We start from the raw sequence: 280,824 nt of genomic DNA, 5'->3' as shown, positions 1-280,824 counted from the left end.
AGTGCTTAAACTTTGTTTTTTCAACTGTAAGATTAAATTGCATAAAGTTTCTCTTGGTAAAAAAAAGCCAGAAATAAGATCAAATATTGTAAAATTTAACTCTAAAAAGTTTTGCTGAAGATTGTGTCTCTGGTTAGGATAGCACAAGCATTAACTTTTTTTTTTTTTTTTTAAGTGGTTGTGCATTTTTAAATCCATGGTTTTTATGTTTAGACTTCTTGTTTCCACACTGGATCATGAGATATTTTACATTTTTTTTTCACCTTACTATATTTCTTTTACACGTCTTTGGCTGTTCTCTCTTTTGTTTGTTATGCCACCATATTTTGTTAATTTGTTAAAATGTTTTCTTTGTGCAACATTTGTTCAAATTCTTATAAAACTAATGTTTTCCCATTTTATGGCTCAGTAACTTAAAAACCAAACGTTCATTTAAATAAAATCTTAGTACTTGTTTGACAAATTCCAAACACATTCGTATTGTTTCTTTAGCGTGGCTTTTCTGCACGCTGTAGGAGTTGCTTGTCGTTTTGACTGCCATTGCTTACCCATGTTATACTGAGGAGCATTAAACACACTTTTTTTTTTAATATTGAAAACTAATTAGGTTTCTCTGTCCCCTCATTGTCATCTTGAAAGTAGTCCCACCTAGAGGCACTGAAGGGCTGAAGAGCTCCTGGCATGATTGTATTTCTAAGACTTGTAATAGGAACAATCTATCCAGCCTTTTAAGCATGAAAAGGTTTGTATGTCCGTCAAGTAGTGTGTTATTTGAGAAGTTTTTGCTGATTCCTTGTCTTTGCTAACTAGCAAGACAATGGGGAGGCATCAGGATGGAAGAAAATACCTAAATTCACTTTTATCCTCTGCTTCCTGTCCCAGGACTGCCTGTTAGCTTAATGTCTGTCGAGTCTATTTCTAACTGGCTTTTGAGACTCACAGATCACTTACAATGTGGTTCTGAAAGTGTGGTCCCTGGTCCAGAAGACTCAGCAGCACTGGGAATTAGTTAGAAATGTAAATTCTTAGACCCCTCCCCAGACCTACTGATTCAGAAACTCTGGGATGGGAACCAGCAGCCTTTGTTAACAAGGCCTCCAGGTGATACACGTGCATGGTAAAGTGTGAGAACTTAGAGGAAAGCCTGGGACGCACGAGCTACGCTCCTGAATGATGTGTTATTCAGGTACGTACATGCATGTGCGTATACACACATGTGCAATCCAAATTGAGTGTGATGCTAAGGTATTAATATTAATTAATGGTTAAAATAGGATATATTCTAGATGCCTCAGTCTTACAGCCATACGGCATGATAAGTTGGGTACTATAATTGTTAGAAGTTTTTGTTTTAACTGGTATTTAAAACTTACCAGTACTAATATTTCAGTAGTGTTTCTTCTGTTCAAGGTAAACTGCAGTGCACGTTTTAGTTCATTAGCACTAACATTTTAGCGTAATCATCGTCTAGTGGTTGTGGAGTCATGTGAACACATTAGATTTCCAAGATAAGCAAAGAGAATAGATGTAGAATACTACTCAGTTAAATCCTATAAAAATATTTGTAGGAATCCTTTCAGTCCTATCAGTAAAGGGGTATTATTGATAGTATGGGATTTTTTTTTCTTTTTGGCCTTTGACCCTGACCTTTGTATCCCATCAGTGTTGTTGCTATTTTTAACTGTCCCTAATCATTGGATATTGGGATCTTAACCCAATAATGTTGAAGATAATGGAATTTTCAACAAAACTTCCGTATCCCTTAAAGATATGGTAGTTTATATTACTATTTTGATAAATTTTACCTATGGACATTGGACTGTAGCTTTAGGAGTTTGAAAGCAAAAAAAAAAAAAACTTCATGTTTTGTATCTCAGCCTAAAAAGACAGGTTTTTTAATTTTTTTAATTTCCAAAGAATAGTTATGCAAACATTAAAAACTATGTTTGCCTCATGTGTGGCACACCACATGGGAGCTGATGTGACTGGAAGCTCCTGAAGTGGGTATTTGGAGGTGCAGTGGAAAGAAGGCGCTTGGCCTGCATTCTCTCAAAAGGCTGGGCGAAAAGTCTTTGGATGGAAAGAATCTCTGTTTTGTGTTTGCCTGGTTATCTAAATGTTGCTCTAAATAGTCCTTAACAAGTTCATGAATCCTAGAAAAAAGGGAATATTAGTAATGCCTTAAAAAAGAAAAAAAAAGTTGCTTGTTCCATTATGTTTAAAATAATCTGATTAAAAAACAAAAGTCAAAAACCAATTTGAACACTAAAAGTAAAGGCCAACTAGTGAAGTGCTTTCCAAATAAAATAAGGGAAAAACAAAAAACCAAACCCAGTGCCGTCGAGTCGATTCCAACTCATAGCAACCCTATAGGACAGAGTAGAACTTCCCCATAGAGTTTCCAAGGAGCGCCTGCCGGATTCGAACTGCCTGCCCTCTGCTTAGCAGCTGTAGCACTTAACCACTACACCACCGGGGTAAGACAAAGGATTATTTCTTTTTGAAGTCACCTTTTATGCAATTACTTTGCCTTTTATTTAAAAGATCAAAAGATAAGACCTTCCTAATTTCCATTTTATGGATGAGAAAACTGAGGTACTCCAAGTGGAATGTATTGGGATATTTGAATGAGAAATGTGTTCTGAAATGGTTCACTTTTCCACTTTACAAACGCAGAAAGAGAAGTAGAAATCCTTAGCTGTAAGGAAATTATTCTGGAAAATATCATTGCCTATAATATTTGATTCCCAATTAGTGTTTTGGAAACAATTATTGGGAAATATCAAAGGAAACAAGTAGAGACTAACCAAGTATGATTTGTTGCTCTAAAAGTAATTTGCAAACACTATACCTTTTGCAGAATATTTGCAAGTATTTTAGTGCATCTGTAATTGATAACATTCTATCAACTCATTATATATTTGTTTGACATGTAGAGTCTTCATAAATTGCCCAAGTAGACTTTAAAAACATCTTGAGATGTGATAAGAGAGGTATAGAAATACATCTTCAGGTACCTTGTTACCTTGGAAAATTTCAAAACTGACATTTTGTATTCAGATTTTTTGATGTCTTGATGTATTTTGTGGAGAGTAATTTTACATTAATAAAGTATGAAGAAATGGGTTACAGGGAAGATTCACAAACGTGCATTACAGCAAAACCTCATTGATGACGTCTCCTTATAATTTTTTTATCTTTTTGCCATGCTGGACTGAAGCGTCTATTTGCTATGAAGGAAAGCATTTCTGAAGCAAACTAACAACATAAACAAGGGAAATATGTTTCTTTTTTCATTAACACAGTACAATTTTAAGCATCCTGAAATCATTTTATTAAACCATTTGCATACAAATATTAGGATTATAGGAAATGATTTTTCTATACACAGCTAATTCTAGTGGTGGTAATAGTTTATATATTTGAAAGTAATAAAACTGCATTTCTGTTGAACTCTGAAGACTAATCCATCAGGTCAAATTATCCTGTCCCAGCGAAAGCCAATTCATCGGGTTTAATTTGATCTTAAACTAATATAAAGTGTTAGGTTCTTTTTCTTTTTTCCCCTCAGACAAAATCCTTAGCAGTTTAATAGGCTGATATATGTGTTCATTCTTTGGCAGAGGAACTGACTAGAATTAGATGATTCTGTGCCCCTTTTGGTCCAAGGGTAACAATAATTGTTACACTGTTATTCACTGGTAGTTATAAAAAAAAAAATAGAGTCCAATAATATAAGACCAGTAGGTATATAATTTGTTATTGATCAAAAGACTGAAGTTGAAAGAGGGGGGTCTTGCCCTTGGCTGCCCTCCCAGAAACTTTTTTTTTTTTTAATCTTAACCATTGAAGTCTTTTTTATATTAATTGACATTATCGCTTCTTTGGAAACCCTGGTGCCGAAGTGGTTATGAGCTACGTCTGCTAACCATAAAAGGTTGGCAGTTCGAATACACCAGGTGCTCCTTGGAAACCCTATGGGGCAGTTCTGCCCTGTCCTCTAGGGTCGCTATAAGTTGGAATTGACTCGACAGCAGTGAGTTTGGTTTTTCTGGTTTATTGCTTATTTATCTCATGACTTCAGTTTTCTGACCAGGTGATCAAAAAGCCTAGATTAAGCACTTAGAGGTTTTTAAAAGCTTTTTCTCCTGCTAATCAATTTAAATTGTAGTTTGGGTCAGTAAATTTAGATTTAGCTGTATAACTTACTCGGCTTCTTTTAAAGTCACTTTCAGCTCACCAATTAAAAAACAAATTTGTAGTATTGAAAAATTGACGTATCTGCCATCAGTTTTAACCGCCTTACTTGATTAAAAGAAATTAAACTGTAGAAATGGAAACAATAATGTGTACTATATCTGTTCAAGAGTAAAATTACTCAAGGAATATTTAATTATGTCAACTGGATTTGTTTATACCAACTGATAGCTTTTAAAAATTGTTGTCTGTATTAAGAAGGGGTTTGAAATAAAGAACGGTATTGATTCCCGTATTCCAATAGCTTTGTGATAACAGCCCTGGTATATTAAAGAATTTATTTTTGAATAGTTGATAATCTGGTGAACATAAATGTTAAAGATTTTTATGCTGCATTAAAAATGTTAAAAGTTGTACTGTTTATTTGATCAGAGTGGTTACGCACCAGCCAGCACTGAAAACCTGAATTGCATTCTGAAAGGTAGTTGCAGTGACTGACTTTAGACATCATAGAATTTCTAATCTGCCTTCTTTTTCTCATGATTCACATTAATATTTGGCTTTGTCTTAAATGCAAAAGCATATGGTATTTCTTGAAAACAGTACCCTAAGTGAAAGAAGCAAGACACAAAAAGCCGCATACTGTATGAATCCGTTTATGTGAAATATCCAGAAGAGGCAAATTCATAGAGACAGAAAGAAGATTGATGGTTGCCAGGGTTAGAGGTGGGGGGTGGGCAAGTGCCTCAGGAGTCCAGGGTTTCCTACTGCGGTGAGGAAAATGTGCTGGAAGTAGGTGGTGGTGATGGTGGCACAACATTGTGAATGTAATAGACGCCCCTGACTTGTGCCCTTTAAAATGGTTAAAGTTGTAAGTTTTGTGTTACCTGTATTTTACCGTAGTTACATAGAAGAAGATAAGGTATTTCAGTCATTACCCAAAGCAAAAAGTGCAATATTTTTAAGGTTTGTGACATGCTGAAGGTAGGGTTTAGAATTTATAGCATTAGTAACGTGACAGATTTATTCAGTTTAAAGTCCTAATGAAATTCCTGAATGCTGCCACGGAAGTACTGCTGACAGAAGCAGAAAAAAAGCTGTAATTCATCATGATTTCCTTACATTCACTATGGCTCTGACCGAGTAATTGGCTTCCATGTCAATGTTCAGCTTCCACCTTTTGCATTTTATTATAATTCCTTGTCGCACATCTCAGTCACATTTTTTTAAAAGACTGTTTTTAATCATGCTTTGAAAAAAATGTATAATTTTCAGGGTTATTTTTTATAGTTTTATACTTTGTGTTCCTTTTAAAGAGCAAATGCAAACTATGTGTTTAGACAAGACTCAATAAATTGAACTGATGTGTACATTTTGTACTCTTTTGTCTTGTGGGAAAGAAGTATTTGAATATTGGGATTGTTAGGGACTTTAATGATGATTTAGTTTCTCATTGAAGCTGAGTTTGTCGGTGTGTTTGTTCATTCAACAAATATTTCATCAGCACACATGTCAGGCACTGTTCAGGCTCAATCCTGGAAGGTTGTGACATGCCTAAAGTTAACACAGGTAATTACTGCTAGTACTACTACTAGTAGTAGGGGTATGACTAGTAGTAGAAGTAAAACTAGAACACTGTTCTCTTTCATCTTTGATGTCCTTTTTTCCACTATACAACTATTCTTCCAACATTGGCAACATTTTGTGTATATGTTGAAAATAATGTCATATATGAAGAAAAACAGCTAACCATGCCAGATGGATGGACAAGTTAGAGAGGAGGCAGGAATTTATTTAGGCAGAGACATTCACTTTAAATGGTTCTTCGTGTAGTAACTTTTCTCCAGACACTTTAAAGAGATGTTCTTCCTTCAGTATAGCATAACACACATGATCATAAATAATTCACTACTTGAGAAATACATTTGTTAACAATTAAGTTTATTGTTATGCCTTTGGAAAGATGGTATTTTCAAATTACTGTAAACCAATTATTTTCCACTGTGTTTAAGGAGCCAACTTTAGCTATTTGTTGACTCAGATCAATGTAAAAAAGTTAAATTGTATTGCAAGGAATTGTCCCTCTCATATAATTGGAGGTATGTATGCCAAGTGTTTTACTTCAAGTTAAACACACAGAAAAACAGTTTCATTGAGTTGATGTCTATTCGTGGCGGCCCCATGTGTTTCCGAGTAGAACTGGGCTCCGTAGGGTTTTCAATGACTGTGATCTTTTGGAAGTAGATGGCCAGAACTTTCTTCCAAGGCATCTCTGGGCGGACTCAAACCACCAACTTTTCTGTTAGAAGCCGAGCGCATAACCATTTGTGCTACCCAGGGACCCCTGAACAACAATGAGTATAATTAAATGAGCTTAACAGAATGGGGGTGAGATGTGTGAACTAAACTATCAGGATAAACAAAGTAGACAAGAAAAGACTTGCACTACAGTAGCTATACTTACACAATACAACAGGGTCCAAAGTCGGAGAAAATGGGAACAAGGTAAATAATTGTGGTAATTCATGTTTTACAATTTTGTTGTCATTTTTCACTTTAGTGATTTCTCATTTACTTCTGAGATTTTCCACAATAGTTAGGACTTCTTACCAAACAAATCATTTGGGATCCAAATTTACTTCAGCATCACCTTCTCTGTTTATCCCCTTGCATGCTGCATTTCCACTGCACTGTAATCCTCACCATTCCCAAACACTTTATATCCTTTCATGTCCCTGAGCCTTTGCATATGCTATTTCCTTTTCCTAGAATGCTCTTCCCCAATTTCTTTGCCTGGTCAACTTCAGTTCATTGGTGAGGATCCAATTCTGATCTTGCCTGCTTTTTTTCTTAGACCATCCCAAGCCAATGAGTCAGCCCCTGTCTGTGTTGCTGTTATTTTCGTCATGACTTTTTTTCAGTGTAATCACACCACATTGCCACTATCTATTTGCTGGTACACTGCTATAGATTGTGGGTCCCTCTAGGTAGAAACCATGCCTTACTTGATTTTGAATCCCTGTGCCGAAGCAGACAGCCTACACCCAAGAGGCATCTAGTAGATGTTTGTTGAACTGATAATGAAAAAAATGATTGAATATTTTAAAATGCTCTTTCAGTTAGCTTTTGCTGCATAACAGCCACTCCAAAACTTCACGGCTTAAAACATCAGTTTATTTAGGTCATGTTTGCCTGGCTGGGCTGTTTGGCCTGGCCTGACTTAGCTGATCTATGCTGGTTTGGCTCACACATCCACAGTCACCTGATGGGTTAGCTGGAGGTTAGATGATCTAAGACAGCCTTACTCACATGTCTGGCAGTTGGCAGGCTGTTGGCTGGCATGGTGGGGATATTTAAGCCATATATCTCTCATCATCCATCAGGCTACCCCAGGCTTATTTACATGGCAATTGCAACAGTAGCAAGAGAGTAAGCCCCAGTGTACAAGCCCTTCCAAGCACTGCTTTGTCACATTTGTTAATATCCCATTTCCGAAGCAGTCATATGGCCAGCCCAGATTCAAGAGATAGAGGAATAGACTCTACCTCTTGACGGAAAGAGGTACAAAGTCATACTGCAAATGAATGTGTGTATAGGAGTGGGAGGAACCCTGGTGGCGCAGTGGTGAAGCACGTGGCTGCTAACCGAAAGGTCAGCAGTTTGAATCTTCCAGTGACTCCGAGGGAGAAAGATGTGACGGTCTGCTCCCGTAAAAGATTTATAGCCTTGGAAACCTTACGGGGCAGTTCCACTCTGTCGTTTGAGGTCACCAGAAGTTGGAATTGACTTGAGGACAACGGGTTATACAGGAATGGGAAGAATCATATCCACTTAAATCTGTTACAAATGCCTAGGCAGTTTCCAAATTTGACATTCCTTCCATCACTCTACATTTTCCAGATTTTTTTCTAACAAAAAACCCTGAATATTAAAAACTAGAGCCCATTCAGATTCAATATTGTCTTCTGCTGTTTTATTTTTTTTTAACTAGAGAGAGACTTTGTAATAAAGAATTTTGTTCTCCAGAAAATTTTCATAAGACTTTTTTGAGAGGAATGGAGTCAGAATAAATAAACTACATTCTTGAAAGGCCTGTATGTTCTCAAGGGAGGATCAGGAAGTTATCTCATCCTGTAGCTGCCCAGAGTGGACTGGAGTGATGCAGAAGTCCTGGACAAGGATATCTCTCAAGGATTCTTGATAGAGTAGTATGGGATAGAAAAAGGATACATGGAGAGAAGACACCAGATCTGGAGAGTGGGGGAAAGTTTGGAAAGTTTAGGTTCCAGTGTAGCTGAATGGTAGGAGAGGAGTAGAGAGGACAGTGTATCTGAATGGTAGAGAAGTAGAGAGGACAGGGCATCTGAATGGTAGGAGAGGAGTAGAGAGGAGAGATGAGGTTGTTTGGAGAAGTGTTGCTGTAACTTATGATGTGGAACCCTTTGAGGTTTTTTGAAATACCAATAAAGCTGGGGACCCTTGTTCAAAAATCCCTTTGGCTCACGAACCCTGCTTCTTTGAATGCTACTCTGTTCAGGGACTGAGCCACATAGAATACCAACTATATTCAGTTTACAAAATTGGAATAAAAGCCCTGAAGATATAACATTGACAAGAAACTTGGAGGCTTTGGACACATGTAAAGATGTGGAGAATTTTATGGTGAATGTTTATGAAGGAGGCTAATTCTCAGTACCAATGCAGTCTAAGTGAGAAAAGGACCTCATCCTGGGGGCTGCTTGTAGCAGCTGCAAATGGTGGGGAGCATCATGTGAGGTAAGTGCAGCAGGGAGGAGCCACTTAGGGCACAGAGCGGCAGCAGCAGCAGGGGAGCAGCATGGTAGAAAAGGGCTGCGCGGGGCAAGAGAGGAGCTTTCCTAGTTAGAAGTAGGAGGAGATTTGAGGAGAGTAGAAATAGAGAGGTATGGGTGGTCAGCGGTAGGATCCTCTCCTTTCACCTAGGAGATGCTGGTGCACCTCATGTGCAGCACAACTGTCTGTCACTGGAGGCTTGTGTGTTGCTATGATGCTGAGCAGATTTCAGTGAAGCTTCCAGACTAAGAGTAGGAAGAAAGGCCTGGTGATCTACTTCAGAAAATCAGCAGATGAAAACTACAGATTACAGTGGTCTAATCCACAACCAATCATGGGGATGACACAGGACTGGGCACAGTTTTGTTCCATTGTATACAAGGTTGCCATGAGTCAGGGACTAACTCGATGGCAGCTAACAACAACAATACCATTTGGCATTTTCTCAAGAAACTGAGTAAAGTTTTGGCTTTCTTTTTTTTTTTTTTTCTTGTCAAACTTTTATTTCTTTGACTATGACACCATAAATTTTACTGGGCACAAGGCTGTCCCCACCTTATGTCCATCATATGTATATATATAAATATATATATACAAAAAATTACTTTATAATGGTTTAAAATCCATGCCATATTTCATTAAAATGTATTTTTAAAATTTACCATAACTTGCAGGCTATAATACTTTTCTAGTTATAGAATCCTCCTTTAGAAATACTCTATTATAGAAAGCAAAGGTCTCCATTATATGATGCAAAAAGACCCAAAGATGAATACTGAGAGGTAAACATAAGGAAAATGTTTCTCTTGCCTGTTTCTCTTGCAATAGGGGCAGCTCCACTGTGACATCCAGGTAACCTCAAGGAGCCAATTCAAGGACAGAGAAGATAGGAAGGCTTCTTAGGAGGAGCTCCAGGTATGTGCTTCCCCAAACCCACCCTTCAACAGATCTGCCTTTACAAATTGAACTTCAGCATAAAATTTTGTTTGAAGAGCTGTTTGCTGCAATTAAAAAAATAGTTTGAAAACATTCCATGCAGGCATAAAAACTGGCATAGCTATCATTTTGTTTTCTGCTTCAGTAACTTTAAAGTGAAAGTTACAGGAAATTTGGGTAATCAGAGAACTAATATAGCCTGGAGGAAATGTTACGTTCAAGAGACCAACAGAAAGGTGACACATGAACCCGTCTCATGGCCATTGAGTTGATTCTGACTCACAGTGACCCTATAGAACAGAATAAAACTTCTCCATAGAGCTTCCAAGGCTGTAAATCTTCATGGAAGCAGACTGCTACATCATTCTGCTGCAGAGTGGCTGATGGGTTTGAACCTCTGACCTTTTGCTTAGCAGCTGAGCGCTTAACCACAGCTCTATGGCACTCCTTGACATATGGAAGACTGGCTAACTAATGCAATTAAATTGGCAAATAAAGCATGGAAATTTATAGGGACCATTGTAACCTGCAGAGAAGCAAGTTTCAAGGTGAAAGAACCCACTTAAGACTTCGTGAAAAGCAAGGTCAGGTCAAGTAGTTTTAAGACTAAAGGTTAATAACTATGAAAAGTCATTGGAAAAAAAACCCAAGTAATATCTAATTGAAGGGGTCCCTAGAAATCAAGATTATGTGGGAAAGTTGTTTTTTGTATCATTTAGTTTGGTAATTTTTAAAATGTGTGCAATGAGCAGGTACTACTTTTCTGAATAAAACAAGCATTAAGTACAATTTTATCAAAGATCAGTGAGTAAAGAGATAGAGGGGAACACATGTACACCACTGGTTGCTGTCCAGTTGACTCCAGCTCATGGTTTATTGCTAAATTTCAGATCAAATATGCAGTCATAACCCCCATAAAGGACACAATTGAAGCCTAGTTGAAATTATTTCATGGCCACTAAGAGACCAATGGAGTCCTGGTGGTATAGTGATTAAGAGCTTGGCAGCTAACCAAAATGTTGGCAGCTTGAGTCCACCAGCCACTTCTTGGAAATCTTGTGGGCCAGTTCTACTTGTCCTATAGGGTTGCTGTGATTTGGAATCAGCTTGACGGCAACGGGTTTGATTTTAAGAGACCAGTGTCCTACCCTTCTTATTTAGAAATATCATTAAATGCCATTACTTATGCATAATAAATTCATAATAAAGTACTGGAGACTGGGATAGTAAATGATGGTATGTCGTGTAGACAATTATCCCTCTTTAATATTTAGTATGAACCATTCCTTATTTGCTTTGAGAACACATAAATAGCATTGGATATGAATAAGGTGACAGCACATTCTGGTTTACCTGAGAAACACAGTTTACATCTGCTGTAAGTCAATTAACTCTGCCAATTATTTTACCACCTCTTTTCAGTTTCAAAAGTGACCTGCTTTGGATGATAAATTGCATGGTCATCCTAGATTTGAAAAATATGAAGGCAGTCCAGAAGAGGGCAATGGAAGTCAGGAGAGTCATAGGAAATAGTTCCTCTGAAGAAATAACTGAAGAAATTAGGTTTGTTTATTTGTTGAAGATAACAGAAAGTTTAAGGAGATTACAGTCTTCAATGAGCAAATATGGAAGAAGATGCTGTAAGTGCAATCAAAATCTTCTGCCTCCTTTCTCACCCAGGGCTACACAAAGTTAGCTTGCTGGAGGCACATTATGTAGAAATTAGAGATTAGACAGATGTTGTGCATACTAGACTGTGCTCTCAATAAATGATATTGTTTTCTGTTTTGATTGTTTTTTTTAAAGAACAGATAGAATATGGAAATACTGTATAGTTTATCAATTCCACTCCTAGGTATATACCCAGAGAAATGTGTTCAAATGTACATCAGGATGTACATAAGCCAAAAAAACAAAAAACCAAACCCTTTGCCTTCAAGTTGATTCCAACTCATAGCGACCCTATAGGACAGAGTAGAACTGCCCCATATGGTTTCCAAGGAGCACCTGGTGGATTCGAACTGCCGACCTTTTGGTTAGCAGCTGTAGCTCTTAACCACTGTGCCACCAGGAATATTAATAGCCTCACTGTTTGTAATAGGCCCATACTGGAAAAAAATCTCTTTAAAGTGTTGAAAAGCAAAGATATCACCTTGAAGACTAAGGTGAGCCTGACCCAAGCCATGGTATTTTCAATTGCCTCATACGCATGCAAAAGCTAGACAACGAATAAGGAAGACCTGAGAAGAATTGACACCTTTGAATTATGGCGTTGGCAAAGAATATTGAATATACCACAGACTGCCGAAAGAATGAACAAATGTGTCTTGGAAGCAGTGCAGCCAGAATGCTCCTTAGAAGCAAGGATGGTGAGACTTCATCTCACATACTTTAGATATGCTATAATAAGTTACCAGGTGGAAACCCCAGTTTCTTACTCTGCATGACTCGTATTTGTCAATAAATGAGAGACCGAGGTGGGAGAACAGGAAAGGAGTCTTTATTTCATTGTACAAGGAAATGGAGTCAGTCAGAGCTGCGGCTGCCAAGAATGCTCAGCAAGGGCAGGCAGGCAAGTTACTTTTAAAGTGGTTTACAAGTAGGGAGATCATACAAGTTACGTCAGCAACACTCTTAATCATACTATGCAGGCATAATGGGGTTTACATATAACCTCCAAGCAAAAGCAGGATTCAAATACAGAGCTTGGGGGCAGGGGCAGCAAAGGAAATGATTTTTCAATACAACACTGTAGGAGAGGAAGCCAGGTAAAGACTACAGTACTGTGGAGGCTCTATCTCATAAGGAGAGATCAATCCCTGGAGAAGGACATCATGCTTGGTACAGCAGGAGATCAACAAAAAAGAGGAAGACCCTCAAAGAGAAGGATTGACATGGTGGCCACAACAATGGGCTCAAGCATAACAATGATTGTGAGGATGGCGCAGGACTGGGCAGTGTTTCGTTCTGTTGTGCACAGGCTCACCATGAGTCGGAACCAACTAGACAGTACCCAACAACAACAACAACATTCTTAACAATAAAATGTATAAAGTATGTGGTTATTTATAAAATGTATAAAGTATGAGAAGAAACAGCTGTAAACATCCATTAATAATCAGAACATGGAATGTATGAAGTATGAATCATGGAAAATTGGAAGTTGTCAAAAATGAAATGGAAACTCTTAAGATCTATATACTAGGCATTAGTGAGCTGAAATGGACTAGTATTGGCCATTTTGGATCGGACAATCATATGGTCTACTATGGTGGGAATGACAACTTGAAGAGGAATGGTGTCCCATTCTTTGTCAAAAAGATCATTTCAAGATCTAAGTTGAAATACAATGCTGTCAGTGATAGGATAATATCCATACACCCACAAGGAAGATGACCGTTATTCAAATTTATGCACCAACCACTTACCAAAGATGAAGAAATTGAAGATTTTTACCAATGTCTGCAGTCTGAAATTGATCAAACATGCACTCAAAATGTATTGATAATTACTGGTGATTGGAATGCGAAAGCTGGAAGAAAAGAAGGATCAGTAGTTAGAAAATATGGCTTTGGTGATAAAATGAGGCAGGAGATTGCATGATAGAATTTTGCAAGATCAGCGACTTCTTCTTTGCAAATACATTTTTTTCAACAACGTAAATAGCAAGTATATATATATATGTGGGCCTTGCCAGACAGAATACACAGGAATCAAACTGACTACATCCGTGGAAAGAGAAGATGGAGATGCTCAATGTCGTCAGTCAGAACAAGGCTGACTGTGGAACAGACCATCAATTGCTCATGTCCAAGTTCAAGTTGAAGCTTAAGAAAATTAAAGCAAGCTCATGAGAGCCAAAGAATGACCTTGAGTCCACTTGAATTTAGAGACCATTTCTAGAATAGATTTGACTCACTGAACACTAACGACCGAAGACCAGATGAGTTGTAGAAAGACATCAAGGGCATCATACATGAAGAAAGCAAGAGGTCATTAAAAAAACAGCTAAGAAAAACAAAAGGCCAAAATGGGTGTCAGAAGAGACTCTGAAAGTTGCTCTTGAATGTAGAGTAGCTAAAGTGGAAGGAAAAAATGATGTAAAAGGGCTGAGCAGAAGATTTCAAAGGGCAGCTCGAGAAGACAAAGTATTATAATTAAATGTGCAAAGACCTGGAGTGAGAAAATCAAAGGGAAAAACATGCTTGGCATTTCTCAAGTTGAAAGAACAGAAGAAAAAATTCAAGCTACAAATTGCAATATTGAAGGATTCTATAAGCAAAAAATTCAACAACCGAGGATGTATCAAAAGAAGATGGAAAGAATATACAGAATCACTGTACCAAAAAAGAATTGATCAACATTCAGCCATTTCAGGAGGCAGCATATGATCAAGAACCAATGGTACTGAAGGAAGAAGTCCAAGATGCACTAACGGCATTGGTAAACAACAAGGCTTTAGGAATTGACAGAATACTAATTGAGATGTTTCAACAAATGGATGCAGTGCTGGAAGTGCCCGCTAGTCTATGCCAAGAAATTTGGAAGGTATCTACCTGGCCAACTGAAAGCGATACATATTCATGCCCATTATAAAGATAGGTGATCCAGTGGAATGTGAAAATTATCGAACAATATCATTAATATCACATGCAAGGAAAATTATGTGAAGATAATTCAAAATGGTTGCAGCAGCACATTGACAGAGAACTTCCAGAAATTCAAGCCTGATTCAGAAGAGGATGTGGAACAAGGGATATCATTGCTGATGTCAGATGAATCTTGGCTCAAAGCAGAGAATACCAGAAAGATGTTTACCTGTGTCTTATTGACAAAGGCATTCAACTCTGTGGGTCGTAACAAATTATGGATAACATTGCAAGGAATAGGAATTCCAGAACACTTAATTGTGCTCATGCAGAACCTGTATATAGACCAAAAGGAAGAAGGGGATACTGCATGGTTTAAAATCAGGAAAGGTGTGCATCAGGGTAGTATCCTTTTACCATATTTATTCAATGTGTATGCCAAGCAAATAATCTGAGAAGCTGGACTATATGAAATAGAATGCGGCATCAGGATTGGAGGAAAACTCATTAGCAACCTGTGATATTCAGATGACACAACCTTGTTTGATGAAAGTGAAGAGGACTTGATGCACTTTGATGAAGATCAAAAACTACAGCCTTTAGTATGGATTACACCTAAATAAGGAAAACAAAAATCCTCACAACTGGACCAATAAGCAACATCATGATAACTGGAGAAAAGATTGATGTCTTCAAGGATTTCATTTTACTTGGATTCACAATCAACGCCCAGGGAAGCTCAGTCAAGAAATCAAATGACGTATTGCATGGGGCAAATCTGCTGCAAAAGACTTCTTTACAGTGTTAAAAAGGCAAAGATGTCACCTTAAGGACTAAGGTGTGCCTGACCCAAGCTATGGTGTTTTAAATTGCCTCACATGCATGTGAAAGCTAGACAATAAATAAGAAGTCCAAAGAAGAATCATTGTCTTTGAATCATCATGTAGGTGAAGTATATTGAATATACCATGGACTTCCAGAACAATGAACAAATGTGTCTTGGAAGAAGTACATTCAGAATGTGCCTTAGAATTCAGGATGTTGAGACTTCATCTCATTTACTTCGCACATGTCATCAAAGGAGACCAGTCCCTGAAGAAAGACATCATGCTTGGTAAGGTAGAGGGTCAGTGAAAAAGAGCAAGACTCTTAACAAGATGGATTGACACAGTGGCTGCAACAATAGGCTCAAACTTAGCAACAATTGTGAGGATGGCGCAGGTCTGGGCAGTGTTTTGTTCTGTTGTACATAGGGTCGCTATGAGTTGGAACCAGCTCAAGGGCACTTAACAGCAACAACAACAATGTTGGTTCATGTAACCAAAGCACAGAAAGGATAGAAGAGCTGTTGACCTTAGGAAAAAATGGGCTCAATCTCTTGAACACTGAGATGAGTCTGTCTCTTGTCATTGCTGCTCTTATCATGACAGCTCTATTCTTTCAGGCCGATTGTCCCCTGAGGTTAGAACCTTGTCTGCAGGCAGCTCTTGGCTTTAGTCTTTAGAGTCTAATGTTCAAACTACTTCCCTTGTCCAGTAAGGGAAGAAATCTTATTTGCCAGTTTAGATCAAGTATCCATCCCTTAGACCAGGGGTCAATAAACCACAGCCTGCACTTATTTTTGTTAAGTAAAATTTTATTGGAACATAGCCATGCTCAATCTCTTACATATATTATCTGTGGCTGCATTTGTGCTATAACGGCTAAGTTGAGTAGTCATGGCAAAGAACATATGGCCCACAAAGCCTAAAATATTTACCATCTGGCTCTTTACAGAAAAAGTTTGCTGACCTCTGACTTAGAGCAATCACTGTGGAAACATGGTCATAGCTCTTAATATTGTTGCCATTTTATTTGAGCCATGTGAATGGTTGTTACTACATATGTTGATTTTGCCCTCCAAAGTGTCTTCAGAAAGAGTACAGTATGATTCAGCATCAACACAGATACGTACTTGTGTACACACCAAGGTAAGGAATCCGCAAAGTATAAATGTTATCCTATTGAAGAAAATATCATTGGTGGAATGACCACAATTCCACATTTTCTTGCAAACCAATATTCAAGTGCTTTATAAACCAAAACCAAACCGAACCCAGTGCCATCCAGTCGATTCCGACTCATAGCAACCCTATGCTTTGTAGGGCCTGAGAAAGATTGCCACAAGTAGATAAAACGGAATTGTTTTGTTACTACCATATGTGCAAAACTCTTGCTTATCACATGCCATGGAATGCAACTAAAGGCAGGACAAAGTGTCATATCCCTTGGAATAATTACATGATATTTGAAAACAGAGAGAGGCTGACCTGACCAGCTATCACTAGGGTGTCAAACTATCGCCTTTTTACAGAAGGTGCTTAACTTCTAGTGGCATGTGGTTCATTTGAGAGAAAACAATACAGCTGTAAATTTAGTCAAAAAGAAAAGTACCAGCATCTAAGCTTGTAGACTGGTATCAGTAGTTTATTTAAAAAAAAACCTAGAGGTAACAGTGGGAGACTTTTAAGAAATGCTGCATTACTGATGCATTTGATTGTCCAGGGCATGAAATTGTGTGAAAACAATATTTTGATGATTCTGAGTCATCAATCCAAAAATAAATTCAGGTAGGCTGAATTCTGAATTTTAAATTCTAAAAATTCCTTTACCAAGTTAATTCTCTTATTTTTCCTTTTTATTTTAAGAGTAAAACATAGTAATAAAAAAAAATACATGTCTAGATTAAGTCTTAAAAGAGGTGGCTCGATAAGTATAAAATAATTCTAACTGATTAGAAATTAGTGTCATAGTTTAACTGGCAGTGTTTTCTCTTCCTTAGTGATACATGAAACGATGGTATATTTTACAACCAATAGTATCATAAATTTGATGAAATGTGGTTATTTTTGCAATTTACTAAAATGAGTATTTATGAAATAGAAAAAAATGTTTTCAGTTTGTAAGAGGATTTCAATAAGAAAATTAAGATATAAATCTTAGGATATCTATGTATAGAATCATCTAGTATACATCAAATGTTTGTCATTTAAAGCTATATAAATATTAGATGAAAATACCTATGAAATTATGTTTTTAATAAAGTGTACTACTTGGTCTGAGTTGCTAATTTTTGTGAGAAATGAATAAGTGAGCTAAGAAAAATGAGTGAAAATGTATGGGTATGATGTAGAGGAAATAAGCCTATAAAAGAATCATATAAATATGAATATTAACTGTGTTTGGAATTATCATTAGTGTGGTACATTGAATAGTGTACTCCCCCCAAAATTTATGTCCACCGAGAACCCCAGAATGTGACCTAATTTACAAATAAGTTCTTTGCAGATATAATTAGTTAAGATGACATGAGGTCATACTGGATATGCATGGGCCCTAAATCCAATGGCTGGTGCCCTTCTAACAGGAGTGGACACATAGAGAGACACACAGAGAAGGTCATGTGAAGAGATGGAGGTAAAGATTGGAGTGAGGTAGCTATAAGCCAAGGAATGCCAAGAAATGCTGGCAACCACCAGAAGCTAAGAAGACACAAGGATGTTTTCTTCCCTAGAGCCTTCAAAAAGAGTATAGTTCTGTCAACACCTTGATTTTGGACTTGTATCTTCTAAAACCTTGAGAGAATAAATTTCTGTTATTTGAAGCCACTCAGTTTATGGTAATTTGTTACAACAGTCTTAAAATTTAATACAACTACTGTCATCAAAGCATGTCCACTTGTGGTATTCTGCTAGATAACTCCACATTGAGGATAGGCCATTTATACTGCACTCTTTGGCATAAACTTCTTTGTGTTTATTCTGCTCAGTGTTTGTTGAACACCTAGTATCTATAAATTCCTGTCTTCCATCAAATTTATAAAGTTTGGCCCTGATTTATTTATATGCTTTTCTTGTCCCATTTACTCTCTCCTCTCCCTTTGGGACTTCAATTACACATAATTTGGACATTTGATGTTACTTAATAAATAATACCCACAGCCTCCTTTTTTGAAGCTTCCTTATACATAGCTTACCATACATTATTTTTCTAAACTTTTTATTTTGAAATAATTTTGAATTTAGAGAAAAGTTGCAATAATAGCACAAATGACTTCAGTATACCCCTTACCCAGATCCACCATCAACACTTTGCACATTGGTTGCATTAATTCTCTTTTTTCTCTTAATCTCTCTCTCTCATTTTATGCATATATACATAAACACACCCATATTCACACATATATTCATATACTTGTGTGTATATATGTGAATATACACACATACATATGGTGGCATAGTGCTTAAGTGTTACGGCTGCTAACCAAAAGGTCTGCAGTTCAAATCCATCAGACTCTCCTTGGAAACCATATGGGGCAGTTCTATTCTGTCCTAAAGAGTCGCTGAATCAGAATCAACTCTACGGCAATGTTTTTTTTTTTTTTTTTTTGACTAAATATATGTTGTTGTTGCTGTTAGGTGCCGTCAAGTCGGTTCCGACTCATAGCGACACTATGCACAACAGAATGAAACACTGCCCGGTCCTGCGCCATCCTTACAATCGTTGTTATGCTTGAGCTCATTCTTGCAGCCACTGTGTCAATCCCTCTTCTCTGCTGACCCTGTACTCTGCCAAGCATGATGTCCTTCTCCAAGGACTGATCCCTTCTGACAACATGTCCAAAGTATGTAAGATGCAGTTTCCCCATCCTTGCCTCTAAGGAGCATTCTGGTTGTACTTCCTCTAAGACAGATTTGTTCATTCTTTTGGCAGTCCATGGTACAGTCAATATTCTTCACCAACACCACAATTCAAAGGCGTCGATTCTTCTTCAGTCTTCCATATTAATTGTCCAGCTTTCACATGCATATGATCCAATTGAAAATACCATCATGGCTTGAGTCAGGCGCACCTTAGTCTTCAAGGTGACATCTTTGCTCTTCAACACTTTAAAGAGGTCCTTTGCAGCAGACTTACCCAATGCAATGCATCTTTTGATTTCTTGACTGCTGCTTCCATGGCTGTTGATTCTGGATCCAAGTAAAATGAAATCCTTGACAACTTCAATCTTTTCTCCGTTTATCATGATGTTGTTCATTGGTCGAGTTGTGAGGATTTTTGTTTTCTTTATGTTGAGGTGCAATCCATACTGAAGGCTGTGGTCTTTGACCTTCATTAGCAAGTGCTTCAAGTCCTTTTCACTTTCAGCAAGCAAGGTTGTGTCATCTGCATAACACAGGTTGTTAATGAGTCTTCCTCCAATCCTGATCCCCCGTTCTTCTTCATATAGTCCAGCTTCTGGTATTATTTGCTCAGCATACAGATTGAATAGGTATGGTGAAAGAATACAATTCTGACACACACTTCTCCTGACTTTAAATCAATAAGTATCCCCTTGTTCTGTCTGAACAACTGCCTCTTGATCTATGTAAAGTTTCCTCATGAGCACAATTAAGTGTTCTGGAACTCCCAATCTTCGCAATGTTATCCATAATTTGTTATGATCCACACAGTCGAATGCCTTTGCATAGTCAATAACACGTAGGTAAACATCCTTCTGGTATTCTCTGCTTTCAGCCAGGACCCATCTGACATCAGCACTCATATCCCTGGATCCACCTCCTCTTCTGGAACTGGCCTGAATTTCTGGCAGCTCCCTGTCAATATACTGCTGCAGCCATATTTGAATGATCTTCAGCAAAATTTTGCTTGTGTGTGATATTAATATTGTTCTATAATTTTCACATTCGGTTGGATCACCTTTCTTGGGGATAGGCATAAATATGGATCTCTTCCAGTCAGCTGGCCAGGAAGCTGTCTTCCATATTTCTTGGCATAGATGAGTGAGCACTTCCAGTGCTGCATCTGCTTGTTGAAACATCTCAATTGATATGCCATCAATTCCTGGAGCCTTGTTTTTCAACAATGCCTTCAGAGCAGCTTAGACTTCTTCCTTCAGTACTATCTGTTCCTGATCATATGCTATCTCTTGAAATGGTTGAACATTGACTAATTCTTTTTGGTATAATTACTCTGTGTATTCCTTCCATCTTTTTTGGATGCTTCCTGCATCATTTAATACTCTCCTCAAAGAATTCTCCACTATTGCAACTCGAGGCTTGAATCTTTTCTTCAGTTTTTTCAGCTTGAGAAAGGCTGAGTGTGTTGTTCCCTTTTGGTTTTCCATCTCCAGCCCTTTGCACATGTCATTATAATACTTTACTTTGTCTTCTTGAGATGCCCTTTGAAATCTTCTGTTCAGTTCTTTTACTTCATTAATTCTTCCTTTTGCTTTAGCTGCTCGACGTTCATAAGCAAGTTTCAGAGTCTCCTCTGACATCCATCTTGGTCTTTTCTCTCTTTCTCGTCTTTTCAATGACCTCTTGCTTTTTTCGTGGATAATGTCCTTGATGTCATTCCACAACTCGTCTGGTCACTAGTGTTCAATGCATCAAATCTATTCTTCAGATGGTCTCTAAATTCAGGTGGGATATACTCAAGGTCATATTTTGGCTCTCGTGGACTTGCTCTGATTTTCTTCAGTTTCAGCTTAAACTTGCATAATGAGCAACTGATGGTCCGTTCCACAGTCGGCCCCTGGCCTTGTTCTGACTGATGACATTGAGCTTTTCCATCGTCTCTTTCCACAGATGTAGTCTATTTGATTTCTGTGTGTTCCATCTGGCGAGGTCCATGTGTATAGTTGCCATTTATGTTGGTGAAAGAAGGTATTTGCAAAGAAGAAGTCATTGGTCTTGCAAAATTCTATCATTCAATCTCTAGCACTGTTTCTATCACCAAGGCCATATTTTCCAACTACTGATCCTTCTTCTTTGTTTCCAACTTTCACATTCCAATCGCCAATAATTATCAATGCATCTTGATTGCATATTCAATCAATTTCAGACTACAGCACCTGATAAAAATATTCTATGTCTTCATCTTTGGCCCTAGTGGTTGGTGTGTAAATTTGAATAAAAGTCGTATTAACTGGCCTTCTTTGTAGGTGTACGGATACTATCCTATCACTTACAGTCTTGTACTTCAGGATAGATCTTGAAATGTTCTTTTTGAGTGTGAATGCAACACCATTCCTCTTCAAGTTGCCATTCCCAGCATAGTAGACTATATGATTGTCTGATTCAAAATGGCCAATACCAGTCCGTTTCAGCTCACTAATGTCTAGGATATTGATGTTTATACGTTCCATTTCATTTCTGATGATTTCCAATTTTCCTAGATTCATACTTCATACATTCCAGGTTCTGATTATTAATGGATGTTTACAGCTGTTTCTTCTCATTTTGAGTCTTGCCACATCAGCAAATGAAGGTCCTGAAAGCTTTACTACATCCACATCATTAAGGTCGACTCTACTTTGAGGAGGCAGCTCTTCCTCAGTCATCTTTTGAGTGCCTTCCAACCTGGTGGGCTGATCTTCTAGCACTATATCAGACAATGTTCCGCTGATATTCATAAGGTTTTCACTCACTAATGCTTTTCAGAAGTACACTGCCAGGTGCTTCTTCCTAGTCTGTCTTAGTCTGGAAGCTCAGCTGAAACCTGTCCTCCATGGGTGACCCTGCTGGTATCTGAATACCGGTGGCATAGCTTCCAGCATCACAGCAACACGCAAGCCTGTACAGTATGATAAATATATATGTATGTGTATATACATATATATATACAGATTAAATGCCTATTTAATCTGTATGCTGAACAAATAATCTGAGAAGCTGGACTATATGAAGAAGAACAGGGCATCAGGATTCGAGGAGGACTCATTAACAACCTGCGTTATGCAGATGACACAACCTTCCTTGCTGAAAGTGAAGAGAACTTGAAGCACTTACTAATGAAGATCAAAGACCACAGCCTTCAGTATGGATTACACATCAACATAAACAAAAATCCTCACAAATGGACCAATGAGCAACATCATGATAAACAGAGAAAAGATTGAAGTTGCCAAGGATTTCATTTTACTTGGATCCACAATCAATAGCCATGGAAGCAGCAGTCAAGAAATCAAAAGACTCATTGCATTGAGCAAATCTGCTGCAAAGGACCTCTTCAAAGTGTAAGAACAAAGATGTCGCCCTGACGACTAAGGTGCACCTGACCCAAGCCATGGTATTTTCAATCACATTACATGCATGTGAAAGCTGGACAATGAATAAGACGACCAAAGAAGAGTTGATGCCTTTGAATTGTGCTGTTGGCGAAGAATATTGAATGTACCGTGGACTGCCAAAAGAACGAACAAATCTGTCTTGGAAGAAATGCGGCCAGAATGCTCCTTAGAAGCAAGGATGGCAAGACTGTGTCTTACATACTTTGAACATGTTGTCAGAAGGGATCAGTCCCTGGAGAAGGACATCATGCTTGGCAGAGTACAGGGTCAGCGGAGAAGAGGGATTGACACAGTGGCTGCAAGAATGAGCTCAAGCATAACAATGATTGTAAGGATGGCACAGGACTGGGCAGTGTTTCGTTCTGTTGTGCATGGGGTTGCTGAGTTGGAACCGACTCGACAGCACCTAACAGCAACAACATACATACATATATATACCAATTTTTGCCAATTTGTCCCCTAATGTCCTTTGTGGATTTTTTTCCTGGCCTAGAATCCAATCCAGAACAATGAATTTCACTTGTCATGTCTTTTTATGTCTTCTTTAAGTTCCTCAGCCTTTCTTTGTCTTTCATGGTATTGACATTTTTGAAAAGCATACCCAGATCAAAATCAAACTAAAACCTTTGCCATCGAGTTGATTCTGACTCATAGCAACCCTATAGGACAGAGTAGAACTGCCCCATAGGGTTTCAAAGAGAGGCAAGTGAATTCGAACTGTCAACATTTTGGATAGCAGCCAAGCTCTTAACCAGTGTGCCACGAGGGCTCAATGTCTTAATCATCTAGTGCTGCTGTAACAGAAATACCACAAGTGGATGGCTTTAACAAAGAGAAATTTATTTTCTCACAGTTTAGTAGGCCAGAAGTCCAAATTCCCGTCATCAGCTCCAGGGGAAGCCTCTCTCTGTCAGCTCTGGAGGAAAGTCCTTGTCATCAATCTTTCCCTGGACTAGGAGCAACCAAAAGATGCTCTCTGCTCCGGATGCTACTTTCTTGGTGGTATGACGTCACCAACTCTCTGCTTGCCTCCCTTTTGTTTTCTCTCTTATAAGATAAAAGGTGGTGCAGGCCACACCCCAGGGTAACTCCCTTAACATTGGATCCCCAGCAAGGGTGTTACAGCCCATCCTAATCCTCTTTAACCGCAGGCAGAGATTACAATTTATTACACAAAGGAAAATCACAAAATGGAGGAAAACCACACACTACGGGAAATTATGGCCTAACCAAGTTGACACATATTTTGGGGGGACACAATTCAATCCATGACCCTCGGTTTATCTGATTCTTCCTCATGATGAAATTCAGACTATGTATGTTGGGCAGTTAAACTACATAAAGCATTCCTTACATCTTATCACATGGTCCTCTTGTCTCTCCAGATCATAGATGGTCATCTATAGGTTGGCCATGTTCTATTAGGAAGACTGTCTATCAAGGGTAATCTCACTGGATTATTACAGGCTAGCCAATCAGTTGCTTATTCTGCAGGAATATGAATGAGAAACCTTCGGGAGAAAGCTACATATATCAAGAGCAATAGAAGGAGAAAGAGAGAGAGCTGAGTCATCCTCGATGGCAGAACATCAGAGTGGAGATCAAAGGATGCCAGCTGAGCCTCAGGGGACAACTATTAGTGTTCTGGTTGAGACACCAGAACCAATTTCAAATCTAATAGAGCAACTGTTGTGTTTTAAACAATGTTCTAGCTCTTTGTGAGGCCTGGGTAGCTGCCTCTGTTTCTTCTGCATGGAGACCTCATTAACTGAGATAACCTAGCTGTGTCTCTTTTCCCTCTACATTGAAAATTGAAATGAGTTAAATAAATGTAGGCTATGATTTATAAGAACATATAATATAAAATAGCTATTGTAATGGTAGATGGAAATGATCAGAATACATATATAATTTACATAACATAAAAATTCACCATTTTAAAGAATACAATTCTGTGGTTTTTAATATACCATTTTTTAACATAAATAAAATGTGCCTTCTGTGTTTGTTTGCTGCCAGCTGGGCCCTCCACCTGCAAAGTATTTTTGTAAGCATGTTAATTTTTTTAAAAAAGCAACATGTGGAAGAGGATTGGTATGGTGATGCTTGTGAGAGTGCCTCACAGAGGGAGGGCACAGCTGGCAAACAAATGCAGAAGGCGTGTGTTATTTGCGTAAAGAATAAGGTACTCACTATGATGTATAACCATCACCACTATCTAATTCTAGACCACTTCCATCATCCCACAAAGAAACCCCATGCTTATCAGTGGTCAGTTCCAATTTCCTTCTTCTTCCATTTTCTTAGTTATCTAGTGCTGCTATAACATAGGAAACCCTGGTGGCATAGTGGTTAAGTGCTACCGCTGCTAACCAAGAGGTCGACAGATCGAATCCACCAGGTGCTTCTTGGAAACTCTATGGGGCAGTTCTACTCTGCCCTATAGGGTCGTTATGAGTCAGAATCAACTTGACGGCAGTGGTCAGCTATGACAGAAATAATACAAGTGGATGGCTTTAACAAAGAAAAATTTATTTCCTCACAGTAAAGTAGGCTGAAAGTCCAAATTCAGGCACCAGCTCCGGGGGAAGGTTTTCTCTCTGTCAGCCTTCTCATCAATCTTTCCCAGACTAGGAGCTTCTCAGTGCGGGGACCCCGGGTCCAAAGGACATGCTCTGCTCCAGGTACTGTTTTCTTGGTGGTATGAGGTCTCCTGTCTCTCTGCTGGCTTCTCTCATATCTCAAGAGATTGCCTCAAGACACATACCAATCTTGTAGACTGAGTCCTGACCCACTAACAAAACTGCCGCCCATCCTCCCTCATTAACATCACAGAGACAGGATTTACAACATATAGAAAAATCATACAATAATAGAAATCATGGCCTAGCCAAAGTGATACATTTTTTGGGAGACATAATTCAATCCATGACACCCATCTTCTGACAAACATTAATCAACTTTCTGTCTCTATGAATTAGTCTATTCTGGACATTTCATATAAAAGGTATGAGGTGGCCTTTTGTGCCTGGTTTCTTTCACTTAGCATTTTCGAAGTTTCATTTGTGTGATAACATGAAATAGCACTTCATTTCTTTTTATGGTTGAATTATATTCCACTGTATGATAATGTATATACCACATTTTGCTTATCCATTCATTGGCTGATAGACATTTCAGTTGTTTCTACTTTTTTGCTATTATGAATTATGATGCTACAGATATTCATGTACAGGCTGTTGTAAGAACACACATTTTCAATTCTTTTAGTTACATACCTAAGAGTGGAGTTGCTGGGTCATATGGTAATTCTATATTTTTGAGGAATGTCCAAACTGTTTTCCATAGCAGTGGCACCATTTCACATTCACGCCTGCAGTGTGTGAGGGTTCTAATTTCTTCGCATCCTTGCCAAGAGTTTTCTTTAGATATTTTGGATACTAGATCCTTATCAGATATATGATTTACAAATATTTTCTCCCATTCTATAGGTTGTCTTTTCACTTTCCTGGTGGTGTCCTTTGACTTATGAAGGTTTTTAATTTTGATGAAGTCCAATTTATCTGTTTTTAATTGTGCTGCTTATGCTTTTGATGGCATATCTAAGAAACCATTGTTTAATCGTTGGTCATGCATGTTTACACCTTGATTTCCATCATGGATTGAATTGTGTCCCCCCAAAATATCTGTAAACTTGGCTAGGTCATGATTCCCAGTATTCTATGATTGCCTACCATTTTGTCATCTGATGTGATTTCCCTGTGTGGTATCAATCCTATCACTGTGATGTAATGAGATGGATTAGTGGCAGTTGTATTGATGAGATCTACAAGATTAGTGTCTTAAGCCAATGTCTTTTAAGATATAAAAGAGAGAAGCGAGCAGAGAGACATGGGGACCTCATACCACCAAGAAAGCAGCACCAGGAGCAGAGCACATTCTTTGGACCTGAGGTTCCTGGGCTGAAATGCTACCAGACCAAGGGAAGATTGATAACAAGGACCTTCCTCCAGAATTGACACAGAGATAAAGCCTTCTCCTAGAGTTGGCACCCTGAATTTGGACCTGTATCCTATTGGACTGTAAGAGAATAAACATCTGTTAAAGCCATCCATGTGTGGTATTTCTGTTATAGCAGCACTAATACAGTTTCCTTCTAAGGGTTTTATTGTTTTAGCTATTACATTTTGGTCTCTGATCCATTTTGAGGTAATTTTTGTATATGATGTGATGAAGGGGCCTGAATTCCGTCTCCTGCATCCTAATATTTAGTTATCTCAGGACCACTTTTTTGAAAAAATAAAATAAAATTCTTTCTCCCATTGGATGACCTTGGCACTCTCATCTAAAATCAGTTGACCACAGATGTATGGGTTGAATTCTAGACTCTCAATTCTATTCTACTGGTCTACATGTCTATCCTTATGCCAATGCCACATTATCTTGATTGCTGTAGCTTTGTTGTAAATTTTTAATTTGGGAGATCTGTCCTCCACCTTTGTTCTTCTTTTTTTTATTGTTTTTACCCTTCTGGATCCATTGCATTTCCATATGAATTTTAGGGCCAGCTTGACCATTTCTGGAAAAAAAGAAAAAAAAAGGCAGTTGGAAATTTGAAAGGGATTACATTGATTTGTAGATTTACCTGGGGTAGTATTGCCATCTTAACAGTATTAAATCTATCAATCCTTGAACACAGGATGTCTTTCCATTTATTTCGATATTCTTCAATTTCTTTCAACAATATTTTGCAGTTTTCAATGTGCAAGTCTTATACTTCTTTGGTCAAATCTATTCTGAAGTATTTTGATTCTTTTTGATGCTATTGTAAATGAGACTGCTTACTCAATTTCATTTTAAATTCTTTATTCCTAGTATATAGGAATAAATTATTGTATATTGATTTAATATCCTGAAACTCTGCTGAACTCATTTATTAACTCTATTTTTTTTTTTTTGATGGAAAGATGTATTACCAAAAAACAAGGAAACAAACAAACAAACTAGGACTACATTGTCTGGCTTCCATGGTTGTGCCTTATCACAGTTAAACACATTGACATAGTTCTGTGCTTTTTCCAAATGAATGCAAGAATTAAAGTCCTCTCTTCTTCCTCCTATCTTGGAAGAAGAGCTAATAGTTTCCTATCACCTCATCTCTCTTTTTCTCCAGTGACTCAAAAGGCGCTCAAAGGCCTATAGAAAGGAAGCTCCCATTTTAAGATTCCTACCTTTATTTTTGTGCATAGTTCTCAAACATACTTATGCCAAAATTCTATGTTCTCTGAAAGGTGAGAATCCAGCCAGACTTTTCAAAAAGACCAAACTGAGCAAAAATTTCACAGCAAAGTTGTATTTCAGAATATCTAGCAGAATCTACACCCATGTTGTCATGGATTGAATGTGTCCCACAAAAATATGTGTCAACTTGGTTAGGCCATGATTCCCAGTATTGTGTGGTTGTTCTCCACTTTGTGATCTTCCTGGGTGTTAAATCATAATCTCTGCCTGTAGTTAAAGAGGATTAGGGTGGGATATAACACCCTTGCTTAGGTCACATTTTTCATGATAAGAGAAAAAAAGAAATGCATCAAAGTGGAAAGATGAACACCAGAAAAGAAAAAGCAGCATCATAAAAACTTTTTGTGATTTTGCAACTTAGCAAATCTAGAAAAATGCAAGAAGCTGCTCCAAGGTGATGGTAAATGGTCTATATTTGCATGTTCAATCCAAGAGGATGAAGAAAATATAACTTTTTAAAAAATAATTTTTATTGTGCTTTAAGCGAAAGTTTACAAATCAAGTCAGTATCTCACACAAAAACCCATATACACCTTGTTACACACTCCCAATTAATCTCCCCCTAATGAGACAGCCCACTCTCTCCCTCCACTCTCTCTTTTCGTGTCCTTTTTGCCAGCTTCTAACCCCCTCCACCCTCTCATCTCCACTCTAGGCAGGAGATGCCAACATAGTCTCAAGTGTCCACCTGATCCAAGAAGCTCACTCCTCACCAGCATCCCTCTCCAACCCATTGTCCAGTCCAATCCATGTCTGAAGAGTTGGCTTCGGGAATGGTTCCTGTCCTGGGCCAAAAGAAGGTCTGGGGGCCATGACCACCAGGGTACTTCCAGTCTCAGTCAGACCATTAAGTCTGGTCTTATGAGAATTTGGGGTCTGCATCCCACTGCTGTCCTGCTCCCTCAGGGGTTCTCTGTTGTGTTCCCTGTCAGGGCAGTCATCAGTTGTAGCCAGGCACCATCTAGTTCTTCTGGTCTCAGGATGATGTAGTTGCAGGTTCATGTGGCCCTTTCTGTCTCTTGGGCTTGTAATCACCTTGTGTCCTTGGTGTTCTTCATTCTCCTTTGATCCAGGTGGACTGAGACCAACTGATGCATCTTAGATGGCTGCTTGCTAGCGTTTAAGACCCCAGACACCACTCTTCAAAGTGGGATGCAGAATATTTTCTTAATAGATTTTATTATGACAATTGACTTAGATGTCCCCTGAAAACATGGTCCCCAGACCCCTGCCCCTGCTACGCTGGCCTTCGAAGCATTCAGTTTATTCAGGAAACTTCTTTGCCTTTGGTGTAGTCCAGTTGTGCTGACCTCCCCTGTATTGCATTCTGTCTTTCCCTTCACTTAAAGTAGTTCTTATCTACAATCTAATTAGTGAATACCCCCGTCCCACCCTCCCTCCCTCCCCGCTCTCGTAACCACAAAAGAATGTTTTCTTCTCAGTTTAAACTATTTCTCAAGTTCTTATAATAGTGGTCTTATACAATATTTGTCCTTTTGCAACTGACTAATTTCACTCAGCAAAATGCCTTCCAGGTTCCTCCATATTATGAAATGTTTCACAGATTCCTCACTGTTCTTTATCAATGTGTAGTATTCCATTATGTGAATATACCATAATTTATTTTTCCATTCATCTGTTGATGGGCACCTTGGCTGCTGCCATGTTTTTGCTATTGTAAACAGTGCTGCAATAAATGTGGGTGTGCATATATCTGTTACTGTAAAGTCTCTTATTTCTCTAGGATATATTCCAAGGAGTGGGATTCCTGGATCGTATGGTAGTTCTATTTCTAACTTTTTAAGGAAGCGCCAAATCGATTTCCAAAGTGGTTGTACCATGTGACATTCCCACCAGCAGTGTAGAACTGTTCCAATCTCTCCACAGCCTCTCCAACATTTACTATTTTGTGTTTTTTGGATTAATGCCAGCCTTGTTGGAGTGAGATGAAATCTCATTGTGGTCTTGATCTGCATTTCTCTAATGGCTAATGATCGTGAACATTTCCTCATGTATCTGTTAGCTACCTGAATGTCTTCTTTAGTGAAGTGTCTATTCATATCTTTTGCCCATTTTTTAATTAGGTTATTTGTCTTTTTGCAGTTGAGTTTTTGCAGTATCATGTGGATTTTGGAGATCAGGTGCTGATCAGAACTGTCATAGCTAAAAACTTTTTCCCAGTCTGTAGGTAGTCTTTTTACTTTTTTGGTGAAGTCTTTGGATGAGCATAAGTGTTTGATTTTTAGGAGCTCCCAGTTATCTAGTTTTTCTTCTACATTCTTTATAATGTTTTGTATACTGTTTATGCCATGTATTAGGGCTCCTAACGTTGTCCCTATTTTTTCTTCCATGATCTTTATCGTTTTAGATTTTATATTTAGGTCTTTGATCCATTTTGAGTTAGTTTTTGTGCATGGAGTGAGGTATGGGTCTTGTTTCATTTTTTTGCAGATGGATATCCAGTTAAGCCAGCACCATTTGTTAAAAAGACTGTCTTTTCCCCATTTAACTGTTTTGGGGCCTTTGTCAAATATCAACTGCTCATACGTGGATGGCTTTATGTCTGGATTCTCAATTCTATTCCATTGGTCCATGTATCTGTTGTTGTACCAGTACCAGGCTGTTTTGACTACTGTGGCAGTATAACAGGTTCTAAAATCAGGTAAAGTAAGGCCTCCCACTTTGTTCTTCTTTTTCAATAATGCCTTATTTGTCCGGGGCGTCTTTCCCTTCCATATGAAATTGGTGTTATGTTTCTCCATCTCATTAAAGAATGTCCTTGGATACGAACACACACTTCACTAAAGAAGATATTCAGGCAGCTAACAGATACATGAGAAAATGCTCTCGATCATTAGCCATTAGAGAAATGCAAATTAAAACTACGATGAGATTCCATCTCACTCCAACAAGGCTGGCATTAATCCAAAAAACACAAAACAATAAATGTTGGAGAGGCTGCGGAGAGATTGGAACTCTTATACACTGCTGGTGGGAATGTAAAATGGTACAACCACTTTGGAAATCTATCTGGCGGTATCTTAAACAGTTAGAAATAGAACTACCATACAACCCAGAAATCCCACTCCTGGGAATATACCCTAGAGATACAAGAGCCTTCACACAAACAGATATATGCACACCCATGTTTATTGCAGCTCTGTTTACAATAGCAAAAAGCTGGAAGCAACCAAGGTGTCCATCAACGGATGAATGGGTAAATAAATTGTGGTATATTCACACAATGGAATACTACGCATCGATAAAGAACAGTGACGAATCTCTGAAACATTTCATAACATGGAGGAACCTGGAAGGCATTATGCTGAGCGAAATTAGTCAGAGGCAAAAGGACAAATATTGTATAAGACCACTATTATAAGATCTTGAGAAATAGTAAAAACTGAGAAGAACACATACTTTTGTGGTTACGAGGGGGGGAGGGAGGGAGGGAGGGAGAGGGTTTTTTATTGATTAATTAGTAGATAAGAACTGATTTAGGTGAAGGGAAGGACAACACTCAAAACATGGAAGGTCAGCTCAGTTGGGCTGGACCAAAAGCAAAGAAGTTTCCGGGATAAAATGAATGCTTCAAAGGTCAGCGGAGCAAGGGCGGGGGTTTGGGGACCATGGTTTAAGGGGACTTCTAAGTCAATTGGCAAAATAATTCTATTATGAAAACATTCTGCATCCCACTTTGAATAGTGGCGTCTGGGGTCTTAAATGCTAACAAGCGGCCATCTAAGATGCATCAATTGGTCTCAACTCACCTGGAGCAAAGGAGAATGAAGAACACCAAGGTCACATGACAACTAAGAGCCCAAGAGACAGAAAGGGCCACATGAACCAGAGACTTACATCATCCTGAGACCAGAAGAACTAGTTGGTGCCTGGCCACAACCGATGACTGCCCTGACAGGCAGCACAACAGAGAACCCCTGAGAGAGCAGGAGATCAGTGGGATGCAGACCCCAAATTCTCATAAAAAGACTATACTTAATGGTCTGACTGAGACTAGAGGAATCCCGGCGGCCATGGTCCCCAGACCTTCTGTTGGCGCAGGACAGGAACCATCCCCGAAGGCAACTCATCAGACATGAAAGGGACTGGTCAGTGGGTGGGAGAGAGATGCTGATGAAGAGTGAACTAATTATATCAGGTGGACACTTGAGATTGTGTTGTCATCTCCTGTCTGGAGGGGGGATGGGAGGATAGAGAGAGTGGGAAGCTGGCAAAATTGTCACGAAAGGAGAGACTGGAAGGGCTGACTCATTAGGGGGAGAGCAAGTGGGAGTACGGAGTAAGATGTATGTAAACTTACATGTGACAGACTGACTTGATTTGTAAACGTTCACTTGAAGCTCAATAAAAGTTAATAAAAAAAAAAAAGTCCTTGGGATTTGGATGGGAATTGCATTAAATGTATAGATCGCTTTTGGTAGACTAGACATTTTTGAAATGTTAAGTCTTCCTATCCACGAGCAAGGTATGTTCTTCCACTTATGTAAGTCTCTTTTGGTTCCTTGCAGAAGTGTACTGTAGTTTTCTTTGTATAAGTCTTTTACATCTCTGAGAAGATTTATTCCTAAGTATTTTATCTTCTTGGGGGCTACTGTAAATGGCATTGATTTGGTGATTTCCTCTTTGATGTTCTTTTTGTTGGTGTAGAGGAATCCAACTGATTTTTGTATATTTATCTTGTATCCCGAAACTCTGCTGAACTATTCTATTAGTTTCAGTAGTTTTCTGGAGGATTCCTTAGGGTTTTCTATGTATAACATCATGTCATCTGCAAATAGAGATACTTTTACTTCTTCCTTGCCAATCTGGATGCCCTTTATTTCTTTATGTACCCAGTTGCTCTGGTTAGGACCTCCAGCACAATGTTGAATAAGAGTGGTGATAAAGGCCATCCTTGTGTGGTTCTCAATCTCACTGGGAATGTTTTCAGGCTCTATCCATTTACGCTGATGTTGGCTGTTGGCTTTGTATGTTGTTGTTGTTAGGTGCCGTCGAGTCGGTTCTGACTCATAGCGACCCTATGCACAACAGAACGAAACACTGCCCGGTCCTGCCCCATCCTTACAATCATTGTTGTGCTTGAGCTTATTCTTGCAGCCACTGTGTCAGTCCACCTCGTTGAAGATCTTCCTCTTTTCCGCTGACCCTGTACTCTGCCAAGCATCATGTCCTTCTCCAGGGACTGATCCCTTCTAACAACATGTCCAAAGTATGTAAGACGCATTCTCGCCATCCTTGCTTCTAAGGAGCATTCTGGTTGTACTTCTTCTAAGACAAATTTGTTCTTTTGGCAGTCCATGGTATATTCAATATTCTTTGCCAACACCACAATTCAAAGGCGTCAACTCTTCTTCTGTCTTCTTTATTCGTTATCCAGCTTTCACATGCATGTGATGTATTTGAAAATACCATGGCTTGGGTCAGGCACACCTTAGTCTTCAGGGTGACATCTTTGCTCTTCAACCCTTTGAAGAGGTCCTTTGCAGCAGATTTGCCAGATGCAATGCGTCTTTTGATTTCTTGACTGCTGCTTCCATGGCTGTTGATTGTGGATCCAAGTAAAATGAAATCCTTGACAACTTCAATCTTTTCTCCATTTATCATGATGTTGCTCATTGGTCCAGTTGTGAGGATTTTTGGTTTCTTTATGTTGATGTGTAATCCATACTGAAGGCTGTGGTCTTTGATCTTCATTAGTAAGTGGTTCAAGTCCTCTTCACTTTCAGCAAGCAATGTTGTGTCATCTGCAGAACACAGGTTGTTGTTAATGAGTCTTCCTTCAATCCTGATCCCCCATTCTTCTTCATATAGTCCATTTTCTCGTATTATTTGTTCAGCATACAGATTAAATAGGTATGGCGAAGGAATACAACCCTGACGCATACCTTTCCTGACTTTAAACCAATCAGTATCCCCTTGTTCTGTCCGAACAACTGCCTCTTGATCTATGTAAAGTTTCCTCATGAGCACAATTAAGTGTTCTGGAATTCCCATTCTTCGCAGTGTTATCCATAGTTTGTTATGACCCACACAGTCAAATGCCTTTGCATAGTCAATAACACATAGGTAAACATCCTTCTGGTATTCTCTGCTTTCAGCCAGGACCCATCCGACATCAGCAATGATATCCCTGATTCCACGTCCTCTTCTAAAACTGGCCTGAATTTCTGGCAGCTCCCTGTCAATATACTGCTGCAGCTGTTTTTGAATGATCTTCAGCAGAATTTTGCTTGTGCATGATATTAATGATATTGTTCTCTAATATCCACATTCATTTGGATCACCTTTCTTGGGAATAGGCATAAATATGGATCTCTTCCAGTCAGCTGGCCAGGAAGCTGTCTTCCATATTTCTTGGCATAGATGAGTGAGCACCTCCAGTGCTGCATCTGTTTGTTGAAACATCTCAATTGATATTCCATCAATTCCTGGAGCCTTGTTTTTCGCCAATACCGTCAGAGCAGCTTGGACTTCTTCCTTCAGTACCATCAGTTCCTGATCATATGCCACCTCTTGAAATGGTTGAATATCAACTGATTCTTTTTTGGTATAATGACTCTGTGTATGCCTTCCATCTTCTTTTGATGCTTCCTGCATCATTTAATATTTTCCCCATGGAGAACTTCACTATTGCAACTTGAGGCTTGAATTTTTTCTTCAGTTCTTTCAGCTCTGTATAAATGTTCTTTATTGTGTTGAGAAATTTTCCTTCTATTCCTATTTTGGTGAGAGTTTTTATCAGGAATGAGTGTTGAACTTTGACAAATGCCTTTTCTGCATCAATTGATAAAATCATGTGATTCTTGTCTTTGGTTTTATTTATGTGGTGGATTACATTAATTGTTTTTCTAACATTGAACCATCCCTGCATACCTGGTATGAATCCCACTTGGTCATGATGAATTTTTTTTTTTTTTGATATGTTGTTGAATTCTATTGGGTAGAATTTTATTGAGGATTTTTGCATCTACATTCATGAGGGATATAGGTCTATAATTTTCTTTTTAGTGGTGTCTTTACCTGGTTTTGGTATCAGGGATATGGTGGCTTCATAGAATGAGTTTGGTACTATTCCATCATTTTCTATGCTCTGAAATACCTTTAGTAGTAGTGGTGTTAACTCTTCTCTGAAAGTTTGGTAGAACTCTGCAGTGAAGCCGTCTGGACCAGGGCTTTTTTTTGTTGGGAGTTTTTTTGATTACCTTTTCAATCTCTTCTTTTGTCATGGGTCTATTTAGTTGTTCTACCTCTGTTTGTGTTAGTTTAGGTAGGTAGTGTGTTTCTAGGAATTCATCCATTTCTTCTAGGTTTTCAAATTTGTTTGAGTGTAGTTTTTCATAGTAATCTGATATGATTCTTTTAATTTCAGTTGGGTCTGTTGTAATATTGCCCATCTCATTTCTTATTTGGGTTATTTGCTTCCTCTCCTGTTTTTCTTTTGTCAGTTTGGCCAGTGGTTTATCAATTTTGTTAATTTTTTTCAGAGAACCAGCTTTTGGTCTTGTTAATTCTTTCAATTGTTTTTCTGTTTTCTATTTCATTTAGTTCAGCTCTAATTTTTATTATTTTATCCTTCTGCTGCCTGTGGGTTTCTTTTGTTGCTCTCTTTCTATTTGTTCAAGCTGTAGGGATAGTTCTTTGATTTTGGCCCTTTCTTCTTTTTGGATGTGTGCATTTATTGATATAAATTGGCCTCTGAGCACCACTTTTGCTGTGTCCCAAAAGTTCTGATAGGAAGTGTTTTCATTCTCATTGGATTCTCTGAATTTCTTTATTCCATCCTTAATGTCTTCTATAATCCAGTCTTTCTTGAGTGGGGCATTGTTCAGTTTCCAAGTGTTTGATTTCTTTCCCCTACTTCTCCTGTTATTGATTTCTACTTTTATGGCCTTATGATCAGAGAAAATGGTTTATAATATTTCAATGTTTTGGATTCTGCTAAGGCTTGCTTTATGACCTAATATGTGGTCTATTCTAGAGAATGTTCCATGTGCACTAGAAAAGAAAGTGTTCTGTATATGTCTACAAGGTCAAGTTGGTTGATTGCTGCATTTAGATCTTCCGTGTCTTTATTGTGCTTCTTTCTGGATGTCCTGTCCTTCACTGAAAGTGGTGTGTTGAAGTCTCCTACTATTATTGTGGAGCTGTCTATCTCACTTTTCAATGCTGATAGAGTTTATTTTATGTATCTTGCAGCCCTGTCATTGGGTGCATAAATATTTAATATGGTTATATCTTCTTGGTGTACTGTCCCTTTAATCATTATATAGTGTCCTTCCTTATCCTTTCTGATTGATTTAACTTCAAAGTCTATTTTGTCAGAAATTAATATTGCCACTCCTGCTCTTTTTTTATTGTTGTTTGCTTGATACACTTTTTTCCATCCTTTGAGTTTTAGTTTGTTTGTGTCTATAAGTCTAAGGTGTGTCTGTTGTAGGTAGCATATAGACGGATCTTGTTTTTTAATCCATCCTGACACTCTCTGTCTCTTTACTGGTGCATTTAGTCCATTGACATTCAGAGTAATTATGGATAGGTATGAATTTAGTGCTATCATTTTGATGTCTTTTTTTGTGTGTTGACAGTTTCTTTTTCCCACTTGATTTTATGTGCTGAGTAGATTTTCTTTACATATTGTCCTTTCCTCATATTTGTTATTGTTCATTTTGTTTCTGCTGAGTCTGTATTTTTCCCTTGTATTTTATTTTGATGAGTAGGATAGTTTGTCTTCTTTGTGGTTACCTTATTATTTACACCTATTTTTCTAAATTTAAAACTAACTTTCATTTCTTTGTATCACCGTATCTTCCTCTCCATATGGAAGGCGTATTATTACATTTTTTAGTCCCTCTTTATTATTTTAATGTTGTCTTCTTTTATATAATAACATCGCTGTTACCCTGTGTTGGGCTTTTTTTTTTTAAAAAAATCTTGCTTTGATTTTTTGGATTTCCCTGTCTGGGCTGACTTCTGGTTGCTCTGCCCAGTGTTCTAGTCTTGGGTCGATACCTGATATTATTGATTTTCTAACCAAAGAACTCCCTTTAGTATTTCTTGTAGTTTTGGTTTGTTTTTTATGACTTCCCTCAACTTGTGTTTTTCTGGAAATGTCTTAATTTCACCTTCATATTTAAGAGACAGTTTTGATGGATAAATGATTCTTGGCAGGCAATTTTTTTCCTTCAGTTTTTTAAATATGTCATCCCATTGCCTTCTTGTCTGCATGGTTTCTGCCGAGTAGTCCGAGCTTATTCTTATTGGCTCTCTCCTTTGTAGGTGACTTTTCTTTTATCCCTGGCTGCTCTTATAATTGTCTCTTTATCTTTGGTTTTGGCAAGCTTGATTATAATATGTCTTGGTGACTTTCTTTTAAGATCTACCTTATGTGGAGTTCGATGAGCATCTTGGATAGATATCTTCTCATCTTTCACAATATCAGGGAAGTTTTCTGTCAACAAATCCCCAACAATTCCCTCTGTATTTTGTGTCATCCCTTCCTGTTCTGGTACTCCAATCACTCGTAGGTTATTTCTCTTGATAGAGTCTGACATGATTCTTAAGGTTTCTTCATTTTTTTTTAATTCTTTTATCCGATTTTTCTTCAAATATATTAGTGCCAAGTGATTTATCTTCGAGTTCATAAATTCTAGCTTCTACTTGTTAAATTCTCTCCTCTGACTTTCTATTGAGTTATCTAATTCTGTAATTTTATTGTTAACCTTCTGAATTTCTGATTGCTGTCTATCTATGGATTTTCACAGCTTATTAAAGTTTTCATTATGTTCCTGAATAATCTTTCTAATTTCTTCAGTTGCTTTATTTGTGTGTTCCTTGGCTTGTTCTGCATATTGCCTCATTTCCTTCCTGATATCTTCAAGGGTTCTATATATTAAACTCTTGTATTCCGCATCTTGTATTTCCAGGAATGCACTTTCATCTAAAAGATCCCTGGATTCTTTGTTTTCAGAGCCTGTTGAGGTGATCATGGTCTGTTTCTTTATGTGAGTTGATATTGACTGTTGTCTCCGAGCCATCTATAAGTCATTGTATTAGTTTATACTTGCTTACTGTGTCATAGCTGCTTGCTTTGTTTTGTTTTGGTATACCCCTTGAGTTGCTTGAGTGAGTTAGCTTGATTATTTTCGCCTTTGGAGTTCTAGTGTCCTGTCCCCAGCTGGCTAGAGCTGTTACCAGGTGTATCAGTCTAGGAGTCCATTCAGTTTTCTTGTATGAATTCAGCTTAGGTTTCCAGGTTGCTGATATCAAGTGTGTGGTACAGGCTCTGTCCTACAGTCTTAGAGGGGCAGGGGTGATTGGTGTATATACCCGTATCTGATTGCAGCAGGGGGTCATGCTCTGAACAAGGCAGGGGGTTGGGTACTGACCCCAAGTGTCTCTGAGGAAAACATGTCTCTGTTCTCTAGAGCGTGCTGGGGGGTGTGTTCTGCAGATGGACCATGGTCACCCAAAGTTTTTTTTGTAAGGATTGGGAGGTACCAGTTATCTTTGGCCCCCTGTCTCGGGTGGCTGGGTGACCTGAGTGGAGCTAGCAGTCCTTAGGTCCCTGTTGTGGGTAGGTGAGAATCTTGTTTAATAGGCAAAGCAATGTCAAACATCAAACACCCACCTCTCCACCGCACAGCTGAAATGGTTGGAGTTTGTCAACAAGGGCCTATTCTCCCGAAATAGGCCCACACAGGTCCATGCAGAAGGGAAAGGTGCTCAAGGTCCACGGACAGTTTATGCCTGGACAGGAGCCACTTCTGTCCTGAGCTCCCCGGTTAATGAAGCTAGCAAATTATTTTTTCCCCCAGTTGCAAATTTTTTCCTTCCCCAAGGCCAGGAGCAGGGCTCCAGGTGCTCACCAGGGTCTATCTCAGGCCCAGGGATTCAGCCACCTAAGCCGGCTTGGGGGCAGGGCACGGTAAAATATACGCAAATACTTAGCTTTTGCTGAGAGCACGCCATTCTCCTCAGGTTCCGGAGGTGTGAGTGGGCTGTGTAGCTGGCTGCTTCTCCCTGAAGAAACTGCGGCTGAACATGAGTACCAGCCCGCCACTGCCGCTGCTGCCGCCACTCCAGGAATGGTGCCTGAGGGCTCCCCGTGACCCAGGTGCGGTAACTCCTGTCCACTTCTGAACGGCCTCTTCCTCCCCCTGCCCCTCAGTTCGTTGTCTAAGCTTGCCTTTGATGCTCAGGGCTCCCAGCTTGTCACAAATATACTCATTTCACTTGTTTTTTTTGGGTCTTTGTTGTAAAGAGGGCTCGATGGAAGCATCTGTCTATTCCGCCATCTTGGCTCTGCCTCTGAAAATGTAACTTTTATATCAAAACCTCTCTTTTCAAAATATACATTCTAAGGGCACATGGCTGTGAATTTTCAGTTAAAAAATATGAAAAAATTTGAATCTAGAATAACATGCAGAGCGAGTTTTGTACTTTGTTCCTAAATTACTATGTATGTTCTAGAATGTCTGTCTACCTACCTAGTCATCTATCTGCCTGTCTTTCCACTATTTATCTACATTAAGTCTGAATGTGGTAATTTTTTAGCCTAAAAAGAATACGCATCTCACAACTCTGCGTTTGGCCTTCCTCTGGCCACCTAAGGAAACCCTGGTGGTGTAGTGGTTAAGTGCTACCACTGCTAACCAAAAGGCCACCAGTTCAAATCCACCAGGTGCTCCTTGAAAACTCTATGGGGTGGTCCTATTCTGTCCTATAAGGTCACTATGAGTTGGAATTGACTCGATGGCAATGGGTTTGATTTGTTTTTGGCCACCTAAACATCTGTTTGGGTACTTTTCTCACTCCTTCTTTGTGATAGGATGGTCCCTTTCTTCATGCTTCTTAGAGAATCTGAAACTGCCTCTTACTGTTTTTGGATTCCTGTCGTGGATGACTGTATTATCATTCACAAATCTTTGATATCTTTTGAAAGAGCTTTATATTTTCCTTTATATGGCAACCTTGGGCATGTGGAGTGCTTTAGCCAATAAAATATAAACGGAATTATTTTGTATCATTTTAAGAGCCATTTATCTCTTTTCCCATGTCACAACAGCCCAAAAAACCCAGAGAGAGGCTTCTACTTATCTATGTCCTGCAATCAATATGAAGTGGAGCAGAGATACATGTACCCAAGATGGACTTGTGATATAAGGGGGAAAAAAAAGTCTTAACATTATAGGTACGGATATTTGGGGACATTTGTTGTCAAAACATATCCTAACCCTGACTGATACATCTAGTGTTTCAGTCTTTTTCAAAGGGCTACTTGAAGGGAATGTAGAGAAAGGCAAGACAGTAAAGAATGTTCCATAGGTTGGAAGCGGAGAAAAGGGATGACCCTTAAGGGACTATTCCCTTAAGTGTATGTGCTGGTTTGTTTCTGGCTAGGGAGGTAAGAGATCAATCTCCACCTACTAGTAGGCCCCCAGAGAGACTACCAGCCAAGAAGGTAAAGTTACCTATCATGACAATGATGTACCTCCAACTAACTGAGTGTATGGAACATGGTATGTAAAGTGCCATGCTTTTCCTTTTTTGGATCGGGGTAACTTGTAAAACAGACAAATCAGTCTCAGAAGAAATATTAGCAGAATGCTCCTTAGAATCGAGAATGGCAATACTTGGCTCACTTACTTTGGACATATCATCAGGAAAGACCAATTGCTAGGAAAAGACACCATGTTTGGTAAAGTAGATAATGAAAATGAGGGAAACCCTCAATGAGATGAGTTGACACAACAGCCTAACAATGGGCTCAAACATACCAATAATCATAAAGATAGCGCAGCACTGAACAATGTTTCATCCTGTCATACCTAAGTTTGCTATGAGTTGAAGCAACAACAGCAACTTGGAAAAATGGTCATGTAACAAATTCCCCTACTCAAAAGTTTAAGACTTTTTCTGAACCATATCCCAGGACAATACTACCTCTTGGAATATCCCAAGAGGGAGATTTGTATATAAAATGGTTATTATATATGGAACCATTATCTTCAAAGAGTGGTAAAAGATATCCTGAAAAAGCTCTGTTGTTTTTAGGTGCCGCAGAATCGGTTCCGACTCATAGCGACCTTCTGTGCAACAGAACAAAACATTGCCTGGTCCTGTGCCATCCTCACATTGTTATGCTTGAGCCCATGGTTGCAGTCACTGTGTCAATCCATCTCATTGGGGGTCTTCTTCTTTTTTGCTGATCCTCTACCACACATGATGTCCTTCTCTAGGAATTGATCCCTCTTGATAACATGTCCAAAGTGTGTGAGAAAAAGCTCTGTGATTATCTTATTCGCAAAGCCAAAATGTCACTGGTGTTTATTTTCTTGAAGCAAATCACTTTCCTTAGCCATGGATTGATTGTATATGTTCTGGTGGGTAGATCTCTACACTTGAGGTTACTACACAGCCAGCTCTTCAAGAAAAGAAGCGATGAAGGAAACTCAAACAAAGGGGAGGTGTGTCTTTCTGATAATCCTTCATGTTTCAGGAGTCTATATTTAGTGATATAAACAAATGGGAAACATTAAAAATGGTTTTATAAGAGCTTCGGTTTCCTCATATATCAAAGAGCCTGGAATACAGGATTCTTCTATCTCTTTAAAATCTATGGTTCCAAACACGATGCTTCTTTGAATTTTTTAACCCAGGGCAATGTGGTACAATGAACTATATTAAACTGAGTGAATATTAAAGGCATCAATCTGGTGAAATAAATTATGTTTCCATTTATTCTATGGAAGGATTTCTAAATTGAATCATAGAAACAATTGCTGCTCCACCTGGGACATGCAAACTCAATTAAGCTTCAGAATTTTTTTTTTTTTTTTCAGGAGAATTCAGTGGCCCTGCATAGACTGTGTCAGAGCTGGACATTCATCAAAAATTGAAGCATCTGGAAAAATCAAACCTTTCCTCAGTGACAATAAATTATACTTTCTAAAAAGAATGTTACTGTATCCCAAAGACATTTACTTGTGAAAAACAATCTCCTGTACCTATCCTAATACTTCAAAACATTTGATTCCAAATGCGATGCCATGGTTAATATTGTTTGCCCAGCAAGCTTGTGGGCGTGTGCTCACATACTCACTGCTGAAGGTTACGAGCAGACTCCTAACCATTTACAATGTACTGATTTCTGCTGTTGTGAAATAGCATAGATGAACTCATGTCTTATTTAACTGAGGTGTTATGAAATTTTTTACTTCTATATTTAAAAAATTTGACATTCTCCCTTTGAACATTAAGCAGCCAAAATATTTTATTTTCTCCTTTCTTTTCCATTTCTTCTTGGTAGAACTATCATTTCTTTTTACCTACAGTATTCATGCCTGGTGATGCAAATGGTTAACATACTCTGTTGCTAACCAAAAAGTTGGAGGTCTGAGTTCACCCAAAGGTTCCTCAGAAGAAAAGCCTGGCAATCTTTAAAAAAATCAGCCATTTAAAACCCTGTGGAGCACAGTTCTACTCTGATGCAGGTAGATCACCATGAATTCAAATTGACTCCACGACAACTGGTTATTTATTGTCTTTATTACAAGTTGTGATATATAAAACATGTAAGTCAGAATGCATAGTCTAAAATGTAACTGAATATGGCAAAATACACCATTATATGTATGTCCTAAGTTATCTAGTGCTTCTACAACAGAAATACCACAAATGAGTGACTTTGACAAACATTTATTTTCTCACAGTTAGGGGACTAGAAGTCCAAATTCGTGGTGCTGATTCTAATGGAAGGCTTTCTGTCATCTCTGGAGGAAGGTCCTCATCTGTTCTGAGCTTCTGCTCCTCGGAAATCTTCATGTGGCTTGTCATCTCTCCTTCCATATCTCTACTTCACTTGTTTAGTCTCTTTCTCAAAAGAGATTGACAAAAAACACCCTACACTAATCCTGTTTCATTAATGTGACAAAGACAACCCATTCTCAAATGGGATTATAAAGCCACAAAACCAAACTCAGTGCCACTGAGTTGATTCTGACTCATGGAGACACTACAGGACAGAGTAGAACTTCCCCACAGGGTTTCAAAGGCTATAATCTTTATGGAAGCAGAGGTTAGGATTTACAGCACTTATTTTGGAGGAACACAATTAAATCCAAAACATTCCACCCTTTGGCCCCCCAACATTCATGTCTTTGCCACATACAAAACACATTCACCGCATTACATCATGCCAGAAGTCTTAAATCAACTCCAAGTCCAAAATTTCATCTTCTGAATCATCGAAATTAAATATAGATTAAACATTAGGCATGTTCTATCCTGGGGCAAAATTCTTCATCTGGAAACCTGTGAAACCTAGAACACAGATTATCTGCTTCCAAAATATAATGGTGAAAGAGGTACAGGGTATACATTTCCATTATAAGTGGGAGAAATTGGAAGGAAAGAAGGGATAACAGGCACCAAACAAGTCCAAAGCCCAGTTGCACAATTCACATTTGCTCTCAAGGCTTGAAAATAATCCTCTGTTCCCTGAGACCATCTGGGCAATGGCCTCACCCTCCAGACTCTGGGTGGAGACCCCTGGGTCCTGAGCATCATCACCTTCCTGGCCCTCTGGGATGGCAGCTCTGCTCCCTCGGCTTTAGGCAGCCCCATTCTTCTAATCCATGAGTGGCAACCCTATCCCCTTAGCCCCAGCAAGCCCTGTTCTTCAACTCCTTGGGTATAGCAGCCCTGCCCTGTTGGCTTTGCCAGGCAGCCCCATCCCTCTGGCTCACCTTAACCACAGCCCCACACTCTGAAACCGAGTTGGTGAAGATCCAACTCTTTGAAACCTGGGAGGTTGTGGCCCCACCCTTTGAGATCCAGTGGACAGTGCCTCCTCCCTTTTAAATTAAGAAGTCCCTGGTTTTAGTGGAAGGTTCTCTCTCCTCTGTTGGTTCTGGTGGAAGGTCTTTGTCTCTTCTGAACTTCTGCTCCTGGGCAATCTTCATGTGGCCTGGCATCTCTCTTCCCACATCTCTACTTTTTTCACTTGCTTGTTTAATTTCTTTTGTGTCTCAAAGGAGATTGACTCAAGACACACCCTATACTAATCCTGCCTCATTAATACAACAAAAACGACCCATTCTCAAATGAGATTATAGCCACAGGCATAGAAGTTAGGATTTACAACACAAATTTTGGGGTGACACAATTCAGTTCATAAGGATCCTGTAGAGTCAATTCTGACTCAGAGCAACCCTATAGGACAGGGTAGAATTGCCCCACAGGGTTTTTAAGGAGCGGCTGGTGGATTCCAACTGCTGACTCTTTGGTTAGCAGCTCTGCAACCAGGGCTCCCTAATTATCTTAGAATAACAATTTTGTGATCCTTATCTTTTTTTACTCTAAAATTACTTACTTTACACATGCTCTGAGATTTTCTGCCTTTTTGCTTTTGTTAATGTAGTTCCTTGACTTAGAATACCTTTCTCCATCTCTTTCTTCTTTTCTGCCTCTCCTGAGTTCTGGTTGCAAGGCCTTCATGAAGTGATATCAGATCCAACCTGTCCAGGTCCTTAATGTTTCAGTCCTCTTCTGACCTTTATGGTGTCTGTCACTAGTTGTCAGTCATTGTGACAAGTAATTTATTATTATTAAAAAACAAAAAACACTTTTGTGTTTGTGTCTATCTCTAGCAAGTACACCATAAGTTCCTTAATGGTGAGGATCACATCTTGTATTTGTGTGTTCCAAATCATATAACCCAAAGCCTTATACTTCCAAAGTATTTGTATGTTGATTCTCAGATGTGAAATAGATGTCTTCTTTCCATTCACAACTGCAAGGTGCAAATTAGTAGCCTGTTAGATGCTAAGGGGAGCAAATTCCTACTATTCTTTTCTTTTAGATTCTTAGGTGAAATCAGGTTTTTGTGTATTTTCTGTTGAAAAGCAAGGGTTCAAAATCAGATGAGCTAAAGAGGGCCATATAGGCTGAGGTAATGGTTTACTTACTTTTTTGGTGGCAATTTTACTGAGACTATACTTTACACACTATACAATTTACCCAAGTAAAGTGTACAATTCAATGATTTTTAGTATATTCACAGAGTTGTGCAACCACCCCCCAAAACCCTGTACCCTTTAGCAGTTACCCTCAGTTTGTGTCCTATTGTTCCCTCTTACTCTAGGCATCCCCTAATTTATCTCTACAGATTTTCCTGTTGTGGACATTTGATATAAATGCAACCATATAATATGCAGTCCTTTGTGACTGGCTTCTTTCACTTAGCATAATATTTTCAAGGTTCATTCATGTTGTACCATTCATCAGTACATCATTCCTTTTTATGACTGAATAATATTCCATTGTGTAGATATACCACATTGTGTTTATCCATTCATCTGTTGCTAAACATTGGATTGTTTCCAATTTGGGATGTTGTTTTAGTTATCTAGTGCTGCTCCAACAGAAATACCACAAGTGGATGGCTTTAACAAAGAGTTTATTTCCTCACGGTAAAGTAAGCTAAAAGTCCAAATTCAGAGTGTCAGCTTCAGGGGAAGATTTTCTTTCTCTGTCGGCCTTATCATCAACCTTCCCCTAGACTAGGTGCTTCCCTACACAGGGACCCCGGGTCCAAAGGATGTGCTCTGCTCCTGGTGCTCCTTTCTTGGTGGTATGAGGTCCCCCCTCTCTGCTCACTTCCCTTTCCTTTTTATCGCTTGAGAGATAAAAGCTGGTGCAAGTCACACTCCAGGAAAACGCCCTTTACATTGGATTAGGGATGTGACCTGTGTAAAGGATAGCATTACAATCTCACCCTAATCCTCTTTAACATAAAATTACAATCACAAAATGGAGGACAACCACACAATACTGGGAATCATGGCCTAACCAAGTCGACACATATTTTTGGGGGACACAATTCAATCTACGATGGATGTCATGAATAATGTTGCTATGAATGTTTGTGTACAAGTTTTGGTGTGGACATGTTTTCATTTTACTTGGGTAGATACTTAGGTATGCAATTGCTGGGTCATATGGTAACTCTGTATTTAACCTTCTGAGGAACTGGCAAATTGTATCACAAAGTGGCTGCAGTATTTTATATTCTCACCACAATAAATTAGGGTTCCACCTTCTTTTTCATGGTAATATAAAAAACTAACAAACACATTTAAAAAACCCTCCCAAAGTGGAAATATAAACACCAACTTGGTCTCAACTTCTGGGAGGCAATTTGGGATGATGAAGACTACTGTGTCAAGAGTTGAATCCCCTTCCAAGAGGCAGAGGGCCTCTACCTAGCTCTAGCCTGCTGTGCCTAAAGATTGTGGTTCCTTGTTGCCAAATCTGGTTTTTCAAGAGAAGACAAGTATTTGATATTTATGGCACTTTTCAAAATTTTTATATTTTGGTAACAAATTAAAGTTCCCATATGCTAGCTACATGTGGTTTGCTATTTTGTGTTCTCTGCTATAGAGAATACCAGTGGTTTCTCAGGTCACAGATGATATTAAAGTCCCTGAGGGTACTTCCGTCAGAAGAACAATGGCTGTTTCACTGTCCCTACCCATGGAACTCCCTTTCCACCCTCCTTATCTGTGTCTCCTATGGGGTAACTTTGTATATTCTGTAAGCATTTTTTTTTTTTTTTGAAAGCAAAAGAAAAAGTTTTATTTGGTTGGCCAAGTGAAGGAGCACACCAGGACTTATGTCACCAGGATGGCTCCCTGAACAATGGCTGAAACCGTTTTTATTTGGGGTAAGAAAGGAGGAAGGGTCCTTGTGGTAAAGAGCAAGGTTGTTGATTGGTCTGGCCCCAAAAGGCTTTCCCGGGGAAAGTTCAGTCGTCTGCACTTGCTCAGTCCAAAAGGGGAAGGGTCTCTCAAACCAAATCTTAGGCGTGGACACTTCACTTTTGAAAGTCTTCCCCCAATCCTGGGCCGCTAAAGTTTAGTTTCGTCTGGCCAGAGAAAAGTTCTGGGGTCACCCAGAGGATGGGGTCGATGATTCTGCACGTCAGGCGGGCCAGATTTGGTCTTAACTGGTTCTGTCCCAGCCTCCTGTTTATCTTATCTTGGGCAGGAAGTTGGCTGATTGCCTAAAAAACATCTGGAAAACCAGTTAGAAGGGGAGGTGGCTCAAGCTACCCTACTTACAAGTTGGGGGTTGGTAATGGTGCCTGGAGGCTGTTGCCTTTGTAAGCCCTTTTTGTGGCAGTATAGAGACCATCTGTGATCAGGACCTCGTATCAATTGGTAACATTTCTGCCTGAAACTGAGATCAAATGTGCTAGGTCAGGTTAAGTAAACTGGTCCCTTTCGAGGAAGGAATCATTTGGATTTTCGTTTCCTGTTTCACTCATCTCTCAGAGTTCCCTGAGCAACACAAGGACTGTGGAGTTTCTGGTGAAGTTCCTGCATATCTAACCTTTAGCACAGGGTGCAGAATCCACATAGAGCAGACCCTGAGAGGCTGACTATCATCGATCATTGCAAATCTATATGAAGTCTGGGCTAATGTTCTAAATCTAGTTAGATGCATCTGTATTTGCCCAGGCTGATACATATGATGTTCTTACCACTGTACTTTTGCTTAAGATCTGCGCCAATGAGTAAAAATACTGCAGTTTGTCAAACTGCCTAAACAGTTCTCCTTGAAAAAAAAAAAAATTTTTTTTTTTTTTTTTAGCACAGTTGGATTCAGGGCTTTAAGACTGTGATGGTTAATTTTATGTGTCACTTGACTAGGCTATGGTTCTGAGGAAGAGCGTCAAAAGTCAGGCTCTTGACCAAAGTAAAAATTCTTAATTCGATTGCAAGTTTTAAACTCTATGGTATTTAATGCCTGATATCTGGTATCTAAGGAAATGTTTTCTTTGTATCCAAGCCATGAACTAATGTCAGTTTGTTTCCAAGGAGCCCTTATGTAATCTCTGTTTCCAGAAATGAATGGCAAGTGTCCTGTAAACCCTCTGTAGTCACTAAGCAGTAACTAGTCAACAAAGCACGTATCACCAAGTGGTAACTAGTCAACAAAGACTCTTTAAGGCACCCCTGTAAAACCATATATGCTGTATTTACCAATCACTGCAAAGTCTCTACCTTTGTTAACCCACCTTTGATTTTTACAAATCACTAGGTAAGCCAATCAGAATATTATGATCGTTACTTCCTGGTTTAACAATATAAATATTGACTGGATGCCTGTAACTCCTTAGAGTGTGCTGGAGTTCACTTTGCGAGATTCAGTGCCTCCCCAACTCAAGCTGCCCTCGCTTCAATAAATGTTTCTTATTTTAAAATTCAAAGAGACTCAGCATTTTGCTCTGAGACAGTTCCCATGGTTTGGCAAACACCAGTCTAGTTGCTATTATGGAGTAGTTACAGGTGATCAAATCAGTTGGCCTTGGATAGAGCAGACTACCTTCCATATTGTAATGTAACATAATGTAATGTAATGCAATACAACGCAATGCAATATAGTATAATCATCTTCCATAACGCAACCTAATGTAATGTGATCAATCAGTTGAGGTCATATCAGTGTAGGGTGAATCCTAAACCTAATCACTTCTAAATTATAAAACACCAGAATATACAGTGAGGCACACATGGGGGGAAGGGAGATGATGACATGTGAGCCTTATCTACAAGCAAAGGAACACCCAAGGATCACGAGCAGACACCATAAACTAAGAGAAAGACTCACAGATGAAATCGACGTGGTTGAGATCCAGATTTGAACTTTTAGCCTCCAGAACTGTGAGAAAATACATTTCTGTTCTCTAAAGCCACTCATTTATGGTATCTGTGTCACAGCTGCATGAGGTAAATAAGACAAAGCCTACATGATGCTTTGTGGAAACAAGAAAAGTCCTCCTCTGGGAGAAAGATAAGGTATCATCCTGGGCACTGGCAGCCCCTGTGACACAGTAGGGATGCCAAGGAGAAGCTGTTTTTTATAGGAAGAAAAAGGCACCCAGAGCAAAAGGCTGGGCAAGTGGAACATGGCTGAGTTTCAGCCCCCTGATACCCTCAGCCCAGTGCCTTCATGCACTGCATGAACTGCACAACCATATCTTGTGTCCCTGGCTAGAGATGCTATTTGTTCAGACATTGTTGTTGTTAGGTGCCCTCAAGTTGGTTATGACTCATAGCAACCCTATGTTCAAAAGAACAAAACACTGCCCAGACCTGCATCATCCTCACAATTGTTGCTATGCTTGAGCCCACTGTTGCAGCCACTGTGTCAATTCATTTCGTTGGGGGTCGTCTTCTTTTTCGCTGACCCTCTATCCTACCAAGCATGATGTCCTTCTCCAGGGACTGGTCCCTCTTTATAACATGTCCAAAGTACATAGGTCAGACATTACTGGGTTCAAATCCCAGCTCTGTCACTTATAAGCTGTATGCCCTTGGGAAAATCAGTTAATGTCTTAGGAACTTGGGTTTTTCTTTCATAAAATGGAGATAATAACTACATGTTAGTTGAGAAAGGACTGAAAGAGAGAATGTATGGAAGACACCCAGTGCAATGCCTAGCAAATGGTAGATAGGAGCTCAATAAATGGGAAGTCATTATTATTAGGATACATTGTTGAGAAAAATTATCCAGAACTCAGAACTAAGGTGTAAGTTTGACTGCATGTCCTTTCCATGGTAAGCTGGAGCACTGTCTAACAGGCCCACCAGAAAATTGTTTCATTCTCTACAACATTATTCAGACCTTTGTTTATTTTACTACTGATTAGGGCCCAAACTCTGAAGTTATATATTAAATCTTATTGATGTTTTTCTGTTAAAGATGGAAATAATTTCTGTCTGGTAGAAAAGATTAACCCAAAGGTTATAGAGTTATTACCCACTAGGATATTAACCAGTTTTGTATCTAACCTAGTAATCTAGTTTTCTTTCAGTGCCTATATACATTGTATATTGAATTCTCTTTGAACCAGCTTTACCATTCAATTGTTTCCTCATTAATTTATATGACAGCTATAGTTTTAACTTTTTTTTGAACATTATACTTTGACAACATCCTTAGCATGCACACACAGGTATATGCCTTTGAATAAGTGACTGGTTCCACCAATTAAAATATGGCTATTCCCCCCGCCCCTCCCCACACCCCTGTAAAAAAAAAATCTGTAATTCCAGTGAATCTCTGAGATTCTAATAAAATCTAGAGATTTCGGAGAATCCCAGGGTCATTACTCAGTTCCTCCTTTACCTTTCCTACTGAAGATCAGTAGGGTTTTACCTCAGGATTTTCATTTCCAGTAACCACCAACCAGCGTGTGTGTTGTAAGGGAGGGATTACCCCATAAGCAAGGTATGCACAGGTTTACTTGTGCTTACTTACTAATCTGCAGCACACAATTTCACCTCATCAAAGATGTGGTGAAATCCACGTGAAACCATGTACTGCAGATTAGTAAGTAAACACAAGTAGGCCCATGCATACCTTGCTTACTGGTTAATCCAATCCTGCCACCAACCCTTTCCTTCCTCTCTGGGCCTTCTTTGTTTAGCTGATTGTGAAGTAAATGAATGCTTTCAAACCAACCCGCCTGGCCTTCTCTTCCCATCTCAGAAATAAGTACCCAAAGCAATTCTGTTTTAAATATTTGTACTCTTAATATGACACACACACAACGGTTAAGAAAGAAACAAAGGGTGAATTACAGAGAGTTCACATTCTTAACAAGTACTTGTCATGTTTGTCTCCTCCTTCCCTCCCTTCTTTACCCAACCCTATCCCTTGCCCTTCCCCAATCTTCCTTTAATCTGTAAATGAGTCAGCTCTGCTTTCAGTGATGTAACCTCTTTTCTTTTTTTCAAGCTCCTTTAAAGTTCCCTTGGGAGTTTCAAATCATCCCTTCTAGCCACTGCTCTTTTATTCCTAGGGGCTTGACTTACCAAGCCCTCTATCCTCTTTGAGAGAGGCATGAACTCATCTGCCATTCAAGTTACCCAGATCCGGCAGGATCTTTTTACATTTGGAGGAAGCTCCAAACTGGTGTCTCTAACCTCCAGGTCCACTACCTGGCCTGGCCTCTCCTATACCTAGCAAAAGTCAATTTAGGTCATTGCCTTGAGTGACCTGTTGAGCAGGCATTCTCAATTGAGGAGGTGGGTGGCGGGGAGGAGTATTACAATGCTGAGAATGGAATGGGGAATGGGGAGTGGGAGGGAAAAGGCAGGCCAATGTCTTTTGAAAAGGCACTTACTTCACTGTAACTTTATAGTAAAAATTACAGAGAATTAAGCTTGACAAATTAAGCATGACAAAATTAGCTGATGGCGATGTACTGAAGATGCAGTACTTCTCTACAGTGGGACGGGGTGGGATGCAGAATTATTAGAATCTCCTGGAGATTGAAGATTTTTATATCTGTCAAAAATAGACATTTAAAAAAAACAGGTGAGGGGGTATTATGGGACTCTGGACAAAGCTTGGAAACTCTGGTGGCATAGTGGTGAAGGGCCATGGCTGCTAACCAAAAGGTTGGCAGTTCGAATCCATCAGGCACTCCCCGGAAACCCGATGGGGCAGTTCTACTCTGTCTTACAGGGTTGGTATAAGTCAAAATTGACTCGACAGCAACGGGATTTTTGGTTTGGACAAGTCTTTGGTGTAGCTCAATCCTTCTATTCTTCCAAATTCCCGAAAGGGTTTCACATAGCCTAAGCTATAATTTTACAACCCAGGAAAAAGTCAGCTGCAAGTGCAAAAGTTTCTAAGCTACATTCAAATTCTCTGTGGGGGGAAAAAAATTTAATAACCTACAAATTAGAAACAGTGTATGTGACACATTTAACTTTTAGCCATGTTCTGAAGAGAAATAAACTAATACAACACGCCTTGAATTTTTTGGATGAAATGTGGTTTTTATCAGTGAGTGTGCATATACATAACACAATATTATGAGGGAAGATTTATGATAACTCTGTGACTAGTGAAATGTTGCTTCAGGAAACATAAATCACTAGAGATCCAAGTAATAGCTTTCCCTGAGGGGTTTCTAAAGAATTTACATTTGAATTGGATCCTGGAACTCTAAATTCAAATTTATCACCAATTCTTCAAGACATATGGGAGTTACATAAAAGATAGCACTATAGACATGAAATTCCAGTGATAATAAATTGCTTAGGTCTTTTAACATTATTATCATGATTTTGTTACTCTACTAAACTGTTCCTTGTTCTAAATTCAGCTTGTCCCCATAGTATCAAGAATCTGACTTCAAATGGGTTTCCTAAATTGTCCCTTTTAATAAATACCACGGTTCTTTGAAATGTAAAAAGAAATCTCAGATGGAAAACCCAAGGATAAAAAAGAGCTGGAAATGTAAAATTCTTCATCTGGACTTCTTAAATCTGTGTTTCTTTGTGAACAAGACAGATGTATAGAGACAAAAATTATTTTCTAGGGCCTGAGCTCAAAGCTACTGTAAACACCAAGATATACAAGTCTTTACTGACTCAGTGATCAGTTTAGACTGCCGCTTGTGATTCATCTTTTCCATCATTATGAAACATGAAGTTAATTACAGGAAAAAATTGTTATTTGCCGTCAAGTTGGCTTCGACTCATGGTGACCTTATGTATAAGAGAATGAAACAATGCCCAATCTTGCGCTGTCTTCATGATCTTTGATGTGTTTGAACTCACTATTGTGGCTATTGGGTTAATCCATCTCACCAAACATGATGTCTTTTTTTCTATTAAGAACAGAGGATAACGCATTTAAGTATGGTGGATTTAAATGCATTCAATAAATGATTTTTCTTATCCGAAACCAAATACCTATTACCCACTGTTGTCGATTCTGACTCACAGTAACCCCACAGGACAGAACAGAACTATTCTATAGGGTTTCCAAGGCTATAATTTTATGGAAGCAGACTGCCACATGTTTCTCCCATGGAGAGGCTGGTGGGTTTAAACCACTGACCTTTGGGTTAGCAGCCCCTTCTTTGCTGTGGACTATTTGTTGAAACTTTCTGTGCCTCAGTTTCCTTAACAATAGTAGTTACCTCATAGAATTGTTAGAGGATTAAATGAGATCATACAAGTATGAAAACTATGTGCCTGGCACACAGTAAAGGGTCAATGCATGTCAGTTATTATAATTATTATCGTTAGCAGATGCAAATTATTGACAAAGAATGACTGAGGCTCTGAAATATAGCCTTTAATCTGTATTTTGGTATTGCTCTCCTTTCTAATTACATTTTACTTGGTGCAAAATGTGCCCATCAAATTCATACCATATTTTAAATTCATGCCCTAAAATAAGCTGTTACATATTTTATTTGGGGGCTTAAAGGGGTATCTCTTCTAACTGTCAAAATCACTCAGCTGTTTTATTACGAGAGAGGAGAGAGAAAATAGTATCTGTTGAACAAATATATTTTCTTTTTCTGTTATTGTTCATCTATAGAATGGGCAGGGCTCACCTTGGAAGATCTGGTGGGAGTAGTGCCATTTGAAATGAACAAAACGAGGCAGTGCAACACAAGAAAGTCCTGAGCTGACAGTTCCCAGGGTCCTGAAGAAATGAGAAGATTCATTAGAAGTCTTGAATTCCTTTGTAGAGTCTTCTTTGCATGACAAAACGACTCTTATTTTCCTGAAATTACAAATAATTTGTACTTACAATTTGAATAAACTAATTCTCATGTCACTGTGATTTAATGGCTGTTTTGCTACCACATCAGTCATGTTTGGCCAGCCTTGCTGTCTTCACATTTTTCTTGGTGTTTATCCTTAAACTTAGCAACCAAACAAACTTTGAGTGGAACATCAATATTTAAGAATGAAATGTATTACTGGTTTACTAACTGTTCCACAGATAGACTGCGCTTATGTGGTTTATATTTTTGTACTTTTGTTTGTGATACTCCGAATGCATGAAATACTTGTTTTTCTCTATTGACAACCTGTCAAATGTTGGTAAAAATGTGTCTTTAGTTCATTTACGAGATTTGTGTTATGCTAAGTGTTAGTGGATATACAAGCACAAGAACAGCAGAGTAATTTTATTAAAGAATCAAAAAGTAGCATATACATAAACGGGACATTTATCTTACGGCAGTGAGAAATTGAAGTCCCCCTTGCCCATAAACATGTTTTTCACTGAATTAAATAGCTATAAAAACTGTTTCTTGAAACAAAAATGTTTTAAGTTGAAAAAAAATGTTGACTGTTACTGAAAGCAAATTTTAAACAAACGGGTTTTTTTTTAATGCCACTTAAAAATTAAATAAAACTCTTGATTTATAATTACAAAATTATTATGTGTTTTTTTTACTTTAGAAACGACTTGAATGGATTCACTCCAAACCCATTTTATTTTAAAAATACTTTTTGAGAACTGAAAGTGATCAGCTGTCTTTTCAGGCATCAAATGGGACTAGACAAAAAGAAGCGTTTTTTTTCGTTAGCTTCTGGTCACGAACGGCGCCTTTTCCACCAATCAGACAACCTTCAGAACTGACAGGGTCTTTAAAGATTATTATTTTATATTTTCTCTCTACAGATAAGGCACCTGAGTCGCAGAGAGAGTAAGAGGCCTTTTTATAAGGTCACGGAGCTCTCCAGGTGCCCACTAAGGATCTGTCCCCAACTTCACCGTTAATGGAAGCAGCTAGCTAGACGCCACTGGGCCCTCATATGGACATTTCAAGTCTCCTGGGAAAATGACAGGAAAACCGTGGCTCTTAGGAGGTGTTCTAGCCCCTCTCCTGACTCCGCTTTCTCGTCTTCAGAGCGGCGGGCATGACGTACAGCTCCTTCTCGGGGAGGCGGGTATGGCGGGCTCCTACCGCTGGCCACGCACCCGGGCCTGGAGGCGGCCGGGCTCCTAGCTGTGTGAGGGACCCACACCAGGCGCCGCCTCGCACGTGTCTGCCCAGCGCCCCGGCCGCTGGCGTCGGGCCTCCGGCGCCGTCGCCCAATCGCTGCGGCCGCCTCGCGCTCAGACCGCGCCGCCGGCCGGGACAGAGCGGGCAGGAGCAGCGCCGCCAGCCGCCATGCGGTTCCGCTTCGGCGTGATAGTGTCGTCCGCGGGGCCCGGGGCCCACCCCGAGCTGCTGGTCGTGGGGTCGCGAGCCGAGCTGGGCCGCTGGGAGCCAAGCGGGGCCGTGCTCCTGAGGCCGGCGAGCGTGGGGCCACCGGCACCGCACGAGCCGGGCCTGTGGCTCGGGGAGGTGGAGCTGGCGGCCGAGGAGGCGGCGCAGGCCGGGGCGGAGCCCGGCCGCGTGGACACTTTCTGGTACAAGTTCCTGAAGCGAGAGCCGAGCGGAGAGCTCTCCTGGGAAGGTACGGGAGCTGCACGTTTTCCCGGCTTCGGCCCGGCCCCGCGCGCCGCAGCTGCGCGCTTTCCCGGAGCGTTCCCCAGCTTCCGGGCTTCGAACACCCGCCCCGCACCTCTCAGGGGCCCCGGGCTGATCTTGCTCTCCTAACGACACTGGGGCAGCGAGCCGCGCTTCCGGCTTCCTACGCGTTCCCATATTCACGCGCCGTTCCGCCTGTCGCTTAGCTCTTCTCTCTGAACTCTACCCCCACGTCCGGTACCCAGCTTATTTCCTAACGTGCCATCGTCGCGCCCGGATCTTCGTCCCACACACCCCGGGGCCCGTTCACCCTTTGTGTCGTCCCTGTACCCGGTCCGTGGGCTGCCTGGCCGGCCTTGGCGCTTGACTGTTTTCACTGCTCAACTCTGCTTTCATTGTTTTGTGTCCTGATTTTGTCTACAGTTCACTTAAAAAAAAAAAAAAAATCCAACCGGAGAGATTAATCCTCTTGCCAGTCCTAAAATGCAACGTGTGCAACTTACAGTACAGTATTTTGTTTTCTTAGATGTTGGGAGTGAGCAAATGGAAAGACGTTAACAGTCTCCTCTTTTGAGTTCATTTTTCAGCCTCGATGCTTGACAATTGAAATATGCCTTAATTTTTTAAAATACAAAAACAATACATGCTGGTTGCAAAAACAAGTCAAATACAGAAATATATATATATAAAACAAGTGTCTCCTCTACACAACACCAATATATGTGTGTGTTTTACGTAACAAAAATTGTATCATACATATATTACTCCTAATCTTGCCTTTTCTTGCTTAAAAATATGCTATGGATACCTTTCAGTGTCACTGCATATAAATGTATTTTTTTTTTAATGGCAGCATAATACTCTATTTTTGAATGCATCCTTCACCTACCAACGTGAATTTAGGTTTTTTTAGTTTTCTTTTGCTGTAAAGAGTAGTAGCATGATCCAAGTCTGTTTTCAGAGTTATCTTTGAGCTTTTGGTAGTGTTTCTGAATGGTAGATTCTTAGAAGTGAAGTTGTTAGGTCAGAGTGTAGCCACATTTTACAGTGGAGTAGGAACTGCCACATTGTACTCTGAAAAGGTTATACCAGTGTAGACTCCCACCAGCTATGTGTGAGTTTAGATGGCCCTTGCTTTAAATGAAATGTGTAAGATGGAGGATAGAGTGTATTGACTTAATAGTTGTCTAAATCCAGTGAAAGGAGTATGTCTTTAGAAGTTTATGGGGGAAAAATGGGCTACTGTGTTGTGGAAACAAACAGCAAAGAAGATGAGTATGCTGGAATATGTTTATGTATTGTCCTTCTTTTTTTGTACCTTACTGGGTTTTGTGGTTTGGTAGCACTTACTGCCTTTTTGTATTACCACACAAGGATATAAAGGCGCCCTCTTCAGTTTATACCCTTGCTTTACAGGGTATTACTCCAAAAAAAAAAGCTCTGAATAATTTGCTTGTATTTCTATTTTTTGATCTATCCACTTAAACCTTTTTTGTTTTTAGTTTTTCTGGTAGTTACTACATAAGTTTATATTATATATATGCATATATATTACATATTATCTTAGTTATTTAATGCAGCTATAACAAATACCACAACTGGATGGCTTTAATAAAAATTTATTCTCTCACGTTCTAGAAGGCTAGAAGTCTGAATTCAGGTTGCTAGCTCCAGCGGAAGGCTTTATCTTTCTGTCCGCTCTTGGGGGGAGGTCCTTGTCATCAGTCTTCCCCCGGTCTAGGAGCTTCTCAGTGCAGGGACCCTGGGTCCAAAGAACGAGCTCCCCTCCTGGTTCTTCATTTTTGGTGGCATGAGGTCCCTCTGTCTCTCTGCTCCTTCTCTCTTTTATATCTCAAAAGAGATTGACTCAAGATACATCCTAAACTTGTAGAATGAATCCTGCATAATTAACATAACTGCCTCTAATCCTGCCTCATTAACATCATACAGGTAGGATTTACAACACATAGGAAAATCACATCAGATGAGCAAATGGTGGACGGTCACACAGTACTGGGAATCATGGCCTAGCCAAGTTGACACAGATTTTTGGGGGACACAATTCAATCCATAACCCACATATATGTAATCTTTATATATTTATGTAAAGATTACATATGGACCCAAAACCAAAGAAAACCCATTACCATCGAGTCAATACCATATGTAGTCTTTATTAAAATCAGACACTAACTTTTGACATTTACTATGAAATGTGAGAAATTTAGCCTAGGTTCATGACCTCTCTCCTCCCCATGGGTTTTTGTATTATTATTTAAAATTATATGAGTCGGAATCGACTCGACAGCACTGGGTTCTGGGTACTGGGTATTTAAAATTATACATACGTGTATATTCAAAAATTATATACATAGTTACATATATATTAACTTTACAAAACTATCTTTTGAATTTCTGTTATATAGAAAGGTCTTTATCATATGATTCTAATATATAGAAAGTTAGTCTAATATAAGGGGATAAGAAAAATAGCTCACTTACACATCTCCCTTTCTGTCCTTGGTTCATCGTTACTTTTTGTCAAAACCAAAAAAATCCAAACCTGTTGCTGTCAAGTCAATTCTGCCTCATAGTGACCCTATAGGACAGAGCGGAACTGCCCCATAGGGTTTCCAAGGTGGATTCAAACAGCTGAGCTTTTGGTTAGCAGCCGAACACTTAAGCACAGTGCCACTGGGACTCTTTCCATTGTCAAGTTTTATATGATTTGTATTGTTTTCTAATTATTGATAGGTCCTTGGGTGATACGGATGGTTTGTGCCCCCTAGTAACTGAAAGGTTGGCAGTTTCAACTCAGTTGTGCCTTCGAAGAAGGGCCTGGCAACTTGCTTCCATAAAGATTATAGCCAAGAAAACCCAGTGGAGCAGTTCTACTCCGTATCACGTGGCGTCACATGAATTGGAATAGATTTGATGGAAGTGGGTTTTGGTTTTTTGTTTTTCTTGTTTTAGGCTGGTGTTTGAGTCTAACAATTGCAAGTTGACAGAGCATTATAAGAAGTGGTATAGCCAGATGATTAAGACCAGGGATTATGGAGTCAGATTGCTTGGGTTCAACTACTGGCTTTGTGACCTGTGTGAGTCACTTAACCTCACCATGCTGTTGTTGAAAGAATTCACCTGGTTAGTAAATGTAAAGAACTTAGAATAGGATGTTTTATTAAGTGCTAAGTAAGTTATTTTTACTATTATAATTGGGAAATCATTACTTGCTGTAGTGTAATTAGAGTCATAAAAAAGGAAATACAATTCTGTGACATGAAACCTGTCACAGAACCTGTGCTACTGGAAGGAAAAAAAAAAATTCTGTTTTCTTACATTATAAACCCTTCTCAAATAACAGAGTTTGCTGTGTTTCATATTTGGACCCTAATGTTCTTTTACAACTTGTTTTAAAATGTCTAGTTAATCTTTTAAAACTGATCCTCAAAATTACCTAATTGCCGGGGTGTCACCCAGTGCAGTAACTCATGGTGTCACTCCCTTCCACCCTCCCTTTCTCCCCACTCCTCCTTTCTCTCCCAGGCCTTCCACCCCTACTCCGGGTTCCCCCAACCGCCAGCCCCCACTGGGGATGGGCAGAGCTGCCTGGCCAGTTCCCACGGGTGTAGGGCTAGTGCCTTGCCACATGGCCCTGCCCCTCCTGTGCCCACCCCCCCCCCCGCCAGGGTCGGCCACCTGCATTTTAACTGGTGGGTGAAGGTGGGGTGAGGAGTTGCCACTGTCCTTACCCTGATGGTGAGGACCTGCCCACTGCCACTGCCACCTCAGACCCTATGGTCAATTTGGTGTTACCCCTTGTGATAGTGTCAGGGTGGGTCTGCACCCCCCACCCTACTAGTACCCACTGTTAATGGCATTATTTGGTGAGTGTAAGTTGCTTACCATATTTTTCCACAAATAATGGGCCCACACGTATAACATGTGGAAATAGAGAAATTAAGTAAAACAGTTCTGGTATGATAATGAACATGTTATTTGTGAAAAAGCACAGTACTTCTTGAAAATATTTTTTCCATGAATATTTGTGATTCCTGTTTTAATTTTCAATAATACATGGCTTTCTGGACACAGCTGTAAACCTGGGACTTTTTTTAATTGAACCCTTGGGTAATTGCATCCTTTTTTTGGATTTCATATTTTCCTCTTTCTCATGATACCTAATCATTTCTCTGGATTGTGTCCTCAAATAATTTTCCAAGAAACAGTAAATGGGAGATAAAATATCTGAGTACTTAATATGCCTGAAAATGTCTTTATTTTCTTCTTACAGTGATTGATCATTTGGTTGAGTATTTTAGTTTCAAAGTAATTGTCCCTTTGAACTTATTGCCTCAGTACCTTTTAGCATCCATTGTGGCTGATAATTTTGATGACAAACTGTTCTCATTCTTTTGTAGGCAGTTGTTTTTTTTTTTTTTTTTTTTTTGAAGTTTTTAAAAATTTCTATATGTTATTTTATCAGAATATGTGTGAGTCTTTTTTGTTCATATCATTTGGCACTTGATTGGCTCTTTCGATTCCAGGAATTGTTTCCTTCAGCTCAGGGAAATATTCTGTTGTTTCTTGGATAAGTTGCTCCTCTTTGTTTCCTCTGTTCCTTCATTTGAAATGTCTGTTATATACCTTCTGCTTATACCTTGAGCATGTCATAACTTTTCTGTCTTATTTTCCATCTTTTTTGTTTGGATAGATTTCCCTGTGTTTCCTAGATCACTATTTGGTTTTTAATATTTTCTATTCTGTTATTCAGTCTGTCCATTGAATTTTGCATTTTGGCGATTAGATTTTTAATTATCCAAATTTTTCTGTTATTCACTGATTTCTCCTTTTTTCAGAGTTACTTGTTCTTGATGTATGTGGTGGTTGTTGTAAGGTGCCATTGAGTTGGTTTCGACTCATAGCTACGCAGTGTACAACAGAACAAAACACTGCTCTGACCTGCACCATTCTCACAATCGTTGTTATGCTCGAGACCATTGTTGTAGCCAATGTGTCAAACCATCTCGTTGAGGGTCTTCCTCTTTTTTGCCGACCCTGTACTTTACCAAGCATGATGACCTTCTTCAGGGACTGATCCCTCCTAACAACGTGTCCAAAGTATGCGAGACATAGTCTCACCATCCTGGCTTCCAAGGAGTGTTCTGGTTGTACTTCTTCCAAGACGGATTTGTTCTTTTGGCAGTCCATGGTATATTCAGTATCATTTGTTAACACCACAAGTCAAAGCCGTCAATTCTTCAGTCTTCTTTATTCATCGTCCAGCTTTCACATGCATAGGAAGTGATTGAAAACACCATGGCTTGGGTAAGGCTCACCTTAGTCCTCAAGGTGACATCTTCCCTTTTTAACACTTTAAAGAAGTCTCTTGCAGCTGAGTTATCCAATGCAGTGTGTCTTTTGATTTCTTGACTGCTGTGTCCAAGAGTGTTGATTGTGGATCCAAGTAAAATGAAATCCTTGAAAACCTCAATCTTCCGTCCTTTTATTATGATGCTGCTTATTGGTCCAGTTGTGAGGATTTTTGTTTTCTTCATGTTGAGGTGTAATCCGTACTGACGGCTGTGGTCTTTGATATTCATCAGTAAGTGCTTCAAGTGCTCTTCACTTTGAGCAAGCAAGGTTGTGTCATCTGCATAATGCAGGTTGTTAATGAGTCTTCTTCCAATCCTGTTGCCCCATTCTTCTTCATATAGTCCAGCTTCTTAGATTATTCGCTCAGCATACAGAATGAATAGGTATGGTGAAAGGATACAACCCTGACGCATACCTTTCCTGACTTTAAATCAAGCAATGTCCCCTTGTTCTATTCGAATGACTGCCTCTTGATCTATGTACAGATTCCTCATGAGCACAATTAAGTGTTCCAGAATTCCCATTGTTTATAATATTATCCATAATTTGTTATGATCCACACAGTCAAATGCCTTAGCATAGTTTATAAAACACAGGTAGACATCTTTCTGATATTCTCTGCTTTCAGCCAGGATCCATCTGACATCAGCAATGAGATCCCTGGCTCCACGTCCTCTTCTGAATCCAACTTGAATGTCTGGCAGTTCCCTGTTGATATACTGCTGTAGCTGCTTTTGAATGATCTTCAGCAAAATTTTACATGCATGTGATATTAATGATATTGTTTGATAATTTCTGCATTCAGTGGGATCACCTCTCTTGGGGATAGGGATAAGTATGGATCTCTTCCAGCATGAGGGTTGGGACTATGTTTTCTTACTCTTTCATATCCTGTAATAGTAGTTGGCATCTAGTAGCTGCTCATTAAATATTGAATGAATGAATGAGCTCAGCATAGAAAGACATGGCAAGTATTTGTTAAGTGTCTGCCACGTGCCAGTTGCTTCTTAGATGCTTACAACTAAATTATCCTCTGTCCTCACAATAGCACTGCAGGGTGGTTGTTTGTTTCTCTGTTATACAGAGGTGAGGAGATTGAGGCTCAAGGAAGATAAACAACTTTTCCCAAGTCTCATAGGAATTATGAAGCAGAGCTGGGTCATATCCGAGTCTGCCTGATTCTCAGGCCTACACTCTTTTCATCACTTCATTCTGCTGCTCATTTCACTTCTGAAGTTTGTGCTTTAAGAGAGACTAAAGCATACACACTGATTCTGGGGCAGAGCTGGTCTTTTGTTTCTTTTCTTCATGTACTGTAAGACTCTGAAATTTGTGGACTTAATTGGACCTCTAAGACTGATTGAAGATTATAGGGTAGAAAAGTATTAAAGAGAAAGATCCTTTAATCTTTCTAAATAATTTATTGAAACAAATAACTCTGGGAATCCTGTATGTTTGTTTGTCTAAGATATATTTTTGGATGCCATTAGCAATGTTTTAATGTTATATTTTTGGAAAAATTAAGTTCCCTTCCCATCTCTTTCATTCTCACTTTAAAGGAAATGAACACTTTAACCTTATATTCATCTGAAATTACTAGCCCCAGGCAAATGGCTTTCAGAGATTATGGAAAACATTTCAGATGTATCTATACCTGGCAAGACAAACTGGATTTTTTACAAAAGGGCTCATTTTAACTCTCTGCTGTGCTGTCCAATTAGGTTTCTAATAAACACATGAGAATATTTAAATCAATAAAAAATAAAGAAAATTAAATAGTTCCTCTGTTACACTGGTTATGTTTCAAGTGCTCAATAGCTTGATGTGGCTCTTGGCTACCATTTTGGACAGTGTAGAATATTTTCATCATGCAAAACATTTTTATTACAGTGCTATTCTGTAGATTTTTACTCTTGCCCATCCAAGAGGAATTTGTTTGGCCTCCTTCCTTACCTTTAGTAAAATAACCTATTAGGTAATTATTTTTTCAGCTTGAGGGAGAGTCTACAGAAAATAGATTAAACAGATGTGGTTCTAGTCTTCTTATTCCTAGTAAAAAGACAGAAAGCATGTGTATTGCTGAAATGCAGAGCTAAAATGATAATGAGCTTCAGCAATCCTATATATGTGTCATTTGCTTTTTAAAGAGAATGTTGCTAAGATTTTTCTGTCCCATGAATTTTGAAAACAGAAGAATTGGGTTCAAATCCTGTTTCAATCACGGCTTGATACTGAGCTTGTTGAGATGCTGGACACTCTGCTAAGCATGTTACATATATTTACTAATTCTATCCTCATGCAAACAAGGAACTCTGGTGCACAGTGTTAAGCACTCGGCTGCTAACCACAAGGTCAACAGTTTGAACCCGACAGGGGCTCTGTGGGAGGAAGCTGTGGCAGCCCGCTCCCATAAATATTACAGCCTTGGAAACCACATGCAGCAGTTCTGCTCTGTCCTATAGGGTTGCTATGAATCAGATTTAACTTGGCTGAAACGGCTTTGGGTTTTTTTGGTATCCTCATGCAAAGTTAGTATTGCAGTGGAAACAATTAACTTATTTATATTTATCCAACTAATGACATACACTCATATTTTCTGTTCAATTTTAAAAACAGACTAATTTTCACAGCCCACTCACTGCTTGCACTGAGTGAAAAACATTGATGAAAAACAAGGCTCCAGGAATTGACGGAATACCAGTTGAAATGTTTCAACAAATGGATGCAGCACACTCATGTGTGCCAAGAAATTTGGAAGACAGCTACCCGGCCAACCGACAAGAAGAGATCTGTGTTTATGTCTATTACCAAGAAAGGCGATCCCACTGAATACAGAAATTATTGAACAATATCACTAATATCACACACAAGTAAAATTTTGCTGAGGATCATTCAGAAGTAGCTGCAGCAGTATACCGACAGGGAATAGCCAGACATTCAAACTGGATTCAGAAGAAGTGGAACCAGGGATGTCATTGCTGGTGTCAGATGGACCCTGGCTGAAAGCAGAGAATACCAGAAAGGTGTTTACCTATGTTTTATTGACTATGCTAAGGCATTCGAACTGTGTGGGTTGTAAAAAATTAGGGATAACATTGCGGAGAATGGGAATTCTGGAACACTTAATTGTGCTCCTGAGGAATCTGTACATAGATCAAGAGTCAGTCTTTTGAACAGAACAAGGGGACATTGCCTGGTTTAAAGTCAGGAAAGGTGTGCGTCAGAGTTGTATCCTTTCACCATACCTATTCAATCTGTGTGCTGAGCAAATAATCCAAGAAGCTGGACTGTATGAACGAGGCATGAGAATTGGAGGAAGACTTATTAACAACCTGCGTTATGCAGATGACACAACCTTGCTTGCTGAAAGTGGAGAGGACTTGAAGCACTTACTGATGATCAACACCCATGGAAGCAGCAGTCAAGAAATCAAAAGATGCATTGCATTGGGCAAATGGGCTACACAAGACCTCTTTAAAGTGTTGAAAAGAAAAGGTGTCACTTTGAAGACTTAGGTGCTTCTGACCCAAGCCGTGGTGTTTTCAGTCGCCTCCTCTGTAAGTGAAAGCTGGACAATGAATAAAGAAGACTGAATAAGAATTGACGCCTTTGAACTGTGGTGTCGGGGAAAAATACTGAATATAACGTGGACTGCCAAAAGGATGAACAAATCTGTCTTGGAAGAAGTACAACCAGAATACTTCTTAGAAGCAGGGATGGCGAGACTATGTCTCACGTACTTTGGACATGTTGTCAGGAGGGATCAGTCCCTGGAGAAGGACATCATGCTTGGTAAAGTAGAGGGTCAGCAAAAAAGAGGAAGACCCTCAATGAGATGGATTGACACAGTAGTTGCAACAGTAGGCTGAAGCATAACAATTGTGAGGATAGCGCAGGACTGGGCAGTGTTTAGCTCTCTTGTACATAGGGTCGCTGTGAGTTGGAGCTGACTCAGTGGCACCTAACAACAGTAACAGTGCTTGCAGCAAGTTGCCCAGTATTGTGTGTTTACCAAAAATTAATCCTGGGTTCCCAAACCTATTTATGCCAATTGTGTTTACCATTTTGATAGATGATTTAATTACATATTATGTACACAAATGAAATTTGACCAAAAGGAAAGCATTTATTTTCCCCCTGAAAACTTAAGTTTGCAACTTTTGACAGTTTTAAAGATGAGTTGCTTAAAATTTGCTTTTGAATTGCAAATGGATGAAGCATTTATAGAAGATGAGAAAATATTAAACTTTAGATTAATTGGCATTCAGATTGTATTACAAAAGGCATTAAGTTTTCACTCTTATCTAAAGAAACGCAAAATTTTAGGCAATGCATCATGGATGTAGTTTGTGCAAGATCATCTGCTTTAAGCTACATCTTAATATTGCCAACAAATTACCAGTCTCCCTATGGTTAGATTAGAGGGCTTCTACTATGTTTTCTGCAGGGTCTAAATGAGGACCTGAGGCTAAGATTGGTAAAGTAACTCGCTTTAATTCATGTAGTTAACAGGTGGAGGCACCAGGATGTGAAACTATGTCTGCCTGAACCCAAATCCTTTAATTTCCCACTCTGCACTTCTCTATACAAGCTGATACAAATCCCTTGTCATCCTCGTTTTCTGCTTTACCCCACAAGTCATTTAACAAAGTACCACGTTAGGAAGAGTAATAAAGCAGGAAAAGGTGGAAGCAGGGGTATGGATTAGTAAGCTGTGCCTCTTTGAGTTTGAGGCAGTAGTGTTTGAGTCAGGGTAGTGGCAGCAGAAATAGAAAGGAATGGAAAGTGCTTTATGAAAGTACAGGAAGGGGGAGAGAGAGGTAGTAGGTGGAACTTCCTTTTGCCATTGGCAGCAGGAGTCAATGTCTAGTATAAAGGAGGCAGAATGTTAGAGGCAAGGGAAAGAAGGAAGTTGCGTGGAGAGGATCATATCTTCTCTAGCTTCAAAATCTTTGGCAACGAAACAGTGTCTGGCCTCCTCCTACCCTTTCAGCTTTAGCTCTCACTATACACCTGCATTTTTTGATGTTGTCGTTACGTGCCATAGAAGTTGGTTCCGACTTATAGTGATCCTATGGGATGTATAACAAAATGAAAAGTCTTCTCTTGTGTCATCTGTATATCTCATGTGGTAATGAGTCTTCCTTCAATCCTGATGCCACATTCTTTTTCATATAGTTCAGTTTCTCGGATTATTTGCTCAGTGTACAGACTGAATAGGTATGGTGAAAGGATATAACCTTGATGTACACCTTTCTTGATTTTAAACCACGAAGTATATCCCCTTGTTCTGTTTGAACCACTGCCTCTTGGTCTACGTACAGGTTCCTCAGCAGCACAATTAAGTGTTCCGGAATTTCCATTCTTTACAATGTCACCTATATGTGTTACGATTCACACAGTCCAGTGCCTTTGCATAGTCAATAAAACAGAGATAAACATCTTTCTGGTATTCTCTGCTTTCAGCCAAGATCAACCTGACATGAGCAATGATATCCCTCATTCCATATCCTGTTCTGAATCCAGCTTGAATTTCTGGCAGTTCCCTGTCAGTGCACTGCTGCAACCCATTTTGAGTGACCTTCAGCAGAATTTTACTTGCATGTGGTATTAATGATATTATTCGATAATTCCCACATTTTGTTGGATCACCTTTCTTTTGAACGGGCACAGTTATGGATCTCTTCCAGTCAGTTGACCAGGTAGCTATCCTATCTTCCAAATTTCTTAGCATGAAGGAGTGAGTGCTTCCAGCTTTGCATCTGTTTGTTAAAACATCTCAATTGGTATTCTGTACATTCCCGGAGCCTTGTTTTTCACCAGTGCCTTCATTGCGGCTTGGACTACTTCCTTCTGTTTTGATAAATAGATTTATCCATGCTTCTACTTCCTCCTGTCAATATCTTACCCATCCTTTAGGGCTCAGCTCTGTTACCAGCTTCATAAAGCCTTGTACAAGTTATGTCTTCAATGTTGAGACCAATTTACTTCAGACCATTACTGCCTAAATTTTAGTTATTTATGACTATTTGGTATTTTCTTTATAAGGTTGTGAGCTCCTTGAGGATAGAGACTTAGTCTTTTATCTATCTTAACGTATTTACTATGTAGACAGCTAATAAGTCCATGGTGATTGAATCAATGGATTATCGTTGCCAACTCTGCATACTTGTGAACCACTCAGGACCCTGCTTGCTAGATGATCCTCATATTTGTTTGATAACATAATCCTCTGATAGGTTCAGAGAGCAGGTTTGATAAAAGACATAAACTACCATTTTAAATAAAATACATTGTATTAAAATTTTTCTTAGTTTTAAATAAATGCACCAATCAGGTAACATCAGATGTATTTACTAATCTATCAGACTGTGCTGGAGAATGTTGAATTGTGTTGGAAAGAGGGAAATTAGGTTTAACTGTCCAGTATATAAGTATGTGCCGTGAGGCCAGAGTGTTTTGTGATGTGGAGCTAGTTGGTTGAAAGCCACTGTACTCCTTCTTTGTGGATTAGTATTTTGATACAAATAGATGCTGAGTTGTTCCTTAGGTTTTTAAAAATTTTATTGTTGTAAAATGTATATAACAAAGTATTTGTCATCTCAACCACTTTTATGTGTACAAGTCAATGACATTAATTATATTCAGCATGTTGTGCTCTCATCACCAGTGTCTGTTTCCAATTTTTTCATCACCCTTTACAGAAACTCAGCTCCCCTTAAGGAATACCTGCCCATTTTCCCCTCCTTCTTACCCCTAATAACACTAATAAACTTTGATCTCTCTGCATTCGCCTATTCTATATAGTTCATATAAGTAGGATCATATAATATTTGCTGTTTGTGTCTGGCTTATTTCACTTAGCATAATGTTCTTGAGGTTCATCCATGTCATAGCATGTATCAGAACTTTGTTGCTATTTGTGGCTGAATAATATTCAATTTTGTTGTATATACCACATTTTACTTGTTCATTCGTCTGTTGAGGAACACTTGTGTTGTTTCCACTTTTGGCTATTGTGAATAAGGCTTTAATGAACATCGTATACAAGTACCTGAGTTCCTGCTTTCAATTTTTTTGGTATTTACTGTCATGGATTGAATTCTATCCCTGCAAAACAAGTGTCAACTTGGCTAGGCTAGGCCATGATTCATAGTATTTTGTGGCTGTCCTCCATTTTGTTGTATGATTGTCCTCCATTTTGTGATGTGTTGTAAATCCTAGCCTCTATTCCTGTGGTTATGGTCCCAATTGGGAGTGAGCTGTCCGTTATGTTAAAGAGGCAGAATTAGGTCATGTTAATGAAGACAAAGTTATGTTTGCTATGTTAATGAGATAGGATTATGGTAGGATATATCTCGAGTCACCACCCCTCATCACCCTACAAGAGATAAAAGCAGAGAGAGTGACCTACCACCAATAAAGAAGAGCCAGGAGTGGAGCATGTCCTTTGAACCTGGTGTTTCTGTGCCAAGGACCTCCTAGACCAAGGGAAACTTTGATTCCAAGACACATGGAGATCTCCAAGAAACACTGGACCCACAGACGTTGAAAGGAGAAAAGAACCTTTCCCCAGAGCTGAGAGAGAGAGAAAGCCTTCCCCTAGAGCTGGTGCCCTGATTTTGGACTTCTAGTCTCCTAAACTGTGAGAGCATAAATTTCTGTTTGTTGAAGCCATCCACTTGTGGTATTTGTGTTACAGCAGCACTAGATAACTAAGACATATACCTAGAAGTGAAATTCATGGGTCAGAAGGTAGTTCTATGTTTAACTTTTTGAGGAAACACCGTACTGTTTTCTACAGTGGTTATACCATTTTACAGTACCCCCAGCAATGGGTGAAGGATCCAGTTTCTCCTTATCTTTGCCAACACTTGTTTTCTATTTTTCTAATAATATCCATCCTTGTGGGAGTGAAGTGGTATCTCATTGTGGTTTTAATTTGTATTCCGTAATGACTAATAACCTTAAGCGTCTTTTCATATGCTTATTGGCCATTTGTATATCTTCTTTAGTGAAATGACTTCTCAAGTCCTTTGCCCATTTTTTGATTGGGTTGTCTGTCTTTTTGTTGTTGAGTTGTAGGAGTTCTATATGCATTCTGCTGTTAAGCCCTTATCAGATATATGGTTACCAAATATTTTCTTCCATTCTATAGGTTGTATCTTCACAATAAAGTCATTTGGCACACAAAAGATTTTAATTTTGATGAAGTTAAATTTATCTTTTTTGTCTTATGTTGCTCATGCTTTACTGACATATCTAAGAATCCAGTGTCAAAAACTAGGCCCTGAAACATTACTGCTATGTTTTATTCTGAGAATTTTATATTTCCACTCTTACATTTAGGTTGTTGATCCACTTTGAGTTAATTTTTTATATATGGTGTAAGGTATGGCTCTAATTCCATTCTTTTGCATTCAGTTGTCCCAGCACCATTTATTGAAGATGCTATTCTTTCTGCATTGAATGGACTTAGCATCCTTGTCAAAAATCAATCGGCCATAGTTGTATTGGTTTATTTCTAGACTCTCATTGTATTCCATTGGACTTGTGTCTATTGAAGGAAGCCTGGTGGTGCAACAGTTAAAAGTGCTCGGCTGCTAACCAAAAGGAAAAAGACCTGGTGATCTGTTTACGTAAAGATTACAGACAAGAAAATCCTATGGGGGCAGTTTGACTCTGTCACGTGGGGTCCTATAAGTCAAAAATCAACTTGACTTCACCTAACAACAACAACAACAATGTATCTGTCATTATACCAGTACCAGAATATTTTCATTACTGTAGCTTTGTAGTATGTTTCGTAATTGGGAAGTCTGAGTCTTCCTACTTTGTTCTTTTTCAAGATTACTTTGGCTAATCAGGACCCTTTGAAATACCATGTAAATTTGAGGATTGATTTTCCCATTTCTGCAAAGAAGGCTGTTGAATTTTCAGTAGGAATTGTGTTGAATCTATAAATTGTTTTGGGTAGTATTGATGTTTTAACAATATTAAGTCCTCTAATTCATGAACATGGAATGTTTCCATTTATTTAGGTCTTCTTTAATTTTTTTCAGCAGTGTTTTATAGTTTCCAGTGTACACATCTTTTACGTCCCTAATTAAATTTATTCCTAGGTATTTTATTATTTTAGATGCTATTTGTTTTAGTGATCTAGTGCTGCTATAGCAGAAATACCACAAATGGATGGCTTTATCAAACAGAAATCCATTTTCTCATAGTTTGGGAGGCTAGAAGTCCTAATTTAGGGTGCTAGCTCTAGGGGAAGGCTTTCTGTCTCTGTTGGCTTTGGAGGAAGGTTGTTGTATCTTCTGAGCTTCTGCTCCTGGGTGTTTTTCATGTGGCTTGGCATGTGTCTTCCCCCATCTCTGCATTTTCACTTGCTTGTTTAATCTCTTTTATATCTCAAAAGAGATTGACTCAAGACGCATCCTACACTAATCCTGCCTCATTAACATAACAAAGACAATCCATTCCCAGATGAGTTTATAACCATAGGCATAGAGGATAGGATTTACAACACATATTTGGGGGACACTGTTCGGTCCATAACACTATTGTAAGTGGAAGTGGCTTCTTAATTTCCTTTTCAGAATGCTTATTGCTGCTGTATAAAAACCCAACTGATTTTTGTATGTTGACCTTGTACCCTGTGACTTTGTTGAATTCATTTATTAGCTGTAGTAGCTTTGTTTTGAATTTTTTGAGATTTTATGTAGAGAATCCATGTGTGGATAAGGATAGTTTGATTTCTTACTTCTTGATTTGGATACCTCTTATATATTTTTTCTTGCCTAATTGCTCTGGGCAGAAACCCTGGTGGCGTAGTGGTTAAGTGCTATGGCTGCTAACCAGAAAGTTGGCAGTTCGAATCCACGAGGAGCTCCTTGGAAACTCCATGGGGCAGTTCTACTCTGTCCTACAGGGTCACTATGAGTTGGAATTGACTCGACGGCAATGGGTTTGGTTTTGGTTTGGAATTGCTCTGGGTAGGACTTCCAGTATAATATCTAATAGCAGTGGTGAGGATGGGCATTCTTGTCTTGTTCCTGATTTTATAGGGAAAGCTGTCTGTCTTTCTTCATTTAGTATGATGTTAGGTTTGTGGTTTTTGTAAATACTCTTTATCAGCTTGAGGAATTTCCCTTCTATTCCTAGTTTGTCAAGTGTTTTTTATCATGAAAGGGTGTAGTAGTTTGTCAACTGGCTTCTCTGCATCCATTGAGATGATCATGTAATTATTTTCCTTTGTTTTGTTAATGTGGCATATTACATTGATTGATTTTCTAATGTTGAATCACCCTGGCATTCCTGGAATAAATCCCTATTGGTCGTTGTGTGTAAACCTTTTAATATGGTGTTGGATTTGGTTTGATAGTATTTTGTTGAGGATTTTTGAAATCTGTTATTCACAAAGGATATTGGCCAGTAGTTAATTTTCTTTTCTTGTGGTACCTTTGTCTAGCTGTGGTATCGTGGTGATGCTGGATTCATAGAATGAGTTAGGAAGTATTCCTTCCTCTTCTAATTTTTGGAAAAGTTTAAGAAGGATTGGTGTCAATTCTTCTTTAAATATTTGGTAGAATTTCCCAGCAAAGCCATCTGATAGAGGACTTTTTTTATGTCGTTGGGAAATTTTTGGTTACTGATTCAGTCTCTTAACTTGTTATGGATCTGCTAAGATTTTGTTTCTTGTTGAGTCAATTTAAGTATAATTTTTGGTTACTGATTCAGTCTCTTGTTATGGATCTGCTAAGATTTTGTTTCTTGTTGAGTCAATTTAAGTATTTGTGTGTTTCTAGGAATTTTTCCATTTTATCTTAATTACTTAATTTGCTGGCATATAATTTTTAAATGTTATTCACCTACAGTCCTTTTTATTTTTGTAGGGTCAGTTGTAATATACTATTTTTATTTCTAGTTTTAGTCATTTGCATCATCTCTCTTTCTTCTTAGTCTAACTAAAAGTTTCTTGATTATATTGATCCTTAAAAAAAAATCTTAATATTTGTTGATTTTCTCTGTGGTGTTTATATCTCTATTTCATTTATTTTTGCTCTGATCTTTGTTATTTTCATTCTCCTGGTAGTTTTGGGCTTAGTTTGCACCTCTTTTTTTCCTTCGTCATGCTGTAAATTTAGGTTACTAATTTGAAATATTTCTTTTTGTTAAATGTAGGAGTTTACTGATAAAAATTTTCCTCTGAGCACTGCCTGCTGCATAAGTTTGGTGGTGTGCTTTTAAGTTCATTCTACTTGTAATATTTTTTGATTTCTCTCTTGATTTCTTTCAGAGCCATTTATTGTTTAATAGCATATTGCGTATTATTTAACTCCCATATATATGTGTATTTTCTAGTTTTCCTTTTGTCATTAATTTCTAGTTTCATTCTATTGTACTTGGAGAAGATACTTTGTATGGTTTTGGTCTCTTTAAATTTATTGAGACTTGTTTTGTGAACTAGCATATGGTCTATCCTATAGAGTAATCCATATGCACTATAGAAGATTGTCTATTGTTCTGATGATGAGTGGAGTGTTCTAATATGTTTGTTAGGTCTAGTTGGTTTATAGTGTTCTTCAAATCCTCCATTTCTGTATGGATCTTATGTAAGTTCCCAACTATTATTATCAAACTCTTTCTCCTTTCAAATCTGTCAGTGTTTGCTTTATATATTTTTGGGCTCTGAGGTTAGGTGCACGCATGTTTATAACTGTTATGTGTTGCTGATAAATTACTCCTTTTATCATTATATAATGCTGATTCTTTCTTCTGCTAGCTCAAATATGCTATTGAGTCCCTCCGGTAAGTTTTTCATTTCAGTTATTGTATTTTTCAGCTCTAATATTTCTGTTTGGCTCTTGTTTTAGAGTTTCTCTTTATTGAAATTCTTGTTTTGTTTCTGTATCATTTTTTTTGGATTTCCTTTAGCTCATTGTGTTTTCCATTACTTCATTGAATGTATTTGTTCTAAAGTCTTCTAATTTGTCCATTATCCAGGCTTTCATAGGTACAGTTTCTGTTTGTTTTTTTCTTTTATTTGGGCCATTCTTTCCTGTTTCTTTGTATGCCTTATTTTTTTTAATTTAAATTGGAACATTTGAATGTTATAATTTGGTAACTGGGGCTCAAAATCTACCCCTATCCCATGGATTGCAGGTTTTTGTTGTTGTTTGTTTGTTTTAATTGTTGAAGGCTGCAGTGTGCATCTGCTCAGTGACCTCTACTAATGATTTTTGAAAAATGTACATGGACACTGTGAACTTTTCCACAGCCTGTGCTGAACTAGTGTTTTGAAGGTTTTCTTGTACTCCAGGGAAAAAGCAAAAAGCAAAACACAGCTGATTCTCCCACTCTTCAGAGATTACTGTTGTTACTTAATAAAGGCTGCAGTGGACTGTTTATTTAATAACTTTTCCAAGTTATTTTTACAGAGTATGTATTCCAATCCTGTTATCTCTGTAGTTAGTCAGTGGCCTGACAAATTTCACCAAAAGAAAAAAAAAAAGAAAGAAATACAAGAAAAGAAAATGGTATGCTGCTTTAATTTTCTGCTGACTGGGAGAAGCGACTTCTGTGAGATGTCTGAATCTGCTACAGTGGTTGCATTCATCCCTCAGGGCACTGCCAGATCAACTCAACTGTGCAAACTGTGCAACTCAAATCCTTGGAGGACAAGGTTCCCACTGTCTGCCCTGGCACCAGCCAGCTACTCTGGGAACACAACCACAGTCCCCACTATTGTGGTGGAGCTGAAGAATAGGGGATGGTAGCTGAATGGCACATATGGTTCACATAGGAAAGATCAACAGCGTGTCTGTTCCTCAAGCACTCTTTTGGTTCCTTTAAGTCTCTGATCAGGTTCTAGAGTTCCAAATTAGTTGACTCAAATCGCTGTTTCCAGCACAATTGTTTTGATAGAGGGACCAACCTCTAGAACCTCCTACTCCACTATTTTGTGTGACATCACTCTGCAGCATATCTTTTAATTTTATATTTTAAAAAATGTTGTAAATTATTTTTATTTTATATAAAATAGGTAATTTATATATTTTATAAATTATTTTTTAATTTAATATTTTTTAATAGCCAGAGTAAAACAACCTAAGTGTTCTTAAGTAGGGGACTGATAGAATAGTATGGTACATCCAGAAATATTGTTAAGGAAAAAAGTATTTATTACATTTAAATGGAAGTCTCTTTTCCTTTGAATATCTTGAAATTCATTTATCATTTCTGAAATAATTTTATCTTTTTCTACCTCTTTTATCAAGAGACTTGCAATCAAGTCTGTTTTATCTTCCTTCCTCCTTTTATTTTATTTTTTGTTGATTTCTGTTCTTGGTTTTTGGATTTCTCATTCAACATTTTTTCTGTATCCCAGAATGTTTGTTTGAGTATAGTTATTTTAGTTTGCAATGTTGTCTAACACTTTTCTTCTGCTTCATTATTGTTTTTATGGCAAGGGGAGTTTTCAACAGTTGGGCTATGTTGGACTTCATTTTTCTTCTACTTTTCTCCAAAAAACTTCTTCTTTTTATTTTATGAATTCTGGGTGCTTTACAAGATTCTTAGTTCAGTGTTACCCCATTCTTTACAGTATTGCAAAGCCCAGATTCTTTAGTGAATTATTTATTTGATAGTAGTAAAGGGAAGGGTACTGTGACCTCCAATTTTTGATGTCTTTTGTCTTGTAGGACCCTCAATTATTGCTTTTTAAAATTTATACCTCGCTACTTTCCATTTTGCCTTTTCTCTCCTCTCTGTCAGAACCCACACATTTCAAAGATTGCCATTTGAAATCATGCATACTTTTAAGTCCCTTCCCTGTATAACCTGCTCTGATCTGTCAGGGCGCTTTTTAAAATCTTTTCAGTCTTTTTGTGGACTTATTCTTTTTGATATAGATCAAGCCCATGACTTTCTCCTCTTTCCTGTCCTCCCTGCAGTTCTCCTTGGCCTTCCCATGCTGTCCACATAGCCTGTGCCAGCAGCATGAGTGATCACTGCTGCCATTTGATCATTTTCTTATTTATTTATCTTTTTTACTTATAGTTATTTGAAAATGTGGGCATTCTCTGTCTTTAGGTTATGCTGATGGTGTGGATTTTGTGTAGTTTTCTTTTTTTTCCTATGTTGTTTTTGGTGGAAATATTGGGAGACAGGAACCCAGACAGCAACCATTCATTTCAATTTTTGTATATAGTCTTGATTTTTGTAAGCATGCAAATATTTTACATCATTAGAAAATTAAAAATTAAAAGTCCTTAGAAATTGGAAATAAATGTATACCAATGAAACTATATATCCAGTTTTTGGCATAACAACATAGAAAAAATAATTTTTCAAGTGACTTTGTAATGGAGTATTTTGACCATACAGCTTTAGTATAATATATCCTGTGTACATTAAAAAAAAAAAAAAAAAGTGAACTTTTAAACTGCATTAGTAATCTTATGTTTAGTTGAAATAGTAGCATTGTAATTATGAAACTATTAAACGTACTTTGCAGGAGAAGCTTTAGGAAATTGTTAATGTGTTTAGGAGCTGAGATTTTCAGTAAGAGAAAAGGGATTTGAGCATAAAATCAAAGAAGTTAAATAAAATCCCCAGTCAGTCTGAATTAAAATTTCATTATGGACTTAAAATTTTTGTCTCTTAAAATGTATTTGTTGTTGTTGTTAGGTGTTGTTGAGTCGATTCTGACTCATAGCGACGCTCTGTGTAACAGAACAAAATGCTGCCCAGTTCTGCGCCATCCTCACAGTCGTTGATATGTTTGAGCCCATTGTTGCAGCCTCTGTGTCAATCCATCTTGCTGAGGGTCTTCCTCTTTTTCGCTGACCCTCTACTTTATCAGGAAACCATGGTGGTATAGTGGTTAAGAGTTCAGCTAATAACCAAAAGGTCGGCAGTTCAAATCCACCAGGCACTCCTTGGAAACCCTATAGGGTGGTTCTACTCTGTCCTGTAGAGTTGCTATGAGTCGGAATCTACTCGACGGCAATGGGCATTCTTTTTTTTCTTTGTCAAGCATGATGTCATTTTCCAGGGACTGGTCCCTCCTGATAACATGTCAAAAGTATGTGAGACAAAGTCTCATCGTCCTTGCTTCTAATGGGCATCCTGGTTGTACTTCTTCGAAGTCAGATTTGTTTGTTCTTCTGGCAGTCCATGATATCTTCAGTATTCTTAGACAACTCCGTAATTCAAAGACATTAATTCTTCTTCAGTCTTCCTTACTCATTGTCCGGTTTTCACATGCATATGAGGTTGACTGAAAATACCATGGCTTGTGTCAGGTGCACTTTAATCCTTAAAGTGACATCTTTTTTTTTTTTTTTTTAACACTTGAAGAAGGTCTTTTACAGCCCATTTGCCCAATGCAATTTGCCGTTTGATTTCTTGACTGCTGCTTCCGTGGGTGTTAATTGTAGATCCAAGTAAAATGAAATCCTTGACAACTTCAACCTTTTCGCCATTTATCATGATGTCGTTTATTGGTCCAGTTGTGAGGATTTTTGTTTTCTTTATGTTGAGGTGTAATCCATACTGAAGGCTGTGGTCTTTGATGTTCATCAATAAATGCTTCAAGTCTTCTTTACTTTCAGCAAGCAGGGTTGTGTCATCCGCATAACGCAGGTTGTTAGTGAGTTTTCCTCCAATTCTGATCCCCTGTTCTTCTTCATATAGTCCAGCTTCTCGAGTTATTTGCTAAGCGTACAGATCGAATAAGTATGGTGAAAGGATACAACTCTGACACTTATCTTTCCTGACTTTAAATCATGCAGTATCCTCTTGTTCAAAATATATCATTGTCTTGAAATACACGTTTCCTAACTCTTTTCACTGAAAAGACATAAACAATGACAACGCAGAATCATTGAGTGCCTAGAATGTGTTTTCCAAATAATATTTCCCACCAAAAGGATGATGAGCTTAGTCCTTGTTTGCCTAGGACAGGACGAGTTTATTGCTGCATCTCTGCATGAATAATGTCCCTTATTTCTCAAAAGTGTCCTGGTTTGAATTAGGAATTTTCTGGTAACTCTAATTAAAGAGACCCAGAGCTTCTTGGAGAAAGGCTGATCGCCTGATCTAATGCAGTAAATGCACATGGTGAGCCTGGAACTGCTTGTTGTTCCAGAAAGAAGCACAGAGCTCTGAAAGGATCACAAAGAATAATAACAATAATTAAAAAAAAAAAAAAAGAGTGTAAGATTCATTGTTCGTAACGTTCCCCAAAATGCTTTAGAGAAATTTTAAAACACTATTTTAAAAATTATTTAAAGATGGGCAGTTTTCATCCTCCCAATATAATTTGCATACATTGGAGCAGTGTTTCTCAAACTTCATGTGAATTGACTGGGAATCTTGTTATAATACATACCCTGATTCAGTAGGTCTGGGTGGTCCCTGAGAGTCTGCATTTCTAACAAATATCCAGTGCTACTGTTTAACAGACCACACTTAAGTAGCAAGGTATTAGACTTCAACAGCTGTATGGTAGTGTCTCATTAATGTTTTAATTTGCATTTTCCAGTGACAAATGATATCGAGCAGCTTTTCATCTGCTTATTGACCATCTCTATATCTTCTTTAATTGTTTATTCATCTTTTTCCTCATTTTTTAATAGGGTGTTTGTTTACTTGAGTTTTAAGAGTTCTTTGTATATTTTGGAAACCCTGGTGGCATAGTGGTTAAGTGCTATGGCTGCTAACTAAAGGGTCGGCAGTTCGAATCCGCCAGGCGCTCCTTGGAAACTCTGTGGGGCAGTTCTACTCTGTCCTGCAGGGTCGCTATGAGTCGGAATCGACTCAGCGGCACTGGATTTGGTTTGGTTTTTGTTGTATATTTTGGATACAAGTTCCCAGTTGCATGTGGTATGTATACTTTCAGAAAATGGTAAGTTTTACTTTTAATGCTAGAAAAATGATTTTATATTTTAAATCTCTGGTGATACTAGGAATCCTTTCTTACAGATTAAAAAGAACCCCCTTTCTCTCTCTGTATGTATCTTTTCCTTCTTCCTTTTCTTCTACTCCCAGGCTGAAGATGGGAAAAATAAACCTTCTTTACTTTTTCATTACCTCAGTCCTGGGAGTAGAAGAAAATGAAGAAGGGGGGAAAACTATATATATAGCAAGAGAGGCTCTTTTTAATCTGTGAGAAAGGATCATAGCAACCCTATGCAACACGGTAGAAGTGCCCGTAGAGTTTCCAAGGAGCGCCTGGTGGATTTGAATTGCTGACCTTAGGTTAGCAGGAAAGCTCTTAACCATTACACCACCAGGGCAATCAGTAGAGATGGTTAAAGTTCCCAGGCAACCCACCTTCTGAAATCTAAGTTAAAGATTTGGTATTTTCATAAAAATGGTAGATGTATATTCTCTTCCTTTCTTTCCTACCCCCCATTTTTTCTCCAGAACATTTATTTAATTTGTTGCTTCAGCCAAAACATCCCACGTTTTTGAGAACATCAAGAAAAGTATTCAAATCGAAATGAAAAGCATTTTTTTATCCACTCTTGGATCAAACTACAGTCTTTTTAGTATCCAAAACAAGTTGTGCCGGACTAAAATAGTTTAGGAGTACCGATTATTGCAGTTTTTCTATCTATCTCCCCCCAAAACTGGCCCTCCATCATTTGCCAGAGTGTTAAATGGGAACTGAAATGAAACGCTTGCCGCTTTTCGGTGAGTTCCTCATGTCGCCTAGAACCAGAATGGAAGTCCTAATTTAAAAGGAAATTGAAATACTGTTATATGCTCACTGGGTGGGGAGGGAGAAAAAATATGGAACTTTTTCTTTTTTTTATAAAAGAGATGTAGAACAACCACATTCTTATGAAGTGCTCCTTTGTGCCCCTACCCAGTGCTGTCGAGTTGATTCCGATTCACAGTGACCCTACAGGACACAGTAGAACTGCCCCATAGAGTTTCCAAGGAGCGCCTGGTGGATTTGAACCGCCAACCCTTTGGTTAGCAGCCGTGGCACTTAACCACTACACCACCAGGGTTTCCTTTGTGCCCCTGTGAGAGACAAAATAATAAGCTGGATAAAGCATTAGTTTGAAACAGCATAACATTTTTTATGATGTTTAGAGCAATAAAATGTATATGACGGGGTTTTTACACATTAGGTAAGTTTATTCGTGTAGTGATAATCCACATGATTATTTAACGTGTGAGAGTGAACGAGGAAAAGATATATGAATTGTGTTTGTAGAAAGCTAGAGAACGGACAGCCCATGAGAGGAAAGAAGCCTGAGGAGATTTCAACTTTCTGTGAAAGAGAGTGGGCTTGGCTGGCAGGTCTGGTCTAACTAGCTGGGCCTCCGCTGGTGTAAAAATGGCTCTAAGTCTTGATACTAGCATTGGTGTCAGGGTTTCAGTTGACATAATCTTTTAAAAATGGTTTGTCATTCTAAGACCATCACCAGTTTGTAACTTGCTATCTGGAATGTTTTCTCAGTTTTCTGCCTTGTTGGTGGGGTCTTGGGTTGTGTCCAGCTAGGTTAGGTCTGTAGTGCAGACAGTGTACACTTGAGTCAGAAGGTTATTTAGTGTTTTGAATTCCACGAACTTCATGTTTTTAAGTATTATGTCACATTAACATAGAGTTTTATCTTGAATTTTAGCTCATTAAAGCCTTAGAGGATTGGAGAAATGATTACTATGAAATTATTTTCTTTTTCAGTTCAATAGTAGAAGGCGGTATATGGCTTCTGTGAACCGTGAAAATTTTTATCATGATTTTACCTGATATTATAAAATTTACTAGAAATTATAGATTTTAAGAACTATTTGTACCTTCAGAGAAAGTTAATAAAAATTTAAATTCATGTCTTTTGTCATAAATTACCAGTATACTACCATTTTCATTGATGAAATCACTAAAATTTTAACCTGATGAATGTGATAATTGTTATCCAGAACAATTCCACAGCTGGAGTTATTTGGACATACATACAAGAGTAAAAGGGATACTTGGAAGGCTACTTTGTTGTTTGCATTATTTTAGATTCAAAACTGTTCTAAATACCATCTCTTGAATTCTGAGATAAAAAAAAATCTGGATGCTGTACCAAAAACGTGTGGCTTCAACACTTACTACTTCACAGTAACTGTGAGGAGGAATTGGGTTAATGTATATGAATGTTCTTTGTAAGTGGAGTTAAAAAGTACTTTATATAAAAAATATTGACTGAAGATTTTGTCATTGACATATTTATGCTTATTTATTGATGATTTTTCACCTTTTTTCTCTAGGTGGAAGTCTGTGATGGTGCATTAGGGGCATTGTAGATAAGGACACTTTTTTTCTCCAGGGGCTGCCTGGGCCATAATCGTTGACTGGATTCAGTAGGAGGGCTTTCATTGGAGTTTCTGGTCAGGGACTTAACCTTGTAGCATTAGCAGAGGGAAGGAACAGCGTTAGTAGCGGAAAGGAGCATGTGTTACTGAGCTGTGAAAATAGCATGCATTTTAATGAACTCAAACACTTTGGTCATAGGTATAATTAGTGCACTTGCTGGCCCTGTTGCCCCACTCATATGCTTGTGGGTTTTACATATATGTAAATTAGGCAACCCTAATATGTTGATCCCCAGTATAATTTGTGTACATCTGTCTCTGATACTCCCACCCACCAGGCTATAGCTTTGTGTATGCACAAGATAAGCAATCCTGCTGTGTTGATTCTGATGAGATGTAGTATCCTTCACTGGCCACAGGCAGACCCAGTGGGTTGGTACTGATAAAGGGCTGTGTTCAAAACTGGGACTTAGATTTGCAATTCATACTCACATTCTCAATACCTTTTTTCTCTCTTTGTTTACTTGTCTAATCTGAATTTATTTGTAGCTCACATATCTGAAGCCTAAATATTCCAGGTCTTCTAGCCTTCTATGATCATCCTTTCTTTTACTATTCAAATTAAATTGCTTGAATTTCTGTCCCACATACTGAAGAGTCAGACCTTCTTCCTCCATGTTACCTGGAACCACATTTCCTCAGTATATCTGGGAAAAATGGGGTATGGCGGATTATTACTGTTTACTCTCAGTAGGAGGATTGTTCATTGTTCTTCTTTGCCCTGCTGAAGTATATCTTTGTCATATGCTTTGCTTTGACCAGTGAAATATTAAAGGAATCGATGTCTGTCATTTCCTGGTACTTTTCTCCATTCTCTTTTTTCCCGGGCCAGAGGTTACTGCGGATATTTCAGATAGTGATTGCTCCATCTGATGGTCCCAGCGTGAAGATGACGACAATGTGAAGAACATCCCTTAGCCAATCTGCAGCGAACCCTAGTGTGGGAGAGAAGTAAACCTTTGCTCTTTTATGCTACAGATAATTTGGGGTTGTTTGTTACCACAGCATGTGCTAGGACCTGAAACAGTGCCTGGCAGGTAATAGGTGTCCACTAAATACTTGATGAATAAATGAAATAAATGAGTGAACTAGAGCAAGGGATTGTCCAGGTCTCAAAGTGGAATACTCATGCCCACTGTCTCCTTGTCTTCAACATGGTCATATGCCAAGTACACTTGTGGGGGCATAGGATAGAGATTTAACATCATCTTGAAGCATTAATTTTTATCAAAGACACATGAAAAAATATTTTTAAATTAAAACATATATATGATATGGAGTAGACCACAAATCTCACAGATTTTTAAAGGAAAAATACCAGTTCCAAGGATTTCATGCAGGTAGTGAACTACCTCAGGCTATGCTTCTAAGACCCATCTTAATATGGGTTCTACTTCTATTGTCTGCCTTCATGGGGTCTTCATTGGAAATGATTGACAAGGCCTGATAATCTCTGGGTCTCAGTTTTCTTCTGTATGCAATAAAGGGTTTGGAAAAGAGCCAAGCATGTCAGAGGCTGTTTAGGAGGGCCTGCATGACGTGAACAGCGGTGGACTGGGAGCCAGAAGCCTTGGGCTCTAGTCCTTGCTTTGCTACTAAATAAGCATAGGACTCTATCAACTCATTTAATGTAGTAGAGCCTCAGATTCAGGAAAAGATGTATTAACACTTGGGCTGTCTGTGCCACTGGATTTTTTGAGGAATAATATATTTGAAAGTACTTTGAAAATTATTGAGCTCTAATAAAAAAAAAAAAAAATTACAGTCTTTGAAGGTTTTGTTTATAATTCCACTGGGTGGCAGTATTTCACTTATACTCTACTATAATTTTTACAGTTTGTCCATAATCTCATGGGAAAAAATTTAATCACCATTTTAATTGAACAACTTATTCTTTCTCAACCTTATATTTCTTCTTTCCCATCCCATTCACTCCTTTTCTCCCAAGCAGTCCTAAAAACCCTTTTCCCATTTGTTTGAAAAAGATTTAATGAAGTAAATATTAGGGCAGTCTCCTTAAGACTTGGAAATTTATCTAGAACCTCTGCTTCTTTGAGAGGAAGTGTTAAATAACTTTATTTTGCTCAGATGTAAACAAATAGCTTAGGTAATTATAATCAGTTAGAAAAATAAACTACAGCCTCTGGGAACATCTCGCTCAACTGGCAAAACAGTTTGTAAAGAAAATGTTCTACATTCTACATTGGTGAGTAGCACCTGGGGTATTAAAAGCTTGTGAGCGGCCATCTAAGATACTCCACTGGTGTTACCCTTTGTGGAGCAAGGGAGAATGAAGAAAACCAAAGACTCAAGGGAAAGATTAATCCAAAGGACTAGTGGACCACAAGTACTATAGCCTCCACCAGACTGAGTCCAGCTCAACTAGATGGTGCCCAGCTACCACCACCAACTGCTGTAACAGGGATCACAATAGAGGGTCCTGGACAGAGCTGGAGAAAAATGTAGAGCAAAATTCTAACTCACAAAAAAAGACCAAACTTACTGGCCTGACAGAGACTGGAGAAACCCCAAGGATATGGCACCCAGACCTCCTTTTAGCTCAGTAATGAAGTCACTCCTGAGGTTCACCTTTTAGCCAAAGATTAGACATGTCCATAAAACAAAACAAGACTAAAGGGACACACAGACCAGGGCAAGGACTAGAAGGCAGGAGGGGACAGGAAAGCCCGTAACAGGGAACTGATGATCAAGAAGGGGAGAGTGTTGATATGTCCGGGGGTTGACAACCAATGTCACAAAACAATATGTGTATTAATTGTTTAATGAGAAGCTAGTTTGCCCTGTAAACCTTCATCTAAAGTACAATAAAAAATGAATAAATAAACTACAAAAATCACTGGCTAATTGTAAATGCCCTAAGAATTATCAGTAAACTCAAGTAGATATTTTGAGTGATAATACCATGACGCTTGTTTTGTCCTACGTATCATAAGATCATTACATAGTTGTTATGCAGAATCCTTTGATGTTTGAGGAACACTTTATCATGGTTTCTTATCAGTTTATTTTGGTCAGAATTTGTTACAGAATTTATTTCACAAGATGAAACAAGAAAAGTACACTTGTAAAGCCTGATACATGATTTCTTGCTGGCTTCTGTTGTTATTAAAGTGTCAATATAAAAAAATTTTTTTTTTTTTTTAATAAGCGATGGCATAGATGCATTAGAGCAGTCCTGCCCTTTAGTATGGACAGAATCAGAATTATTCAGCTGCTTAATGCATTGCTAATTTCCTCTTTTAAGGAAACTATCAACGCAGTTTTTAAACTGCTATAATCACTGTACTCTGTGCAAGAGAACGTAGCTGCTTTGCGAAAGTAGGCTTGAAAAATTGTCAATAAAACTTGATGTAGATAGAGGGAATCTTTGTTTTTAAATGGCTGACATTTGGTAGAAATTTTTAAATCTTTTGTGCCAAATCATTGTTTCCTGTTTTCATTGTCGGGGGAGGGGGAGGGGAATTTAAAGAAATGGGTGTCAAAACTTGATATGTATCCACACTTTCATATCTTTCTTTTATGGTCACAATTATGAATTACATTTCTTTTCTTCTAATACATAGACTAGTGCTCCGTGTGCATGAACATTTAAGAAAGTATTTTGAGGAAGATGATCCAGAGTTTTCAGCAGACTCTCAAAGGGACATAAGACACAAAGTCAAAACAAAGCAAGACAAACAAAAAGCCTTTGATGTTTCACCATCATTTCCTGTTTTTGAAGTAGGTTTGAAACTGCTTTACAAATTGTACTGATCAAATATTAATCCCCAATTGTACAGGGGAAAACAGAGTAGTGTATCTTAGTTTCAGCAGAAGATTTTACAAAAATCTCACAATTTTTTTGTGCACAAGTTGGACAGGGGCTGGCTAGCTAGCTAATAAAATTAGTTAAAATGGAATCATTGCCAGCTGAACAGCTATACCTAGAGTGCTCTCATTCATCAAGCAGTGAGAACATGAAAGAGGGCAGTAGCGGTTCAGTGGGAGAATTCTCGCCTTTCCGTGTGGGAGACCCAGCTGTGATTCCTGGCCAGTGCATCTCAGACACAACCACCACCGTCTGTTAGTGGAGCCTTGCGTGTTGCTCTGATGCTGAACGAATTTCAGTAGCGCTCCTACACTAAGGTGGACTAGGAAGAAAGGCTTGGAGATTAGCTCCTGAAAAATCTGCCATCGAAAACCCTGTGGATCACAACGGTCTGATCTCATTGTGCATGGGCTTGCCATGAGTCGGGGGCTTCACTGCAGCTAGCAACAACACCACCAGCATGAAGAGTGAGTGCAAGTAGAATGTCAAGGCACTCTGTTCTAGGCCGTTTGCTGATAAATGTTTTTATCAGTGACTTAGAAAGCATTCTTATCAAATTTGCTGGTAAGAGAAAACTGGGAAAGAGTTGCTATTTTGTTTGAGAGAAGCAGGGTTCAAAATATTAAGTCCCAGGGTAGGACTAAACCAACAAGAAGAAATTAATAAAAGTTGTCTCATATTTATACTAATAACTTATTTTATAAAAACAGATCAAGAGAAACTTGCCTGGACGACAGTCAAAGGGGAAAGATTTTGGAGTTTCAGTTGGTTTCAGTTTTAGAGTGAAATTAGTGGGAGCTCGGCAGGGATTGGTCAGAATGTGTAAAGTAGATGAGGGGCTGAACAGTGAGTAGTCTTACCTTTGGAGCCACTAGTCCATATGGAATTACTATTGCCATGGTTTTGTCTTGAAACATGGGTGTGAACAAGCATTGTGAAAACTATTTGAGCATGATTCAGGAGTCAGAATTAACTCCTAGCAGTGGGTTTGGTTGTTTTTAGTAGTATACCTGCTTTGCAAGTCAATGTACAGTTTTGCAAATAGACTAGAAGGACTAGAAGAGATGTAAGAGAAGAGTAACAGTTACGAGTTGTTGTTGGACACCAACTGTGCAAGGTCCTGTGTTACATCTTCTAAATGGATTACCTAATTGAATTTGCTTCACAATAACCCTATGAAGTGGATAGTATTGTTGTCCATATTTTACAAATGTGAAAACAGAAGCACAGATTACTTAAATAAGTTTCTCATTACTATTTACAAATAGTAAATAATATAACTTGGAATGGAATCCAGGTCTGAATCTTGAGCCGATGTATTTAACTGCTGTAACATATTGGCTTCCAGGAGAAGAGTATTATGGAGGCTGATACAGGAGAGTTTCAACAGAGGGTGGCACTGTCATTAAATGCTGCATGAAAGTCAAGAATGATAAAAAATGGATCTGGCAGTTAGAGTGACTTCACTTAAAGCTTTTTCAGTGGAGTGTTTGGGGCAGATGCCGTATTGTAATGTGTGAATGAATGAATAGGAAGTGAGGTATTCAGTTGGGACAGGGCTAATTAGAAGAAAGATATGGTAAGAAGAGAGATGATGGCAGGGCAGAGACTAATAGAAAGCTGGAAGAGGCAGGATTTTGGAAGGTTTAAGGCTAAGAAGCCCTGATGGTGCAGTGCTAACCAAAATGTTGATGGTTCAAAACCACCAGTGGCTCCATGGAAGAAAAATATGACAGTCTGCTTTCATAGAGATTTACAGCCTTGGAAACCGTATGGAGTCTCTCTGAGTCAGAATCGACTTGAGGGCAGTAGATTTGGAATTGATTCTATGGCAGTAGATTTGGAAAGCTAAGTAGCCCTGGTGGTGCAGTGGCTAAGCATTCAGCTGCTAACTGGAGAGTTGACAGTTCCAACCTACCAGCTGCTCTGCAGGAGAAAGATGTGGCAGTCTGCTTCTGTAAAGATTGACGGCCTTGGAAACCCTATAGGGCAGTTCTCCTCTGACCTGTAGGGTTGCTATGAGTTGGAATAGACTCCATGGCAATGGGTTTAGAAGGAGGAAATTCTGTGTTACACCAAAGAGATTGTGCAATACAACAAAAGACAATCAAGAACTGAGACAAATTGCCTATACTTTCTTTCCTTGGCATCTACCCAGTTTTAAAAGTGCACTAAAATGCTTTTAGATTCAATGTTTATTTAAATAAAAATCATTTACAATTAGAAATTTAATACATTGGGGTACTTTTGAAATAAGTCAGGTAGAGACGTATGACACCTAAGGAAATGTGGTTTCTCTTCCAAAATTATTTGCTGGAGAAAGATGATGTGTGCAAACCCATCACGATCTCCATCAGTTGCCCTAATTAGCATTTGTTTCTACCCACTCTCCCTGCTAACAGATTTCTGATTTGTTTAGGTAATGGTGGGATGAATCATTATTGCTTTAACCATTTATGGAGATCTTCTTCCCTTTGGCTAGCCATTAGTCTCAGGGTGTCTGTTTTAGTTATCTAGTTCTGCTGTAACACAAATACCATGAGTGGGTGGCTTTAAAGAACAGAAATTTATTTTCATACAGTTTTAGAGGCTAAAAGTCCACATTAGAGCCTCTGCTGTGTCAGTTCATACCTTGTCAGTGGTCCCGGGCATTCCTTGGTTCCTTGGCTTGTAGATGATCTTGCATGGTGTCTGTCTCTCCACTGTGTATGTCTGTGTCTTTTCTGGTCTTTTTATACTTCAGAAATGATTAGGTTTAGGATCGACCCTACAATGGTATGACCTCATTAACATAATACAAGAAAAACCTTATTTCCAAACAGGATCAGAATCCACAGGTACAAGGGCCGGGAATTCACATATTTTGGGGGGATACAATCCAGTCCATAACAGTGTCCATGTCACCTATTTCTGGCTAATGAGATATAAGAAATCTTTTGGGTGAGGCTCCCAGGAAAGCTTTTACTTTCCTTATGAAAAGAAGAGAGGTGTAACTGACATGATCCTTCATGTCTTCAACCTTATTCATGGCTAGCACTCCAGACATGGTGCCTAGAGGTCTGATAGTCACCCTGTGAACATGAGGTGACAAGCATGACAACAAAGACAGTGTGCAAAGCAATGCAAAGCAGACAGGAAGAGCCTGGTATTGCACTAGTCTTCGGCTGCTTGGCTTCAACAAGTCTTGTTATGTGAGACAGAGACCTGTATTTGTTTATGCCACTCTTAGCTTGCAACCAGACATAGTCCTAAGAAAAACAACCTGTCTTTAGCTGTTTCTTATACACATGTAGTTTATGGTTATGGTAAATTTAAAATAATCTCTCTAATTGCCAGTAGTAATCCCTCTTATTTTCACAGCCTGTAATGGCTCATTAAGAGGGTTTAAAACAATCTGGTTTATTAATTTCAGAAACAATTTAGTCTTTAAAAAGTATATTTAGCTGCTCTATCCTCTATTTTAATTAGCTGTGCATTTCTAGTTTCTTTCATGAACCTAGAGCAGCACCTACATGATTATTCACTTCAGCTGTCTCTCCATAATATCAACAAAATATTTTGGCATGGAAGAAACCATGTATGTAGTAATCAGAGATGATTTTCACAGCAGAACTAGATCATCTTAAGGGAATGTTCCATCAAACCATTTAGTCTACATTCTAGCAAAATTTAATTGAAGAGAGATTTCATGCCCAATATTTACTTACTATAAAGCTGCCAAAATGCATGTCTGCTGGGCTAGCTAGGTAGTATGGTGTTAGATATAAAATAATTCTAAATTTTCTTAAGAGCTTCTGGGATGAAGATGGTTATTCTGTTCTCTGCATGTAAATGCTGGACACTCTTGAGATATGGCTACTAGGGAAGGTGTTTCCTTCTGCCTCATCGTTATTTATTTGACCTGAAGTACACAGAGATCAGTCACATAGGAACATTTGTTGGGGGCTTCAGGATATGCCAAATTAACTAGTAAAATCTGCTTAGAAACATTTGCTAGTTAAAATACTAATACTAATTAGTATTAACTAGTTTAATACTACTATAGATGTTTAATCTACTTTTGTAGTGTGAATTGAATTTGTGTTCAGGGGATGAAACACAATGAAACTTCTAGCCAACTCAGGGAGTACTGTGGAGAAAAAAAAATGACCTGCCAATTTAACAATTACAACAACAGTCTAGACATTGCTATAAAAATTGCTTTAATGAGAGCAGGAAAATCAACATTAACAATTATTAGTGCAATTAAATAAAAATTTATTAAACACATGAATAAACAGCTCTACATGTAACATAGAAAGTAAATGCAATATCCAGCAAATATCTCCAACTATGCACAGATGGAGCATTTTAATATGCCGATCTTCCTGTTTAATCCCCTGACCCTTGACTTAATTAGCCACCAAAAGATTTGATCAATTCAGGCGGTTCAATCCTTTGGCATTGCTATAGATTATAGATTATCAAAGGAGCCCTGATGGCACAGTGGATGAGTGCTTGGCTGCTAACCAAAAGGTTGGTGGTTCCAACCCACCAACCGCTCCATGGGAGAAAGATACAGCAGTCTGGTTTCATAAAGATTTACAGCCTTGGAAACCCTATGGGACAGTTCTACTTTGACCTATAGTATCGCTATGAGTTGGAATAGACTTGACAGCAGTGGATTTAAAAAAAAAAAAAAAAGATTACCATCACGTAATAATTCAGTCTTGGTGCTTTGAGTTAAGCCTATTAAGAACAATTAAAATTCAGATTTTTCTTAAAAATTATATGAGAAGGAGAGGTCTGTTATATTGTGTTTAATTTTAAAGTGGGAGCATAGTTGCCTGGTTAGATGTTTCAGATGTTTAGGAAAATCTTCAGTCATTGAGCTACTTCCCATTTTGAGATGTGTGTAGTGTGTATCATCATGAATCACTAATTAATGTAAATCTCTGCCTTTAAAATTTTTGCCATCTTGAAAAATAATGGTTAGAGAAGTGAGTGCAGTATTTTATGCAAATAACACGCATGTTATAGGGTTTTTTTTGCCAACCACACAACTCCCCTGCTATGCCCAAACTGTTTTACTTAATTTCATCATTTCTGCACATTATATGTGTGTACACATTATTTGCAAAAAAAATATGGTGATTCTCCTCTCTGCTTTTTCAAGTCGTAAAACCCAGTTGTTTTTCAGTGACTGTTTTAGAATTTGGCAAGTAATACGTGCCAGGAGTCCCTTGGTGGTGCAAAAGGTTAATGTACTCAGCTCCTAACCAAAATATTGGAGGTTCAAATCCATCCAGAAGTGCCTTGGAAGAAAGGTCTGACAGTCTACTTCTGAAAAATCAACCATTGAAAACCCTATGGTGCACAGTTCTACTCTGACACAGTAGTGTCATTGTAAGTTGGAATTGACTTGATGGCAGCTGGTATGTATGGGCCATTATGTAGTTACTCTACCCACTGAAATAAATGAATTTGTTCTTATTTATCAGTTTACTGCTTTGAGTCATATTCATTGTTGTACTCTTTGTCATGTGTCTAAAGCATCCCTTGATGTCAAGTCACAGCTTAAGACCAATTCCTCTATCACAAGCCTCTTTAGTAATTCTAGACCTATAGGGTTGCTATGAGTCGGAATTGACTCAGCGGCACTGGGTCTGGTTTTTTGGGTGGGTAGCTCAGACTGATACAACCTTCTCTAGGCTGCACCCTTTTTAGTCTTCAACATCCATGTAGACACCACAGATCTATCATAGCTTCTTTTTACTACTGAACCCATTGGTTCTTAGAAACCATTTCGATGTAGCATTCCAGTCATCATACACTGAAGATGGTGTTTGAGATGAAGCCTGCTTGCCATTCTTGGATATTCTATCCATGAATCATATAGCTATGAAAGTGTTGTTGTAATTTAGTTTTGTGTAACCTTATGCCTAATCAACAATGGTTTTATTCATTGTGGGAACTATGTTTTAAGCTTCATTGTCTACCTCAGGCTAGCACAGGACTGGATACGTAACAAACTTTCAATATATACTTAATTATTAACTAGATTAAACTCTGTGATATATGATACATAATAAATTATTAGTAAATTTATTACATAACATAAATGATTATAAATTTACATATTATTAGTAAATCTTTAAAGAAAAGAACTATTGATGTTTGCTTTGCCCACAAGGAATATTTCTATGGTGGTTTTTCAACTTAGCTTGATACAAGCCTCCATTTCCTCCATATCCTTTTCTGATCATAGACATTTTCCCTTCTGATATTTTCTGCTCTGTGTGGTTTGGCAGGTGTTAATTAAGTCTTTCCTTAAACTTTTTATTTGGAACTGATCAAAGTTCTGGCCATTTTACCTACATGATCTGCTCTGGAGGCTTGGCAGAGAGTGAATCCAAGGCTAAACTTTATTAATCACTCCCACTGTTCCTGTTTCTGCACACCTCAAGCTTACCTTTGAGAGGGCCAACACATCACACAGGGCTGCTAAATAACTGTCTCAAGGACTTCCGTTGATTTCACATAGATTTTAAAACATGTGGAAGGTCTGAAGTCTGATTATTAGTGAGAGCAAATGAGGTCAGATGTGTTATGTACTAAAGTACTAGCCTACTGAAGAGATACAGGCAGACTGTTAATTCTCTCAAGTGGCTGAGTGGCTCAGTTTTGACTAAATGCAGTAGATAAGCTTACACTAGAAAAGGCTGATGCTTTTGTATCCCGTGTTTCAACTTACAGTTTATGTTAACAATGGTAATCACCAACGGTAAACTGTTTTCTACCTTGAAAGACAATCACACGCATGCACGTGCGCACACGCACATTCACACACATACCTGGATCAAATGTTTAATTCGTTACTATTATCACCCTATTCAATATTCTCTTACCTGTTCCTCTAAACTCTAGCCTCCTTAACAAATAATATTTTTGTATCTATTGTAGAAAAACCTTATTATCTCTAAATACAACACCTGTTTTCATCATTGTTAAGCAGGCCATGTATTTATCTTTGTAGTTCCTTTTTATTTTATTTTCAGCCAAAATCCTCCAAGCCCTTTCCTGAATTTCTCTTGTTCCTGCACTGGCCTTTTCCTGGGAGTTATTTCAGCTTTAACTCTAGGCACAGCACTCTTAACTATATAAACTCCTGTCATTTTAGCACAATATTGTTATCTGTGAACTGGGCTTTGGTCTACCTAAAAAAAAAAAAAATTTTTTTTTTTTTTAACCTACCTGCGTGAATTAGGATAGAACTATGCAGCCTTTGATTTCCTCATTTTCATTAGCCAAATTTCATTGTTTTTGCAGGTGTTAATTAAGTCTTTAGCATAGAGTGCTGGCTACTTAACATTTTGCATTTAAGAGTTGTGTATTCTTTTAATCAAATGAGATAAGGCTTAAAACAAAATTTGTCATTGTTGAGAGTATACACAGCAAAACATACACCAATTCAACTGTTTCTACATGGAAAATTCAGTGACATTAATTACATTCTTCAACTTGTGCAACCATTCTCACCCTCCTTTTCTGAGTTGTTTGTCCTCCATTAACATAAACTCATTGCCCGCTAAGGTTCCTAGCTAATCTTTCCAGTTGTTGTTGTCACTTTGATCCTGTATAGGTAGTTCTTAAAAGAGCATAATGCTCAAGGCAGACATTTTTTACTAGAAATCAGAATTTTGTAAATAAAAATATGCTATGTAAGTGTTGAGTAACAGCCCAGCAACACCTGAACCCAAGGTCAGCCGCATCTCCAAGAGACTAAAGAAAGACTCTGGAACCAGCAATCATGACATATGGGTTATTTAGGAAGTTTGCTTGTATGACCGTGGCCCAGGGCGGCGGCTGGACCAGTTTAGTGCTCCGCCACTGCCTAGCAAGGGACACAAGCTTATATACCATTCCAGCTGGGACCAAAGGTCATTGTTTTTCTCCCACATCCTTGGGCAGTCGGTGTTCCCAGGTACTTCATGTCCAGGCCCAGATGTTTTCCTTCCTGTTGCTAAGGCATTCCTCGGCCTTGGCTGCTGGCCCAGTGATGCCACTCCCAGCCTTGTACCTTAGCCTGAGTCCATCCCGAATTCATCCCCTGTATGCTTCAGGGAAGCTGATTCCATTAGGAGGAGATGTATATATCTGAATAGCATTACCCTACAGTAAGTCTTATCTTACTTATGGTTTTCTAATTCAGTCTCATTGTTTTCTTTCTTAACACTTTACTGTGTTCTGTGTGTGCATATTCTGAAAGCTTGAAAGGACTCTATGATTGCACAGGTTAGAAGAAAATTGTCATTTTCCTGCTCTGTAGGATATATAAGGTGGACTCAATTCTTGATCCCGCAATTTGGGAAGGATGGTACCCTCTCTAAGAGGACTGGTAGCAGGGAAGGTTTCCACCCCTATGGTCATTCTTGACTTTGTGTTCTTACTACTGCCCAGCTCAGCATAGGTGTCTTCTCGTGGCCCTGCTTATGTTGCCCTATGTTACATCAAGTCAAAATAGGCAAGTCATTCAGTTACTTTTAAAAATTTAATTACTGGGCCATCCTGTTTCCCTCCATGCAAGAAATTTGTGTGTGAATGTAGAAAGTTATACTGAAGGTTGGGGAAGAGAGGGGATGGATACTACAGGAGTACATACATCTTCAAAGAAAATATTAAAATGCTTGCTTTAACTGTTTTTTTGGTGTCAGTTGTCTACGTACTGCTGTAACCAGTTTTGAACTTCAGCAAAATTTTACTTGTGTGTAGTATTAATGATACTGTTTGATAATTTTTGCATTCTGTTGGATCTCCTTTCTTTGGAATGGGTACAAATATGGATCTCTTCTAGTCAGTTGGCCAGGTAGCTGTCTTCCAAATTTCTTGGCATAGATGAGTGAGCATCTCCAGCACTGCATCCATTCATTGAAACATCTCAATTGGTATTCCGTCAATTCCTGGAGCCTTGCTTTTCACCAAATGCCTTTAGTGCAGCTTGGACCTCTTCCTTCAGTATCATCGGTTCATGATCATATGCTACCTCCTGAAATGGTTGAATGTTGACCAATTCTTTTTGGTACAGTGACGCTGTATTTTTTCCATCTTCTTTTGCTGCTTCCTGCATCGTTCAATATTTTGCCTACAGAATACTATTACAACTTGAGGCTTGAATTTTTTCTTCAGTTCTTTCAGCTTTAGAAATGCTGAGCATGTTCTGTCCTTTTTCTTTTCTATCTCCACATCATTGCACATTTCATTATAATACGTTGCCTTCTCTAGTGGCCCTTTGAGATCTTCTGTTCAGCTCTTCTGTTTCATCGTTTCTTCCTTTCACTTAGCTATTCTACATTCAAGAGCAGCTTTCAGAGTCTCTTCTGACATTCATTTTGGTCTTTATTGTCTTGTAATGACCTCTTGCATTCTTCATATATGACCTTAAGTAGACTATACTTAGATAATAAAAAACAAAAACAAAAACCGCTCGTCAAGTTGATTCTGACTCATGGCAACTCCGTGTGTGTTAGAGGAGAACTGTGCTCCATGGAGTTTTCAATGACGGATTTTTTGGAATAAATTGCTAGGACTTTCTTTTGCGGCATCTCTGGGTGGACCTGTACCTACCTTCAAGCTTTAGGTTAGTAGCCAAGTGCATTAATTGTTATCATGACCCCAGGGACTGCTTATTCATAGTATTCCTTCATTATCCTTTGTCATCAAGTTCTGTAATGATATCCTCATTTTACTCCTTATGGTAATTTGTGCCTTCTCTCTTTTTCTTTTTCAGTCTTGCTATTACCCATTGCCGTTGAGTCAATTCCGACACATAGTGACCCCGTAGGACAGAGCACAACTGCCTCATAGGGCTTGCAAGGAGTGGCTGGTGGATTTGAAATGCTGACCTTTTGATTAGCAGCCACAGCGCTTAACCACTGCACCACTGGGGCTGCAGTCTTGCTGTAGGTTTGCCAATTTTATTGATCTTTTCAATAAAACCAGTTCTTTGTTTCATTGATTTTCTCTGTAGTTTTTTTTTTCAGTTTCTTTGATTTCTGTTTTTTCATCTTCGTTATTTCCTTCCTTCTGCTTGCTTTGGGTTTATTTTGCTCTTCTTTTTCTAGTTTCTTGAGGTAGAAGCTTAGCTTTTTGATTTGAAACTTCCCTTCTCTGCTGCTGTATGCATTTTATCCTTTAAGTATCCCTCTTAATACAGCGTTAGCTATGTTCCATGTATTTGATATGTTGTGTTTTAGTTATCACTCAGTTTGATGTATTTTTTATTTTCTCCTGAGACTTTCTCTTTGACCTATGGCTTATTGGAAAGGATGTTGTTTAGTTTTCAAGTGTCTAAATATTTTTCTATTATCTCTTGGTTATGAATTTCTAATTTGAATTTGTTGAGGTAAGAGAACACACTTGGTATAATTTCAGTTCTTTTAAACTTTTGAGGTTTGTTTTATGGTCCAGGATATGGTTTATCTTGGTATATGTTCCACATGCAATTTAAAATATTGTGTATTCTGCTGTTGTTGGGTGGAGTTGTCTGTAAATGTTGATTTCATCCTGTTGGCTGATGGTGTTGTTGAGTTCTTTTGTCTTTGCTGATTTTTTGTTTAGTTGTTCTGTTAATTGAAGGAAGGATACTGAAGTCCTAACCCCTTAATATTGTGGATTTTTCTATTTCTCCTTTCTGTTCTATCAGTTTTTCCTTCACATATTTGAAGCTCTGTTGTTTGGTATGTATACATTTAGAATTTCTATATCTTTGTGGTGAATTGATACTTTTTATTACCATAGAATGTCCTTCTCTGTCTCTAGTGATTTTCTTTGCTCTGAACTTTATATGATGTTAACATGATGACTCATGCTGTCTTTTGATTTATATCTGCATGATCTATCTTTTCCCATCATTTTACTTTCAACTTGCCTGTATCGTGATATCTGAAGTGAACTCCTTCTAGATACTGTATATTTATTTATTTTTTAAATTCAGTCTGCCAATTTCTGTCCCTTAATTGATGTATTTAGACCATGTACATGTAATGTAATTATCCATGTCTTAGGACTTAAGTCTGCCATTTTATTTTTTTGTTTTTTAGTTGTTTCCTCTTTTTTTCCCCCAGCTGTTCTATTGGTAACTTGAACATGTTTTTAGAATTCCATTTTAATTTGTCTGTGAAACAAAAAAAATCCCATTACTGTTGAGTTCATTCTGACTCATAGCAACCCAATAAAACAGTAGAACTGCTCTATATAGAGTTTCCAAGGAGTGGCTAGTGGATTTGAACTGCTGACTTTGATTAGCAACCTAAGCTCTTAACCATCGCACCGCCAGGGCTCCAATTTATCTATAGTAGGGTTTTTTTTTTTTTTTTTTTGGGGTTTCTGGGTTGTACGGAAACCCTGGTGGCGTAGTGGTTAAGTGCTATGGCTGCTAAGCAAAAGGTCAGCAGTTTGAATCCGCCAGGTGCTTCTTGGAGACTCTATGGTGCAGTTGTACTCTGTCCTGTAGGGTCGCTACGAGTTAGAATCGACTTGATTGCAGTGAGTGGGTTTGGTTTCTGGGTGGTACAAATGGTTAATGTGCGCTTGGCTGCTAACTGAAAGGTTGGAATAGGTCCAGGATATGGTTTATCTTGATATATGTTCGAGTCTACTCAGAGACACCTCCAAAGAAAGACCTGTTGATCTGTTTCTGAAAAAATCAGCCATTGAAAACCCTATGGAGCACAATTCTATTCTGACACAAATGGGGTCACCGTGAGTTGAAATCAACTCAATGGTAATGGGTTTTATAGTGGTTTTGAGTGTAACCTTTTGTATAGCTTTGTTAGTGGTTGCTCTAAATGTATATACAACTTATTACAGTTGACTGATGCCATCATTTGGTAGTTTGAGTGAAGTGAAAAACCTTACCTGTCTTTTCATCCTGTTGTACCTTCCTCATTTATAATTATCTTAAATATTTCCTCTACATATGTGAGAACCACGTCAGAAAGTGTTATAATTTTTGCTTAGTAACTTAAGAGGAGAAGGAAAGTCTAATTTATTTACTCATATTTTGCTTACTGTATTCTTACTTCCTGATGTTTGAAGATTTCTTCTTCAATCATATTCTTTCTGTGTAGAGGACTACCATTCCTTTATGGTAGTTCAGCCAGAAAAAAGTTCTTGTAGCTTTTTTTTATCTGAGTATATCTTTATTTTCTCTTTATTCCTGAAGGATATTTTCTCTAGATGTGAGATTTCTTTCAGCACTTGAAAAATGTTATGCCACTTCCGTCTAGCTTTTATGGCTTCTGATGAGAAATTTACTGACATTAGAACTGTTTTTCCTCTAAGTAGTCATTTTTTTCTGGGTACTTGTAAGACTTTTTCTTTGGCTTTGGTTTTCAGAGGTTTAACTAAAATATGACTTTGTGTTTATCCTTGACTAAGGTGCCTGACCCAAGCTGTGGTCTTTTCAATTGCCTCACAGGTATCTAAATGCTGAAAAAGGAAAAAAAAAGACAGAAGAAGAGCTGATGTAGTCGAATTGTGGTGTTGGTGAAGACTATCGAGAGCTCAGCTGCTACCTAAAAGGTCAGCAGTTCGAATCCACCAGCTGCTCTCTGGAAACCCTAAGGGGCAGTTCTACTCTGTCCTATAAGGTTGCTATGAGTCGACAGCAAGGGTTTTTTTTTTTTTTTTTATGGGCCAGAATAATGGGCAAATCAGCCTTAGAAGAGATACAATCAGAATACCGCTAGAAATGAGGATGGTGAGACTTCAGCTCACTTACTTTGGACATGTCATCAGGAAAGACCACACACTAGAGGAATACATCATGTTTGGTAGAACAGAGGGTCAGTGAAAAGGAAGGAAACCTCAATGACATGAATTGACAAGATTAGCCACAACAGTAGATTCAAACATACCAATAATCATGAAGATGGCACAGGACCAGGCAATGCTTTCTCCTGTTATACATAAGATCATCCTGAGTCAGAGCTGGCCTGATGGAAACCATCTATAGCAATAGCAACATCTTGTTTGGAGTTTGCTCAGCTTCTTAAATTTGCAGGTTTCTGCCTCTTACCAAATTTGGGAAGTTTTTAGGTATAATTTTCCCACATACTTTTTCAACTCCACCCTTTTCCTCTTCTGGGACTCCAATGACATGAATGTTAGATCTTTTGTTATAGTCTCACAGGTCTTTAACACTTTGCTTTTTGTTTCTGTTTTTTAAGTTTATTTTCTCTCTTTTAGGATTGGATAAATTCTATTGTTTCATTTCCAGTTTGATGATTCTTTCCTCTGTTCCCACCATTCTGCTGTTGTGCCAGTCCACCAAGTTTTTTTTTTTTTTTTTTAGTTATTATATTTTTTCAGTTCTAAAACTTCTGTTTGGTTCTTCTTTATGTCTTCTGTTTATTTTCTGAGAATTTCTGATATTTCATTTGTTTTACATGTGTTTCTAGTGGGCTGTTGAAAGCATTTTTTATGATGGCTGTTTTAAAATTTTGGTCAAATAATTCTAACATCTCTGTCATCTTGGTTTAGCATCTCTTAATTATATTTTTTTCGTTCGATTTGAGATCTTCCTGGTTCATGGTATAATGAGTGACTTTCTACTGGGTATTAGAGACTCTGCTGTTATTTAAACCTATTTAGCTGAATTCCTGTGACACAGCTGCAACAGGAGAATGGGGGGATGCCTCATTAGTGATGTGGAGGTAGAAGTCCAGGCTCCCTACTTAGCCTCCACTGATACCTGAAAAGGGGGTAAAATTTTTGTTATTGCTAGGCATGTTGGGAGTTCTGGCTCCTCACTAGGCCTGCCACTGATACTTCCTTGGTCTAGAGGGATGGGGTTTCTCATTACTGCTCCACATGGCTTACACTGACAGGGTGTTACTTCTTAACTGCTAACTGGTAGTAAAAGTCCTGACTCTCCACTAGGCCTTCTCTGATACCACCTCAGTGGGTAGGGGGAGGGATACCCTGTCATACTGCTAAGTGGGGGTAGAAGCCCACCCTGTCCACATGGTCTCCATTGACAATACAGAAGAAGGGTTCTGAAAGTCTCAGCTCTCTGCTTGGCCTTCTCTGACACCGCCTTGGTGGGTGCATTGAGATAACTTCATTATAGCCTAGTAAGAGTGGGGGTCTAGGCTCTGTTTTAACTTGGCATAATAGTAATATTAGAGATACGGTAAGGTTAAATGCAAATCAAGAGTTGTTGTTGTTGTTAGGTGCCTTTGAGTCGATTCTGGCTCCCTGCGTATAACATCATGAAACATTGCTCAGTCCTTTGTCATCCTCAGAGTGGTAGGTGTGTTTGAGCTCATTGCTGCAGCCACATCAGTCCATGTTGTTGAGGGTTTTCCTCTTTTTTGCTGATCCTCTACTTTACCAAGCATGATGTCCTTTTCCAGGGATTCGTCGCTGCTGATAACATGTCCAAATTGAGCAAGATGAAATCTCACCATCCTTGCTTCTAAGGATCATTCTGGCTGTACTTTTTCAGAGACATATTTGTTTGTTTTTCTGGCAGTCCAATGTTCTTCAACACCGTAATTCAAATGCATCTATTCTTCTTTGGTCTCCTTTTTTCTATGTCTAGCTTTTGCATACGCATGAGGTGATTGAAAATATCATGGCTTAGATCAGGTGTACCTTAGTCCTCAAGGTGACATCTTTGCTTTTCAGTACTCGAAAGATATCTTTTGCAGCAGATTTGCCCAATGCAATATGTCCTTTGATTTCTTGATTGCTGCTTCCATGGGTGTTGATTGTGGATCCAAGTAAAATGAAGTCCTCGACAACTTCAATATTTTGCCCATTTAGCATGTTGTTCATTGGTGTTGCAAATCAGGAAAGGGAAGACAAATATTGTATGATTACACTTATACGAAATATCTAGGATAGGCAAGAGATAAAGCTTATTAGTGGTTACCAGGAGTGGGTGGGAGGGAGGAGAAAAGGGGATCTCATTGCTTAGGGTACATTGAACTTCTGTTAACGGTGATGGGAAAATTTGGAAATGGATAATGGCAATGGTTGAGCAGCATCATAAGCATAACTAATGCCATTGAATTGTACGTGTGAATAATGTTGATATGGCAAATGATTTGTTACATATATATTTACTACAATAAAAAAATGAAAAAGAGAGAGAGAGAGGGACAACAGAGACATTTAAAGATTTCAACTTATTTGAGATTTCACATCTCCGTAAATGCAACACTGTATATTGAATTACATTAGCCAGAAGCTTAGGTGTTGCTATTGATTCCTTTCCCCTTTCATATTCAGTTAATCACCAAGTCCTGTTGCTTTTACTTCCTGAATCTGCCCATTCCTTTCTATTTTCAAACTTTCATCACCTTGTTCCTGGGCTACTGTGGGAGTTTCCTGAATAGACTCTCTGTTTTTAATCTCATTGTGCCTGACTTCATTTATTACTCTGTAAACAGAGACGTGTTTCCAGAATAAAAATCTACTCTTGCCAACTGCCTACTTAAAATATTTCTTTCTTTCTTTATTTTTTTTAATTACTCTTATGGTCAAGACGTGAATCTGTAACATGACCTACTACAGTCGTTAACTCATTGCCGTTGAGTCAATTCTGACTCATAGTGACCCTACAGGACAGGGTAGAACTGTTCTGTAGAGTTGCCAAGGAGCACCTGGTGGATTTGAACTGCCGACCTTTTGGTTAGCAGCCATAGCGCTTAACCACTACGCCACCAGGGTTTCCAACCTACTGTAGTGCCTGCCATATAGTTGTTACTAAGTAAATGTATTTGAATAACAAATAGATGACCGTATATAGTTTACAGCATTTGCTATTAAAATAGTACTGCTACACATATGTATCTGTGTATGTATTCTTCTTTATTCTAGTTGATATGAATGTTGGGTATATGTTAGAAGTAGAACTGCTAGTATAGTTTGGCTTTCAAGTATTAAATATCAGGATTAATAGAGTAGTTGGTGTAGTGCTTTCTAGCCCTCAAGAGAAAAAGGAGTTTGTCTGCCCTAGAAAGAGCAGTGATGATTTATTAAGGGAGCCATCCTGGACTTTCTAGCTGATGAAAGGGAGTTACATTCAGAAGAATGACCTAATAGCTTAACTTTTTTGGAGATTTTTCTGCCAAATAACTTTAGGTTAAAGATTTTTTAAGACAGAGTATCTTAGTTATCTAGTGCAGCTATAACAGAAGTCCCGTAAGTGAATGGCTTTAACGAACAAATTTATTTTCTCATAGTTTAGGGGGCTAAAAAACTCGTTGCTGTTGAGTTGATTCTGACTCATAGCAACCTTGTGGGACAGAGTAGAACTGCCCCATAGAGTTCCCAAGGAGCACCTAGTGGATTCAAACCGCTGACCTTTTGGTTAGCAACTGTAGTTCTTAACCACTACACCATCAGGGTTTCCAGTTTAGTGGACTAGAGGTCCGAATTCAGAGCGCCGGCTCTAAGGGAAGGCTTTCTCTCTCTCCCTTGGCTCTAGAGGAAGGTCCTTGTTTCTTCAGCATCTGCTTCTTGGTTCCTTGGAGATCTCCACATGTCTTGGCATCTATTGTACCCCATCTCTCCTTCTAGCGTACATTTAATCTCTTTTATATCTCAAAGGAGATTGACTCAAGATGCACCTTACACTAATCCTGCCTCATTACCGTCACAAAGACAACCCATTCTCAAATAGGATAACCACAGGCATAGAGATTAGGAATTACAGTACGTATTTTTTGGGTGCACAATTCAATCCATAACACAGCAAGGAGCAAATTAAATTTTTATATTCGTAACAAGTATGATTTCTTTCCGTACATCACTCATACATTTATTTTGCTTATATGATTGTATTATTAATGACAATATATGGAAACTAGGTAGTATAAGCAAAGGAATGATTTCAAATGGAGTGGTCACATAGTAAGTGTTAAATAAAAATAACATAGTTATCTAAATCTATGAGTCGGAATGCAATGCCATTCCTCTTCAATTTGCCATTCCCAGCATAGTAGGCAATATGATCGTCCAATTGAAAATGGCTAATACCAATCCATTTCAGCTCACTAATGCCTAGGATAGCAATCTTTGCATGTTCTGTTTCATCTTTGACAACTTCCAATTTTCCTAGATTCATACTTCATACATTCCATGTTCCAATTATTAATGGATGTTTGTAGCTGTTTCTTCTCATTTTGAGTCATGCCATATCAGCGAATGAAGATCCTGAAAGCTTTACTCCATCCACATCATTAAAGTCGCCTCTACTTTGAGGAAGCAGCTCTTCGGCAGTCATCTTTTGAATGCCTTCCAACCCAAGGTGCTCATCTTCCGGCACTATATCAGACAGTGTTCTGCTGCTATTAATAAGGTTTTCATTGGCCAGTTTTTTTTAGAAGTAGATCTCCAGGTCCTTCTTCCTAGTCTGTCTTAGTCTGGAAGCTCTGCTGAAACCTGTCCACTATGGATGATGCTGCTAGTTTTGAAATAACAGTGGCGTAGTTTTCAGCATCACAGCAACATGCAAGCCACCACAGTAGGAAAACAGACAAATGAGTGATGCGTGAAGTATAACACTGTCAATGATAAGATAAGACCAGTTAATACTACTGTTATTCAAATTTATGTACCAACCACTAATGTCAAAGATGGAGAAATTGAAGATTTTTACCGACTTCTGCAGTCTGAAATTGATTACAAGTGCAGTCAAGATGCATTGATAATTACTGGCAATTGGAGTGTGAAAGTTGGAAACAAAGAAGGATCCGTAGTTGAAAAATATGGCCTTGGTGATAAAAATGACACTGGAGATTGCATGATAGCACTTCACAAGACCAATGACTTCTTCATTGTAAATACCTCTTTTCAACAACATAAACGACAACTATACACGTGAGCCTCGCTGGATGGAATACACAGGAGTCAAGTTGATCACATTTTTGGAAAGAGACAATGAAGAAGTTCAATATCATCAGTCAGAAGAAGGACATGGGCCAACTGTGGAACAGACCATCAATTGCTCCTATAAAAGTTCAAGTTGAAGTTGAAGAAAATTAAAACAAGTCTATGAGAGCCAAGTACAACCTTAAGTATATCCCACCTGCATTTAGACACCACCTCAAGAGTAGATTTGACGCATTGAACACTAACAACTGAAGACTAGATGAGTCATGGAATGACATCAAGGACATCATCATATGAAGAAAGCAAAAGGTCATTAAAAGGCAGGAAAGAAAGAAAAGACCAAAATGGATACCAAAGAGACTCTGTAACTTGCTATTGAATATAGAGTAGCTAAAGTGAACGAAAGAAATCATCATGTGAAAGATCTGAACATAAGATTTCAAAGGACAGCTCCAGAAAACAAAGTAAAGTATTATAATGAAATGTGCAAAGGCCAGGAGTTAGAAAACCAAAAGGGAAGAACATGCTCAGCATATCTCAAGCTGGGAGAACCAAAGAAAAATTCAAGTCTTGAGTTGCAATATTGAAGGATTCTATGGGCAAAATACTGAATGATGCAGGAAGCATCAAAAGGGGATGAAAGGAAAACACAGAGTCATTGTACCTAAAAGAATTAATCCATATTCAGTCATTTTAGGAGGTAGTATATGATCAAGAACCAATGGTATTGAAGGAAAAAATCCAAGCTGCATGAAGGCAGTGGTGAAAAGCAAGGCTCTAGGAATTTTGACGGAATATCAATTGAGATGTTTCAACAAATGGATGCAGTGCTGGAGATTTCCACTTGTCTATGCCAAGAAATTTAGAAGATGGCTACCTGGCCAACTAACTGGAAGAGTTCCGTATCTGTGCCCATTCCAAAGACAGGTGATCCAACAGAATGCCGAAATTGTAGGAAAATATCATTAATATCACATACAAGTAAAATTTTGCTGAAGGTAATTCAGAAATTGATGCAGAAGTACAGTGACAGGGAACTGCCAGAAATTCAAGCCAGATTTAGAAGAGGATGTGGAACAAGAGATATCATTGCTGATGCCATATGGATCTTGGCTGAAAGCAGAGAACACCAGAAAAACATTTACCTGTGTTTTATTGACACATTTTTACCTGTGTAAAAAACGCATATTTACCTGTGTTTTATTTATGTGGATCATAACAAATTATGGGACGTTATTTGAGAAGATTGGGAATTCCAGAACACTTAATTGTGTTCATGAAGAACCTGTACATAGACCAAGAGGTAATTGTTTGAACAGAACGAGTAGATATTGTGTGGTTTAAAATGAGGAAGGGTGTGTTTCAGGGTTGTATCCTTTCACCATACCTATTCAAACTATGCTGAGCAGATTATCTGAGAAGCTGGACTATGTGAAGAAGAATGAGGCATCAGAATTAGAGGAAGTCTCATTAACAACCTGTAACATGTAGATGATACAACCTTGCTTGCTAAAGCAGAGAGGACCTGAAGCACTTACTGATGAAGATCAAAGAATACAGCCTTCCGTATGGACTACACCTCAAAAAAGAAAGCAAAAATCCTCACAACTGGACCAATAAGCAACATCATGAAAAATGGAGAAAATATTGAAGTTGTCAAGGATTTAATTTTACTTCTATCCACAATCAACACCCATGGAAGCAGCAGTCAGGAAATCAAACAATGTATTGCATTGGGCAAATCTGATGTAAAAGACCTCTTTAAAGTTTTAAAAAGCAAAGCTGTCACTTTGATGACTAAGGGGTGCCTGACCAAACCCACTCTTCTCCTTTGCGTGTAAAAGCTGTACAAAGAATAAGGAAGACCAAAGAAGAATTGATGGTTTCGAATTATGGTATTGGCAAAAAATACTGAATATACCATAGACCGACAGAAGAACAAACAAATCTGTTTTGGAAGACATACAGCCCGAATGCTCCTTAGAAGTGAAAGACTTCGTCTCACATACTTTGGACATGTTATCAGGAGGGTCCAGTCCCTAGAGAAGGCCATCGTGCTTGGTAAAGTAGACGTTCAGCGGAAAAGAGGAAGACCCTCAACAAGATGGGTTGATACAGTGGCTGCAACAATAGGCTCAAATTTAGCAATGATTGTGAGCATGGCACAGAACTGGGCTATGTTTCTTTTGTACATAGGCTTGTTATGAGTCAGAGCTGACTCACTGGCACGTAACAACAGAGTGAGTTGGAATTGACTCACAGCAATGGGTTTGGTTTGTATATGTGTACTGACAATAATATAACATGTTATAAATATATGTAGAAAGCAAAGATGTCTCTTTAATGACTCAGGTGTACCTGACAACCCAAGCTATGTTGTTTTAAATCGCCTCATATGTATGCAAAAGCTGGACAATGAGTAAGGAAGACAGAAGAAGAATTGATGCCTTTCAGTCATAGTATTGGTGAAGAATATTGAGTATACCATGGGCTGCCAGAAGAACGAACAAGCCTGTTTTGGAAGAAATACAGCCAGTGTGCTCCTTGGAAGCTAGGATGGCGAGACTTCATCTCACATACTTTGGGCATGTTATCAGGAGGGACCAGTCCCTGGAGAAAGATATCATACTTGGTAAAGTAGAGGGTCAGTGAAAAAGAGGAAGACCCATGAGACGGATTGACACAGTAGCTGCAGCAATGGGCTCAAACATACCAACAACAGTGTGGATAGTGCAGGACCAGGCAGTGTTTCATTCTGTTGTACGTGGGGTCGCTATAATCAGAACTGACTCAACAGCGTGTAACGACAACCACCACAGCATATCTATATTAAATTGATTAAAAGGAACTATATATTTTTTTTTTTTTTTTTTATATATTAGTTTAGGCAATACTGGGGAGAATTGTGAAGTAGGCAAATAGTTTTTTTGTGTGTGTGTGGGAAATGTATATGTAACAAAATATTTACCATTTCAGTATTCTTCATATGTACAATTCAATGACAGTAATTGTGCTCATCATGTTGTGTAATCATCACCATTATCCCTTTCCAGATTGTTTCATCGCCTTTGGCAGAAGCTCATTGTCTCCTAAGCAGTAAGTCTCCCTTTATTCCTCTCTCTTGCCTGCCTCTGGCAACCACTAATAAACTTAGTTTTTTAAATTTTATTTTAACTTTAGTTTTTTTTTTTTTAATTGTACTTTAGATGAAGGTTTACAGAACAAACTAGTTTCTCATTAAACAGTTAGTACACATGTTGTTTTATGACATTGGTTAACAACCCCATGACATGTCAACGCTCCCCCTTCTCAACCTTGGGTTCCCTATTACCAACTTTCCTGTTCCTTCCTGCCTTCTAGTCCTTGAGTCTGGGTTGATATCATGGATTGACTTATGTCCCCCCAAAAATGTGTCTATCAACTTGGTTAGGCCATGATTCCCAGTATTGTGTGTTTGTCCTCCATTTTGTGATTGTAATTTTATGTAGAGAGGATTAGGGTGGGATTGTAACACCACCCTTACTCAGGTCATCTCCCTAATCCAATGTAAAGGGAGTTTCTCTGGGGTGTGGCTTGCACCACCTTTTATCTCTCAAGAGATGAAAGGGAAGCAAGCAGAGAGTTGCAGACCTCATAACCCCAAGAAAGCAGCATCAGGAGCAGGGCGTGTCCTTTGGACACAAGATCCCTGAGCCTGAGAAGCTCCTTGACCAGGGGAAGATTGAGACAAGGATCTTCCTCCAGAGCCCATGGAGGGAGAAGGACTACCCCTGCAGCCAATGCCCTAAATTTGGACTTGTAGCCTACTAGACTGTGAGAAAATGGATTTCTCTTTGTTGAAGCCATCCACTCGTGATATTCCTGTTATGGCAGCACTAGATGACTAAGACAGCTGGTGTGCCCCTTTAGTCTCGTTTTGTTTTATGGGCCTGTCCAATCTTTGGCTGAAGGGTGAACCTCAGGCATGACTTCATTACTAAGCTGAAAGGGTGTTTGGGAGCCATACTCTCAGGGCTTCTCCAGTCTGTGTGAGGACAGCAAGCCTGGTCTTTCTTTTTGAGTCAGAATTTTGTTTTACATTTTTCTCTATCTCTGTCTGGGTTTGGAATCTCTGTCAGAGCAGTCAGTGAGATAGCCGGGTACCATCTAGTTGTACTGGACTCAGTCTGGTGGAGGCCGTGGTAGATGTGGTCCATTAGTCCTTTTGGACTAATTTTTCCCTTGTATCTTTAGTTTTCTTCATTCTTCCTTGCTCCTGAAGGGGTGAGACCAATGGAGTATCCTAGATGGCCACTCAGAGGCTTTTAAGACCCCAGACACTACTCACCAAAGTAGAATGTAGAACATTTTTTTTTATAAACTATGTTATGCCAGTTGAGCTAGATGTTCCCCGAGACCATGATCCCCACCGTCCTCAGCCCAACAATTCCATCCCTCAGGGAGTTTGGATGTGTCTGTGGAGCTTCCATGACATTGCCTTGTATAAGCTGTGTTGGCTTCCCCATATTGTGTACTCTCTTACCCTTTACCAAAGTTACTACTCATCTATTGTCTATTTAGTGTTTTCCCATCTCCACCCTTCCTCTCCCTTTTAACCATCAAAGATTCTTTCTTTTTGTGTGTAAACCTTTTCATGAGTTTTTAGAGTAGCGGTCTCATACAATATTTATCCTTTTGTGATTGACTTATTTCACTTAGCATAATACCCTCCAGATTTATCCATGTTATGAGATGCTTCACAGATTCATCGTTGTTCTTTATCATTGCATAATACTCCATCATGTGTATGTATTACAGTTTTTTTTTTTATCCATTTATCTGTTGATGGGTGTCTATGTTGTTTCCATCTTTTTGCTATTGTGAGCAGTGCTGCAGTGAGCATGGGTGTGCATATGTCTACTCGAGTGACGACTCCTACTTCTCTAGGATATATTCCTAGGAATGGGATTGCTAGATCATATGGTATTTCTATTTCTAGCTTTCTAAGGAAGCACCATATTTTTTTCTAAAATGGTTGTATCATTTTGCATTCCCTCCAGCAGTGCATAAGAGTTCCGATCTCCCCGCAGCCTCTCCAACATTTGTTATTTCCTGTTTTTTTTTGATTCATTCCAGTAATGCTGGGGTGAGACGGTATCTCATTGTGGTTTTGATTTGCATTTTTCTAATGCTAGAGATGGTGAGCATTTCCTCATGTGTCTGTTGACCACTTCAATGTCTTCTTTGGTGAAGTATCTATTCATTTCCTTTGCCCATTTTTTAATTGTTATTTGTCTTTTTGTTGTAGAGGTATTATATTTTCTAGTAGCCTTTGTCTGATTTGTAATAGCCAATTTTTTTTTCCCCAGTCTGTAGGTTCTCTTTTTACTCTTTCAGAGAAGTCTTTTGATGAGCATAAGTGTTTAATTTTTAGAAGATCCCAGTCACCTAGCTTATCTTCTGGAGTTTGTATGTTGTTGGTTGTGGTTTGTATCCTGTTAATACTGTGTTTTAGGGCCTAATAAACTTAGTTTTGTATACACTGGGCAAATAGTGCTTTCTGAGACCAGTCCTTCCCTTCTGCTTCTTTTGATCCACTTCCCTGGAAGGAGAATGCTGTGTCTTGGTGTGTATGAAGTAGGCAGAGAACAGCAAGAAGGTATCAGTTGCCTGGAAGCTGGGGGACAAGGGGTGTTTTGTTACTGCTGGCTTTGCACTTACTAGCTCTATGACCTTGAGAAAGGTAGTAAATCCCTGTGAGACTGAGTTTCCCCATTTGAAAATAATACTAAACACTGTTTTACATAAATACTAGGTTGGATGTGGCATTTGTTTTATTATTTATTAATGTGTTTATTTTTATTTATTTGTTCACTATTTGAGGGGATACTAAAACACTTTATTTCTGATTTAATCATAAACTTGCATACCAGAAAAATAAAAGCATATGATATACAGGGACATTAATTAAGGGCTTTAAAAACCCTTTTCAGCAACATGGCAACCTACAATGGGTCTTAGGGCCTGAAGAGGTAACATGGAGTTTAAAAAGGGTTAATACACTTTTGGAAATATCCATGCACTCAAAGGGAGAACAGAACCCTGTCTCTTTCATCAGTAACTCCTTATACATTTCTGTTGCTTTCACTCTCACTCAAGTCTATTTTTATTCAGACTGAAATATGTAGAGTAAGCAGCTATGTATTTATTTTCACCTTACTATTAAATTTGCATCAGCTACTTTGAGGCTGTTTAAGCAAAACATCGATTTAATTGCTCTGTTTGTCATTTCTAGGCAATGGGCCGCACCATGACCGTTGCTGCATTTACAATGAAAAGAACTTGGTGGATGGTGTTTATTGTCTCCCAATTGGACACTGGATTGAGGCTACTGGGCACACCAATGAGATGAAGCACACAACAGACTTCTATTTTAATATTGCAGGCCACCAAGCCATGCATTATTCAAGGTAAAAATAGTTCTGTGTTTATAATCATAGAAGTAGGACAAGATGTAACATTAGGGCATGAAAATATTTACAAACCTTAAGTGTCTCCTTTTGGAGGGTTATATAGGCCTGCAATGCTTTGAGGAGATAAAGTATAGAGAATCAGTGTGTGAACTTTTCTGGCTCTAGGTGTGAAGGATCCTTTTAATAGAATTAAAAAAAAAAAAAGCCCTGGAATCGACGTATTTTGACCAGAAAGTAGTTTACCAATCTTTTTATTTATATGGTAGATTAAAAGAAAACAAAACAGTGCTAAAAATGAGACCGCTATTATAAGAACTCAATAAAAGGTTTAAAGACAGAAGAAAACATTCTTTGATGGTTATGAAGGTGGGGAGGGAGGAAGGGAGTATTCACTAACTAGGTAGTAGACAAGAATTATTTTACGCGAAGGGAAGGACAACACACAATACAGGGGAAGTCAGCACAACTGGGCTAAACCAAAGCTAAGAAGTTACCTGAATGCAACCAAACACTTTGAGGGACAGAGTAGCAGGGGCAGGGGTCTGGGGACCATGGTTTCAGGGGACATCTAGGTCAATTCACATAACAAAGTTTATTAAGAAAATGTTCACAACCCACTTTGATGAGTGTTGTCTGGGGTCTTAAAAGCTAGCAAGTGGCCATCTAAGATGGATCAATTGGTCCCAACCTACCTGGAGCAAAGGAGAATGAAGAACACCAAAGACACAAGGAAAATATGAGCCCAAGAGACAGAAAAGGCCACATAAATCAGAGACTCCATCAGTCTGAGACCAGAAGAACTAGACAGTACCCTGCTACCACCAATGACTGCCCTGATAGGGAACACAGCAGAGAGTCCCTGATGGGGCAGGGAAGAAGTAGGGCGCAGAACTCAAATTCTGGTAAGAAAACCAGACTTATTTAATGGTCTGACTGAGACTGGAGGGACCCCAGAGGACATGGCCCCTGAACTCTCTGTTAGCCCAAAACTAAAACGATTCCCGAAGCCAGTTCTTCAGACAAAGATTAGATTGGACTATAAAACAGAAAATGATACTGCTGAGGAGTGTGCTTCTTAGCTCAAGTAGACACATGAGACTAAGTTGGCAGCTCCTGTCTGGAGGTGAGATGAGAAGGCGGGGGGACAGGAGCTGTTTGAATGAAAACAGGAAATACAGGGTGGAGAGGAGGAGTGTGCTCTCACATTATAGGGAGAGCAACTGGCATCACATAACAATGTGTGTATAAGTTTTTGTATGAGAAACTGAGTTGAATTGTAAACTTTCACTTAAAGCACAATAAAAAACAAAACAAACAAACAAACAAACAGCACTGAGATATCCTAGATCTGTATTTGTATACTTTCTGCTAATAACCAACAGTGAAGCCAACATGAGTGTCTCCTTGGAAAATCTTATTCATATAAACATGTGAAAATCTAGATAAACTAGATTGAGTGTCATCATTCACTTTATTATTTATTAACATATTTGTTTTTATTTATTTGCTTATTTGATAATTATGCCAGCTATTTTTGCCATTATAGAAATTCAAACACTGTTGTTGTAAGGTGCCGTCGAGTGAGTTCCAGTTCTTAGGAACCCTATGTGCAACGGAATGAAACGCTGCCAGGTCATGTGCCATCCTCACAATGCTTGTTATGCTTGAGCCCACTGCTGAAGTCACTGTGTCAATCCATCTCATTGAGGTCTTCCTCTTTTTTGTTGATCCTCTGCTTTACCAAGCATGATGTCCTTTTCCAGGGACTGGTCCCTCCTGATAACATGTCCAGAGTATGTGAGATGAAGTCTCACCATCCTTGCTTCCAAGGAGCACTTGTTTTTCTTCAAAGATAGACTTGTTCATTCTTCTTGCAGTCCGTAGTACATTTGGTATTCTTTGCCAACACTATAATTCAAAGGCATCAATTCTTCTTCAATCTTCCTTATTCTTTGTCCAGCTTTCCCATGCATATGAGGCAACTGAAAATATCATGGCTTGGGTCAGGTGCACCTTAGTCCTCAAGGTGACATCTTTGCTTTTCAGCGCTTGGAAGAGGTCTTTTGCAGCAGATTGGCCCAGTGCAATACCTTGTTTGATTTCTTGAGTGCTGTTTTCATGGGTGTTGATTGTGGATCCAAGTAAAATGAAATCCTTGACAACTTCAATATTTTGTCCATTTATCATGATGTTGCTTATTAGGTCCAGTTATGAGAATTCTTGTTTTCTTTTTGTTGAGATGTAACCCATACTATAAAACCAAAAAACAAACCCATTGTCACTGAGTTGATTCCGACAAATAGCGACCTTACAGGACAGAATAGAACTGCCCAATAGAGTTTCCAAGGAGTGAATGCCTGTTAGATTCAAACTGCCAACCTTTTGGATAGCAGCTGTAGCTCTTAACCAGGACACCACCAGGGTTTAGGATGCTAAATAAAAATTAAGGCTCTGTACTTTCCCTCATTTCCATTTATCAGGGTAGTTATTTTTCAGTGTTTTATGATTAGCTTTTCCGGAATTTAACTCCAAATTTTAAATGATATCTGTATATTTTATTTGTTAATGTATCAATTTAAAAATATCTATTGATTTCCTACTATCACATGTGAGAAATTTACCTCACTTATACTTTCCCTTTCTCTGCACTCTCAATATTTATATACTGTTGATTTTTGTTATTTACGGTAGTTATGTCCTGTGAATTCCCTGTGTACATTTAATTAGTGAATCCTCAGTCAGCCTGTTCGACCTCAGCTGGGACTCTGCATGTGTGTGAATGATGGAGAAAGAGCCGTATTGATTTTGGAGTTACAAATAAATTTTAGCAAGTAAGAGAATTGGCAAATAGAGTTTGTGAATAATGACGGTTGACTGTGTGTGTGTGTGTGTGTGTGTGTCTGTGTGTACGTGCGTGTGCAAATGTGGCAGACTAACTTGTTAGTTTGCAAGGTAGTATAAAATTTCACTTTTCATAGTTTTGGACTTAACAATAGATTTTTTTCCCCTCTATCTCTAATATGGAGACAATTAGTAACTTGACAATGAATAATAATTGTTTATAGCAGACCTATTGCTATATCTCTGCTTTAGGGAGTTCCGTTATTTGCCATTGTTTCTGACACTTCAGTCTCAAGGCCACCTACTTGAAAATCAGTTGGGTGGTGTGGTTTTTAAAAATACCGATTCTTGGGTCCCTACAAGTCCTGGGAATTTTTATCTTTTCAACCTCTCCATGTGATTCTTACGCACAAAAAATTTGAGAACTACCATGATTAGTCCAAGGCCAGCATTTTAGAATAATAATAGAAAAGAAGATTTTTATGTATCTTCAGTCCTTTCAGTCTAACACCACTTAAAAACTGTAGCCATTATTCCCTCTCACTTGAAAACTGGCCAAGATAAAAACGTTTAGGTTTAGTTTAAAAGAAAAAATTTGAAAAGACATTCATATATTTCATTATATAATTGAAAATGTTGAATTGCTATAAAACCAAAACCAAACCCACTGCTGTTGAGTCAATTCTGACTCATAGCGACCCTATACGACAGAGTAGAACTGCCCCATAGGGTTTCCAAGGAGTGACTGGTGTTACAGGCTTCTCATATTCAACTGAATATGTATAATGCTAAAATAATTTTAGGCTTTATCTTATCTGCTGAAATAGATACACACATGATAGGTTATATGTTTGAGCATATGTAATTATAACCCAGTGCCATCATGTAATAATAGAGGTATTCAAACTCTCCTAAGAATTTATAACCACAAAAAATTACCCTTTAGTTGGATTAAGGGAAGGGAATTATGCCCAGAGTTCTTTTATTTTGGGGATAAATCATATTAGAATTGAGTTGTCAGCATCTTTCATAATGATTATCTCCCCCTTTTTTTTTCTGGGACTGCTATTATTCAAATGTATTCAGATATTAGACCACCACCAGCCAGAGTCTCTAAATTTTTTATCTTTTATCATTTGTGTATCTTTGTCTTTAAAAGAATTTTTTTGCTATTTTTTAAAAGGTATTTCCTCAAGTCCATCATCCAACACTGTTATTTTTTATTTTTGCTGTCATTCTTTTATAAATAGGAACTTGTCACTTAATTCTCTGAGTGTTTATTTTACAGCATTCTGTTTTTATTTTATTGTTACAAAATCTTTATATCTAGGAAGATATTAAGTCATAGTTTTCTTTTTTTAAAATTTCTTTTCTTACCATTGATTTTGTTTCCTCCAAAATGTTTTAATTTTTTTCTCTCCTGTTTGTCTCTAAAAAGCTATTTCTCATATTAGGATGTTTCCTCAGATGCCTAGAAATTCTTAGCTATGGGCATGTGTTCAGGTATTACAATTGTAAAAGCTGATTACAAGCAAGCTCTGAAGTGGGCTTGCTGACTGTGAGCTTCACTGTAGTATGATCTTGCCATTTAGATGAGAATCTCTGGTGTCAGCATCTTTAGATCTGTTCTGGTTCCCTAGACAAAGACTAGACTAGACTTTTGCTTGGAGGATAAAACTGTGGCTGCCAGTGCTCTGTTTGGGACCAGAGTGTCGGTGTTTGCTAGGGGGGAATGTCAGCCTCCAACATACATAACACACTTAATTCCTCTGCTTTCAATGTGGTGTGCCTCCCTGTGCCTGGTGTGCCCCAGCCCAGAGATTTGTTCAACCTTCCCTAGAGAATAACCTCCAGTATTAAGTCAGCACTGGGGAGGGAAAGTTGCTCAGCTGAGGAGAGTGGGGTCTAGGAGGAGAGCCTGATCTGGGGATCTTTCTGGGGATCTGAGTATCGAAGAATCTGTCTGGGGACCTGGAAATTTGAGGATTTTCTGCTGTTTAAACAATCTTTCAACGAGTTCTTTTTTATCGTAGTATTATTTCACCTACATCCAGAAGTACGTGCTGCTACCAGTTTCTGAGCTTGTTGGGAATTCCGTAGGGTAATTCCAGTTGGTCATCAGCTTTCCATACTGCTGGTTTTAGGACTTAGCTTTTTCAACTCTGCTAAATTATCCAGCACTCAAACAATTGCTTTCTTGTTCCTATTGTTGTTAGGTGCTGTCAAGTCGGTTCTGACTCATAGCGACCCTAAGTCCAACAGAAGGAAACTCTGCCTGGTCCTGTGCCATCCTCACAATTGCTGTTATGTTTGAGCCCATTTTTACAGCCACTGTGTTATCCATCTCATTGAAGGTCTTCCTCTTTTTTGCTGACCCTCTACTTTACCAAGCATGATGTCCTTCTCCAGGGACTGGTCCTGCCCTTTAACGTGTCCAAAGTACATGAAATGAAGTCTTGCCAGCCTCACTTCTAAGGAGAATTCTGGCTGTACTTCTTCCAAAACAGATTTGTTTTTTTCTTCTGGCAGTCCATGGTATATTCAGTATTCATCACCAACACCATAATTCAAAGGCATCAATTCTTCTTCAGTCTTTCTTATTCATTGTCCAGCTTTAGCATGCATATGAGAAAATTGAAAATAGCATGGCTTGGGTCAGGCGCACCTTAGTCCTCAAAGTGATATTTTTGCTTTTTAACACCTGAAACAGGTCTTTTGCAGTAGATTTGCCCAATGCAACGTGTTGTTTGATTTCTTCACTGCTGCTTCCACGGGCGTTAATTGTGGGTGCAAGTAAAATGAAATCCTTGAGAACTTCAGTATTTTCCCAGTTTATCATGTGGCTTACTGGTTTAGTTGTGAGGATTTATGTTTTCTTTATGTTTAAATGTAATCCATACTGAAGACTGTGGCCTTCGATCTTCATCAGCAAGTGCTTCAAGTCATCTTCAGTTTCAGCACGCAAGGTTGTGTCATCTGCATAACGCAGGTTGTTAATAAATCTTTCTCCAACCTTGAAGCCATGTTCTTCTTCATGTAGTCTAACTTCTCAGATTATTTGCTCAGCATACAGATTGAATAAATATGGTGAAAGAATACAACCCAGGTACACAACTTTCCTAATTTTAAGCCATGTTCTTTTTAGTATCTACTTGTTCTGTTTGAACATCTGCTTCTTGGTCTATGTACAGGTTCCTCATGAGCACAATTAAGTGTTCTGAAATTCCCATTCTTCGCAATATTATCCATAATTTGTTATGATCCACACAGTCAAATGCCTTTGCATAGTCAATAAAACAAAGATAAACTTCTTTCTGGTGTTTTCTGCTTTCAGCCAGGATCCATCTGACATCAGCAATAATATCCTTTCCACATCCTCTTCTGAATCCGGCTTGAATTTCTGGCAGTTCCCTGTGGTACTGCTGCAACTACCTTCGAATTATCTTTAGCAAGATTTTACTTGCATGCAACTTTAATGATACTGTTTATCTGCATTCTGTTGGATCATACTCCTTTAAAATGGGCACAAATATGGATCTCTTCCAGTTGGCTAGCAAGGTAACTGTCTTCCAAATTTCTTGTCATAGATGAGTGAGTGCTTCCAGTGTTGTATCCATTTGTTTAAATGTCTCAATTGGTATTCCATTAATTCCTGGAGCCTTGTTTTTGGCCAGTGCCTTCTGTGCAGATTGGACTTCTTCCTTCAATACCATTGATTCTTGGTCATATGCTGCCTTCTGAAATGGTTGAATGTTGACCAATTCTTTTTGGTACAGTGACTCTGTGTATTACTTCCATTTTCATTTCATAATTCTGCATTCCTTCAGTTTTTAGCTCATTTCTAACAAGAGGCTTTAATTTTTGCTTCAATTCTTTCAGCCTGAGAAATGCCAAATGTACTATTCCCTTTTAGTTTTCTAACACCAGGTCTTTGGACATTTCCTTGTAATACTTTATTTTGTCTTCTCCAGCTGCTCTTTGAAATCTTCTCTTGGGTTCTTTTACTTCATCATTCCTTCTTTTCGCTTTAGCTATGCTACTATATTCCGGATCAAGTTTCAGAGTCTCTTCTGACATCCATTTTGGTCTTTTTTTTTCTTTCCTGTGTTTTTAATGACCTTCTGCTTTTATCACATATGATGTCCTTGATGTCATCTCACAACTTGTCTGGTCTTCAATCATTACTGTTTAGTATGTCAAATCTATTCTTGAGATGGTCTCTAAATTAAGGTGGAACATACTTGTCTTAGTCATCTAGTACTGGTATAACAGAAATACCACAAATGGATGGCTTTTAACAAAGAGATATTTATTTTCTTACAGTCTAGTAGGCTAGAAGTCCAAATTCAGGGTGTTAGCTCCAGAGGAAGGCTTTCTGTATCAGCTTTGGAGGATGGTCCTTGTGACGCATCAGTCTTCCCCTGGTCTGGGAGCATCTCAGCACAGGAACCTCAGGTCCAAAGGACACGTTCTGCTCCTGGCGCCGCTTTCTTGGTGGTAGGAGCTCCCCCATGTCTTTGCTTGCTTCTTTCTTCTGTATCTCAAGCGATTGCCACAAAACACAATCCAGTCTCCTAGAATGAGTCCTGCCTCACTAACACAACTGCCGCCCACCCTCCCTAATTAACATCATAGAGGCAGGATTTGCAACATATAGGAAAACCACACAATACCAGGAATCATGGCCCAGCTAAATTGATATACATTTTTGGGGGGATATAATTCAATCCATGATAATACTCAAGGTCATACTTTGGCTCTTGAGGACTTCTTTTCATTTTCTTCAGCTTCAACTTGAACTTGCATATGAGCAATTGATGGTTTGTTCCTCATTCAGACCCTGATCTTGTTCTGACTGATGATATTGAGCTTCTTCATAGTCTCCTTCCACAGATGTAGTCGATTTGATTCCTGTGTATTCCATCCGGTGAAGTCCATGTGTATAGTTGTTGTTAATGTTGTTGATAAAAAGTATTTGCAGTGAAGAAGTCATTGGTCTTGCAGAATTCTGTCATGTGATCTCCAGTGTTGATCCTATCACCAAGGCCATATTTTCCAACTTTCACATTCCACTCGCCGGTAGTTATCAATGCATCTTGATTGTACGTTTGATCAATTTCAGACTGAAGAAGTTCTTAAAAATCTTCAGTTTCTTCATCTTTGGCATTAGTGGTTGTTGGATAAATTTGAATAATATTCATATTAACTGGTCTTCCTTGTAGCCATATGTATATTATCCTATCACTGACAGCATTGTATTTCAGGATAGATGAAACATTCTTTTTGATGATGAACACGATGCCATTACTCTTCAATTTGTCATTCATGACATGGTAGACCATACTACTGTTCAATTGAAAATGGCCAATACCGGTCCATTTCAGCTCAACTAATGCCTGGGATACAGATTTTCAATCGTTCCGTTTCATTTTTGTCAACTTCCAGTTTTCCTTGATTCATACTTTGTCCATTTATGTTTTGATTATTAATGGATGTTTGCAGCTGTTTCTTCTCATTTTGAGCCATGTGATATCAGCAAATGAAGGTCCCGAAAACTTGACTCCTTCTATGTCATTAAGGTCAACTCTACTTTGAGAAGGCAGCTGCTCTCCTGTCTTTTGTGTGCCTTTCAATCTGAGGGGCTCATCTTCCGGCACTATATCAGACAATGTTCTGCTGCTATCCATAAGTTTTCCCTGGCCAATTTCTTCAGAAGTAGATCGCCAGGTCCTTCTTCTCAGTCTGTTTTAGTCTAGAAGCTCTGCTGAAACCTGTTCACCATGGATGACCCTGCTGGTATTTGAAAAGCCACCACATTACGATAAACTGACAGAGGAGTGGTGGAATTGCTTTCTAGCTTCCATAATTTCATTGTTGTTGCCTTTTCTCCTCATTCTTGTAGTTTTATGTATTTAATATTATTATTTAAAATCTCTTTATTCTTATGTTAAAAGACTTTGGGAAAAGAGTCGAGGTAGATTTGTCAGTAATAAAATTTAAGTGAAATAAAGTATTCAAAGTGTCAAACAAACTTGGTGAACAATGGCTCAATAAATGTTGGGCCTATTCTTTATTTTTCACAGTTATCTTGTATTATGGAGCTCTGGTGGCACAGTGGTTAAGAGCTTGGCTGCTAAACAGAAGGTCAGCAGTTCAAATCCACCAGTCACTCCTTGGAAATCCTGTGGGGCAATTCTACTCTGTCCAGTAGGGTTGCTGTGAGTTAGAATTAATTTGATGGCATTGAGTTTTTTGGTTTAGCTTGTGTTATAATCCTGTGACCCAGGTTAATTCTATTATGCTGGCATGAAACTTTAAAAATCAATATGTACTTCCATATTCAGACTATTAAAAAAAAAAACAAACCTGTTGCTGTCAAATTGAGGCTAATCATAGGTACCCTATAGGACAGATAGGGTTTCTAAGGAACTGCTGACCTTTTGGTTAGCAGCCGATCTCTATGAGCTGAAACTGACTCGATGGGAAGGGTTTTTTTTTTTTTTTTTTTGATTAGGCCTATACCAGCCAAAAAGCCAAACCCTCGTTGCCGTCGAGTCAATTCTGACTCCTGGGACCCTATAGGACAGACTAGAACTGCCCCATAGAGTTTCCAAGGAGCGCCTGGTGGACTTAAACTGCCAACCTTTTGATTAGCAGCCGTAGCTCTTAACCACTACACCACCAGTGTTTCCAGACTATAGTTTGTACTAAACCAAACCTCCCTCTTCAGTAGAATTTTTTTTTTTTTAAAGAATGAATGTTTGCATTAAAGACAGAGATAATGAAGTTAATGAAACATTAGTGGCAAGGAACTGTAATTTCGTATCTTGGAAAGGCTTATTTGCCAATTGAACACATTTCAGGAGAAATAAGTTAGACTTTACGAATATCACTCTTTATACTCTGTAAATTATTACAGTTTAAAAAATGTATTATGAAAGTATGCTTATACTTTTGGCCCCTTTGGCTTATAATGGAAATACTATATAGTCATTTTCAAAACTCAAAATTATGTTAAAACACTATAGAACAATATTTTTGTACATTTTATGATACTCTTATTTGGCACGATTTCCAAAATGTATGAAATTAATTACTTTGGAGAGAGTGAGAAACCTTGGCTTATAGGCCCCAGCCTCTTATTTACCCCAATGTGAAATCTAGTGCTGCCTCTAGACGGCGCTTTCCCTTATTTTTGTAGCCTAGGAGGAATATTCAGCCTAAATTTACAAAGCTCTTTTTGGAAATATATGTATTTTATAGCCAGTGAACAAATAATCTTTAATAAGGATGTGTTTTCTTCTTGCATAGTGATAAGATAGTTTTATATTGCTCATATTTATAATCAAATTTTGACAAGAAATCCTTTTTGGAGTAAATATGGAAGAACTACAAAATCCTATGGGCAATTTGTTGTTGTTAGTGTCATCAAGTCAGTTCTGATTCATGGCGACCCTGTGCACAACAGCATGAAACACTGCCCAGCTCTGCATCATCCTCACAATCGCAGCTGTGCTTGAGACCACTGTTGCAGCAACTGCATCTATCCATCTCACTGAGGGTTTTCTTTTTGCTGACCCTCTATCCTTTGGAGCATGATGTCCTTCTGCAGGGACTGGTCCCCTCTGATAACATGTCCAAAGTACATGAAACAAAGTCTTGCTATTCTCTCTTCCAAGGAGCACTGTGGCTATACGTCTTACAAGATAGACTTGTTCGTTCTTCTGGCTGTCCATGGTATGTTCAGTATTCTTCTCCAAAACCGTAATTCAAAGGCGTTGATTCTTCTTCATTGTCCAGCTTTCACATACATATGAGGTGATTGAAAATACTATGGCTTGGAGTCAGACGCACCTTAGTTTTCAAAGTGACATAAGACCTAATTACATTGCCCTGGTTCTACAGTAAGGAGTCCTGGTCATGCAGTGATTAAGCACTCGGCTGCTAATCGAAAGCTCGGTGGTTCAAACCCACCAGCCGTTCCACAGGAAAAAGATGTGGCAGTCTCCTTCTGTAAAGATTTACAGCCTTGGAAACCCTGTGGGTTAATCTTACTATGTCCTATAGGATCATGATGAGTCAGAATCAACTCGAATATACAGGTTTTTGTTTTGATTTGTTTAGTTTTAATTCTATAGTTTCATAGTCAAGACATTGTTGGACAAGTGAAGACACTAATTTCAGTTGATATTTATATCTGATTGAATAATTTGAAAATTTTTAAAACCGTAACACCAAGTTTATAGTTGTTCACGCTAGTAGGAAAGGAAAATTGCATATTGCTTCTTCTTATTGAGTTTTGATTGGTCAGTACTTTTTATTGAGTTTTAACTGGGTGTGTGAGATTCCTTTAGGAGTTCCTTTTCCTGGTCTAAATAACACTGTTCATATTTTATGGGATCATATTAATTGGTGGATGTCCTTCTTTTCTTATTAAAATACAGAGAGACCAAAAAATGTTATCTTGGTATTAAAAAAAATTAGTGATCGGTATTAGAATACTAGTAGTAATTTGGACTAAAGCAAACATACCCCCTTCATTCTTGTTTTTTCAGAGTCATTTAAAGCATATTGATAAAGTGCATGGAACAATCAGTTTTTATTTATAGTGCTGTTGAGGAATCAGTACCGTTATAAAGGAAGCAGCTGGATTCCGTACTGTCTCGTGTATTAGCTATAGCATTGTTATTTAAATTATGACTGAAATGTCTAAATTACTGGTGAAAGGAAGGGAGAGTGGAAAGGAGACAGCTTGATTTTCAGACCTCAGGTTGTGTCTATAGGAATGGCAGTAAGAAAGGGAACATTTTACCATACAAATTAAGCAAATTGGATTCATAAATCACTATGTGGGTAAAATGTGGAAATTTCACCGTAAAAAAATACAATTTTACTACAAAGAGAGCAGGGAAATGGGGGTATAGAATAAAGAAAGGTCATTTATAAGCTGGGAGATATTTGAGGATGTTTTCATGTTAATGCAAACGGCCCTGTAGAGTGGGGAAGAATCAGTGATTGAAAGGAGAAAGGGGAGACTTGTAGGAGCAAAATCCTTACATAAGCGAGAGGGAGCTGAATCTCAGAAGGGACAGTTACCCATGGTCAGGGAGGGAGGCAGGTACTGGGGCAGGGGTGCAGTAGGTATACGTAGCAGTAGAACATGTGGAAGTTCAGTTTTGTTTGCTTCTATTTTATCAGTGAAATAGGGAGCGAGGTCATCAGCTGAGAGTGAGAAGAGTTTTGGGTTTGAATGAGATATACACATGGTGTGACTAATGGAATGTGAATGTACTGATTCATGAATTTTCATTTATATAAGATTCTCCCAATTCCAATATTGCAGTGATCTTGACAGTCAAAGGAAGGTTTATTCTTTCACATTAAATGAATATAGGAGGCAGAATATTTTTTGACAAACTGAAATAGCCTTTTCTAGTGTTTTCTGTGTGACTCTAGCCACATCATTTTATGTTACAGAAAGAAATCTAAGTAAAATGCTAAAATGGAGTGTGGGTAAATTGGGAATTTTATATTATGTTTTTCAGAGGTAGGGTTAAATTTATTATGGTAACCATTATAAAAAGTCCACCTCAAGGAGAACAGTGAACACGTTGGGGAATGCTTCCATCCTGTTTTCAGAGGGTTGATATGTTTAGATCACTTTGCCAATCGATGATTATGACCATTTAAATTGGCTTAAAATGACTAGTATCTTAGAACATAGTCTCGTCTTTGGCTGAACAGAATGGAAGGATTGTCAAAACCATGGAGGAAGGATCAATTAAGAAACGGTGGCCAAAAATCATATGCTACTCTGTGTGAGAATAGATTTTTGCCATTGGCTATTTCTATATCATAAAGGCCATGTTATGACTTTTCTGTCCACAGAATTTTTTTTTAAACAGTGAGATCTTTATTTTCATATTTTAATAAGTTGTAAAGTGTCTCTCCTGCCCTTCTTTTCCTAAGTCCCTTTAATTTTTCTGTTTTAATCATCATGTAGACTTATTGTTCCTGATAAAAGAATCAATAGTGATGAAATATGAACTTAACTGATTAGCTTGTATAAACATTACTCTGAAAAAAATGCTGGAGGTATCAACACACACACACACACACACACACACACACACACACACACAGAGTATCTACTTGCCCAAGCTCTCCATTTTATAACGAAAGAATTGTTTTCAACCCACAGGCCACATGATATGTTTCACACTGGCCTGGGGCAGGACTCTAGGAGCCAGACTAATGAAGGTAAAGGCTGCAAGTAGATTTCCGGTATTGTACATGCATTATATGGGCAAATAAAGCCATAATAATGCTTTATTAGCCTTAGCTACTTCTCAGATTATGAGAGAAAAGGAATTTCACAAGGATCCCATCATGTTGTAGATGGACAAAGTATAAACCAAAGCTATCAAGGTACTGTTCTGAAGTTATAATAGCTGGTAAGTAGCGGAGCTGCTGCTCCCAGACTCTCCTCCACACACCTCTTTACTATTTTCTCCTCATAAGACAGGAGCTCCATTTTCTTGTGCCAGAGCAATTCAAAACGCAAATCAGTATACAAATAAATCTCAATGAAAATCTTGCTTATTTTATCTTGTCAAACAGAATTTTAAAGTCTGTGTGGTTCATATAAGTCTAGATAAGTTGAAATAATTATAAGGACTTAGAAAACTTTTATTCCCCTCTCTGCCACCTTCATGCCATTTTGAAAAAGTTTTATTTATTCCAGTATTTGCATTGTAGTTTAACTTGCGTCTTTATCCTTAAATCTGTTGCCATCGTGCCGATTCCAACTCATAATGACCCTATAGGACAGAGTAGAACTGCCCCATGGGGTTTCCAAGGAGTGGCTGGTGGATTCAAACTGCCAATTTTTTTTTTGGCTAGCACCTGAGCTCTTAACCGCTGTGCCACCAAAGCCTGTCTTTATCCTTAGCTACCTTATAATCTTGGATTATGAATTGCTGTCTGATTTCTGTCTTTCCTAGATTGTGGATCCTATCTTAACACTTCTTTCTTCCCAAGATTTTTTTGTCTGGCCTTGTTACCAGATTGGGGTCCATGCCCCGGAGCAGTTGAGCCAGTGAAATGCACACCAAGTCAGAAAGAGGGAGAAAGTTTCTTAGGAGGTGACACCGATGAGAAGTTCAGCAGCAACGCAGGCTGTCTTTATGGAGCCTTGAAAAGCAATTTCTACATCAGAGCTTATGTATCATTTTGGCAAGGATTACCTAGTGTTTTCAATCATGTAGCCCACAGATGGTTGGATGAGTATTTATCACAACTACAAGAAACTCTTTATTAAACTAAAATATATCTGGACTCTAATCTGTATTTTGTAGCAGGCCAAAAAAAAAAAAAAAAATTAGTATCTCTTGGCTAGTGGGACTGGCCTGCCAAGTTTACTTGGACCGAGGTAAGGAGCAAAAGCACCAGGCGGCCTTCCTAGCTGCTGTCTTGCAGGCTGAAGCCTATCTCCTCTCCCAAGAGAACAAAGAAAAGAAGGAAGACCAAGGCCACAAGAGCTGAGAAGTCTCTGCACCCCTTTGAAAAGAGAGCAGTGCAGCTGTTGTAATAAAAAACCTATGAGTTACTTAGAGTATCATTATGGCATCAGTTATGTCAAGCTCTCAATTGCCCATTTTTAAAAGGAGAAAACATGTTTCGAGGTATTATGTTCACAGCCTGTTTTGCTTTTCTGAGCCAATTATGATCAGTCTTGCTCTTAATTTATTTTCTGCCAATCCCATTGCTGCTATCTGCTCAGAGAGGCTTATAGCGCTTCCCATTAGGAATAGTTATATTGATGTTAGAAGAAGGCATTTTATGAGAGGATCTTATGGTATAAACTACATCACATTGTTTTTCTACTGAACTCCAATTTCATTATATTAGGGATTAACTTCTCATGCTAAGCTTTATGGAAACGTAATATGTAAAATCCCATACTTCAAAGGGACATATTTGCATTAAATAGGAAGTCACCAGAAAGTTTACATAAACGGTGACATCTGTAAGGATTTAAGGATTTATTTCCATGCTTTTTTGTTCTGTTTCTTTTTTTGGTCTAGTTTTAAAAGGGAAGAGAAACCTAAAGCTAAGATTGATGATCAGTCAGGAGTGAAATTTAAGCATCTCAAAAATGCTAAGTTAATGAGGAACATGATCAATTTGTTAGAAAAACAAGTTGACACAAATTATCAGGAACCATTTTGTTGTGCAAGAGAATTATATCTATATCTATATCTATATCATCTATCTCTCTATCTCTATCTCTATCTCTATCTCTATCTCTATCTCTATCTCTATCTCTATCTATATATCTATAAAGCTGCTTGTATATTTACAATTGGTTCTTAGTCCTTTTCTAGAAAAATTAGAAAGGAAGAAAAAAGGAAGAAGGACAGAGAAAAGAGAAAGTGGGAAGTAGGGAGGAACACAGACCCCCTTTTTCTAGACTTTGCCACTTTTTGTTCAGTGTGACAGTATGTGGTAAAATGGATGTTTATTTTACACTCATTTCCTTTTTAAGAATGCACTGCCCTTAAGAGCTCATGCACAATTTGTTATTTCTGATATTACCAGAGATTTGGAAATAGGGCCTCTTACATATATCTCATTACTTATAGCCATGTCAATGAGTTTTTGTTACTTCGTATCTCTCCAAAGAAAACAAAGCACAGGTATGCAGTCAAAGTGAAAGCAGGCACCAGTAGTGCCCCGTTCTGAGAGAGATCAGCTGGTCCACCTGCATTTATCAAGGTCCTCAGCCAGAATAATGTCTGTTTACATTTGATAGGGTTGAGAGACCTGACCTTTAATTCAGGATAATCAAATCAGATATTGTTAATTAAGTCCATCTCAGAGTAAAAAGGACAATTACAAATGATAGCATGGAAGTTGGAAAACCATGCACTTAATCAATTACAGAAATAGATTTAACATCAGGATACCAAATTGCAAAATGTCATTTTCATGAGATAGTTCATCATTATTCCCTACTTAAAAACATTTAAATAGCTGAATTTAGAGGTATCATTTTAACAACATACCATGTGTCCAGTATTGTTTTTAATGCTGTCAAGCCAACCCCTAACTCATGTCGAATCCATGCACAACCAGATGAGATCATTGTGATCCACAGGGTTTCAACTGGCTGATTTAGTATTGTGTTACCCTCTGCCATCCAGTCGATTCCAACTTGTAGAGACCCTATAGGACAGAGTAGAACTGCCCCAGAGGGTTTTCAAAGCTGTTGTTATGGATTGAATTATGTCACCCAGAAATTTGTGTCAACTTGGCTAGGTCGTGATTTCCAGTACTGTATGGTGGTCCACCATTTTGTGATCTAATGTGATTGTTCTATGGGTTGTAAATCCTAACCTCTATAATGTTAATGAGGCAGAATTAGAGGTAATTATGTCAATAAGGCAGGACTCAAGCTACAGGATTAGGCTTTATCTTGAGTCAATCTCTTTTGAGAGATAGAAGAGAGAATTGAGCAGAGAGGAGTGGGACCTCCTACCACCAAGAATAAAGAGCTGGGAGCAGAGTACATCTTTTGGACCTGGGGTCCCTGTTCTGAGAAGCTCCTAGACCCAAGGGAAGATTGATGATCTTCCCCTAGAGCTGACAGAGAGAGAAACCTTCCCCTGGAGATGATGCCCTGAATTTGTACTTCTAGCCTCCTAGACTGTGAGAGAATATATTTCTGTTTGCTAAAGCCACCCACTTGTGGTATTCCTGTTATAGCAGCACTAGGTAACACAGCTGTAAATATTGATAGAACCAGACTGCCACATCTTTCTCCCATGGAGCAGCTGGTGAATTTGAACTGCTGACCTTTTGGTTAGAAGCCAGGTGCTTTAACCACTTCCCCACCAGGGCTCCTTAGTATTGTGTTAGGTACTGTGAAAAAGATTTAAATAATAATAAAACTATATATATTATCCATATAATATATAAATTATATATAAATACATTATATATATAATATACTATAATATATTACTTATATCACAAAGGTTCTCTTCACTTTGTGAAAGGATGCCTTTGCACTTAGAGGGAACATTCTCAGGACAGAGTTGAGGACTGAATCTCTCTCCAGCCCAAATTAATAGCACCTGAGGGGTGTTTTGTTCTGGTCACTGCCTCTATGACTGGGAGCAATTTTTCCCTGATAGACTACTTCAGATGTAAGTCTTTGCAAGCTTAAAAGAATAATAAAAACAACTGTGAGCAGTAATTAACCAGCTAATTAATGTTTCAGAAATTAATCATGAGAAGTTTAAATGCTGAAATTCATGGCCCAAGTGAACAGCAAATTGTCAAATGGCATTTATAACACTGTGTTCAAACGTACCCTTATCTATTGGGTTTTACCCTTACTTTTTTATTTCTCTACCATTTTCTGCACTTCCCATCTGCTTCTCTCTCTGCCCTTTATCCTTCTTTCTTTTCTGCTGTCTCTTCAGCTCTGCCCTGTTTGTCTGTTGCCCTTCCTGTCTTTCCTGTCCCTTCTTTCTATCTTAATGTCCTTCCCTCTTTACTTCCTTCTCTTCTTGTCATTTGCTTTATTAACTTGCTACAGTGTAGAAATGAAGTCCATATCTAAACACACATTTAAAAGGTTTTGTGCTTTTCATTCTTAACATGATAATCAAATGCCTTGATTTGTTTTTATTCTATTCATCCATTCATCAGCTATTTTTTGAGCATTTACTTTTTGCCAAGTGCTAAATACTGGGGGTTCAAGTTAAAGGAGACCCAGTTTCTCTCCTTCAGAAGCTAATAATCCCATAGCAGAGACAAATAAAATATGTATTACTATGAAAATCTTAATCCAAATTAAGTTACCTTTTACTTCTCTGTGAATTTTCAACTGATTTTTTTTTAAGTAGCCTCAAGTGAATCCAGGTCTTGAATTCTTGTTTAAAACTTGTGCTACATTTAAATGTGACTTTGCTTATAAAATTTTAGTTAATATTTAAGTTCAAGAATATATTTAATAAAATGAGAGACCATGATACTTAAAAGGAGCCCTGGTGGCACAGTAGTTAAGTGCTTGGTAGCTAACTGAAAGGTTGGTAGTTCAAACCTACCAGTCGCTCCAAGGGAGAAAGATGTGCCAATCTGCTTTTGTGAAAATTATAGCCTTGGAAACCCTATGGGACAGTTTTATCCTGTCCTATAGAGTCACTGTCGGTTGGAATTGATTTGACAGTAGTGTCTTTTTTTCTTTTGTTTATAGTACTTAGAATTTTATGAAATTAAAAAGTAATAAAAGTTCTATTTATCTAACATTCCAATTACCCATCCTAATAAAACTTTTCAGTATTATGCTGCTGATGTGCAGAAAAAAAAACCTTCTGGATAGAGCATAATACTGTCCTTAAAATTGTGTGTTAGAATTTTTATCATTATTAAAAATTCAAATTTTGTAGAGGATTGGGTACAGGACTGTTGCCTGGCACACTGCACAGCATACTGTTCCTGTAGCAGTTATGGGAATCTTCCCTCCCACACCCCACCTGCTGTGTACAGTGAAATGCCTGTGTGCAGTTGGTCTGGTTGGTAGTAGTTTTAGACACCATACAGAAATCTAGTTAGTAGGCATTATAATCTTTTGAATTGACAAATGCTTAAACATATTATCGTGGACTTTTGACCCAAGACATAGTAATACCTTCTAAGAAATTGCCCATATTAATCTTTTCTAGTTTGTAAGTGAAGTGGCTAATATTTCATATCATGGCCTTTATAATTCTTCCAGTGACTCAAGCCTCTCATGTTAGTTAGTTTTCACACACATCTAACTTCACAGCCTGAAAAATTCTTCTGGAATTTGTATGGGGAAAATATCAAAGCCTAGAAAACATTTCTAAGCATAGTAGGAAAATAGAAATTAAATTATAAAAAGGTATCTAACCGATTGACAGGTTTAACAGCTGACAGCAATTTAATTAAAAAATCTAAACCACTTTTGAATTTTGAATGTAGAAAACTTTTATGCATTAACTGTTACGGCTTTTCAGTACTTTAATTTATAAAAGGAAAAACAGATTTGTATTACGTATTTAGGTTTTTGAAATCGCCTTGTAAAGCATGTGTCATCCCAAAGTGGATTTTTCTTGCTTAATTATGAATTGAGTTTTAATAAAAACAGCATAACTTTCATCAGGGATTCAGTGAATCACGCCATTATAGAATAAGACTAAAATAAGACTTTTAGATTATATTTTAAATGAGAAGACTGGAAAAAGCACCTGTTGGGATTTCTGGTTTTAGAAATAAGAGTTAGAAATTATCTTTCTGAATAAAAATGTCTCAGAGTTTTAGAGCTAGTAATGAGAAGGAAAAATAATGAGTTTTAGAGCAAAAGTCATCTATTGTGTTGTAAATGATGAATCTAAACTACAGATCCTCATTAAAAATTAGAACTAAGCCTGTAAATTTAAAAAATGATACAGTGGACTAATGGACCACATCTACCATGGCCTCCAGCATACTGAGTCCAGTACGACGAGATGGTGCCTGGTTACCACCACTGACTGCTCTGATAGGGATCATAATAGAGGGTCCTGGACAGAGCTGGAGAAAAATGTAGAACAAAATTCAAACTCAAAAAGAGAAAGACCAGACTTGCTGGCCTGACGGAGACTGGAGAAACCCTGAGAGTATGGCCCCTGACACCCTTTCAGCTCAGTAATGAAGTCGCTCCTGAGGTTCACCCTTCAGCCAAAGATTGGACAGGCGCATGGAACAAAACGAGACTAAAACAGCGCACCAGCCTTGGGGCAGGGACTGGAAGGCAGGAGGGAACAGGAAAGCTGGTAATAGGGAGCCCAGGGTTGAGAAGGGAGAGTATTGACATGTCGTGGGGTTGTTAACCATTGTCATAGAACAATGTGTGTACTGTTTGATGAGAAACTGGTTTGTTCTGTAAACCTTCATCTAAAGTACAATAAAAAATAAATAAAAAGTGCTGTAGAGTGCAGAAGAGCTCAATCATTTAAAGGCACATATCTATAAATAAGATGCAAAATAGAGGGAGGGTAAAGCATGGCTACATGTTTGGATAGATGTGGACAGTATTTACTATCCAACTTTGACTTGACATATTTTGTCTCCTTGACTAATCTCTTCAACTTATTTAAAGCTTTCTTGCTAATGCCAATAGCTTTCTGGGAAAAATCAAAATAGTAGAGTGCATATAAAGGTAGCTATTGTACTGAGAAAATTTTGAAAAATGGAGTTTTATTGCAGACATTAGAGGAAATAAACGCAGCCATATCATGTATTAAGCTGGTAGGAGTTGAGTATGATCAGCTTAGAACGAAGTTGAAGGGCAGCCCAGAAAGATGCATCACCTGATGCTCTTGTGTCTGAGGTCAGCCAGACTCTGGGGACAGAGACTCTAAATCTTCTGCTGCTTTAAATGTGAAATGACAGTCTTTTGATAGAGAATGCAATTGATCCATAAAATGAACTTGAAAATCTTAACCAATGACTGCTCTATGTTCGGAAAGTTCTAGTAAGAACCTGCCCCTTCCTTAGCAGCCTCAGACCCCAACTGAGCAAACAAGTTGTTACAAAAATGAAACTTACATTGAAAGTTCAAATCCATTACCATGGATCAAGTAGTTAAGAGAAGACAGCTGAGAAGGAGATGGAGCAAATGAAAGAAAGGGAATAGAGAAGAATTTTAACTGGAAAATGTCAAGGTCAGAAAGGGAAACTAAATACATCCTAATGGTGAGTGTAAATCCTGTTAGTTAGACAGGAAGTTAGCTGTCATCTGTGAAAATGTTACAACACATGCCTGGAAAAAGAAAGAACCACAGGGACTAAATTTCCTCAAATGAATAAAATTAAATTAAAATAAAATAAAATGATGGGACTTTTTTTTTAATCGTAATTTCTCATGCTTTAAATTTTACTGTTGATTCTAACACTTTTGTTGAAATTCTCTAGAGTAAATTATTTGTGGACACTGAAATTTTTTTTTTAGCGTTTCCTAAAAAATAAGTTAATGATTACAATAACCAATAGAATAATTATATTTTACCCTTAGCAGTACAGTATTTAATTGTGGCCATCTTTAGCTACAAGGTGGGCAGTTTCCATGCTGCCAGGCCACCAAAGGAACTTAAAAAACGTTGTAGAGCAGGGATTTTCTGATACTTCAAATATTATCTTTGGTGTTCTGGGAATAAGAATATAAATCTTCATACTGGATCAAGCAGCTATCCCATTCAGCTTTATGGCTTCTTTGGCAAGAGCTTTGTAACTGTGTCATCTGTTTTCCCAGATGTTGACATCATGTCATTATGCTATTGACATATCATGATATTGATTAGGGTCCCTCTCTAATGCTACCTCCACCTTGAATCCTTATCTGTTAGTGAGGGTGGGAACTTTGTTTTATTCATTATTGTACTCCCAGACCCCATTCCTATATTTTACTTATATAGTTGACTACTTCTTATTTTATATGAAAGTTATTTAATGATATATCTTACCTTCCCTATAAGAACACTATATCCTCCTTCACTGCTTTTAACACAATGCCTTGCATATAACTAATGGCCAATAAGTATAGACTGAATGATGAACTTCAAGAATGGCTTGCAATTATTTCCTCTTCAGGAATTAATCTAAAACTTTTTGAACTCATGGTAGGTCTTGTGTGGTGTTATGGAGTGGGGTGGGAGAGATGAATTGAACTGCAAGACTCATAGCAGGGCCACCATCAGGCCTGATGCCTTCACCCCACTTCGGTTCTCTAGACCGTAGAATGTCGACCATGTAGTGTTGACAATTCAGAGGGGATGTTTTTCAGAAGAATAAATTATGATGAGTATAAATTTTAGCAGATACAGTGGGCAGGTAGGAGTAGAGTGAAGAAATCTAAATGATAAGAAAATTAGAAATGTAGAATTGTAGAATCTTAAAGGGCCAATTAACCTCATATTACGGAGGGAAACTCAGATCAAGGTCACTGAGTGCTTCGTGTTCACTGTACAGAAAAAAGTTAGCCTAGCACTCTTGAGATTGTTATCCTTAGAAACACCTGATTGTAATGTTGGCCCTTTTCTGGTGTCTGGGAACCTGACTGTCAAACAGTTCCCTACACTGATATAAAACTTTCCCTAAATGATACAAGTGACTCACTGTGTCTACACTGTTTGTGCAAAGAATGTGTTTATGCTGAACGCCCACTTTCCTTCTGGGAGTCTGGAATTTTGGCACAAAGGTGCCTACGTGTCAGCCCCCGATAAAAACCTTTGGCCTTGAGTCTCTAATGAGCTTCCCTGGTAGACAACACTTCCCATGTGTTGTCATGACTTGTTGCTGGAGAAACTGAGTATGTCCTGTGCAACTCCACTGGGAGAGGACTCTGGGAAGCTTGCACCTGGTTTCCACCAGACTTTTCCCCATGTGTCTTTTCCGTTTGCTCATTTTGCTTTCTATTCTTTCATTGTAATAAACCTCAGCCGTGAGTATGACTACATGCTGAATGCTGTGAGTCCTCACTGAACCTGGAGGTGGCCTTTGGGGAGCACTGACACATTCACTTTCTAGGACCCAGCCCAGCTAATACCCTGAGCCAGTCCTGGTCAGGGATGTAAGTAGCCTATTTGCCCTTAGCCCAATATCTGATTGCCTTGATATAAGTCCAGGTAACATGTGTGCCTATTCTGTGTGAGTAGAATTTTTTTATTTTCACTGTTTTCTTTTTGTTGTTGTTGTTTTTGGACATTTTATTGTGTTTTAGGTGAAAGTTTACACAGCAAATTAGTTTCTCATTCAACAATTCATACTCAGATTGTTCTGTGACATTGGATGCTATCTCCGCAATGTGTCAGGATCCTCCCCATTTCCACCCTGCCGTCCCTGTTTCCATCCCTCCAGTTCCCCTGCCCCTCCTTGGCGTTCTCATCTTCGATTTTGGGCAAATGTTGCCTGTTTGGTCTCGTATAGTTGATTATTCTAAGAAGCACATTCGTCATGGGTGTTATTGTTTATTTTATAGCCAGTCTATTATTTGGCTGAAAGCTGGCCTCCTGGAGTGACTTCAGTTCCAGGTTTAAAGCGTGTCTTAGGGCGATAGTCTAGAGGGTTTCTCCAGTCTATATCAGTCTAGTAGGTCTGGCCTTGTTTATGGATTTGAGTTTTATCCTACATTTTCTCATTCTAACTGGACCCTTTGGTTGTGTCCCTGGTCAGAGTGGTCAGTAGTGGTAGCTGGGCACCATGTAGTTCTTCTGGCCTCAGATTAGAGGAGGCTGTGGTTCCTGGTGGACCATTAGTGCTGTGAACTAATTGCTTCCTTAAGTCTTTGGTTTCTTTCACTCTCTTTTGTTCCAGATGGAAAGAGACCCCTAGTTGTATCTTAGATGGCTGCTCACAAGTGTTTAAGACCCCAGACGCTACTCACCAAACTAGAATGTGGAACGTTATCTTCATGAGCTATGACCAGTTGACCTAGATGTCCCCTGAGATTATGGTCCTTAGCCTTCAAGCCCAGTAACTCAGTGCCACAAGGTATTTGAATATGTCTAAGAAGTTTTCATAACTGTACCCCCATGTGCTCTATTATATATATGAATATATATGCAACACATACAAATATGTATATACAAATGCCTACAACTATACCTGTACATTGCATGTGCATGTATTCCCATATGCCCTCCCACACCTATACAGCATACATATCTACCTAGGTAACCCTTCAGAAATTTTTGACTGCTATTTTTATTGCTGTTGGTACAGAATTATAACATTTACTGTAATTGTTCTTTATTCTTGCGTACCTCTCTATGCCTTCATTTACCTTCATTACAGCCACATTGTCTAGACTTCCCCCATATTGTGTATTGCCTTCCCCTTTATCAGAATTAACACATGTCTACTATCCAGTAAATGAGTCTCCCTCACTCCCCTCTCCTATCCCTGGTAACCATCAAACAATGTTGTTTTCTGTGTGTAAGCTTTGTCTTGACTTTTTATAAAAGTGGTATTGTATTTGTCCTTTTGTGATTGACTTATTTCACTCAGCATAATGTCCTCCAGATTCATCCGTGTTATATTTTGTGGACTCAGCATTATTCTTTATCATTGTGTAGTATCCCATTGTAGTATTCCATTCCACATTTTGTTTATCCATTCATTCGTTGATGGACATCTAGGTTATTTCCATCTTTTTGCCATTTCGAGTAATGCTGCAAGGAATATGGGTGTGCATATGTATATTTGTGTCACTGCTCTTATTTCTCTAGGGTATATACCTAGGAGTGGAATTGCTAGATCATATCGTTTTTCACTATATTTTCTAATTAATCTCTAATTAAAAGTCAATAAAATCATGTGCTCTGAGTTGTGCTGCTAGAGTTTGAATCCCAGGTTCACTGTTTCCTAGCAGTAGGGTGAGTTATTTAACTCCATGTGTGACGTGTTTCTCATCTATAAGAGAATGATAATAATAAAACTTTATGAAGTTGTTGCCAGGATTAAATAAGATAAAATATTAACATGCTTAGTAAGTGCCTGAACCAAAAAAAAAAAAAAAAAAAAAGCTTGCCATCAAGTCGATTCTGACTCATAGTGACCCTATAGGACAGAGTAGAACTGCCTCATAGGGTTTCCAAGGAGTGGCTGGTAGATTTGGTCTGCCAGCCTTTTGGTTTTCAGCTGAGCTGCTAACCACTGTACCACCAGGGCTCCAGTAAGTGCCTAAGTAATGCTTAATTGCTAGGAGATTTATTCCTGTGTAATAGACAAAGCTTTTAATTTAATTTAAAATGAAATCTTTTTGCATTCTTGCTGCTATGGAAAACACTTGAAAACAGTAGAAAAGATCAACATTATGCATAAGAAAGGAAATAAAATTTTATGGAGCTTAAAATTTTTTTTTTTTTATGCTAGACAATTACTTAAACTAATTCATTTAATTCTTTCCACACTCTCCAATCTGTTAGTACCCCCATTTTAATGAGGAGACTAAACCACAAAGAAGCTAAATCCATTAACCACATTCCTGTAGCCAGTAAGTTATGAAACTGGGATTTAAACCCAGGATTGTTTGATTTTAAGGACAACTGTCCAAGTATCATCCTGTCTCATTATTAAAAAAGTAATGAAAATAAACACTATTTTCTGAAATGAAAATGAGGCAATGGAAAGAAGACTCCTATATTTACCAAATACAATTTTTTGCTACATACACATGGCCAAGTTAGTCGTACTTTCTGAGATTTCTCCAGCAGAATTTGTTGAATTTTCTGTGACTTCATTTATATCATCATTATACACTTTTGAAAACTAAAGCTTTAACTAGACTGAGATAACTTTCCTTTGAATATTGGTAGACTTCTGGATTTTTTCTGAACATTCCCTTTCAAATATTGCAGGAAAAATATGTCCTATTTGAACCCATAGACTAAGAGCTAAGCTTGCTTCCTGCTTTATGATCTACTTAATTTTGCTGTCACAGATTCATGAATTTGTAACTTTCATATAGATAAATTTTGGATTAGTGACCATCAATGTTCTGCTCTTTTTTTTTCTTTTTAGTAGATTTTTTGGTTATATCCGGATCATTTCAATAAAAATACCAACAAAATTTTTTTACCTATACCAATTCCTGAAGAAATTCTCTTCTGAAGCTTTGGGGACTGTCTTACGCTGGGTTTTCTAGCAAAGCAGAACCAGTGAAGTGTGTGTGTGTGTGTGTGTGTGTGTGTGTGTGTATGTATGTATGTATGTATGTTGTATATGTATATATGTATGTGTGTGTATATATAGAGAGAGAGATTTATATCAAGGAAATGGCTCATGTAGTTGTAGAAGCTGGAAAGTTCCAAGTCTGTGGGTCAAGCTGAAGGCTGATGAATTCCAAGATTGGCAGGTAAGCTGCTAGCTCAAGTCCCAAGAATCAGAGGTCAGATAAACAGGAGGCCGCTGCAGGATATAGAGCCAGCGAAAGCATGAAAAGCCTTGCCAGGAAGTCCACCTATATTGGTTGCAGGTCACACCCCCAAGGAAACTCCTTTTCAACTGGTTGGCTACTCACACAAATCCCATCATGGAAGTGATCAGATTCTATCAGATTTCATCATGGAGGTGATTACATCATTATATGACTGCCAAACTACATCATAACTGCCAAACCACTGAGAATCACGGCTCAGCCAAGTTGACAGACAAGGATGACAGGGTTGTCTAAAGCCTAACAAACAACATCCTCATCAAGTACCATATTTCTTACAAATTTTGGTCTTTTAGATTTTAAATTATTATTATTTTTAAAGTAATTTTGTTTTGTAAGTTTGAAAAGAAATTATGACTCCTTCCTCTGAAATATTGCTATAGAGGATTGGTGCCACTCTTTTGTGAACTTTTTAAAGTTCAGAACCATATCTTATTTACCTTTGTATTCTTACAGCCTAGTTCGGTACCTGGCTGTGGAAGACGTACTCCAAAATTATTAAACAGTTTTTTGAATTGCTTTTTTCTTGATCATAGAAGCTATAGCACGAGTGACTTTCTTATGCTTAATAGCTCTTTTGCACTTCTCCAGCTCCCTTGAACAGTATCCATGATGTACAATATTAGATGTTTAGGCATCTAAATGCATATTATATGATAGACTATATTGGTAATAAAGCACTGAGAAAGTCAACCCTACTTTCATTTCACAGTAAAATATTGGCTGTCTGGAATACCAGGTTCCTGGAACTTTCAGAAGCCCAGATTTGCTCCAGTGTCAACATATTTTGTTCATATATACACACACACACACAAACAAACAAAACAAAAAATCTGAACATCTTGGGCAGTGAAAAATCAACTCAGAAAGGTGAGTAAGAATGTTAACTTCAAGGAGTTGACAGTCTAGAGCAGGAAATAGACTTATAAACAGATACTGTCATTGGTGGCAAAACTCCAACATTATACAAATAAAGGAAGGAACTCTGGAAACACAGGACTGTTAACTAAAACTTCAATAATTAAAAAGTAATTCTATATATTATTAAAATACAGAACTTAAACTAAGCAGAAATTGATTTTAAGTTAACATTAGCGTCTGAGTAGTCAGTTGTCAAACAATAGGCCACATCCTCTGCTTTATTTTATTTTTAAACATTAATTAACCAAAAGTGATATCAGTGAAAATATTGCTCATACCAACAGTTGTTGGGGAAATAAAGAAGTGAGTTAGAATCTAGGTCAGACGGTAATGAACTTGATTGGCTTTTTAAAGCTCCATAGGCAACTGGGAATTTCTGTTGAACGCTAAGTCAGATGAAAACCTTTTTTGTATTTCCAACAATCAGAAAAATTTTCAGTAAAATACAAACTTAAATTATTATTTTTTGGCTTTTGCTACTTGGCCCTGAAGTGGTTTCCTACCTGTCTGTGCTTTTATACAGTGTTAGGATTACATAGCTTGTACAGGAAATGGTAAAATTGATGCTTCAAAAATACATTGCTTGATCAGCAAATACTTAGTGAGTTCTGTGAACAGGACATGGAAGATCAAAGAAGTTCAAAAAAAGTTCCCTGCCTTCTTGGAGCTTAATGTCTGTTTGGAATGCTGAGGCATTAATGCCTGGCCATTTGAGTAACAAAATGTAAATTAAAAAAATTAGAAAAGGAGCCCTGATGGTGCAGTGGTTAAGTGCTGGGCTGCTAACTAAAAGGTCAGTGGTTCAAACCCACCAGCTACTCTGTGGAAGAAAGCCATGGCAGCCTGTTTCTGTAAAGATCTACAACCTTGGAAACCCTATGGGGCAGCTTTACTCTGTCCTGTAGGGTTGCTATGAGTCAGAATCCACACTCAGTCAATGGGTATGTAAATTAAACAATTCAAGACAAGAGCAGAAGAGCCACATGGGTATGTAATACATACCCATGGCTGTTGAGGGCTGTGGCTTGAGCAGAGAAAATCTGCTGAAGGCTTGAGTGCCCTATATCCCTTATCTTCCTTTGCACACATTTAATCTTCTTACCTAGATGGGGAGCTTCTAGAGGTCAGCAGGAACAATTTCAAAGGTCTGGAACTGATAAAGATTTTGGCAGGGGCTGGGAGGCAGGTATCCTTTAATCCCAATGTTTAAAGCAGTCAGAAATTACTTTAATGTGCAAGAAAGTTAGGCTTGTCATATGTATTTCCCTCTCCACTGGTTATTGTGATTTAGAAAGGCTTTTACAGAATAGGCAATCCCACGTAAAGTACGCTAGATTAAAAGTCTAGGCTTTGCTATTCAAGAGTTGCAGGCCATTATACAAATTACCTGTGTCTCCATGTATCTATTTTCTGCTTGTAGATTAAGCAAGATAATGAAAGTTCATGTACCCACAAACATAAGCAAGAGTAATCAATGCCATTATAAGTCAGATTAACCGATGTGATCATCTATTCTGATTCATAGTGACCCTATAGGACAGAGCACCTGTAGCTCTTAACCACTAGAGTTTCCTAAGTCATTTAGGCATTACAGTAATGCCTAAAAAGGAGTATGAGAGGAGTCTTGGGAGCCTGGTAAATGTTCTGTTTCTTGATCTGGGTGATATATTCAGTTTGTGAAAAATTTACTGAGCAGTACACTTGTATGCATTTTTAATTTATGTCATTTTTCAATAAAAAGTCTTTGGAAGTTCATGTACATGGCCTTGCATATACTTTGTAAAAATGAATAGCGTACAGAAATTCTCAGGTATCACTAGGATAAATAACCAAAATAATTTGTTGAAGTATTTCCCTTCAGTATTTTCCATCAGAATATTAGATTCTCATTAAAGGCAAGCAAAAAGAGATGGTAAAGTACAGGCAAGGAAAAATGAATTTCTTTGAAATCCATTAACTGATTTTCAGTAGATTGGCCTAAATTGTGTTTTAGATCTTTGGTACTATACTTATTTTACTTGTTGATGTTCGTCTCAAAAATGCAGTACAGCCAAATTGTTATATTTGTGAAAGTACTTTTTTATATTTCTTAAAATATGATAGAAAAAGCCAAGGCAATAGCAGTATAGCATTTTTATAAATCATAAAAGAAATGAATAAAGCCTCTTAAACGTATATTTGAAGACTCATGAATTCTATTCAGAAAATGGAATTATTCAGTGTTTCAATAGAGCAGTGAGACCATCCTTCTTTTATGAGCCACAAACATCAGTCCAGCTGCTTACTTTTAACATCAGTAAAAAGAGAATGGGTAGAATTTCCACACACACACACACGCATGTTGGAAACAGTAATACATACAACATTTTCTGCAGATCCCCTTCGACCTATTTAATAAAATATAGAATTCCAAATTATGAGATTAAAAAAACAATCAGCTCACTGCCATCCGTTACTGGTGGGAATGTGAAATAGTGCAGCTGCTGTGGAAAATAGTTTGGCGGTTCCTTAAAACGTTAAACATAGAATTACTGTAAACCAAAACCAACTCATAGCAACCCTATAGGACAGAGTAGAACTGCCCGATAGAGTTTCCAAGGAGTGCCTGGTGGATTCAAACTGCCAACCTCTTGGTTAGCAGCCATAGCACTTAACCACTACGCCACCAGGGTTTCCAGAACTACTATATGACCCAGCAATTCTACTCCTCGAATATACCCAAAAGCCTTGAAAGCAAGGACTGAAACTGATATTTGTACACTGATGTTCATTGCAGTATTATTCACGGTAGCCAAAAGGTGGAAACAACCTAAAAGTCCATCAACAGATGAATGGATAAACAAAATGTGGTGTATCTGTAATGGTTAAGAGCTTGGCTGCTAATCAGAAGGTCAGCAGTTTGAATCCTCAGCCACTCCTTAGAAACCCTATGGGGCAGTCCTACTCTATCCTATAGGGTTGCTATGAGTCGTAATCGACTCAATGGCAACAAGTTTTTTAAGTTTAAAGAGAAATGTTCTGATACATGCTGCAACATGGATGAACTTTGCAAACATTATACTAAGTGGAATAAGAAGGCCAAATATTGTATTAAAAAATCATTGCCACTGAGTTGATCCCAGCTTATACAGACCCTATAGGATAGAGTAGAACTGTTCCAGAAGGTTTTCTAGACAGTAAATCTTTACGGAAACAGATTGCCACATCTTTCTCCTGCGGAGTGGCTAATGGGGTAGACCACTGAACTTCTGGCTAGCAGCCGAGCCCTTTAACTACTGTGCCACCAAGGCTCATCTAACTATTGTATAAATCCCACTTAACATGAAATATCTAGGCTAGGAAAATGCATAGAGACAAAAGTTTATTAGTGGTTACCAGGAACTGGAGGAGGGGAAAAGGGGGACTTTCTGCTGAAAGGGTATTGAGATTCTATTGAGGGTGATGAAAAGCTTTTATTATTTAATTTATTTTCTTTTTGGAGAAAAACTTTTGGAAATGGATAGTGGTTGTACCACTTGGTGAATGTAATTTATGTCACTGAATTGTATACTTAAAATGGTTAAAATGGCAAATGTTTTGTTATATGTATTTTAGCACAATTAAAAGACATCTGAGTCGTTGTTGTTAGGTGTTGTTGAGTCAATTTACAACTCATAGCAACCCCATGTGATAGAGTAGACTGCCCCATAGGGTTTCCTAGGCTGTAGTCTTTACAGAAGCGGATCACCAGTTCTTTCTCTCACAGAGCCACTGGGTGGGTTCAAAACCACCAACCTTTCGGTCAGCTGCCAAGCGCTTAACCGGCATACCACCCAGTAGCTGAGGGCATCCTTACTGTGGGTGTTTTGGCCCTAGGGCTGAACATCAATATAGCTCTATACCCTCAGTCACTGCTACGCGTCCTTTCTGTTTTGGTTATTTTGTATTCATGGCCATTCTTCTTTCTTCTCTGAGGTCAATAAATAAATAAGTAAAATGTACCATTTAATTTCTGGTTCCTTCTAAATGAAAATGCTGGATAGAGAAGGCAACCCGTTAATATATCACTCAATATTTCTGGTTGCAGAAATGCTGTGTGTTGCTAAGCAGAGGAAAGGTTCTCCGGGCAAGCTTCCTCTGCATTGATAGAAACAGGTGTTGTGTTTTAGTTGTCAAGTCAGCTTCTTCTGAGAATCTCAGATAAGTGGTCCAAATTACATGTAAGAAGAAAATCTGCCAAGGCATAATTGCTTTTCATCAGGGTGCCACAAATAATGAAAGGAAAGGAACACTGGAAGTATATTGTAGTCTCCTTAATCACCATCATTTAAAAAAGCTGATGCAGAATTCCTTACTTCAAGGCAAATTGTATAGCTTTGGTGGTAAATTAGGCATATTTTCTAAACACTAAATTGTATTTCTTGTAATTCACATTTGGCTATGAAAAGCTGACTAGTATTTGTAGCAGTGGAATATAAGAGATAAGGTTTGCAGCTGCCATTTCAAACACTGCATTTTTGTCTATTCGTCAATAACTTCCTGTGTTTCTATTCATATTTAATGAATCCCCTTCTTTATCTTTCTTGGTGAGATACATTTCATCAGGGTTTCTATCTATTCAGGATGCAGGCAAATTTCTTAATTCACCTTGCTGCACCATTCCTCTCTCTTTCTTCCTCCCTCACCCCTGCCCCCAGAACTAAAATTGTGGAGAGGAATAGGTTATTAGCATGGGTACACCTGTTGTCCTGGAGTTGATCCTGACTCATAGTGACCCTAAAAGACAGTGTAGAGCTATCCCATAAGGTTTCCAAGGAGCACCGGGTGGATTCTAACTGCTGACCTTTTGGCTAACAGCCATAGCTCTTAACCACTATGCCACCAGAGTTTCCTTAGTATGGATAGAAGGAGTGAACCCAGTTGCCAATGAGTTGATTCTGACTCATTGCAATTCCATGTGCATCAGAGTAGAACTACGCTCCACAGGATTTCAATGGCTGTAACCTTATGGGAGTATATTGCAAGACCTTTCTTCTGCGGTGCTACTGAGTGAATTTGAACTGCCATCTTTTTGGATAGTAGCTGAGCACAAACCATTTGTGCCACCCAGGGATCTCAGAAATAGTAAAGCTCTGCCCAAATTTAGACAAATGTCTAGCACAATCATCAGAATTTTATGTAACATTTTTCCAAATTTAAGAGACGCTCTAGAACCAACTTCAGTTGAGGCTCAATGGAAATCCTGAGACTGATAAAACTAGATTTGACTACAAGCTCAACCACTGATTAGATATGGAGGAGTTGCTTAAACTCTGCATGCCTTGTTTTTTTTCAGTCTATAAAATTATGATCACAGTGCCTGTCCTATAAGAATTAAATAGTATAAATCAATTTTCTAGGACTGCCCATGACAAGTAGTAGTAATTATAAAGGAAATATAGTATTTTTGAGACAGTGTACAGCCTACTGGGGAGGAGATGGGAGGAAGTGCCCAGCGTACATCAAAATCTTTGTCCAGGTTCAAGGTCTTAAAGTCACCATCTGTTTTCCCAATTGCTTTCCATTTCTTCCCCATCTGCAGCTCTTCTTCTCTGATCCTCACTGTTTATTCTTTTAGCCCATATCAAGAGCCTCCTGCCTCCATAGCCACTCTCTCTTTGCACATCATATTTGATGACTGTTTCCTTTATTCTTAGAGCCAACGAAGTAGATGGAAGAGAAATGCCCATTCGTAAAAAAAATTTGACTTAACGATTAAGTTACTGTGAAGTGAAGCTATTTAGACTTCCCAATACATTATACATCTAAGGCATGGATCAGCAAACTTTTTCTGTAAAGAGCTGGGCAGTAAATATTTTAGGCTTTGTGGTTCATATAATTTCTTTCACAGCTGTTCAACTTTGTTGTTGTAGTAGGAAAGAAGATATAGGCAACATGTAAACAAATGAGTGCAACTATGCTTCAATAAAACTTTATTTACAGAAGCAGGTGGTGGCTTGAATTTGACCTGTGGGCCACAGTTTTCTGACCCCTGTAAGACAGAGAAATAAATCAAACTATACTAGAGTTTGAGAGGACATAGCGGTAATCTAGTCCAGTTTTTCTCAAAGTGTGTTCCTCAGAATATTAGTCTCTTGAGCTAACCCCTACAATAAATGGATAACTGCTCAAATATATTTTTGAAATGTTACATAATTTATCCCTTCTTAGAGGCTCACTCAACATACTAAAGGCCCTGACTTTTTTGGTGTCGTAATAATAATAGGAATGATATGTAATGCTTTTATAGTAATAGCTATGTGCCAGAAAATGTCCTGAATGCTTTTACATACATTATTTCATTTCACCTCACAATCGTATGGAATATATACTATTATTAGCCCCATTTTATAGTTGACAAAACTGAGGCACAGAGAGGTTAAGAAATTTTCCCAAAGTGACATAATTGGTGGAGCTGGGATTTAAGTTTCTACAGCCCGGTTCTGGGGCCTGTACTCTGAGCCACAGTTCTACTTTGTTCTTCGTAACATCCAGACACAGGTGTGAAACACTGAGCGGGACTGGTTTTCCACAGAATACACTTGGGGAAGTGCAAAAAAATGAGGCATAGAGAGATTCAAGTGACTTTCCAAAGGCCACAACCGTCCTTCATAACTGGGATAAGAATAACAACAACAAAAAAAAAAGACAAAAACACAAACCCGTTGCCGTCAAGTCAATACTCTCTCATAGAGTTCCCACAGAGTTTCCAAGGAGCGCCATGGTGGATTCGAACTGCCCACCTTTGGGTTAGCAGCCGTAGCAATTAACCACTACACCACCAGCGTTTGGGATAAGAATACAAATCAGTTAAATCACTGCGTGGTACTTGAAGACATGCCTGAATTAATTCTTTATAAAGGCAGAAAATTATTTTGCAGACTAAGTAATCATCTCTAATTTTCCCTCAATTCAGATTTTTAACCAGTTTTATTTTAATGGGGTAAATACATAGTTTGAACTGTTTTCACTTTTAAAATTATGATAGGAGATACAGATGACACGTATTCATCTCCAACTCTGACCTCTCCTCCTGACTAAATCAGTAATGATCAAGCCTCAGTTGTACGTAGATTCACTTGGTGGTGCTTTGAAAAGGTGCTGATGGGCCCCACCCCACCACCTCAGAGATTCTGATTTAATCCAGGATCTGGCACCAGTATTTTTCAAAAGAAACATCCAAGAGATTGTAGTATGAAGCCAGAGTTGTGAACCACTGCTCTAGAATTGCATTTACTATTGCCTGCTAAACTCGTCTACCTGTACTAATAGGTAATATTTAAACTATTACATGGCATGAAGCAAACCTCTTCAGGTTTCTGCCCCGTAATCCCCTTAGTGATCAAAATGACTTACAGTTATGGTCCATGGGTTATAATTAATAAAAATGCAACCACATTCTAAGCATGAATGAACCTTTATTATGGCAGACGAATTGTGCTGGCGGCTGTAATAGTCAATCCATTTTATGTGAGTAGGACCATTGGATTGACATGCATAGCTGCAGAATGAGACTGACCAAAAGACTCAAGGGTTTTGATGTATTGCTACAAATCTGTATGACTCAAATAGAGGCTGGTTTCTATCTTTTATGTGGATATCTTAATGGTAGAGAATTAAGTGGAAGAATTTTGGGGAATTTGGCTTTACTACCATCCTCCACCTACTTACAAATATATGATCATTTATACTAGAAGAATTTAGAAAAGAAATCATGTATAATAGAAGAGTTTAGGATAGAAATAGACCATCTATGAGAACAAATGGAATAGAAATTACCAGGGACTTGAGGCAGTCTAATTACTACCATTGAACACTAAATTTGTCTTAAAGTTTTGTCAGTTAAGGCGAAAAGGGAAACATGTTGAGTTACATAGTTTTATATTCTGGCTGAAATCAGCTTTCACATTTGTCTGCAGAGAAAATTGTTATTTTTTGAACTAAATTCAACCAGTAATTTAACACGTATACCCTTGGGATAACACAGTTGAGAAAGCCTTCCCCACAATTTTGCAAAAGTCATAGAAATGCTATTCAATTGATCATAGTTCAGTGGATAGTCTAAAATATTTTGAATCAGTAACACCATCTCTACAATTGTTCATTCATTTATTCATTTGCTTACCTATTTGCTTTAAGTGCCAACATGCTGGATATGATGTTAAGTTTTGAAGATAGAGTGATGAATATGAGCTCCTTGTTCTCAAGGAGCTCATAGTACTGGAAAGAAATGATCAGAAAAACCAGTAGTTCACGGTGAGAGAAGACCCAGTTTGAAATAGAGATGTGTGATTGTATATACCTTTAATAAAGGTATGTGTAATATGTCATGAGAACACAAAGGAGGAGCTAAGTGAGCCTGTGGGGGAACAGGGAAGATTCAGTAGGCTTAATCAGAGAGATAAAAGGCAGATGAGTGGTGCAAACAGTTAAGCAAACATCTATTAGCTGAAAGGTTGGTGGTTTGAACCCGCCCAGAGTCGTCTCAGAATATAGGCCTGGGGATCTGCTTCTGAAATGTCACAGCCTTGAAAACCCTTCGGAGCAGTTCTACTTTTCACATGTGGAGTTGCCATGAGTCAGAGTCGACCTGACAGCAGCTAGTAACAGAGAGATGAGCAGTGCAAACGCCTCCCAAAAGGAAGAGTAGCAAGATAAGAGGTAGGAAAGGGAGTGTTCGTACTCCTTCAGAGAATTACAAACATTTCCTCTAAATTGGAGGGTGGGGGTCATATGGGAATGTGGGATTAGAGACATGGGAAGGAATCAAATTTCAAAGGGCCAGGCAAAAGAATTGGGACTTTATCTGAAAGTGATGGTAAGTTACTTCAGTATTTTGGGCAGGGGAGCCACAGGATCAGAATGTGGTTTAGAAAGAGCACTCTAGCAGCAGGGGGGAAGTCAGACTGGAGACAGAGAGATCTCTTAGGAGGCTATTGATGTAATTCCCTTCTTAAGTGCTGAGGATCTGAGTGAATGAATTGTCATAGAGAGCAGGGGACAGATTCTGTAACAGTTTAGGAGATGGACTTCATATGATCAGATGATTATTTATGGTGAGAGGGAGAGAGAAGAGCCAGGTGACTGGGTGGCTAGTGACACAATTCATGGACATAGAGAATAAAGGAGAATCAGGTTTGTGGGTAAGGAACAAAGTGTGGAAGATGGTGAAGATGAGTTCAGTTGATACTTATGGGACACTGAATGGAGAATTCCAATAGAGAGTTGAGGTCCGAGCTGGAGGCATAAATTTAGAATTTATAAGAATATAGGTGTCAGTTGAAGGAATGTATGTTAGTGAGATAAAGTATATGAATTGAAGAGAGAACAGAGTTTGGAACTCTGAGAAATACTCACATTTAAAGGGCATGTGGAGGACACAGAGATTATGAAGGAGACAGAGCATGGTAAGAATAAACCAGGAGCATGTGGAATCTCGGATGTGGTCAGTAGGATAAATGTTATCGGCTAATGACCTAATTGGGACAGAGATAGAAAGTGTACATTAAAGCGTCTCTGGGGAATATCAGTTGTGCCAAGTGGGACTTGGTAGGTTCTGCATCTCTAGCAGCTGGGTTGAATTTTCTCAATAGGAACTTACAGTTTATGTTGTTTAAGGGGGAGATGATTTTGATCACAGATATGTTTCAAATCCAAATTTGTTTTCTAACTTAGATGAGCTCTCCATGCACCTGAGCCCAGAATAAATTTCCTCAAAAATTTTGAAAATTTTTAAGCACTCGCGTAGTATAAGGTAGAGATGACAATCTCCTGAGCCATATCTTTTTTATAAAATATGGAAGAGGCCATTTGTAGCTTAAAAAATTTTCAGACCAATTTTTTACTAAGAACTTTAATGAGTAGAAGCTAAGTATGCTCAGTGGAATACATGATCCTAAATAAAACTCTTCTGAAGGTCTTAGCAGTATGAATTAACTGCAAATAGGAGCACCATATAACTTAAAGCACTCTTATGATGATGAGGGTTATTGAGATCTACTGACTTAAATATGACAGTTTTAGTTTGGGTATGATTTGTACTTTATTCTCCTTTTGACTTATGACTGTTTATTTAAGGCCTTTCCTAGTTCTAAAACCAAACCTGCTGCTGTCGGGTTGATTCCAACTCATAGCGATCACATAGGACAGTAGAACTGCCCAGTGGGGTTTCCAAGGCTGTAATCTTTACTGAAGGAGATTGCCATTTCTTTCTCCCATGGAGCGACTAGTGGATTTGAACTGCCAACCTTTTCAGTCAGCAGCTAAGCACTTTAACTGCTGTGCTACGAGAGCTCCTTCTCCTAGCTAGGAATAACATAAATTAATCAAGTATCACATACCGAGGCTCTTTTCCCATATCAATGGGTTCTCAGGATGCTGGGTAATGTAAAGAAGACAGCCTTTCTGATTTGCGGCTGTTTCTAAAAAACCAAACCAAACCTGTTGCCGTCAAGTTGATTCCCAGTCATAGCAACCCTACAGGACAGGGTATAACTGCCCCCATAGGGTTTCCAAGGAGTGGCTGGTGGATTTGAACTGCTGACCTTTTGGTTAGCAGCTGGGCCCTTAACCACTGCACCTGCTTAGGTGGCTTTATTCACTATCGTGACTTCTCTCTGGACATCATGGAAGTAAACTATACATACCCTGACTCTGTCGTTAGGTGCTATGGAGTCGGTTCCGATTCATAGCGACCCTGTGTACCACACAACGAAACGCTGCTTGGTCCTGCGCCATCCTCACAATCATTGTTATGCCTGAGCCCATTGTTGCAGCCACTGTGTCAGCCCATCTCCTTGAGGGTCTCCCTCTTTTTCACTGACTGTCTAAGTTGAATGAAAGATGCAAAAACTTCCCATGGATTTTGTAGGTCCCAGTATTACAGTATTTTTAGTTATGCATCTCTCCTCTGTCCTCATCATCCTAACTTCTTACATCTCATAGGGGAGAGGAGGCTTTTATTGTTTGTTTTTCTGGAACCTTAACTAATTTCTAACATCCACTGACTGCAGCACTGCTAATTGCACCTAAGTTCCCAACCACTTACATTCCTTGGTGCCTCATAAATTTCAAGTCTTTCTGTGTATTTTCCCCAATTTTCAGCATCCATATGTAAAAAATCTTAAACTGCATATTTTTTATATAACACAAAAGGGAATTTTAGGTTCCTATGAAGAGGCCAATGAGCACTATAAATAAAGAGAAAAGAAGAAGGTCATTATGTAAGCACAGCTATTTGACTTGCAAAAGATTCTTCACTGGGACATCAAGAAAGAGGGTTAAAGACGTTTTTACATTTTCTGTAACTGGAATTTTAATTTTAGTATTGGACTCTGCATGGTTAGTATTAGGCCTCTAATATTAGTATTGAAGCCCTGGCGGTGCAGTGGTTAAGAGCTGGTCTGCTCACCCAAAGGTTGGCAGTTCGGATCCACCAGCTGCTACTTAGAAACCCCATGGGACAGTTCTACTCTGTCCTATAGGGTTGCTGTGAGTAAGGATTGACTTAATGGCAACGTTTTTTTTGGATATTAGCATCAATAATAGAGATAGAATGCTTGTCCTTTTTTTGCTGTAGCAGGGGACATTTTTAAAAATTTAATTTACTTCCCTGTGTCCCCAAGCATTATGAATATGAATGTGTAATAATATGACAATAGTGTCTAGATTAAGTATTATTATTAGAGTCCTTGTTACTCAAAGTGTGGTTCAAGGGTCAGCAACATTGGTGTTATATAAAACCAGAAACCAATCCATTTGCCATCGAGCCTGACTAATGTCGACCCCATGTGTGCAGAGTAGAACTGTATTCTGTAGGGTTTTCAAAACTGTGGCCTTTCAGAAGTAGATCACCAGGCCTTTCTTCTGAGGTACCTCTGAGTGGGTTCAAACCACCAACCTTTTTGCTAGTAGTTGAAAACTTAATGATTAGTGCCACCCAAAGAACCTGGTATTATATGGTAACTTATAAAAACACAGAATCTCAGACCTCACCCCAGACTTACTGAATCAGTACCTGCATTTTATCTAGATTCCCAGGTGATTTGTCTGCACATTACTATTTGAAAAGCACTGGTCTAGATGAAAAATAATACTTTAATTTTTTTTTTTGGTCAAGAAAAATATAGATGAAAATGCCTGTTGTTGCTCAGAGTACTTAAGAATCCATTTTTACACCAGAAAAGAACAAAACAAAACTAGTTGCTGTTGAGTGGATTCCGATGCGTGGCAAGCCCATATATTTCAGAGTAGAACTACTCCATAGGGTTTTCATGACTGTGATCGTGACTTTTAGGCCTTTCTTCTAAGGCACCTCTGGTGGGTTCAAACCACCAGCTTTTTGGTTAGTAGCCCATCACGTAACCGTTTGTACCAACCAGGGACTCCTTATAGCAGGCATTCTTTTATTTTAATGTATCAAATAATAGGTTGGCAATAAAGAAGACTTCAATATAAAAAAATGAATATTCATAATTTTTTCCCAACTGTCTAGTTTTCTAAACTCCTCTTTGTTATAAAGCTGAAGACCCACAGGCCCAAAAGAATACATTTTTTAAAAGATCTCTTTACTGAGTTGACTGATTAAAAAAATCTGGGCTTCATTGTATACCGCTGTTTATAGTGGGTATTTCCTTGCTATGGTACATGGTAAATATAATTGACAGACTATATCCTGTGTACAATAAAACCCTACCTTACTTATATTTTACATTTATCAATAAAAACCCGGGACCTTGTTAACATTTTCATAATAGAAACAAAGATTTTAGTAGAAAATGAAGTTTGAATAGGTGGATATTACCAACCCTTTTGGCATATGGATATGAATAGCTATGGTACCTAAGTGTTGGTTGAATTTGACACTTGTAAAAATCCATAATAGAGAAATTTCTAGGTATAGGTTTCATTGAGCACAGACCTGATTAAGAAATTGTAGTGTATAATATACCTGTTGCCATCCAGTCGATTCTGACTCCTAGAGACCTTATAGGACAGAGTAGAACTGTCCCATAGAGTTTCCAAGGAGTGCCTGGTGGATTCAAACTGCCAGCCTTTTGGTTAGCAGCCATAGCTCTTAACCACTATGCCACCAGGGTTTCCACAGTATAATATAACAATAGTAAACTTGGAGTCATTTTGTAATCCTCCCTTTCCCTCAACCCTCACATCCAGTTAATGTGCAAGTTGTTTCTACCGCTAAAGTACGTCTCGAAATTGTCCACTTCTCTCTGTCTGCACCACTGACCGTTTTCCGGGCCATCACTATCTGTCCCAAAGTTCTCCCCTCCTCCTCGATAGTTTTCCATCACACCTATTGCTCAACCCAACCTCCACATAAGGGCCAGAGTCACCGTTTTAAAACTCTGTGTAAAGTTCATGTGGCTCCTGTTCTTAAAAATCCTTCACTGGTTTCTTACTGCTTTTACATTATTATACGAATTGACTAGAACATCAGTAAGGCCCTGTATGACCTTTTTAATCTAGCTCGTGCCACACTTCTCCTTGTTCATCTCATTCATGTGTCTCTAGGGTTCTCTCACTTCCTAAAGTAGACCAAGCTCTTTCGCACTGTAAGCACTTGTACGTCTGTCTCCTTTTAACACTTCACTTCTCAGTTTTAATGTCACTTCCTCAGAGAAGACCTTCTTGATTGTTTTTCCTGAAGTCTAGCTCATTGTGATTTTCTATTTTAACTCTTGTTTATGTCCTTAATAGCACATCACAAATTAATTTTATGAATCATGTACATTTTATGTGTTTATTACCTGTTTTCGTCAAAGAATACAGGCTCAAATGCGGGTATGCCTTGACTATCTTGCTTACCATTGATTGCAGAGTGCCTGGCAGAAAGAGGGGATCATTACATATTTGTTGATAGAAAGAATGTCTTTAAAACAAATACACAAAAATGTCATGTAATGTTTAATTTTTTACTTCCTTGATCTTCTATGGTTGCTAATTGATTATGCAAGTGATTAATTTTAAACAAATTAATTTCAAGTTCAATATGTGGAAAAAAATTTAAATTAGGTTTTACTCTTTCAAGGAATATTTAGCACTGGAAACAAAATTAACATGCCAACAGGATAGTTTAATGGAACATTTTGTTAAATCTATATTTAGGTAACCGATTGAGGTTGGTAGTCTAGTTGTTTGTTAATCTTTATGTTAACTCACGATTAACTTCAAGGATGTGAAGTGTACTGGTTTCTTTATTTACCATTATAATCTGTCAATATGGCATGTAAATCAAAATTTGAACAGCAAATTTGAGCTCAAAAGCAAGAATGCCAAACTCTGTTGGACTTGGAGTTTTAAGAAGCTATGAGTCTGAGAGATTGCATTTTTGAATGTTTCAGGTGATTCTCCAATGATGCGTAGACTGAATTTATTAAAACTTGATACCTCAAACCTAGCTCGAGAAGGGAGTCACAACAGTCTAGCCAGAGTCCTGGTGATCTCCTCAGCTGTATAGGAGGTGCTAAGGGCGTGGATTGAAGGGTATTGTTACCAACCAGCAATCTGACAAAAAGGGTCCTTATCTTTTCCTGAGTAAGAATTCACGTGAAAGACAAACTTTTTCTTCAGCAAGCTTTATTTCGCTTGAGTCAAAGGCTGACTCGAAAAGGGAAGCAAGACTAGGACTTATATGGGTTTGGTGGAGACAATAGAGTAATGAATATTTAGTGGGCTTCTTTCAAGGGACAGGTACTTCTCAGAATGGTGGTGTATGTTAATTACGTTACCCACACATCTGGAATCCAAGATGGAACCCACTGGTATTCAAGACGGAGTCCTCTCGGCAGCCCTTGGCATCACTTACTATGGGATATAATGCAGACGCACTGATCTCTGGCACTACATTGCCATCTTCAGAGAGCTGAAGAAGGTTGAACAGTGGTCACACTTTTTCTTCTGTGCATGTGGGAGCCTGTAAAGGGGGAAGGGACTAGAAAAACACTAAGAAGGAGATAGTAATTCCTGGGTTGTTTCAACTTTATCTCATGTTGACAGGATGTGGTTCCTGTTTACCCAACTTCTAGATAGTAATCTTTTAACAGCTCTTTTGTTCCATCAGCACAGTTAACCCTATCTGTCTCAGTATGATTGAAGAAAGAAGGATGGGGCTGTATCATGGATAACAGAACAATTTGGCCACCGTACTCAAATGTTAGCTATGTTTGTAGACGTCTAAACATCAGGATGAAAGATGAAAAATTATCTATTAAAATAAAGTATACCTGTATCATGGATTGAATTGTGTCCTCCTAAAAATGTGTGTATCAACATGGATAGGCCATGATTCCCAGTATTCTGTGGTTGTCCTCCATTTTGTGATTGTAATTTTATGTTAAAAGGATTAAGGTGGGATTGTAACACTACCCTTACCCAGGTCACCTCCCTGATCCAAGGTAAAGGGAATGTCCCTGGGGTGTGGCCTGTACCACCTTTTATCTCTCAAGAGATAAAAGGAAAGAGAAGCAAGCAGAGAGTTGGGGATCTCCTACCACCAAGAAAGCAGCACCAGAAGCAGAGCACATCCTTTGGGCCTGGGGTCCCTGTGCCTGAGAAGCTCCTCAACCAGGGGAAGATTGAGGACAAGGACCTTCCTCCAGAGCCGACAGAGAGAGAAAGCCTTCCCCTGGAGCCGACGCCCTGAATTTGAACTTGTAACCTACTAGACTGTGAGAAAATAAATTTCTCTTTGTTAAAGCATCCACTTTTGGTATTTCTGTTATGGCGGCACTGGATGACTAAGACAACCTGATATATGATATTTGAAAAAGTATAGATGATTAACTGGCTATGTCATTTTAAGCCTGAACATTTAGAGCTTCATAATTAATTTAATGATGTGGCTTTCTATAATATGTAAAGCAAAGAATAGTATATAAAAATATTTGCTTTATATGGCTATAGGAAAAAAATCAAACCAAACCCATTGCTGTCGAGTCTATCCTGACTCGTGGTGACCCATGTGTTAGAGTAGAACTGCTCCATGGGGTTTTCTTGGCTATGATCTTTACAGAAACAAATCACCAGGCCTTTCTTCCATGGTGCTACAGGATGGCTTCAAACTGCCAACCTTTAGTTTAGTCAAAAAAACCAAATTTGTTGCCATCGAATTGATTCTGATATATAGCAACCCTATAGGACAGAATAGAACTGTCTGTCCATAGGGTTTCTAAGGCTGTAAATCTTTACAGAAGCAGACTGCCATATCTTTCTCCACAGAGCAGCTGGTGGGCTCAAACTGCCCACCTTTTAGTTAGCAACTAATCTACCTAACCACTGTGCAACCAGGGCTCCTTATTTGAGTGCCAACTATTTGCACCACTCAGGGACCTTTTCATATGGCTATAAACTACATTAAAAAGCAAAACAAAACCACTTTCCAACAAGTTGACTCTGACTCATCGCAACCGTATGTGTGTCAGAGTAGAACTATGCCCCCAAGGGTTTTCGGTGGCTGTGATCTTGCAGAAATAGATTGCCAGGCCTTTCTTCAAGGGTCCTCTGGGTGGACTCAAACAGCTAACCTTTTGGTTAGTAGCTGAGTGTTTAACCATTTGCACTAGCCAGGGACTTCATAAACTACATTACCCAAACCAAACCCATTGCTATTGAGTCAATTCTGACTCATAGTGACCCAACAGAACAGAGTAGAACTGCCTCATAGGGTTTCTAAGGAGCACCTGGTGAATTCGAACTGCCAACCTTTTGGTTAGCAGCTGAACTCTTAATCACTATGCCTTCAGGGTTTCCATAAACTACATAGCATGATAAAAACAAAACACATGGACTGAGGACTGTGGGGACCATGGTCTTGGGGAACATGTAGCTCAATTGGCATAACATAGTTTATAAAGAAAATGTTCTATATGCACACCCACGATCATTGCAGCACTGTTTACAATAGCAAAAAGATGGAAGCAACCAAGGTGTGCCCATCAATAGATGAATGGATAAATAAATTATGGGGTATTTACACAATGGAATACTATGCATCGATAGAGAACAATGATGAATCCGTGAAACATTTCATAACATGGAGGAATCTGGAAGGCATTATGCTGAGTGAAATTAGTCAGTTGCGAAAGGACAAATACTCTATGAGACCACTATTATAAGAACTCAAGAAATAGTTTAAACTGAGATGAAAATATTCTTTGGTGGTTACAAGAGTAGGGAGGGAGGGAGAAAGGTATTGACTAATTAGATCGTAGACAAGAACTAATTTAGGTGAAGGGAAAGACAACATGCAATACAGGAGAGGTCAGCACAACTGGACTAAGCCAAGAGCAAAGAAGTTTCCTGAATAAACTGAACGCTTCAAAGGTCACCGTAGCAGGGGTGGGAACCATGGTTTCAGGGAACATCTAGGCCAATGGGCATAATAAAATCTATTAAGAAAACATTGTGCATCCCACTTTGGAAAGTGGTGTCTGGGGTTTTAAATGCTAGCAAGTGGCCATCTAAGATGCATCAATTGGTCTCAACCCACCTGGAACAAAGGAGAATGAAGAACACCAAAGACACAAGGTAATTATGAGCCCAAGAGACAGAAAGGGCCACATAAATCATAGGCTACATCAGCCTGAGACCAGAATTAGATGATGCCTGGCTACAACCGATGACTACCCTGACAGGGAACACAACAGAGAACCCCTGAAGGAGCAGGAGAGCAGTGGGATGTAGACATAAGATTCTCGTAAAAAGACCAGACTTAATGGTCTGACTGAGACTTCAAGGACCGTGGAAGTCATGGTCCCCAGACCTTCTGTTAGCCCAAGACAGGAACCATTCCCAAAGCCAACTCTTCAGACAAGGATTGGACTGGACTATAAGATAGAAAATGATACTGGTAAGGAGTGAGCTTCTTGGATAAAGTAGACACATGAGACCATGTGGGCAACTCCTGTCTGGAGGGGAGATGAGAAGTCTGAGGGGGACAGAAGCTAGCTGAATGGACACGGAGAATACAGGGTGGAGAGAAGGAGCTGTCTCATTAGGGGGAGAGCAACTAGGAGTATATAGCAAGATGTATATAAATTTTTATATGAGAAACTGACTTGATTTTTAAACTTGCCCTTAAAGCACAATAAAAATTAAAAAAAAAAAAAAAAAGTCCTACATTCTACTTTGATGAGTAGTGTCTGGGGTCTTAAAAGCTTGTGAGCAACCATCTAAGATATTCCACTGGTCTTACCCCATCTGGAGCAAGGGAGAATGATGAAAACCAAAGACACAAGGGAAAGATTAGTCCAAAGAACTAATGGACCACAACTACCACAGCCTCCACCAGACAGAGATCAGCACAACTAGATGGTGCCCAGCTACTACTGCTGACTGCTCTGACAGGGATCGCAATAGAGGGTCCTAGACAGAGATGGAGAAAAATATAGAACAAAATGCTAACTCACAAAAAAAAAAAAAGACCAGATTTATGGGTCTGACAGAGACTAGAGAAACCCTGAGAATATGGCCCCCAGGCATGCTTATAGCTCAGTAATGAAGTCACTCCTGAGGCTCACCCTTCAGCAAAAGATTAGACAGGCCATAAAACAAAATGAGACTAAATGGGCACACCAGCCCAAGGACAAGGATGAGAAGGCAGGAGGGGACGGAAAAGCTGGTAACAGGGAACCCAAGGTGAGAAGGGGAGAGTGACATGTTGTGGGGATGGCCACTAATGTCGTAAAACAACACGTATTAATTTTTTAATGAGAAACTAGTTTGCTCTGTAATCTTTCATTTAAAGTATAATAAAAAACAAAACAACAACAATAAAAAAGAAAACTAAGACTCTAATAGCACTTACAGAAATTAGAATGTGCATTATATATACTGTAGGAGCCCGGTGGTACAGTGGTTACAACACTCGGCTACTAACCAAAAGATTAGCGGTTTGAACTCACCAGCCACCAGCCATTCCTTGGGAGAAAGATATGGCAATATGCTTCCATAAAGATTACAGCCGTGGAAACCCTGTAGGGTAGTTCTGCTCCGCCCTTCTGGGTCACTATGAGTCAGAATCAATTTGACAGGCACTGGGTTTGGGGTTTGGTTTATATACGCTATAGTCTACAACCCTATTTTTTAATAAAGAAGTTAATTAGTATCTCTGTCTAGGTTGGAATTTGTCTTTGAGCAGTTATTCAGCCTTAATTGGAGACTGTTACAAGCACGCTTTTGGGGTAGAGATTTTGGTGTTAATAACTTAGCACTTGACACCAGAGGACAAATTTTTAGCAGAAGGAGCTGCATGTGCTAATGAAGCTTGGAGCTTACTGGAGGTTGATTTTAATGTTTCTCTTCCTTTCTCACTAATGAGATCTAAACTACAGGACTGATAGACTTTTTTTTTTACCCATTATTTAAAAGCCTGATCATATTTTAATTTCACATTGAATTGCCCATAAAATATTAAATAAGGTAAATGCAGCACAATTATCCAACTTGGAAATGCACTAATTTTTTTTTCTCCTAAATTCTTAGCTGGACTCAGCAAAGAACCTCAGCAAAATCTATTTCCTCTGTCTTGGGAATGGTGCTGTGTTTGTACGGCTAAGAAGAGAGTGCTGTAATTCGGTAGTTGTGGTCTCTTGGTGTGATAAGAAATTAACAAACCCTATGTTCCTACATCGATTCCATCATATCTGTGGAAAATCTTCTTTCCTCTATCAACTGAACCGAACCGAACCGAACCGAACCAAACCAAACCAAACCAAACCCATTGCCATCAAGTTGATTCTGACTCTTAGTGACCCTATAGGACAAAGTAGAACTGCCCCATAGAGTTTCTAGGGAGTGCCTGGTGGATTCAAACTGCCGACCTTTTGGTTAGCAGCCATAGCTCTTAACCACTATGCCATCAGGGTTTCCAATATGTAGATGAGAAAAATAATCCTAATTTTTACCTTAGGAAAAGGTTATTCTGCCATTTCTCGTGGCTATTAGCCATGGAACTTCTGATATAATGGACTTGTTTCTTAATATCTCTTGTCTTTCGCATACCTCCTCCTCCTGCCAATACACTGTGGTGCTTTTAGCAAATGCTTGTGCACTCATTCAGCCCGGTGCATTATTGTCAGGGAGGCCTCCTTTGACTGACAGCTGAGGTGGAGTCAGTGAGCTCTGGTCCATATGCTTCATGAGCTGTTTTCCCACAGGCTTTACCTGACAGGTGGAGCAGAAGTATGAATATTGTGATGTGATGATCTGGAACCACAAATCCAGTTTTAGGTAAATGAATTAAATTACTTTGGATTTGCAACCCAACAAAGTAAGGTTCCAGAATGTCAGCTATCCATTTCTTCTGCCTGGTTGTTAGCTAAGTTGTAATATTTCTAGCATGGATTTTATTGAAATCTAGTCTTGTTGAATCACAGTGATAATAGTCAAAACCCAAGTTAATAAAATATTTCTACAAAAGTACATTCTTTTTAACAAGTATAACTATATTAAATATTGGTCATGACTCAGAAATAGTTTTAGTTTTGACTTTTTAGAAGATACTTAGATGTGTATTAAACACAGGGACACATAGTTTATACATCCATATCCTCTGTTCTAACCACTCTCCCTGGAAACCCTGATGGCGTAGTGGTTAAGTGCTACGGCTGCTAACCAAAGGGTTGGCAGTTTGAATCTACCAGGCGTTCCTTGGAAACTCTGTGGGGTAGTTCTACTCTTTCCTATAGGGTCGCTATGAGTCAGAATCGACTTGATGGCACTGGGTTTGGTTTGGTTTGGTTTGGAACTACTCTCCCATTCCTCACTCTCTGTCCAGGAATCAGTTGCAGTCTTGAAACTATTTTTAGAGAAAGGTAAGGACTTAAGTTTTTATGCATATATGTTGAGCTGATCCAGTCTGTGTCCTCTCATCTGCAGATTTTTTACTGCTCTTAAAATGATCTGTAATCGGGGCAGCTTTTTTTACATGCTGATTGAGATCTGCCAGGCTACTGATTCTTGAATCTGGCTACATATGTAATCTCCTTGTGAATTTCTAAAACAAACAAAAATAACAACACAAGATCACCTTATGAGTATCTCTGGGGTGGATCTTGGCAATAGATGTGTTTTCAAAAGCTCCTCATTTGACTTGAATGAAAAGGTTTGGGACCTTCTGTTTGGTGTTGACTAAGTGTCTGTACCCACTTGGACAGTGGTTTCTTTTTGACCTTTCCAAATAATCAGTAGAGGAGCCTTCAGAAATCTCTGATATAATTCATCAAGAGTGAATTATTCATAAAATACATCTCTTAAATGTTTACAATATAATTTACTATATAATTATAAGCTATAATAGTTATTCTGTTATGATACCTTTGAATTTTGGTGTGTCTTGCATTAAAATTACCTCGACAGAGGATTTTTATTCCCTAAAGCCCATATGTCAACAAGCGTCATTTCACCTTTAAAAAAAAATCCTGATTTTTAAAATTGTTTAAAATATCATTGACACCAAAAGAAAATTAAAACTAAGATGAGATGTGTAAAAAGGTTGATTTTTAATGGGGTCAGCTCATTCTCTTTTGTATGCATAAGTAAAAGTTTAATTACTGTTTGGGAAGTACATCATGAATCTTGTTTCCTCCAGTGTATCGTGTAACTAGAAATATATCACCTGCTATTAGAGACAACACATTGAAATAGGATGCACATACAGGGCACTTTAGCTGTCAGATTACGCAGAGCCCCTTGATTTGTGTTTCTAACAAGCCTGATCTTTGTCTCCATGGGCTAAGTAATGGTTCCGTACATTGTAACTTTAATTCTCTATCCTTCCATGCAGTGCTTATTTTTGAAATTTTCATTTAGTTGTTTATATTTTTGGTCCAGAACATATTGCTTTAAAAAATCAGGAATTATTTTATGCTAATTACTTAAGTAAGGAGCCCTTGGCAGTGTAACAGTTACTAATGGTTAGCACTGGGTTGCGAACTGAAAGATTGGGGGTTCAAACCCACCCAGCGTCTCTGAAGGAGAAAGACCTGGCGATATGCTTCTGTAAAGATTACATCTAAGAAAACCCTCCAGGGCAGTTCTATTCTCTCACATGGGATCGCTAGGAGTCGAAATCGACTTGTTGGTACCTAAAAACAGGAATTTCCTGAGTGTGGATTCTGACTTCTTGTATTTCTGGAGGAAGAATTGATTATGTTATCAAAACATTGGAACTAACCCATACAGTTATTATTGATTATTATGGAATTGAATGTTATAATACAGTATTCAAGAACACTCTGGGTAATATTTGGTATTTAGCTTACCTATAATAATAATAATAATAACATGAATATTCATTTTAATATTACCATTCCGCTTAAGTTTTGCCAATAAAATTCTACTGTTGTTCAATAGGTTATATTTTTTGGTTATATAACCCAGGTTTCACTTCCCTCTTTTCCATCTTAGAGTGCTTTATTATCGATAACATTGCGAAGAATGGGAATTCCAGAACACTTAATTGTGCTCATGCAAAACCTATACATAGACCAAGAGGCAGTTGTTAGAACAGGACAAGGGGATACTTTATAGTTTAAAATCAGGAACGGTGTGCATCAGGGTTGTATCCTTTCACCATACCTATTCAGTGTGTATGCTGAGTAGATAATCCGAGAGGGTGGACTATCTGAAGAAGAACAGGGCATCAGGATTGAAGGAAGACTTATTAACAACCTGTGTTATGCAGATGACACAACCTTGCTTACTGAAAGTGAAGAGGACTTGAAGCACTTACTGATGAAGATCAAAGATGACAGCCTTCAGTAGGAATTATATCTCAACATAAAGAAAACAAAAAACTCACAACTGGGCCAATAAGCAGCATCATGATAAGTGGAGGAAAGACTGAGGTTGTCAAGGATTTCATTTTACTTGGATCCACAATCAGTGCCCATGGAAGCAGCAATCAAGAAATCAAACAATGTATTGCACTGGGCGTATCTGCTGTAAAAGACCTTTTTCAAGTGTTGAAAAGCAGAGATGTCACATTAAGGACTAAGATGCACCTCACCCAAGCCGTGGTATTTTCAATTGTCTCACATGCATGCAAAATCTGCATAATGAATAAGGAAGACCAAAGAAAAATTGATGTTTTTGAATTATGGTGTTGGTGGAAAATACTGAATATACCATGGACTTCCAGAAGAACGAACAACTGTGTCTTGGAAGAAGCACAGCCAGAATGCTCCTTAGAAGCAAGGATGGCGAGAGTTCGCCTCATGTACTTTGGACTTGTTTTCAGGAGGAGCCAATGCCTGGAGAAGGACATCATGCTTGGTAAGGTGGAGGGTCTGTGAAAAAGAGGAAGACCCTCAATGAGATGGTTTGACATAGTGGGTGCAACAATGGGCTCAAACATAGCAATGATTGTGAGGATGGTGCAGGATATGGCAATGTTTTGTTCTGTTGTATATGAGTCGCTGAGTCAGAACTGACTTAATGGCACTTAACAACAAACTCAATTCTGAAAGCAGCTAAATAAAAGTGGAGTCCCTCTGCTCAGTTTATTTCCTGCATATTGGGGACTTTAAACAATTAATTACTTAGGCACTGGTCAGAACAAGTCAGGCTACACTGTGGTTAAAAACAATGCCAAAATCTGCTTAACACAGTGAAGGGGTCTCATAGCTCTCCAGGCTGGCTGTCCTCCATAAAGTAACTTAACATCCCAGGTTAGGTCAGTGTTCTAGCAGCTCGGTACCCACCACGTGTGTTTTCATGACCATTGCAGCAGGGAGAGAGCACAGAGAACCATGAAACAGGTCTTAAATCTGTCCCTCTGAAGTGATACATGTAACTTCATTCACGGTTTACTGACTAAAGCAAGTCACATGGCCATGTCTAACTTTGAGAGGGAAGGGCAGTTTAGTCTTGTATGCCTGAAAGAGGACACTTGGGAATACTGGCGAGCATTGTAATGTTTACTACACTTACCTAGTAACGCCCTCTAACGAGCTAGTGAAGTTATAGACGATATGATTTAAGTAAATTTTGAAATATATCTACCCATTAGTTCTATAGAGAATGTACACAAGTGAAATAATTAGTGAGCAAGATAATATATACTATATCTAATAAATTATAATAATATATATTAAATTATCTTTTAATTTGGAAAGGATTTATATTTTTATCATATTTTCATTTTATGATTTCTAAGTTTCCCAACTGAAGAGCGTGATATGTCTATTTTCTTCTCTATGTCTCACAATAAAACTTCATAGTCCTTTCTGGTTAAATGTATTCTTGGGTGTTTTATAATTGTGTTATAATTTTTGGAAGAGATTTTCCCACTCCCTTTCGACCTGGTTACAGCTAATACAAAGAAAAGTTATGTGATTTTTGTATGTTTATCCCTCATTCAGATACCTTAATCTTAATACCTTTCATTGTTTGCAATGCTTTTCTAGTGAAATCTCTTAGGAGAGTAGGTTTGGACCCTGGATCAGCAGCTTCAATATCACCTGGGATCTTCTTAGAAATCCAAACTCTTGGGCTCCTAAACCAGACCCACTGAATCAAAAACTTTGGGGTTGGGGCCCAGCTTTAGGGATTTTTAGATTCAGAATCATAATATTAATGATAGTGTTCTCTCTCTTTTATCAGTAGTTGTATTACTATTTCTTTTTCTTACCTGTAGTATTAGATGGAATGTATAGAACGATATCAACTACTTAGTGGAAATAATTGAATTTTTTATGTTATTTAAAAGAAGTGTCATTTGTTAGTTCCTGGTCTTTGGCATGTTTAAAGGTTTCCTACTATTTGAAATTTTTACTTAGAGTTTTAAAACAGAATTTTAAAATGACTATTGAATTTTAAAACAAATGTTTTCTAGCATTTATTGATATAATTATATGAGTTTTATTCTTTAATTTGTTCATTTTTGAAATGTGTTGATGGGTTTTGTTACGTTGAAACTCAGATGCATTCATATGGAGTAAGTCTAACTTGGTGGGCTTATTTTAACTTATTGCTAGATTTGATTTGCTAATGCACATTGCTTGACATTCTAGTTTATCAAATTGTTTGTTTCCTCCCAAAATAGCAACAACAATCTTCTTTTACTTTCAACAATAGAATTGGTTCTTATTTTCTTAAAAGTGGTTAAGAGCGTGGCTGCTAGCCAAAAGCTCAGCAGTTCGAATCCACCAGCTGCTCCTTGGAAACCCTATGGGGCAGTTCTACTCTGTCTGATAGGATTGCTATGCGTTGGAATCGTCTCGATGGCAACAGGTTTGGTTTTTGATTTGGGTTTTTAAAAGAATGCTTTCCCTATTTTGCATTTAAACTTTAAATGAATTTTAATACTACATGTTTCATGCAGCACCTTGGACCTCACAATATTAATAGTTGACTTTATATGTTTCTATTAGAATTCTGCCAAATATCTGGCTGGGTAGCTGTCCTCGCCAAGTGGAACATGTAACCATCAAACTGAAGCATGAATTGGGGATTACAGCTGTAATGAATTTCCAGACTGAATGGGATATTATACAGAACTGCTCAGGCTGTAACCGCTACCCAGAACCCATGAGTCCAGACACTATGATTAAGCTGTATAGGGAAGAAGGCTTGGCCTACATCTGGATGCCAACACCAGATATGAGTACCGAAGGTAAGGGTCAAGAGAATTGTCCTGGCTTCTTGCTTGATGTGTCTCAGAGAAACTCTTGCTGTCCATTGTTTCTCTGTCTCTGTCTAACTGAATGAACTATATATGAGTGGTAGAAATGGAATTAATATAAGGTGTTAGATTTAATACATATCTTTTGACACCTTGGCTAAGATTTCACTTAATGTGGCTCTTTAATTAATTTGTTTATTCATTAAATATTTATTTTCTATCTACTATGTGTGTATGGCATTATGCTCGTAAACTGGGAGTACAACAGTGAAGAAAAGCAGGTACAACTGGGAATACAACAGTGAAGAAAAGCAGGTACAACCCATGGAGCTTATAGTCCTGTAGCACTGACATTAATCAAATGGCTACAAATACAAATTTAAAACTGTGGAGAGATTTTGTTAAAATGATACCTAGATACTGCTATGAGAATATAAACCAAACCAAACCAAACCAAACCAAACCCACTGCCATCAAGTCGATTCTGACTCACAGCGACCCTGTAGGACAGAGTAGAACTGCCTCTTAGGGTTTCCAAGGAGCAGACTGCCAGGACTTTCTCCCTTGGAGTGGCTGGTGGGTTTGAACTGCTGACATTTCAATTAGCAGTCGAGTGCTTTACCACTGTACTACCAGGGCTCCTTGCTGTGAGAATACATACAGGCAAACAGGGAAGGTTTTCTTGGGAGGTAATGTTTGAACTGAGATCTGAAGAGTGAATTGGGGGGAAGGATGAGCATCCCAGGCAGAGGGAATAACTTGAGAAAAACCCCTGTTGCAGGAGAGTGAATAGAGTGTTGCAAGAACTGAAAGAAGGCCATTGTGGCTGCAGCTCAGAGAATGAGGGCAGAGTATGGTATAAAAGGATGCTGTTGTGGTGGGCAGGGATCACATATATATGGAGGACCATGGCAGGACTTTAGAACCTATCCTAAAGTGGTGAGAAGCAGTTGAAAAGGGTGAGAAGCTGAAAGATACCAAGGTAAAACTTTTTTCCTCTACAAGTGTGCTTGGACTACAGTGTGGAGAATGGATTGGAGGTGGGCCCAGGATGGAGCTGGGAAGGTTTCCGCAATGGTTAAAGTGAGAGACGCTGTGAGAGAATGCAGCTTGGGGTGGGGTAGAGATGGTGAGTCTTCACCTTCTCAGCATGTCTATGTAGAGGGAATTACGGTGTGCATGGAATAAAGCATAGTTTTGACCAAATGGTAAGAGGCAGTATGAAAAATTTGAGACTAATTACAGTACGGAGAAGAATGTGCTGGGAGAGGACTGAGTAACGTGCTCTGTGAGGGTGATCGGCTGTGAGGAGTACATTCCGTGAAGGAACACAGGGAGGCTACGTGAGTGTCATATAGTTTGGCATGGTTTTGACAGATAGATGTGGAGGGGGAGGAAATAGCATAAGCCAAGGCACAGCCGCCCTTATGGTACAACTCCAGCTCTGGGACTTTAGGGGAATGATGTGTGTTTCAGCTTGGTTGTATAAGAGAGTATTTTTAATGAAGGAAAGGAGATGTCTGAAGTCAAGAGAACCAAGTTACACGAATAGTGCCAGCCAGGCGTCAGCAGGGGGCAGCAGAGAGCTGTGGAACTCACGCAGGGTACAGAAGTTTAATGAACTGCTATTTTGGGGGAAACAAGGAAGGAAGTGTTTTCCCTCCTCCCCGAACATACCTTATGTATCAGACACTCTTATGAGCAATTTACAGGCGTCAGTTTATTTCATTCTCATATCAAAGCTCTAGGTATTATAGTTAGCTTCATTTTGCAGAGGAAGAGACTAGTTACAAAAAAGTAACCTGCCCAAGGTCCTCTAACTAGAAAGAGGCATGGCTTCAACTTCAATACAGGCAGTCTGACTGTGAACATTGCTCCAGACCCCATACTCTGAAGCTTCTCCATACATACTCTCCAGACTCTTCATGCATATTCAACAGACGGACACATGTCAATCACTTATACTCGTGATCAGCTGGAGCTACACAAAGCCCTGAGTCCCAAGGGAGGTAGCTGATCTTCCCAGAGTCAATAGTCATAAGACTGAGTAGCGGCAGAAGACCTCAAGAGCTACAGAGAGCTTAGCTGTCTGGACCTCACCCACCTTGCCCCTTTATGGATCTCAGGTGGTCCTCCTGGCTAGTCTGAACCCCTTCATGGGTCTGTGTCTGAACTGAATGATTATTAAAGATGAGGTATATTTTTTGCTCCCGAAGGCAGGGATCGTCTTTGACAGTTTTGTTACTCCTCTTAGTAACTCCAATTCAAAGAAGCTTTATTTAGCCTTAAAGTTCTTCCCTCTTTAGAGGGAGAAAAAACTAACTTTATTTGCATGGAAGAACATTGATTGGACCAAAGCCATATTCACCTTGTCCAGTTTGTTTCTCTGGTTTCAAAACAAAGAAGATTGTTAGGATACAGTGACTGTAGGTTCCAGAGAACAGTTGGAGTTTGGCGTCTTTGATTCTGATTTTACAGCCTTGCTCTCCCATTGGAGTATTCTGTGAGACGAGGCTAGAAGTCTACCTGCTAACCGTGCTGTGCATCCCATTCCATCCCATGCACTGATTACCTAAAGGCCTTGCTGAGTCAGTAGGTAGTTTGCCTGATAGTTTGAGGATATGCAGAAGCTGAGGGAAAACTATATCTCCAAAGACCCACTATGATTGTATTCAAATTTTTTGGGGGGAGAGTGAGTCACCAGGTCCCAGTCATAACAGCTCAGAAACACAGCATCTTCTATGCTGACACCACCCTGCTGCACAAATGAGATCACAAGGAAGGCTCCGGCATAGAAACAGTGAACTCTGAGACTACGGAAAGGGCTGTTTGGTTCAGCATAACACTGGGGGAGTAAACAAAGGGTTAACAACCATCGTGGAGTCCCTGGGGAGCTTTTTACCAATAGATCATTCTACGTGGCCTACAATATTAGCACAATGAACGTATAGGTTAATTCAGCCAAATATTTTTAGAGCTCTGAAGAAAAATCCATCTGGAAGTGTTCTGAGCTGTGGCATAATGTTGTCAGATAAAGTCTGAGGAAGAAGATAGTTTGTTAGGCTTGACGGTCACCACTGGTTGTCACAGAGCTGTTAAAATCAATTGTACTATTGCTCCTTCCTCTTGTACACGTTGTTGTATGTAGTGAAATTGCTTAGGGTTTTTTTTTTTTTAAACTCTGATTTGTGCCTGTCACCTGAGAAATAAAAAGCCCCCAAATGTTGCATTTCCCTGAAAAAGAAAAAGAAAAAAAAAAAACCTCATTAAAATTCAGTTTTCCTTCGTATAAAAAAATACTCAGGCTGTGTTTTGACCTCTGTTACTGCAGTACCGCTCATAGCAAATGATCTATCCTTGTCTCCCAAGTGAGTTAATGTACTTCCCGAAGTCCTCTGCTACCCCTTGTTGACACTGTCTGAGTCCTTTTTCTCTTGCTCAGCATATTGAGTTCAGTACTAGCAAAATGGAAAGACACTAACCTTGGAGCCAGGACACCTGGGTTTGAATCTTCGTCACCACCTAGTAGCTGGGTGAGATGGGGCAAGCTTCTGCATCTCTAAAACAGGGGTAATAATTTCTACTTTACGGGATTATAAAGGATAGAATAAGATAGTTGATATGAAAGTGCTTTGAAAATCACAAAGTTGTGTACAAATATAAGATATTGAATCCAGGTCATATTCCTATATCTTCCCCTGTAGTGAGGAAGAAAATATTCATGCATGTATGTGTATATGTGTGTGCCATGAATTATTTCAGGGGCAATCTTAGGCAAAGTTAATCGTCATTGCCTTTTTATTCCCTACCTTTTTCAGTCCTGATGCCTTAGGGTGCTCTGTTCCTGCCAAATGCTCTGTCCCTTTTTCCTCTTCTCACCACATTTGCCCCCTCAATGCATGCTTTGTTAGGTTGTTAGGTGCTATAGATTTGGCTCCAACTCATAGCGACTTTATGTACAACAGAGTGAAATATTGCCCTGTCCTACACCATCCTCAAAATTGTTGCTATGTTCAAAGGTCAGCGGAGCAAGGGCGGGGGTTTGGGGACCATGGTTTAAGGGGACTTCAAAGTCAATTAGCAAAATAATTCTATTATGAAAACATTCTGCATCCCACTTTGAAATGTGGCGTCTGGGGTCTTAAATGCTAACAAGCGGACATCTAAGATGCATCAATTGGTCTCAGCCCACATGGATCAAATGATACAAATCCTCACTTCTAAGGAGCAGTCTGTCTGTACTTCTTCCAAGACATATTTGTTAGTTTTTCTGGCAGTCCACGGTCTATTCAATATTCTTCACCAACACCATGATTCAAATGCATCAAGTCTTCTTCAGTCTTCCTTATTCATTGCCCATATTTTACATGCATATGAGGCGATTGAAAATACCATGCCTGGGGTCAGGTGCACCTTAGTCATCAAAGTGACGTCTTTGCTTTTTAAGAGGTCTTTTGCAGCAGATTTGCCTGTTGCATGCTTTCAGCAGCTTTTAATCATTCCAGAGTTGGGCTAGTCTGAAGGGGCTGTGGGCTAGAAGTTAGATTAGAGGTGTCTAGTAATGTGTCAGATCAAAAAGATATTATTGTTTTGAGCAATGGAAAATTTTTATCAAGTTCTATATAGAACCTAATAAAACATAAAAATCAGCTACTCTGGTTGATACTGGCTGTATTGCACAGGGTGTAGGTGAGCCCGGATCTGAGGATTTTCTTTTTGTTCCCTGGTAGGTTTTGTATTGGCTAAGGAGCCCTAGAATGGATTTTCAAGCAGAGGGAGCTGAGCCCCTTGGGTGCAGAGAACTCCTGGGTAGGGATGGAGGTGCTAAGCCCCAGGGAAGATATTACTCTCACAAATGGGTGAGAGGATATTACTCTCATAAATGACTGGGTAGCTGCGAGGCAGATGTGACTGGGAACTCAGCTTGACAGGGTGGGGGCCAGAAAGTCCCATTGGCCAGGGAGGTTAGGGAAAGTTGAGACCAGAGGCTTTGGAGTCAGGCTGGCTGGGTTTGAGTGGTTACTTATAGAATAACCTTGCACAAATCTCTGTGCTGTTTCCTTATATATAAATTGAGGATAATAATAGAACTGGCCTCATAGTTGTTAAATAAGCTATTGCATGCAAAGTGCTTAGAACAACAGTGGGCAGTAGCAAGAGCTTAGTCAACATTAGCTGTCATCAATCAAAGCAGGGCGATTTGCAGTCACCAGACATCAAAATAAACAAGGGCTCCAGCTGGGGCCAGGCTGTGACAAGTGGGCACCTGGGACCAGCTACTGCTCTTGTGCCTGTTTGTGTTATTGTTTTTTATGTTATTTAAATATATGTTTGATCATTCTTAAGTAGGAAGGCTGAGTCCTTTTGGGAGAAGACCACTGGTGGATATGCTTGGTTGAGGAAGCCTGTGTTAAGCTGGGAGCCTTCTGGAGCTTCCGCATGGCAGCTGACTTAGACTTTTCAGGAGTATGTATCTGAGATCACAGAATCTTACACTAACACACAGTCCTTTTCAACTTCCTATACTGTGTACATGCCTCTTGGAGACTTTTTAACAGATAAGCTGAGGGACGGGGGAGATAGGCATCATTTGGACCATTTGATGCAGACCTTTCACTGGGGAACCTCTGACCAGAGACCAGATCTGGGAAAGGTATCCTGACCCAGCTCATGTAAGACCATGTGTGGGCAGGCCGGTCAAACAATGCTGTGAAAGTGGACACCAGGGCTGGGACTCTGAGTCCAGCAGGCCAGGTACCAATGTGTGTTCCTACTGCAGATGGCCACTGTGGTCTATTAATATACTGGGCATTATTCTTAAACATTAAACGTATTCCTAGTTTATTTCCTGCCAATATGTATAGCAGTGACAGGAGAAGGAAGACCCCAAGCTTCCCAGATAGCTCAGCGGAGTTCTAGCCTCGCTCTGAATCACTTTGGGTCAACTTCTAATGCTTCCTTAGTAGAACCAATGCCCTATAGTTAGGCAGACCTCACCTTTCTCAGCAGGTTGGTAAAAGCATACCCTGGAGGCTTTGTCTTCTCTGATTCCCCAACCCCAATGGCGGACCCACTACACAGTACTTCCCCTGAGAAGTATTGTGGTACATAAGATATGCTTCTCCTTGTTACGTTTCCGGTGAGATTATGCTGCCTCTTACAGGTTTGTTGCGTGAACAACTGACTGTATGGCAGGTCCTCCTAGTTCTAACCTCAGAGCATGCTGAAGCCGGGCTAGGAGATTTAGATGAATTAAAGCTCATGGCTCAGATGATTTGGACTACAGGAATCAGGCTACACACGGGGACCACCGTGTCTCAAATTCAAATGCCCTCAGGGGCTGGGCAGGTAACATGAACTGTGGCATCAGGCCATAGGGAGCGATGGAGTCTGTGGGCCTGCCAAATGTGTCCTGCCTCTGACAAGCCTAGCAGAGCACTGCACACCCTCCCTCCATGTGACGAGGAGACATTTGAATAGGCTACTAATAGAAACAGTAATCATGAAGAGGCAATAACTATAATTACCCCATAAAGTAGATTGAATCAGCTTTATTACTCACTGCATCATGAATGAATGAATGAATGATGACTTATCCCACATCTATCTATTAATAAGTTATCCATTCCATTGGATAAATGAAAATTGCCATATGTTGGATGAATAAGATCGACCCTGTACCCAATATGGACTAATTCTGTGTTTTACATTTACCCTGAAGATATTTTGGGATTAAAGGAAATTCAGGTGGTATAACCTGACAAGCTGTCTTTGAAATCCTCCATACTTCTGCCCAGTCTGTGCAAATTCTTCTGATGAGATGTGAAAATCCATTCCTCTGATGGCTGGCAATAGTTACCATTTCTTTGGAGGGAAATTGCATCAATGCTGAAGAAACTCAAAGGAGCAGCAAGATCAAGTGAAGGTTCATGACCCATAGCCTCTGGGGTGCCTCTCCCACTTCTCCCACTTTATTATCACCTTTCCTGGCAGAACAAAGGAAGGACACAGACTAACATCTCTGCCTTGCCCTGCATGGCGCTGTGATCTCACGTGGCTGGAGGAGGGTGGCTGGAGGAGATATTAGCAGTGATATCGGGCTCCGCCATTCACGAGTGTGTGCTGTGCTTTCTGATCACAGGCCGAGTCCAGATGCTGCCCCAGGCAGTCTGCCTCCTGCACGCACTGCTGGAGAACGGACACACCGTGTACGTGCACTGCAACGCTGGCGTCGGCAGGTCCACGGCGGCCATCTGCGGCTGGCTGCAGTACGTGCAGGGCTGGAGCCCGAGGAAGCTGCAGTACTTCCTTGTGTCCAAGAGGCCGGCCGTGTACATCGACGAAGACGCATTGGCCCAAGCAGAACACGACTTTGTTCAGAAATTTGGGCAGGTTCGTTCTTCCATATGCTGTCCATAGTCGGCCAGTCTGCCTCCTCGGCCTTCCAGCTTCTTTCAGGAGGTCAAGGTAAAGTAAGAAAGAAGACACAGAAACAAAGATTCTACCTGAGCCCAAAAGCTGTGATGGTGGGGTCTTCTCTCCCAGCCTGTCCCCGTTAGTCTGGGCAGTTTCTCTTCTGCTTTAGCCGGGCTGTCTCTTCTTTGAAATAGTTCACGAAGAATCCTCTGACAGACTCACCAGTAAAGGCCAAAAGCCGTTGGGCTGTGCAATGCTGTTCTAGCATCAGACAGGTAATCAGTGTAGTTCCTGCTGCCTGTGGGCAGATCAGTCCTTTGCTTTACAGACTCTGCATGTGTTTTCTTATGAATTCATGACTTTCTTGTTGCATTGTAACTGTTTGGGGCACAAAAGAAAAAAAAAAAGCTAGCAAGTTCAGATTTCATGGCTTGAGCACACACAGCCACAGCCACATAGACACACACACACAAAGTACTCCTTCTCTGCTGAACCTATAAAATGAGAGCTGGCTACTTGCCGAAGGGAGTAAGGATTGAAACTGGATGTGACAAAGGAAGAGCTCACCATGGCTAAAAAGAGATAGCTTTCTCAACTTTGCATCCTGCAGTCGTTGAAGTCTATTCCAAACCATCACCTTCCTTACCCACTCAAAAACCCTGTAAGATAAGCAAAGAGGAGTTGTTATCTCTCTGTTTTTTTTTTTTTTGGACGTTGAGGCTCAAAGAGCATAGAGAGCTTGCTCAAGGTCTCATGGCTAATTACAGGCTGAGCTGGAGCTTATAACCCTTGTTGATTTGACTCCTAGCTCAACGCTGTTGTCAACATAGCTCGTTTTGCCAGCATAGTGTGGTGAATTCAGTTTCTCTCTTTGAGACTAAGATCTGTATCTCTGCAGTAGTTTCTAAGTGAGAAATGGAACAGTGTTCTGATCGGCTGCCAAGGAATTTTGTAAAGTAGTTGTATTTTGTACAACCTAATTTAAAAGGCAGGAGGCCCTCTGAAGGCCAGTGAGGCCTGAGCCATAGCTCATAAGAGGAACTATATTAGCAAAGGAGCCAAAATCCACAGATAATTGTTGTACAGCTTAGAACTGATCTTAGTTCAGCCCTCAGTTCAATACAATATGTAGTTACTGTGCCTCCAGAATTTGCAATTCACTATGCAGTGTTCTACAGGGAGTAAAGACTTTGCCTTGAAGGAATTTACAGCCTAGAAACAGACCCACGTTCAGCCAACTATAATGCAGCATTGAGCTGTGAATGGTATGCTGGAGTAGGGGAAAGGGAAGTAATTTTTTAGGGTGCCTCTTATATGGTGGGTGCTTTATAATCTTACCTAATTTCATCTTCGTGGTACCCTGTGGGGAGGTTTCACTATCCCCATCATGTAGATGAGGAATTAAGGCTCAGAGAGCTTAAGTCAACTGCCCAGTATCACATGGTGAATAAATAGATGAATAGAGATATGAAGCTAGGTTCGGCTGATTCAAAGCCCTTGTTTTTTCTATTAAACTACAATGCTTATTTTGTTTTGCTCCTACTTTCCTTCTATAAATATTTATTGATATATATGAGAGACTGATTTGGGAGCTTTGGGTGATAAAAAAGGACACAAGGTATGTTTCAGTGGAGTTCAGAGGGGGGAGAGATGACTTACAACTGTGGGGCTTGGGGGAGGTGGCATTTGATTTAGCCAGAGAAAGATAGGACACACTTCTTCTACCATTTTACAGAGTTAAATTTATAAGCCAGCATTGAATAATGTGAAGTCTAGCTCCCTTGCTAAAAATAACTGAAGATAACTAATATATTAAAATAACCCATTCACAGTCATAATGTGTTATGTAAAATTTAATTTTAAATATTGAGTACTTCTAAATGATGTGTGTGTTTGTGTGCGTATATTTCCTTAATGCCTAGGAATTTAGGTTAATGCTTTCCACTATAGACAGACCATCTTGGGTGGATTTTTTCCTTATTGCTCTGATGGACAAAATCAGTTTAGGGTTATTAAAGAATGTTTTGGAATAACCTCTCTTGTCCTTAAGGAATGGGATGTCTAATGTATTTTGAAGGCACCTGGAATTTTTTCTAAATAAAAACATTAAAAATGACCTTTGTGTACAGGGTTTTGTTTTTCTTTTTTTATTGTGCTTTAAGTGAAAGTTTACAATTCAAGTCAATTTCTCATACAAAAACTTATACATGCATTGCTTTATGATCCTAGTTGCTCTCTCTATAATGTGACAGCACACTCCTCTTCTCCACCCTGTGTTTCCCGTATGCATTCAACCAGCCTGTGTGCAGGTTTTTTTTAAAAAAATGTCATCAATTTAGCCTGAAATCCAGAAGAATAAACTGTGTTTCCTTATTTGTAAAGGGAGCAGTCAACTAAGCTAAATTGTTTTTTCCTTGTCACCCTTACTCTCTCATTAGCTCATCAAAATTGGCAGTAACACGACAAAAGGAAGTCAAACTTGAGGGTAGCACGAAGAAGTGAGGATGAAAAACTCAAGAGTGTGTCAGAGCAAATCAAGGCAGATATTGTTCCATTAGCTGCTTGTCACTGGCATTAGTCAAACTTTTCAGTCACAGATTTCTCAAAGGAAATTACAAGAAGATCTCACTCACGTTAAAGAAATGTCCAAATAGTGTTTCTTTTAGACTTGAAAGATTGTCCCTCAATTATTTTTGTGTGCCAATGTTAGAAGAAGTCTAAAAGAATAAACATGTTTTTCTACTGACATTAAGGTGTGGGTGAAAACCACTTGGCTTGGCCAAAGAAATAATGGTGAAGAAAATGTGATTAGGATCTTGGAAACTATAAGGAAGTACTGAAAGAGAAGAGTTGAAGATGACTTAGAAAAGAAATGAAAATTCCTAATACATTAAAAAAAAAAAAAAACTAAAAATAGCTAAATGTTTCGTTTCGTTATCCATAAGGTTGCTTCAGTTGGAGCCAACTCGACAGCACCTAGCAACAAAAACAGCTAAACATAGAATCAGTTTTATCAAAAGTTAAAACTAAGACTATCTTTAGAGATAACCTGGTCTAATTCTTTTATTTTACAAAGGATTAAACTGAGACCCTGAGACATCCAATGACTTTCCTATGACAAAGTTGTAATTGACTTGAGGACTAGAGGTAAGGGATGGGTCAGGAGATTTATTGTGGTGTTGTAAGAATCACAGGACAATTTATGGGAATGAGAACAGACAGTACCATTTGTGGGGAAGAATTGGAGGGAGGATTAATGGAAATTAGAGTAAATGGAAGAAAAATGGGTAAAATGAGCAAAAGTAAAGGATGGTGAAATGTCCCAAAGAAGAAAAGCAGGTGCTTTCTATTATGAAGACACGATTGGGGATTGAGAGGGAAGGTGTAACTGTGGATGCAGAGGAGGAGAGTCAAGGTCATGTTCTCAGGATGGAGGGTCATGCTAAGTATCCACTCACTTCTCTGATGGATGTGATTATAGTAGGAAAAAGGACAAGCTAGGTGCAATGGGGTGAGACTTGCGGTGGTACAATACCTGCTAGGAAAAAAAAAAAAATCTGATAAAAGATAGGAGGAAGAATAATGGGGAAAGGACTGATGAAACCACCTCATTATAACAATAACAATGGCAACAGTAAGCAAGGGAGGAAAAATAACAATAACAACTCCTTTCTTTCCTTCCCTAAACCATTACTTAGAAAGTCTTCCCCAGTTTGGTTGATGGAAATTTACTTCCAGTTGCTCAGCCCCAAATCTCAGAGTCATTCTTGACTCCTCTCTTTTTTTCATATGTGACATCCAACCCATCAGGAAAACCCAATCTCTTCCCCGTCAAAATATCTACAAAATCTAACTATGTCTTAACCTACTTCACCAAACAACCCTGGAAGAGCCACCATAATCTCTAGACTGAAGAGCCTCCTAACTGGCCTCCCTGTTTCTGTCCTTGCCCCCTGTCCTGCCTCTAGTTCCTGTCACTACCGAGTTTACACTCACACAGTAGCCAGGGTGATTCTGTAAAAATGCAGGTCAAATCATACCACTCCTCTGCTCAAACCTCCAATGGCTTTCCATCTCATGACAAATCCCTTCAAGGGCCTCCCCAATCTGGTCCCCTGTCACCTCTCTAACTTCATCTCCTACTACCTTCCACCTCACTCACTCTGCTCTAGCCACACTGACTTTCTTGTTGTTCTTAGAATATTGCAGGTAGACTTTTCCCTCAGGGCATTTGTACTTGCTCTTCTCTCTGCCTGGAATGCTCTTTCTCCAGATTTGCACATGGCTCACTCCAGTACCTCCCTCCATCAATGATGCCTCCCTAGACCACTCTCTTAAAAACTGTAATACACAACCCCTGCCCTCCCTATCCCCATTCCCTCCATGGTGATATACCTAGAGTGTCTATAATAGGGCCTGGCATATAGTTCAATGAGTGAAGAAAAAGGATAGCTAATATTTGTTGAAAGCATACAGTGTTGCACACAGTGTTCTCTAAGTGCTTTACGTATATCAGCTGATTTAATCTTTCCAACAATGCTATGAGGTAGATAGTGTTATTATTTGTCTTAGTCATCTAGTGCTGCTGTAACAGAAATACCACAAATGGATGGCTTTAACAAGCAAGTTTATTCCCTCAGTCTAGTAGTCCAAAAGTCCAAATTCAGGGCGTCAGCTCCAGGGGAAGTCTTTCTGTGTTAGCTAGGGAGGAAGGACCTTGTCATTAATCTTCCCCTGGACTAGGAGCTTCTCTGCACAGGAACACTGGGTACAAAGGATGTGCTCTGCTCCTGGTACTGCTTTCTTGGTGGTATGAGTTCCCCTGTCTCTCTGCTCACTTATCTCTTTTATATCTCAAAAGAGATTGGCTTAAGACACTATAATCTTATAGATCTCATCAATATAACTGCTGCTAATTCATCTCATTAACATTGTAGTGATAGGATTTACAACACATAGGGAAATCACATCAAATGACAAAATTGTAGACAATCATACAATACTGGTAATCATGACATAGCCAAATTGACAGATATTTTGGGGGGACATAATTCAATACATGCCATTATCCATATAAGGACATTGAGCCACAGCATGAATGCAAGCTAAGTGACCTGGGATGGCATCAGAATGGTATGGATTGTAAAGCAGAAAATCAGCAGAAACTAGGCAGTATAAAAATAGAGAGCTGAACCATGAACAGAACAGATCATTGTCATTGCCATACCTACACCATTGATTTCATCAAGTCAGAGAAAACTCACTGAATAGAATTTGCTGTTTGCTGTATAGGAATGTTTAAGAAAATAGAACATATTTAATTCAATAGAGATCCTTACTGTTGCCTTCTAAAGAGAGAGGACAAACCCAGAGATGGATATATGAAAATTTTAGCAAGTATTTTCCACTCACATTGGAGAAATAAGGTAAGCAGTCCCCATTCATTATAGAATAGCATTCAGACAAAGCTTATCCCTGCCCAGCATCTCACATGTTTCAGGGGCTTAATCCATTTATGTTTATTGTTATTACTAAAGTATTTGGACTTATTTCTGTTCTTTTATTTATTATTTTATTTACTGTGCTTTAGATGAAGGTTTACTGAGCAAATTAGTTTCTCATTAAACAATTAATACACATGTTGTTTTGTGAGATTGGTTGCCAACCCTGTGATATGTCAAGATATCCAGCTTCCCATTCGTCCAGCTTTCCTGTCCCCTCCTGTGTTCTCATTCTTGACCCTGGGCTGGTGTGCCATTTAGTCTTGTATAAGTGGTTGAGCTACGTGTATTATTGTTTGTTTTATGGGCCTGTCTAATCTTTGGCTGAAAGGCGAACCTCAGGGGTGACTTCCTCATTGAGTTAAAAGGGTGGCCGGAGGCCATACCTTCGTGGTTTCTCCAGTCTCTGTTAGACCAGTAAGTCTGGTCTTTTTGTGAGTTAGAATTTTGTTTACATTTTTCTCCAGCTGTGTCCGGGACCCTCTATTGTGATCCCTGTCAGAGCAGTTGGTGGTGGTAGCCCGGCACCGTCTAGTTCTACTAGACTCAGTCTGGTGGAAGATGTGGTAATTGTGTTCCATTAGTCCTTTGGACTAATCTTCCCTTGTGTCTTTGGTTTTCTTCATTTTCCTTTGCTCCAGAGGCGGTGGGACCAGTGGAGTATCTTACATGGCTGCTCACAAGCTTTTAAGACCCTAGACACTACTACTCACCAAAGAAGGATGTAGAACATTTTCTTTATAAACTATGTTATGCCAATTGAGCTAGATGTCCCCTGAGATATTCTTTTGGTTTAATTTAAATTTTTTTTCCTGTTTTATTTTTCTTCTATCATTGCTTGCTTTTATTTTTGGAAATTATTTCTTTCTACTCACAGGAAAAGAACTTTAACACTGATTTATATCCCTTGGTCTCCATCTCTCCTTCATTAGGTAATATTACAATTATAGTTATCGGTTGTTTTAGGTACACTTTTTATTTTTGTATTCCTTTTTTTTTTTTTTTTTAAGTTGTTAGGAAAGACAAAGAAAGTGTTAGTGGGGACCTACTCTTCCTTGCCTAACTTACAGTTACCACCCCATCCTGTTTTTAGCATTTATCTCTCTCCCAGCTTCTATCATAACTGAAAACTGTAAGCCCAGAGATGCTCCAGGGTTCCAGTGAGCATATTACTGCCCACCTGAAGAATTGTGTTGTCTCATATGGTATTCTGAACCACAGCTTCCATTGCTTTAGTTCATCCATGAACACACTTCCAAAGCATTCCATCATGCTGAAACATCTGCTGAATATCTTTTCCTTTCTCTTCATTGTTGCAGGTAGATTTCTGTCTTCACATTTTATATTGTAATTTCTATTGAGATGTCAGGAGGAATAGTGCAGTTGTTATTTTAAACAGAATTCTGTCAATCTCATCTATACTAGTGACTTCTACATCTCAATCTCCATTCTAGAGCTCTTTCCTGAGTGCCAGACCCATTCATCATTTTTGTTTTTTCTGGACATTTCTATTTGGACATTTCCCAGGATATCTCCCAAACTCAATATGCCACAAACTGATGTTTTCTTCCTTTTGCCAAGCTTCCTATGTTTTCTCTGCTGGGAAGAGAGTAGCGATAGTATGCCCTCAGTTTCCCAAGTCAGAAACCCAAATGTCATTTCCCTCCCGTTTACCACCTTCCTACCCAATCAATATGTTTTGTCAGTTAAACCTCCTAGGCGTTTTTTACATATGTCCGCTCCCATCTATCAGTTCTGACCCAGATTAATAAAGCATCTTCACTTATTTTTCTGTTGCTTATCTTACCTTTTTCCAGATGATTCTTTATACCATTGCTAGAGAGACCTTTCTAATTCAAATATGGTACTCTCTCTTCCTGTTTAACACTCCACTGGATTCTGGTTGTTCTCAGGAGAAAGTATAAAAAATCCTTAATGTGGCATACAAAACCCTTTACGATTTAAAATGTGCCTTACTCTCCAGTCCCTCTTGTCATCCCTACAACCATTTCCCAAGTGTATACTCCAGTCATAGAGAATTACTTACATGTTCTATGATCTTTTTTTACCTCCTGGGTTTTGCACATGCTGTTTCCTCTGCCTGGAATCCTCTTCTCTCCCATCTTTGTCTGCCCAGTATTGACTTATCATTTTGGTCATCAAGATCATCATCTCTGAGATATCTTCATGAATCCTCAAGGTTGACCCTCTCAGGCAATCTTATAGGACTGCACATTTACCCTTCTTGGAACACACTGCACTATAACTTCATTGGGTAGGAATTGATAGTAGTGCTTAGCACACATAAGCTTCTGCACATTCTCTGATATTATTTAAATCAAGTACTTCTTTGGATGCTGTGCTCAGATCAAAAGTATATTTTAATCTAAAAGAAAAGTGAAGAAAATATTTTCTGAGACTTTTTATTTATGTAAGTTAATCATTGGAGTAATTTATTCAGTGAAAATACTTAAACAAGGCTTCCTTTTATCTCCTTTTTTCTTTAAAGCATTTTAATAACTATTTGTATATGTACTACTACTATTTAGTGATATTACATCATAGCAGGTATCATATATCAACATTAGAGAGTCATGCTCCTAGAAAATATTATATTGCATTTTCAACCCGTCTTTTTGCTGCAAATTGCATTTATTTAATTTGCCATCATAGGCTAATATTGATGACCTTCAAAACAGCCTTATGAAACACACCGCTAATACTAAGTATCGAATGTGTTACAGTGTACAGTGTTCTCCCAGTCAGATCTCAAGGAATAAATTTCCTTTTGGCCCAGGTTTTAAGCCTAGTTGTTATTTTCCTGAACAATTAACAAAATATTCTGTAACAGCTGTGAAGCTTATAAATAATTACGTTTTCCTCTTCTCAGTAATAATCAACACTGTGTAGTACACGTTTCTCCAACTAACTTTACTCCGGACCTCTGTCTTGCATTTCTACCCACTTTTACCTTTTTGCCACGTCTTCTTTATTTATTTTAAATTTTATTTTCATTTTGAAATATACTTGATCCATTATAGAAAGCCATATTTAATTCCTTTTGGAAGAGAGACATAAATAAATATACAAAGAAGATTGAAGCCGTTGCACAATATAGAGGCTGACATTGCTAATATTATTGGTATAAATATCAAAAAGAGGTGAAATGTCATGAAATGTTACATATGTTTCAAGGTAGAATTTTGTCTTCTGGAAATGAAAATACTCTAAACATAGTATCGTCCTTTATCTTTCACTTCATGGACACAAATAGAGAATTGCCTCAAATCTACCAAATGTCCCCAAGCAGATGTGTTGATTGATTGATGGATACATTCCATGAGTAAGCAAGGAGGATCTAGAATTTAGGCTGTCATAAGTTTCCCCTAGATATAAGATTTCTAAGATGGAGGAATGTGCTTAACTTCTCTTCTTCTGACTAATCCAACAGTTTGCCTAGTCATACTGTCTCCATAATTTCTCTTAAAATCAGTGGAGTAAATAAACAGATGTGACCAGGTGTGTTCTTCCTCCAAAATACACTTTCACATACCCTGCTGAGCACATACGTGGCTGCAGACCTCAGAAAGCCATAAAAAAAACTCACGACGAAAGATCAGGCAAACCTAGTGACCTTACTTCTCAAAGAAAATTCTCAAAGAGAAAAGTGGCTTAGCCACTTCTTAGTGATTTTGAAGAGGATAGGAAAATAGAAAATGGATAGGCTAAATACATAAGTGTAAGCCTTCAGCAGCTATGCAGAGAGTTGTCATTATGTGTGTTGAGAATACTGGAATAACTTATCAGGAGCCAAACGGAATGAGAAGAGCTTTAAAAGAAAAAGACGGCTGTAGGAAGCCATCTTTGTCATGAGAACCAACCCCTTGAATTATTCAGAGTTCATATAACTGTCTTGGTTGGATGTAAATCATAATCTTCCCTGTGTATCTTCCATGTAAGACTTTTATTCAGAATTCTTCGTGAAGACTACCCTTTAAATCATCTCTGACAAAAATCCAGGGGCAGTAAAGCAAATTTAAATCTCATCATTCCCCGACCCAGCTCTAGTTTCATCACCTGACTTAGTTCTATGAACTGTGTTAGATTAGGTATGTTGACTGGTCAAGTCCTGCTTGCTTGTTCATTTTTTATTGTAACTGTGAGCTAAGCATAGCATCAGATCGCATTAATTGATTCATAGCACTACTTAAGGCAAGTGTATTAGACATGCCAGCACTTTACTAATTACCTGGTCTTCTGACTAAGTACCACGCCCTCCTTCCTATTGGAAGAACTCATTTCCTTCTACTATTTCATAGAACAGGAGCTGTTTGCTGAGGAGAAGATGTGTTAGCCAAGTATATTACAGAGACACTTACTTCTGAATATGATCACATTTTCAAATAAACAATCTCCTGAGAATTTTTTTTGCTGTTTTCCCTGCTGTTTAATTTCTTCCTTTTGACATAATTTGCTGCCTGTTCAGTTAAGGCAATTAGATATTTGTTGTCTATCCTGAAGCGGAGGCATTTAGCTCGTGATGGGAGCTGGCTCTTAGACGCTCACCCTGATAGTCGCTTTTGTTTTGCTATTTGCTGTGTGGCACATTTGAATCTCCCTTTCCTTTCTGAAATACATCAAACTTAAATGGGACCCCAAAGCAGCATTGCTTGTTACTGCCTGTTCTTTTAAAAAGTATTTACCTGAGGATGCCACTTTCTTCTTTAGTACCACAAGAGGAGAAAGATGATCAACTAAAGGGGGAATATGAACATTTCCTCTTGTTTGCCAGGATCTCAAACTATGTGACATGTGGGAAACCAATGTTGTTGTTGTTGTGGGCTGTTGAGTTGATGTCAACTCATAGGACAGAGCAGAACTATCTCATAGCGTTTCCTAGGCTGAAATCTTTTTGGGAGTGGATTGCCAGGTCTTTTCTCCTGTGGTGCGTTCGAACCATCAAACTTAGATTTTTGGGTGATTAAATGCAGAAAGTAAAACTCATTTTACAAAAGAAAAATAACAAGGAAAGGTCGTTAATGAAGTAGTTTCCTTAGGTGAATTCTGATACCCTTTCCTTTGGAAGGTGCATGAGTGTGCATGTATGCCTGGAAGTTTGTATACATAAAACTAATTTTGAATTCTACGTACTGGCTTCCCCCTCTATTGAGAAACAACAGCGCTAGTGCCCAATCACTGGGCAACTGGCATTGAAAGATGATTAAGGACAGGAGAGAAACAGCAGATGGTTAAGATAGTCAGTGTTGACCTTGTGTGATAGATAGCAAGAGCTTTGAAGTACAAATCTATTTTACCTTTATCTGCTCATCCTCTAGATTGATATTACCCTGAGCATAGGACAACTTGGGATGGAAATTCCATGTCATCTGAAGATGGACAAGGAAGGGCAGTGGTGTGTCTCTCCCCTCCATATTCTCGGGTCTGTCCATGTCAGTCACAGCAGTTGTCTTAGCCTCTCTCCCATTTCAAGCCACAAACAAGTGTCATCTTCACCTCCTCTGCATACTTTATTCTGCGCACCCATTTTATTGGTGAACTCAACTTCATTTTGTTTCATACTTTACACTCATATATGTCCCCTTTCCTTTCACTCCTGATCACTACCACCTGTCCCAGGTACTTTTTATTTTGTATCTTGATCAATTACAATCTCCTTCTGGACTCCCTGCCTACACCTCTTCACTGCTTACCATTGTCACGGTTGTGGTCGTTGTTTTTTCTTCAACACTTTTGCCCTTTAAAGGTCCTCCTAAAATGTTCTTTTCTGTCTCCCCTCAAAGCTTTGTAGTGTTCGGTCACTGATTATTTTCTCCAGAACTGTGTGACCCACTTACGGTACGGTACAGTGGCAAGCCTTGAACTCAATTTCTTGGGTTCCTTCTATTCACTGATTCATGGATCTTCAATTATGTTAGACAAACCTGCCTCAAACTGTCATGATATAGTCATTTGAGTCCACATGCCTTTAAGAAAACTGCCTTGTATGCCTATGTGAGGCTTTTCTCTTCCCACCTAATCCACCAAATCAAGTCTCTCCTGTCATTAAGCGGTACCTGAAACACCTGCTCCTCAAAGTCTTTCTAGATAAGCACAGAGGGGGCTGGACTTTCCCTGTGTAGTACTGGACCCCCAGTGACTCCCACAGTTATCCCAGCAGCTCTTTCCATTCACTGTCTCAGATGCCAGCACAGTACATCCTACGTCATGTTCTCATTTGTTTGTCTCAGAGTTTCAAGTAGGCCATCTGCTCCAGTGTGTGTGTGTGTGTGTGCATATTTTGAGAGGACCCATCATGTGTCTGTTAGTACATAATTGATTCTTTGGGATGATGATGAAAGCAATACCAAGAGATCATTTAGGCTGGCACTAGACACAATAGTGACAGTAGTAGTTTACAATTAATTGGGTTTCCATAACAATTCTTTGAGTCGTTAGTTGCCATCAAGTCAATTCTGACCCATGGTGACTCTATACCTACAGAGTAGGCTGCATAGGGTTTTCAAGGCTGTGACCTTTCAGAAGCAGTTAGATACTATCATTCTCATTTACTGGTGAGGAAACAGAGGTATAGAAAGGCTAATAACTTTCCAAAGGTCACATAGGATGTAAGTATTGGAGACAGAATTAAAATCAGGCTGCCTGGTACCATAAACACCACTATGAAACACAGCCATGTTGCCTATATATAGCTGGTTTCATTTATTTTTAAATATGTATTGAAGACAACTCTAACTATATTCTTGCTTTTTAAACAGAAAAACAACATTTAAAACATATAATTAAAAAAAAACAAACTATGAAGCAAATATTTATGTCTTGGCATACACAGCTCAAATGGATTCTCCTTAGCAATTTACAATAGGTGTTTCTGCATAAAAGTTTAATAAGATACATAAATATTTAAATATGAAAAATTAATACTAAATATAAACAAATGCTTTAAAAAAGCATACATTGCTTATTTATGCCAGGGTTCTGAGTAGTATTTTTCCTGTATTTTAAGAAATACAAGTGAGGGGAATAATGAAGATGTCTGAAAAAAATAAAATACATTACTCAGTTTAGAAATGCCAAATGAAATTATACACGTGTGCTACCCACAAAAGTTCATGCAGGGCAGCAAAATGGCTGATGCAAGAGATGCGGACAACTGGTTTCCTTTCATGTGGAGCCAGGCTCTTCTGTTTCTGCTTCTGGATTTGCTTTTTGTTTTCCTTTTTTTCCTCTTTGGTGGATATGAAATTGAATGTAAATTTGGAATGTTGCTAAGGGAATCGTGATTTAGAGGAAGTCAATTTCCATAAGTAGTCACCGTGTTTAAGAAATATTATGCAGGTTTACAGGCTCTAAGAGGACTGGGTAGGATACATAGGGCTTCCTTATCAATGAATCCAAGGTGTGATGAGTTTCCTGTATTTTTTTCTTTTAAATAATTTCTTCCTAACCATGTTAAATGTACCATTTTTTGATGCATCATTTTTGGATTGCTTTTTCTGAGTCTGAAAGCAGATTTTTTTTTTTTTTGAGCATGAAGCTTTTTTATTTTGTTTTTAATATTTTTAAATTTAATGGCATAATGTTGTAAACTCTGGCGGTGCAGCGGTTAAGAGCTATAGCTGCTAACCAAAAGGTCTACAGTTTGAATCCACCAGGTGCTCCTTGGAAGCTCTATGGGGCAGTTCTACTCTGTCCTATAGGGTCACTATGAGTTGAAATGGACTTGAAAGCAGTACCTTAAGCATAATGTTAAAATATGATAAAAATATTATGCCAAGGAAAATCATTCCTTTTTGTAATGGAAAGGAACATTTTAAGTGACTTGTCTTTTCCCATCTGAGAACATTTCGCTGTCAATTTTCCTGAATTACAGAGATGCTCGTCCACCTCTGAGCCATATATGCATATATTCTTTTATGAGATTTGCAGTCAGCATAAAGCATAATCTTACTTTTATCTGTGGCTGACTTTCAGAATCAAGAATTCCAGTGTAGCTCTTCTGTTTCAGGGAAGAGAGGAGGGTAATATGAACAGTCTCTGCATATCAAATACATGTGTCATGGTGCAGGACCAGGTACCAGGGTTAGTGATAAAGAAAGTTAGGGCAGTGCCCAAACCTATATGTTCAGAGGATGTTTCTCTATGTTTCTATAAAAGATAAAGAGTAGAAAAAATCCTTTAAATACCCAGATGAGAACATCCTAAGCAAAAGTGTATTTTTCTTTCTAGTTTGGTCATATTGTTGTGCAATTGTTATTGTCGTTGTAATTGTTGCACAATTTTTGCTATTGTTGTTGGAAGTTTGAGCAGCATCTCAGTGGAAAATAAAGTACAGTTTGGCATTTAAGGCTACTTTCTGATTTTCAAGAGAAACTTTTCTGAAATAAGTAGACTGTAAAAGGCACAGTCTGTCCTGAGCAACATTGTAAATTTTTGCCATTATCTTGTTGTCCCATTGAGCATCTATTAACCCATTGCCATCTAGTCAATTCTGACTCTAGAGAACAGAATAGAACTGCCCCATAGGGTTTCCAAGGAGCGCCTGGTGGGTTCAAACTGCCAGCCTTTTGGTTAGCGGCCATAGCTTTTAACCACTATGCCACCAGGGTTTCCAAGCATCTGTTACCTTTCTTTATTCCTGCATACCCTCTCACCACCCCTAGTGATGCCAATAAACCACTTCCTGAATGCAAAAATACCTCACTCTGGTCCCTCAGGCCTGCCCTACTCAATTATAGGCTACCTCTCCTCCTCTTCCCAGTCTATTTGATGTTTTTTCTTCCTTGTGACTTACTTTCCTGGTTGAATGTAAGATGGTTGACTAATAAAAGTTAGATATATTGGCATTCCTCCCGAAATTAGACATACACACTTACACATTGTACTTACACACTGCAAAAAATCTGCCAAAGAATGAATTTGCAATGGTGAAATTTCAGATACTGTGGTAGTATAGATGAAGTGGTCTTTAGGGGTCAGTGGTCCTTTCTACCAGGGACCCTGATGGTACAGTGGTTAAGTACTGGATGCTAATTGGAAGGTTGATGGTTCAAACCCACTAGCCACTCATGGAGAAAGATGTGGCAGTCAACTCCTGTAAAGATTATAGCCTTTGAAACCCTGTGGGGCAGTTCTACTTTGTTGTCCCACAGGGTTGCTATAAGTTGGAATTGACTCAGATGGCAATGAGTTTAGTCCTTTCCAGTGTTTTTCAAACTTAGATATTTTAGCAAACCATCTCCATACATATGTATAAGGCTCTTCCTGATTTTTTGAAAGGAGAGTTTGGGAGGAGCTGGGGGTAATAGGCTTCATTCTATCTTTGCAAAAGGAAGTAGTATTGTTGACTAAGGGGCTTTTTTTTTTTTTTTTTTTTATGAGGGTGTAAGAAGAAATAAAGCAGCTACTCTTGTTTACCCATTCCTCTCAAATTGACTTCCCTTTTTCTTCTGTTTCTTTGAAGCATTCCCAGGAACTATTTGATTTATGAAAATTATTCTCAGGCTCTGGAGCAAATGAAACTAAATACTGTACAGTATTCAGTAGATTAAGGCTCATTTGTTATTTATTTTGAAGGCTGTAATAAAAATGAAATGGTAGAAGTTTTCTTAACGGAGAAAATACTATTTCCTTTTGAGTAGAATATTTCAAGAGGTACTTTTGTGTCTGGGTGAGATTTTCCAGTAGTTGTACTTTGCAAATTCAATATAAAATTTACTTTTTTTGGAGCAAGGTGAAAGCTAAAACTGAGTAATTCCAATATATATTAATTTTATTCTTTACCAGAAATCAAATTTGTTAAGAGAGTTATCCCAAATGGTGTTATGTGCCCACATGTCTAATATATTTTTCTTGAGCATGATAGTAAATTCCTAAAGGAAGACTTCACAACTCTGTATACAGTAGTATTATCCGAGAAGCATAACAATGTCTCTTAAATTTCCAAGAAGCCCAAACTACTATCATGATACTTTAAAAAAACAAACCAAAACCAAAATCACATATATTTTCAGGATTTTCATACATGGCCCCAAAAGCACATAGACTGTTTATGGTTATCTAATTTGTTTCTGTGAATAAACATTTTATTGCTTATGATTCTGTTGGGTAGCATCAAATAATTGATAAATTTTTATTCTACATATTTTAATGAAATGTCTCTCCACATCTTCAAATTTACCTAGAAGACTTTTTTTTTTTTTTCCTTATATTGCTTAAGATATTGTTAGCGGTTTGAGAAATGGGAATGTATCTTGTGTTTACAATCATATATATTTTATTTTTTACCTGAAGGGCATCCTAAGAGATCATCTCTAGGCTAACTTCTTCACTTTACAGGTTAAAAAAAAAAAAAAAATCCAATCTCCAAGTAGTTAAGTAAGCCACCTGAGAATCATGGCAGAAATACTAATTCCCAGTCCAGGGCATAAATCAGATCAACATTTACTGAGTACTTACTGGGAATTTTTAGGTAATTAAGAAACAATGTCGCCCTTCTAGGAGTTTATAATATAATAGGGTATAGCTGCATAAACATAATTTCTATAAGCTGTGTTAAATATGCCACTAAAGTTGAGTGCAGGGTAGAAAATAGAAAAGAGGAAGAATGTGTTCATTTGATAAGTGTCTTATTTTTCCTCAACTAACATTGATTGGGAGCTCATTAATATAAACATAAAGCAGAGGGTAAGGCTGGTGTGGACTCAACATGAAGATGGCGCAGAACCAGGCAACATTTCATTCTGTTATACAGAAGGCACCCATGAGTTGGAGCCCACTCGATGGTGGTGAACAACAACAGCATTTACTGAGCACCTTCTACATACTAGGTGAAAGGTACTTGTGAGCTAATGCATGTCAGTCCCTGATCTCAGGATTGTTAGTCTTTTAGGGACAGATATTAATAAATTAATCACGTAATAAATGTGTAATATGAACGGAAATAGTTGCTTTGAAAGAAAAATGCAGTTCTGTAAGACACATAACAAAAGAATCTGACCCGACCTAGGAGTCAGAGAAGGGTTCCCTCCTTTCCAATCACTATGGCAATGCACAAGTCCCAGGGGTCAAGTTCACTAATTTTAATAGTCAAGTTTTTTATTTAGAAATGATAGATTTTCTTCTAGAGAGTTTATGCAGATGAAGAATTCACTAATGGGCATTTGGCAGCTCCATAGGCTTGGGGGAATCAAGCCAGAAGTAATGCCCAAGTTCCACCTCGGGCTGCTTCAGCTGAGTTACTGTTGTCTCCACTGCCCAATACAGACACTGCAGAGTGCCCTGCCAACTCAAGGCATGGAGGCCAGCATGAAGACTTCTACTGCTCTGCCTCTGGCTCCTGGATGTCTCTGTCATCCTCCTACTGAAATGGACTCCAGGATGAGTTTACTTCTTCACGCTGCTGCCTTCCAGATTTAAGGTCTCCTGAGTAGAGGCTTCAGGACCCCTCAATTGCATGGGCCCCTTCCAGAACAGTGGGTGTCACCCTAGCAATATATTCATTCAGGTCACATGTTTTTATAAAATTTGGAAAAGTAAGATATTTCAATTTCAACAAATTAATACTGCTATTTTCTACCACCCAAGTTCCTCTCCATCATACTCCTCCCTGTGTCCGGTGGTTTGGAAATGGTGCCAGGAACTTTTGGGACCCACTTAAGGCGACATTGAGTTTGAGTACTTAATTTGCACCCTATAGGATGTATTCATGGAGTTTTCAGGTACTTCTAGGCATAGTTAAGCTATTGATAGCCATTCTGGTCTAGGAATGGCTTCCAGAAATACTTCTGTGGCCCACTGTGCCAACTCACTTGGCATTAGAACACGAAGGTGCAAGGCCAGAGGTCATATCATATGAATGTGTCTTACAGTGACCAGCACCAAAGTATGAGGGTAATGGAGGAAGAACAAGGACTGAAATGTACAAGCTAATCTGGGGGAAAATCCTTCCAGCCATCAGATTTATCATATTCTCTGCAGAGGGTCTGGTTTTCATTGATACCAAGTCAAATGAAAATTCTTCCTTGTTAAGTATATACTTGATAATGTTAGTTCTATAATTATAAATACGTCAAATATTTTTTTCTTTTTTGGGGGGGAATCTCTGAAATATAATTTGTAAAAATTATTTTATTTGAAGGCATAAGCCTATAGCAGTACTGCAAAGAGCAAGTACATTTGTGTGTGAAATTGTATGTCGTGTATACCCCCACTATAAACAAAAAAACAAATTTTCATTAACCTGTCCAGAAGGAAGTCAGAATTCTCTTATTTTCTTGATACAAAATAATAAAATAACTACATTCACATGAAGACGCAAAGAGAGGGCAGCTAAATTGTGGGAAAGAAAGCATTCTACAGGCGTGACAACAGCTATTCAATTAAAAAGTATATGTTATTTTTCTAGATTTTGTGATATTAGTAATTTGTCAACTTTTCAAATGTGTAATCAACTGTGATCTCTTTTGGCATTCTAAATGAATAGATGAGTTTGTACCTACCTTTGTCTATGTAAGTTTGTGTTATTTTCCTTAAAAGGTATTTAAGCTATAGTCCCCAAAACACCTGGGTTCATCCCTCTCATGTGAGTGCACCTGATTAGCTGAACTTAGGGTACATGCCTGCTCCTTCCCTACAGGAGCCTGGAAGAGCAAGTTTCCGCTTTTACTTTGAAGAGGTGCTTGGTATCACACACAAGAATAAATGTCTTCTTTAATATGCCATGGCATATGACACTCCAAATAGTCCTTGCCGTCAAGTTGACATTTTTGAAGATCTTAAGTTACCAAAGGATGGGGAACAGAAAAAACATTCTAAAGCCCTTAGTTGGAAAAAAAAAAAAAAACCCAAATTCAAAAAAGGCCCATTGAGTATGTAGCACAAGAAATTAATGAAGAGCCATGTCAGGGCCTTCGCATGTGCCTTTTTTAGACCAGGAGAGCCTAAAAGCTACCAAAAAGGAAAAAAAAAAAGAAATCACAAAGGATCTGAAATAACAACAGCATCACAGAATCAAAACCAGAAGCTACAACACAATAGCAGTCTTCCATTGGGAAAAAAATTCTGTGTCTAGCCAAATTATTAATCAAATATAAGTACAATAAGGCGTTTTCAGACTCACAAAGTCTCCAACAATTCATCTCCCATGCACATTTCTCAGGAACCTAGTGAAGAATGTGTTCTCATCAAAGCAAGTGAATAAACCAAAAATGGGGACACAGGATCCAAGAAACAGAGCATTCAATATAGAAAAAGGTAAAAAGAAGTCCCAGATGACAGCTGGGTAGAAGGCTTCCAGAGAATCCAGTCCATATGGTAGCAAGAGGCCAGAGAGATCCAGTAGGGATGTCTCCAGTTCAGAAGTGGAACTAACAAATGATCAGTATGACAGTGTAGAATATTATATTGAAAGGTATTTGACAAAATTGTGGATGGCATGGGAAGCCATCCGTGGAGTTAAAGAAAACAATGTGAATGAAATAAAAAAAGGAACCTAGAACACCAGGGAGAACCAAACAAAGTATTAGCAGGGGGATTAAATTGTAGTATACTAGAGAGTAAAAAAAAAAAAAAAAAAATTACGTAGTAATAATAGCCAAAATATTGACTATATATTTCAAAACTTTTAGGATACCAATATTGGGAAAATGAGAAGAGGAAACCTAAGAGGTTTCCACATAATAGAATAATCAATAGAAAATCTAACATTATTGACAATATGTATTAAAACCAAAAACAAACAAACAAAAAAACAAACCCGTTGCTGTTGAGTTGATTCTGACTCATAGCGACCTTATAGGACAGAGTAAAACTGCCCCGTAGGGTTTCCAAGAAGCAGCTGGTGGATTCAAACTGTCAACCTTTTGGTTAGCAGTTAAGCTCTTAACCACTGTGCCGCCAGGGCTCCAACGGTATGTATTTGTCTTAGTCATCTAGTGCTGTTATAACAGAAGTACCACAAGTGGATGGCTTTAACAAAGAGAAATTTATTCTCTCACAGTCCAGTAGGCTAGAAGTTCAAATTCAGGGTGCCGGCTCCAGGGGAAGGCTGTCTCTGTCCACTCTGGAGGAAGATCCTTCTCGTCAATCTTCTCCTGGACTAAAAGCTTCTCCTTGCAGGGACCCCAGGTCCAAGGGATGTGCTCTGCTCCAGGTGCTTCTTTCTAGGTGGTATGAGATCCCCAACTCTCTGCTTGCTTCCCTTTCCTTTTATTTCTTGTGAGATAAAAGATGGTGCAGGCCACACCCCAGGGAAACTACCTTTACACTGGATCAAGGATGCGACCTTAGAAACGGTGTTACAATCCCACCCTAATCCTCTTTAACATAAAATTAGTGTCACAAAATGGAGGACAACCACACAATAATGGGAATTATGGCCTAACCAAGTCGACACATATTTTTGGGGGACACAATTCAATCCATCACAGTATTAGATATATATTATTTAAACATGTAAAGGTAAACCCCCAGATAAATAGCAAAAGCAGTAGAGAGTGATTGCTTCTGGCAGTGGGGATAGGGGTGGTATGCTATATTCTGCATGCAATGCAGTCTTTCCCAACAGGGTCATTACTGGCATTTTGGGTAGGAATGTTTCTTTCTGTGGGCTATTCTTATGCATTCCAGGACTTTTGGCACATCTAACCTTTGGTTACCTAATGTCAAAAGCACCTCCAGGTCAATGTGACAAATTTAAACACTTTTCCAAAAACACTCTGAGGGGCAATGCTACCACTTACCTGTGAGAACTATTGTTATATTGCTTTGACAAAAATAAAAGCTATTTATAAAAACAAAAACATGTAGGATGCAGAGAAAGCTGTGCTCAGTAGAAAGTTCATAGTGCTAAGATTATTTTATTATATAAATAAAGAATAAGTAAAAACAAATTAAGCATTCAATTCAAGAAACTAGAAAAAAACAGCAAAAACATAAGGAACATAGAAGAAAAGGCAATGATTTAAATAGAAATTAATGAATTAGAGGAAAAAAAGAAATAAATCAAGAACTGGCTCTCTGAAAAGATCAAAAGACTTAAGAAACCTCTGGCAATGCTAATCAAGTAAAAAAATTCAGGAAAGTCAGATATATAATATGAAAAATAGATGATATAACTACGGATTAAGAGGAAGATTTTTTGAAATGAATATAGTGTGTAATTATGCAAATACATTTGAAAATGTTAATGAAACATGACTTGTCTAATAAAATCGAAATTATAAAAAGTAATACATGAAGAAAAAAGCAAACATCAAAGGAAAAGGAGAAGCATGTTATTCAAAGTTCACCTTCAAAGATTTTTTAAAACATTTTCTTTCTTTTGTTGTGGAGAATACACACCGCAGAATGTGTACCGAGTCAACAATTTCTATATGTACAATTCAGTGACATTGATTACATTCTTGTGCAACGATTCTCACCCTCCTTTTCTGAGTTATTCCTTCCCCACTAACATAAACTCACTGCCCCCTAAGATTCCTATGTAATATTTCGAGTTACGGTAGTCATTCTGATCCCATATAGATAGTTGGAATGTGTGGCTAATTGCCTCCGTGAACAACTGCCTCCTTTGCCATGAGATCAGAAGAACTGCATGGTTCCTGGTCAGTGTTACTGTTCACTTTGATGAAAGATTCTACAGAAGAATCCTGATCAAAAAGGGGAAAATGCAGAACATAATTTCAAATTCTCATGGATTCCAGACTTTCTGAAACCATGAAGGGTGGATGAACCCCTGAAACTACTGCCCTGAGATAGTCTTTAAACCTTAAACCAAAAATATCCCCTGAAGTCTTCTTAAAGCCTAAGCATTTTTTTTTTAAAGCAATAGTTTAGCTTAACTAGTAAAAAAAAAAGTCTGCCTTGAGCCTTATACTCTTTTAAGAACAAAGACATTTAAAAAAAAAAAACAAAACTCTAGGCTCATATTACGTGGGAGTTCTAGAAACTTTCAAGGAATAGATATTTCTGCATTACTGAAACTACTTTATAAAAAGAATTGGAAAACTTTTCACAATACTAAAATGGGAAGTGCTGACACACACACACAAATGCTGCAGATCAATATTACTTGTGAATATAGATTCCAATTCTAAATAAAATATTGGCAATTTTATTCAGCATTACATAAAAGCGCTAATAAATTGTGAACAAGTATGCAAGAGTGTTTCATCGGGATTTCTAGTTATTGAAGGATAATGTACAGGTAGTCCCTGACTTATGATGTATTTGAGTTACAACGAGGGGCATTTACGGTGGTTCTTTTTTTTTTGTACATCTTCTTAGTAATGTGTATTACATACAGTTATTACAGTGGGTAATTTGCTGATGTTATCATTCTCAAGCCAACCCCCAAAGACAAAGATCGGATTATAAAAAAAAGCAATAATAATGGAAACAAAACAAGAAAAAAGAAGTATTTGACTTACATCAGAGCAGACTTATGACAGAATTGTCAGAACAGAACCCTGTCATAAGTCTGGGACTACCTGTAGTTTATTAAGGGATCAAAATTATTTGCAACCTCAAGAAACTCTAAAAAATGCATTTGATGAATCACAGCATTACTGTTAAGTTTTCTTGTTGTTAGGTGCCATCAGTGGGCTCTGACTGATAGCAACCCTACTACAATAGAGGGAAACACTGACTGCCCTGTCCTGCGCCATCCTCACAATCGTTGTTATGCATAAGCGCATAAGCCCATTGTTGCAGCCACTGTGTCGATTCTAAGTTTTCTTAGAAAAACTAAAAATAAAAGCATTCTTTCTTGACTTTTAAAGATTATCAGTTGTTTAGGAGTTTTTGGTTTCCCATGTTTTTATTGTTTTCGGTTGACATTTTGTTCTTAACGGCCAGTTTTATTGCACTGTGTTCGGAGAGGCCAGATAACAGCAGCCAGTATCATTATTCATCAGCGGGGCATTCCTATTAAAGGCAGTAAGCTGACCAGGATGTGCACGATTGTTGTTATGATGGCGCACTGCTCTGGAAATGCTAGCCAGGGCACCAAAGATTAAAAAAAAAAGAGAGAGAGATGGAAAAAGAAGGTATACAGACTTGTAAACGAAGGAAAAAATCATTGTTATTTGCAGTAATATAGTTATCTACTTGGACAAAATTCTCTGGAAATCAATGAGTTGAAATGTGGCTGATTTAAAATTCAATATGCAAAAATCAATAACTTTACTCTAAACCTAGAATAAGTGACTAGAAAACTAAAATTTAAATATGTTATTTACAAAAGCAACAAAAATGTGAAATAGAAAACCTGATGAAATGTACATGTTAGTAAGACATAAAAGGATATATATGTATATATATATTTATGTTTAGAGACAATTTTATTGGATGTAAAGCATCACCTTTTAGTTTTAGAAAGTAGATTTAGCATTTTTATTTTGCAGCAGAGGAAACTAAGCCTTAATAAAAATGTTGTTACGTATTTATGAAGAGCCCATCATAATTAGCTTCACAAATATTTTTTTTTAATTGTACTTTAGATGAAGGTTTACAGAACAAACTAGTTTCTCATTGAACAGTACACATATTGTTTTGTGACATTAATTAACAACCCCATGACATGTCGACACTCTCCCTTCTCAAACCTGGCTTTCCTATTACCTGCTTTCCTTTTCTCTCCTGCCTTCTAGTCCTTGCACCTGGGCTGGTGTGTCGCTTTAGTCTCGTTTTGTTGACATAAAAGGATATTTGAACAAATGAAGAGACATAAGCTATGGAAAAAGAATATTAAAAACTGGTGATGCTCTTTAAAATGCAACCTAATTTAAAAGAAATCACTGTAAAACTTTTTTCTAGGAACTTGACTAAATGATTTCACATTTAGTCCAAAAGAATAAAGAAATCTGAATAGTTATAAAAATTAAAGAACAGTTAAGACAGAATACACAGTTTCCATAATTAAAGCAGATGGTTCTGGTGTCACAGAGGAGGGCATAGCAAAAGAACAAGATAGACAGGACAAAATAGGCCTCAACATTTGTAATTTAGTAATAATAAATTGGAAAACTGAAGTCCGTGGTGAATCAGATGGATTATTTAACATACAGTACTTGAATAACAAATCATTTAAAAAAATAGATAGCTCAGTACCTTACATATTACAAACAAAATCCAAAATATTATAAAATATAGATTCATATAAATTTTTGGATGAGGGTAGTTTTTTGAAGTATGATCCTAAGATCTGACACCATGGATTAAATATTTAAGTATTTAATTACATAAAGGTTAAAAGAAAATGTATGGAAAACGCACATGATAGAGCTAGTAGGCAAATGACAAGGCAGAAGATATCAGTTACAAAATATATGAAAGGAATAATATCCTTAATATATAAATCATTACAAAAAAAATTTGGAAAAAACCTAATTGGAAACAAAACAAAGTAAGAAAAGGTAGCTCACTGGAGAAGATACATAAATGGTTCAAATACCTGTCTTAGATGCTCCCGGTAAAAATAAAAGTTGGATCAACTCCCTTGTAGGTAATTTTAACAATATTTACTAAAATTCACCACGATGTGCACACCCTCTGATCCAGTAATTCTACTTCTAAGAATTTATCCTAAGGAAATAATTGAATAAGTACACAAAAATATTGTTGTTCTTGTTAGATACTCTTGATTTGATTGCCACTCATAGTGACCCTGTGCACAATAGAACAGAACAGACCCTATGTACACTCTCTGGTCCTGTGCCATTCTCACAATAGTTCTTATGCTTGAGCCCATTGTTGCAGCCACTGTGTCAATCCAACTTGTTGAAGGTCATCTTCTTTTTTGCTGACCCTCTGCTTTACTAAGCATGATGTCCTTCTCCAAGTACTGATCCCTCCTGATAACATGTCCAAAGTATGTGAGACAAAGTCTCACATCCTTGCTTCTAAGGAGCATTCTGGCTGTACTTCCTTCAAGACAGATTTGTTAGCTGTTTTGGCAGTCCATGGTATATTCAATATTCTTCACCAACACCACAGTTCAAAGGCGTCAGTTCTTCGGTCTTCCTTATTCATCATCCAGCTTTCACATGCATAGGAGACGATTGAAAACACCACGGCTTGCAACAGATGCACCTTAATTTTCAAGGTGATATCTTTACTTTTCAACATTTTAAAAAGCTCTTTTGCAACAAATATGCCCAGTGTAATGCATCTTTTGATTTCTTGACTGCAGCTTCCATGGGGTTGATTGTGGGGCCAAGTAAAATTAAATCCTTGACAACTTCAGTCTTTTCTCTGTTTATCATGATGTGGCTTATATTGGTCCAGTTGTGAGGATTTTTGTTTTCTTTATATTGAGGTGTAATCCATAGTGAAAGCTGTAGTCTTTGATCTTCATCTGTAAGGGCTTCAAGTGCTCTTCACTTCCAGCAAGCAAGGTTGTGTCATCTGCATGATGCAGGTTGTTAATAAGTTTTCTTCCAATCCTGATGCCCCATTCTTCTTCATATAGTCCAGGTTCTGAGATTATTTGCTCAAATACAGATTGAGTAGGTATGGTGAAAGGATATACCCCTGAGGCACAACATTCTTGACTTTAAACCATTAAGTATCTCCCACATGGTTGTCAGTTTGTCGTACTGTGGGGGCTTGCATGTTGCTGTGATGCTGGAAGCTATGCCACCAGTATTCAAATACCAGCAGGGTCACCCATGGGGGGCAGGTTTCAGATGAGCTTCCAGACTAAGACTAGGAAGAAGGGCCTGGCAGTCTACTTCTGAAAAGAATTAGCCAGTGAAAACCTTATGAATAGCAGCAGATCATTGTCTGATACAATGCCAGAAGATGAGTATTTCGGAAAGCACTCAACATACGACTGGGAAAGAGCTGCCTCCTCAAAGTAGAGTCAACCTGAATGACATGGATGCAGTCAAGCTTTCAGGACCTTCATTTGCTGATGTGGCACTACTCAAAATAAGAGGAAAGAGCTGCAAACATCCATTAATAATCGAAACCTGGAATGTACAAAGTATGAATCTAGGAAAATTGGAAGTCATCAAAAATGGAATGCATAAAATTGATATCCTAGGCATTAGTGAGCTGAAAGGGACTGGTATTGGCCCTTTTGAATTGGACAATCATATGGTCTACTATGCTGGGAATGACAACTTGAAGAGGAATGGCATTGCTTTCATCGTCAAAAAGAACATTATGAGATCTATCCTGAAGTACAACGCTGTCAGTATTGCCTGCCTACAAGGAAGACCAGTTAATACAGCTATTATTCAAATTTATGCACCAACCACTAAGGCCAAAGATGAAGAAATTGAAGATTTGTACCAACTTTTGCAGTCTGAAATTGACTGAAGATAAGATCAAGATGCATTGATAATTACTGGAGATTGGAGGGCAAAAGTTGGAAACAAAGAAGGATGGGTAGTTGGAAGATATCACCTTGGAGATAGAAACAGTGCTGGAGATCGCATGATAAAATTTTGTAAGACCAACAACTTCTTCATCAAATATACCTTTTTTCACCAACAGAAACGGTGACTATACATGTGGAGCGTGCTAGATAGGAGACACAGGAATCAAATCAACTACATCTGTGGGAAGAGACCATGGAAAAACTCAATATCATGAGTCAGAACAAGTCCAGGAGCCGACTGCAGGACAGGCCATCAATTGCTCATACGCAAATTCAAGTTGAAAATGAAGAAAATTAGAACAAATCTGTGAGAGCCAAAGCATGACCTTGAATATATCCCACCTGAATTTAAAGACCAACTCAAGAATAGAATTGACACATACAACACTAATGACCAAAGACCACAGAAGTTGTGGAATGACATCAAGGACATCATACACGAAGAAAGCAAGAGGTCATTAGAAAGTCAGGAAAGAAAGACCAAAATGGTTGTCAGAAGAGACTCTGACACTTGCTCTTGAACGTCGAGTAGCTAAAATGAAAGGAAGAAATGATGAAGTAAAAGCGCTGAACAGAAGATTTCAAAGTTCAGCTCCAGAAGCCAAAATAAAGTAGTATAATGACCTGTGTGAACACCTGGAGTTGGAAAACCAAAAGGGAAGGACACGTTCAACATTTCTCAAGCTGAAAGAACTGAAGAAAAAATTCAAGCCTCGAGTTGCAATATTGAAGGATTCTATGGGAAAAATATTAAACAACACAGGAAGCATCAAAAGAAGATGGAAGGAATGAATACACAGAGTCACTGTACCAAAAAGAATTGGTTGATGTTCAACCATTTCAGGAGGTACCGTATGATCAGGAACCGATGGTACTGAAGGGAGAAGTCCAAGCTGCACTGAAGCCATTGGCTGCAAACAAGCCTTCAGGAATTGATGGAATACCAATTGAGATGATTCAAGAAACATGCAACGTTGGAAGTGCTAACTGGTCTATGCCGAGAAATTTGGAAGACAGCTGCCTTACCAACTGACTGGAAGAAATCTATATTTGTGTCTATTCCCAGAAAAGGTGATTCCACCGAATGCAGAAATTATCGAAGAATATAATCATTAATATCACACACAAGTAAAATTTTGCTGAAGGTCATTCAAAAGTGGCTGTAGCAATATATCAACAGGAAACTGCCAGAAATTCAAGCCGGACTCAGAAGAGGATGTGGAACCAGGGATATCATTGCTGATATTAGATGGATCCTGGCTGAAAGCAGAGAATACCAGAAGGATGTGTACCTGTGTTTTATTGACTATGCAAAGGCATTCTACTGTGTGGATCATAACAAGTCATGGATAACATTATAAGAATGGAAATGCCAGAACACTTAATTGTACTCATAAGGAACCTGTACATAGATCAAGAGGCAGTTGTTTGAACAGAACAAGGGGATACTGCATGGTTTAAAGTCAGGAAAGACATGTGTCCTTATTGTATCTTTTCATCATACCTATTCAATCTGAATGCTGAGCAAATAATTCGAGAAGCTGGAGTATATGAAGAAGAATGGGCATCAGGATTGGAGGAAGACTTATTAAGAACCTGTGTCATGCAGATGACACAACCTTTGCTTACTGAAAGTGAAGAGGACTTGAAGCACTTACTGATGAAGGTCAAAGACCACAGCCTTCAGTATGGATTACACTTCCAGATAAAGAAAACAAAAATCCTCACAACTGGACCAATGAGCAACATCATAATAAGTGGGGAAAAGATTGAAGTCCTCAAGGATTTCATTTTACTTGGATCCTCAATCAACATCTGTGGAAAAAGCAGTCAAAAAATCAAAAGATGCATTACATTGGGGAAATTCGCTGCCAAAGACCTCTTTAAAGTGTTGAAAAGCAAAGATGTTACCTTGAAGACTAAGGTGTACCTGACCCAAGCCATGATGTTTCCAGTCGCCTCCTATGAATGTAAAAACTGGATGATGAATAAGGAAGACTGAAGAAGAATTGACACCTTTGAATTGTGGTGTTGAAGAAGAATATTGAATAAACTGTGGACTGCCAAAACAATGAACAATTCTGTCTTGGAAGAGGTACAACCAGAATGCTATTTAGAAGCAAGAATGGCGAGACTACATCTCACATACTTTGGACATGTTGTCATGAAGGACATCATGCTTGGTAAAGTAGAGGGTCAGTGAAAAAGGAACACCCTCAATGAGAAGAATTGACACAGTGGCTGCAGCAATGGGCTTAAGCATAACAATGATTGTGAGGATGGCGCAGGGCCGGGCAGTGTTTCCTTCCGTTGTACATAGGGTCGCTGTGAGTTGGAATCGACTTGATGGCACTTAACTACAACAATAGTATCCCCTTGTTCTGTTTGAACAACCGCCTCTTGATTTATGTACAGTTTCCTCATGAGCATAATTAGGTGTTCTGGAATTCCTCTTCTGAATCCGGCTTGAGTTTCTGGCAGTTTTCTGTTGACATACTGCTACAGCCACTTTTGAATGACCTCCAGCAAAATTTTACTTGTGTGTGATATTAATGATTTTGTTCTATAATTTCCACATTCTGTTGTATCACCTTTCTTAGAAATAGGCATAAATAAAATGGATCTCTTCCTGTTAGTCTACCAGGTAGCTGCCTTTCAAATTTCTTGGCATAGATGAGTGAGCATTTCAGTGCTGCATCCGTTTGTTGAAACATCTGAATTGATATTCCATCAATTCCTGAAGCCTAGTTTTTCCCCAGTGCCTTCAGTGCAGCTTGGACTTCTTTCTTTGGTACCATTGGTTCCTGATCATATGGTACCTCCTGAAATGGTTGAATGTTGACCAATTCTTTTTGGTATAGTGTTTCTGTGTATTCCTTCCATCTTCTTTTAATGCTTCCTGTCATTTAATATTTTCCTCGTAGAACCCTTCAGTATTGCAACTCGAGGCTTGAATTTTTTTTTTTTCATTTCTTTCAGCTTGAGAAATGCTGAGCATGTTCTTCTCTTTTGATTTTCTACCTCCAGGTGTTTGTGCATGTCATTGTAATACTTAACTTTGTCTTCTCAGCCGCCCTTTGAGATCTTCTATTTAGCCCTGTTGCTTCATCTTTTCTTCCTTTTGTTTTAGCTATTGGACATTCAAGAGCAAGTTTTGGAGTCTCTTCTGACATCCATTTTGGTCTTTTCTTTCTTTCCTATCTTTTTAATGACCTCTTGCTTTCTTCATGTATGATGTCCTTGATGTCATTCCAGAATGCCTCTGGTCTTTGGTCATCAGTGTTCAATGTGTCAATTCTATTCTTGAGTTGGTCTCTAAATTCAGGTGGGATATATTCAAGGTTGTACTTTGGCTCTTGTAAACTTGTTCTAATTTTCTTCATTTTCAACTTGAGCTTGCATATGAGCAATTGATGGCCTGTTCCTCACTCCACCACTGGTCTTGTTCTGACTGACGATATTGAACTTTTCCATGGTCTCTTCCCACAGATGTAGTTCATTTGATTCCTGTATATTCCCTCTTGCAAGGGCCACATGTATGTAGTAGTTGTTTCTGTTGGTGAAAAAAGGCATTTGCAACAAAGAAGTCGTTGGTCTTGCAAAATTCAGTCATGGGATCTCCGGCATCCAAGTCCATAGTTTCCAACTTCCAATACCTCTTCTTTGTCTCCAACTTTTGCATTCCAATCACCAGTAATCATCAATGCACTGTGTTTGCATGTTTGATCAATTTCACACGGCAGAAGTTGGTAAAAATCTTCAATTTCTTCATCTTTAGCCTTAGTGGTTAGTTTGTAAATTTGAATAGTAGTCGTATTAACTGGTCTTGTTTGTAGGTGTGTGGAAATTATCCTATCAGTAACAGCATTGTGGAAACCCTGGCGGCGTAGTGGTTAAGAGCTATGGCTGCTAACCAAAAGGTTGGCAGTTTGAATCCACCAGGAAAAAAAAAAAAAATCTATGGGACAGTTCTGCTCTGTCTTATAGAGTCACTATGAGTCGAAATCGACTCGACGGCAATTTTTTTTTTTTTTTAATATTGTACTTTAGGATAGATCTTGAAATGTTCTTTTTGATGACGAATGGCACTCCATTCTTCTCCTATTTGTCATTCCCAGCATAGCATACAGTATGAATGTCTGACTCAAAGTGGCCAATACCAGTCCATTTCAGCTCACTATGTTTTATATTTATGCGTTCCACTTCATTTGTGATGATTTTCAATTTTCCTAGATTCATACTTCATACATTCCAGGTTCTGATTATTAATGGATGTTTGCAGCTGTTTCTTCTCATTTTGAGTCGTGCCACATCAGCAAATGAAGGCCCTGAAAGCTGGACTGCATAGACATCATTAAGGTGGACTCTATTTTGAGAAGGCAGCTCTCCCCTAGTCACATTTTGAGTGCCTTCCAACCCCAGGGGCTTATCTTCTGGCACTATATCAGACAATGTTCCACTGCTATTCATAAAGTTTTCACTGGCTAATTCTTTTCAGAAATAGACCACCTGCCCTTTTTTCCTAGTCTTTCTTAGTCTTGAAGCTCAGCTGAAACCTATCCATCATGGGTGACTCTACTGGTATTTGAATACCGGTGGCATAGCTTCCAGCATCATAGCAACATGCAAACCCCCACAGCATGACAAACTGACAGATGTGTACGTTCAAAAATGTATGTACAAAGATATTGATCTCATCTTTATTTATAACACTGTAAAGTGAGAAATGAACTAAATATCCCAAAATATATGTTATAGTAAATAATTACATAGCCATGTGATGATATAATGTAATTATTAGGAAATGTGGTATAAATATATGTTTACTGACATGGAACAATGTTTTTATTATAGACTTAAAACAAATAACAAAGCAGAAAGTACAATGCACTTACATACCTATGTTGTTAGTTGTTATTAGTTGCTATTGAGTCGATTCTGACTCATGGCAGCCCCATGTGTTACAGAGTAGAACTGCTCCACAAGATGTCCTTATCTGTGATCTTAAGGAATCAGTTTGCCAGGACTTTTCTTCTGAAGTACTGCTGGATGGGTTTGAACCTACAATCTTTAGGTTAGCGGTTGAGTCCAAACCATTTGTACCACTTAGGGACCATTACATGCCTATAAATAGCTCTAAATATTTATATACAAATAATTAATATTGTATATCTTGTTGGGATTGATTTAAAAAAATAAATTTTATTTTTTAGAACACCTTTAGATCTACAGAAAATTTGTGCAATAGTACAGGCAGCACTTATATACGCCACATACAGTTTCCTCTATTATTAACATCTTATACTAGATATGGTACATTTGTTACAATTAATGAACCAGTATTGATACATTATTATGCATTTGTAATATAGTTAGATTCTTTTGTTACTCTCTGCCTTCCTTCTTGAGATTCCCCAACCTCTTAAATGATTTAAAATAATTTGCATACATTAAGGATCACTCATTGTCCTGTAAAGTTCTATGAGTTTGGTAAACATAGTGTCGTTTATAGATTCATACAGAAAAGTTTTCATTGCCTGGAAAAGATCATCATGTGTCACTAATCTAACCCTACTCCCAGCCCTCTGAATCCCTGGCAACCATAATCTTTTAGTTTTCCTTTTCCACAATGTCATAGAATTTGAATCATAGAGTATAGAGCCTTTTTGGACTGGCTTCTTATCAATAGGTATATAGTGTTCATCCATGCCTTTTTATGGCTTGATAGCTCATTTCCTTTTGTCTGTGAATGATAGTATATTATATGGATGTACTGTTTTTGGTTATTCATTCACCTATTGAAGGACATCTTGGCTGCTTCCTGTTTTTAGTAATTATGAGTAAAAGTGCTATAAATTTTTGCATGCACAATTTTGTGTGTACATGTTTTCAAATCAGTTGAGCAAATACTTAATAAGTGTGATTACTGGATTGTGTGGTAGTACTATGTTTAGCTTTGTAAGATGTCGTCAAACTGCCTTCCGAATTGGTTGTACCATTTTGCATTCCCACTTGAAAAAATTGAGAGTTCCTGTTGATTCACATTCTCACCAGCAGTTAGTCAATTTTTTTTTTTTTGTATTTTAACCATTCTGATACCTGCATCTTGGCATCTCTCTCTTTTTTTTTTTTAATTTGGAATTCCTTAATGACATATGATTTTGAGCAGTTTTCATATTTTATTTGAAATTTGTAAATTGTTTTTGATGAGGAGACTGTTCAATCCTTTCGGCCATTTTTTAATTGCTTTGTCTGTTCTCTTATTGTTAAATTTTAAGAGTTCTTTGTATATTTTGGACACAAAAGTATTATCAATATGTGGTTTGCAAATATATTCTCCCACTAACAACTTATCTCTTCATTCTCTCCACAATGTCTTTCACACAGCAGAATTTTTAAATTGTAGTGACATCCAATTTGTCAATTTTATCTCTCATGAATCATGCTTTTGATGTTGTGTCTAAAAACTCATAGCTGAACCCAAGGTCACTTAGATTTTTTCCTTGGTTATCCTCTAGAAGTTTTATAGTTTTGTGTTTTACATTTAGGCCTGTGGTCCATGCGAGTTACATATTGTTTACATATGTATGTTTTTTTCCTTTCAGTTTTTTTTTTTTTTTTGGCATTTCAGTTTTAGGAAGCTTCTACTGACATATCTTCTGGATCACTGATTCTTTTCTCAGCTGTGTCCAGTCTACTGAAAAGCCCATCAAAAATATCCTTAATTTGTTACAGTGTTTTTGACTTCTATCATTTCCTTTGGATTCTTCGTTAGAGTGTCCATTTCTCTGTTCATATTATCTATCTGTTCTTGCATGTTGTCTAATTTTTCTATTCGATTCCTTAACATACTAATCATAATTATTTCAAATTCATTTCCGATATGATTCCAAAACCTGTGTCACGTCTGAGTCTAGTTCTAATGCTTGGTTTCTCTTCAGACTGTGTTTTTCTTCCCTTTTAGTATGACTTGTATTTTTTTTTTTTTTAATCTGAGCATAATATATTGGGAAATAGGAACTGAGATAAAGAGACCTTTATGTGGTGATTTAGGTTAATCTCTCTAGGAATTGGGATGTGTTTAATATTTTTTATAGGTGCCAATGGTTTCAAATTCCTCTAGTCCCCTTATTTTTGTCCCCTCTTTTGTCGTTGGGCTTCCCTAAGAACTCCTCTTTAAACAGAATCCATGCCTTGCAGCTTTCAGCTGGAACCCAGTGTTACTGTATTGGAGCCCTGTTGATTTGATGGTAAAGAGTGGGAGAGGGGAAGCATTTGATAATCTCATTATATCTCAGTATTTTAAAGGGCCTGTGTCCCTAATTTACAAGTGTTTCTTAGCCAATTCCCCCCACCCCGCCTTAGTGAAACAGGAAGGCTAGATAGAGTTGGAGTAGTAAGCGCCCTTCCCCCTGGTATATAATGCCTCTGTCGAAGTCTTCTCCCCTTATTATAGAGGATGCTCTGGGCATATTTCAAAATGGTTACCGCCTCCCTACTGCCAGAGACATGAGGGAATCTTTCTTGGCTTTCTACCATGAGAATCTAGTGAGGCTCCTGGAGGTCAAACCCACAGAAGTGTGGGGCTTTCCTTAAGACTATGGTTCCAAGGAGCTTTTCATTCTCACATGAGTTCATACTCAAACTCAGCAAATCATCAGAATTTCAACTTAAGTATTTCTATCAGTTTATGCTTCCAGCAACTACTGATCCAGGTATGCAGATCTAGACTGTGGTTCTGTGTATTCTCCTGTCTTTCCAGATTTGGGCATGGAATTTGCTTTACAACCTCAGTTCTCTAATGGAGGTTGCCGATTTACAGTATGTTTAGCTTTTTTTCTAGTGTAAGGATGGTAGTGACAATTTCCAATCTCTTTAATGTCAGAGCTAAAAGCAGAGGTTGGAATTGCTTTCTAAAAGTTTTATTTTTTTAATTTATGTTTTAAATCATGTTTTTTTCTTTTTAATATTCGAGTTATACAGTGATCGTGCATTGCTCGAGTAACTCAGATATTAGCTGTCTTCTTGTCCATGTAATTTAATCTTTTGACCTCACTGTAGCCACTTCATGAAACTCAGGTCCTTCACCAATGTTCACGTGAAATCCAGTGGTACCTACCATTTCATCATCATTCTTTAGTTTTTTTTTTTAGTCTCTACTTAAGATTCATAGAGGCTTTGGAAAGAATGGCAGTCACACATTACACATCATATCCCTAAAAAAGCCCAATAAACACATCTGTTCAACAAAATACTTCCATCCCATTGCTACTAGAAATATTCTACTTCTCCATCTCCTGTATACTCTGCACACCTTCCCAATGATGACATTCAGCCTCCGTTTCTCTATCTCCTGTTTATTTCACATCTCTCACTTATTACTACACAGAGCATTTCATTATTCCACTTTTCACTTATAAACGTGTTTACCCAAGCAAATAAAGGGTATTTATTTCTGGAACCCAGATTACTTTTGGAACCCATTTTTTGGGTTTGTTTTTTTTTTTATTAACTTTTATTGAGCTTCAAGTGAACGTTTACAAATCAAGTCAGTCTGTCACATATAAGTTTACATACATCTTACTCCGTACTCCCACTTGCTCTCCCCCTAATGAGTCAGCCCTTCCAGTCTCTCCTTTCGTGACAATTTTGCCAGCTTCCCACTCTCTCTATCCTCCCATCCCCCCTCCAGACAGGAGATGACAACACAATCTCAAGTGTCCACCTGATATAATTAGCTCACTCTTCATCAGCATCTCTCTCCCACCCACTGACCAGTCCCTTTCATGTCTGATGAGTTGTCTTCGGGGATGGTTCCTGTCCTGTGCCAACAGAAGGTTTGGGGACCATGGCCGCCGGGATTCCTCTAGTCTCAGTCAGACCATTAAGTATGGTCTTTTTATGAGAATTTGGGGTCTGCATCCCACTGATCTCCTGCTCTCTCAGGGGTTCTCTGTTGTGCTGCCTGTCAGGGCAGTCATCGGTTGTGGCCAGGCACCAACTAGTTCTTCTGGTCTCAGGATGATGTAAGTCTCTGGTTCATGTGGCCCTTTCTGTCTCTTGGGCTTTTAGTTGTCATGTGACCTTGGTGTTCTTCATTCTCCTTTGCTCCAGGTGAGTTGAGACCAATTGATGCATCTTAGATGGCCGCTTGTTAGCATTTAAGACCCCAGACGCCACTATTCAAAGTGGGATGCAGAATGTTTTCATAATAGAATTATTTTGCCAATTGACTTAGAAGTCCCCTTAAACCATGGTCCCCAAACCCCCGCCCTTGCTCCGCTGACCTTTGAAGCATTCATTTTATCCCGGAAACTTCTTTGCTTTTGGTCCAGCCCAATTGAGCTGACCTTCCATGTATTGAGTGTTTTTCCCTTCACCTAAAGCAGTTCTTATCTACTAATTAATCAATAAAAAACCCTCTCCCTCCCTCCCTCCCTCCCCGCCTCGTAACCACAAAAGTATGTGTCCTTCTCAGTTTTTACTATTTCTCAAGATCTTATAATAGTGGTCTTACACAATATTTGTCCTTTTGCCTCTGACTAATTTCGCTCAGCATAATGCCTTCCATGTTATGAAATGTTTCAGAGATTCGTCACTGTTCTTTATCGATGTGTAGTATTCCATTGTGTGAATATACCACAATTTATTTACCCATTCATCCGTTGATGGACACCTTGTTTGCTTCCAGCTTTTTGCTATTGTAAACAGAGCTGCAATAAACATGGGTGTGCATATATCTGTTTGTGTGAAGGCTCTTGTTTCTCTAGGGTATATTGCGAGGAGTGGGATTTCTGGGTTGTATGGTAGTTCTATTTCTAACTGTTTAAGATACCGCCAGATAGATTTCCAAAGTGGTACCATTTTACATTCCCACCAGCAGTGTATAAGAGTTCCAATCTCTCCGCAGCCTCTCCAACATTTATTATTTTGTGTTTTTTGGATTAATGCCAGCCTTGTTGGAGTGAGATGGAATCTCATCGTGGTTTTAATTTGCATTTCTCCAGTGGCTTATGATCGAGAGCATTTTCTCATATATCTGTTAGCTGCCTGAATATCTTCTTTAGTGAAGTGCGTGTTCATATCCTTTGCCCACTTCTTGATTGGGTTGTGAAACCCATTTTTATGTGTCCCCAGAGCCCTCTTTGCATGCTTCTCTCAGATCTGGTGCCTGTTTATAAATTTATTGTCTCTCATCTTCAGATCCACCATTCCTTGATTTATTTTGTGATACTGGAGCTGGATTCTGTAAGCCTTTATTTTTTTACATCTAGCTAGATTTAAGCTTTATCAATAGAAAATATTAGAGTAACTCTGCAAGAGAATAGTGATGGAAAAATACTCCCCTCTGAGTTCTGGTGTTCCATTATTATAATTAATATTTAGAACAGGATCCCAGTGGCTCCTGGAGGAATCCAGCTGCACCCAGTCCATACTTTCCTCATCAATAGTCACTTCCAGGAAGCTCTCATCGACCCATACTCCCTGGCAATTGTGGGCTGCTTCTGTAGACTAACTGCAGCCTGCCCAGGTTACTCTCCTACTCGTTACTTCCATTATTGCCTGTTTCTCAGCATCTTTTACTGAAAGTTTAAGTTCATAGTCTATATGACTATAATATTTTTGTTGTCATTGTTGTTAGGCACCGTTGGGTTGGTTTCGACTCATAGCAACCCTGTGTACAACAGAATTCTGTGTACAACACTACCAGCTCCTGTGCCATCCCCACAACCATTGGCATGCTTGAGCCCCTTGTTGCATCCACTGTGTCAATACATCTCATTGATGGTCTTCCTGTCTTTTGCTGACCTTCTACTCTACCAAGTGTGATGTCCTTCTCCAGAGACTGGTCCCTCCTCATAACATGTCCAAGGTATATGGGACATAGTCTCGCCCTCCTTGCTTTCAAGGAGCATTCTGGGTGTACTTCTTCCAAGGCACATTTGTTTGTTCTTTTGGCAGTCTGTGTTATATTCAATATTCTTCACCAGCACCATAATTCAAAGGCATTAATTCTTCTTCAGTCTTCCTTATTCATTGTCCAGCTTTTCCATACATGTGAAGTAATTGAAAACACCCTGGCTTTGGTCAGAAGTACCTCAGTCCTTAAAGTGACATCTTTGCTTTTAACACTTTAAAGAGGTCTTTTGGAGCAGATTTTATATTTTAGTCACTTTTTTAATCTTCAATATCCTGCACTGTTCCTGGCAAAAATAGTACTCAAAAGTAGTTTGGTGAGTAAATGAATAAATGATGGTGATTTTGTTATATTGACAAAGTGTGAGTATTTTTATACGAAAAAACAAAAAACAAACAAACCCGTTGCCGTCTGATTCACGATGGCCCTATAGGACAGAGTGGAACTGCCCCATAGAGCTTCCAGGGAGCTCTTGGTGGATTTGAACTGCCAACCTTCTGGTTAGCAGCTGTAGCACTTAACCACTAACCCACATTTATATATAGTTACAATATAAAAGGAAAAACAATTTAGAACAGTGAGAGAAAATTCATATGATTTTTTAAAAACTTTTATATTTTAAAATTCTCCTTACAGTTTTGCTCCCAAATTTCAATCATTTTGAATTAACTTTGGGATTAGTAATGAAAACCAGAATAAAGTTTCCTGAAGAATATTTCTTGAAAATAACTTAATTCTCCCAGTTAAGCATGTTCCACCTGAAAAATTTCAGTTCTGTTCTCTAAGGAATTAGTCCATGGATTGCATGATTTGTCTGTTCTTGTTAAATGAAGAATAAATAGGCCTCTAAAGTAAAGTAAAATGAATCTATTTCTCTACAGCACTCATGGTTTTTATTAGATTATTTCCAACATTAAAGAACGTTAAACTCTGAGTTTTTTTTTTCCAGAAGATAAACATGTCAATACTATACTCAATGAGGGCTACAAAATCCTGTATTTGGCAATGAAGCTCCATTATGAAGGCATTCCAGTCATCTGTGTAATTCATTATGGTTCATCCGAGAAGCTTATCCTGAGATTTTGGGTGTTCATTGTCAGGAACTGATAAGCATGCCCTTTACGAATTTTGCAACAGAATGAACTACAGCTGAATCTGTAAGTTGTTTTCCAAACAGACCACTATCTAATTAGTGCATGTATAACTTATATTTAATTCAGCATTTTCTGTTCATGAGATTTTGCCCATATTAAATTTTCACCTCCAAATCTGTCGATAAATTGAATTTTAAAGAATAGAATGAATTTGTTTAAGAAAATGGCATGCCCTTCAAGGATTTATATATTTTGTTATGTTTTATACCTCATCAAAAGTTCCATTAACCCAAATTCTTATTTCTTCCTTTCTTGGGAATGAGAGGGAAGTTGGATTAAGTGAGCATTCAGTTCAGTAGTGACAAGTAGAATATATAAACTGGGTACCCAACTTGTGTAATACTTTGCAAGGAATCACAAATCATGTTCTGGCCCTAAGTTCACCTGTTTGAAAAGCTGAGTCCCTTCTCTTCCCATCTTGCTGTGCTAAGGGAATTGTTATCTACAGAAGTCAAGGAACAGCTGTTTACTAATGGATCACAGCAGGAGAATAAACACAGCAGTCTGGGCAGAGGATATTTTTCACTCTTATGCAACTTGTTTCTCAATATTTTGTCCTCTGTCGTGGATTACAAAGTATGTATGTGAGAGTAAACATCAGGCAATCACTCTTCCTCTCCCTGTATGAGGAATAAGACTTTGAGGCATATTAGTAATTCATATATTCTATGCCATGTGCAGCTCAGCTCTTTATTGAATAAAATGAGTAGAAAATAGAAACATGGTTTAGGTTTAGTTTTCTCATTAATCATAAAAACAACACATTCAAATGAGAATGTTTCTTTTAAATGGGGTATCTGTGATTTAAGGTGGTCTAAGTGTTGCTATATTAATTTAATATCATTACAGTCTTCTCTCAGTATCCGTGGGGAATTGGTTCCAGGACACCCTGTGGATACCCAAATCCATGGATCCCTTATATAAAATGGTGTAATTTTTGCATATAACCTACAGTATCCTTTTATATACTTTAAATCATCTCTAGATTGCTTGTAATATCTAATACAATGTAAATGGTATGCAAATAGTTGTTATACTGCATTGTTTAGGGAATAATGACAAGACATGAGGCAAACAATGCTCAAACAACCAAGGCTGGAGAGACACTGAGGATCTGTGAAATGGCAGAAGGCTACAGCCGGGTATGCCTACACATCACTTCATTCTCATGGATACAGCATAGTGCTTGGCCTGTGGCAAATTCAAGTTTTGCTTTCTGAAACTTTCTTTTTTTTCCAAATATTTTTGATCCATGGTTGGTTCAATCCATGGATGTGGAATCTGGGGATATGGAGGGCTGACTGTCCTTACTGCATGTCTTCAATAATTATATGGCAATAGTCTAAGTGAGAGATGATGAGAATGAATCAGAGAACTAGTGAATGGTATGAGAATGTTTCAAGAAAATAAGAGTTTTCAAGAGTTTCAAATACTTTCCAGAGGTCATATTATAAAAGGAAATGGAAGAAAAGGTCACTCATTATATTGGACATTTAGGAGGTTTTTGGTGATGTTGCAATCCGATTGAGAGCTACACTGCATGGGTTAAGCAATGGCTGTAGATTACTCTTTCAAGAAGGCTGGCAGTGAAGGCCATTAGAGTTCACTGGAATTTTGCTTTAGGTGAGTAAGCAGTATACTTTTTTTTTTTTTTTTATTGTAGATACATCTGGAACTATTGTAGACATATCTGGAATGTTAATTTCTAAAATTATCTGTTTAGGGTTGCTGAAAATGCTTGGAAATTAATGTTAACTAAATATGGAAGGTCATTTTGGGGGACAAAGGATTGTCTCTGTGTGATATAAGGATTTAAATAAAGGTATGTCTTTGAGTGTATATTTTGTGTGTAAATAACAATATCACTTTAGTTTCAAGTATAGTGGCAGTCACTGCTATCTTCTTTCATCTTATGGAGGCTAAAAAATAGAGGCCTAGTCTATAGACAGAAACCCTGGTGGTATAGTGGTTAAGGACTACAACTGCTAACCAAAAGATTGGCAGTTCGAATCCACCAGGCACCCCTTGGAAGCCCTATGGGGCAGTTCTACTCTGTCCTATAGGGTTGCTATGAGTCTGAATCGACTCGACAGCAACGGGTTCAGTTTTTTTTTTTTGGTTAGTCAATAGTCCCAGTGACACAGAGAGTTAATATAATGTCAAGGCATAAACAGTGCTCAAGGGAATGCAGAAAGATAAATATCCTAGGCATTAGTGAGCTGAAATTAACTGATACTGGCCATTTTGAATCAAATAATCATATGATCTACTATGCTGGGAATGACAAATAGAAGAAAAATAGCATCACATTCATCGTCGAGAAGAACATTTCGAGATCTATCCTGAAGTGCAATGCTGCCAATGATAGGATAATAACCATATACTTACAAGGAAAGCCAGATAATACACTATTATTCAAATTTACCCACCAACCACTAATGCCAAAGATGAAGAAACTGAAGATTTTTACCATCTTCTGCAGTCTGAAATTGATTTAACATGCAATCAAGATGCATTAATAATTACTGGTGATTGGAATGCAAAAGATGAAAAAAAAGAAGGATTGGTAGTTGGGAAATGTGACTTTGGTGATAGAAATGATGCAGGAGGTCACATGATAGAGTTTTGTAAGACCAATGACTTATTATTTGGAAATACCTTTTTTTCAATAACATAAACAGCAATTGTATGGGTGAACCTCACTAGATGGAATACACAGGAATCAAATAGATTACATCTGTGGAAAAAGATGATGGAAAAGCTCAATATCATCAGTTAAAACAAGGCCAGGAGTCGACTGAGGAACAGACCATCAATTGCTCATATCCAAGTTCAAGTTGGCCAGGAAGCTGTCTTCCATATTTCTTGGCATAGACAAGTGAGAACCTCCAGCGCTGCATCTGTTTGTTGAAACATCTCAATTGATATTCCATCAATTCCTGGAGCCTTGTTTTTCCCCAATGCCTTCAGAGCAGCTTGGACTTCTTCCTTCTTCCTTCAGTACCATCGGTTCCTGATCATATGCCACCATATTTATGCCTATTCCCAAGAAAGGTGATCCAACCGAGTGTGGAAATTATAGAACAATATCATTAATATCACATGCAAGCAAAGTTTTGCTGAAGATCATTCAAAACGGCTGCAGCAGTATATCAACAGGGAACTGCCAGAAATTCAGGCCGGTTTCAGAAGAGAACGTGGAACCAGGGATATCATTCCTGATGTCAGATGGATCCTGGCTGAAAGCAGAGAATACCAGAAGGATGTTTACCTGTGTTTTATTGACTATGCAAAGGCATTTGACTGTGTGGGTCATAACAAACTATAGATAACACTGAGAAGAATGGGAATTCCAGAACACTTAATTGTGCTCATGAGGAACCTTTACATAGATCAAGAGGCAGTTGTTCGGACAGAACAAGGGGGTACTGATTGGTTTAAAGTCAGGACAAGTGAGTGTCAGGGTTGTATTCTTTCACCATACTTATTTAATCTGTATGTGGAACAAATAATATGAGGAGCTGGACTATATGAAGAAGAACGGGGCATCAGGATCGGAGGAAGACTCATGAACAGCCTGCATTATGCACATGACACAACCTTGCTTGCTGAAAGTGAAGAGGACTTGAAGCACTTACTAATGAAGGTCAAAGACCACAGCCTTCAGTATGGACTGCACCTCAACATAAAGAAAACAAAAATCCTCACAACTGGACCAATGAGCAACATCATGATAAACCGAGAAAAGATCGAAGTTGTCAAGGATTTCATTTTACTTGGATCCACAATCAACAGCCATGGAAGCAGCAGTCAGGAAATCAAAAGACACATTGCATTGGGTAAATCTGCTGCAAAGGACCTCCTCAAAGTGTTGAAGAGCAAAGATGTCACCCTGAAGACTAAGGTGGGCCTGACCCAAGCCATGGTATTTTCAGTCACATCATATGCATGTGAAAGCTGGACAATGAATAAGGAAGACCGAAGAAGAGTTGACGCCTTTGAATTGTGGTGTTGGCGAAGATTATTGAACATACCATGGACTGCCAAAAGAACAAACAAGTCTGTCTTGGAAAAAGTGTGGCCAGATTGCTCCTTAGAGGCAAGGATGGCAAGACTACATCTTACATACTTTGGACATGTTGTCAGGAGTGATCAGTCCCTGGAGAAGGACATCATGCTTGGCAGAGTACAGGGTCAGCGGAAAAGAGGAAGACCCTCAACAAGGTGGAATGACACAGTGGCTGCAACAATGAGCTCAAGCTTAACGATTGTAAGGATGGTGCAGGACTGGGCAGTGTTTCATTCTGTTGTGCATAGCGTCGCTATGAGTTGGAACTAACTCAACAGCACCTAACAACAACAAGTTCAAGTTGAAGATGAAGAAAATTAAAACAAGTGCACAGGAGGCAAAGTAAGACCTTGCGTATAGTATATCCCACCTGAATTTAGAGACCATCTGAAGAATAGATTTGACCCACTGAACACTAATGACTGAAGACTAGATGAGTTGTGGGATTACATCAAGGACATCATATATTAACAAAGCAAAAGGTCATTAAAAATACAGGAAAGACCAAAATCAATGTCAGAAGAGACCCTGAAACTTGCTCTTGAATGTAGAGTAGCTAAAGCAAATGGGAGAAATGATCATGTAAAAGAGCTGAAATAAAAGACGATTTCAAAGAGAGGCTCAAGAAGATAAAGTAAAGTATTATAATGACATATGCGAAGGCCTGGAATTAGAAAACAAAAAGGGAGGAACATGCTCAGCATTTCTCAAACTGAAAAAACCTGAAGAGAAAATTGAAGCTTCAAGTTGCAATATGGAGGGATTCTATGGGCAAAATAGGGTCTTTATGACTGGGAACTGACTTGACAGGAGCTAACAACAACAACAATAGGAAAAATATTGAAAGATACATGAAGCATCAAAAGAAGATAGAAGGAATACAAGGAGTCACTGTACCAAAAAGAATTGATTGACGTAGAGCCATTTCAGAAGGTAGCATATGATGAAGAACCAATGGTAGTAAAGGAACTAGTCCAAGCTGCACTGAAGGCATTGGCAAAAAAACAAGGCTCTAGGAATTGATGGAATACCAATTGAGATGTTTCAACAAATGGATGCAGCTCTGGAGGTGCTCACTCATCTATGCCACAAAATTTGGAAGAGAGCTACCTAACCAACTGACTTGAAGAAATCCATATTTGTGACTATTCCAAAGACAAGTGATCCAACAGAATGTGGAAATTATGGAACAATATCATTGACATCACACTTAAGTAAAATTTTGCTGAAGATAATTCAAAAGCAGTTACAGCAGTTCATTGACAGGGAACTGCCAGAAATTCAAGCTGGATTCAGAAGAGGACCTGAAACAAGAGATATCATTGCTGATGTCAGAGGCATCTTGGGTGAAAGCAGAAAATACCAAAAAGATGTTTAACTGTGTTTTATTGATTATATGAAGGCATTCAACTGTGTGGATAATAACAAATTATCGACAATAATGTGAACATTGGGAATTCCAGAACACTTAATTGTTCTCATGATGAAACTGTACATAGACCCAGAGGCAACTTTTCCAACAGAACAAGGGGATGCTGCATGGTTAAAATCAGGAAAGGTGTGTGTCATGATACTTATTCAATCTGTATGCTGAGCAAATCAAATGCAAAGCTGGTTTATATGAAGAAGAACGCTACATCAGGATTGAAGGAAGACTCATTAACAACCTGAGATACGCAGATGACACAACTTTGCTGAAAGCGAAGAGGGCTTGAAGTGTTTACTGATGAAGATCAAAGACTACAACCTTCAGTATGGATTATACCTCAACATAAAGGACACAAAAATCCTCACAACTGGACCAATAAGCATCATCATGATAAATGGAGAAAAGATTGAAGCTGTCAAGGATTTGATTTTACTTGCATCTACAATCAACATCCATAGAAGCAGCAGTCAAGAAATCAAACAACGTATTGCACTGGCAAGTCTGGTGAAAAGATCTCTTTAAAGTGTTAAAAAGCAAAGATGTCATCTTGAAAACTAAGGTTGCCTGACCCAAGCTATGGTGTTTTCATTCGCTTCATATGCATGCAAAAACTGGATAATGAATAAGGAAGACCGAAGAAGAATCGATGCCTTTGAATTATGGTGTTGTTGAAGAATATTGAATATTCCATGGACTGGAAAAATAACGAATAAGTCTGTCCCAGAAGAAGTGCAGCGAGAGTGCTCCTTGGAAACAAGGATAGAGAGACTTCATCTCATATACTTTGGACATGTTATCAGAAGGGACCAGTCCCTGGAGAAGGACATCACGCTTGGTAAAGTAGAGTGTCAGCAAAAAAGAGGAAGACCCTGGATGAGATGGATTGACACAGTGGCTACAACAATGGGCTCAAGCACAACAATGATTGTGAGGATGGCACAGGACTAGGCAGTGTTTTGTTCTGTTGTACATAGGGTCACTATTAGTCGAATCCCACTTAACGAATCTAACAACAACAAGTCTTTATGGGAGAGGACTGCCACATCTTTCTCCCGTGGAGTGGCTGATGAGTTCAAGCCACTGGTGTTTTGGCTAGCAGCCGAGCTCTTAAACACTGCTCTTTCAGAGACAAAGGCAAAAATAAAGATATATTATGACATATAAAAGTTGAAAGAATTCATCTCCAACAGTCTGACACTACATGAAATGCTCAAGTAAGTCCTTCAGAAAGAAGGACAATCATAACAAATGGACATATGAATTTACACAAAGAAACAAAGAGTAGAAAATGATAACAACATGAGTAAATGTGTAAGAACTTTTTCTTATTATTTACATGTCTTTAGAACATAATTGCCTGTTTAAACAAAAATAATAACAAAGTAGTCCAGGGTTTATAACTTATGTAAAAGTGCGATGCTTAAAGGCCACGATGAGAGAAATGGAAGTATACTATTTCAAGGTTATCATATTATATATGAAGTGGTATGATATCACTGGAATATAGACTATTATAAGTTAGAGCGATGTACTATAAACCTAAAACAAGCATAAAAATGCAAGACAGAGAGTTCTAGCTAATAAGTCATCAAAGGAGATAAAATGGAATGAAAATAAAATTTAATTAATTCAACATATGTCAGAAAAGGTGAGAGAAAGGGAACAAAGAACATAAGGGGCAAATAAAATACAAATAGCAAAATGCTAGACTTGACCATATCAATAATCAGGATAAATGTAAGCAGTCTAAATATCCCAATAAAAGGCAGAGGTTGTCAGATCTAATTATACACTGCTTCTAAGAAAGGCACTTCAGATAGACACTAATCGATTAAAAATAAGACATAAATAAAAGTGAATCATGATAACAACAACCCAAAAAAACAAAAAAAGATCTAGAGGCTATATTTCTACCAGACAAAGTATATTTCAGAGCTAGGAATATTATCAGGAGTAAATAAAAAAAAAGAAAAGAAGAAGTCATTTCATTATGAAAACGCAGTAAATTGATCAAAAAGATATAATCTAAAATGTTTATGGACCTAAAAACAGAGGTACAAAATACACAAAGAGAGAGCTGATAGAACTACAGGAGAAACGGACAAATCTGTAATTACCAGCAGGGTTACCCACAGAAGATAGGTTTCAGTGAAGCTCCCAGACTAAGACAAATTAGGAAGAAAGGCTTAGTGATCTACTTCTGAAATTAGCCAATGAAAACTTACAGATCATAATAGAATATTATTCAACTCGCTGGCTTTGGATGCATCATCAGAAGGGATCAGTTGTTAGAGGACATCATGTTGGATAAGGTAGAGGGCCAATGAGGGCATGGGAGACTCTTGGTGAGATGGACTGGCACAATAGCCACAAAAATGAACATACCAGCAATTGTGTAGATGACACAGGTCCTGGCAAAATTTTGTTCTATTATACGTAAGGTCACCGTGAGTTAGATTAAACTTGATGGCAGCTAACAACAATAGGTGTGAAGCAGTATCTCATTATGGTTTTAATTTGCTTTTCTCTGATCATGAATGATGTTGAGCATCTTTTCATATGCCGATTTGCCATCTAGTGGAAGAACTAGAACTCCCAATTAATGTTGGTAGGAATTTAAAATTATACAAGCACTTTGAAAACAGTTTGGCACTTCCTTAAATCTTAAATGTGCACCTACATATGATCCAGCCATGCCACTCCTAGGTATTTCCCAGAGAAATGAAAGCATTCGTCCATACAAAGAATTGTACACAAACATTGATAGCAGCTTTATTTACAATAACCCCAAACTGGAAATAATCCAACTGTCCATTAACAGATAAATGGATAAACAAACTATGGTGAGCTAGTAAAATGGAATACTATATAAACAATTCAGAATAATAATACTTGGTGAATGAAGCCAGACAACAAAGAGTCTATAATGTATGATTTCATATATATAAAACTCTAGAAAACACAAACTGATTTCTAGTGACAGAAAGCAGATTAGCGATTCCTGGAGGGTGGGGGTTAGGAGCAGGAGGGAGAGATCATAGAGGCGAATGAGGGAACTCCGGGAGATGACGGATATGCTCACCTTCTTGATTGTGATGGTGGTGTCAGGGGTTTACAATTATAAAATTGTTTTTGTAAAATGAATGCTATTTATTACTATTTAGTAGCTTTTAAAGTGCCAAATCTGTACTTTTAGATATTACATGAATTTGGGTGAACTGGCCCCAGCTGCTGTGTTGTCCTGGTGAGGATATTTTTTGGATCTCCAGTCTGACTCCCCAAACTCTCCCCTATTCATCTCTCAGTGATTGGGCTATGGAAAGGTGAAGGGCATGTAGAGTAGCAGAGGGTAGAATCACCCAGAAATCTATAATTAAAAAAAAAAAAAAAAGCTGCTGTCAGATTGATTCTGACTCACAGCAACCCCCTCTGTGTGCGAGCAGAAGTGTGCTCTGTAGCGTTTTCACTGACAGTTTTTAGAAACAGATTGTAAGTGCCTCTGGGTGGACTTAAATCTCCAGCCTTTTGGTTAATAACCAAGCACGTTAACCGTTTGCACCACCCAGGTACTCCAGTCTGTGATTAACCGGTTGACATCAAGTCAATTCTGACTCATGGCAACTCCATGTGTGTCAGAGTAGAACTGCCCCATAGGGTTTTCAAGACTGTGACCTTTCAGAAGCGGTTGTCAGGCCTTTCTTCAGAGGCACCTCTGTGTGGGTTCAAACCGAGAACCTTTTGGTTAGTAACCAAGTGCTTAGCCATTTGTGCCACCCAGGGACTCCGGTCTATAATTAAAAAAAAATTTTTTTTTTTTTTTTTAATATAATTAGCGGGGACTAATTCTTTCCGTTCCTCATCCAGCATTGCTTCTGAGCTCTTAAACAGCAGTTCTTAACCACCCTGGGGAGCCCGTCTACCTGGGTTGGAACAGGGGAGTAGGTGGAAAGCAGGGGTGTATTAAAATCTTTGGAGGATGAGATGACTTCTGTAGTTTAAAAACAAAGCACATCTAGGTACCATTTTTTGATTAATTTTTTGTCATGGTTCTTTATTTTGATTTTTAAATAACTTTAAAAAAGGGTGTTGAATTTTTATGTTCGTCAAACAGGGAGGGTTATAAAAATTGAGAAACACTATTCAAGGCAGTCCTATAGTTTTAGAGTAGTGGTTACCTTTTTGAGGGGTTCTGAAACCCATAGATGCCCTTCCCCAGGGTAATGAACCCAAATTCAATGTTTCAAAGAAGTAGGAGGGTGTCTACCGAAGCAGCCCTCAAGTGCCCATAAATTCCAGGCTCAGAACCTCTGTCTTCAATCACCCGGAGCTTTCAGACACCCTCAGGGCTGTTTCAGAGCATCGGGTGCTCTAAACACAACCTGTACTCCAGAGTGCATTTTTCAGACTGTGTCTGACTGGTAAACACTGAGGACAACGAGACTATACTGACCTTGCAGCTCTTGGGGGAGGGGCAGCAGGGGAGAAGCCGTGGCTAAGAATATTGGTTCTATTTCCTGTTAGCTGTGTGATTCTGGGCAAAGTACTTAAGTCCTCTGGATCTCACATTTCCCCATTTTTAATTATAGGGATAAGATAGCTGTCCAATCTACCTTACAAGCATCACATGGTGCTCAGATAAGACATTATTAAAGTTCAGCTGTGTAAGAGCAAAAACTCTGTCAAGTGTAAACAACTATTTCTCTGCATAAAAGACAGGCAGGACAAGAATCAAAGGGAACTTTTAAACAATGCATGGGAATGTATGTTTTTGAACTCAGACAAATGAGACTGCTTTGTTCTCCAGAATGATCAAGAACGTATGTGAGATTGCAAGAGTACTATGCAAATGCCATGGAAGAAAGTCAGTCCTTTTGTTTGCTATAACACATTTCCGTAACCACTGAGGTCTCGTTACTTTTCCAGTTTCATCTGATGCCCAATTCTGCCACAGGCTAGCATGCTGGGGGTTTACGAGGTCCCCTGAATTGTCATGAATGAGCTATTCCTTCAGTGATCGTACCCACATCGTGATCGACTGCCCAGATCTACCACAGAATGATTCCAACACCAGGGAATAGTAGAACAGCCTCGCAATATCCACGACTGCTTAACAAGGGCTTTTTGAAATACCTATCTAGGCTGTCATTACAAAAGTGACCTTTGACTATACTGACCTTGCGGGAGTCAGGATACGGTCAGTGCTATATGGCTATTATGCCTTTTCCAGTCTGAGAGAGTAAAGCTTTTAAAGAGGTGTAAATCTCCCTGAGCAGCATTTCAGCACTCTCTATATCATCTGATTTTGAAAACTCCGTGCCTGTGGCTGCCTCCCCCTTCAATTCTGTTGTATTGGCTGCAGCAATATCTCCAGTGAAAACTCATTTATAGTCTAGGCACCAGCAAACCAGAACTGCTTGAACACCCCCACAGGGAAGCAATTATTTCATCAAAGGCCTCTTATTGTCCTCATCATGGCACTAATTTCTGCATGATTTAAATGTGCGCTTGCCACTGCCTATTATTTGCCCAGCGCTGACACCATAGGTGCTGCTATCAGAGCGGACTCGCTATCTTCATCTTCCCTGCAGCTAGAGGTTAGCATTCTGACATTTGAAAAGAGAGAGCATGGAGGAGATGGGAATCTGGTTCTTGGTTTGCCCTTAACAAAGCACTTTGCATTGGATTAGAAGTCACAGATGTGGGGTTCCTGTTCTGAATTTGCCATTTATGGGTCATGTAAACACAGATAAGCCACTCAATCTCTATGGGTCTCAGTTTCTCCGTTGGAATTGAAATGACAAAACATGAGTTTCAGCCTATTGGAGAAGTCTTACAACTATTTCCTAGGTATCATCTCACTCTCAGCCCCTTCAGAATATCTGAAATGCAGAAAAGGGACACTTATAATAGAGTTATAACAAGTATAATTAACATAATTTTAATTAACAGAAAATGGCATTAGCTACATGGCATTCTTCCTTCATGCTGTTATGTTCCAGATCTCTGGGTCTGGAATTACAAATATGGGATTGCAAATCTGGGATTACAAAATTCTAGTCAAGAGCAGGGGTGAATGGCCAGCTAGCACCCTCGTTTAGGCCCCTGAACAGCAAGCTGAACACAGAGACGAGGAACAGTGGTAGAAATACAGATCTTCAACTGCCCAGCACATTCTGGGCACTGCACAGAGGCGTAGCAGGGCCAGGGTCGGACTTTGGGAGAGTGACCCCTGGGCTCCCTCTGCATGGTCAGAGAAGCTTCAGCTGTTCCTTAGCATGATTTGGCTCCAGGATTCAATGACAATACGACGTATCAAGTCTTGGTACCTGCCTTATATTGCCAGTACAGTGTGCTTGGTGGCAGACACAGTTGTTGTCAGGTGCTGTTGAGTCCTACTCATAGTGACTGTATGTACAACAGAAAGAAACACTGCCCAGTCTCACACCATCCTCACAATCATTGCTATGTTACAGTCACTGTGTCAATCCATCTCATCAAGGGTCTTCCTCTCTTTTGATGACCCTTTACTTTACCAAGCATGAAGTCCTTCTCCAGAGACTGGTCTTCCCGATAACAGGTCCAATGTACGTGGACAAAGGCTTGCCTTCCTCACTTCTAGGGAGCATTCTAGCTGTACTTCTTCCAAGACACATTTATTTGTTCTTCTGGCAGTCCATGGCGTATTCAGTATTCTTTGCCAGCACCATAATTCAAAGACGTCAGTTCTTCTTTGTTCTTATTTATTGTCCAGCTTTCACATGGATATGAGGAAATTGAAAATATCTTGGCTTGGGTCAGGCATGTCTTAGTCCTCGAAGTGACGTCTTTGTTTTTTAATATTTTAAAGGGATCTTTTGCAACAAATTTACCCAGTACAATACATGGCTTGATTTCTTGACTGCTGCTTCCATGGGTGTTGATTGTGGATTCAAGTAAAATGAAATTCTTGACAACTTCAGTATTTTCTCTGTTTATCATGATTTTGCTTATTGGTCCAGTTGTGAGAATTTTTGTTTTCTTTATGTTGAGCTGCAGTCCATACTGAAAGCTGTAGTCTTCGATCATCATCAGTAAGTGCTTCAAGTCCTCACTTTTAGCAAGAATGGTTGTGTCATCTGCATATCCCAGGTTATTAATGAGTGTTCTTCCAATCCTGATGCCAGTTTCTCAAATTATTTGCTTAGTATTCAGGCCAAATAAGTATGGTGAAAGAATACAACCCTGACACACACCTTTTCTGACTTTAAACCATCCAGTATCTGCTTGTTCCATTTGAATGACTGTCTCTTGGTCTATGTACAGGTTCCTCTTGAGCACAATTAAGTGTTCTAGAATTCCCATTCGTCACGATGTTATCCATGATTTGTTATGATCCACACAGTCAAATGCCTCAGCATAGTCAATAAAACAAAGGTAAACATCTTCTTGGTATTCTCTGCTTTCAGCCAAGGTCCATCTGACATGAGCAATGATATCCCTCATTTCATATCCTCTTCTGAATTTTTTTTTTTTTCTGAATCTGGCTTGGTTTTCTGGCAGTTCCCTGTGGATGTACTGCTTTTGAATGATCTTCAGCAAGATTTTACTTGTGTGTGATATTAATGGTATTGTTTGATAATTTCCACATTCTGTTGGATCACCTTTCTTTGCAAGGGGGACAATTATGGATCTCTTCCAGTTGGTTGGTCAGGTAGCTCTCTTCCAAATTTCTTGGCATAGACAAGTGAGCACTTCCAGCATTGCATCCATTTGTTGAACATCTCAGTTGGTATTCCTTCAACTCCTAGAGTCTTGTTTTTTCACCAATATCTTCAGTGCAGCTTGGACTTCTTCCTCAAGTACAATAGGTTCTTAATCACTTGCTACCGCCTGAAATGGTTGAATGTCCACCAGTTATTTTTGGCAGAGTGACTCTGTGTAGTCCTTCCATATTTTTTGGATGCTTCCCAAATTGTTCAATATTTTACCCATAGAATACCTCAGTATTGAAACTGGAAACTAGAATTTTTGCTTCCGTTTTTTTACCTTGAGAATGCAGAGCGTGTTCTTCCCTTTTGGTTTTCTAACTCCAGTTCTTTGTACATTTCATTATAATATTTTACTTTGTCTTCTTGAGCTGCCCTTTGGAATCTTCTGTTCATTACTTTTGCTTCATTATTTATCCCATTTGCTTTAGCTACTCGATGTTCAAGAGAAAGTTTCAGAGTCTCTTCTGACATCCATTTTGGTCTTTACCTTCTTTCCTGTCTTTTTAATGGCCTTTTGCTTTCTTCATGTATGATGTCCTTGATGTTATCCTACAACTTGTCTGGTCCTTGATGTTATCCTACAACTTGTCTGGTCTTCGGTCATTAGTGTTCAATGAATCAAATTCATTCTTGAGATGTTCTCTAAATTCAGGTGGGCTATCCTCAAGGTCGTACTTTGGCTCTCATGGGCTTGTTTTAATATTCTTCAGCTTCAACTTGCATATGAGCCTTTGATAGTTTGTTTTGCAGTTGGCCTTGTTCTGACTGATGATATTGAGCTTCTGCATTGTCTCTTTCCACAGATGTAATTGATCTGATTCCTGTGTATTCCATCAAGTGCAGTCTATGCATATCGTTGCCGTTTATATTGTTGAAAAAAGGCATTTCCAATGAATAAGTCATTGGTCTAGCAAAACTCTATGGTGAGATCCCCAGTGTAGTTTCTATCACCAAGGCCATATTTTCCAACTACCAATCCTTCTTTGTTTCCAACTTTTGCATTTCAATTACCAGTAATTATCAATACATCTTGATTGCATGTTTGATCAATTTTAGACTGCAGAAGTTGGTAAAAATCTTCAATTTCTCCATCTTTGGCATTAGTGGTTGTTGCGTAAATTTGAATAATAGTCATATTAACTGGTCTTCCTTATAGTCATGTGGTTGTTATCACTGACAGCTTTGAACTTCAGGATAGAGCTTGAAATGTTCTTTTTGACGATGAATACAATGCCATTCTCTTCAATTTGTCATTCCTGGCTTAGATTGTCTGATTCAAAATGGCCAATTCCAGTCCATTTCAGCTCACTAATGCCTACAATATCTATCTTTATGCGTTTCATTTCATTTTTGACAACTTCCAATTTTTCTGGATTCATACTGTGTACATTCCTCATTCCAATTATTAACGGATGTTTGCAGCTATTTCTTCTCACTTTGAGTCATGACACCTCAGCACATGAAAGCCCTGGAAGTTTTACTCCATCTATGTCATTATAGTCGACTACTTTGAGGAGGAGCCCTGGTTGTGCTGTGGTTAAGCATTCACCTGCTAACTGAAAGGTCAATGATTCAAATCCACCAGCTGCCCTGTGAAAGAAAGATGTGGCAGTCTGCTTCCATAAAGATTTACAGCCTTGGAAACCCTATGATGCAGCTCTACTCTTTCCTTTAGGGTTTCTTTGAGTAGGAATCAACTTGATGATAGCTGGTTTTTGTTTTGCTTTCTACTTTGTGGAGTCAGCTCTTCCCCAGGCATATTTTGAGTGGTTCCAACCTGAGGGTCTCATCTTCTGGTACTATATCAGACAATGTATCAGTGGTATTCATAAGGTTTTCACTGGCCAATTTTTTTTTTAATAATTTTTATTGTGCTTTAAGTGAGAGTTTACAAATCAATTCAGTCTTTCACATATAAACTTCTATACATCTCACTACATGCTCCCAATTACTCTCCCCCTAATGAGACAGCCTGCTCCCTCCTTCCAGTCTCTCTTTTCGTGACCATTTTGCTAGCTTCTAACCCCCTCTAACCTCCCATCTCCCCTCCAGACAGGAGATGCCAACATAGTCTCAAGTGTCCACCTGATGTAAGTAGCTCACTCCTCATCAGTATCTCTCTCCAGCCCATTGTGCAGTCCAATCCATGTCTGGCGAGTTGACTTCAGGAATGGTTCCTGTCCTGGGCCTACAGAAGGTTTGGGAACCATGACTGCTGGGGTCGTTCTAGCCTCAGTCAGACCATTAAGTCTGGTCTTTTTGGCCAGTTTTTTTAGAAGTACATAGATAGGTCCTTCTTAGTAGTCTGTCTTACTCTGGAAGCTCTGCTAAAACCTGTCTACCATGGGTGACCCTGCTGGTATTTGAAATACCAGTGGCATAGCTTCCAGCATCACAGGAACTTGAAAGCCACCACAGTATGACAAAATGACAGATGAGTGTGGCAGACACATTTAGCACTCGCTAAATTTCACATGCTCTTTCCCAGTCTCCCTTGCGGTTGGGTTGAGGCCTTGTGGCTATTTCTGGCTAATGGGATAGGAGCATATGTATGCCACTTCCAGACTGAGGCAATTAAGAGCCAATCCACCTCTCCCAATTTTTTTTTGTTTCACCGCACCATGACAACACGTTCTAGATGGTATAGCTCCAAGATGGAGGTCACTGCCCAACTTGCATTGGACTTTACCTGAGCAAGAAATAAAACTTTGTTATTTTAAGGCACCCAGATATGTGGGCTTGTCTACTGTAGTAGCTAGTGTTAGTTATCTCAATTAAGACAGACTAAAAGATGTGGAAGAGTAAGGATCGGCATTTTAATTTATCAAGAAAAAAATTTAGTTCTTAAGGTCTAAAAGAACTATTCAAAATTTGAAATTTATCAAGAAAAAAGATTCAGTTCTTAAGGTCTAACAGAACTAGTCAAAAATAGATTGGTCAAAAAAAAAACTATTGATCTACTGTAGTTGCTTCCTAGGGCTGCCATAACAAAATACCACAAATTGTATAAGGCTTTAAACAACAGAAATTTATTGTCTCACAGTTCTGGAAACTATTATTCTGAGTTCAGATTGTTGGCAGGGCCATGTTCTCTCTGAAGGCTCTAGGGGAAGATCCTTCTGGTTGCCACTGGTATTCTTTGGCTTGCAGCTACAGCATAACTCTGTTGTTAACAAACTCATTGCTGTTGAGTCAATTCCAACTCATAGTGACCCTGCAGGACTGGGTAGAACTGCCTCATATGGTTTCTAAGGCAGTAATCTTTATGGAAGCAGACTGCCACATCTTTCTCTGTAGAGAGGCTGGTGGGTTCAAACCACCAACCTTTCAGTGCTATACCCACTGTGCCTCCAGGGCTCCTTACTCTGTTGTTACCTGGCCATTTTCTCTATGTCTGTCTCCCTGTTTCTCTTCTTCTTTTATAAGGATACCATTTAGATGGAATTAGGATCCACCCTATCCTGTATGACCTAATGTTAACTGATAATATCTTGGAAGACCCTATTTCCAAACAACATCATGTTCACAGGTACTGAGGAGGGTAGGACTTCAACATATCTTTTTTTTGTTTGTGGGGGCGGGGGGCACAACTCAATGCATAACATCCATCGAATGAGATTTTGAACTCTGAGTCACTAAAGTATTTAAGAAGAGCTTGGATGGAAGGGGTGCTATTAAATCGCTGCTGAGGTTCTGCCTGTTGTACCTACTCCCCGTGATTTTTGGGAGACTCAATGAAATGGTGCCTGTGAAAGGCTACGTGAACTTAAAAAAAACGTGAACTTAAGACAGTGTTAATTCATAAATGATGGGTTTAGGGAAAGTGTTGTTAGTTGCCGCGAAGTTGTCTCCGACTCATGGCAATCTTATGTATAACAGATTGAAACTTTGCCCAGCCCTGTGCCGTCTTTATGATTATTGGTATGTTTGAATCCAAAGGGAAAGGGTACTATGTTTTTCCTTTGCAACTCAACTTACTCTTTTTGTCACTTCTAAGGAAGAAAAGACTCAAGATTCTGTTTATTGCATTTCCTGTCCCTTTGTAGGACTATTAAGCCAGATGATTTTGACATGGGCTCCAGGCAATTTTCTTTCCTAATTTACTAGATTTTTTCAGACCTTGAGCTAAGTTGTGCCTTTAGGGTTGTTGCCAGGCAACAGCTTAAAACCGTTGGTCTAAAACACTTCATAGTAGTAGCCCATCTTTTAAAAAAAGTAAAACTTTGGTAGTTTCTCTTGACCTCAGTTAAAAACAAAAGATTAACTAGCATTTTGAAAGGTGGCCTTCAGTACTTGTAGAATGTTCTTTTGCTGTTTAGAGTGCTGGTAATGGGTTTTCACTCTTTTAATATAACACACAAAAAAAGCAACTGGCCTTCAATCACCATCACTAGATAACACTCAGAAAAATTGTTAACGTGGTGGTGAAGTTGGTCCTACTCAGCAAACAATTGAGATTACTGGTCAGACCTTTAACAGGGTGTAGAGGCATTATATGGGTGAGAAGCCTGCTGGGAGGAACTCAGTAAAGTAGAGGAAATTAAAAATAACAAGTGGGCTCCCAGCACATGACATCCCAGTAAGAGGACTGGCTACCAACTACTGTCCAGGAACTCTCCAGAGGGGCAGTTGGCTTTTCCATTTTAAACCAACACAATTCTTTGGAGAAAGAAATAGAATGGAAGGTTAGTGACAGGAGGAGTTTACAGCTCCTCTAGTTCAAACTCCCCATTTTGAAGGAGTTTGAAAACAAAGAGCAGTTCGCCTAGTGTCACAGAATTAGTAGCAGACCCAGGACTAACACTCGAACCTCCCAGTTTCCATTCCGTGCCTTTCGTATTATACTACTGATCCATTCCCTGGAGAGGTACGATTCAAGTGATTGTGGGTAAAATTCATCCATCTAAGAAAAGATAGCCTTAGGCTGTGGAGTTAGTGTTGTGTGTATGTATTCATTCATTCATTGTTCCTGACCTCAAGGAGCTTCCATTCTTATGTGGAAAGACCTTATGTAGAAATAGTGTTCACTGACCCAGACACTGACTTAGAAGAGAGATTTGCATACTCTTTTCCTTATAAAGCATATCAGTGTTTTACAAGGCTCTTCTCTTAAGCAGGAAACCCTGGTGGCGTAGTGGTTAAGTGCTACGGCTGCTAACCAAAAGGTTGGCAGTTTGAATCCGCCAAGCGCTCCTTGGAAACTCTATAGGGCAATTCTACTCTGTCCTCTAGGGTCACTATGAGTTGAAATCAACTCGACAGCCGTGGTTTTGGTTTTTTTTTCCTCTTAAGCAGAGTGATCCCCCATTCCTGATTTCTGTTTCTTTAGCTGTAAAGGTTAACGCTGCTCACTTTGCCTCATGAGCCAAGGGGGATTAAGATCACCTGTTCTGCTCTTCTGGAGCTCCTCGGGGGGTGAGAGGTATGGACAGTCCTCCCAGGACCATTCAGGCAGGATGACACCTATCCTTCTTTCCAGGCTATGTGGATGTCAGAGGGCCAAGCTCTTTTTAGGAAGATCAGTGCTCTGATCCTTGTCCAGAACTTTCCTTTTTGTACCCTGGGCTTCCGTCTGGCTCAGAGACCAAAGTCAGTCTTGTGCAGCCTCTCTTAGTCTAGGCCCTGGCAGCTGCTCTACGCAGGAAGGGGGTTGGTAGATGGAATGGAGCTGTGTGAGCAGGGGAGCAGATACATGTTTTAACATCAGTTTTCCAGAATCCCAATTTGAATGTAAATTTAGTTCATATTGTGCTTTCTTCCCTGAGGAATCCCTCCCCACTGCTTCTTGAATAGCCATCTTATCGGTGTTCACAGTGAAGGTTACAGTATTATGGATGTCCTGCCGTGATCTCTCTTTTGGACCTGGCACACCACATAAAGTCATGTTGCTGTGAGCACCAATCTTTAGTGGCACGTGTTGGGAATATGACACTTTGGGGCCAGAATCACATAGCAGATACATTTAAGAACCATGGAACTTATCTTTTGGGATCATCAGCTGGCGTTGCTCTAGAGAGAGTGGTCAGTCTGAGGGATATCAATTTGAGACAAAGAAGGTAAACCTTGAGCTAGATGAATCAGTGGGTCAAGGCCTGAAGCAGATACGAGGTTTGAGGACAAACAAAAAAGTCAAAATTCAGATGAAGTAGAGAAGGAAGAAGAGCATGAGCCACCTGTAAGCTGCCCAGGTGGCTATCTTTATCAGGGACATTGTTTCTTCAGACAGAGATGCTCACTGACAGAGGACAAAGCTGAAAGCTGCCCCCGGCCTGTATGACAGTAGCAGTGGTAGTATAAGCCCTTCCTTTGGCACAAATGCAGAAATAAGTTTCAGGAAAATGTAAAGGTTATAGGTTAGCTGGATCACCTTCCATGTGAGTGCAAGCGCTGGCTCTGATGTTAGTCTGTCTTCTTATGTTCACTGCCATCTTAATTATCTAGTGCTGCTATAACAGAAATAGCACAAGTGGGTGGCTTTAACAAACAGGAATTTATTTATCACAGTTTTGGAGGCTAGAAGTCCAAATTCAGGGTGCTGGCTTTTGGGGACAGCTTTCTTTCTTTGTTCACTCTGGATGGTGGTCCTTGTCTTTTTGAGCTTCTGCTCCTGGGTGATCTTCATGTAGCTTGGCATCTTCCTTCCCCCATCTCTGCTTCTCTCCCTTACTTGTTTAATCTCTTTTATATCTCAAAAGAGATAGACTCAAAATACATCTTAATCCAGCCTCATTAACAGGACAAAGATACCGTAATCCTCATTAACATAACCTAATCCTGCCTCTTTAACATAATACACAACACATTCATAAATGGGATTGAAAACACAGGCAGAGGCTAGGATTAACAACATATGTTTTGGGGGAATACAATTCAATCCATAACATTCCACCCTTTGTTGTTGTTCTTATTGTTAGGTACCTTTGAGTCAGTTCCAACTCATAGCGACCCCATGTATAATAGAACAAAACACTTCCTGGTCCTGCACCATCCTCACAATCATTGTTATGCTTGAGCCCGTTGTTGTGGCCACTGTGTCAATCCATCTCATTGAGGGTCTTCATTTTCACTGACCCTCTACTTTGCCAAGCATGATATCTTTCTCCAGGGACTGGTCCCTCCTGATAACATGCCCAAAATATATGAGATGAAGTCTCACCATCCTTGCTTCTAAGGAAAATTCTGGTTGTACTTCTTCTAAGACAGATTTGTTTGTTCTTTTGGCAGTCCATGGTATATTCCATATCCTTCACCAACACTATAATTTCAAGGCATAATTCTTCTTTGGTCTTTCTTATTCCACCCTTTGACCTCTCAAAATTAATGTCCTTGCCACATGTAAAATACATTCACTTCATCACGTCATCCCAACAGTCTTAAATCAAACCTAAGCCCAAGATCTCATCTTTTGAATCATTTAAATCAAATATGGATGAGACTTCAGATGTATTCCCTCCTGGGGCAAAATTCTTCTTCATCTGTGAACCTATGAAATCTACAGCACAAGTTGTCTGTTTCTCAAGTATAATAGTGGAACAAACACAAGGTAGGCATTTTCATTACAAGTGGGAGAAATTGGAGGAAAAGAAGGTATCTTAGTTAACTGTTGTCGTTGTTGTTAGGTGCTGTCGAGTCGGGTCCAACTTATAGCTACCCCATGTGCAACAGAGCAAAACTCTGCCTGGTCCTGTGCCATCCTTACAATCATTGTTATGCTTGAGCCCATTGTTGCAGCCACTGTGTCAATCCACGTCATTGATTATCTAGTGCTGCTATAACAGAAATACCACAAGTGAATGGCTTTAACAAACAGAAATGTATTCTCTCACACTTTAGGAGGCTAGAAGTCTGAATTCAGGACACTGGCTCCAGAGAAGAGCGAGCTCTCTCTGTCAGCTCTAGGGAAATGTCCTTGTCATCAATCTTTGCCTAGGTCTAAGAGTTTCTCAGTGCAGGAACCCCAGGCCCAAAGGATGGGCTGGGCTTCTGGCTCCTCTTTCTCGGTGGTAGGAGGTCACTTTCTCTCTGCTTCCTTCTCTCTGCTTTTATCTCTTGTAGGGTGGTGAAGGGGGTGGGGGTGACTCAAAATACATTCCACCTTAATCTTACTTTATTAACATAACAAACATAACCTAATCCTCATTAACATGACCTGATCCTGTTTCGTTAACATAATGGATAGCTCACTCCCAAATGGAACAATAACCACAGGCTTAGTAGCTGGGATTTATAACACATCACAAAATGGAGGATATATCAGATCACAAAATAGAGGACAACCACACAGTACTGAGAATCATGGCCTAACCAAGTTGACATATATTTTTTGGAAACCCAATTCAATCCATGACAGAAGGGATAATAGGCACCAGGCAAGTCCAAAACCCAGCAGAACAATTTATGTTAGCTTTTAAGGCTTGAAAACAACCCTTTGTTCTCTGAGCCCATCTGGACAGTGGCTCTGCCTTCCAGACTCTTTTTTCCAGACTCTGGGTGTCGATCATTCCCTCTGGATTCTAGGTAGAGGCCAGACTGATGTTGGGGTCCCCTTCATAATCAGGGCTTCAGTGGCACTGGCTGCTGGAGGAGATATGACTACTGCCTTTGTAGACCATGCTCCATGTCCTGCAGATACTGCCCTGATCATGGAGTAGAAAGCTTTGCAGTAGCAGCCTTGTAGACCTCCCATCCAAAAGCTGCTACATACTTTTATACTTTTTGTTGGAGGATATCTTGCCTCTGAGAGAGAGAGTGCCTGGTGGGGCAGGGCTGTGCAAGAACATCCTTCTGAAGCACAAATTGCTTTGGATTTTTCAACTGCTGTTTGGGAGTTCTTTTGCTGCTTTTGTGATTGTTGGTTTTGCACTGCATGCTCTAGTCCGGGCTTTCTCTGGGGGACTATAATTCTATAATTGGCATGGCCAGGGGTTATAGCACTGATGAACCCTTATGCTCTATTAGAAGGGACAAACAGCTCATAGAGTCTTCCTAAAGGCAGCATTTTTATACTTGGTCTTCTGGAGTGGTCTTTGTCTTTGGGCTACTATGTGTCAATGACTGGTAAAACCTATGGCTATTGTTCTTTGAAGCCTACTACCATTTCCTAGATGCACATCCCTAGTCCCAGCCATGGGCCATAGTTCAGCCCTCATGCCAAAGCTGTTGCAGTTGGCCCCTGAGTTGCTCTGCAGCTCCACACTGTATATTTTGCCCTAGAAGCAATGGTGGTGACTTGACCACTATTTGGGGAGGTGCCTGCTGCAGCTGAGAGCACAATGACTTGGGTTCTTCAGAATCTGCTCCTGGAACTGCAGCTTCTCTTGACAATTCTGAGGTTGTTGAGGCTGTTGTAGATGACATTTGTTAGCCATTCTGCTGCTGTCCTTGCAGTAGTGAATAAAGACTATTTTTCTGCTCTTCGTGCTGCTGCGTCACTCCATGCACACTGTAAATACAGTGCAGAAGTTAGGGGCTTGCATACATTCTTTCCCCTTTCTCAGCCCTGTCCTTGTTAGAACAGTCCACAGAAGATGTAGGAGGATGAAGGCCAATTGCTGATCTGTAGCTGGGAAACAGAGAGCCAGGGAACAGCCCACTTTCTGTGTTGCCTTGATACTCCAAAGCATAGCCTTGTTTTTTTTCAATGTTTGGAACCCCAGAGTGGTCTGAGCCAATCTGTTGAGTGGGAACTCCTTGTGTGTCCAGAGAGGAGCAGCTAGCTCTATTGAGCAGAATCTCCTGGGCATAAAGAAGCTCTACTCAAGGATATAGTTGGGAGCTTCAGACAATATTCTGAAGGCTTAAAAGTGAGTGACCTTGGACAAGAAACTTTTTTCATTTTTTGGCCACAAATATCCTTTGTCTCTCTTTAGCTGGTAGCTGAGCTGTCTTGTTCTGGAACCAGTTACAAATTACACCCATAGAACAATGGGCTAGGTTGGACAGCTCTCTCCTGGTTGTAAAATCAGGTTAAAGATCCTCTGAAAATTTGTTATTAAGTCCAAGCAATTCTTCTATAGTAAATGTATGTTGTTCTCTTCTTTTTCCGCATTTCTGTCCTATCCCTTTTACTTTTTCATGACCACCCTCTTCAGGTGGAGAGCCATTAGAAGCCATGTTGATCTCTTTCCAAGTGATAGAATGATGGACTTTGGAGCAGTGTCTTAGGCAGGGTACTCTGGAGGAGTAAAACCAGTGAATTGTATATATATAAATACATAAAGAGAGATTTATCTCAAGAAAATGGCTTACGCAGTTGTGGAGGCTGGCAAGTCCCAAATCCTTGGGTCAGGCATCAGGCTGCGGGCTTCTCCTAACTCACCTGGTTGCAGGGACTGATGAACCCAAGATCTGCAGGTCAGGCAGAAGGCTGCTGGATCACTTCCCAAGAACCAGAGGTCAGAGGATGATGAATTGGATGCAGGATGCAGAGCAAAGAGAGCTTCACTGGGATATCGATTCATATCCTGGAGACAGGCCACATCCCCTAGGAAAATCACATTTCAACTGACTGGCTGCTTATAGCCAATCTTATCATGGAGGTGATTACATTATATCAGATCTCATCATGGAGTGATTACATTATATTACATTATGGAAGAGCAATCAGTCCAATGTCTGCCAAACCACTGAGAAAAATAGCCTCGCCAAGTTGACACATAACATTAACCATCACAACTACCAAACTTCCCGACCTTGTCCCTGCAATTACACATGCACGCACACACACAAGTGCTAAACTAAGTTTCATTTAACTTTCTTGTCATTTTCAGGGCTTAGCCAACTTCCTCTTTCCTTGGGCTGCTCTCCTCTGTCTACTATGATTTCTCAATCCATGCTGATCTTAGGCAGCACCACAGGCTTCAAACACTTTCAGATGATGTCCTCTAGTCCTCAAAATCTATCTGTTCGGTGTCTTCATTTCTAAGAACCTTTGGGTGTGGTTGGTTCTAATCCGATATACTAATTCCACCTAATGGTTGGTGGGAATTTACTGTGTTATATCATTCAGAGTATATATTTGCATGTTAACAGGGTCTATTATGAATTAAATTATTTTCCCCTAAAATATGTGTTAGGATTCTAACCCTTACATCTGTGGATGTAATACTGTTTGGAAATATGGCTTTCTTTATGTTAATTAGATCATGCATGAGTAGGGTAGGCTCCAAATCTAATCACTCCTGAGTTATAAAAACAGCAGATGAGACACAAGCTAGATACACAGCCACAGGGGGAAGATGGACACTGAAGACAGAGGCAGATGAATCTATAAGCCCAGGAACTCTAAGGATCTTAGGTTATTAGAAGCTGAAATATATAAAGAATGATATCTCCCGAGAGCCACACCCTGAATTTGGACTTCTAGCTTCCTGAACTGTGAGAAAATAAATTTCTGTTCTTTAAAGCCATCCTCTTGTGGTATTTCTCATATGCACATGAAAGCCGAATGATGAATAAGAAAGACCGAAGAAGAATTGATACCTTTGAATTGTGGTTTCGGTGAAGAATATTGAATATGCCATGGACTGCCAAAAGAACGAATAAACCTGTTTTGAAGAAGTACAACTAGAATGCTCCTTAGAAGCAAGGATGGTGAGACCACGTCTCACATACTTTGACATGTTATCAGGAGGGATGAGTCCCTGGAGGACGACATCATTCTTGGTAAAATAGAGGGTCAGCAAAAAAGAGGAAGGCCCTCAATGAGATGGACTGACACAGTGGCTGCGACAATGGGCTCAAACATAACAATGACTGTGAGGATGGCACAGGACTGGGCAGTGTTTAGTTCTGTTGTACATAGCAGCCCTATTACTCAGAGCTGACTCAATGGCACCTAACAACAAACAACAATTTGTGGCATTTGTGTTACAGCAGCACCAGCTAAGACAGGGTTCTTCTGAGTTTTATCCCAAATGAACTGCCAGCAGAGCTGAGAGTAGGGTGAAGTGAGTGAGGTGCCTAGGTGTAAAATTTAAAGAGGTACTTGCACAACTCTGAGAGTGAGGTTCTCCTTAAATTTTGTGCCCTAGGCACTTTACTTGCCTCACCCTAGTTCAGTCCCTGACTCCTAGAACGGTGCGAATGTAGGGCACTGTGACCAGCAAGAAGAGAGATAATTCTAACAGCCTCCATGCATTCCTTAAGTGTCTGCTTGTCAGTTGAAGATATCTCCACAGGCACCATTTGAGGCCTAGTGAATGTTGGCATGCTTTTTATAGTATCTTACATTCACAACAAGCATGTTTGTTAAAAAATATAGTCCTGAGAAAGAAACCTAATAACCAGGTAAAAAATAGTTGAAAGTTCAGTGACTTCTGGAAATAAATTCATGTATGCATAGATTGCTATGACTGCCAAAAAGTTAACGTGTAAGTTAATTAATTTCCTCCATTACAGGGCACTGTTCTTTAGGTACAAGTCTGAGTTGTTTACAACAAAAAAGGGAACTACTTATGGAAAAACATAAGGATAAATCTAAAAGGAGAGGGGGAGGAAAAAGATGAGTGAGCTAAGCCAAGGGTTCCTTTGAAGAACAGATTGGGCCACTGGTGTTGGGTCCCACATGATGCATAAATACTTTGTTGTTGTTAGTTGCTGTTGAGTCAGCTCCAACTCATGGTGACCCCATTTATAACAGAATGAATGTTGATCAGTCCTGCGCCATTCTCATGATAGTTGGTACGTTCGAGTCCACTGAGTCTATTGTGTCAGTCCATCTCACTGAGGGTTTTCCCCCACCTTCACTTTACCAAGGATGAAGTCCCTCCACTTCCTTCCACTTTTTCAAACATGATGTCCTTCTCCAGCCATCAGTCCCTCCTGATGATGCGTTCAAAGTCAGTTAGCTGAAGTCTCAGACAATATTATGTGATCCATAGGTTTTTCATTTGCTAGTTTTTATAAGTAGATCGCCAGGCCTATTTTAATTTGAAAACTCCATGGAAAACTGTCCATCTGTGATGACCCTGCTGGTATTTGAAATACTGGTGACACAGCAACATGAAATAATATGCATATATGTGTATATTATTTACATGGAAATATACATTCATATAAACACACTCATCCCTGTGTGAGTATGTGTGTGTGTGTGTTTTGAGAGACAGAGAAATCAAAGGATTTTAAGAGATTTCATTTATAGATTAAAAAGGTAAATTTCTCCATTTACATTCAATTATTTTTGGATGTTGTCCTAGGGTTTCTTCTTTATCTGTAGTGATAGTGCTACAAAGTAATTGAGCTTTATTAAACTGAGCCATATGAAATTGCTGGTTTTTGTAAGTCAAAGACGGTCAAATATTGCCAATTTTCCTGGTTCAACCTACTTTATGGCCATATTAGATTTGGATTTAGGTAGTTCATGCACAAAAACTGGTTTAAGTGTTCAGGGCAGAGGAATTCGCATGCACAGGAAATGAAAGGCCCTGTACCGGTGGGACCTTCGCCACGTGGTTGGTACAAGGTTACTGGGGAGAGGAGTGGTCCATGAGGTTACAAAGATGATACCAACATGGTGACACCTAGCATGCATTTTGTGCAGGCTTTTCTCCAGACACTGTGCCAACACTATTAGAACAGATCCTGATGACATCTCACCAGGCCCAGGAATAGTTGCAGGGCCAGCCTAGGGTAGGCTCAGTGCTCACCGGGGTAGGCCCCGTCAGTGGAGAGCACCACACTATGGGAGGAGGAGGAGAGTGGAGGTTTGTCGGGACCACAGTTTCAGTAGCTCCACCACCAGCACAGCCACTCTTGGAACCTGGCAGCGGTGGTGTTGGAGGGGAGGGTGTGAACCAGATGAGCCCATCAGAGCTGTACAAAGGCAAGAGGGTAGGCTGCTTGTAGTCTTTGGGGCCTTTTCCCCAGGCTGTTCCGAGACCCACCTGCTGGGTTTGTGGAGAAGGCTGAGGCTCTGAGGGCCAAGGAGATGCCCATGGTACCATGTGTAAATGTCAAAGATGTCTTTGTGACTGGCCAGAGGGGACAAGTTGGCAACACAGAAGGCAAGGTTCAGCTCCTGGCTGATCCCGCTGCAGCTTTGGGAAGGAGACAGATTTGTTACTAGATGATTCATTGGTGGTGATACTGTTTTAGCATCTACGGCCCAAGAAGTTGTCCATGGTGATAGAGGACAGTGTGATGAAGGCCCTGAACCTGGAGCCAGATGGCACAGGCCTCACCTGCAGTCTGCTCCCCAATGTTACTTGGTAGCTCTGAATCCTGGGCAAGGGTCCCTGGTCCAACCTCAGCTGGGGTTGCCCAATTGGAATGTTGGCCAGATTTCTGTAATAAACACTTCTGGTAAATAAGACAAAACAGAAACACAAAACCTCACAAGACTGCTATGAAGCAGGTGTTATCATTTCCTCTCATATTGTCCACATTTTACTGATGAAGGAATGAAGTTTCAGCCAGGTACCTGGTAAATTGCAGATCAGGGACAGAAACTGGGGTTTTCTGGTTCCAAGGTCCATACTTAAAATCACCATATCATGCTACCCTCCCTTGTTTTCCACTGTCAGAATTGTTGTCCTGTACTCTTATCATTGTTTATGTGTTTGTTTCCCCCACTAAGTGAAAATCTTGTAGATGGCAAAAACTTTTGCATCCCTGGTTGATTCATTGGTGGTGCCTGTCACATAGCATTGATCAATCAATAACTACTTGTTTTTGAATTTGGAACAGATTTATGTTGAGGTGCTTTGAAAACTGTACACCAAAAAAAAAAAAAAAAAAACCCATTCTGACTCATAGCACTATACAAATATATTACTGTTATGTAGAAATACATGTAACTCCTGTACAACTGTTTATAAGCAAATATAGAGTGTGGTACCTAATGATCTAATGTATGCCTAAGGTAATGAACTTCTAATCCAGTATTACTATTATTTGATACAATTTTTGCCAGCAACTGGAGGTTAAGGGATATTTCCAGGAAGAAATAAAAATGGATTTCTCTCCTTAACAGTTGTAGAAAGAAGTAGCAATCACAGAGCATTTTCCATATAGGATAAAGTTTAAGCTGGGAAAGGCAACTAGATTTCATGTCACTTACTGTCTATCTCTGATTGATTGGTACTGGCTGGCTGGAACACTTGAGAAAGATTCTGAGGCTACAATTGGCCCTGCAACAGAGTGTCATGATTAAGTGGCAATGTCTACTACGGGCAAAGACTAGGGGTGGGCAACATGAGGACCATATTTCCCTCTGCCCTGCTTTAAGATATACAGGACTAATACTTCTTTACTATTCTTGTGAATTACCTAGGTTTGCCATTGGGGAGGAGGCAGGAATAAAGATTCAATTTTGAAGGGAGCCAGAAGGAATTTCTTATTTATTGTACTTTAGATGAAGGTTTATAGAACAAACTAGTTTCTCATTAAACAGTTAGTACACATATTGTTTTATGACATCGGTTAACAACCCCAAGACATGTCAATACTCTCCCTTCTCAACCTTGGGTTCCCTATTACCAGCTTTCCTGTCCCCTTCTGCTTTCTAGTCCTTGTCTCTGGGTTGGTGTGCCTCTTTAGTCTCATTTTGTTTTATTGGCCTGTCCGATCTTTGGCTGAAGGGTGAACCTCAGGAATGACTTCGTTACTGAGCTGAAAGGGTGTCTGGGGACCATACTCTCAGGGTTTCTCCAGTCTCTGTCACGCCAGTGAGTCTGATCTTGCTTTTTGAGTTAGAATTTTGTTCTACATTTTTCTCCAGCTCTGTCTGGGACCCTCTATTGTGATCCCTGTCAGAGCAGTCAGTGGTGGTAGCTGGGCACCATCTAGTTGTACTGTATGTACTCAGTCTGGTGGAGGCCATGGTAGATGTGGTCCATTAGTCCTTTGGACAAATGTTTCCCCCATATCTTTAGTTTTCTTCATTCTTCCTTGCTCCTGGGTGAGACGAGTGGAATATCCTAAATGGCCGCTCACAAGCTTTTAAGACCCCAAATGCTACTCACCAAAGTAGAATGTGGAACATTTTCTTTATAAACTATGTTATGCCAGTTGACCTAGATATTCCCTGAGACCATGGTCCCCCCACAGCCCTCAGCCCAGCAATTTAGTCCCCCAGGGAGTTTGGATGTGTCTATGGAGCTTCCATGACCTTGCCTTGTACAGATTGTGCTGGCTTCCCCAGTATTGTGTACTGTCTTACCCTTCACCAAAGTCACTACTTATCTGTTATCCCTTTAGTGTTTTTCCATCCCCACCCCTCTCCTCCCTTATAACCGCGAAACTTGTTTCTTTTTGTGGGCAAACCTTTTCATGAATTTTTATAATAGTGGTCTCATACAATATTTGTCCTTTTGTGATTGACTTATTTCACTCAGCATAATGCCCTCCAGATTCATCCATGTTATGAGATGCTTCACAGATTGATTGTTGTTCTTTTATCGTCGTGTAATACTCCATTGCGTATATGTACCACAGTTTATACATTCATCTATTAGTGGGCACCTATGTTGTTTCTATCTTTTTCCTATTATGAACAATGCTGTAATGAACATGGGTGTGCATATGTCTATTTGTGTGACAGCTCTTATTTCTGTAGGATATTAGAATGAATTTCTTGAACTACATGGTAAGCATTGTAACTGTGGCGGTGAAGATTAACTTTCTAAGTGCTGTCTTTGAAAAATACTATATTCTACCAATTTTCTTGCTTTAATGGTCAACCAGATAAAAACAGTTTAACCAGTGTTTACTAGGGATATGTTTGCTGGACTAGAAAAATCATCTGTCGGTGCCCATGTCGAAAGCCCATACCTGGTTGAGAACAGTCACAGATTCTGAATCTTCCTACTGGTTCTCATGGAAGCAATGTAGAGCAATAAGGAGAATAAAAACACACATACAAAGACATTTTTTAGTGAAACTAGAAGACTCAAACCTGCAAACTTCAAAATGCATGTAAGAGCAACCAAAATCAACTGGGGTCAGTAAAACCCTTTAGTGTCATTGAGGGTCCCAGCAGAGAGTCTCCAATTAGAATCCCCATCTTCACCGGGCCCTGGGCTTTTCCTCTGTTCCCCACCTACTAAGCACCTAATGAAACAGAAGCTCAAGTTCTCCATAGTTCTGTAGAAATCTTCATGGCAAATGCCAGCCTTAGTGTTTGCTTACCTGCCAGGCTTATTATTTTACCTAATTTTTAAGATTTTTGTATTTCTTACTTTTGTTCCAGCTAAACAGTGCATTTAAGATGATTCCTAAGGAAACATTTCATCTGTCCAACCAGAAAAGTCATTTAAGTTATCTAACCTATCATATTGTTGAACACAGAAGTCAAAATCAGAGTGTATCATGCTATTTTCTACTCAGATTTCCTGCTGGGGACATTTGACTTGGAGGCATGAAATTTACTCACATTTAGAACCACAAAGAGGAGAGCTGACCGAGTGTATTTAGGGGGCTCTCTACGCATTGTGGTCAAGTCCATTCTGACTCACAGCAACCCTATAGGAGAGAGTAGAACTGCCCCATAGGGTTTCTAAGGAGTGGCTGATGGAACTGAACTGCTGACTTTTTGGTTAACAGCCGTAGCTCATAACCACTGCACCAGCAGGGCTCCCAAGGTGCACTTAACTCAAGCTATGATGTTTTCAATTGCCTCATATGCATGCAAAAGCTGGAAGATGAATAAGGAAGACCGAAGAAGAATTGACGCCTTTGAATTATGGTGTTGTCAAAGAATATTGAATATTCCATGGGCTGCTAGAATAATGAACAAGTCTGTCTTAGAAGAAATACAGCCAGAATATTCCTTGGAAGTTAGGATGCCAAGACTTCCTCTCACATACTTTGACTATGTTATCAGGAGGGATCTGTCCCTGGAGAAGGACAACATGCTTGGTAAAGTAGAGGATCATTGAAAAATAGAAAGATCCTCAACAAGATGGATTGACACAGTGGCTGCAACAATGGGCTCAAGCATAACAATGATTGTGAGGATAGCACAGGACTGGGCAGTGTTTCGTTCTGTTGTACATAGGGCTGCTATGAGTCAACCGACTCGACAGGACAGCACCTGACAAAAACAGCAACTGAGTTGGGGGTTGAAAGTTACAAATACATATGCCACTGTATGAGCTTTCTGTTACACTGGACCTTCTGCACGACTAAAGGAAAACTTACATTAAGAGCTTGGTTGCCAACCAAAAGATCAGCAGTTCAAATCCATCAGCCGCTCCTTGGAAACTCTATGGGGGCAGCTCTACTGTGTCTTGTAGGACTGTTATGAGTGGAAATCCACTTGACACCAGTGGGTTCAGTTTTATTACAAGGCTAGAAGGCAATATGAGCCATTTCTACCACCATCAGCTTTTACCTGGATGCCAAAAAAAAAAAAAAAAACCTATCACCGTCGAGTTGATTCCAACTCATAGCAACCCTATAGACAGAGTAGAACTGCCCCATAGGGTTTCCAAGGAGTGACTGGTAGATTTGAACTGCTGGCCTTTTGGTTAGCAGCTGTAGCTTTAACCAATACACTACCAGAGATAGTATAGGTCATGTCAGGGTAGGAAATGGTGAATATTGAAGTGCACAAGAAGTGGTAGCAGAGAAACAAGCCCCCTAACACTACCATGCCGCACACACTCTCTCTCTTTTAGGGAGTGGGGACCCTATGGCCATAAGTTTGTGCTAGGAAGGGTAGGCTGCTCATCACAAGGATATCTGGGACAGCTTATCCAGGCACACTTTCCTTTAGCAATTTTCCTATGCTCAACTCTATTACCATAATGGATGGATTTCTGTCATCTATTCCTTGGGAATATTTTGTAATATTGGTGTTTATAATGTTAGAATTTTTTTTTTTTTTGTTACGGAACTAAGAAGAGTGACAATTTATCGTCAGTGAATTTGAAGGGTAAAATATTTACTTGCTCTGGGCTCTTAGCTCAGTTCTGTCTCACGAATACTCTGTTCCAATTACCTGACTCTGGAACCAATTGTGTGTAAATAAAATTTTGACGTAGAGTTTACACCACTGCAGATAAATTATCCTGTTTAAATCATAAGAACCATTTTGTGTTTCTGTTTCTTCAAAACAGTGTCATATTGCTTTTTACTGTTTTGCAGTGACAAGCAGGCTGATGAATTTTAAACCAAAAATAAGGATAACCTTTGAAATAACATGGCCTTTTGTCTTCTTTAAATCTAGCAGATGATCTATCTAAGAAATTGAGCAGAGAGGAAGAGTCTTCGTGTCTGTGGCTCACAACACATGCACTGTCATCATTTCTTGGGGCCATGGCTTCTTGCTGTGAAATTCTATGCTGAAGATTTGTATGTTATCACTGAAGAATTTTCACGTGCAGCAGCAGGAGAGAGAGAACTAAAACTAACATTTGGGGGGGAGGCCAAAACAGATGTTGCTGTTGTTAGGTGCCATTGAGTCGGTTCTGACTTGTTGTGACCCTATGTACATCAAAACGAAACAGTGCCTGGTCCTGAGCCATCCTCACAACTGTTATTAAAAAAAAAAGATATCGGTGCCTCTATTCCTCAATATGGTTTACACAGGAAAAAATTCCCAACATAATTTTACAGAGTGTATTATTCAACTCAGGAGTCCCTGGGTGGCACAAATGGTTAGGCACTCAGCCACTAACAGGAAGATTGGTGGCTCAAATCCACCCAGAGGTACCTTGGAAGAAAGGCCTGGTGATTACTTCCTAAAGCACTTCAGTGACTAAATTGAAAACCCTATGGAGTCCAGCTCCATTCTGAAACACATGGGGTCATCATGAGTCAGAATCAACTCAAAGGAAATTGGTTTGGTATTATTCAACTCACCACACAGGGGTTTGGATGAGAGAGATCCTGTCCACTTAGGTGACTTAGGGAAAGCTTCCTGAAGGGCATGGCATTTAAGTTGATCTTTGAAGGATGAATAGTAGTGTGGAGAAAATCATATTTTTTAAGTGGCAGCATTTTCCTCTAGGGTGCACTGTATTTCATTTGATGGATATTCTCATGATTCTTTTTGGGGTGGGGAGCTGAGACCACCAAAGTTCAAGCCTATGTGCCAGGCTTTTGATTTACTGAGTAGAGCAAACAATGTGAGGGTAAAAACTGGATTTGGCTCTTACAAAAATAAAGAGATTTTTAAAGGCAGCAGAAGGCAACAGAAGGAAGATAGATGATGTGTCTTCAGGGAGAGACTTTTAGGGGAGAAAGAAAAAGAATCAATAGGGAACTCACACCGAGTTTCTGATGGGTGTTGCTGCCATGAAAATCCTCTCTCATATTTCCATGACATCGTCAGTAAAATATTCATTTATTATTAATGTGTTCTGGAATTAGACCTACAGTTGTCCTCCTCAAGGGTGTTATGAGTTAAACAGAGAAGCTTTTCCCAGGGACCTGACCACTCCCTCATTCCTGATAGAACTGGGAAGGGCAGAAATGAGAAGGAGGTCGTTTGTGCAAAGTCATCTAGGCAGGAATGAGCAAATGGTCTCAGGTGACAGTGAAAGGTGATGCTTTACTTATCCTAATTGATTATATATATATATGTAAATATATATATTTAAAAGGCATTAGAGAGCAGATAATTGTGGCTACATTTTTTCACAAGTGACTAAAAGTGCACATAGACTGTGTTCTTGATTGAAAGCTCATTAACATGGACATAAGACAGAGGGTGAAGTTGGTGTGCTTTTGTGAACATTGAGGAGTCTTGCCAAAGAATCATGAGGATAGGTGGCCATCCCAACTCCACACAGAGACAGAAATAAAGAGCATGGGGGAGTGTGAAAGGGGTGGTAAGAGAAATGGCTGGAAAAATAACTGGAATGTTCTTTAGAAGTGAGGATGGGGAGACTTTAACTTGCTTGCTTTGGACACATCATCAGGAAAGGTCAATCGTTAGAGAAGGGCATTACGTTTAGTAAGTAGAGGGCCAATAAAAATGAAGGAAACCTTCAATGAAATGGGTTGACATAATAGCTGCAACAGTGGACTCAAACACACAATCATGAAGACGACGCAGGACCAGGAAATATTTTATTCCGTTATAGATAAGGTCGTCATGAGTCAGAGCTGACTCTATAGTGACTAAAAACACCCCCTGCTCACTAAATGTTTCAACAAACGAGTTGAAACGGGACGTGCGAACTCATTTAGGCCAAGAAATTTGGAAGACAGCTACTTGGCAAACTGATTGGAAGAGATCCATTTTTTTGCCCATTCTAAATAAAAGTGATCCAGTGGAATGTGGAAACTATTGAACAATATCATCAATATCACATGCAAATAAAATTTTGCTGAAGATAATTAAAAAATGCTTGCAGCAGCACATCTACAGGGAGCTGCCAGAAATTCAAGCTGGATTCAGAAGAGGATGTGGAATGAGGGATATCATTGCTAATGCCAGATGGATGTTGGCTAAAAGCAGAGAATACCAGAAAGGTGTTTATTTGTGTTTTATTGACTGTGCAAAGGCATTCAACTATGTGTATCATAACAAATTATGGATAACATTGTGAAGAATGGCAATTTCAGAACACTTAATTGTGCTCATGCAGAACTTGTACATAGACCAAGAGGCAGTTGTTCAAACAGAGTAAGAGGATACTGCTTGGTTTAAAATCAGGAAGGCGTGTGTCAGGGCTGTATCCTTTCATCATACTTACTCAATCTGTATGTCAAGCAAATAATCCAAGAAGCTGCACTGTAAGAACAATGTGGCATAAGGATTGGTGGAAGACTTATTAACAACCTAGGATATGCAAGTGACACAACCTTGCTTGCTAAAAGTGAAGAGGACTTGAAGTACTTACTGATGAAGATCAGACTATAGCCTTCAGTATGGATTACAGCTCAACAAAAAGAAAACAAAAATCCTTACAGCTGGACCAATAAGCATCATCATGATAAATGGAGAAAAAAATGGAAGTTGTCAAAGATTTCATTTTACTTGGATCCACAATCAACACCCATGGAAGCAGCAGTCAAGAAATCGAAGGGCATATTGCATTGGTCAAATCTGCTGCAAAAGACTTCTTTAAAATTTTAAAAAGCAAAGATGTCACCTTGAGGACTAAGGTCTACCTGACCCAGGCCACCGTGTTTTCAATCACCTCATATGCATGTGAAAGCTGAACAATGAATAAGGAAGACCGAAGAATCGATGCCTTTGAATTACGGTGTTGTCGAAGAATATTGAATATTCCATGGACCGCTAGAATAACAAATTAGTCTGTCTTAGTTTTTTTGTTTAGAAGAAGTACAGCCAGAGTGCACCTTGGAAGCTAGGATAGCGAGACTTTGTCTCACATACTTTGGGCATGTTATCAGGAGGGACCAGTCCCTGGAGAAGGCCATCACATTTGGTAAAGTAGAGGGTCAGCGAAAAAGAGGAAGACCCTCAATGAGATACATTGACACAGTGGCTGCAACAATGGGCTCAAACACAGGCAATGATTGTGGGGGTGGCTGCAGGAGCAGGTAGTGTTTTGTTCTCTTTTACTTAGGGTCACTACGAGTCAAAACCAAGTTGACAGCACCTTACAACAACAATCCACTAGATTGTTGCTGTGTGCTGTCCAATTGATTCTGACTCATAGCGACCCTATAGGACAGAGTAGAATTTCCCCATAGGGTTTCCTTGGCTGTAACCTTTAGGGGAGCAGATCACCTGGTCTTTTCTCCGGGAGCTGCTGGTGGATTTAACTGCCAACCTTCTGGTTAAGCTGAGGGCTTAACCACTGTGCTGCTGGGGATCCTTCCCACTAAGTTGTTATTTGTTGTTATTAGGTGCTAAGCAAAGGGTCAGCAGTTCGAATCCACTAGGCACTCCTTGGAAACTCTACGGGGCAGTTCTATTCTGCCTTATAGGGTCGCTATGAGTTGGAAGCGACTTGATGGCACTGGGTTTTTTCTGGGTAGGTGCCATTGAGTAGGTTTTGACTCATAGTGGCCCTGTATACAATAGAAGGAAGCATTGCCTGGTCTTGCACCGTCCTCACAGTCCTTCCTATGTTTGAGCCCACTGTTGTAGTCACTGTGTCAATCCATCCTCTTTTTCACTGACCCTCTACCTAATCAAGCATGATGTCCTTCTCCAGGGACTGGCCACTCCTGATAACATGTCTAAAGTATGTGAGACAAAGTCTCAACATCCTGTAGCTTGGGGGAGTATGTTCCCTCACCTGCTTGGTGATAGGCTTGGGCACGTGGCTTGCTTTGGCCAATAGTATTTTAGCGGATGTGATGTGAGCAAAGACTTAGATGTGCTTGCATATTTTGGCTTGGCCTCTTGCCTGTGTGCCGGTCATGAGAAGAGTGTGCCCACATAACCACTGGTCCCAGGAGGAGATACAGAATAGACTTGAACTGGTCTGCAGCCTCATCCTTGAGGAAAACACAGAGTTGTTTCTATAAACCACTGAGATTTCATTGCCATTCTTGGTAATTAATACAGGAAGGTATGAGAATGAAGGCAAGGATACAGATTAATGATTTAGGTAAGAGACAATGGTGGCTTGGACTAAGATAATGGTGAGGTGATAGAAAGAATCAAATAGATAACAAGCATATTTAGGCTTTATCAGTTGCCCTTGACTTGACTCTGATTCATGGTGACTCCAGATGTGTCAGGGTGCTCCTTAGGATTTTCAGTGGCTGATATTTTTGGAAATAGGTTGCCAGGCCTTTCTTCTGAGGCAGCTATAGGCAGACTCAAACCTCCATCCTTTTGGTTAGCAGAGGACCACCCAGGGACTCCATTTTGGCTTTAGGACTGGTAATATGGATATATGATTGAATGTGGAGGTAACAAAAGGAAATGTGAAGGGTGGTATTTTAACCAAACAAAGGCATGATATTTCTCAGCCTTATGATACTAAAGACGACTAAATATGCCCAAAGCTTTTATGTGATGTATGCCATTTTATCTGTGACTATGGAGATCATTATTTTGGTAAAAAAGTAAATATTCAAGAACCTTCCCCCTGGGAGCCTATGGAGGAGTCCAGGCTGCTGGACATTTAATACTCCTCTCCAAGGAAGCAATAACAGTCCAAGCTTCAGAGGACCTGTTACCACCGTGCGGTCAGTGCGATGCCCTTCTTTTTGACATGATTGATCATCCAATGTCCTATAAAGGCTTTGAGGTTGCCACAGGCATGTCAGCTCTATCGTTAAGAAACATTAAACCCATCACTTTTACAAGGCAGCAAAAAACTCCTGATTTATTATATTTTAGCACAGGGTGCTTGTCAGGCTTTCTGCCTAAGGCATACTTTGTGCCTGAACTTGGTTCCACAATTTTATAGCCTGTCCTTTCCCCATCTAATTTTTTAATTATTTCTGAGTAATTCTAATGGGATATGGCTGTTCATTACTTTTTTTTCCAAGGAAGCAATAAGCTATTTTCTGTCCAATGTTAGTGAGCTACAAGCAGCATGGTTTTCATTAACATAGTAAGAAAATAAATGTTGGCAGCCCAGTAGTTGAGAAAATGGGGTTGTGAACTCAGGACACACCGAGTCTGACTCATTCTTTCACTGACATTTTTCTCTCCCAGCAACCAGTGGGGTTTAATTATCTGTAGGTGGTAGGCTTAAGGTCCCTGGGTGGTGCAAGCTTGGCTACTAACCAAAAGGCTGGTGGTTCGAACCCGGTGTGGCCCTTTGGATGGTGGCTAGGGAATCTGAACCACTTGTGACTCATTCATCAGACAATTTAGCCTGTTCAGGTTGATTTTATAGGTTCTGCCTCCTGAATTTGACTTTGATAGACTTTACACCCATTGAAAGATTTGTCCATTTTCTCCTTTTCAACAGAGCTCAGCTACTACAGGACATACCAAAAACTTCACTTTTTGACACCAAAATTAGAAAGATTAATTGTAGTAGTAGTAGTTGTTGTTGTTAGGTGCCGTTCAATCAGTTCTGACTCCTGGTGACCTGATGCACAACAGAATGAAACACTGCCTAGTCCTGCACCATCCTCACAATTGTTGCTATGTTTGAGGCCATTGTTGCAGCCAATGTGTCAATCCATCTCGTTGAGGGTCTTCCTCTTTTTCGCTGACGCTCTCTTTTACCAAGTATGATGTCCTTCTCCAGGGACTGATCGCTCATGATAACACGTTCTAAGTATGTGAGATGAAGTCTTACCATTGTCGCTTCTAAGGAACATTCTGGCTGTACTTCTTTCAAGACAGATTTATTCGTTCTTTTGGCAGTCCATGGTATATTCAATATTCTTTGCCAACACCGTAATTCAAAGTTGTTAATTCTTCGGTCATCGTTATTCATTGTCCAGCTTTCACATGCATATGAGGTGATTGAAAACACCATGGCTTGAGTCAGGTACACCTTATTTTTCAAGGTGACATCTTTGCTTTTTAACATTGAAAGAAGTCTTTTGCAGCAGACTTGCCCAATGCAATGCATTTAGTTATAACTGTAACTAATTATTGTTGTTGTTATTGTTAGGTGCCGTCGAGTCGGTTCCAACTCATAGCGACCCTATGCACAACAGAACGAAACACTGCCCGGTCCTGTGCCATCCTCAAAATCGTTGTTATGCTTGAGCTCATTGTTGCAGCCACTGTGTCAATCCACCTCGTTGAGGGTCTTCCTCTTTTCCGCTGACCCTGTACTCTGCCAAGCATGATATCCTTCTCCAGGGACTGATCCCTCCTGACAACATGTCCGAAGTGTGTAAGATGCAGTCTCGCCATCCTTGCCTTTAAGGAGCATTCTGGCTGCATTTCTTCCAAGACAGACTTGTTCGTTTTTTTTGGCAGGCCATGGTATATTCAATATTCTTCGCTAACACCACAGTTCAAAGGCGTCAACTCTTCTTCGGTCTTCCTTATTCATTGTCCAGCTTTCACATGCATATGATGTGACTGAAAATACCATAGCTTGGGTCAGGCGCACCTTAGTTTTCAGGGTGACATCTTTGCTCTTCAACACTTTGAAGAGGTCCTTTGCAGCAGATTTGCCCATGCAATGCGTCTTTTGATTTCTTGATTGCTGCTTCCATGGCTGTTGATTGTGGATCCAAGTAAAATGAAATCCTTGACAACTTCAATCTTTTCTCTGTTTATCATGATGTTGCTCATTGGTCCAGTTGTGAGGATTTTTGTTTTCTTTATGTTGAGGTGCAGTCCATACTGAAGGCTGTGGTCTTTGATCTTCATTAGTAAGTGGTTCAAGTCCTCTTCACTTTCAGCAAGCAAGGTTGTGTCATCTGCATAATGCGGGCTGTTAATGAGTCTTCCTCCAATCCTGATGCCCTGTTCTTCTTCATATATTCCAGCTTCTCGTATTATTTTTTCAGCATACAGATTAAATAAGTATGGTGAAAGAATACAACCCTGACACACACTTGTCCTGACTTTAAACCAATCAGTATCCCCTTGTTCTGTCCAAAGAACTGCCTCTTGATCTATGTAAAGGTTCCTCATGAGCACAATTAAGTGTTCTGGAATTCCAATTCTTCGGAACGTTATCCATAGTTTGTTATGATCCACACAGTCGAATGCCTTTGCATAGTCAATAAAACACAGGTAAACATCCTTCTGGTATTCTCTGCTTTCAGCCAGGATCCATCTGACATCAGGAATGATATCCCTGGTTCCACGTTCTCTTCTGAAACCGGCCTGAATTTCTGGCAGTTCCCTGTCGATATACTGCTGCAGCCGTTTTTGAATGATCTTCAGCAAAACTTTGCTTGCATGTGATATTAATGATATTGTTCTATAATTTCCACACTCGGTTGGATCACCTTTCTTGGGAATAGGCCTAAATATGGATCTCTTCCAGTCAGTTGGCCAGGAAGCTGTCTTCCATATTTCTTGGCATAGACGAGTGAGCACCTCCAGTGCTGCATCCGTTTGTTGAAGCATCTCAATTGATATTCTATCAATTCCTGGAGCCTTGTTTTTCGCCAACGCCTTCAGAGTAGCTTGGACTTCTTCCTTCAGTACCATCGGTTCCTGATCATATGCCACCTCTTGAAATGGTTGAATATTGATTAATTCTTTTTGGTATAATACTCTGTGTATTCCTTTCATCTTCTTTTGATGCTTCCTGCGTCGTTTAATATTTTCCCTATGGAATCCTTCACTATTGTAACTCAAGGCTTGAATTTTTTCTTCAGTTCTTTCAGCATGAGAAACGCCGAGCACATTCTTCCCTTTTGGTTTTCCATCTCCAGCTCTTTGCACGTGTCATTATAATACTTTACTTTGTCTTCTCGAGCTGCCCTCTGTTCAGTTCTTTTACTTCATCAATTCTTCCTTTTGCTTTAGCTGCTCGATGCTCAAGAGCAAGTTCCAGAGTCTCCTCTGACATCCATCTTGGTCTTTTCTTTCTTTCCGGTGTTTTCAGTGACCTCTTGCTTTCTTCATGTATGATGTCCTTGATGTCATTCCACAACTCATCTGATCTTCAGTTACTAGTGTTCAATGCGTCAAATCTATTCTTCAGATGGTCTGTAAATTCAGGTGGGATATACTCAAGGTCATATTTTGGCTCTCATGGACTTGCTATGATATCCTTCAGTTTCAGCTTGAACTTGCATATGAGCAATTGATGGTCTGTTCCACAGTCGGCCCCTGGCCTTGTTCTGACTGATGATATTGAGCTTTTCCATCATCTCTTTCCACAGATGTAGTCAGTTTGATTTCTGTGTGTTCCATCTGGTGAGGTCCACGTGTATAGTTGCCGTTTGTGTTGGTGAAAGAAGGTATTTGCAATGAAGAAGTCATTGTTCTTGCAAAATTCTATCATTCGATCTCTGGCATTGTTTCTATCACCAAGGCCATGTTTTCCAACTACTGATCCTTCTTCTTTGTTTCCAACTTTTGCATTCCAATCGCAAGTAATTATCAATGCATCTTGATTGCGTGTTTGATCCATTTTCAGACTGCAGCAGCTGATAAAAATCTTCTATTTCTCCATCTTTGGCCCTAGTGGTTGGTGTGTAAATTTGAATAATAGTATTAACTGGTCTTCCTTGTAGCCATATGGATATTATCCTATCACTGACGGCATTGTACTTCAGGATACATCTTAAAACGTTCTTTTTGACAGTGAATGCACCAGCATTCATCTTCAAGTTGTCATTCCCAGCGTAGTAGACTATGTGATTGTCCGATTCAAAATGGCCAATACTAGTCCATTATTATTAGTGTTTAAATAAATATCTTCGAGTTGGTAAAGTTGAAAAATACAATATGCCATTTGCCTCCCTCTCCCTCTGCGTCCCGTACAGTGCCCCTTTAAGATTTTCACTGGAGTAGCTAAGAAGTAAGGAGCCCTGGTAGTGCAAGGGTTAAGTGCTTGGCTGCTAACCGCAAGGTCGGCTGACGTAACCCACCCAGAGGTTCTGCAGAAGAAAGACTTGTCCATCTAACCCCATTGAAAATTACAGCCTAGAAAACCCTATGCGGCAGTTCAACTCTGTCACATTGGGTTGCTACGTGTTGAAATCAAGTAACAACAACAGCTAACACATAACAAAATACACAGGTGTGATTCTCTGTCTTTTTCATTTCATAGTTCTTGAAAATCTAGGGGAAATATGGCTCAGTATGAAGAAAAGATAGAACAAACGTCCATGAAGGAAGTGATCTAGAAAAGCTACAGGCCATGTAATCAATACAATCAATATCTTAGTAGTCAGGAGTTACTTGGAATATGTTTTGTCAAGTGGAAAAAAAAAAAAAAAAAAGCCAGGCTTTTTTCAGAGAGAAAACAGGGAGCAATCTATTACAATGAGGAGAACTTTCTGAACATTAGGTCAGCAAGCATCTCAAAATTTAGGGAAAAAAAGACTTTTTCTTTTATAGAGGTGGAAGTAAACAAGGCTAGAAAAACTCAGGCGAAGGGAAGTAGAATAAAAGGGTGATAGCATCAGACAGTAAATCAGATGTTTACACTGAGGCCAGCCTATCCTCTTGGAGGGGCCCTTAAAGAGGAATAATATGTTGGCTCAGACTAAGGGTGGCCAAAAATTCAGGAACTTGGGGGAAGGAGAGACGCTTTACCAAAGCTTGGTTAACAACCAGTGGGGACAAGCAATTCAGTTACTCTTTTATGAGACAAGGAATGGAAATTTGGGGGCCTGTGTCTGGTCTAGTTAGACGTAAACAAGAGGCAACCCATCTGTGAGAACAGGCTCGTCTAAGTCATGTAGGGCAGGGCACTGTGAAAAGTCAGTTGTTTTAGGCATCGTGGTCAACTAAGTCCCAGAAAAAACTTCTCAGGGTAGCACATGCCACCTCTTTTAGCACTTGCTTGGGGTTGGGAACATGCAGAGTTCAGGGGCCTGTAGGAAGGAGAGGAGCTTGACTAAAGTTTGTTCAAGACAAAAAAGAGGGTAAGAAATAGACAACTTTGAACTTTTGCTGAGTTCTTACCATGCTTACTTCCCCCATGTCCTGAAGAAAGCCCCTTCTTCTGTATAAAACCAAATATGAAACAAATACTTCTTCCTTTCAGTTATGAAAGGTGTTGTTTGTGTAGAAAGGGCAGGAAATTTGAAACCAGTAAACCCTTTTTTTTTTTTCCTAGTTCTGCCTCCGCTAAAACTCATTGTATGGCCTTGGGGAAGTCATTTAATATTTCTGAGCTTCAGAGTTCTCAGAAAAATGTGAAGGTTTTCCTGGATGACCTCCATTAAGACCTTTTTAAACAAGAAGCTGTGTTCTTCATTCCATGGCTTGGCAGTTGGCACTAACCTGGATCTATTATTTTCATAATAATATCTTTGCTTGTGTAGACACCTCTCAGGACTCCGAGATCATTCTTTGAACTGATAATATTTTATCTTTACCATATTGATTACTATAAGTACTGTTCATTTTTCATGTCTGAGAAAAAACAGTATCCTTTGCCTACATTCTGTTTTTATCTATTCCAAGGCTATATTTCTCATCCTTTTAATCTCATAAATCTAATCTAGCAACGAAAATGTCTCCACCTTGCTAAAAAATGCAAACATAACCCATTGCCGTCGAGTCGATTCCAACTCATAGCGATGCTATAGGACAACAAAATATAAAGACAAATCAAGCAAACAATTAAACCAACAACAACAACAAAAGCAAAATATCAGAGGCTAAAACATCCAAAGGAAGATTTAACCGTCCAGAGAGATATAGTGAGGAGCCCTGATTTAAATTACCCACAAAATGACACCATACAAAGATGATCTAACTGGCTTTGTGAAAAGTGTTTTATTTCCTGGCCGTTTTGGCCTTTCAGTAATTTTTCTTTGCCTCAGCAGTTGACTGCTATTTCAATGTTTCTACTTACTTCTGTCATCACCCACCTGTCAGTTTTTCATACGGTAGTGGCCTGTGTGTTGTTGTGATGCTGGAAGCTATGCCACCAATATTTCAAATGCCAGCAGGGTCACCCATGGTGGACAGGTTTCAGTGGAACTTCCAGACTAAGACAGGAAGAAAGGCCTGGTGATCTACTTCTGAAAATTAGCCAATGAAAACCTTATGGATCACAACAGAATATTGTCCAATAGGCTGGAAATTGAGCCCCCTAGGTTGTAAGGCACTTTAAATACACAGTGACTGCAACAATGGACTAGAGCATACCAGTGATTGTGAAGATGGCATAGCCAAACCAAACCTGTTGCCGTTGAATCAATTCCGACTCAAAGTGACCCTAGAGGACAGGGTAGAACTGCCCCATAGTGTTTCCACGGAGAGGCTGGTGGGTTCAAACTGCTGACCTTTTGGTTATCAGCCGAGCTCTTAACCACTGCGCTGTCAAGGCTCCATGAAGACGACACAGAACCTGGAAATTGTGGACTCGACAGCAACTAACAAGAACTTACTGCTTTTACCTGAGTAAGGTTCTTAAACTGTCATTTAACTGAGCATCTTGAAGGACACTTCAGACAGAACTGGAGGTGGTTTTGCACAGACCCCAGTCCAAGAAATATGGCTGTTTATGGATCCCTGAAATCCACTTATCTGCCAGGAGGAGGCCAAGAGAGACTCTGAACCAGCAAGCCCTAACAGTGGCCTTGTAAAGAGGAAGAAGAGGTGAATCTGTCCAGTTGTAATGGCAAAGGGACTTCAGGAGCTTAGCTGGTGGAGAAGAAACATGGCCTTGAGATCTTTAATAGCTCTTTATAGTTGGAAAGTGGTCAGGACCTTTGGTATCTACATCCTTGCTTAGGTGTCGACTTTCACCTTCCGACACTGTTTTCCCCTCAGTTACTGGCTTTTATCTGTAGGCTGATGGTGTCTTCCGCTAACTGCACATTCGTCCCCGACTCCTTTGACAGAATTCTCTTTCATTTGAGAAGTCTTAACTATATAAATTCCACCTTCTCACATATAAGGCTGAGTTTTTAGAAGAAAAACAAAGATATTTAAAGTAGAATAGCCTGAAAAATGATGCACATTACTTAGAAATGTATAATATTTTGCCATATAATTTTCTATGACTTCCAAGGCATAGAAACCACTCAGAATTCTCTGTGAATTTTGGTGCATTTTTTCACACAAGAATCTCCTCAAATGTATCCCACTTGGAGAAATCCATGTTAATTTGTCTAGTACCGAGTAGCCTCTGGAGGACTCTCAGCATTTAGTAGCCATCATTACAGTTATCCTCTTAACTCTGCCTCATTCATTCACTGAAAGCGTCTACTCAGTCCCTACAATATGACAGACACTGTACCAGTGGTAAAGATGAAAATACTAAAGGTCCTGACTCACTCTGACCTCTTGATTTGGCATATATGGAGTCATTTATTCAGACTTAGGTAAAGCTTGTATAAAATATTTAATTTTTATTTTTTTATCTTTATTTTGAATAACACAGATTATAATGCAAAGCTGATTCCCACAATTCTTGGTTTCCAAATAAAAATAACTCAATGTGTTTTCATTTATATGACAGCTTACCATTCACGAGTGATTCCTCTAAAGGCCAATAACAATCATATATATTTCTGAATACAATTATAAATATTATTTGTTCTTCTCTATGCCATTTTCAAATATGCTTAATTTCTTGTTTATAAGACATGTGCTCACACCTTTAAAAATTAGAAAATAAAATAAGTGTGTATATATGTGTATGTGTGCATGTGTGTGCGTGCATGTGCATGTGCATGTGATATGTTAATGAGCGTTGCATCCTCATGTACAGTTAACATGGCCATCAGTGTTGTCAGTTATAGGCCACAATTTATATTTGGTTCGTATTGCTTATTTTTATTTTATAATGGGTAAGAAATAAGTACAGATTGTATGTAGTTGTAGTTACTCTAAAATTTTTCAATAATTTATATGAATTTTTTTTAAAAATTGTGCTTTAGATGAAGGTTTACAGAGCAAACTAGTTTCTCATTAAACAATACACATATTGTTTTGTGACATTGACTGCCAACTCTGTGACATGTCAACACTTTGCTCTTCTTGACCTTGGGTTCCCCATTTCCATTCATCCAGTTTTCTTCTTTCCTTCTGCCTTCTTATCCTTGCCCCTGGGCTGATGTGGCCATTTAGTCTCATATAAGTGGTTCAGCTACATATATTATTGTTTGTTTTATGGGCCTATCTAATCTTTGGCTGAAGGGTGAACCTCAGGAGTGACTTCAGTATGGAGTTAAAAGGATGTCCAGGGGCCATACTCTGGGGGTTTCCCAGTCTCTGTCAGACAAGTAAGCCTGATCTCTTTTTGTGAGTTAGAATTTTGTTCTACATTTTTCTCCAGCTCTGTCTGGGACCCTGTATCGTGACCCCTGTAAGAGCAGTCGATGATGGTAGCCAGTTATGATATATCTGTGCTGGACTCAGTCTGGTGGAGGCTGTGGTAGTTGTCCATTGTTATTCTAAATTTTAATGCATTCTTTTAAATGAAAATTGAAGATAATTTCTATCATATACATGTGCATTCTAAGTTATCCAAACTTTTAAGTTATTCTAGGACTAAAGATTCACCATACACGTATATTTTAACCTTAAATTTTACATTTTTTGAAGCTTTGGAGGGTGAATAAAGGGAATTTCTAACAAACACCTATATGTTAAGAGATCTTATCAAAGGATGAATGTTTTTCATGGCTCTTCTCTTCCTCCCATGTATGAAGCTTGTTTTGTTTTTAACTTCTTTTGTTTTTGTAGATTTTGTGTTTACTGAAACTATGTTTCTTTGTGTTTACCTTGAAATTTATCTTTATCTTTCTAAGTTTGAAACAGTCTTTTATTACTTGGTATCACCTTGCCTTCTTCTCCATTTGAAATTTCTATACCTACACTATTTATTCCCTCTTTTATTGTTCTGATGTTGTTGTCATTTACAGATTAAACTCTTTGGTTCCCTGTTGTAAATATTTTAGTTTTGATTAATCCTTGAGAGTTCATTACGTAGGTTGATATCTGGCTGATGCAGTCTTGCATCTTAGATTCAGGCTGTCATCTGATGTTGTTTGTTCTCAAACTAAGGGATTCCCTTTAATAATTCTTGTAAGTTTGGTTTGGTTTTTACATATTCCATTAATTTCTGTTTATCTGGAAATGTCCTAATCTCATTATCATATTTGAATGAGAGTTTTGCAGAATGTATTATTCTTGGTCAGCTATGTTTTTCTTTCAAGATTTTGTATATGTCATTTCATTCCCTTCTTGTCTGCATGGTTTTTGCTGAGTAATCAGAGCTTAGTCTTGTTTTCCCTCTGTATGTGACTTTTCATTTTTCTCAAGCTGCTTTCAGGATTCTTCATTTGTCTTTGGTTTTAGTGAGTGCAATTATGATATGCTTTGGTGATTTTCTTTTAGGATCTATCCTATATGGGCTTCGCTAAGCTTCTTGGATGGTCAGCTTTTCATCTTTCATGATATTAGGGAAGTCAGCAGTTATTCAATGATCCCGTCTGTGTTTTCCATTTTCTCTCCCTGTCTGGAACTCTGATCACATGCAAATTTTTGCTTTTGATTGTATCCCACATCACTCGAAGGGTTTCTTCGTTCTCTTCTCTTATTTTTCCTCAAATAAAGTGGTATCCAAGTATTTGTCTTTGATTTCGCTGATTCTGTCTTCCATTCTTTCAAACCTGTTCCTTAGACCTTCTATGACACTATCCATTTCTGAAGTCTTGTTTATCTTTTGGATTTCTAATTGTCATTTTTGTATGATTTCTAGTTGTGAATTTATTTTGATGTTTTGTTCCTGTATTATTTTCCTGAATTCTTCCATTGTTTTGTCTGTCTTTTCCATGATTTTGTCTAGTTTTTCCTCATTTTTGTCACTTTTTGCTTCAACTCTTGGATAGCTCTGAATATTCGAGATTTGAATTCCCTATTATCAGGTAGTCCCAGTGTCTTTTCTTCTATTGGAAAGTCATCTGGTGTTTTATTTTGGATGCCTACTGGAACCATCCTGTTCTATTTTTTTTAAATATCTTTTGATATTATCTGCTGTCTTCAGGACGTACAGTAGTTATTCTCTTGTTTATTGAGTCTGTATTTGTTTTGTCCTGCTTTTTGGTTTCATTTGGTTATGTTTGAGCTGGCAGGCTGTGCGTTCTTTGTTGTTTGCTTGTCTGTGGGCACGATATTTTTCACCTCCTTTTTCAATGGGTAGGACCAGTCACTCAGCTATGGTGCAGTAGGGCAGGTCCAGCTGAAGGGGAGGGGCTGGGGTGGTTCATTTGTGGCACGTACTGGGGCCAACAGGGTGGGTTGGGGGTCAGTGCAGGGCAGGTTCTATTAGGCCATGTCTGTGCTCCTTGGGGGTGTGATGTTCAATGCACAGTGCAGATAGGCAAGAGGGAGAGGATAGGTTGTGATGTGTGGAGCTAAGCTGGGTATGGGAAAGAAGAGAAAGAGGAGAGATAAATAGGAGCAAAAAAAAAAAAATGCTGAGATAGCCTACTGTTGGAGTGGAGAGATGAGAAACTGAGAAATGAAGAAAAACAAAAAGGAAAAGAGATAAATAAATAGAAAGAGAAAGAAAGAAAGGAAAGAGAGAAAGGCCCCCAGGGATCCTACCAGTAACTAGGGAAGTGGCTCCCAGGTCCCAGGGCACAACCTGTCTAGAAGGGACGGAGAAGGCACACAATGCCAGGTATTCAGGAGACAGGAAAAGAAGGAAAGTAGAGTGAGACAAGAAACCAAGAAAAGAAGAAAAACAAAAATGAAAAAAGAAAAAGAAAACAAACAAACCAAAAAAAAAAAAAAAAAACCCAGAGATCTCACCAGTGTGGTGGTGTGGACTGGGGAAGCAATTATCCAGCTGAGTGGCACTTCACAGCCTGTCAAAAAGAAGCAAAGATGGCAAAAAGAGCCAGGTGTTTGAGAGTAAGGAAAGGGAGCAGGTGAGAGACAGGGCAGAAACCAAAAGAAGCTGAAAAAAGCAATACCGACAACAAAGAAACGGCACTGAAGGAGCTGGCTGGTGTGGGCAGGGTGAATCCAAGTGGCACAGAGCCAGCATCTCCCAGCTGAATGACCTTGGCACCCTGGGAAGCATCAGAGACTGAGCAGGGGGAAAAACAGGGGGTGGGAGAGCACGTATTGCTGGTTACCCGGTGCTATGTGCCTGCTGGGAGCTCCATGAAACTGCTTTCCCATATTCCCTGTCCACTGATATCCAACACGAGTCCAAGATGGTGGATCTGTGCTACATTAGCTGATAAGGGACCTCTGCTCCGTATCTCTCCTTGCTCTCTCTTCTCTGTCAGTTTCTTATTCCATTTGGTGCTTGGTTGAGTTTTTTATCTCTTCATTTGATGCTTAGGGTTCCAAGATTGATGTTTGGCTCTGTTTTACTTAGTGTTTGGGTCTTTGCTGTCGAGGGGCATTGTGGTGCTTCTCTCTATAGTGTCATGTTGGCTCAGCCTCCCATGTCAGTAACTTCTGATACATCTCTTCCCTGTATTCCTGTCTGGATTTTTAACTCTGGGTTCAACTTGCTGTCTTGATTATTCCCCTTATAAACTTGGACAAAGAATATAGCCCCTTCATGAGTTTTTACAAAAGTTCCAACCATACCAGGAATTTTGTGAGGTCAGACTTGAAGTTGCTGGGAGCCAGGCTGCAAGGGCGGCCCCTCTGCACCCACTGCCCCCAGCATAAATATCAAAAAATCCCTGAAAAGTCAGGAGGAGCCAGGCTGCAAGGGCGGCCCCTCTACACCCACTGCCCCCAGCATAAACATCGAAGAATTCCTGAAAAGTCAGGAATATGTCATCTGTGTTATGTTTCTGTTTCATTTTCAGCCTGTGTATAGCAGAATGTATAAGCATAAAATTCCATTATAGATTTAGGGACCTTTGGAGGGGGGCGTCCTACTCATAATCCCCTGGTGAAATCCCGGGTAGGGACAGCCCGTGTATTACTTGGGGATCAACATGAAGTTGTCTTAGGGGGAAAGCGAATAGCTCGACTATGAAAAACAAAAACAGGATGGTGGAATCCTGGTATTTACCGAGGCCCTTTTGTGATTAAACCACCCCCCACACATGATCCCATAAAAGTGGAAAAACAAAAGGCAGTGAGTTCTCTCAGCCGATTTCTCAGCCAATTACAGGTCGACCTTCTCGTCTACCCCGCTCACTGCTGCGCTTGACTGGTCTTTGGGTATAGAGATTGGGCTAATTGTCCTTGGCATAATCGTGGACAATATGATGTAACCCAAAGTGGCTGGACTTCAAGAACTTGGCCACCCTGGACAAGATGGACAAAGCCTATGTGGCAATGGTTTTACAAAAAGATTAATTGTTATAAAAACTGTGGAAGGTATTACAAGATTAAGCATAAGTGTAAAGCAGTGTGAAGTCAATTGTTACTTTGTGTAAAAATAAATCAACAAAATGTTCTCTTCAATTAAACAAAAGCTCATTGTACTTGTGTGTGTATGCGGAACTGTACTATGTGTCACTTGGAAAATTATGTCTCTGGGAAATAATATTTATGATTATATCTTGTACTGCCCCTTTGTTGATCATGCGATGTTATGCTTTTGTAAGCTTATGATATAAAAGACCATGTAAAAAATAAAGAGCAGGCTTTCTTTTTCTGCAGTATGAAAATATAAGACATACTACCTCTCATTCTTTTTCGCCAAACTCTACCCCTCCTCTGGTAACCCTGTTCTTTGCTGAGGCTGGCCCCCGGCATGAAGTGTTATAGAAAAGCTGCAAGGAGCTACAAACAACTGTGAGCCATCTCTCCTTTTCTGTCTTCTAGCTCCTTCCTCTCCGTTAGTGTAACCATCAGATTCCTCTCCCAGCCTTTTGCAGGGCAAATTCTTACATCTGGGCCCTCCAAGGCTTTAGCTTCTGCTACAATGAGGAGTTTCAAGTCATTTTTACAACATTGGTGGATCTTTGCCTTACTGTAAATTCTCCTGTCAGCTGCTAAGAAAATACAAATGTTCTCATCTTATTCCATAAAAACACCATACTGATGAAATGGCTGGGCAGAGAGCAAATATTTAAAAAAGGGAAAAAGCGATTTCAAATTAACCATAAAGTTGAAACCCAGGTGGGAAATGTGGCCTTGTTGCATTTTAGTAGCAGTTTTGGCAGCAGCATTGATAAGGAGACCGTGACGCTGCTCACTGAGGGAGGATGTGATCCGTGAGCTTGTCCAGAAGGAATTTTTTCTACATTCTTGTACTATCCTAATGTAGTTTATGTTACCGCTTAGGGGTGGGACCAAGGAAGGCTTGCTCCATCGACATGTACAAGGCCTCCTAGGCCTGCAAAACCCTGCTAGGTAGGCCTCTGAGGGGCTGAACTGCCCCTGCAACTTTGTACTGCATGTATCCTTGGCTATTCTGGACCAAGTGAAAACTGAACTATGACCCATGAGTAAATGGTTCCCCTCAGGAGCCTGATACATGGTTGGTACAAAGATTCTTGATATATGGAATAAAAGATGTGTGATTTGTTTTTTTCATTTTTGTTGTGTTTCTGTCTTAGTTTGCTAGGGCTACCGTAACAAGATACCAAGACTGGGTGGCTTTAAAGAATTTTTCTTTCTTTTATTAATTTTTTCACAGTTTTGGAGGCTAGAAGTCCAAGTTAGGGTCTAGGCTGTGTCAATTGTTCTGTGGACCTTTCTCCTAGTTTCTGGTGATTGCCAGCAATTCCTGACGCTCCTTTGCTGCTTATAGATGCATCTGCCTCTGACGTTGTCATGTGGCATCTGCCCCTGTGCCTGTCTGTGTCTGTTCTGCTCTTTTTATAAGATACCACTTAGATGTGATGAAGTTTAGGACCCACCCTACTCTGGTATGACCTCATTAATGCAACAGAAGACAGCCTCTATTTCCAAACAGGGTTGTATTTACAGGCACAGGGATTAGAACTTCAACATAACTTTTTGAGGGACACAATCCAATCCTTAACAGTTCCATTGGGCCTTTATGAGGCTCAGTCTTCTCACCTATGAAATGGGAATAATACTGTATCATACCATTGCTTGAATTACTCAAAAGAATGTATTTAAAAGTGTTTAGCCTTGAGTTTAGCACTGTATGTGGTTACCATTTACTGACTAAATTGATCACAAGTACAATTACAACCTAAATGTCAGCAAAACAAAAACTTTTATGTGTCCCAGGCAATAACCCACTAACTGACTGACACAATATTTGTTACAACATGAACAGCAGAAATTCTAAAAATAAAGGAAATTGGACAGAGATTTCCTTTTTTAGCATGTGTTGGCCTGTGTTCTAGTCAGCTACAAACTTTTTGAGCTGAACAGAATCAAGGCATGACAGACTCCTCTTCATGGAACCAGGGCTGCTGATTGCTGTTTGTTATGGATTACATTGTGTCCCTCCCAAAATATCTGTCAACTTGGCTAGGTCATGATTCCCTTGTTTGATTGTATGATCGTCTACCATTTTATCATCTGATGTTATTTCCCTGTATGTTGTAAATCCCATCGGTATGGTGTAGTAAAATGGATTAGCGGCAGTTATATTGATGAGGTCTACAAGATTAGATAGTGTCTTAAGCCAGCCTCTTTTGAGATATAAAAGAGAGAAGTGAGCAGAGAGATGTGGGAACCTCATACCACCAAGAAAGCAGCACTGGGAGCAGAGCCCGTCCTTTGGACTTCAGGTTCCTGTGCTGAGATGCTCCCAGACCAAGGGAAGACTGATAACAAGGACCTTTCTCCAGAGCCGACAGAGAGAGAAAGCCTTCCCCTGGAGGTGATGCCCTGAATTTGGGCTTATAGTCACTAGACAGTGAGAGAATAAATTTCTCTTTGTTAATGCCATCCACTTGTGGTATTTCTGTTATAGCAGCACTAGATGACTAAGACACTGTTCAAGCCTCATCATCCTCTGAGTGGTACTTCAAGAAGCCAGAGACAGAATGCAGAGTGGGGTCATGAATAGCTCTTGATGAAGAGCTGCCTGAGTACTCTGATTTGCATTCAAAGAAACCAGGAATTTACTGCTCAGGCATTTTGATTTTGCTATAGCTGCTTCCTTCTTATTTCCAATTTATTATTAAACATGTTTTAGGCTCCCACAGTGTACAAACAAAGCAAGCAAAGAAAGGCCTCTTTTAGGAGAGCTTCTGCTTTTAGGCCCTTCTTTATTTTTTAACTCAAAGGAATATAACAACAACAATAATCATACATATATATCAATGATATAATAATCTATTAATAGTAATATGCTGCTAAGAAATTGTTATGTGTTGTAAATTCTAACCCTATACTTGTGGAGATAATCCCATTTGGGAATGGGTTTTCTTTGTTAATGAGGCAGTGTGGGGTGTGTCTTAAGTCAATCTCTTTTGAGATATAAAAGGAGCAGATTAAAGAGCAAGCAGCAAGAAGCAGAGATGGGGAAGATAGATGCCAAACCACATGAAGATCACCAAGGAACCAAGGAACAGGGACCTTCCCCCAGAGCCAACAGTAAGAGAAAGGCTTCCCCTATAGCTGGTGACCTGAATTTGGGCTTTTGCTTCCTAAACTGTGAGAAAATAAATTTCTGTTTCTTAAAGTCACCCACGTGAGATACTTCTGTTACAGCAGTGCTAGATAACAACACTAGATAAGAAATAAAATATCATAATAAAATAAATTAATCGGAATCGATTCGATGGCAGTGGAAGTGGGTTTTAATAAAATAAATAAAGAGATTTTGTGTCTTCCCCTAGCTATTCTGCATTATTAAAATATATTTATATTTAATGAGAAAATTTATCTGTGTCTTTGTGGCTAACCACTGCATTTGGAATGTAGGACAGTGTCTTAATTAACTAGTGCTGCTGTAACACAAATACCACAAGTGAGTGCCTTCAAGGAACAGAAATTTATTTTCTCATAGTTCTGGAGGTTAGAAGTCCAAACCAGAGTCACGGCATGTCAATTCCTTCCTTGTCTGTATCCCAGGCATTCTTTGGTTCCTTGGTAATTCTCCTATGGCATCTGTCTTCCCCAGGATGTGCTTGTGCCTGTGTCTATACAGTTCTGTTTCTAATTTAGAAGTGATTAGGTTTAGGGCCATCCTACAGTGGTATGACCTCAGCTGATTGATTGGTTACATTACATTAGATTCTCTTATGGAAAGCAATTCATTCTGTCCAAGACCAATGGATTTGATCACATGACACCAAATCATAGTAGCATGTGGCTAGGATTTCCATACATACTCTGCACATAATTCAATCCATAGCAGGTTGGGAAGCAGAGGATTAGTCACCGTAACCATGTTCTATCGGTCATAAGAAGGGTAAGGGGCTTTGTGTGGATGACTCTGTATAAATCCTTCCCACCATCGGTGGAGAACTGAAGGACTGGTGAAGGCTGGCCAGCGACATCTTCCTCCTGTGTGGACAGGCCAGCAGCTTTGTGTGTGAGTGAGCACATAGACACAAAGACGGAGTGTGCGTGTGTGGGAACCCAGCTTCATATTCTTAGCAGTGAACCGAAGGACTGGATATAGAAATGGCAAAATCCAAACAGAGCAGCTCCTAGAAGGACTATAAGAAGATTAAGTTGGAAAGCTAAAAGCCTTCAAAGAACCACAAATACAAACTGGGCTATTCTTGTAACTATTCCACTAGCTGTTGTGAAATTTTGAAACATCACTGACTTTAGCAATTTTGACAATATTTCCTTAACTTTTAAACTGTTTTTGACACAGCGTTGAAATTCATTTGAAAGGATTTCCCACCTACCTTAAACACATCAGAGCAGGGCTTCAGGCAAAGAAATAACTCAGCGAGTTTCATTCACATGAAAGTAATTTTGGAAAAGGTAAACCCACAATCTGAACGTGAAGTCACCAAAGCAACCACAGAAGAAGCAAAATCCCATAGAAGCTGCTAACGGCAGAGCGTTTTCACCCGATTTACCCAAACTCGTCGCAGACCCGACCCAGGTGGGGTGAAGACCTCCTGAGCGCAGCGTGGCTCCTCCGTAAGGCACGGTTGTCAGCGCTGTGAATCTCCGTGGGAGCAGACCGCCACAGCTTCCTCCCATAGGGTGGCTGTGGGGCTTGAACCGCCAACCTGTTGGTTAGCAGCTGAGTGCTTAATCACTCCACCACCAGAGCTTCTTTTGACACCTTAGGGAACTTTAAAAAAATATACTTATGATCAGAGCCCACCTCAGACTAATTAAATCATAGCCTCTGAGTGTATTTTAAAAAATAACTCCCCTGGTGATTCTAATGTGCATAAAAATGTGCATAGAGGGTTAAAAAACACTCTCCTAGAAGAAGCAAGATTTCCTGGACTTGAAATGTCACCTTGAATTGTATTCACCTTGTTTGAGAGTTGTCAAAATTTAATGAAACAACTTTTGCATTGTCCATTTTAAAGTGATGGTAACACAAATGTAATAAACTGACTGGAGTCTTGCCTGGCTTGGTTCCGTGCTGCACGTCCCAGGATCCAGGGGGTGGGGGTTGGGGGGGGAGGAGAGCGGTCACGTCATTTGTGGTGATGGCATACTGGAAGGCAGGTTCATCTATTTCTTCTCTGTTGCTTGAACTTTCAGTATAAAAATGGCCAATTGTCTGATTAAATGGGTATAGAGGGCAGAGAGATGAAGAGTGATTATATACCAAGTCGGTTGTGGAAGTGGCAGATAATGACACAGTATCACATGCATCACAGTATCACACAGGGGGCAGTGTGGTTCAGTGGTAGAATTCTCACCTTCCATGAAGGAGACCTGGATTCATTTCCCATCCAACGCACCTCATGTGCAGCTACCACCCGTCTGTCAGTGGAGGCTTGCATGTTACTATGATGCTGAACAGGTTTCTGGGGAGCTCCAGGCTAAGATGGAATTGGAAGAAAAGCCTGGCTAGGAAGAAAATCAGCCAGTGAAAATCCCATGGATCACAAGAGCCCAATCAGCAACCGACCATGGGGATGGCACAGCATTTTATTCCATTGTGCATGGGGGTACCATTAGTCTGGGCTGACTTGATCACAGCTAACACCACCAACAACATGATACGCCTGCTGTGCTAGACAGTACAGCTTTCTTTCAACATTGCCAGTGGCTAGCCAAAGGATGGATTAGAGAAAGTGATAATTAACCTGATTTGAAACTGTAGAACCTGCATTTATTGTGCCTTCCAGTCTCAGTTAGATGCAGAAATACCACAGAATGACTATGAGGGATTTCGTTTTCTCGAGTTCACTAGATCACAAATAATCATGATCTCTTTCAAAATACAGCAAATCAGAATTGTGGGACGAGACTGCTAAAGCCTCTCAGTAACTGGGCAGTTAGCAGAAGAAAGCAAGAGCACTGTCTTTTTCTCCAAAGATGAACCAGTCCTCTTCTGCAGTAGCCAAAGGTCTGGGCTCAGGGCCTATGCTGGCTGGACCTCTTTGCTGCACAGGTTTGTCTACTAGACAGCATTTGAGACCTCCTGAAAGGTGCCTGACTTAGAAAGGGCTTTGTGTTATTGATATATTTGAATATATTTTTGTAGAAATAACTGCTTTAGGCTATCCTTTAGCTCTTCCCACCCCTTTTAGTTGCTACAGCCACTTCCTCTGTTAAATGAGTGTGGTTTTCTTCAGCATTTGGAGAGATGTGAAGGATTCTTCTCATTGCTTTTGATGTTTACACTGATGTAGGAGGAAAGAGCTTCAGAATAACAAACACCTTCAACTTCATATGATGTAAATAAATGCCTCATAGGTGCTATTTTGTGTATGCTGTTTTTCAGAGCTGGGTGAGGTGCCTGGGTAGACTGAATCATGGCTTCATTGTTCACCACTAACTGATGACTACTCTTGCAAGAGCAGAGAAGATCTGTGAGTAATTCTCTCCAACACCGCTATGCTTTCACCCACCAACAGATTCTCAGTCACATTGTTAGTGGAATCAGGGACTTAGGTAAGTAAAACCATAGAAAATATTATAATTTTATTTTAATTAATAAATTCAACAATACCTATTATCAAACCCTTCCAGAATTATTTTCATTCATTCATATAGCAAACATTTTTGGGTGCTTATTTTTTTTTATCAAGTGCCACACACTGATCTAGGCCCTGGAGAGATACCAATTAACAAAGCAGCTCAAGATCCGTTCTTTTGTGACTCTTACACTTCAGAGAGAAAAGGATAAACAGTAAACAGGCACAGGAGTAACATAAATTCAAAGACGTTAGTGTGGGGAAGAAAACCAAATAAGCGACATATTGGAGAAGGGTGAAGGACTCCACCACAATGGATGGTTGGGGGTCGCCTTTTAAGGAGGGGGCATTTGAGCTGACACCTGAGACATGAGAAAGACCGAGTCGCACAGAAATTGGGGAATAATGTTGCAGTAGAGAGAGAGAGATTTAACACCTCCCCCCTCCCCCACACACCAACAATAATAAGCCTGGTGCATTTGACAGATTGGGAGAAGCCTTTTGACCCTGGAGTATACTGGAGATTGAGGAGATGGGAGCAGAGAGGCAGGTGGGACCAGATAGCATAGAGCCTCCTAGATCGTGGTAAGGCATTGAGGCTTTTCCCTAATGAAATGTAAGGACTATAGGGTGTTAAAAACGGGGTGGCATGTGATTTGTGTTTTTGAAAATCACCTGGACTACATTGTGGAGACTAAAGAGTAGTGAGGCAAAATTGGAAGGTGTAAGACATACTACAAGTCTCACTGCAGAGATGTAGGTGAGAGGTGGTGATGGCTTGGTCAATGGTGACTGCAGTGGAGATGGAGGGAAATGAACAGAGAGGTGGAGTCAACAGGACTTGATGATAGATCAGAAATAAGGGGGTGAAGGAACAATGGAAATCAAAGGTGGCTCCTGGTATCCTCATTTACAAGACAGGGAAGAATGGGGAAGGTACAGATTTTGTTTTGTTGCGGGAGGGGTTGGTGGAATCAATAGTTGTGTTATATATGTTGAATTTGGGAAGCCTAGAACACATCAATGTGGATATGTCAAATCAGCGGTTGAATGTATAAGTTTGGTGCTCAAGAGAGAGATTGGGGCTGAAAACTGTACATCTGGAGTCATCAATGTATAAGTTTAAATTTAAACTTACCTAATTAAATTTATTTAATGAGATCATCAAAAAGAGAAAATGTAGAGAGAAAAGAGGGCCTGGAATGGACCCTGGCAGAGAAGGAGCTGGGTGAGAAGCCCTACAGAAGTAGGTTGGAGAGAAAAAGTCTGGTGAAGGCAGCAAATATTTCCATATGTTTTTCTGTAAAAGAGGGAAGGAAATATGCAATTAACTGGAGGGGAGTGCAGGGTTAAGGGAAGATTTACTTACTGGCTTTTTTATAGCCGAGCTACTACCACATATGTTTACTACCACATATTTGTCAGCTGAGGGTTATGGAGGAGAACTGATGAATGTTAGCGTCAACCAGCAAAATCCAGAGGCCTGGCTGTAAAGTCTTCCTTGCCACCCCTACCCAGCAGGACTAACTATTCCCTTGTCTGTCCTCTTATAGAGTTTGCTTAATAATATTTATAACATCTTATTGTGGTTAATTATGTAAATTTCTGTCTCCCTGGTGGATTGTAAACTCCTTGGCCAAGTAGGTTGATTGTCGACTTTGTCAAGCCCTTTATTAGGCACTTTATATTACAATCTCAGCTATTCTTCACATTAGCCCTACGTGCGAAATATATCTCTATTTTATAGGTTAGGAGATTCAGGCTCAAAAAGGCTGAGAAACCAACATACAATAATGTGGGCTGTGAGTTAGAGGCAGAGTTGAAATTCAAGCTCAGGTTTACCTGCCTCTAAACCACATGCTTTCCTCCTGCTAAATGCACCTCCTTTCAGTTTCTTCTTCTGCTATGTATCCCCGGTGCCTAGTTAGCACAGTTCAGCTTCAGGCCTGCACTAACCGGGAATTCAATAATGGTGAATGAAGTAAAACAAAGTTATAGTAATAAACCTTAAAAGCCTGCAATTCAGTTACTCTCTCATCACCTTGTTTTCCATAATAAATCCCGTTTGTTTATCTAAAGGGAAAATGCCAGATTGCTCCAGCCCACACTGGTTTTCCCTCCACTGGAATCCTACTATACCTCTCGATCAAGAGAAAAGCACACACAGGAAAGTGGGTGCTGGAGGTCAGGGTGCTGAGGTCAGGAGCTGCTGCAGCTCCACTTGAGAACTACCTGGGAAGAAGGAGCAGCTGCAAGTTGAGAAAACTCTGGCTAAGTAAGTGAAGGTGGATTGCTGCAATTAGGCAGCCTCACAGAAGTCGGAGAATTAAAAAAAAAAATAAATAAATAACCTCCAAGTGATAGATTATTTCCTTTTGTTTGATGGTTTTCCTTTTCAGGAATCTTTTACCAAATCTATATGAGTCGGTATCAACTTGACGGCACTGGGTCTGGGTATTGCATAATGATGATAACCGGTTGCATGGAGTCGGCCCCAACTCATGGTGACCCTATTTGTGTAAGAGTAGAACTGTGCTCCACAGGGTTTTCAATGGCTGATTTTTTTGGAACTAGATCGCCACTTCTTTCTTCCAAGGTGCCTCGGTGGTCATAACCTCCAACCTTTCAGTTAGCAGCAGAGCATGTTAACCGTTTGTACCACCCAGGGACTCCATAATGATGAGAACCTCATGTAATTGATTTGCATAAAAGATTAGACAATTTTATTTTAGGAGCTTTGGCACTATCTCAGTCATCAAATGTACTTGTCCCTTTGGTCCATGTAAATTTAATGTAGAAAAACAAACTCGTTCAGTTGCCCGACAGGTAGTTACTGAGTCTAGAGCCAAATATTATTGTTGTGATTGAATGAAACCAATCTGTGATAGCATATCTGCAGTATAGTCATCAGTTATACTCAGGCTCTGATCTAGGACACAGCAGAGATCTAACAGGTGCTGCATCTGCTTCCATCACCATGTGACTCGCTGTAGTTCAGTGTTTACCAAGTGCCTGCTCTGTGCTGGCGACATTCTTCTATGTATTTTGGGGATTACATAAGAATTGCTGTCCTCGAGAATTTTCGTGCAGTTGGGATCCTAAGATATGAACATGTAGTTAAATCACCTTAAAGTTAGTACTTAGTTAATTGCCCATCATTCATTCACAGTATCATATTGATTACCTCTTATGACCCTGGAAGTGTGTTAAGAATGATGGGAAATTAAAAAAAAAACCAACAACAACCAAAAAACCTACCCTCAATGAGCTCATAGTCCAGAGGGGAGACGGATAAACTCAAAAGACTAAATTACAATATGAAAAAATGTCTTGCTATAGATAGGAACTAGATGCTTTGGGGACACGTAGATGGGAATTCTAATCCAGCTAAGAACCCCTGAGAAGGCATTTTGGAAGAGGGGACACTTGAGTCGACTTCGAGGGATGAGTTGGTTAGGTAAGAAATTGGTGGATAAAAATGAGCATTCCTGAAAGAGAAAAAAGTATTTACAAAGGTAAGGAGTTGTGAGAAAGGAGAGTGTCTTTGAGGAATTGATTGTATTTCAATGTGGCTGGAGAACTAGGTGAGTATGGTGTGCTGGGATGATGTGAGATGTGAGGCTGGAGCTAACTAGGCAGAGGCAGTACCAATACCAGTTGCTATTGAGTCATGGCAACTCCATGTATGTCAGAGCAGAACTGTGCTCCATACAGTTTTCAGTAGCTGATTTTTCGGAAGTAGATCATCAGGCCTTTCTTCCGACGTGTCTCTGGGTGGACTCAAACTTCCAAACTTCTGTTTATCAGCCCAGCTCGTCAACCTTTTGTAACACCAAGGGACTCCTAACTAGCTAGGCAGGTACCAGATAATAAGCAGCTGCTTAGATTTGCTAACGAGAATAGATTTTATTCTGAAAACAATATAAAGCCGGTGAAACACTTTAAGCAGATTTGCATTTTAGAAAGAATACTCTAAAAGGAATATGGGGAACTAGTTTGAAAATGGACAAAACCAGAGCAAAGAGGCTAGGAAGTTGTTGCAATAATCCAGTTTTGACCATGGATTTCAAGTGAGCCCTTCAAGTACTGCCTGGCATTCATATAAGTTTCCTTATCTCTGTGTTATACTGAATGGCTGTTTTATATCACCTTTCATTTCTTCAAGCCTTCAATGCCTCCCTTCTTCTCTTCCTTACTTTCTATTTCACTGAGAAAATTAGAAATTTACATGAGAACGTCCACGGGCTCCCTCCATTACATCTGCCCTCTGCCAGAATCAAGCACACATCCTTTGGCTTCTTGTTCTTTACCATAAATAAAATGTCCACTGTCCTCTTGAAAGCCGAAGTTCCAGCTGTGCACAAGATCCCATATTCTCTTGCCTACTCGAGGACATCACTGCAGCAATAGCCCATCTTCTCCATCTCATCAATTTTTCACCCTCTGATCATTCGCATCAGCACACAAAATGAAAATACTTCTCCATTTGAAAAGTAACCTTTTCTCTCACCATCATTTTTGCTTCTCTTTGCTGCAATTACAATTCTACTTCTGTGTTCATTCTTAATCATTCTCCAATTAGGCTTTCACCTTTTCCATTTCACCAAAACTGCTCTTCTCGGAGTAACCAGGGACCTCAATGTGGTCAAATCCATTTTACCTCTCATTGTCTCTTTCAGCAGCATTTGATATAGTTGATCGCTCCTTCCTGATTGGTATCCTTTCTTCTTTTTGCTTCCAGCGCCCCAGTCTTGTTTTTTTCTCTTGTTGCTTATTCTTGTTGTTTCTTCTGAATTGCCTTTACTGATATCTTACCTCTTATGTTTGAGCCCTGTAGCCCCAGGGCTCACTTTTTGGTCCTTTTTTATTCTCCATCAAAGCTCATTTCCTTAGTTATATCATCATCCTGTTACATAGCTTTAAATACTATTTATATGCAAATGACTCCTAAATTTATCACTCCTGTCTAGACTGTTCTGAATTCCAGATTCGTATATTCAACTGCTTGCTTAACATTGCCACTTGGTCGTGTAATAAACATTTCAAGCTTTGCTGACCCTCCTCACCCCCCAACCCCCACTCCCCAAACATTCTCTACCCACATTCTTCTTCATCTCAGTCAAGGCAACTCCATTCTTCCAGCTGCTCAAGTGAAAAATCTTGAATTGTCTTTAATTCATTCTGTCTCTCATATCCCATATCCAATCTATCAGGCAATACTATCAGCTGTAACTTCCAAATATAAATAGAAACTGACTGCTTCCCACACATCACCATTCCCATCCTTGTCTAAACCATCATCTCTTGGCTGAATAATTGCAATAGTCTCCTGAGTGGTCTCCTTGCTTCTACTCTTGCCTCTTTACCATCCATATTGAATGTACTAGTCAGAGTGATTCCCTTAAAATATAAGTCAGATAGTTTAAGCTCAAAGCCTTACAATGACTACTTATTTCGTTCAGAGTAAAGGCACTTACATGATATGGCTCACCATTACCTTACAGAACTCATCTCCTTACTACTCGTCCCTTGCTACTGATGCCTTAGGACCTTTGCACTTGCTGTTTCTTCTGCCTAACATGTTATCCACATGGCTAACTCCTCAACTCTCTCAAGTCTTTGCTCTACTGTTACCTCCTCAATGAGGTCTACCCTAACTACCCTATTTGAATTACAAGCTGACCCCATTCCTCTGGCACTCATAATCCCCTTTATGCTTCTTTGCTTATTCTGTAGCCCTTATCACCTTTAAACATTGTATAATTTACTTATTTGTTCTGTTCATAGTTTATAGCCTAATGTAATTTCACAAGGTCAGGGATCTCTGTCTTCAAAAAAAAAAACTGCTTTATTTCAAGAACCTAGAGGGTTCTTGGAGCATTGGTGGCATAGTGGTTAAGAGCTCAGCTGCTAACCAAAAGGTCAACAGCTTGAGTCCACCAGGTGCTCCTTGGAAACCCTATGGGGCAGTTTCTACTCCATCCTACACGGTCACTATGAGTTGGAGTTGACATGACAGCAACTAGTTTGTTTTGTTTGGTTTTTAGAGGATGCCTGGCACATTTTAGGTCCTCCATAAATATTTGAGGGAACAAACAATATTGAATGAAAGAATCCCTTACCTAGAAAAATGTACATATACAAAATAATTTATAACATTTTCAGGAGGATCTCTTACTATCATATAAGGCCCATCTATAGACTCTGGGGTAAGTACCCTAGGTAGAGAATAAGAGTACCAGAAAATAATGGGCACATAAGCATTTTAGGAATGGCTGAAGAAAAAGGAGAACAGGAAGGAGACAGATGGAGGGTCAGAGATGCAAATATGACACCAAACTCAAGAGGTGCCGCAGAAACTGGCTCAGGACTTTGAACAATGTCAGAAGCTGCGGAGAAAGCAAACGAGGTAAAGGTTGAAGGTGTCTATTGAGTGTAGGGACTTGGAGGCCACCGCTTACTAGGTGAAGAGGTGAAGACAGCAGGCAGAAAACTGAACAGAAAGGGGAGGATAGAGATGTAGGTGTTAATGAGAGACAGTAAGTACAGAAGATTATCTTAAAATGTTCAATTATGAGAAAAAGGAATTAGGAAAACATGATTGAAGAAGTTGCTTTTTTATAAAGACAGGCAAGACCTGATCATGGTATGTGCTGGAGGGAAAGAGCGTCAAAGATTCAATGAGGGATGTGGGGGTTCATTTGGGGAGATCAGTGTAATTGGGAGAAGAGAAACTAACCTTAAAGTATGCAAAAGATTTGGCTATGACAGGAGTCAGTGTCAAACTACGAGGCAGAAAGCTTTATATTTACTTGTTGAGCTTCTGACCTTTGGAGCTAGGGAGGTGACCTTTGGAGTAGAGTAGAACAACTCTGCAGTTTACTAGATATGTGACATTGGGAATGACTCTGGGTCTCACTGGATTTAAATGTCCTCATCTTCAAAATGCAGCTAACAATAGACTCATCCTCATAGACACATTATGAGGACTGAATGAGATGGCTTCATTACCTAGGTGCCAACCTGGACCTGGTTGTCTTTCAAGACTTAAGACAATCTGACTTCAACTTTTGCCATTTCTACAATCTGCAGACATCTGAAGGCCTTCTCCAAATCTCTGAGATCTCCTGAGAATTTATATTCTGGGAGTCACTCTGGCTCTTCTTCTGTGTGCTCACTACCTTCTTTCTGCGGCTTCTTAAAAAAAAAAAAAAATTTTTTTTTTTCTTTTTAAAAGTATAATAGAAAAGGCCTGGTGATTCAGTGATTTTCACTGAAAATTGGTAGGGAGAACAGTGAAGTTGGACGGGGGATTATACCAGCAATACAAACAATGCTCAAGGGAACAGTCAACAGCACTGTACTTTCATTGTTTCTTGGCCAAATTTCACAGTCTCTGAGTCTAAGTCTCCTTCCAAGTTGCTGCTACTTACTCTCTTTCACCCTTCTCTCTACCATTCATTTTCTGTAGTCAAATCTCCCAGGTGGATCATATAGAGAAGCTTTCTCTCTCCTTTGAAGTCTGGAAAACACCAGAAATATAGCTCTAGTAGGGCTTTTCTCCATAATCACTTATCAAGATATTGCTCCAAATAAATACAGTTCTTCTAAGAAGAATTCAGGAGCCAAGTGTTTAAATAATAAAACTTTCGTAACTTCATGATATTTTTAAAGTACTTGAGTATGCAAACCTAGACTTATTATTAAAAGGAAAATGAGCATTCAGTTCTTATCCAAGGCTGGGCTCTGGCAGCAGAATGTGGAAGATTTGGAGCACAGAACTCGCTTCCTGAGTCCATTTTGCCATATCTGGGGACTCAATCCTTATCCCCTGTCCTGAATTCCATCCTTGCCTTTCCAGCTGCCAATTCAGTCTCTACTCCTAAGTGTCTGGCTGGCATCTCACACTTAGACCATTTATGTTTTTGATAGAATAGGTCACCCCCTCTATGCTACGTTAGAGTTCTGGATTGTTGCTCTGGGATTCTAGTGTAGTCCAACATGGTGGTTGATGACAGGTGGCAAAATGAGAAGGGGAACAATTAATTTCTCCTACCTTAGGATAAATATGTGGCATTCTTAATCTCTTCTACCTCAAAGATAACTGTTAACCAATTTCAGTCACAACAAGCGATTGGTAGACTTACTATGTCATAACCTTTATCTTTGTGAGTCTCACACAATCTGGAACTGATCCCTGGGTAAATGCCATTCTGATTCCATTAAGGTTAAATTTCAAACGACAATAAAGGGCAAAGCAAGAGCTGAAAGTAATTACAGAGGAGAGCACATATCTGCTCCACTTGTGTGTGTCCATCTTGCTGCTGATGCTGAAACGGATTAATTCCTTTCTCAGAATTGGTTGAGCAGCCTGAATGGTAGAATGCTATTAAACGACAGGATGAGTCCATTTAGAAGGAAGGCTAAAAATTAAGGTGCCCAAAATAAATCATCCCAATAACAAAGTGCATTTATCTACTTCTCTGGAATCAGTGAAAGTTTTCTTGCTGAGAACACAAAACACTGACGCTTTATCCTAACCACAGACTTCTAATGTAAGTGACAAGATATTGAAACCAGGATCTATGGCTCATTATGTGTAGCACAGTAACCACATCTACCTTTGTGCTTAGGTCACTCTCTAGAAGTAAGTCGTGAAGCTAAGGCAATTTACAAAGCCCTTCATGCATTTGCAGAAACATTGAATTAGTGTTATGGGTTATGGACTTTGTGTCTACACGATGATAACAGGAGGCAAAAATTTTAAGTGGTTCATCAATTGGTATGGCCTTAGGGATCTCGCCATAGAAGTGACTCTTTCTCTCAATCAAGTGTTTGGAGTTTTATTTCTATGTCTTGCAGATCCAGTTATATAAGTCTAATCATGGTAGTGTACCATGTGATACTATTGGAGTCACCACCTAACTGAGTTTATGATAATCCACCATTATTCGAGAAGACCCATATTTCTGTCCAAATAAGGCCCTGAATTTTTTTTAATGTGCATCTTTAAGTGCCTGCCTGACTCCAAGGGATAATACAGAATCCACTTAGTATTTCATTGTCTCCCTTCCACAGACACTGCTGAACTGAGTGTATTGAAGATGTTGCCTACTAATCATATAAATAAGGTAGTTTTTTACAATGACAAAAATAATGTATGTTTATTGCCATTTGAATAGTCTTTTGAAGCTCTTCTATCTGTGATAATGGGTTTTATGAAAATAATAAAGTCTTGGGGAAAGTCACAACTGGAAATTGTCTGTAATGACATGAAATGCTCTTGGGGAGTCCCTAAGCATGAGACTTCCCTGGATAGGTCCATTGCCACTTGCTTGTGGCAGTCCTTTTCTGTCTCCACCTGGGAGACAAAGACTCTGACATTCAGGCTTCTGGGGTTCAAGGTCTATTTGCCATTTTTTCTTCCCTGAGCACAGCCTTCCATAGTAGAGTTCTACAGAGGCTCTTCATAGATCGTTTTTATTTTCAGGTAAGACAATCTTTGGGCACAGAAAAGATGCACTTCAGTAAGTTCCTTAATCTTACAGCCCTGCTGGGGTGGCACAAGTTTCAAGTGCTATACTCTCTTCGATGCTCTCTCTTCTTTCATGCCTGCCTTAATCTTTAGGAATCACTGTTGTTTTCTGGCCAGCTTATGTTGCTGTGTTGTTAGTTGCTGTCGAGTCAGCCCGGACTCATGGGGACCCCAAGCACAAAAGAATGGTACATGGCCCAGTCCTGTGCCAACTTCACGATTGTTTGTGATCCAGACCATTGTGATCCATTTTTGTTGGCTGATTTTTGGAAGTAGATTGCCAGAACTTTCTTCTTAGTCTGTCCTAGTCTGGGAGCTCCACTGAAACCTAACCAGGACCATCGCAACACTCCAGCCTTCACTGACGGATGAGTGGTGGCTGTGCCTGAGGCGCGTTGGTTGAGGGAATCACACCTTGGTCTGCCTCATGGAAGGTGAGAATTCAGCCACTGAACCTCACTGCCGTTAAACTAGATCATGCTATTAATTAATTTGTTAAAGTACTCGTCACAATACTTATCACATACTAACTCAGTAAACATTTTTTTTCTGGGTACTAAGCAGAAACCCTGGTGGTGTATTGGTTAAGAGTTTGGCTGCTAATCAAAAGGTCGGCAGTTGCAATCCACCAGGCACTCCTTGGAAACCCTATGGGGCAGTTCTACTCTGTCCTATAAGGTCGCTATGAGTTGAAATACTCGACAGCAACGGGTTTAGTTTTTTTTTTTTCCCAATGTAAATCAATTGACCGATCATAAAAGACATTTAATAAAGGGCTCATTTTCTTAAATCTTTTACAAATTATTAATATAAAAGTAACAATTGCTTTTCTTTGAAAATTGGAACATAGGAAAAACAAGAAAAAAAATCATAATACCAGCCCTGTCTATCAAGTTTCTGTATCTTTAAGTAAACTCAACAATTCCACCCACTAGGTCCATATTAGCTGCTTGAGGCTGGCTCAGGCGCTCTTCCAACGTCCACAGCAAGCATCCTGGGCCCTACTTGTTTGTTTCTGATCCGCTTCCTTCTGATCCTATTTCACAGGGTCAGAAACCAGAAGATGGGCCAGTTTGAAACAGGATCAGAAAGGGCCTGTCGGTTAGGCCTCACTGGCCTAATCAGCTCTAATTAGCTCCTTAAATCCCCGCTGGAGCCTTGGCTGAGCCCAGAAAGCCTACCCCCTGCCAGCAGAGGATTTGTGTCATCCAGGGACAACTGCTGTTAGCAGTCTGACTTATTTTCTTCATGTCTTTTTTAAAAATCCTTGAGATCATATTATATATGCAGTTTTTAAACTAGTTTTACTAAATTTCTCAACATGAGTGCTTTCCATTCCTATTGCATTTTTAATGAATAGATTTTATTTATGGCTATACACCATTCTATCTTGTGGCTATACAGTAATGTACTGTTCCTGTACTTTTGCACTTTTAGGGCTCTTCCTTTTCTGTCTGTCTGTCTATCTATCTATCATCTGTCTATCATCTATCCAGCTATCTATCAGTCTCTATGTATCTATCTATATCTGTCTATCTTTCTCTTTCTTTTTAACTATTATTAATCATGATGCAATGAACACCTTTGTGTCTAAGACTTCTACTGTATTTAGGACTATTTCTTACAGGAGAAATATCAGGAATAGAATTCATAGATCAAGGGATAAGGTTATTAAATAAATATTGCCAATTCTTCCCCAAAGTGACCTAATAATTTATATGCCAAAATCAGTCATTGGATTTCCCTCTTCACACTACTAAGGGTTCATTTAAACAAAATAAAAAGAATCATTACATACCATACTCCGCTCTAAGACAAATCAAGCTATGTTCTCTGTGCCAAAGGAAACTTCGCTATTCCAGCATAAAGTCTTCTGATGTGGGTGCTGTCTCATTCTCCAACATCACTCGTTTAATGGTAGATTACATATTGTAAGCAATACCACCACCACAATGAGGCTCATTTCATAGTGGAGATTGAAGCCCACTGACTCCTAGGGTATGCCCTCCCCTCTGGTTCTTCTGTCCATTTAATTCTTTCTCCCTTACTTTGAACCAACTAGGGATTCAAACTGGAATTTTGGAAATTATTGTATCTTTAGAAGAAAATGATGGTTAAAATGTTTAGAAATAAAGTAGCACTATTAAATTTTGATCAATTTTCATCATTCATTTATTATAATCACACAAATTAATCGAGAAAGTGAATTGATCTTAATGATGTATTGAAATTTTGTAAAGAAAATAATCACATTGCCTAGCCTTGCAGTCACGTATATGATCATACAATGATATCAGGCTGAATCTCATTTTATATTGACCCATAAATTAAATTTAGATAGATGGAGATATAATACTTTATTTTTTAAATAGCAAATGTAGAAATTTTTGTTGTTATACAGGAAGTTATTGAGACAACTGGTGAAATATGAATTATTTTAATAATAATAAAAATCCACTGCTGTAGAGTTGATTCTGACTCATAGCAAAATAAGAATAAGGTCTGTAGATTTAATAATAGTATTGTATAATATCCTTTTAATAGCCTGATTTTGGTAATTATACCTTGGTTATGTAAGAGAATGTCCTTGTTCTTAGGAAATACAAACTGAAGTATTTAATAAAGGAGTGTCATGGCTACAACTTATTCTTAAGCAGTTCAGAAAAAAATGTACATATGTGTGTACATATGTGTGTATATATTTATGTATATGTGTATGTACATATGTGTGTGTGTCTGAAGAGAGAGGGAGGAAGCACATATGGTAAAATGTTAATAATTGGGGAATCTGGGTGAAAGGCATCCAGGAGTTCTTTGCACTATTCTTGCAACTTTTCTTGAAGTCTGAAATTAATTCAAAATACAAAATTACAAAGCGAATAATAAATAGATCAGAATAAAAACTCTCCTACATTAGTGTCTTCCTCCATCCACTCTTTGTGTAATTTTAATACTAGCATTTATTTAATGATTTTCATGGAAAGGACAGTTGACAGTCTGTAGATTAGGTTTTTATTTATAAATTATGTGAGATCAGGGTTACGGGAGCATCACTAAAAAATTTAAATGGAATGAGGCAAAGCTAAAGTTAAATTAGTTGTCCTGTCATTTAGAATCAGTGCTCTGCAAAGTAATTATGCATTCAAAATCATTTTAATGCATATTCGTAATGAATATTACTTACCATGAATCTGCATTAAAATCATTGCTCAATTCAATATAATAATTATCCAGTGAAAGCCTGAAAATCCCAAAATGTTAATTTTCTTATTGATTTGCACATTGAATTTGTATCAAACAAATATATTAATAGTTGTGGTTTATGGAAGATTCATTGACATTTATTAAGCACTTCCAATTTACTAAGTTCTACATACATGATAGGCTAGAGTCACTGTTTATTTTCAAGGAGCTTTCCTAAGACAGAATAATACAGACAGCTTGAGCGAGGCTGGCACTATGCCAGAGTTTAATAAGGCTGCCATCCCCCTCCTCCTTCTTCCAGATGGGGAAGAGAGGGCAGATGAGATGTGCTGCTTGGGGAGGGGGGAAGAAAGCGCAGGTGGGAGAGTGAGTGTGCATCTTCTCCTTGTGAGCAGCTTCCTCAGCTGTCACCTCCAGGAAAGTCATTTATTTGGAGCTATGTAGTTATTCAGAGGACACTTCTCTGTGGCTCGTCTCAGGATGACTTTGCAAAACCAAGGAACTCTGGAACTTTGTAGGCCGCATTTGGCCTCAGCTGAAGCTGTGTGACAGATGGCACTGGGAGGCAAGAAGCTTGGCTGAGCTCAGTTTGGCTGGCAAGCCTGGGTAGCGAGAAGTTGCTCAGACAGGCCAGAGGAATTCAAATATCTCCCTCATTGCCTTCTTGCCTCAGAGTCCAGCTTGACACTCACCTGTGTCAGAAAGTTTTCTTGGAGTAACCTCAATTCACAGCCACCTTCCCTTTTATTAGACTCCCAAAAGTTTAGCTATAAGATTTATACCAATTTCCAACTCTTACCTTTGTTTTTTTTTTGCTGTTAGGTGCTACCAAGTTGATTCTGACATGTGACCCCATGTGACAGAGTAGAACTTCCTATAGGGTTTTTTGACTGTAATCTTTATGGGAGCAGACTGCAAGGTCTTTCTCCCATGAAGTCACTGGGTGGGTTTGAACTGCCAACCTTTTGGTTAGCAGCCAAACACTTAACCAGTGCACCACCAAAGCTCTTTTCTCTTTCCTTTACATGTACTTCATGTCTTTGTTGCCTTGGTGTAGGGCAATTCTCTCAATGTTCAGTTGGATAATAAAACACTCCTTCTTTCGCCTATTGTTTAAGGGCAAGGGCTTTAGAGTTCAGTGGTTTGGGGTTCAATTCCGGGCCCTACTCCAGCTTTAAGACTTTGGGCAAGTGCTTAAATTTTTTTAGTCTGAGCATACATGTGAGTAAGAGCAAGCAAACCAAGGCACTTGACTAAAGTAAAATGGCTGCTTTAGCGTTTGAGGCCCTATTCTATCTTCCCTTTCTTTTAATATATAAACCCCTGACTTATTCTTTAAAGCCTGTGACTAAGTGTAAACCAAGGAAAGTTTTCTCCTTTTCTCTGTGGTTAAGCTGAGAGAATAACAATGAACTGTTTCACAGGAGCTATCAAGACCCTTCCTGAAACAATGTCTCAGGAAGAAGGCTTCGATACTGACTCTTGTCTAAGTCTCTTAGGCAACTGCTGACAGGAAAAACTTCACTTGAGCAAGCTGTTTCTAAGAGAGAAATGTCCTGTAGCCTTCCACCTCCTAGCCCCACTTCCAGTAGCGGGCCTTGTATTAATCTAAGCTTATAATGTTTTTATAATGTCCAATCAAAACAGTATAGCTCAAGTCCTTTGTTCTCACCCTTTAAAAGGTCTCCACATCTTTGCCATTTTGGAACCGTTTGTTCTCTCTGTAAAATTAGACGTTTTCCCTAGCCCTATTATGAACCTACAGTAAATCTCCTTGCTTTACTTTAACAGAGTAAGCATTTATTACTCTTAGATACACATCTAACAACAAGATCCAACAACAGCAACTATTATTAATTTTACTTGGATCTATTCCCTTTAAAAGTCTCAATCTTGGATTCTAGATTACTTAAAACTAAGATAGAAAATATTAGATACATTATTGTATCCCCCAGAAGATGGGAGATAGGTAATGGCTGGTCCAGTCCTACACAGAGAAGAAAGCTTTTGAAAGTGTTGTATAGATGTGTTTCCACCTAATAGAGCCAATCTTCTCCCTTCTATCTCCCAGATCTCACTATGTAGTAACATGCATTCTCTAAACAAGTGGAACCAAATGGGGAACCACTCCTCCATGGTTCCTGGAGTCAAGATCAGCTTTGTGTTTTGGGTCAGACAAGTCTACTAGTTACCTTAGTTTTACAGACCAGTGGGAGGGGGAGCAATGGACCTGAGTTCCAAAGAGGGCTGCAAAATACTACAGTCAGGAAATATTCGGAAAATTGATTATTTGTTGGTACAACCAAAAGGACCAGACGAAAGTTTTTATGTGAATGTATAGCATTTAATGGTATTCCATCTTGAGGAAATACAGAGTCACACAGGTTGTGCATTATACAACCTTCTGTGGTGGTGGTCCCGGGAATATTGCCAGAGCAATAATTTGGACACAAAGGAAAATTTCCAAGTTTTTCTGTTTATCAGATTTGTTCGAATTCATGTGAATATTAGGACTTTTGTAATTAATATTATCACTGTGTAGCAACAAGTCCTGAATTTTTATCTTAAGAAACTCTTCAACGTCTGCTTACAAAATTAAATTATATATACACACATACATATAAACACTAAGTGTCATATATATATAACATAAATATATATATAAATGCATATGTTGTTAATTGCTGTCAAGTCAACTGTGACTCACAGGCGACAGAGCTAAATGTTGCCCAGTCCTGCACCATCTTCATGATCATTGGTATGCTTTAGTCTGTTGTTGCAGCCACTATGTATTTTGAGTGTTTTCCAGCCTGGGGAGCTCATCTTCCATCACTATATCAGAAAGTATTCTATTGTCATCCATAGAATTTTGATTGACTAATTCTCAAAAGTAGATGATCAGTCCTTTCTTCTTTGTCTGTCTAGTGTGAAGCTCTGCTGAAACCAGCCCACCATGGGTGACCCTGCTGGTGTTTGAAATACTGATGGCAAAGCTTCCAGCACCACAGCAACAGGCAAGTCACCACAGTACAATGAGCTGACAGACAGTGATGGATGTATCTACATATATATCTATGTCTACGTATCTATATGTTGTTAGGTGCCTGCCTTAGGCTGTGTTCTTTAGAGAAGCAAAAACAGTTAATAGTATATATATATATGTGTCTATCAAGGAAACTGCTCATGTGATTGTAGAGGCTGGAATGTCCCAGGGTGGAGGCTTCTCCTGATTCACGTAGCTACAGGGGCTGGCAGACCCAAACTCAGTAGGTCATAGAGCCGGGCTTTTGCTCACAGACTGTGAAGATCAATGAATCTCAAGATTGGCAGGCAATCTGGTAGCTCAAGTCCCAAGAATCAGAGATCAGTAGAACAGGAGCTAGCTGTAGGATCCAGATCAGGCAAAAGCCAGAATATCTACTTATATTCAGATGCAGGCCACGCACCCAAGGAAACTCCCTTTCAATTGATTGGCTACTCACAGCAAATCCCATCATGGGGATGATCACATATAAACACTGAGAATCATTGCCCAGCCAAGTCGACACACAGTCTTAACCATCACAGTGTCATCAGGTCAGTTCTGACTCATAGTGACCCTATGTGTGTTAGAACGAAATACTGCCTGGTCCTCACAGTTATTGCTATGTTTGAGCCCATTGTTGGAGCCACCATGTCAATCCATCACGTTGAGCATCTTCCTCTTTTTCATTGACCCTCTACTTTACCAAGCATGATGTCCTTCTCCAGGGACTAGTCCCTCCTGATAACATGTCCAAAGTACATGAGACTAAGTCTTGTCATCCTTGCTTCCAAGGAGCACTCTGGCTATTCTCCCAAGACAGACTTGCTTGTTCTTCTGGTTGCCCACAGCATAATTCAAAGGCATCAATTCTTTCATCTTCCTTATACGTTGTCCAGCTTTCACATGTATATGAGGCAATTGAAAATACTGTGGCTTGGGCCAGGTGCATCTTAGTCCTCAAAGTGACATCTTTGCTTTTTAACACTTTAAAGAGGTCTTTTGGAGCAGATTTGTCCAATGCAATGCACAGTTTGATTTCTTGAATGCTGCTTCCATGGGCATTGATTGTAGATCCAAGTCAAGTGAAATCCTTGATGTTGCTTATTGGTTCAGTTGTGAGGATCTTTGTTTTCTTTTTGTATACATACACGCACACACCAAGTGCCATATATATATATACACATATATAACATATATATACCTATTTTTACCCATTGTTGTTGAGTACATTCTGACTCATAGTGACCCTATAGGATAGAGTAGAACTGCCCCATAGGGTTTCCAAGGACCATCTGGTGGATTTGAACTGCCAACCTTTTCAATAGCAACCAAGCTCTTAACCACTATGCCACTGGGGTTTCCATATATATATACGTGTAGATAGATAGATGATAGACAGACAGATAACATAGGTAGATGGACAGATAGGTAGATGATAGATAGATAGATAATAGATAGATAGATGATAGATAGATAGGTAGATAGATGATAGATAGATAGATAGATAGATAGATAGATAGATAGATAGATAGATAGATAGATAGATAGATAGATAGATAGATGATAGACAGACAGACAGATAGATAGATAGATGGATGGATGACATGTAGCACAGTGCCTGGTACATTATGAGTGCTCAGAAAAATGTTAGGTATTGTTATTATTATTGTTAAAATGTAATATGTATCACTGATTCTGTCATATATGATATGTATCACTGATTCTGTCATATATGATATATGGTTCCTTTAAATGCTTATGAACCTAATCAAATCATTCTTGTACCCTCACTTATTCTTTTATCAATACACTAACTCTACACATATTACCAGTTATTTCTACAAACCAGATGTGAGCCAGCCTCCGTCATCAATGCTAGCCCACCAGCCTTGGGCTAGCCTATTGTCATGGGTTGAATTATGTCCCCTCAAAAATGTGTGTATCAACTTGATTAGGCCATGATTCCCAGTATTGTATGGTTATCCTCCATTTTGTGATTGTGATTTTATGTTGAGAGGATTAGAGTGGGATTGTAATACCACCCTTACTGAGGTCACCTCCCTGATCCAAATAAAGGAAGTTTCCCTGGGGTGTGGCTTGCACCACCTTTTATCTCTCAAGAGATGAAAGGAAAGGGAAGCAAGTAGAGAGTTGGGAACCTCATACCACCAAGAAAGCAGCAGCTTCATTTGGACCTGAGATGCTCCCAGATCAAGAGAAGTTGGATGACAAGGGCCTTCCTCCAGAGCTGACAGAGAGAGAAAGCCTTCCCCTGGAGCCGGTACCCTGAATTTGGACTTCTAGCCTACTGCACAATGAGAGAATAAGCTTCTCTGTGTTAAAGCCATCCGAAACTCTGGTGGTGTAGTAGTTAAGTGCTATGGCTGCTAACCAAAGGGTCTGCAGTTTGAATCC

At 39.0% G+C, this 280,824-nt stretch overlaps 1 protein-coding gene across 3 annotated transcripts; it reads left to right on the top strand.

Moving 5' to 3' along the window:
- The first annotated feature begins 54,973 nt into the window (after positions 1 to 54,973).
- On the top strand, positions 54,974 to 170,882 carry EPM2A (EPM2A glucan phosphatase, laforin). 3 transcript variants are annotated; one of them, XM_003403975.4, is made up of 4 exons: positions 54,974 to 55,262; positions 108,022 to 108,196; positions 160,379 to 160,620; positions 167,771 to 168,168. In XM_003403975.4, exons 1-4 carry the CDS (start codon positions 54,974 to 54,976, stop codon positions 168,046 to 168,048), a joined length of 984 nt encoding a protein of 327 aa, XP_003404023.1. In that variant the 3' UTR covers positions 168,049 to 168,168. The 3 variants fall into 3 exon arrangements, with proteins under 3 accessions (XP_003404023.1, XP_064147926.1, XP_064147924.1); XM_064291854.1 differs by lacking the exon at positions 54,974 to 55,262 and adding an exon at positions 104,801 to 104,843; XM_064291856.1 differs by lacking the exon at positions 160,379 to 160,620 and having other exon boundaries at positions 167,771 to 170,882.
- Positions 170,883 to 280,824: the final 109,942 nt, after the last annotated feature.

Source organism: Loxodonta africana, chromosome 1 (assembly GCF_030014295.1).
Source record: "Loxodonta africana isolate mLoxAfr1 chromosome 1, mLoxAfr1.hap2, whole genome shotgun sequence".
Taxonomy (NCBI): domain Eukaryota; kingdom Metazoa; phylum Chordata; class Mammalia; order Proboscidea; family Elephantidae; genus Loxodonta; species Loxodonta africana.
Note: the sequence above shows the minus strand (reverse complement) of the source record. Positions and strands in the feature narration are given on the sequence as shown.

What these genes read in the sequence shown, in the direction of transcription:
- EPM2A (XM_003403975.4), top strand. Translation starts at nt 54,974, where the DNA reads ATGCGGTTCCGCTTCGGCGTGATAGTGTCGTCCGCGGGGCCCGGGGCC. An exon ending in CGGAGAGCTCTCCTGGGAAG is followed by an intron (nt 55,263 to 108,021) that starts GTACGGGAGCTG and finishes TGTCATTTCTAG; the next exon opens with GCAATGGGCCGCACCATGAC. An exon ending in ACCAGATATGAGTACCGAAG is followed by an intron (nt 160,621 to 167,770) that starts GTAAGGGTCAAG and finishes TTCTGATCACAG; the next exon opens with GCCGAGTCCAGATGCTGCCC.